Source organism: Mobula birostris, chromosome 3 (assembly GCF_030028105.1).
Source record: "Mobula birostris isolate sMobBir1 chromosome 3, sMobBir1.hap1, whole genome shotgun sequence".
Classification (NCBI taxonomy): Eukaryota; Metazoa; Chordata; class Chondrichthyes; order Myliobatiformes; family Myliobatidae; genus Mobula; species Mobula birostris.
The window spans coordinates 47,258,998-47,465,390 of NC_092372.1; the positions used below are offsets into that span (position 1 = coordinate 47,258,998).

Consider the following 206,393-nt stretch of genomic DNA (forward strand, 5'->3'; position numbering starts at 1 on the left):
TGGTAAGCAGCCTCATGTGTGGCGCCTTGTCAAAGACTTTCTGAAAGTCCAAATATACAACATCCACTGCATCCCCTTTATCTATCCTACTTGTCATCTCCTCAAAGGATTGCAATAGGTTCATCAGGCAGGATTTTCCCTGAAGGAAACCATGCCAACTTTGTACTATCTTGTTCTGTGTCACCAAGTACTCCATCACCTCATCCTTAACAATTGACTCTAACATCTTCCGAACCACTGAAGTCAGGCTAACTGGTCTATAATTTCCTTTCTGCTACCTTCCTCCTTTCTTAAAGAGTGGAGTGAAATTTGCAATTTTCCAGTGCTCTGGCACCATGCCAGAGTCTGGTGATTTTTGAAAGATCATTTCTAATGCCACCACAATCTCAACGCTACCTCTTTCAGAACTCCAGGGGTGCAGTTCCTCTGGTCCGGGTAACTTACGTCTTTCAGCTTTTTGAGCACCTTCTCTCTTGTAATAATAACTGCACCCACTTCTCCTCCTTCATACACTGCAACATCAGGCATTCTGCTAGTGTCTTCCACAGTGAAGACTGTTTCAAAATACTCATTTAGTTCATAAGCCATCTCCATGTCCCCCGTTATTATTTCTCCTGCCTCATTTTCTAATGGTCCTATATCCACTCTCACTTCTCTTTTATTTTTAGCATACTTGAAAAAAACTTTTACTATTCACTTTGATATTGTTTGCTAGCTTGCTTTCATATTTCGTCTTTTCCCTTCTAATGATTCTTTTAGTTGCTCTCTGTAGGTTTTTAAAAACTTCCCAATCCTCTATCTTCCCACTAATTTTTGCTTTATTGTGCAGTATGTCCTTTCTTTAGCTTTTACAATAGCTTTGACTTCCCTTGTCAGCCATGAATGTACTATTTTACTATTTGAGTATTTCTTCATTTTTGGAATACATATGTCTTATATTTTCCTCATTTTTCCGAGAAACACACACCATTGCTGCTCTGCTGACATTTTTGCCAGCAGCTCCCTCCGGCTTACTTTGGCCAACTCCTCTCTCATACCACTGTAATTTCCCTTACTCCATTGAAATGCTGCTACATAAGACTTTACTTCCTCACTATCAAATTTCAAGTTGATCTCAATCATATTGTGATCACTGGTTCCTAAGGGTTCTTTTTTCTTAAGCTCCCTAATCACCTCCAGTTCATTACATAACACCCAATCCAGAATAGCTGATCTCCTATTAGGCTCAATGACAAACTGCTCTAAAAAGCCATCTCATAGGCATTCAATAAACTCACTCTCGAGATCCATTTCCAACCTGATTTTCCCAATTGACCTGCATGTTAAAACCTCCCATGACCACCTTAATATTGTCCTTTTGACAAGCCTTTTCTATTTCCTGTTGTAACCTGTGGTCCTCCTCCCAGCCACCGTTGGGAGGCCTGTATATAACTGCCATCAACGTCCTTTACCCTTGCAGTTTCTTAACTCAACCCACAAAGATTCAACATCTTCCAATCCTATGTCACATCTTTCTACTGATTTGATGCCTTTCTTTACCAGTAGAGCCACACCACCCCCTCTGCCTACCTTCCTATCCCTCCGATACAATGTGTAACCTTGGACATTCAGCTCCCAACTACAACCATCCTTCAGCCACAATTCAGTGATGGCCACAACATCATACCTGGCAATCTGTAATAGTGCAACAAGATTGTCCACCTTATTTCTTATACTACGCACATTTAGATACAACACCTTGAGTACCATATTTGCTATCCTTTCTGATTCTGCATCCCTAATGTTTTGATACCCAGCCTGTTGGCTGCAACTAAGTCCCATCTCCTGTCTGCCCTTCCTGACAGTCTGATTGCATGCTATCCTTACTTTTTTACCATTCATCCTATCCTGATTCCCTTCACTCTGGTTCCCACCCCCCCTGCCAAGTTAGTTTAAACCTTCCCCAACAGCTCTAACAAGCCTGCCCGCAAGAATATTGATCCCCCTCAGGTTCAGGTACAACCCGTCACTTTTGAACAGGTCATACCTTCCCCAGAAGAGATCCCAATGATCCAAGAACCTGAAACCCTGCCCCCTGCACCAGCTTCTCAGCTTCTGACTGACATGCTGAGTTCAATGAGTATTTCTGTGTGTGTTGCTGGGATGCTGAGTTCGATGAGTATTTCTGTGTGTGTTGCTGGGATGCAGATGCAGAATCTTTTGAGTTTACCATTTCAGAGGTTTTGTCTTTGTTGTTTTATTTAATCAATAAATCATCCTGGAAATTTGAGTGTCTTGGCTGTCTTCTCTTGCCTAAAATTTACATCAGGTGAGATTGTAGGGTAAGGTAATTGATGGAAATGTACATAATTCACAGCCACTGATATTGAGTTGGGGTTCACTTTAAGAGGCTTTGTGAGCGCCTTGTGTTCAGTGTTTGGAGTACAATAAATGAGTTGTTACGGTTTTTCTTAAACATAAAATGCCTCTTCCATTTTTATTTGCAAAAACCTTCAGGATTATTGATTAATACTTGAAGGTGAGGACATTTTAACTTAATTGCCAAATAAAAGCAAAGCTTTTGTTTCAAATTATTATCTGTAATTGAATTAATTATTGAAAGGCTTGGAACTTCATCTGTTTTCCATCATTAAGTTGGCACTTGCAACTTGCCTAACTCTACATAAAACAAGAATACAACAGTGATCAGGCCATTCTACCCAAGATGTTGTGCTGACCTTGATGCTAATTTATAGAGAATGCCTTCCTCCTGTGCATCATTCTTATCTTCATTCCCTTTTTATTTATGTGTATATCAGAAAGTCTCTTAAATTCCACTAAATTGTCTGCTTCCACAGCTACTCCTCCCTGATAACCTATTCCAGGCATCTACCATTCTTTGCATTACTTTCCCCTCATGTTGCCCTTAAACTTCTCTAACCTCGATCTGTGGTCTATCATATCTATGCTTCTCATAATTTAAAAAAACCTCTCTCAGATTTCCCCTCAGCCTCCAATGTCGGGAGGAGTACAATCCAAGTTTGTCTGTCCTTATAGTTCATACCCTGTAATCCAGGCACCATCCTGGCAAACCTCTTCTGCACCCGGTCCACTGTTTCCACATCCTTCCTATAATAGGGCAATGAGAACTGTAAACAGTAATTCAACTATTTTGAGAAGTTCTTTGAGAAGGAACCTGTTCCAAAAACAACAAGCAGTCTTCTGGAGAAACTCAACAGGCCGAGCTGCATGTGTGGGAGGAAAGGAATTGTCAACGCTTCAAGTCAAATCTCTGCATCAGTCCTGATGCACATGGATGAGGCTTGCCTGCTGAGTTCCTCCGGCAGATTGTCTGTTGCTCCTTATTCCAGCATCTGCAGTCTTTGTACATCTAATTCTAGTGGGCTCTCCCATGTAAAGCTATTTTGTTTCAGGACAACGGGTTCCAAGTATCAAATTTTCTCTGTTAGAAGCACCTTTCCTCACATTTCTGACTTCAGGCCTGAAAAGTTGACAACACAATCTAAAGATCTAACTGGATACTGTTGGCAAGGAGTTAGTGTGTGCTACATTAAAGCAATGTGTAGATAATAGAATTCTCCCAGGAGGCACAAGAACCTACATAATCTTTAAAAGAAAACTGCATGGAGAAGACATTTCTTTATATAAATAAAACCTACAGTAAGTTACCAGATAGGTTACTGTAAGGGCAGGAGTGCACTCTATGAATTCCTACACTTTTTGGGAGTCCAGCACCGTGACTGTGTTAAAGCAATTTTCATCTCTGTAAAATGTTTTTTGGGTGTAGTTCAAACAAATTTCTAGGCCACTGGAATTTTTTTGCCATTTGTATTGTGGTTATTGCCCTATCAATGACCCAATATCCTCTTTCCATTTCAAAGGAAATCTGATAGATGCATTTAGGGTGAAGAATTTGAGATCAATTTGCAGGGTGATCATCTGTTCCAACCTGACACTCAAGTCAAACAATATATTTAAACTAACAATATTATCCCAACAAAATTCCAAGGACAATGACCAAGTTTCTAGACTCTTGCTGGAAATGTTTTAGTGAAATATAATCTTCCTGATTAATATTAAGCCATCCATCTCTGGGTAAGGGTTTGTATATTTTTCTCTAACATCTGAATAGAATGTAGTTTTCTATTTCCCCTGCACTCAAGGAGCAATTTAGGGCAGCCCAAAGTGCAAACAGGCACTAATTCTCAGCAGTGACAGTTACAAGAAAATTTGTTTTAATAAGCTGGCATAACAAACAAATCAGCTTGTTAAGTAACAGGAAGCTGCTAAAAAAGTTTACTACTCAGAGGAACAGCTGCTTTTCAATTAAGATCCAAACTTTTAAAATCTAACTGGAACTTCTTGGACATTTCAGTTGTTCCTCCATAATCTTGTCTTTCAAATCTGTGCAGAACATAGCAGAAGAATAAACATCCAATAAGGCTGGTCGATTAAGCAGAAGAAGCCTTGTTGGATGTACGGTTCCCATCACATTGTAAAAGTTGCAACTAAAACTTCACAGTTTAGTTTAAAGGGAAGCAGGAGCCGCGAATTCAGTCAGTCTCCTAAACTAAACGAACAACAATTTATACTTATATACCCAGAACTGGTTTAATGTAACCAAGCACCAGAAGGCTCTTCTGAGAAAATCTGCAAAGTTGGTACCACATAACTGAGAAAATGAGTAAAATTTAGTCATTCACTAAATTTTAAGGAATAGCCTTCCTTAAAAAGGAGGGGTGGAGGTGTGTAGAAAGATGGAGAGTTTAGAACGAGATTGATATTGTCACAGGTGTACTTGTAGCTTTGATAATAACTTGAACCAGTAGTAGCGAGTGGGCTTCAGACACACCTCTGTGAAAGATGGGAGTAGTTCTTAGGGCTGCGGATGGAGAGGGTTTGTGAGTGGTCGGGAATGGTCCTTCCATTAATGCTGCCTGACTTACTGGGCTTCCCCAGTATATTGTGTGTGTTGATTGAAGATGCTGTCTCAACCAAGGACTTTATGAAAGTACATGGGATGAACAATGAAGGGATGTTGGGTGAAACTGAATCAAGGGAAAAGATGTGAACCTCTGGAAAAGATGCAATTCAGAGCAATATCTTTAAAAGAAGTATGTATCAGTGACATGCAGGTAAGTACTGTAAAAAATGGCCATGAGCTCCTTTCCAGATCAGCTTTTCAAGAGGTTGTACCTGATCAGATTGTCCTTTCTTGTCCAGGAGACTCAAAATGATAGTGAACTACTTTAGCTTGTGTGTTCTGCATCTGGATGAGTCACAAAACTATTTGCTGCTGGGGTGAAGGTGGAGGAGATGGGGAGAGGAACTTTAGAACACTTTGCTGGAGACAATAGAAACTAGGTTTATCATTGAATTTTGGGGTGATTCTTAAACAATTAAATAAGTGTCTGAAGAAGTGAAGATGAATAAATTAGATTCTTCAGTGTTTTCTGGAGATGGATAAAGTTAACTGGAGCTCCACTTCAGAATTAACATTCAGCCATATTATTAGTTATCACAAACAGGAAATTCATCATCACAAAGCATCAAGAGAGGCTGCAATTTATTACTTACCACCCTTAAAAGTGTGTGTCTGAGAAAAAAAATCAGAAGAAAGGGTTCGTTTATTTTTCCCTTTCCCCATACTCACCAGCGGTTCCAAGCAGAATCACAAAACTTCTTTGACTGTGAAGTGCTTTGGAATATTCTAAGAGCAGTAAATGTGCTGGATATAATTTGTTATAAAAGGTCTAACTTCAGATTGCATTCCCATTTCAAAAATAGCACCATGGGAAGAAAATTGACAGGCAAATTGTGGGGTGAGTGTAAATTTAATTATGTCTAAACTCTGGAGATTCTGTTCGAAGTTGATGAAATTCAGGTAAATGACCAATTGAAAAAGCAGCACCAATCCAAATAATTATGATAATAATTACAATTCCTAAATCAATGATGAGTCATTTTGTTTTGACCTGCAGACTAATGGACAGACAATTGAAACAGTCACGCAGGATAACTGAGATAGGAGAAACTGGTGCAAAGTTTTGATCATGGTGGGAGGAATCTAAAATTGTTCTCAAGGGGGCACTGCTGGGACCACAGCCTTTTTTGATGTCTATTCATGGCCATATCTTGTTGCTTGTGACAAGTAGTTCCCAAGGGGATCCCAAACATTCAACCAAATAACATTTAAGATTTACACAAATTAGAGAAAATCTGCAGATGCTGGAAATCCAGGCAACACACACACAATGCTGGAGGAACTCAGCAGGCCAGGCAGCATCTATGGAAAAAAATACAGTCAATGTTTCAGGCCAAGACCCTTCAGCAGGACTGGAGAAAAAGAGATGAGAAGTACATCTACTTCACATCTTTATTTTTCCTGTCCTGCTGAAGGGTTTGGCCCGAAAAGTCAACTGTACTCTTTCCATCGATGCTGCCTGGCCTTCCAGATAGACACTCCTGGCAATGGATTTAGATGTTGCTGTCAGATTTGTATGTGAGGGACGTGAATCAGAATCACTCAATGAAAATTCCAAGTTTGCATACTGGAATACAAAGTAGATGGTTGGCTATTCTTTTTAAAATTATTGTGCTCTAGTTTAATGTTTTCAACTATTTCTATAATAATTTATTTATATTCTGTAATTTTAATATTTTTTTAAAATTTTAATAGCTTTTAAGCACCACTGAAAGTTGGTGATGTTAAATTCAATGACTGAAGCTTTGAACAAGGGCAAAGTTATTCCCCAGTTTTGACCTTTATCATAGGGATTCAGGGGGTGGAATCTCTGTACTAACCAAGCCTCGGACAATTTGTCACCAAGACCTTTTTGCCCGCCTTGCAGTTGTGGAGGGTCAGCAAGAGAGTGCCATCAACTTAGAAATTGCTACGTCAATTAAATTTGAAAATTGTTGTACAACACAAAACTTAGAGGAATTATAACAGTGAGTGGCATTGTAATGAACTGCAAGCAGAAAGGGCAGACACAGCAATTGAAAAGTAATACAGAAAAGTGTGAAATATGGATCTGGCACAAAGAAAAGAGTCATTGTGAAATAAATGGTAAAATTATTTTTAAAAAGGTGTGGTGAATTGGAGAGATTTGGCTATATATGTACATGACGCTATGAAAGTTTTGGGTGTTCCAGAGTTCAGAGTTCAATTCCGGCATCCTCAATAAGGAGTCTCTGTAAGTCCTTCATGGAATATGTGGGTTTTCACCAGGGGCTCCATTTTCCTCCCACAGTCCAAAGACATAGCAGGTAGGTAATTGGTCATTGTAAACTGTGCCGTGATTAAGTTAGGATTAAATAGGGGTGCGGGGTTGCTAGGACAGCCCAGCTCGAAGTGCCTACTCAGCCCTGTGTCACTAAGCAAAGTGTACATAAGCTTTTGAAAATGGCAAGATATTTTATGAAAATATTTGCTTATGCATAAAGAATTCTGGTTTTCATAAAAAGAGGCACAGAGTGTGAAGGCAGAGATTTTAATATTATTGTTGAACACTTACTGAATAATGCATGAGTTAGCAAGCAACTGCAGAATTATGCTGAGCCCTGATAACCAGATTTTAGGATAAGTATCCTAGAGACGGTGAAGAAAAAATTTTGTGTGATTTCAGGGCTATTTCAAGAGCCAAGCAACAATTCCAGGAGAGGTTGGAGGCGACATCGGATGTATGTCAACTCTGACAGGGTTTGCAGAACATGACTTCTTGCAAAGCAAAACGCAACATCATGAATGGCAGGAATGCTTCAGTTCCAGATGAACTCAATGCCATTTCTGCTCGTTCTGAAAGGGAGAATAAAACCATAGCAATGAGGATCCCTGCAGTATCTGATGTGATCTCTGTCTTGGAGGCCGACAACAGACTGTCTTTCAAGAGGGTGAACCCTCGCAAGGCAGGCGAGAACATAGAACATAGAATAGTTGTGCCGACCCTTAAACCCTGCCTCCCATATAACCCCCCACCTTAAATTCCTCCATTTACTTGTCCAGTAGTCTCTTAAACTTCACTAGTGTATCTGCCTCCACCACTGACTCAGGCAGTGCATTCCACGCACCAACCACTCTCTGAGTAAAAAACCTTTCTCTAATATCCCCTTTGAACTTCTCACCCCTTACCTTAAAGCCATGTCCTCTTGTATTGAGCAGTGATGCCCTGGGGAAGAGACACTGGCTGTCCACTCCATCTATTCCTCTTAATATCTTGTATAAGGTTCTGAAAACCTGTGCCAACCAACTGGCAGGAGTAATCAAAAACATTTACAATCTCTCACTGCTACTGTTGGAAGTTTCCATCTGTTTCAAAAGGGCAACAATTATACCAGTGCCCAAGAAAAGCAACATGAGCTGCCTGAATGACTATCGTCCAGTAGCACTCTGTCAGGATGCTGTTTATTGACTAGAGCTCAGCATTTAACACCATCATTCCTGCAGTCCTGATCAAAAAGCTACAGAACCTAGGCCTCTGTACCTCCCTCTGCAATTGGATCCTTGACTTCCTAACCAGACGACCACAATCTGTGCAGATTAGAAATAACATCTCCACCTCGCTGACAATTAACACCGGCGCCCCACATGGGTGTGTGCTTAGCCCACTACTCTACCCTCTCTAAACACCCATGACTGTGTGACTAGGCATAACTCAAACAGCATCTATAAATTTGCTAATCATACAACCATTGTTGGCAGAATTTCAGATGTTGACGCAAGATATACCAGTTAGTGGAGTGGTGTCGCCGCAACCACCTGCACTCAATGTCAGCAAGACCAAAGAGCTGATTGTGGTCTTCAGGAAGGGTAAGACGAAGGAACACATACCAATCCTCAAAGAGGGATCAGAAGTGGAGAGAGTGAGCAATTTCAAGTTCCTGGGTGTCAAGATCTCTGAGGACCTAACCTGATCCCAACATATTGATGCAGCTATAAAGAAGATTTAGACTGCGGCGAGTTTGAGGAAATTTAGTTTCTCATCAAAAACGCTTGAAAACGTCTACAAATATACTGTCAGAGCATTCTGACTAGTTGCATCACCGCCTGGTATGGGGTGGAGGGTGACTACTGCACAATATCAAAATAAGTTGCAGAGACTTGTAAAATTAGTCTACTCTTTCTTGGGTACCAACCTCTGCAGTATCCAAGACATCTTCAAGGAGTGGTGCCTTAGGAAGCCAGCGTCCATCATTAAGGATCCCCGCCCAGGGCATGCCCTTTTCTCACTGTTACCATCAGGTAGGAGGTACAGAAGCCTGAAGGCACACACTCAGTGACTCAGGAACCGCTTCCTCCCCTCTGCCATCCGATTTCTAATTGGACATTGAACCCATGAACACGACCTCACTACTTTTTTACTTCTGTTATTTTGCACAACTTATTTTATCTTAACAGACATATATATACTCAACGTAAATCAGTTCTTTCTCTATATTTATTTCTCATGTATTTCATTGTACTGCTGCTGTAAAGTTCACAAATTTCATGACATATGCCGGTGATATTAAACCTGATTCTTACTCTGAAGATATTGAGAGAAGATTTGATAGAGCTTTTTAAGATCATGACAGGTTTAGATTAAATACATAGAGAAAAAATTTTCCTGTTACTTGATAATTTAAGGATTGGGGTGTCACAACCACGGATTCGGCAATTGCGCTTGTGAAAATGCACGTGTCAGCTAATTATTATTTCATTGTGATAGTATTTAGCTCCATTCATTACGTCATAGTATTTGCCAAGACTTGAACCCAGGACATAAATACTCTTCGCTGCCTGCATTCCATCTTGCCTGAGAAATTAGACTAACGAGTCAACTGACTCTGAAGACTAGCGGCATTCGTTTTATTCCTAGTGGTTCTTTTCAGCCGCAGTGTAGGCTTCGTTTTCCTTTTGAGTGTTTTAGTTAACAGCCCTGCTTGGCCGAGCATTTATTGTTTTCTTTTCCCTTTAATATTGTTTGCATTAAAGTCTGTGAACTATCGACCTGCTTCAGTGTCTCTCACTCCGCACTTGGGCCATATCCAAACCTGGTGACAGTGGGGGGGTTACAGACATAAAATCTTGGGCAAAAGATACATAGGATTTCAGGAAGAGCATCCTATCACACAGAATGACTATATCCTAAAATTTGTTACTTATAAGATTGGTATTAGCAGAGTCAATCAGGGCTTTCTAAAGAAATTAGATACGCACATGAAAGAAGAAAATAAGTAAGGATTGCTCTTTGAAGAGTTGATGGGCTGAATATCTCCTTACTACGTAACCATGATTCCATGAGGTTGTGATTCCTAGGCTTAAAGATTGCAGAAAAAAGTAAAATATTTAGAAATGTTTCCTGAGAACTAGAGGACCAACCCTGCATATTCCCTCCAATGAGTTCTTTGGGTCATTGAATCAATGACATCTCCCAATAGAGAAATCCCCTCAGTCCCATTCCACTGCTTTTCTCCTTGGCTCTGCAAACCATTTCCCTTCAGGTGTCAAAGCAATGATAATTTGATTGATCCTGTTCCTACCCACTTATTTAAATTTATTTCTCAATGAACAGATTATCTGCTTTGGTCTGAAATCATGGGAGCAGTTATTTGCAGGCAGGAGCACCAGATTTTAAAAGCTTTTAACAGAGGTTGAGATCATTAGGGTTATTAGGCACTTGGCGAGGTCTAATGAAAATAATTCAGGTTTAAGGAGAGTGGCATTTGTTGGAGTGGGGAGCTGAAGTTTTGGCTCAAGAGTCTTCAGTGAGGAGAGGCAGAGGATAGGTTGAGGTTTCTGTCACGTTTCTTTTCCACTATTTATTACTCTTAGCAAGAGTGGTAAGAATGGATTCCAGTGACTGATGTGTTCTTCATGCGAGATTTGGGAGACCTCCGGTCTGCTTGATTGCTGCACCTGCAAGAAGGGCATCTGGGTGCAACACTCACAACACACTGGAGGAACTCAGCAGGTCAGGCAGCATCCATGGAAACGATCAGTCAATGTTTTGGTTAACCCTTCTGGCCCAAAACATTGACTGATCATTTCCACGGATGCTGCCCAACCTGCTGAGTTCCTCCAGCGTGTTGTGAGTGTTGCTTTGACCCCAGCATCTGCAGAGTATTTTGTGTTTGCATCTGGGTGCAGCTTTTTGCCGACCATAAAGGGAACCAGAACTGGATCTGGATGACCTGTGGATTATTTGGAAGAATGAGGAGATGCTATATAGAAGGACAGAGAGACTGTCACACCCAAGTTGTTGACATCCTACATGTACGTAAGGAACAAGAGAATGACTAGAATGAGGGTAGAACAGGTCAGGGATAAAAGAGGAAACATGGTCCTAGATTCAGAGGAAGGGGACCTCCACAATGAAGACTTTGCTTCGGTGTTCACAGTGAGAGAGACAGCATAAAGCAGGCTTGAAATGCCAATGTTAAGGAACAGATTGTTCTGGAATTGTTGGAAACATTAGGATAGATAAGTCCCTGGGGCTGGACAGGATTTACTCAAGGTTATTTTGGGAAGTGAGGGAAGCAATTGCTGTGCCTTTGGTGATAATCTTTGCATTCTCACTGTCAACAGGAGTAGTACCAAAAGATTGAAGGCCAGCAAATGTTATTCCTTTGTTCAGGAAAGGTAATAGGGATAATCCTGGGATTTGTAGACCAGTGAGTCTTATATGAGTGGCGCGCTAACTATTGGAGAGGATTCTTAAAGACAGGATTTTCAAGCATTTGGAGAAACAAAAATAGTCATCAGGGCTTTGTGAGGGGCAGGTCATGCCTCTCGAGCCTGATTGAATTCTCTGAGTAAGTGACAAAACAAATTGATGAACAAAGAGCAGTGGATGTGGTGCATATGGATTTTAGTAAGCCATTTAACAAAGTTGCCCACGGTAGCTCATTCAGAAAGTTAGGGAGCATGGGATTCAGATAAACTTGGATTGAGAACTGGCTTGCCCAGAAAGGTCAGAGACTGGTAGTAGATGGAGTATATTCTACATGGAGATCAGTATCAGTGGTATTCCGCAGGCTTCTGTTCTGGGACCCCTTTTCCTTGTTATTTTTATAAGTAACTTGGATGAGGAAATGGAAGGGTGGGCTATGAAGTTTACAGATGACATGAAGGTTGGTGGTGGTGTGGTTAGTGTAGAAGTTTGTCATAGGTTAAAGGCAACATTGATAGGATGTTGAGCAGGGTTGGAAAGTGGTAGGTGCTGTTCAATCCGGAAAAGTGTGAAGTGGAAAAACTTTGGAAGGTCAAACTTGAGGGAGATTACAGGGTTATTAGCACAATTCTTATGTGTAGATGAAGAGAGGGATCTTGGGGTGCACATCCATAGATCCCTCATAGTTGCCATGGGAGTTGATAGGAGGGTTAAGATGCCATATGTTGGCCTTCATTAGTTGGGAGAATGAGTTCAAGTGAAGTAATACTGCAGATTTATAAAACAATGGTTAGACCACACTTGAATTGTTCAGTTCAGTTCTGGTCACCTCATAATAGGAAATATGTGGAAGCTTTGGAGAGGGTGAAGAGGAGATTTACCAGGATGCTGCCTGGATTAGAGATCATGTCATCTGAGGACAGGTTGAGTGAGCTAGGGCTTTTTTCACTTTGGAGAAAAAGGGGATGAGCGGTGACTAGATTGATGTGTATAAGATGATAAGAGGCATAGATACTGTATACATACATCTATTGATGCTTCTGGACACATCTTCAGTGATATTCCTGGAATCATCGGGTGTTTTGGGTCTTTCAACATCATACAACCTCCTCCAGGTGACCCAGCTGGGGCTGATCAGACCCCAGCTTGTGTCCAGATGGCTAGCTACTCATGACTCCATGGCTCCCCTCTTTTGAGCCATAGCCATCTTGAGGCCCTCTCTGCCGCATCGGTGGTACTGCGGATGGCTCTCCTCTTCCTCTCTCCTTCGATGCCCAAATTGCTGAAGGCTCTAATAAAGAACGGGCTATGAATCCCCTACAACCAACCTCCACTGAGAGACACCTCACTCTCCATCCAGCCTGCTGACAGTTGCTGACCAGTCCTGCTTACTTGGAGAGCTTCCTTTCAAAGGCCTCCTCCAAGCTATCTTCCCATGGGACTGTCAGCTCCAGCAGCACCACTTGCTTAGTAGACTCAGACACTAGGACAATGTCTGGTCGCAGGGTGGTGGCTGCGATATGGTTGGGGAACTTCAGCTGCCCTTCGAGGTCCACCAACAGCTGCCAGTCCTTGCAGAGAATGGACAGCCAGAGACTTTTCCCTGACTGGAAATGGCTGATATAAGGGGACATTATTTTAAGGTGTTGGAGGGAAGTATAAGGAGGATACTTTTACACAGAGGTTGGTAGGTGCGTGGAACGTGCTGCCAGGGGTGGTGGTATAGGCAGATACGTTAGCGCCATTTAAGAGACTCTTAGATTGATCTTAGAGTAGGTTAAATGGTGGACACAGAATTGTGGGCTGAAAGTCCTATACTGTGTCATACTGTTCTCCATTCCATGTTTGTCTCATTACTATTTGTTGGAGCTTTCTGTGCACAATTTGATAGCTATGTTTCCAACCTTACAATAGTGTCTGAAATTCCAAAGGGATTTGTGGAGTGCACTCTGAAACAATAAGAATATTTGCATATTTGAATAGTTCCTTTTTTCCAAATAAATAAATGCACTAATTTTGGAACATTTATAGTATTTTGACACAATTGATGGCTTTGTTGTGAGGCTTGCAGATGATACAAAGATAGGTGGAATGATAGGTAGTTTTGAGAAAGTAAAGAGGCTACAGAAAAACAGACAGATAAGGAGACTGAGCAAAGAAGTGGCAGATGGAATACATTGTCAGGAAGTGTATGGTCATGCACTTTGGGAGAAGAAATAAAAAGGGTGACTATTTTCTAAATGGAGAGGAAGTACAAAAAACAACTGAGGCACAAAGGGACTTGGGAGTCCTTGTGTAGGATTCCCTAAAGGCTAATTTGCAGGTTGAGTCTGAGGTGAGGAAGGCAAGTGTGATGTTAGCATTCATTTCATGAGGCCAAGAATATAAAAGCAACAATGTAATGACTTTACATGGTGAGGCCTCCCTTGGAGTATTGTGAGCAGTTTTGGGCCCCCTGTCGTTGAAAGGATGTGCTGAAACTGGAGAGGGTTCAAAAGAGACTCATGAAAATTATTCCAGGATTAAACAGCTCGTCCTATGAAGAGCATTTGATGGCTATGGGCTTGTATTCACTGGAATTTAGAAGAATCGGGGGGTGGGGGGGGGTGTTTTGGTGGAATCTCATTGATACCTATCAGATATTGAAAAGCCTGGATAGAATGGACGTGGAGAGAATGGTGGGGGAGTCTAGGACCAGAAGGAACAGCCTCAGAATAAAGAGCCATTCATTTAGAACAAATATGAGGAGGAATTTCTTTAGCCAGAAAGTGGTAAATCTGAGGAATGCTTTGCCACAGGCAGCTGTGGAGGTCAAGTCTTTATGTATATTTAAGGCAGGGGTTAATAGATTCTTCATTAGTTGGGACGTAAAGGGATACGGGGAGAAGGTGGAAGATTGGGTCTGAGAGGGAAATGGATCAGCCATGATGAAATGGAGAAGCAGACTCGATGGTCCAAATGACCTAATTCTGCTCCTATGTCTTATGGTCTTATAATACATTTTTAAAAATAATTTTTCTTACAAGAATTTCTTTCTCGGTATGTTGCAGTTTAGCTGTGATCCACCCCTCTGGGTAGGGATAAGGGAAAGAAGAGATTCCAGTCTGCCATCCACCTACCCCTAAAACGCTGCCTGGTTACAGATATGATAAAGGAGCCAAAATTCAAAGTAGAGCCCACATTTATAGGTGTTGTAAGCTCATCAATTTATTTAGCAATTTGCTTTCCAGGAAAAGATGGACAATACTATACAGTAAGCCCATTGCATCACTATAAGTCCTTGAGTTGTTAAAATTCCTGGGTAATCTAAAATTTACATTTCTGGGTTGCATGTCCGTTGACTTTTGTTTGGACTTTTCTTAGGTACTGTTCCAATATTGGGCTCCTCGGGGGCTGGTGTCTCCGTTGTGCCACTATACCTGGCCCAAATATTCAAAAAACTGTAAGTTCCATTTTTACAAGGTTGTCCGTTCCAAATCAATCTGTAAATTATGCAATTTATTCATTAATCTCTTGAAGAACATCGATTTTCATATATCCTGAAAAAAATCACGTTCCTTAACAGATTAAATTAGATCACAATAGGTTTGGAAAACGATCTTTAACTAACTTCTCAGCCCAGATCAGCCCTTTGCCAAATTATTGTGTATGCTTGTTATCTTGCACATATCAACCATGATCTATCAATATCGTGGAAAAACTTGAGGAGAGGACCTGAATGTCTTATACTATATTTCATAGAGTTGTAAACTTGTACAGCATAGAAACAGGCCCTGAAGTCCAACTCAGCCATGCCAATTATTGTGTTTATCTATGCTAACTTCCTTTGCTCAAATTATGCCCATATCCCCACCCCCATCCCTTTCCCATTGAAGTACCTGTCCAAATGTCTTCTAACACGATAACTGCACCTGCAACCTATTCCAATATTCTTGGAGTCTGGTCTCACATCTCTGTTAGCTCAAAGGGATCTCTATTCTACTTTGAGATACCACATATTCTGAAGTTCTTCTCTCTTCCTTTAAATATAATCTTTTATACCCGTCTTTCATATCCAGCCCTTTGATTTCATTGCTTGGTGACACGTTTTGTTTGATGGCCTAACAGTGAAATGCCTTGAGATGATTTAAGCAGCAGGTCAGAATTAGCAATGCTTTTCAGTAAGCCCTATTTAGTTTGAGCCCAAGAAATAAAAGTGGGAGTAGGCCATTCAACTTCTTGCACATGTTCCACTATTCAGTAAGGTTGATCTATTACCTCAGCATCTTGTTTTTCTATACTAATCCTTGATTTATGTAGCATCCAAAAAATCTATCCAACTATTTTGAAAGTTGTCAGTGACAGAGTTCCACGGCATTCATGGGCAGATGATTCAAAATATTCACTACATTTTGGGTGATTTTTTTTCATCTTAGATGTCAGGATTGGGTAAATTATTGAAAGATATTCTAAGGAACTGGATACGCAACTATTTGGTATACAGGGATTGATTGGGAATAATCAACATCGTGCTGTGTGTGATAGGTTGTCTAACCAATCCTATAGAGATTTTCGAAGAGGGCACCGGGAAAGTTGGTGAAGAAAAGGTAGTAAATTATGTACATGGACTTTAGCTAGGCCTTTGACAAAGTCCCGTATGGGTGGTGGGTCCAGACGGTTCAGTCTCTTGGCATTCGGCAGCAAATTGGATTCAACATTGGCTTCAAGGGAGAAGCTGGAGAGTGGTAGTAGATGGTTGCCTCTCTGACTGGCGGCCTGTGACTAGTGATACACCAGAGGCATTGGTGCTAGATCCGTTGTTTGCTAGTCATCTGTATAAATGATCATGCCTCTGGATGTTAATGTGGTTAACCAGATCAGCAAGGTTGTGGATGACACCAAGATCGGGAAATAGTGGACAGCAAAGAAAGCTATCAAAGTTTGCAGCAGGATCTGGACCAGCTGGAAGAATGGGCTGAAAAATGGCAGATGGAATTTAAATCAGACAAGAGTGAGCTGTTGCAGTTTGGAAGGACAAACCAGAGTAGGACATAAACAGTGAAGGGCAGGGCACTGAGGAAAGCATCACAGGTAGATAGGGTTGTAAAAAAAAGCTTTTAAGACCACAAGATATAGGAGCAGAATTAGACCATTTGGCCCATTGAGTCTGCACCACCATTTCATCATGGCTGATCCATTTCCCTGTCAAACCCAATCTCCTGCCATCTCCCCGTACCCCTTCATGCCCCGACTAATCAAAAATCTATCCACCTCTGCCTTAAATATACCCAATGACTTGGTTGCCACAGCCAGCTGTGGCAACGAATTCCACAGATGCACCACTCTCTGGCAAAAGAAATTCCTCATCTCTCTTCTAAATGGACATCCCTCTATTCTGAGGCTGTGTCCTCTGGTCCTGGACTCCCCCACCACAGGAAACATCCTCTCCACGTCCACTCTATCAAGGCCTTTCAAAATTCATTTAAATGACATCCTGCCTCATTCTTCTGCATTCCAGTGAGTACAGGCTCAGAGTCATCAAATGCCCCTCAAAGGATAAGCCTTTTAATCAGAGAAACATTTTTGTGAACCTCCTTTAAACTCTCTCCAATGTCAGCATGTCCTTTCTCAGATAAGGGGCACAAAACTTCTCACAATACTCCAAGTGAGGCCTCACAGTTCCTTATAAAGTGTCAATATTACATCCTTGTCTTTGTATTCTAGCCTGCTTGAAATGAATGCTGTAATCGAATTTGCCTTCCTCACCACGAACTCAACCTGAAAATTAACTTTTAGGGAATCCTGCAAAGAGGACTTCCAAGGTTTTTGAATTTTCTCACCATTTAGAAAATAGTCTGCACTTTTATTTCTTCAACCAAAGTGCATGACCATACACTTCACAAGACTGTATTCCATCTACCATTGCTTTGCCCATTCTCCTAATCTGGCTAAGTCCTCTGCAGCCGCTCTGCTTCCTCAACATTACTTGCCCCTGCACCTATTTTCGTATCATCCGCAAACTTGGTCACAAAGCCATCAATTTCATCATCCCAATCATTGACATACAGTGTAAGAAGAAGCGGTCCCAACACAGACCCCTGTGGAACACCACTAGTCACCAGCAACCAACCAGAAAAGGCTCCCTTTATTCCCACTCCTTGCCTCCTGCTAATCAGCCAATGCTCTGCCCATGCTGGCAACTTTCCTGTAATACCATGGGCTTTTAGCCTGTTAAGCATCCTCATGTGTGGCACCTACTCAGAGGCCTTCTTAAAATCCAAGTACACGACATCCACCAATTCTCCTTTGTCTATCCTGCTCGTTATTTCCTCAAAGAATTCCAACAGATTTGTCAGGTAAGATTTCCCCTTAAGGAAACCATGCTGACCACGGCCTATTTTATCATGTGCCTCCAAATACCTCAAAACCACATCCTTAACAATCAACTCCAACATCTTTCCAGCCACTGTGATCAGATTAACTGGCCTATAATTTCCTTTCTTCTGCCTCTCTCCCTTCTTGAGGAGTGGAGTGACATTTGCAATTTTCTCATCCACCAGAACCATGCCAGAATCCATTGATTCTAAAAAGATCAATACTAATGCCTCTATAATCTCTTCAGCCATCTCTTTCAGAACCTGGGGCGTAGTCCATCTGGATCAGGTGACCTATCTACCTTCAGACCTTTCGGTTTCCCAAGCACTTTCTCCCTAGTAATGGCAAGTTTTCTCGCTTCTGTCCACTGACACTCTCGAATTTCAGGCATACTGCTAGTGTCTTTCACAGTGACAACTAATGCAAAATACTTATTAAGCTCATCCATCATTTCCTTGTCCCCCATTACTAAATCTCCAGCATCATTTTCCAGCAGTCTAATATCTACCCTCACCTCTCTTTTACACTTTATATTTCTGAAGAAACTTTTGGTATCCTCTTTGATATTATTACCTTTCCTTTGTATTCTATCTTTTCCTTCTTTATGACTTTAGTTGCCTTCTGTTGGTTTTTAAAAGCTTCCCAATCCTCTAACTTTTTACAAATTTTTGTTCAATTATATACCCTCTCTTTTGATTTTACTTTGGCTTTGACTTCTCTTGTCAGCCACGGTTGCATCATCCTGCCTTTAGAATACTACTTCTTCCTTGGTATACATCTGTCATGTGCCTTCTGAATGGCTCCCAGAAACACGCATCATTGCTGCTCTGCTGTCATCCCTGATAGTGTTTCCTTCCAATCAATTTTGGCGAGCTCCTCTCTCATGCCTCTGTAATTTTCTTTACTTCTCTGTGATACTGATCCATCTGACTTTAGCTTCTCCTCAAAATTTCAGGATGAATTCTATCATATTACTATTACTGGCTCTTAAGGGTTCCTTTATCTTAAGCTCTCTAACCAATCCTGGTTCATTGCATAACGACCAATCCAGAATGGCTGATCCTCTAGTGGGCTCAAACATGAACTGTTTTAAAATGCCATCTCATAGGATTTTAGAAATTCCCCCTCCTGGGATCCAGCACCAACCTAATTTTCCCAATCTACCTGCATATTGAAATCCCCCATGACTGTTGTAACATTGCCCTTTTGACATGCATGTTCTATCTCCTATTGTAATTTGTAGATCACATCTTTGCTATTGTTCAGAGATCTGCATATAATTCCCATCAGGGTCTTTTTACTCTTGCAGTTTCTTAGCTCTACCCACAACAATACCTACCTTCTGATCCTATGTCGCTTCTTTCTAATAATTTGATTCCATTTTTTTTTACCAACAGAGCCACCCCACCCCCTCTGCCTACTTGCCTGTCCTTTTGATACAATGTGTATCCTTGGATGTTAAGCTCCCAGATATAATCTTCTTGTAGCCACTATTCAGTGATGACCACAACATAATAATGGCAATCTGTAATTGTGCTACAAGTTTATTTACCTTATTCTGTATAGTATGTGCACATGGCCTTCTTAATCACAATACTGAGTATCACATTCTCTCTAGTTCGGAGCTCTTGATATATTAATTAGTTAAGTAAACTTTCCTGAACACACTGGACAAACTACCCTTTTTACAGTATTGGAGACTAAGTCAATATGTGGAAAGTTAGAATCACCTAGTATAACAACCTTACTTCTCTTGCGTCTCTACATCAGAATCAGAATCAGAACAACACACATCAAAGTTGCTGGTGAATGCAGCAGGCCAGGCAACATCTGTAGGAAGAGGTGCAGTCGACGTTTCAAGCTGAGACCCTTCGTCAGATTAATTGCAGAATCAGAATCAGGTTTATTATCACCTGCATGTGACATGAAATTTGTTAACTTAGCAGCAGCAGTTCAATGCAATACATAATCTAGCAGAGAAATAATAATAATAATAAATATTTTTTAAAAAATCAATACATCAATTACGTATATTGAATAGATTTTTTAAAAACGTGCAAAAACAGAAATACTGTATATTTAAAAAAAGGTGAGTTAGATTCAATGTTCATTTAGGAATCGGATGGCAGAGGGGAAGAAGCTGTTCCTGAATCGCTGAGTGTGTGCCTTCAGGCTTCTGTACCTCCTACCTGATGGTAACAATGAGAAAAGGGCATGCCCTGGGTGCTGGACTAGATTTACAACCTTCTGCAGTTTCTTTTGGTCCTGTGCAGTAGCCCCTCCATACCAGACAGTGATGTAGCCTGTCAGAATGCTCTGCATGGCACAATTATAGAAGTTCTTGAATGTATTTGTTGACATGGCGATCTCTTTAAACTCCTAATAAAGTATAGCCACTGTCTTCCCTTCTTTATAACTACATCGATGAGTTGGGACCAAGTTAGATCCTCAGACATCTTGACACGCAGGAACTTGAAGCTGTTCACTCTCTGAGGATTGGTATGTGTTCCTTCGTCTTACCCTTCCTGAAGTCCACAATCAGCTCTTTGGCCTTACTGACGTTGAGTGCCAGGTTGTTGCTGCGGCACCACTCCACTAGTTGGCATATCTCACTCCTGTATGCCCTCTTGTCACCACCTGAGATTCTACCAACAATAGTTGTATCGTCAGCAAATTTATTGATGGTATTTGAGCTATGCCTATCCACACAGTCATGTGTATATAGAGAGTAGAGCAGTGGGCTAAGCACACACCCCTGAGGTGCACCTGTGTTGATCGTCAGCGAGGAGGATATGTTATCACCAATCCACACAGACTGTGGTCTTCCAGTTAGGAAGTTGAGGATCCAATTACAGAGGGAGGTACAGAGGCCCAGGTTCTGCAACTTCTCAATCAGGATTGTGGGAATGATGATATTAAATGCTGAGCTATCGTCGATGAACAGCATCCTGTCGTAGGTGTTTGTATTGTCCAGGTGGTCTAAAGCCATGTGGAGAGCCATTGAGATTGATATTCTGCTACTGGGTGGTCTATGATATAATCCCATTAATGGGGATATCCCTTTCTTATTCCTGTTTCACCCATATAGGCTCAGTAGATGAGTTCTCCAGTCTGTCCTGTCCAATCACTGTCGTGACATTTACTCTGACTAGTAATGTTATCCTGTACCACCCCCCCCTTAATATCTCTCATGTCTTAAACAGTATTGAGCTTCTAATTGCCCCTCTTGCAACCAAGTTCCACTAATGGCTACCATCTCAGAGTTCCACAAGCTGATCAATGCTCTTAAGCCCATCCACTTTACTTACAATGCTCCTTGCATTGAAATTGACACAACTTGGAACATTATTCCCATCATGTTCAACCTTTCCCTTCGTATCTTTCCTGTAAGCTTAACAACATATTTCCCACACCACTCCACGATCTGCTCTGGTTCCCAATCCCCTGCAAATTTTGTCTTTCGGATTTTAGGAAAGGTTACAGGTGGCATACATTTATTGGAGTTTGTTTGAAATGTTGCATTGATATTGTTCATTTTTGTTTTTAATTGCAGAAAAAGAATCTTTATAACAGGAATGCATTAGGGTATGTGATGGCAATGCTGAAATGCCCAGGACTTGGCTACTGGCTCACATGCAGTTTGTTCACCAAGGGAATGCAAGAACTAGTTTTATACTTGGATTTTTTTCTGAGATGTTGCTTGAATATTTGGCAACCGTCCAGAGTTAAATCCAAGGAAGTGGGTCAAAATGATGTTATATCTTCTTCCCACAAGAGGTGGCTTCCACATCCCATTTGGCAGGTGCACAATCAATGTACATTTCACAGACCGTATTTCTGAAGGCTCTGACTACAGTAATAGTTTAAAGCATTTATCCAGCCAAGTCCATCAGTTGGGAGGTTCTAATATTGTCAGACTCCTCCTGTTGGCTCCTTTAGGCATGTAGTCCATATGGATGAATTTCTGGGTCAAACTGGCTGTGGGACTGTTGAGGAAAATATTGAATTGGATCTGCAGCAGTACAGATTCCCATTGTAGGCCATTGTCTAAAGTCTACTAATCTGCCATTTGTGGTTGTCATGGGAAGGGATGGAAAATCGCAGACTTTGCCATCCACACAGTAAGTTTCTGATTTTCTTAAGGAAGGAAATATTCACAGAAAATTAGTTCAGTAGAACATATTGAAAGGTTTTTTTTCCCCAAACAAACTATGTGCCTAGTAAATCATCAAAGCCTACCCAATTTTGCTGTTTTGGCAGGGGAGTCCAAAACCGGAGAGTACAAATTGAACAAGAGGAATTCAAAAGCTGTCTGAGATATCTGATATCTTTTCACACAGAGGGTGGTATCTATGTGGAACCAGCCACCAGACCAGATAGTGGAGGCAGATACAATTACAACGTTTAGAAGGCATCTGGAGAATTACTTGTGTAGTAAAGGCATTGAGAATGGGAATAGTACAGATAAGCAGCACGGTTGACACGGACGAGGAAGGGCACATTGCTGGAGGATTCTATAAACGCAGACAGGCCTGAAACCAGTTCGTTGCTGGGAGTGCCATCTATAGTTAGAGTTATTTTTCTAAGAAGAGTATTGTTATCGATGGATTTGCTGACCATTGATATAAGCAATATTAGGCATAAGTTTGGGGCTTCTTTCGGCACCTCTCTGGATTTTAACACAGCCGACGCGTGCCATCAGGCTTTCAGTGTCCGCGCTCTGGTATGCACAGCTCTACAAGCCATTCATGATTCTGTTCCCTCGGGTTTTTCAGGAATTTAAGACAAATCCTGGCCTGTGTTGCTTTGTGTTTATCGAACTCCACTGAACCAATACGTGTTTTATAACCCAGACCTCTTTCTGACTCGTGGGGAAGCATGCCTTCCGTCTTTCCCTAGAATTCTTCCTGCTCTGTGGAAAAACTGAAAAGCGTCTGTGCAGTCATTACGAATCAACACCTCTCTTCCTTTTTCTGAAATCCTGCTATTGCCATGGTAATTCAGTTCAAACTTCTAGATACTGTGGAAACGCTCTAACTCCAAAGCAAGTGCTGAGAGCTGCCAAGAATTTTTCCCCCCGTTGCTAGGTTTGGAGCAACACTGCAGTTTCAAACTGGGGAAAAGAAAACTTACTGCTTTGGGAAATCTATCCGGGCCCTTGTCAAAGTTGCATTTTTCATAGAAAGGACATTAATTCTGGTCGTGTTTGTACCTCTGAAGGGCTCATGAGTAGGCGATAAAAATATCACCATTGTGAAAGGAAGAATGAAGTTCAGTCATTTTCCCTCTAGTCTGTTCTTATCATAAACTAGGACAAAAGCTGGCAGCGACACTTGGAGATACGGCCCCTTCCATAATAGAACGGAAATTGGATTTGGACAGAAAATAGGGAATTGCCAGCAACGTAGCGTTGATAAGAGACGCTCCAAATTAAACCATGTGAAAGTGTCGCTGGAAGTAAGTGTTTAATTGCAATAAGTAGATGTACGCAGTTAATATGAAAGTTTCAATAAGATTTACAGAGGAAGTCTCTGAGCGCTAAACGGCTCTACATTTATGGGGGAAAAAACTCATCCGATGCAAATAATTCCAAAAATAAAAAAAAGCACCACCGAGGTCCAAGTGAGGAAAAATCCCGACCAGTAGTAAAACCGCCCTCTGCATCCTCTGTTGCTGGTGCGTTATTTTGCAAGACAAATTTCCCTTTAAAGAACCAGACTTCAGTCAAACAGGAAGCGGGGTGCTGCGCTTTGAGCAGACTCGCTCAGCTCCAGCCGTGCGCCCTTTGTTTTTGTGGAGCACTCGCGACGTCAACTCGCGACTCCCTATATGGCAGCACAAAGGCCGGACCGCCGCCGGAGGAACGCCCCGCATTCCATTCCCTTTCATAAAAGGAGCGTGCGCCTTTATATGGCCTCACAAAGGGAACCGGCCGACCTTCGGAGGGAAACACCCCCGCATTCTTTACTCCCAATTAGGTCCGGCCGTCCTTTTAAGGCGTGACAAAGCAGCGGCCGTAGACGCGCGGAGTCCCTCCAGCGATTATTGTCATTGTAGCGGCCGGCCGTCCGTCCCCTCCGTCTGGGAGAGGGGGCGTGCCATGGGAACCGGGCGGCTGACGCTCCGCTCCTTTTACGGGTTGGGCGCCCATTGGCGGACACATCCAGAGGCTGTGGCCGGCTTCCTGGCCCGGCCCCCTGCGCCCGTCTAAGGGCAGGCGCTCCTTTTACGGAGCGTTAGCCGAGGTTCGGGAACAGCCCCTCCGCCGTCCCGGCTTCTCCATATTAGGAGCGTGTGACCTTTTTTGCCGCACCGCGACGCGCCCTCATTGTAAACAGATAAAGGCTTCTCTTATAATGTACATAACTTCCGTTTCAATGTAACAGTAGCGAAGCGAGGCAGTATGGCGGACCGCGGTCAGCCACCCGCAAAACGGCTCTGCTGCAGGCCCGGCTTCAACCCTTCCAAGATGCCACTTAGAGCGGCCCCGGCCGGCAAAACTTACAAGCCGGAGTCGCTGCTGGACATTAGTGCCAGGAAGGTGGCGGAGAAGTGGCCTTTCCAGCAAGTGGAAGAGCGATTCACCCGCATCCCGGAGCCCGTACAGAGGCGTATCGTCTACTGGTCCTTCCCAAGGAATGAACGGGAGATTTGCATGTATTCCTCATTCAATTATTCGGCCGAAGACGGAGGGGACGACGAGAGTAGGCTGCCATTTAAACGGGGCATCGCACTCCTTGAAAGCGGCTGTGTGGACAATGTCCTTCAAGTCGGTAAGTGTTCACTCTCTCTATCTCTCTCTCTCCCTCCCTCCACCCCCCCCCCCGACTCTCTTTAATCAGACCTCAAAGTGAAGAGGAGAATGCATTATGTGCCCACGTCAGGAATTTAAAGAGCAAGCCAGGTGAAGAAGTGTACACAATACACCCTTTATTTGAAAAGGACAGCGTTTGATTTGATGGCTCGGAGCAGCGTTGGATTTTAACCCTGTCATTCAGAGCGTCGCGCCCCTTTAACACCCCGCACGAGTTGGTGGAAGATTGAAATGTTCTGTGCTACAAAGATTTTCCCCCTCCGATTTCTTTCAGAAAAGATGGCGTCCTGTTTTGCAGCACTGTTTTTATATTTGTTAAATATATTGTTTTGAAATGTGCAGTGCATGTGTCATGTTACGTGTGAGGGGTGTTTTACAGGCAAAAGAGAAGGGCTTTGAACTCCAAATTCCTCCCCTCAAAAAACGACGGCCTCGCTAACCTTGCAGATTTTTAGCAAGAACTGGGTTCACTATTTTTAAAAAAATGATTGGTAATAATGTCGACAAAGAAAATAATACTTCATTTTTCCCTGAAAAGCTTGATAAGGGGTGGGCGAGTTGCTTTTGTTGGAAGCGACCCTGGTTATATTTGCCAATTGCGCATATCAAATAGCCGACAGGCATTCCCTTCTCCCCGCCTCGTTACTTTGTTCCCATTTTCATGTTTATTATTTGTTCCCTTCTGTTTCTGTCACCCTCCACCGTCGGACAATAGAGCTTTCTTCAATGCCTGTTAAAGACATTGGAGATAGAAATATGTGGAGAGCATTGACAGACTAGCTGGGGCGATCCTTTCATACCACCAAGAATTGACTGGAGATCTATCCAAGGGAAAAGGAGATCGAGTGACCTAGCGTCTCATCTGATTTGAGTTTCCACCCGAAACATGTCTTCCTTCCTCTACATAAGATCACTTACTTTACTCGGTTTCAATGGCTGATTTTTTTAATCGTTCCACCTAAGTCTGCGGTTAATTTGAATTTTAAAGCAGTCTGCAAACGTGATTTTTCTGCAGGATCATTTATTTTCCATTGGCTCATTGGGTGCAGTGCCCTTACGCCTAAAGGGGTTTTCGTCCAATCTGTGTTTCGCTGTGTTCTTCTCACTGTTTCCCTTCCCTTCCAATATATTTTTAAAATACCAGCTTTCACGTCGACTTTCCTTTGACCTGTCGTGTTTCTTTGTGAAAATTGATCAGTTCTGTTCACGTTCTTTTAACAAATATATATAAAAATGAAGTGATAGCCAGTGCAGTTGGCTTTGAGCTTTTTTTTTGCGCTTGATTCTCCGCATGCAACCGATCAAGAATGACAGGAGTGCGTATAGGGAGGGTTCTTGGCTGATTGCATTTAGGCAGGAATTCACTGTGAAAATAAGCCAAGGGGTGATAAATAAAAGATGCAATCTTCCAGGAGACACAGACAATCTTTAGTAGCTTTCAACAAGAACGTTGTCAGGGGTTTTAAAGAATTTTTTAAGAGGAGAGGAACCCCTGCAGGATATTAGCAGCTTTTGGTTTCAGTGGCTTTGCTATTGAGACTGCTTGGCTCGAGCTGAAGTGTATTTTGAAGGACTTGGTTTTCAGCGAAAGATTGTTAGCGGATATACACGTAGCCTCCTTACTTTAACACTGAATGCCTGCCTTGGAACTGTTGGCATTCTGCTCTCCCCTAACTCATGTCTTTAATGTTGGCATTCTGCTCTCGCCTAACTTATGTCTTGGCCTAATAAACGGATCTCCCATATGACAATGAAGTATTAAGACTGACTTTTTATTTTGGAGTCCCTCATCCAAGTATGCAGTCAAATATGATTGCACTTCAAATGGATCAGTTTATTTTTTGTTGAGTAGGTCATAATTACTGAAAGTCTGAGCTGGCTTTGCTTTCACTTGTGTCCTTGTGCAGGAGGTGTGATGAAAGTGCTCAGATTTAAAGGGAAGCAAGGGAGTGAATTAAAGGAGAGATTTCAAGTTACTTTGGTTGTCAAGAAAAAGTTTGCCATGACGTGCAGGAATGGTAACATTGATCTGTGAAGGAATTATTTTTTAAAAGTCCTCAAATTTACCATGTGAATTAGAAAAGTTTCTGGATTAGGTTTCTTATGTTTAACTGCATAGGAAAGTGGCATTTAACAAGCCATTTAATCAAGCCATTATATCAAGAATATTTGATACAAGTTTTGGGTGTGACTGGTCTCACTGCAGATATGTTGTAAACCTGTTCCAACTTGGTAGTTTATGTCATACTTGTAAAATGCAGAATTGTTGACATGAAAAACCTTTGTCATCATTAGTGATTTGGAAAATGATCAAATTATTACAAATGGGTTTTAAAAAAAAATCCATGTCTTCATTATATAAGCTTTGTGACTATTGAAAGGATACTTGTGAGCACCCATCTCTATTCCCGTCACTTGTGACAATGATATTCTGTATTTATAACTTTGAACAACCTGTTTTCATGCGCCCATCAATCATTGCATTAGGTGCAATTGTGGGTTACTAGAAAAGTGTTTGTGCAGCTTTTGTTTTTTGTTTGTTTTGTCCTTTTTAAATGAATGGCAGTGTATTCAGGGGGATGTTCATTTACTGTGCAACCAGAAGTTCAGAACGAACCTCTTTTATGGCTGTCATACTCTCACAGCAAGCTGGAAACTCAGTTAGCTGCTGGGCAGTTGATGGTTGCCTGTTCTTTTGAGTCATTAATTGTAACAACTCTAGACCTAGCTTGAAGAGTGTGCTATTTCTGATGTGTCAGAAGCAGAGTTCGACAAATTCCACACGTGGGCCTGAAATCTGCTGTTCACCAAAATATTTTTAAAAGATATCTCCTTGTAAGCATGGAAGATCTATTTGTCTCTGCCACAAAATTGTAAATCTTTTTTGAAATGTTTATCCTGTACCTGTTTCAGCTAAATTCTGCTTTTCAAATTTACATCTTTGCTTGGTGGGCATCCCTGGCATGTAAGTTGGTTTTAAATGTTTATTGGTTACCATCAGTCATGCCAATTTTAACTTGCTAAATTATTTGCATCCTTAGTTTAGTACTGTGTATTCCAGAGGGTATTAACATAACTCATGTACCATGTTTCAAGTTTAAAAAAAGTATGTTCAGCCCAAAAAATTCTATTCTTAGAATACATTACTTTTCACTATCCAATTGGTGTATAAATTTTCAATTACATTAATCTTCTTTTGAGGTAAATTAAATACCAGCTTTTTTTACTTGTGTACAAGCTGTAAATTTTAAATACTATTTATGCTGGGAAACATGGAACTAGAATAGACAGAGATTTATTGCACCATTCACATCCTTGATGTCTCACAATTTGTAACCAATAAAGCCTTTATTTTGAAGTATAGCTATTGTTATGGGAAATGCAGTGGCCAGTGTTGCAGGAACACCCACACGTAATCATGAGTCAATGGCAGATAATTTATTTTAGTGCTGATGATTGTGGGATAAATGTTGGCAAGGACACTATGGATTACTCCAGTTCTTCAGTGTAGTTCCATGGGATCTTTTGTGTCTGCTAAGAGAACAGATAGGACCTAGATTTAAAGACCTTTTTGAAATATGACAGCTCTGATAATGCAGCACTGTCTGTATTGGACTGGAATGCCAAATTAGATACTTGGTCTCAAATCACTGGAGTAAGACTTGAAACAATTTGATATCTCTGGTGTTTAAATGCTGTTTATTATTTCATAATAGTTCAAACTTGCCCACATATAAATGGTGTACTACTGTAACACTTTATTCTGCATTCTGTTATTGCTTTTCCCTTGTGCCATCTCAGTACACTGATGTGATGAAATGATCTGTATGGATGGTATGTAAAACAGTTTTTCACTGTACCTTGGTACATGTAATAATAAGGAACCAAACAGTTGTGTAAAACTGGCTCATATTTAATTAGTTTGTAATGTATGTAGGATTTTAAGAGAATAGCATCTTTCAGATGTAGGAAAGATAAGCACATGGTTTATTGTTGTCTCTCTTCAACCTTTATATCAAATTACCTATTTGATCCTTGCACTACCTGATCTAATTTTCTTGTGATTGTCTGACACAGATATTGTGAATGATATTAAAGTGTAATTGAGAAAGTTCTGTTCTTTTGATTAATTCTTGATAGAAATAAAATAAAAGGTATGCATCAAAATTCAATTTGGGTATTTGCTGTTGTCTTTTAATATGGAGCAGTACTTTGTCCGTCTCCCATTTCCTTGGTAATAATCTGTATTTATAAATCTAATGTATTGGAGACTTTGCAATTGCACAGACTTCAATTCTTTCTTAGAAAAATGTCTGACGAAATCAAAATGAGATATTTTATCTAATCTTTGGAAGCCAGAAACGAGCTGTTTGCCATTCTTCTTTCGGAGGAGTGGCAGTTATGTAAATAAAATAATTTGTCTTGAGGTTGAAAAGATATTGGGCCAGGAGCAACCCAAGTAAAATAAAAGTTCTTCAGACAGATAAGCTATTCCAAAATTGTGTAATTGGCAGGGAATAACTGATGAGGATATCAGTGTTACATGAAATGAATGCAAATTGTTTGGAAATTGTTGCATGTTTAGATGAATACAAAGTGAAATGGATTCACTGCAGATTTGCTACCACCTTTTGGGGTTTGTGAACATCTGCTCAGGTTAGAGCAGGCCATTTGAATTGCTTTTTTTTCTCCCCTGAAGTAATTATTGCAGGACCACAAGATATAGTGTGACACAGTCTTGTGTAATTCATTAATCTGTAACGATAATTTGTTATGAGATGTCAAGTTTCAATTTTGTCAGTTCTGTGAACTTGGAAAGAATTGAAGAATGTATTGGAGTTTGTGTAGACCCTCACAGCAGTAGCAGGTTTTGGAATGCATAAATTAAGAAATTTCAGAAACTGGCGAAAAAGCAATTTAGTTTAATAATATGGAGTTTAACTTTAGCAAATGGAGTAAGCAGCCTAAGCTGGGGAAAAAAAAGTAGTTGGGTAGTTTTCTGCAGCAATGTCTTGTCGAACCAATAAAGGAACAATATATATGAAACTTAATATTGAGTGAAATTTAGCAGTCTAATGGTGCATGGACATTTATCGATTAAGTAGTCAATTTGACTTGAGGTTTTTTTTGCAAGGGAGAATGCATAATAATTACTAAGACTTCAAATAGATGTACCGTGGTGAGCATTCTGACAAGCTGTATCACTGTCTAGTATGGAGGGACTACTGCACAGGAACGAAAGAAGCTGCAGAAAGTTGTAAATCTAGTCAGCCAAAGTACCCAGGACATCTTCAAGGAGTGGTGTCTCAGAAAGGCAGCGTCCATTATTAAGGACCTCCAGCACCCAGGGCATGCCCTTTTCTCACTGTTACCATCAGGCAGGAGGTACAGAAGCCTGAAGGCACACACTCAGTGATTCAGGAACAGCTTCTTCCCCTCTGCCATCCAATTCCTAAATAGACATTGAATCTTTGGACACTACTTCACTTTTTTAATATACAGTATTTCTGTTTTTGCATGTTTAAAAAAAATCTAATTAATATACATAATTGATTTATTATTGTTATTTTCAGTGCCAGATTATGCATTGCTTTGAAATGCTGCTGCTAAGTTAACAAATTTCATGCCACATGCTGGTGATAATAAACCTGATTCTGATTCTGAAATGTGCCTAAGATGGGTGCAGTGAGATACTGATCATACTAAATTGGAGTTCACTACAAATGACTAAATGGACGATGATCAGTAAAAAGCATACAAAAAGAAATTTGAAGTTTTTGAAGAACTGGTTTACGTTTAGAGGCAAAAACTTGACTGTTTCCAAAACGTCATGGTTGATTTACATCAGACACGTTATAAACATGGGCGTAGAGGAGGGGATAAACTAGCGTGAATTCTCGTGACCTGTGTGCAAAAGGTGATTAAGACGATATGCACTATGAGTGGAAACTTGCAAGAGATGTGAAAATTAGCATGACTTTCATTCGCAACTGTGTGAATGGAAGCTGCTTGTTAAAGAAAAGCCCGAGCTTTCTTTAAAAGAAATTTTGTATAATCTTTTTAATGGTATATGGATAGATACTTTATTGATCCCAAAGGAAATTACCATATCACAATAGCATTACAACTGCACACGTATACAAATATTAGAAGAGAAGCAAGAAAGAATGAAAATAAGTTGCCTTAAAAATAAGATGTACAAGGGTTGCAAATCAAAAATTACAAGATTACTTCCCTGCCTATAGGTTGACTTGTTACAGAGCCTGATGGCCGAGGGTAAGAATGACCTCGCATAACGCTCTTTGGAGCAATGCTGTTGTCTTGGTCTGTTACTGAAAGTGTTCCTCTGTTCAGTCAAGGTGGCATGCAATGGGTGAGAAACATTGTCCAGAATTGCCAGGATGCTGTGGACTCACCAGTGAACTTACTGTTCAATCAGGGTTGGGGCCTCCAGTATCAACAAAAGCAAAGTAAGGGAAAAGAAGACGATGATTGGTTTGAAGAATGACAGACCCCCAACCCCCAGGTCAAAAGGTGAGGGCAAAAAGCTCTTGCTAAAATGTTCCAAATCTCGCCTTATTCTGGGACTCTTCCTTTTTGATTAAAATCATTCACCGAAAGTAAGAGCAATACCAAAGAAATATCACATTTTTGCCTTAATATGTTGTCAGGCATTTAGTAGGGTTTGTTAAGTACTGACACATTGATTGAATATCTTAAATTTTCATCTGATCAGCAAGAGTCAGCATTCTGATGAACTTCATTGACTAAAGTTATGTATAGGGGAATATATTTGAATATACTTCCCAAGACATTTTAAGATGTTTCATGCTCACATCAGTAGAAGTTTGTTAAAGATTTACATGCCATGCTAAATCTTCACAACCTTCTAAGGAAGTAGAGGTTGTTGGCCGAATCAAAGGCGGCAATGAATCAGCATATAGCAGGGAGATTGGAAATCTGTCTGAGTGGTGCCACAACAACAACCTCTCACTCAATGTCAGCAAGACCAAGGAGCTGATTATTGCGTTCAGGAGAAGGAATCCGTAGGTACATGAGCCAATTGTCACTGGAGGATCAGAGGTGGAGAGGGTCAGCAACTTTAAATCCTCACTGTTATCATTTCAGAGGACCTGCCCTGGGCTCAGCACACAAGTGCAGTTACAAAGAAAGCATGGCAGCAGCTCTATTTCCTCAGGAGTTTGACTGGCTGCATCACAGCATGGTGTGGAAACACCACTGCCTTTGAACAGGAAATCCTACAAAAAGTAGTGGGTACGGCCCCATCCATCACGGGTAAAGCCCTCTCCACTATTGAGCACATCTGCAGAGTGTTGTCACAGGAAAGCAGCATCCATCATCAGGGACCCCCACCACCTGGGTAATCCTCTCTTTTCACTGCTGTCATCAGGAAGAAGATACAGGAATCCCAGGGCATGCACCAGCAGGTTTAGGAACAGTTATTACCCCATAAACATCAGGCCCTTGAACCAGAGGGGATAACTTCACTCGACTTCTCTTGCCCCATAACTGAGGTGTTCAACAGCCTATGATTCACTTTCAAAGACTCTTCATCTTAATGTTCTCAATATTTGTTACTTATTTATTATTATTGCTGCTTTTTTTTTTATTCCTTTTGTATTTTCAAGGTTTATCTTTTGCACACTGGCTGTCTGCCCTGTTGGTGCAGTCTTTCATTGATTCCATTGTGGTTATTGAGATTTTACGTGGTTCTGCAAGAAACTGGATCTGTGTTGTATATGGTGACATATATGTACTTTGATAGTAAATTTACTTCTAACTTTGAGAAACTTCAGCTGAAGATGAAGCTCATGAAATCAAAGGGGAAATTGATGCAATAAGGAAATTTGCTGCTGGGCAGGTTCTCAAGTTGGTGCATTGTTACTAATGGTACCCTGAGACGCTCTGTGATGGATTCTGAAATAGTCAATTTATTTAGAAATGACAGATGATGGAATAGAAAGTCACACATCTTATCACTGATGACATGTTGAGAGATTTATTTAAATCGTGTAAATGGAAGGTTTGATACTTTAGTTTGAGTAAGTAGCCAATACAGTGCTAAATTACAGTTGGTGGAGCCAGATGTGAGATTATCAACCAGCATCCCAGGAAGAATAGCACTGAGTATATTCTGATGTGCCCATGACAAATTAACAATGGTTCTTGAGTGTTTTCTAAAAGATGGAAATACTAGAAAGAGTGGCACTTCAACGAGACTGTATTCATGAACATAATGCTACAGGTGTAGAAATGTTCAAGAAGGCGAAAGAAGTGTATTGTATCTGGCATACAGGCTGACAAATGGGTATATCAGGGAATACTAGCATATAAATAGCTACAAGCTACTCAACAGTCGTACAAAGCCCTAATAAAATCATTAATGATCACTGTGATATTCTGGCCCCTTTTTTTTTAAAATAAAGGATATACAGGAAGGGACTATAAAATAACCTGACACCCAAGGGTTAAAAGGCAGTGAGAGATTACACTAAGTAAGTTTGTTTTCCCTGGAATTGAGAAAATTGTGCGATTTGATTCAAATTTTCAAGTACTGTAATTAAGGGGACCTAAAAGAAATATTTTCTTTCCAATCGGTTCCATTGGTTTGGGGTGGGGGGGGGGCGGGTCTCAGATTTTAAGTGAAGGAAGTCTGATTGTATTACCTGACCTACTTCTGTTCCATTGTAGCATTTCCACACCAACTTCTGTAGTGAAATCATTTGAAATATGAATTAATTGCTGTTGAAATCAATAAGTAGAGGTTGCATTCAGGCACACTTGAAGTTATGTAATTTTTTGTCATTATGTCTAAAAAAACATTAAAAATTTTAGCTCCTTTTTGTCGGGAGCATAGGATTTGTGTGATTTTCTTTTTGAAGATGCATTGATGTTTTTTCTTTTAAATCTTTTTCCACAAGTACAGACTGTAATCACTTCTGGGTGAAAATTGGTCAGTATAGACCAGTACAAGGTGCCAGTATGACAGTGTTTGATGTAAAGAGCATAAATGGTAAAACCAGTACAAAATTTTTATCTCTCCCACCATCCTTTTTAATTGACTTACAACTGGAGGAAGGAGGATTCTGCAATACTTAGGAATATTACGACTTTTTTTTTTATTCATTCCTCAACTGAATGTCCTCATTGTCCACGGGAATGGTACCAGAGGATGGGAGGGAAGTGAATGTTGTCCCCTTGTTCAAAAAAGGTAGTAGGGATAGTCTGGGTAATTATAGACCAATGAGCCTTGCGTCTGTGGTGGGAAAACTGTTGGAAAAGATTCTTAGAGATAGGATCTATGGGCATTTAGAGAATCATGGTCTGATCAGGGACAGTCAGCGTGACTTTGTGAAGGGCAGATCGTGTCTAACAAGCCTGATAGAGTTCTTTGAGGAGGTGACCAGGCATATAGATGAGGGTAGTGTAGTGGATGTGATCTAAATGGATTTTAGTAAGGCATTTGACAAGGTTTCACATGGTAGGCTTATTCAGAAAGTTAGAAGGCATGGGATCCAGGGAAGTTTGGCCAGGTGGATTCAGAATTGGCTTGCCTGCAGAAAGCAGAGGGTGGTGGTGGAGGGAGTACATTCAGATTGGAGGATTGTGACTAGTGGTGTCCCACAAGGATCTGTTCTGGGACCTCTACTTTTCATGATTTTTATTAACGAACTGGATGTAGGGGTAGAAGGGTGGGTTGGCAAGTTTGCAGATAACACAAAGGTTGGTGGTGTTGTAGATAGTGTAGAGGATTGTCGAAGATTGCAGAGAGACATTGATAGGATGCAGAAGTGGGCTGAGAAGTGGCAGATGGAGCTCAACCCAGAGAAGAGTGAGATAGTACACTTTGGAAGGACAAACTCCAAGGCAGAGTACAAAGTAAATGGCAGGATACTTGGTAGTGTGGAGGAGCAGAGGGATCTGGGGGTATATGTCCACAGATCCCTGAAAGTTGCCTCACAGGTAGATAGGGTAGTTAAGAAAGCTTATGGGGTGTTAAGGGATAGAGTTTTAGAGTCGCGGGGTAATGATGCAGCTCTATAAAACTCTGGTTAGGCCACATTTGGAGAACTGTGTCCAGTTCTGGTCACCTTACTATGGGAAGGATGTGGAAGCATTGGAAAGGGTACAGAGGAGATTTACCAGGATGCTGCCTGGTTTAGAGAGTATGCATTATGATCAGAGATTAAGGGAGCTAGGGTTTTACTCTTTGGAGAGGAGGAGGATGAGAGGAGACATGATAGAGGTATACAAGATATTAAGAGGAATAGATAGTGGACAGCCAGCACCTCTTCCCCAGGGCACCGCTGCTCAATACAAGAGGACATGGCTTTAAGGTAAGGGGTGGGAAGTTCAAGGGGCATATTAGAGGAAGGTTTTTTACTCAGTGGTTCGTGCATGGAACCACCAACTCTCTGACGGTGGTGTCTGAAAAGAGGATGCTGTCCAAGTTGCATGCCATCTTGGACAATATCTCTCATCCACCACATAATGTACTGGTTAGGCACAGGAGTACATTCAGCCAGAGACTCATTCCACCGAGATGCAACACAGAACGTCATAGGAGGTCATTCCTGCCTGTGGCCATCAAACTTTACAACTCCTCCCTTGGAGGGTCAGACACCCTGAGCCAATAGGCTGGTCCTGGACTTATTTCCTGGCATAACTTACATACTATTATTTAATTATTTATGGTTTTATATTGCTATATTTATACTCCATTCTTGGTTGGGGCAACTGTAATGAAAATCAATTTCCCTCGGGATCAATAAAGTATGACTATAAATGCACTGCCTGAGTCAGTGGTGGAGGCAGATACACTGGTGAAATTTAAGAGACTGCTATATGGAGGAATTTAAGGTGGGGGGGGTTATATGGGAGGTAGGGTTTAAAGGTCAGCACAACATTGTGGGCCGAAGGGCCTGTACTGTGCTGTACTATTCCATGTTCTATGAATGTTGTGAATGTATTGCGCAATGTACAGAATTAGTGCTACAAATCGGGCTTATCATTTATTAACTAATAACTAACCTTTTTTTCTCTTCCCACTTCTGTTTGTAGTATTTTCTAAACACTAATGATGTGTTATTTTGCATAATTGTCTGCCTTGCTCCTGTTCCCATTGTCTGTTCTGATTGGTGGAGGATTTGGTAACATTGTTGTTGATTCTGATTTTCAAAAAAAGTTGAATTGTATTACAATTCCAGGACATGGTTGATGTAAATACTTGTATAACTCATCACGTATGCTTTATGCTTTTAACTAAATACTTGACATGAATTATGAAATTAACAGTTCCTTTGGCAATAGAATGTGTTCTCCCTTAGCCTCTGCTGTCACAGATCTTTGAAGCAATCTTTTTTTTCCACTTTTAAAATGTTTTTAGTGTAGTGTCCTCAGAAAACAAAAATCAATACCTATCTCTCACTCTTCACCTTCTGCAGTCTGAGGTCAACCAAGATCAGGTTCAGATGGATATGATTGACTTTCAATCACTTGTAATACTGAACCAATCATTTTACAGCAATGAAGGTCATTTGTGAGTATTTCATTTAGATTCAAGGCATAAGAGATCTACCTCCCTGAATTTGCAGTCTCGCCCTTTTCCATGTGCCCCCTGAATACAATAGCAAGCAATGAAATCAATAAAAATGGTCAGTGTCTCTCCAGTGTTATTAGTTAATGAATGCAAAGTAGTAAATGTTACTGACAAAAATCACAATTAATTTCTGGATTAGTTGTCACCTTTGTGTCTCTTGACTCAGAAGTTTGTGGAATTAAGTCCCACTTGAGATGCTTGAGCAAATGATTCAAGCTCTGACTTCAGCGATGGCGCAGGAGGTGAGGTACAGAATCTTGGGTTAAGCAGAGGTCTATTCTGCCCCTCAATGGGTATAAAAGATTTTATGGCACAATTTTTTTTCCCTCTTTTTTCCTGATATCCTGGGTAACTATCCTTCATTCACTAAAACAGATTAACAACATTTCTGTATACAAATGATTAGTGGAATAATGTGGTGAGAATATTGCATGCCTCATTTTATTGTTTCACCAGTTAACTATGGTTAAAATATTTCAGTAACTGGAAAATGCCATGGGATTTCCTAAAGTTGTTGGAGGTAGGGTTTTTCAGTGATTTTTTTTTTTGGCCAGTAATTGTAATTCAACTCTTTTTGATACGTTACTGTAGTGCAGTTGTCATCAAAGTAATTGTTTCTGTTTGTTCATCTGGGATTAAGCCACTTTGCAGTGATTTGTCCTTTTAATATTTGGTGTCAGTTCTAGCATCACTGACAGAATTAGTGTTATGTTAGAATTGCCATATGTACCCTTCAGTTATCCAAAGGGTCCATAAATTTACCATTTTAAACCAGCCATTCTTTTGGACACTCAAAGACTGCTGTTGTAAACTTTACTGAAATTTTGTATTGTCGAGCAGTACATGCTGGAATGTGTAGCAACACTTGTGGGCTGCCCCGCGTATATCATTGGGTGTGACACATTTCACTGTATGTTTCAATGTGCATTTGACAAATCTGAACCTTATGAGATTATGTCAGCCATTATAGAAGTTCAGTTTATTGTCGTCTGAATATACATGTATACAACTAAATGGAACAATGTTCTTCCAGACCATGGTGTACCCACAAAACATACATCACACACAGCACAAAACAAAATATTACTATAAATAAGTTATTAAAAAAATAATTCAAAGTGCATGTAATGTATAGCGCAGGTAAACAAACAGCTTACTGTTCTAGTGACGAGAGCTGGGTGGTAGCAGTGTATTCCCTAATCTCTCAATTTGAGGGAAGAAGCTGTAACCCAGTCTGGTAGTCCTAGTCCTGATGCTCTTGTACCTCCTTCCTGACAATAGTGGGTTAAAGAGATGGTGATCCTCTATAATGCTTTGGACCCTTCACCTCAACGCTGGCAGTAAATGTCACAGATAGTGGGGAGAGAGAGGCTGGTGATCCTCTGTGTCTTTACCATTCTTTTTAGGGTCTTGCAGTCCTGTGCCTTGCAACTTCCATACCCCACAATAATGTGGCCTGACAGCACCATCTTGATGGTTCTCCGGTGGAAAGTTGTTAGAATGGGGCGGGAGTCTTTCTCATCTCAATCTCCTCAGAATGTTTGCCATTTAGAATCTGGTTTCCAGGGGCTCGCTTTCTCCTGTTTTGCGTGCCAAGGGTAATCATTATAATTTCATTGGTTTGTAACTTCCTGTGCTGTGGACATGGTCAAATTTTAAAATTGCTGAATAAATCACACTGTTATTTTAGATTGTGGAACTTTTCACCCTGTATTTCTGGAATCCCTTTGGACTGCTTTTTATTTTTTTTATGAATTGCTTTGACTAAGTTTGTTTGAGCAATAGAGGAGCACTCAGTGATTCGGTGAGAGATTCTGCACATGATCTGTTCTGGGTAGAGTACTTTGAATGGCATTTCATGGAGTGCTAATGGAACAAATATTGGTAGTTGGAGGTCTATGTTTGATTGCAATAATAGTCGAGGCAGTTTGAGGTGAATGATTGAAAGCACCAATTGAATGCCGTGAATAAAAACAAGTGAATAAAAATGAATGATTTTCACGTAACCAAGAACATTCACTTTTTTATTTGTTGTTTTTTCAAATGGTATATTACATGGGAGCAAAGGATAGATGTGAATTTTGCAATCTTAATAATAGCATCACGCTAACCGTGATGCTTCCATGGCAGTAGCACTGAGGGTAGCGCAACGCTATTACTACTTGGGGTGTGGGAGTTCAATCCCAGCATCTTCTGTAAGGGGTTTGTACGTCCTCCCCGTGGAACGTGTGGGTTTTCTCCATGTGTTCCCGTTTCCTCCCACAGTCCAAAGAAGTACCAATTAGTAGGTTCATTGGTCATTGCAAACTGTCCCATGAGTTGGCTACAGAAAAATCAGGGGTTGCTGGGTTGTGCGGCTCAAAGAGATGGAAGGACTGTGTCTCTAAATAAAACAAATTTAAGCATGGCTATATATTTGAATCAGATGTTTCATAATATCATATGAAAGTGTTGGTATTGAAAGTTAGAAAATACTTTAATTACGCTGGGAGGCTTAGAATGATTTTTTAAAATTTGACGTACAGAATAAAATCTATATCTACAGATAATAAAAAGCCTAAGTTAATAACTTGCTTTTGTACAATAAAATTACTTCATTGGGAGCAGAAACAACAAAGTAGCAGCTTAAAGTGGGATTTAATTTAGCGTTTACTTTTTAAACAAATTTTCAACCATCATTCCTGAACAAATGGACTTCTTGACGTAAATGACTATAATAAAATTTCTTTCCATCACTTTTATTTCATCCTTGCTTTTCCCTCCACAGCATACATGACTTAATAGCATGTTGATTTCTCATGGTTGTGACTGTCAAAGCCTGCACAAAGCAGGAGTGGAAGCTGGCCTGTATGAAAACTCTGGCACCTTTCATGACCACAGGACATCCCAAAGCTCTTTAACAAGGTACTTTTGAAGACTTGTTTTCTAAAAAAAAGGGCAGTGGTTTTTACGAACAGATAGATCCCATGTATGAATGTGATGAAGATCAGATCTCCTTTCATTCGTTATTTGGAAGCAGAAGGCTACTCCACTCTTCATTTTATGCATAGTACTTTCTTCAAGACAGTCAAGGTTATGCCAAGGATTCTTGTCTAATATCCTTGTCTGAAAATCCTACTGCTAGTAATGTAGCCTAGGTTTTATGCTTGTGAGTGGACTTGAACCTGGCTGTACCATCACAGATGTAAGTAATGACTCTCAGTTCAGCAGTTCTACCTTGGCCATGGTATGTAACCTGATTTGACTATAAGCTGCCTATCAAACAACTGGATGATGCTGATAAACAAATACTGCTTTTCCATTTACAACATTCAAAGCTGAAGAATATTGTCTACGTCTACATTCAATCCATGGCATTGTGGATGACTCAGCACCATGGCTGTAAGTAGCTGGGACAGCTGAATTACAGTGATATAGAACGGGTAGGTAATATTTATGTGGTTCTTGAGTGATGGTGTGCTGCTGCCCTGTTGCTAGGGTCAAGCATGTGGAATATTTCCGAGATGCAGTAAAGAGCCAGAAGTTGTACTGATACCATTGATGTGGGTGGAAAGAAGTATGGTGTCCATCAGGCAGATTATAGGCAGTTGAGAGTGAAATTTTATAAAGCAGAAACTTAAAGACCTCGCTGCTCTAGATAGAGACCCAAGTTTAAGCCTTGCATCCAGTGCTCTACGTTTAGAGTTTGCACTTCCAGGGCTGCATGCTAGCGTACAGATGGAGCTTCAAACTCCAAAAACTTTTGGTTTGATCCTGCCCTCCAGTGATATCTGTGTGCAGTTTGCATATTCTCCCAGTGTCCAGATATAGACATCTCAGAGATATTGTGGTTGTAAGGTTGATTGACCACCTTAAAATACCTCTCGTGTTCAAAGTAAATTTATTATTGAAGTATGAATATCATCGTATACTATGAGAATGTTCTTGCAGGTATTTACAGTAGAGCAAAGAAATACAATAGAATTGATGAAAAATTACACGAATACTGACAACCAAAATTCCAAAGAAGATAAACTGTGCAAATACAAAAATGGATTAAATAATAATTAAATAAATAAATATGTAAATATTGAGAATGAGTTGTAGGGTCCTTGGGTGTTAGTCCATAGGTTGTGGGATCAGTTCTGTGTTGAGGTACTACCACTACTACGTCAACTCAGGCCTGGGGGCCAGTGTCGGGTAGGATGACAGACTCTCCACTTCTCCCTCTCCCTCATCAGTGTGTTCAGTTCATCTACATTAGCTGTGCTGCTGTCTTCTAGGAGCGTGTTGACCATAGTCTTGGGAAGGCGCCCAGGGTCATCCTCCCATGCTTGGGCTCCCATATGATGACTAGGCTGGCAGGTAGTGTTGAGGTGAGTGAAGTAATCCACAGTGATTCAGGACCCTGTTGGTTGAAGGATAATAACTGTTCCTGAACCTGATATTGTAGGACCTAAAGCTCTTGTACTTCCTTCCCAATGGCAACAGCTAGAATAGAGCATGTCCTATGTTGGTGGGGGTCCGAGATGATGGGTGCTGCTTTCTTGTGGCAGAGCTCCTTTTGCAGAACTGGACTGTACCCACTTTTTGTGAGCTTTTCTGTTCTTGAGCATTGGCCGTAATGCAACCAGTCAGGATAATCTTCACTGTGCATCAAAGTTTTAGATGTCATGCCAAATCTATGCAAACTTCTAAGAAAGTAGATGTGCTGCTGTGCTGCCGTTGTAATGGTAATGCCAAGGAATTTAAATGTACCAACACTCCCCATCTCTGATCTTCTAATGAGGACTGGCTCACAGACTTCCAGTTCCTTCCTTCTGTAGTTGATCAACAACTCTCTGGTTTTGCTGATGTTGAGTGAGAGTTTGTTGTTGTGGCACCATTGAACCAGATTTTAAATCTCCCTCCTATATGTCACCTTTGACTCAGCCAGCTGAAGTGGTGTCAGCAGCAGGCATTAAATATGGCATTGGAGTTGTTCATGGCCTCAATCATAAGTATAAAGAGAAGGTGAGCAGCAGTGAGATGCAGCATAGAATTCATATCAGGAAGAATAGGTTGCAATGAAATAAATTGGGGGGGCGGAATAAGTGTGATTAGATCACTCTGAGAACTGGCGTAATCTTGATGGGCTGAATGGTGTCCTTTGCCATAGAGGTATAAATGTTCAATATAACCTGCTGATTATTGCTGGGAGCAGGTGTATAATGCACCTGACCATGTGGCTGATGGAATGTTGCAGGAGACAAGGATTGAGATTCTTAGGAACTCGGGACAGATTCGGAGCTGCACGAGTTTTATATTTCAAGTTAAGAGTTAGGATCTATATCTTTTTGTAGGGAAGTTGTATGGTGTTTTTGGAAAGAATTTAAATTAGTTTGGTGGTGGATCGGAACTTTACAGCGTTTTTCAAATTGAGACTGGCAATATCATATACAGCAGTGAAGGTTTGATAAATGGGATTGGATGACAGAGGAAATACTTAATTTGAGTGCTGTCTTAGTATTTAATTGTTTATACTTCAATACAAGATGTCTAGACAGTGCACTGAAGGCATGGATAGACATGTTGGGTGTATGATATCATGGCTGAAAGATGGGGAGGAGTAGCCTATCAACTGAGCTAGGTGAGGCTTAGCAAGGAGTTGGAATTGTTTTTTTTCCCCCAAGTGTAACAATCTTGGTTAAAGAAACAGAAACAACAGTTAAGATGATGATGTGCAATAATCTTACTGATAGAGAATCGTGGCTCCTCAATAGTAAGAGGGAATAACAATTGAAGTAGCAATCCGGGTCAACCTGCTACTGCTTGTATGGAGTTTGTACGTTACCCTCACGACTGCATGGATTTCCTCTGGGTTCTCCACATTCCAAAGACCTGTGTGTTAGTAGATTCATTTATCACGCGGGTACAAATTAGGCACAGGCTTGTAGGGATGCAAGTGCCTGTTATGTACTAGATCTGTAAATTTTAAAACCATTTTCAAAGCAGTACAAACACAATAGGAGAGCTCTCAGAATGCATGTCCATGATTCCCTAAGGTAACAAGCAGAAACTTCAATGATCATTTGGGAGGGCTGGAACTTATTCTAATGGCTATTGGCTGAAATATGGGAGCAACCTACAATTTTTTTTAAACTAGGGTTCAAATCTACTCCAAACCACTGGTCTTCAATCAAGTGAATGTGCAACGTTTCAATGAAAATTCAATGAAAATTGACAATATCACATTTATGTTGGAACTAAAGCAATGTTTTTGAGTTAACTTTGCATTTGAATGTTTAGAAATTGGTGGTTGACAATGTGACACTGAGTGTCTGAAATGAGAAGACTTAATATTACAGTATCCCTTGAATGATTCGATTTTTAACATTTATATACAATTAATTAACTTTTCCACTACTCATAAACCAAGTTTATTGAGAATAAATCGCTAACGCGTATTTGCCAAACGTGTACTTTGTTTGGATTTATTTCAGTGAAGCAAATTGCAGTGGCTTTGTAGTGATACATTAGGAATGGTGTGAAAGCCATTCACTGCAAACAGTCTGCCTGCAACAGTCCAAAATGGGACAGCCAGAGTAACAAAATACTGTCATTTTTGATGATGCTTCCAATGAAGAACATAATGTAACTTGTACTGCTAGCATGGCCAGCTTAACCCATTTGTGCAGATAGCACTACTTTTATTTTACCAGGAAGCCACAACTGCCTGTGTCAGCTTATTTACACCCTGTTCCCAATCAAACATTTTTTTTTCCATTGTAGTAGTTTACCAGCATGTTACAGTTCTTGTTTTTGTGGTGGATGGAGTGGGTCTCCCATTACCCACTGCTTCCCCTGTCAGATTCTATTAGCCTCACCTGGGGGACAAGTCTGCAATTGCTACAGTTTTTTTTTGCAGCTGTTGGCTGGCATACACTCAGTAGATCAATGGAGCTGTTTATATCTTGTATCGCTCTGATTCTAAATACCCCACAAACTGGAATGAAAGAAAAAAGTACTCTATTCCAAAGATTGTCTAGGATACCTACAGGAAAAATATTAAGAAGACTGAAAGGGTGCAGAGAAAATTTATATGGAGGCTAAACACGAAATTCTGTAAATGCTGGAAATCCAAAGTAACACACACAAAGCGCTCGGGGAACTCGGGTCAGGCAGCATCTATGGAAATGAACAAACAATCGACATTTTGAGTTGAGACCCCTCTTTAGAACTGGAAAGGGAGGAGGAAGATGCCAGAATAAAAAGGTGGGGTGAAGGGGAGGTCTAGCTAGAAGGTGATAGGTGAAGGTAGGCAGGTGGTAAATATAAAGGGCTGGAGAAGGAGGAATATGATAGGAGAGGAAAATAGACATGGGGGGAATGAAAGGAAGATGAGCACCAGGGGAGGTGATAGGCAGGTGACGAGATGTGATAAGAGGCCAGAGTGCGAAATAGAAGAGGGAAAAAGAACAAAAAGTTATTGGGAGGAGAAATCTATTTTCATGTCATGAGGTTGGAGGCTGTCAAGATGGAAAATGAGGTGTTGCTCCTCCACCCTGAGAGTGGCCTCCTCATGGTGAGAGAGGTGTCCCTGGACTGACATGTTGGAATGGTAATGGGGATGGGAATTAAAATGGTTGGCCACCAGGAAATTCCACGTTTTGCAGATAGAGCAGAGGTGCTAGCCAAAGTGGATGTTGCTGGGAATTGAAGGCCAGAGTAACAAGGGAAGGTTGAATATATTCGCACCTTATTCCCTGGAGTTTTGAAGAATGAGGGGAGATTTGATAGAGGTATACAAAATTGAGGGGGTACAGATAAATGCAAGCAGGCTTTTTCCACTGAGGTTGGGTGAAACTAAAACTACAGCTCAGGTTTAGAGCAAAAGGTGAAATGCTTAGGGGAACATGAAGGGGAACTTCACTCAGAGGATAGTGAGAGTGTGGAACAAGCTGCCAGAGGAAGTGGTAGATGTGTGTTTGATTTCAACATTTGAGTGTTGTAAGTACATAGATGGGAGGTGTGTGGAGGGCTATGGTCCAGATGCAGGTTGATAGGACTGGCTTTGCGTGGACAAGATGGGCCAAAGCTCTCTTTCTGTGCTGTGGTGTTCTGATTCTATGACTTCATAACGTGGCACAGCTTTGACCGATGGGCTCAACCGAAACATGTCCATTTCCGGTGGCGTGTTTTGTCTTCCATCTCGAGAACAGTTTAACATCTGAGTTGTTCCTTGACTTTTTTTAAATCTCCTTGTACATTGCTTTATCAGACCGTGCATCTAATAATATTGTTCCATTTTCTATCGCTGTCCAGGTGAATCTTGTCTGTCTTAGATAATATGGCTCCACTCTTATCTTTTTTAAATTATTAGGTATTTTTAAAATTATGGCAAAGGGTGTATTTGAAACTGAAGCTAGAATTTGAAATACTGTTTACAGCCCATTTGGGAAAGTGATTATCAGTTGAAAGCCGGCACAAAATAGTTGGCTTTCTATTGAGATTTTGATATTATTGATGAATATGTTGGGAAGAGGGTCGAGGAGTGTGTTGCTGATTTGGATCTAAATCTTTAACTGGTGCATGTCAAATTTGATGCTATTTATTGCAGTAGGAATACTTAAAAATGCCTGTGTGGCTGACAGGACTATAGACCCATATACTTGTAATTTTTTTTGTGTGATTACAATCTGAAGCATGTATTTAGGAAGGGTTTAATGTCTACATGAATAAATTGACAATGTCAAAAATACAAAAATAATAATAATGAAATTTGAGTTGCTTTCTACCTGTCTTGGTAGCTCCTTATGACTTCCCTCAGTGTTAATCGCATATTGTTGGTACAACTGTCCCATATGGCATTATTGAAGGCAGATAGCTTGTAGGGATTAGCCTTCACATTTGCCTAGTGGCGTGAGGGCAAATTCCTCAGCTGTAATATGGATAAATAATAAATTTAATTCGTTTTGTTCTGTTTATGAAATCTTTTTGTTCTGCAGAAAGTAGTGTATATATAAAATGCCCAGGAAATTATAGACCAGTGAGTCTTTCTTCAGTGGTTGGTAAGTTGATGGAGAAGATCCTGAGAGGCAGGATTTATGAACATTTGGAGAGGCATAACATGATTAGGAATAGTCAGCATGGCTTTGTCAAAGGCAGGTCATGCTTTACGAGCCTGATTGAATTTTTTTTGAGGATGTGACTAAACACATTGAAGGTTGGAGGCTACCCCGATGGCATGAACATCGACTTCTCTAACTTCCGCTAATGCCCCACCTCCCCCTCGTACCCCATCTGTTACTTATTTTTATACACACATTCTTTCTCTCACTCTCCTTTTTCTCCCTCTGTCCCTCTGAATATACCTCTTGCCCATCCTCTGGGTCCCCCCCCCCTTGTCTTTCTTCCCGGACCTCCTGTCCCATGATCCTCTCGTATCCCTTTTGCCTATCACCTGTCCAGCTCTTGGCTCCATCCCTCCCCCTCCTGTCTTCTCCTATCATTTTGGATCTCCCCCTCCCCCTCCAACTTTCAAATCCCTTACTCACTCTTCCTTCAGTTAGTCCTGACGAAGGGTCTCGGCCTGAAACGTCGACTGCACCTCTTCCTAGAGATGCTGCCTGGCCTACTGCGTTCACCAGCAACTTTTATGTGTGTTGCTTGAATTTCTAGCATCTGCAGAATTCCTGTTGTAAGTGTAAAGTTGTTCATTTTGGTAGGTCAAACATGATGGCAGATTATAGCATTATTGGCAAGACTCTTGGCTGTGTGGAGGATCGGAGGGATCTTGGGGTCCCAGTCCAAAGGGCACTTAAAGCTGTTACGCAGGTTGACTCTGTGGTTAAGAAGACATACGGTGCATTGGCCTTCATCAATCATGGGATTGAGTTTAAGAGCCGAGAGGTAATGTTGCAGCTCTATAGGACCCTGGTCAAACCCCACTTGGAGTGCTGTGCTCAATTCTGGTCACCTCACTACAGGAAGGATGTGGAAACTATAGAAAGGGTGCAGGCAAGATTTACAAGGATGTTGCCTGGATTGGGGAGCATTGTTTATGAGAATAGGTGGAGTGAACTCGGCCTTTTCTCCTTGGAGCGATGGAGGATAAGAGGTGACCTGATAGAGGTGCACAAGATAATGAGAGGCATTGATCGTGTGGATAATCAGAGGCTTTTTCCCAGGGTTGAAATGGCTAACACAAGAGGGCACAGGTTTAAGGTGCTCGGATGGAAGTAGATACGGAGGAGATGTCAAGGGTAAGTTTTTTTGATGCAGAAAATGGTGAGTGCATGGAATGGGCTGCTGGTGGCAGTGGTGGAGGCGGAAGCGATAGAGTCTTTTAGGAGATTCCTGGATGGATACATAGAGCTTAGAAAAATAGAGAGCTACGGGTAACCCTGGGTAAGGTAAGGACATGTTTGGCACAGCTTTGTAGGCCGAATGGCCTGTGTTGTTGTAGGTTTTCTATGTTTCTATAAAAGTTAAATGGTGATAAAGTTCTAAGATTTGTTAAGTTTAATATCATTTAACTATATACATGTATATAACCTTATAATGTATATAGAAGTGAGACGTTTCTCTGAACCAGGGTGCAAAGCACAGTCGTGCCCTCTTGATAAGAAATTACGTTGCACCATACAAAGAATGTGGGAGATGCAGTTGGCTATTTAGCTGCTTCATTTCTCCTTCCCTTTCCCCTTGACCACTTCAGGCACTGAACATGTCAATTTGAAATTGTATTTTGGTCCTTTTACCATGGCTAATTCAAGCAGTTTAAGGCAGTTGTTTGTGAAAAGATTTGGAGATTGTTTTTGTCAGTTTTGTTCTTCATAAAGGAGACCATGGTATGCTCAAACCTTTTAGTTCTGTAGAGTCAATATAAAAATGGTGCTGCATGTGAGGGAAGGGTTAAAATGGAATGAACTTGTTTCAATCTTGGTGTTTGTCCTTTTTCTAGGAATTTATTGGATTTATTCTGGAAGCATTTGACTGCAACTAAATTATAGCTTTTGTAGCCAAAGAAAATCATTTAAGGATAAGCACATGTTTGGGGTTTCTGACATTGAAGAACCAATGACAATTTAGTGTACTCCATTAATAGTAAATTTGCCACAGAAATGGACAACTAGCTTCTGAAATGTTTTTGTCTTTGTCCTTGATGAAAGATTTCAATGTTAGAGGTCCTACTTTTTCCACTAGGAATGTAACCTAATTATTGTGCAGTTGAATCCTTATTTTTGGCGCACTAGTTTTGTATTTATATGTGCTTGGATACATGGTCCTGTGGAAGGTGTGTCTAAGTCAAATATGCTTTTGGCACTGTGCTAATCCCCTTTTTATTTTTACTCCTGGGCTGGAATATAAGCATGTCTCTGCGGAGGCATATGTCAGAGCAGTCTAAAGTCAACCTTGTGTTGATTATTTCCTTGAACAAATTTGAAATATGTTAATTATACTGACCACACACCTTCAGATGCTGTAGTCTGCATTGTGAATAGCTGAGAAAGTATTCCAGAAGCTTCCATGCATCAGAGATCATGGTAGGCAGAGATGACATGTGAATCCTGATTAGATTCCATGCAGCCAGCTGCTGCTTGTATCTTTGCTATTCTGGTAGGTGCAAGGATCGATGCTGAATGTGTGTTGGACATGAAGGTGTGGGAGGTTGTTTTGTTTTCAAGTGCAAGGAAGGTTGTAACTTGTTTTCTGTATGTATAGATTGTTAAATCGAATAAACATTTTTCCGCATTCAGTTTGTTTATGGAATGAGGTTGCTGCAACCAGATTTGGAGTATCAAACAAAGAAAGTCATCATTTTTTTTCCCATCTGCATCCTGTGCAAGGAGTGAACGACTTTGACACGCTTTGAAATGGCTGAAACTTTTTTTTCCACCATTAGAAATGCATGGGGAATGCTTGACTGGTTCTGACATTAATTGGAAGTATGCAGTAGAGCCTGTCACATATTAAACCTCCACATAAACTAGTTGATTAGATAAAGTGAGAGTGAAAGCTTATTTGCCAGAATAAAGTGTTGAAAACTCTGGTAATTTTTCTCTTGTCTCAGTATGTTTGCCTGTCTGCCCATTTTTAAAAAGCCATCTTTAATTGTTTATCCTCACCGGCTTTGGTCTGAGGCCTGTAATTGTGCGATATGCTCCATATTATATAATTGGTATGTATGGCAATGAAAATAGCTACCTGCAGGTTGAGTCTGTGGTAAGGAAGGCACATGCAATGTTGGCATTCATCTCGAGAGGTCTAGAATCTAAAAACAAGCATGTAATACTGAGGCTTTATAAGGTAGTGGCAAGGCCTCGTATGGTGTATTGTGCACAGTGTGGGCCTCTTTAGAAAAGGGTGTGCTGGCATCGGAGAGGGTCCAGAGGAGGTTCACAAGGATGAACCTAGTAATGGAAGGGGTAATGTACGAGGAGTGTTGATTGGCTCTGGGTCTCGGACTGGAGGGAGCAGCCTCAGAATAGAACAATGTCCGTTTAGAATGGAGCTAGGGAGGAACTACTTGAGCCAAAGGGTGGTGAATCTGTAGAATTTAGTGTCACCAATGGCTGTGGAGGCCAGGTCATGGGTATGTTTAAAGCGGGGGTTAATAGGTACTTGATTAGTTTGGATTTCAAAGGTTTTGGGGAAAATGTAGGAGAATGGAGTTGAGAACGGTAATAATCAGGCATGATAGAATGGTGGAGCCAAGTGGCCCAATTCTGCTCCCATGTCCTGTGACCTTGTGGTCGAATGGTATTTGTAACTGTATTCTGTTCAGCACATTAGCTGAATGAATAAACCTACCGAAAGACATTGCTCTTGTATTTACAAAGGAAGATGGAAAATATCTGCAAACTTGGCTATCAGTTTGAGATGCACATCCTTGTTTCGTAAGTGCAGAATGAAACTGAAGTGTTGGTAGATCTTACTTTCAAAACCATTGCTTGGGTTGATGTTGCAAAACTCTTTCACTCTCAACAAGCTTTACTTGTACAGGATATGCTATGTATATAACCGAGGGTGTGCTAGGTTTGAATCAAGGTAATCATTACATAAGCAAACGGTGCTAATTACTGTTCTCTATGAGGCTCAGTCATTTAGTAATCCTGCGTGTTGTTGCAACTACATTTTGCATTGTGACACAAGCAAGCTTTTAGTATTTTAATATGCATGATGTTTAAACCAGGCGTTCACAATAAAAATCAAATCTGCAAAACAGTGACAGTAAGCCGTTCAATTCATTGACTTTATTCAGCTATTTTGTTAGGGTTGTCAGCATTTTTTTTGTATCAGGTATCAAGTATCTACACCTGTCCTTATGACCTCCATTGATTCTGGTTCTACGGCTGCTTAAAACTTGTTTCCATTCCTTGTGTAGTTTTAATTTTAAAAGTAAAGCACTGAGTTTTGGGCTACGTTATTTGTGGGAGGGGCCTTTCCTATTAATACTTTGCCTACTAACTCACCCTCTTCTCAGGTTCAAGCTTTTGAGATTACAGCTGGAGTTTACCCATTTCCTCTGTAGCTTAGTTTCTCCTGGAGGTTATCTTGCTGATTGGTTTTGCAGCTGGTTCCAGGTACGGTAAAGCCTTCACACAGGGAGGAGGTATACCTGAACAATGTGCTCTATTGGGGTCCGATCAGGATCCTGCTCAAAGCTAAGTCAACAAATTCTCTTTTATTTTTAGATTCAAGCTTGGGTTACGATAGCAATTTAAAACAAAAAAAAATGTCAGTTGGTGGTAACCTTGTTGACCGTGAAGACAGGTACGCTTTTCAATACTAAGAATCTGAATATAGGGAGGAGAAATTGCAAGATATGTTCATACACATGTATTGGCTGGATGTACCTCTTTAGCAAGAACACAGATTTGTAACCTCTGTCACAATTGTGCCTCTTTATGTTGAGTTAATTAAGCTGTTCTTACCAGCATCCTGCCCATTTACTTGATTCCTGCATGATCACTGTGGAAAAGGCCTGCTTCGGAAAATGCATGTTAATTTATATAGTGGGAGTAAATATCTTGCTTTACTTTATGCTTCCCACAAAATGTTCAATTGTGAACAGTCCTGATGAAGGGTCTCTGCCTGATACACTAACTGTACTCTTTTCCATAATGCTGCCTGGCCTGCTGAGTTCTTCTGGCATTTTGTGTGTGTTTTTTGGATTTCCAGCATCTGCAGACTTGCTCAATTGTGAATCCAATCCTATTATTTTTGATGCCACATTTACTGCACTAGTTATTTTTCTTCAGTTACTGGCTTCTGCTGTGCAGGAATTCAAAGCAAGTTGCAGATGTATTGCTTTACTGGTCTGTAAATGTGTCTTGACCTGCTACCAAGTGGAGAAGTTTGTTTACTTGCAATTTTGGAGTCTGTAGACATGGCTTACAAGATGCCTGTGTGTGGACTGAATTCATCTTCATTCTTTCCACACAATTTAAAATTTAATGCAAATGCAATGGATTGGAAATATCAATTCTGTACTATGCTACTTTAAAGAGTTGTACTTGTGCTTGCTTTTATTTAATAATAGCTCTTATTTAATAATAATGATGAGTCAGCATACAGAGAGGAGGTGCAGCAGCTAACAGACTGGTGCAGAGCCAACAACCTGTCTCTAAATGTGAACAAAACAAAAGAGATGGTTGTTGATTTCAGGAGGACACGGAGCGACCATTCTGAACATCGACGACGACTCCGTAGAGATCGTTAAGAGCACCAAATTTCTTGGTGTTCACCTGGCGGAGAATCTCACCTGGTCCCTCAACACCAGCTCCATAGCAAAGAAAGCCCAGCAGCATCTCTACTTTCTGCGAAGCCTGAGAAAAGTCCATCTCCCACCCCACTTCCTCACCACATTCTACAGAGGTTGTATTGAGAGCATCCTGAGCAGCTGCATCACTGCCTGGTTCGGAAATTGCACCATCTCGGATCGCAAGACCCTGCAGCGGATAGTGAGGTCAGCTGAGAAGATCATCGGGGTCTCTCTTCCCGCCATCACAGACATTTACACCACACGCTGCATCCGTAAAGCAAACAGCATTATGAAGGACCCCACGCACCCCTCATACAAACTTTTCTCCCTCCTGCCATCTGGCAAAAGGCACCGAAGTATTCGGGCTCTCACGACCAGACTATGTAACAGTTTCTTCCCCCAAGCCATCAGACTCTTCAATACCCAGAGCCTGGACTGATACCAACCTACTGCCCTCTACTGTGCATATTATCTTGTTTATTATTTATTGTAATGCCTGAACTGTTTTGTGCACTTTATGCAGTCCTGGGTACGTCTGTAGTCTAGTGTAATTTTTGTATTGTTTTATGTAGTTCATGTAGCACCATGGTCCTGAAAAAAGTTGTCTTGTTTTTACTCTGTACTGTACCAGCAGTTATGGTCGAAATGACAATAAAAAGTGACTTGACTTGAACTTGGTCACCCCTTGCAGTTTCTTGATGCACCAAAGCACTTCAGAGTTAATGAGTTACCCGTGGAATGTAATCATGTTTGTCACATCAGGCAATAAAATATGGTAAATATGTTGAAAACAGGATATCATGACCATTTAAGTTGAGGAATTGATGTTCAGTTTATGATTTTTTTTGTTGTAATGCCACTGGCTTTTTCAGATACGTCTTCACTTTGTGAAGGTATTTTTATTGTAACACTATGTACATGGGAATATACTGCACCAAAAAGTCCAGCATGCATTCTTAAGTTTTTCAAGAATGAATTCTTCTTGTAAATTGAGAATAGCTCTGAACTGTCAATTAATCCTTTTAGGGGACGTTAGGGGATAAACATTAGTTTGCATTGCTTTTTTAAAAAAAAATCATCAGTATTTCTTTTCCTGTTTGATATTCACCTACATTAGGGGTTCCCAAACTGGAGGCCTTAGAGCCCTTCTTGAATGGTATTCATCCATGGCATAAAAAAAAGGTTGGAAGCCCCTGATCTACATGATATTTCTTTAAATGTCACCAGTATGAGTAACAAACAGAATATTGGCTATTCCAGGTTGCTCTTGAGACCACTGACATTCACGTATTTTGTGTAGCTAGAGCAAGGTACATATCAGTCAGAGAATAAGGATGGCATTGATCGAAGTATTTGGATTTTTACAAAACTTCAACAACTTTCTTGGCTGTAAAGTTAATTTTGCAATTTGGTATTCTAAAATTTGACCTCTCTCAGTTTTTTTGTATTACTGTACATTTGTCTATGGGTTTGACGGAGTAGCCTGAACTCTAAATTTATGTGAAAAGTAATTTGTATGAGGGATGGAGAGCTGGTTATGTTCATATGTTGTCCATATTGTCACAAATAAATTGGTCAGTTGTCATTGTCGTCACACTTTGGTGATAGCATACTAATAGAGAAGACTGTAGCAGTGTTCAGTTAGCGAGAAGGAGTTACATATTTGTTCACTTCCGGAATACAGTCTCTCGCTGTCCTCAGCTTATGCCAGATTTTTACTAAGAAACAGGCAGTGCCTTCAAAAATGGCAGCCAATTCCTTGAACTGGTACAGCACTTTTAATGGTATTGGTAAAAGAGCTTTCAGATTTTGAACAAGTCAGTGTGTGTATATGTTTTTTTTTAAAAAAAAAGCGCAATGTTGTTATGGAATTTTATTTATATTGTTCTTACTCCCGTCTTGCTTGTGAGTCGATGCTTTGGGTTGAAAAGTGACGTGGAAGGCACCTTGCTGAACCACTGTAGAAAATACTCAGAAGTAGAGTGTATTGCTTTGCAGTGTACCACAAGTGAAAGGATGGAAGCCCAGATGTTTGAATAACTATTAAGAAGAGAGTGTTTTTTACTCCAACCTTTGAGTTTTGTGACTGCTGCACCCACTCAGGTAACTGTTTAATTTTTCTTTCTAATCTGAGCCTCATGAATCTCTTCGGGAGGGAATATTTAGCCTCTGCTCTTCCGTGGCTTTGAAGTACTCTGTCTGGTTTGATTCCTGACCTATTCCAAGTATTCCTGATTGAGGAGTCAGCTTGTGATCGTTGCCTGGATCTCTATTCATTGTTAGGTTCCGAGAACCAGGTCCAGCCTGTGCTAGTTTGATCAGCCTTGACTCGTTCATTAGGCAACATTACTTTTACACTTGTTTGTTGTTGGTTTTGAAGCCTTCTGCCCATTTTGGCTTTTGTATTTCAAATATGACAATAACAAGGCATGGACACACTAATCTGATAATTGTGGGCTGGCAACCATAAAAACACAATGAAATTTGGCAGACTATCATTTTAAAATGAGTATTGATAAGGAGGAGAGGCCTGCTGCTCTTGCAGTTCAGAATAAAATGTTTTGTGTTTAGAAGTTCACGTGATTTGACTTCCACACTTCCATTGACTTGGATCCTCTCCTTGGAGTATTAGCAGGCCACCCAGTTATAAAACAATTATGTGCAGTTGAAGTTTTACCCTTTGTCCTTTTCATCTTGCAGCTAATTGACAATGTACTGTATGTATTGTGCAGTTCAACTATGGGTGTGGTTTCTAACTAAACCCCTATTTTTCAAATGCTACCATGTAAGGAGCATTGAGGGAACATTCTAGTCAATTCTCTAAATACACATCTGTAATTCTTTCATTTAAAGCAGATTTTTGTAAACCTTTTTCTTACCATCAGAGAAAAAAACGCATGTCAAGGAAGGCGAATGTTCCCATTATAGTCTTGATGAAGGGTCTCAGCCTGAAACGATGACTGTTAATAGATGCTGCCTGACTGACTTCCTGCAGCATTGTGTCTGTGGCTCTGAATTTCCAGCATTGCGAATTCCTTGTGTTTATAATGTTCCATTTGTATCATGCCGAAGACTACCTCATTTTACTTGATACTGTAAAGCTCCAATGCATTGTTTGAAAAGTAGTAATGTATGCAATTATGCGTCCTATTTGGAAAAGGGCATAAGGATGTGAAACAGAGGATGTGTAGCGTAGTTGTTTTCCTGAATCTCCAATGGGCAACATTTTGAGTCATTGGTTGGTGATGGTATTGAAGTATGTGAAATCCTGCAGTTTGTGTCAATAATATCCACCCTCCTCTTCATCTTAATTCACTTTCCAAAACAGTAATTACTGCTGCCACATGGAATTGTCCTCTGTATGTTTTCACTGGTTTCTGTTAGTTTCTTTTCCCACTATCTCACTTTTTTCTACAATTGGATGCCTTTCCCTTTTTCCCTTTAATTTGGAATGTAAACATTTCTGTTTATTCTGTGCTATGAAAACAAACTTTTTCCTGTGTTGAGCTTAACACCATTGCCTTGTAACTAATCATTTCATATATGATATTTTTTTCTTTTTGAAATATAGATTTCTTTCTCTAAGAAGAATGGAATAGAACATGGAAAACCTACAACACAATACAGGCCCTTTGGCCCACAATGCTGTGCTGAACATGTACTTGCCTTAGAAATTACCTAGGGTTACCCGTAGCCCTCTATTTTTCTAAGTTCTATGTACCTATCCAGGAGTATCTTAAAAGACCGTATCGTATCCACTGTCACCAGCAGTCCATTCCACACACTGACCACTCTTTGCGTGTGTGTGTGTCCTTAAAACTATGTCCTCTTGTGTTAGGCATTTCAGCCCTGGGAAAAAGCCTCTGACTATCCACACAGTCAATGCCTCTCATCATCTTATACACCTCTGTCAGGTCATCTTTCATCCTCCGTAGCTCCAAGGAGAAAAGGCCGAGTTCACTCAACCTGTTTTCATAAGGCATGCTCCCCCAATCCAGGCAACATCCTTGTAAATCTCCCCTGCACCCTTTCTATGGTTTCCATGTCCTTCCTGTGGTGAGGCGACCAGAACTGAGCACAGTACTCCAAGTGGGGTCTGATCAGGGTCTTGTATAACTGCAACTTTACCTCTCAGCTCCTAAATTCAATTCCACGATTAATGAAGGCCAATACACTGTACACCTTCTTAACCACAGAGCCAACCTGCGCAGCAGCTTTGCGTGTCCTATGGACTCGGACCCCAAGATCCCTCTGATCCTCCACATAGCCAAGAGTCTTGACAATAATGCTATATTCTGCCATCGTATTTGACCTACCAAAATGAACCGCTTCATACTTATTTGGGTTGAACTCCATCTGCCACTTCTCAGGCCAGTTTTGCGTCCTATCATTGTCCAGCTGTAACCTCTGACAGCCCTCCACACTATCCACAACACCCCCAATCTTTGTGTCATCAGCAAATTTACTAACCCATCCCTCCACTTCCTCACCCAGGTCATTTATAAAAATCACGAAGAGTAAGGGTTCCAGAACAGATCCCTGAGGCACACCACTGGTCACCAACCTCCATGCAGAATATGACCCTTCTACCACCACTCTTTGCCTTCTGTGAGCAAGCCAGTTCTGGATCCACAAAGCAATGTCCCCTTGGATCCCATGCCTTCTTACTTTCTCAATAAGCTTTGCATGGGGTGCCTTATCAACTGCCTTGCTGAATTCCATATACACTACATCTGTTCTTCCTTCATCGATGTGTTTAGTCACATCCTCAAAAAATTCAATCAGGCTCATAAGGCACGACCTGCCCTTGACAAAGCCATGCTGACTATTCCTAATCATGTTATGCCTCTCCAAATGTTCATAAATCCTGCCTCTCAGGATCTTCTCCATCAACTTACCCAACCACTGGGTAGGACTCACTGGTCTGTAATTTCCTGGGCTATCACTACTCCCTTTCTTGAATAAGAGAACAACATCCGCAACCCTCCAATCCTCCAGAACCTCTCCCGTCCCCATTGAAGATGCAAAGATCATTGCCAGAGGCTCAGCAATCTCCTCCTCGCCTGCCAGAGTAGCCTGGGGTACATCTCATCTAGTCCCGACGACTTATCCCACTTGATGCTTTCCAAAAGCTCCAGCACATCCTCTTTCTTAATATCTACATGCTCAAGCTTTTCAGTCCGCTGCAAGTCATCACTACAATCACCAAGATCCTTTTCCATAGTGAATACTGAAGTAAAGTATTCATTAGAAGTAAAGTACTTCTGCTATTTCCTCTGGTTCCATACACACACTCCCACTGTCACACTTGATAGATTATATACTTTCAGGTCTTATCCTCTTGCTCTTCACATACTTGTAGAATGCCTTGGGGTTTATCTTAATCCTGTCCACCAAGGCCTTCTCATGGCCCCTTCTGGCTCTCCTGATTTCATTTTTAAGCTCTTTCCTGTTAGCCTTATAATCTTCTAGATCACTAACATTACCTAGCTCTCTGAACCTTTCATAAGCTTTTGTTTTCTTCTTGACTAAATTTACTACAGCCTTTGTACACCATGGTTTCTGTACCCTACCATAACTTCCCTGTCGTATTGGAACGTACCTATGCGGAACTCCACACAAATATCCCCCGCACATTTGCCACATTTCTTCCGTACCTTTCCCTGAGAACATCTGTTCCCAATTTAAGCTTCCAAGTTCCTGCCTGATAGCCTCATAATTCCCCCTATTCCAATTAGCAATGCTTTTCTAACTTGTCTGTTCCTATCCCTCTCCAATGCTATTGTAAAGGAGGCAGAATTATGATCACCATCTCCAAAATGCTCTCCCACTGAGAGACCTGACACCTGACCAGGTTCATTTCCCAATACCAGATCAAGGACAGCCTCTCCTCTTGTAGGCTTATCTAAATATTGTGTTAAGAAACCTTCCTGAACACACCTAACAAACTCCACCCCATCTAAACCCCTTGCTGTGGGGAGATGCCAATCAATATTTCGGAAATTAAAATCTCCCACCACGACAACTCTATTATTACACCTTTCCAGGATCTGTTTCCCTATCTGCTCCTTGATATCCCTGTTACTATTTGGCAGCCTATAAAAAAAACACCCAGTAGAGTTATTAACCCCCTTCCTGTTCCTAACCTCCACCCACAGAGACTCCATAGACAACCCCTCCATGAGATAGTCATAGTCATACTTTATTGATCCCAGGGGAAATTGGTTTTCGTTACAGTTGCACCATAAATAATAAATAGTAATAGAACCATAAATAGTTAAATAGTAATACGTAAGTTATGCCAGTAAATTATGAAATAAATCCAGGACCAGCCTATTGGCTCAGGGTGTCTGACCCTCCAAGGGAGGAGTTGTAAAGTTTGATGGCCACAGGCAGGAATGACTTCCTATGACACTCTGTGTTTCATCTCGGTGGAATGAGTCTCTGGCTGAATGTACTCCTGTGCCCACCCAGTACATTATGTAGTGGATGGGAGATATTGACCAAGATGGCATGCAACTTGGACAGCATCCTCTTTTCAGACACCACCATGAGAGAGTCCAGTTCCATCCCCACAACATCACTGGCCTTACGAATGAGTTTGTTGATTCTGTTGGTGTCTGCTACCCTCAGCCTGCTGCCCCAGCACGCAACAGCAAACATGACAGCACTGGCCACCACAGACTCGTAGAACATCCTCAGCATCGTCTGGCAGATGTTAAAGGACCTCAGTCTCCTCAGGAAATAGAGACGGCTCTGACCCTTGTAGACAGCCTCAGTGTTCTTTGACTAGTCCAGTTTATTGTCAATTCGTATCCCCAGGTATTTGTAATCCTCCACCATGTCCACACTGACCCCCTGGATGGAGACAGGGGTCACCGGTACCTTAGCTCTCCTCAGGTCTGCCACCAGCTCCTTAGTCTTTTTCACATTAAGCTGCAGATAATTCTGCTCACACCATGTGACAAAGTTTCCTACTGTAGCCCTGTACTCAGCCTCATCTCCCTTGCTGATGCATCCAACTATGGCAGAGTCATCAGAAAACTTCTGCAGATGACAAGACTCTGTGCAGTAGTTGAAGTCCGAGGTGTAAATGGTGAAGAGAAAGGGAGACAGGACAATCCCCTGTAGAGCCCCAGTGCTGCTGATCACTCTGTCGGACGCACAGTGTTGCAAGCACACATACTGTGGTCTGCTAGTCCACCTTTTCTGCAGCCATGACACTATCTCTGATAAACAGTGCCATGCCCCCACCTCTTTTTCCTCCCTCCCTGTCCTTTCTGAAACATCTAAAACCTGGCACTTGAAGTAACCATTCCTGTCCCTGAGCCATCCAAGTCTCTGTAATGACCACAGCATCATAGCTCCAAGTACTGATCCACACTCTAAGCTCATCTGCTTTGTTCACGATACTCCTTGCATTAAAATAGACTCATCTCAAACCGTCGGTATGAGTGCATCCCTTCTCTATCACCAGCCTATCCTCCCTTACACACTGTCTCCAAGCTTTCTCTATTTGTGAGCCAACCGCCTCTTCCCCAGTCTCTTCAGTTCTGTTCCCACCCCCCAACAATCCTAGTTTAAACTCTCCCCAGTAGCCTTAGCAAACCTCTCCGCCAGGCTATTGGTCCCCCTGGGTTTCAAGTGCAACCCATCCTTTTTGTACAGGTCACTCCTGCCCCGGAAGAGGTCCCAATGATCCAGAGATCTGAATCCCTGCCCCCTGCTCCAATCCCCCAGCCACGCATTGATCCTCTACCTCATTCTATTCCTGTACTCACTGTCGTGTGGCACAGGCAGTAATCCAGTGATTACCTTTGCGGTCCTGCTTCTCAACCTCCTTCCTAACTCCCTGTTCCCTTTTCTTGCCTATGTCATTGGTACCAATATGTCCCACGACCTCTGGCTGTTCTCCCTCCTACTGCAGGATATCGTGGACACAATCTTAAACACCCCAGACCCTGGCACCTGGGAGGCAAGCTACCATCCGAGTTTTTTCCTGCGTCCGCAGAATTGCCTGTCTGACCCCCTAACTATAGAGTCCCCTATCACTACTGCCTTCCTCTTCCTTTCCCTACCCTTCTGAGCCACAGGGCCAGACTCTGTGCTTCCCCCAGGTAGGCTGTCCCCCCAGCGTACTCAAACAGGAGTACTTATTGTTCAGAGGGGGTACTCTCTAGTACCTGACTCTTCCCCTTCCCTCTCCTGACTGTGACCCACTTGTCTGTCTCCCGTGTCCCCAGTGTGACCACCTGCCTATAACTCCTTTCTATCACCTCCTCGCTCTCCCTGACCTGACGAAGGTCGTCGAGCTGCATCTCCAGTTCCCTCACGAGGTCCCTTAGGAGCTGCAGCTTGACACATCAGCTGCAGCTGTGGCCATCAGGGAGGTTGTGTTGCTCCTTTTGTGCTACTCTGCAGGTAGCTTGATGTTCTCCAGGGCAAGGTAGCCTATCTGATTGTATCCTATCCACGACAATAATTCACTCAACGTTCTCTACTGACAAAGTGCATTTTAGCCAGCAACTGGAGCTAATCTGCAGCATGTCCTGAAATCTTGATTTTGAACATTTAAAAAAAATAATAATAACATGGGACACGCAACACCCTGCAAAGGATCCCTCCAAGTCTCACACCATCTTGACTTGGAAATGTGTTACAGCCCCTTCTTGGTCAAATCTAAATCCTGGAACATTGCCAACATCATTGTGGTGTTGCCTTTACTGGACAGGCTGCAACATTTCAAGGAAGTGAATTACCACTGTTTTGTCAGGCAATTGAAAATAGAGAAAATAGATAATTGCTGTCAATATCCAGAATTAACTGTTAAATTGGTTTTCCTCCTCTGATATAGCATTGAAGGTGGTGGCTAGAACAATTTTGGAATTTTTTTTGACAGGTTTGTTTTTGCGTGAATATACCATAATGCTCTGATACGAATATTTTCTTCCTACTGCTTATTAACATATGCAGCTTGCTGGTTCTGTGATTCTTCTCATTAAAAATTTTACAACTTATTCCTGTTTTGGTTGAAGTGTTGAACTCTTGCTATAAATATGATACAAATTACTATCTGCTGAAAATGACTGTTTAACCTTAGCTTAAGTAGGTAAAAAACGGTAGATAAATACATCAGATGTGGTTTGCTATGATTTAGGATTTTCAACCACTTGACATCACTAGTAATGTATCTGCAATTTAGTTAAGTGGTGACTAGGTTGCTAAATATTTCAGCAAGCTGATGGTAGTGCAATGTTTATATTGGGCAGATACTGTGCATATCGCACAATTTTGTATTACATGCCAGTACAGTATTAGTCTTATTTATAAGCTTTTGTCAATCTATGGTAATGTAGCTAATTTTCTTTGCTGCTTGGGTTATCAACTTTCCTCCTTTCACTTTATAAGAGGAAACAGAGGTAGAGTATATTAATGGACTGATTGCTTCCCCATGACTAATTGATTGCAGTAATTTCTCAATGCTGAGGAGATGCAGCTTTCAGTGCACGTAAAAATGCATTTCTAGAAAAGCAGAATGTGGCTTGCTATTAGTGGATGCAAAGTTCCTGTTGCTGTGCTTCTCACTTCGGCAATATGTATTAGTTAGAATTGTGGCGCTTTTCATATGAGGCCAAAGATGTTTTGCAGTTTGTGCTTTCAGACCACTACGGGGCATAGTTTTAGAAACGAGTCAAATTGAGGAATTGAACAGGTGGAAGGCCATGATGAGAGAAGAGATGGAACTTTTTTTACTTGGCCTTTTTGCCAGTGTTGACCTGCTTTGTTTATGGATATTAAATAATTAAAGCATTGTGCATTTTACAAATCGCAATTAAGCTGGGAATTAGTAAGCCCTATTGTGTATTCCAAAGTTCATTCGTATTTTTTTTAAACTGAGATGTGTTAACAGGAACAAAATTGAATAATTTTCCTTGGTCCATCATTGGGTCAAAAATTTATTTAAATATTTTAATGTTTTCAATATATTTCAATAGCTGTAAATTGAGGTCAATAGTTAGATCTGAATTGTGAGAACAAGAATAAAGGGCATTTAATATTCTAAACTGGAAATACACAATGGTGTTAACTTCTGTTGGATTATTGAAAAGGTTAAATATTTCTTAGTAACATTAAGGTAGCACTGTTCAGCACTGTAGGTAATGCTGGACTAATTTAATAATCTTACAGTTTTTCTGTTAATTTGTTGGCAAAATTTTTAATCCTTGTCATGTTTTTACAATGTGTTTTTAAAAATCAGGGAATATACTTTCCTATCTAAAGATACTTGATAAAATGCTGTGTGTATCACACAAAACTCAATGATGAAACAACCTAGAAAACAGAAATTTGCATTAAGTTAGGCTAAGCATAAGGATATTTAGCCACTGCATAGTTTTTCTAACCATCTCTCCTCCTCATTGGAAGCCCTTCAAAGAAGACCTAATTTTAATTTTCCTTATTGAAAATGGATGATTTTTTTCCTCCACATCAAATTTTGAGCCATGAGATATTTGGTTGGACCTGACTTTGGTCTCCATGAATCGCAAAGAGAAAGTGAAATTCAAGTTTCTGCAGGAGACCTTCTGCAAGTTAAACCAATTAAGAGAAAGATATCAGAGAGAGAGAGAGAGAGAGTGCCAAATTTGGTGAATCGCTTTAAAATAAGTGTGTGTGTGTGTGTGTATACACCCCCCCCACACACACACACACACACACACATATATATATATATACACATACATACATATATATATATATATACATACACATACATATATACATATACACACACACACACACACACACACACACACACACACACACACACACACACACACATATATATATACACACACATACACACACACACACACACACCTTGGATGTAATTATAGAGGTAGTTTACAATGACTACCAGCTTGTACTCCTTCCCCTCCCCCTGCCCACTTCATTCAGGTTTTGCCTCCCCTCCTTCCCAGTTCTGTTGAAGGATTCTGAGTTTCCTCCAGCATTTTGTGTGTTCCTCAAGACTTACAGCATCTGCAGAATCTCTTGTGTTTATAACTAATGTTGTGGATGCTTCAGATGGAACATGAAAAGCTTTCCTTATTATTCTGCTTTTAGCTAAACTTCGAAGACCAAACATGATTTCCCTAGCCATGGGATCATCTGACATTGCTTCAGCAGTTTTGACGAACGGTTAGCTGCCCATTCAGCTTTTAACTCCCTTTGAATTTTGGAATGAATGTACCATGGCTCACAAAGCAGCTGCAGAAGTATTAGATCTGGCATCACAGGATTTCGGACAAAATAATAAATTTATGGGAATTACTTTAATGCTAGCTGGAGATTTTCTCACAACTCTGCCAGCAATTCCATGAGGTACTGAATCAGTTGAATTGTAAACCTGTTTAAAGCATTATCATGTATTTAGAACAGTGTTAAACAATTCCACTTGAAAATCATTGCACATGCACATTTGCCAGGTGATTCATCTGTAAGACAGTTTCCTTCAAATTTAATTAATTGAGAAATAGAAAACCGACTTGAGAGGAATGATTTTGTTGAAAAACTTGGTCAAATCATTACAACTGCTTCATGATTTGATGTTGTTGTTTCCCAAATGTCAGTTAATGATATTCGAATTGCCAATGGTTGTGTGAAGGTGAAAGTTTAGAACTGAAAAACAACTGTACAATATAAATTAATTGATGACATAACAGGCATTTGAGGCTGTACATTTTCCTGTTAAATACTTAGGGTCTCTCGCACCACTGGGTGTGTCATCACATAACCTTGAACTAAAGGGAGGCAACCGAATCGCGTAACTCAGGAATCAGATCCATCAATACTATGCAAAGGCATGAAAGTATCAGTTCAGTAATTACTAACTTGTGTAATTGAGGCTACAACAATGACTGGTAATGTTGCTGGAGCAAATGCCTCTATCCATCAGATACCAATTATCTATCTGAACTGCCTTTTCAATTCGGGTGACTTTAGTTCCCTGTTTAACTTTATTTTGCCATGAGTATTAACAGGGCATAAGGACAATCACCAAAAGTTATTGACCTTAGTTGTTAATATCAGTGCTCTTCCCATGGTCAGCTATGTGTTTGCTGCTCTGAAGTTGGAGATGAAAGTTATCTGCATTTTTTTTTACACTGGACATTAAAGATAGAAATATCTAAAGCATTTCAAAAGTGAAATCACGTGAATTTACACATGTATACATGTTTGTTTTTATATGCTTATTGGCAGGTTCTGCTTAAACCACATGATTTTAACCCACTCATCAGATTATTGATGGAATGCTTGTATTTATTTACTTTTATGTGCTTCATGAGCAGTATTATAAAGCCCATGGAGATGAACACAAATATCATGACGCCAGCATCATAATCTGAGCAAATTTCAGTATCACAGCTAACAATGTAATAAATGTGAAGGTACAGGAGGCTGGATGGCTTTTCTTCACTGCCTCTTGTAAGTGTCCTATTACCACATTAATGGAGAAATGTTGACTGGTAATTCTGCACCTTTTGTGTTTTGTGTGGAACTGAACTGCTCCTCGGGGCCGGAGAAAGTTAAAGTTGAATTGTAGTTAGGTAATTGCTTCATTGACATGCTGTTGGTCATAAGACAGTTGTCATGAAGTTGAGAACAGATTATGATCAAGAAAAGCAAATGGAAGATGGTAGGGAAAACAAAAGCTGAGGATTTGCATTTTTATTGCACCTTACATATTCCATTTTGTGATGTTCCAAAATGCTTTGAGTCCAGTGGAAGACTCTTGAAAGCCACTGCTGATGCGTGGAAACACAGCAGCCAATTTAACACCCGAGCTCAAACACAACAGTGGTGGAAAAAAACAACTTGTTCAGTAAAGTTGATTGCAGGATCATTATTTCCCAGAACACCTGGACAAGTCTCCTGCAGAGGGATATTTTGTCTCCACCTGAGAGTACTGTATATGCCAAGCTTTGCTTTAACATAAGTTTCATAGGTAATAGTTATCAGAGTACAGTGCAGTCTTTGTATTTTTTTTAAAAAAGGCCTATCACTGAAAGGTGTGCTGCACATACAATAGGTGAGGAAAAACAAAATAAAAAAAAGAAAAAATGGTAACATTTTGACAATATAGTTATTGTATACCATTTCAGTATTCATGATAAGAGGCTTAATCAGGAGACAGCAAAATATATAGTCACTTTTTAAAAAAACAAAATTGGTTGACTCTTTTTAATTTGACTATCAAATTGCAAACATCATTAAGAAATACTTCTAGGTAATCTTACATTACAGCTGTATGTAAGTTACCTAATATTTCCAATTTCATAATTTTTTTTAGCAAATCCAGTTGAAGACTACTGGAGTTGGGGGGGGGGGGGACATTTTCCTCTACCTTATCCAATAATTTGAAACTTGCCTTGCACACCCACTGCTGAGTTTTCCTTCGGTGATTTGTACCTGTGATAATAATCAATCCGCTCAGCATACCTCTCGCCGCAAACATTTACGTAGCTGCCAGGATCAGAAGTTGGGGTATTCATAGCCAAATCTAAAGTTGGATAAAGACTGTAGCAGATTTCTCCTTTTACCTGCAATCATAATTCTACCTCAAAAGGAATGATGTTTTTGATGAAGTAGGAGATTAGTTTACGGGAATTGTGCATGGACGAAACAAGTTACCTTCTCTTGGAGTGGGGGGTGGTGGTGGGGTGGAGAGAAACGTGGAAGCCAATAGTTATGGCCATGCCGTTGCTCAATACATATGAATGAATTTGGCATATACAAGGTACCTGATTAGCCTGGTCTAGTATCAAATTCATTTACTGTATTCAACCCAAAGCAGAGATAACTATTATCACCTACTAACTACTAACAAATTTCATTTAGTACATTCTGGGCAATGGATTCATTTTTCCTGGAAACTCTTTATCCAACAATAGTGAATGCAATCTTTCTTGTCAGCCTGAACTGGTACACTATTCAAATACTAACCAAACTAATTCAGTGTTTAAAATTTACAAAAGCCATAAGCTTGGTTGCTATTCCCACAGTTATTATAAACATTCAGCCTCTTTGGAAGCAAACGATGTTTTGGAAATTATTTGTTTACTTGTGAAACTGAATTGTTTTGATGGCATCATGGAGTGCATTGGATTTGCTAGCTGATTTTACAATTATCTCATTCTGGTGACAACCGTGTTGCGGCAGTTTGGGTATAAGAAATTTTCCTTATGGAATTCACAGATAACTACCCAATACTTTGCTTTCATAGAATTTGTGTGCCGGGGAGGGGAAGTAAAGTTTTCACCTTTCATCTCCTGACACGTGCAAATGACATGGCTTCATATTATGGAAAATTGTTAAGTTAACTGTTTACTAGGAACACAACCATTACAGGTGTTGGCTGTACACTCATAGGAACATGAGCAGCTTCTAAACCTTTGCCAGTTTAATGATTTGTGCATTCAGTTAGGCTCCAAAGTTGTTGTTTTTTATTTTGTTTGTTTTTTTTTGGGCATCCTGACAGAACCCAAACATTGAACACAACAATGGATGGAAACTTCCACGCCAGTGCCGCCCAATGCATTATGTCTGGCAATGAAATATAGTTGGAAAGTTTACAGTTGTGAAGTCAGTGTTGACCAGGTAGTTTAACAAATGTAAGTGGGTTGAATGGCTTTGATTTTATTTTAAGAGCATGATTGATGTGATTCAAACTATTATCTGAGCTAATATTTTTGTTTGTTCTTTTTGCTCCAATAGTCCATTTGTTAATTTGTATTAAGAATTCATTCTAGTTAAAAACTAATTGAGCAATTACAGTGACATGCAAAAGTTTGGGCACCCCTGGTCAAAATTTCTGTTACTGTGAATAGCTAAGTGAGTAAAAAATGAACTGATTTCCAAAAGGCATAAAATTAAAGATAACACATTTCTTTAATATTTTAAGCAAGAAAACTTTTTTATTTCCATCTTTTACAGTTTCAAGATAACAGAAAAGGAAAAGGGCCCGAAGCAAAAGTTTGGGTACCCTGCATGGCAGTACTTAGTAACACCCACTTTAGCAAGTATCACAGCTTGTAAATGCTTTTTCTAGCCAGCTAAGAGTCTTTCAATTCTTGTTTGGGGATTTTTGCCCATTCTTCCTTGCAAAAGGCTTCTAGTTCTGTGAGGTTCTTGGGCTGTCTTGCATGCACTGCTTTTTTGAGGTCTGTCCACAGATTCTCGATGTTAAGGTCAGAGGTGAGGGCCATGGCAAAACCTTCAGCTGGCGCCTCTTGAGGTAGTCCATTGTGGATTTTGAGGTGTGTTTAGGATCATTATCCTGTTGTAGAAGCCATCCTCTTTTCATCTTCAGCTTTTTTACAGATGGTGTGATACTTGCTTCCAGAATTTGCTGGTATTTAATTGAATTCATTCAGCCCTCTACCAGTGAAATGTTCCCTGTGCCACTGGCTGCAACACAAGCCCAAAGCATGATCAATCCACCCCCAGTGCTTAACAGTTGGAGAGGTGTTCTTCTCGTGAAATTCTGCACCTTTTTTCTCCAAACATACCTTTGCTCATTGTGGCCAAAAAGTTCTGTTTTAACTTTATCAGTCTACAGGACTTATTTCCAAAATGCATCAGGCTTGTTTAGATGTTCCTTTGAACCTTTTGAATAGAACTTTTTGGCCGCAATGAGCATACCACTGGTAGACGGAAAAATGAGTTCAATTAAATACCGGCAAATTCTGGAAGCAAACATCACACCATCTGTAAAAAATCCGAAGATGAAAAGAGGATGGCTTCTACAACAGGATAACGATCCTAAACACATCTCAAAACCCACAATGGACTACCTCAAGAGGTGCAAGCTGAAGGTTTTGCCACGGCCCTCACAGTCTCCTGACCTAAACATCATCGAGAATCTGCGGATAGACCTCAAAAGAGCAGTGCATGCGAGGTGGCCCAAGAATCTCACAGAACTAGAAGCCTTTTGCAAGGAAGAATGGGTGGAAATCCCCTAAATAAGAATTGAAAGACTCTTAGCTAGCTAGAAAAAGCGTTTACAAGCCGTGATACTTGCCAAAGGGGGTGTTCTAAGTACTGACCATGCAGGGTGCCCAAACTTTTGTTTCGGGCCCTTTTCCTTTTCTGTTATTTTGAAACTGTAAAAGATGGAAATAAAGTTTTCTTGCTTAAAATATTAAAGAAATGTCATCTTTAACTTTATACCTTTTGGAAATCAGTTAATCTTTTACTCGCTTAGCTATTCACAGTAACAGAAACTTTGACTAGGGATGCCCAAACCTTTGCATACCACTGTATCTTTTGGTATTTACAAATATGTTTATAAACACTGGGTTTATGTTCAGTCTGTCATTGTATAGAAAATGAGTTCACGATAATTCCCCTGACCTTTGGGAGTTGAGGAGACTTTCTTTCACTCTGGCTCTGAAAGTTGTGTAGTGGTTGATGTTCACAGTAAAGGTCAAAGTAAATTTATTACCAAAGTGCATATATGTCACCAAATACAACCCTGAGATCCATTTTCCTGCAGCCATACTCACAAATCTATAAAATGATAACTGTAATAGGATCAGTGAAAGATCAACTAGAGTGCAGAAGACAACAAACTGTGCAAATGCAAATATAAATAGCAATAAATAACAAGAATGTGTGATAACTGGAAAGAGTCCTTGAAGTGAGGTTAGTGGTTGTGGGAACATCTCAATGGATGGGCAAGTGAGTGTAGTTGTCTCTTTTTGTTTAGGAGTCTGAGGCTTCTGTGCCTTCTACCTGATGGCGGCAGTGAGAAAGAGCATGGCCTGGATGGTGAAGATCTCTGATGATGGATACTGCTTTCCTATGACAGCATTTCATGAAGATGAGCTCAATGGTTGGGATGGTATTGCCTGTGATGTACTGGGCTGAATCCATTACCTTTTGTAAGATTTTCTGTTCAAGGGCATTGGTGTCCATACCAGGGCGCAATGCAGCCAGTCAATACACTCTCCACTACACATCTATAGAAGTTTGTCTAAGTTTTAGATGTCACTCCGAATCTCTGCAGACTCCTTGCGAAGTAGAGGTGTTGCCGTTCTTACTTTGCAATTGCACTTGAGTGCTGGCTCCAGGACAGTAATAGTAACACTGACGTATTTAAAGTTGCTAACCCTCTCCTGTTTTGATCCTCTGAGGACAACTCATGGATCTCTGGTTTCCCTCTCCTGAAGTCTACAATCAGTTCCTTGGTCTTGCTGACATTATTGTTGTGATGCCACTCAGCCAGATTTTCAATCTCCCACCTGTGTGCTGACTCATCACCACCTTTGATACAGATCACAACAATGGTGTCATTAACAAGCTTGTATATGGTATTGGAGCTGTACTGAGCCACACAGTCATAAGTATAAAGCAAGTCGAGCAGGGGTCTAAACACACAGCCTTGTGTGCTGATTGAGATCGTGGAGGAGATGTTGTTACCAATCTGAACTGATTGGTGTCTATATGTGAGAAAATCCATAATCCAATTGCACAAGAAAGTATTGAGGCCGAGGTCTTGAAGGTTATTGATTAGCTTTGAGGGGACGATGGTACTAAATGCTGAACTGTAATCAATAAAGACCATCCTGACACATGCATCTTTGCTGTTCAGACATTCCAGGGTGATGACACCAGTGGTAGGGCATGCAGTTCTGCTGAAGATTGGGATGAGATGGTAGGTGGAGTCGCTTTGGAACTTGTGCACTTTCACTATTTTCATTGGGATTTCACATTTTCCTAAGAGATTCTCCTCAACTTATCATCTGGATACTCCTGGTTTGATTGGTCCTATGCCAGAAATTCACGTGAGTTGGTGAGGATGCTACACTGTTTGAAAGGAATTTTTGAGTAACTACTTGAGATTCTTCTGTCCACCTGCTACTCATTTACTGAGAGAGCTCAGAGTAGCTTCTGTGCGTGATTGGCGTGATCTGGCCACTGGTGCAAGCTGAGTGTTATTTAAGCCACAATACTGTAGATGTTGGATTGGGAGAGGGTGTTTAATGTTGGTTCATTTTACTCCCAGTGGATATACATGGTTTTGCAATGACTATATTGCTTGAGGGTGTTTGCTATAGGTGTCCCATCTTGCAAAATGTACAAGAGGGCCTTGATTACTGCTGCCCAGTGAACTTTGATGTTTGTTCCCCTTTTTGATTGTAAACTGAGAGGGACTGTAGAGGGTTAACAATCTTTCTCAAGTTTGACTGCTGTCAGATATCCATCTCCATATTACATGTGCTTCACAATGGTAAGCAAACTGTTATTCTAACCAGTCAGTTCTCCTTGAGTCCAGTCCATTGTTGATCAGGGCTTGTTCTCCCACAGTTTCTCAGTTTCAGGGTTCCTCAATGTTGCATTGTACCTTCTTTTCCCTCAAGTGCATTTTGGAATGGCATTAATCAACTGTACAAATGGAAACTTTTCAAACCTCTGCCACCTCTGTCATTGAGCAGGAAGAAACAGAATACCTTGAACTTGTGCAAATTCGGAGATCATGAGGTTGTCTTGCATTAAGCATGCACCTGGTATCTGGCTTGCAACACCATTCTGCTTCATGACAAAGTCCACAAAAAAGGCCTTCAATCTTGGATTACTTTCCATTTCTCAAGAATCTTCTCTTAAGAGTTGACCAGTTCACCATTTGCATCTAAATGGCCTCTGATCATCTGGGGAAATGCACGTAGTTGATGCATTACTTTAAGAGAGAAAAGGAAAGTAGTATTTACTATAACAGCAATGTTTCATTCATTTAAAATGATTGCAGATTTTAATGTATTTCTCTTTGCTTTTGCATTGTAGCTTGGGGTGACTGAAAAAAGTTCAGAATAATAAGGGACAGCATTAGTCATTTTTCATTGGGTGTTGACCGTTTCCTGGGCATTAACTTGAAAGATTGGATTTTATTAAGAGGAAAGTTTTTGGACATTGAATCCCATTTTCTGTGGCTGAACAAAAACTAAAGGATTAAAATATAAAGCAACTATAATGGGGAAGTCCTTGAGCCTTTTCCCATTGATGACCATTTTTTCTTGTGTTCTTTGTCCTTAAAACTTCGTGGAAAATTTTTCTGAGCTGTTGGATCTTGAAATATTCCTATTCCTAAGTCTCCACTTAGAGCCGTAGAACAATACAGCATGAATCCTTGCCAACCACATAATGAGACTCCGTCTGTCCAAACATTGGTAGACTTAAAACCTGTTCCACACAAGACTCAAAACAAAAAAACACCTTTAAGTAGTACTAGAGAATCAAGTTTTAGTTTTTGAAATATTGTACTTGAAGTTGGGAGATTGGAAGCCAATGTTCTACTTCTAACAAACAGAATGAGGTAGCTAGAGAATTGAGAGATGTGCTGTTTATGGTTACTAAACATTGCAGAGGTCCTGAGACAATTCCTGCAAATGAGAGGGTGGCAGACATGATGCTGCTCATTAAGAAAGAAAGGATAGAAAACTGGGAATGTCTGACTTGTTTACCAAGCAACAGTAGGAACGGAATGCTGGAATATCATTTATCCAGGAGAGGGCAAAGAATAACCAAAGATACTCTGGCTATTTGAGAGGGAAGTTATGTTTGACTCACTGGTATGGATTGAGAATTAGTTAACGTACCAAAAGCAATGAATAGAAATAAATGGAACTTGGTCACGGTAGTGGGCATTGTTAGGATCTTTATTTTGCAGTGTAGAATTTTAATGCTTGTGCTCAGCCCCTTCACCTTGTCTGTACTGCTCCTACCTCGCCCAGTCTGTCCTGTACCCCTGTTTCGCTTGCTTATATCACACACTATCAATTCAATATCTTTTGATAAATAATATGCCTAATACAGAACAAAATGATTTTGAGCATACCATTTCTAACTATTTGGAAATTCTTTGTTCCATTTTTGTTTATTCTGAACTTCGAGATTTCATATCACAGTGAAGTTGCACTGGGCATCTCCTGTGTTTGTGTTTGAATTTTTTTTTTCCCCCTGGGTGATTTGGACTGCTACCTCAAAGGTAAGAGCTGATAAAACACCAATCCTTTCTGCCAAACATCAAGTCATCTTGTGTGTTGTCTTCCTTCTCCCATAGTAATCAATCTCCTAAATACCAGAATGTCCCTATTTGGAAATGGAAAGCTTTGTCTGATGTACAGTACCTGAAAGTAGACAATAAAAACAGTCTGAGGAAGTGTAATACTTAGATTGTTGTCATCTGTAATTTAATGTTGCTTTTATATTTTACAATGCTGCATAAGTGCTTAAAATCTAGAAAGTCAGAATAGTCTAAAACACTGGCCGTTTCAATGTTCCTTTTCTTTGGAAGGTGGTCTTCAGTGCAAGCGCAATGCTAGACTTGGTGTGTCTGGTAATGGTGTAAGCTGTTCAAAGTAAGTTTTATTATCAGAGTACATATGTCACCATATACAACTCTGCAATTCATTTTCTTGTGGGCATACTCAATTTGAAGAATAATAACCATAATAGAATCAATGAAAAACTGCCCAACTAGGGTGTTCAACCAAAGTACAAAAGACAATAAACTGTGCAAATACAAAAGATGAAATAATAATAAATAAACAATAAATATCAAGAACATGAGATGAAGCGTTTCTGAAAGTGAATCCATCGGTTGTGGGAACATTTCAATGACGGAGCAGATGAAGTTGTGACGTTTGGTTCCAGAGCTTGATGGTTGAGGTTAGTAAGTGTTCCTGAACCTGGTGGCACAATTCCCGAGGCTCTTGTATATTCTTCCAGCTGGCAGCAGTGAAGAGAGAGCACTTCCTTGGGTGGTGGGAGTCCCTGATAATAGGTGGGGGTGGGGGAAATATTTAGAGCTGTTATCTGTAGCCCACAGCACATTGCTGATGATCACCGGCGCCATTTTGTATATTCCTCTTCGCCTTTGGAGAGCCACAATATAGACAATTGTGGCAAAAAGATGGAGTAAAACATCTGTTATTCAGTTTCCTTCTAGATGCCAGTTTTCTCAGGTTATTTTCCTTCAGAGATGTGGCTATGATTGTAAATTTCTGTGGTATTTGGAGCTTGCAACCTCTGCTTTACATTTTGCTTATTTGTATGTTTGTTGCAGCACTTTGTTCCTGGAATTTCAGCATTGTTATTGTGTCACATGAGGCATTCTGAAAACTGCATTCCATATTCGTCCCCACCCCCAGTCTCTGGATGGTTTCATCAATGTGCAACTGCGCAAGTGTGAAATGTTTGGACTTTTGCATGTGGTGTCAGTTTGCTAAATAAGCATAGTAATGACATGGGTTGGCTCTCAGTGGGGTTGGGGAGGGCAGCGTTGGGAATAAAGACTTGGAGGCCGGCTGTGGGAAGTTTTTGGAATCTCTTATCCTACTGTTCTTCATTATTGGAACAGCTGTGAGTTCATTGGATCTTATATTATTTCCACCACTTAAATGAGGTCCAGAAACAAGTCTCAGCAGGTTCTTTACTACCAGTTCCTGTTTTTCATGTCATCTCCAAATGTGATTTGGTTGGCCACCGGTTCCAGCAAGATGCAATGCAAGTGTCTGTTCCATTTGTGATTCCTCCGCACTGCTCTCTTATTCTTCAAAGCCAAGCATTTTAACCTTTTATTATGCTTCCGTTAACTTATGTCAACTTGCTCCACCTACCTCTTGTTTTAACAACCAACTTCCAGGGTCAAATCTGGTCTGCTTGCTTTCGGATCTAAGGGGAGGATTTACTTGTGCGGATTAAAATAACTTGACGTTATTCTCCTGAAGGGAGATGCTATCTCTGTCCTGCACTCTCACTCAGGGAAATCGGATCAAGTGCTGTGGGTGGAGTCACTACTGCAGAAATAAGGTCAAATGTTTGTGGAGTGAACACGCTTGACAGACACCACATCAACCATGTGGATTTTTGTATTCTGCAGGATGTGGGGAGCATATTTCTTTGCTCTTGAATAGTTCAAGCATTGTATGAACCACCTGACTTGTTCTGTAGGTTTTTTTGGGGATAAACAACTGTCCGATGTTTTTCTTCATTTCCATTTCTTGTGGGACTGTGTATCAATTTGTTCCAAATACATGTCATTTCCTTGTTATTTCTCTCTCATTTCTCGATAATAACAACCCTCAGTGATGTTTTCTCCTCTAATTTTCCTTTGGTTTTTTTTTAAGTTGTATGAATCATTTCTGGTGTTGACCCCAAAGGAAACAGCTGCTTTCTACTTGGTCTAGCTAATGTAATGCCCAATCTTTACTAAGTGTTCAGTGGTTATGTGAAGAGATGACTGAACACTGAATTTCAAAGGCTCAACTTGGAACAAAACAATGTAATTCATTGAAAATACAAAGCCACCTGAAGTTGTGACTTATCATTATTTTTTGCTGAAACCGGTCAGTCATGGGGCGGCTCTTCGAGAAGTTGGAAAATTGTGGGCTCAGGCTTCACTCTTGACTCTGGATACACGATTTAATCCTAATGGAATGATGTATTGACCTTTCTGGATACAAAAGATTTCTAGCATTAGAGCTGAGCACATTTCTTCTCCTAAATGGCATTTATCATTTGGCAAAAAAACTGATTGTACTTTACATAGTTTCATATCCTTACAAAAGTGATTGCACTATTTCAGCTTGTGCTTTGGGGCATTTTGAGATACTTTATAATACAAAGCTTCAGTGAGGATGCCTTTAAATAAAATTGACACCAGGCATCAGATTTTGTCTTATCTTCTGTCAAAAAGATTGATAATTTTTGATAACGGAAGGTTCAGGCGAACTTATTCAAATTGGACAGGTGTGTCATATATTGTTACACTGTCTTGTTTCCAGAACTAAATTTCTTAATTGCACTTTTAAACTCAAATCTGTTTGCAATGTGTGTATTTTCATGCTGCAGGCCAGGAGCTGCTGAGTGAGGCGATGTGCTTTCAACATTAAATGTAAGAGCAATGATTGATGTGATGAAATAATATAATTTAACTGCTTTTTAAAAATATAGAACTCTTTACCAAGGTAATTCTGTTCATTTTTGTTTTGTTTTGGCTTGGCTTATTTAACAAATATGGTCATATAACTTAAAAGTATTAATACAGTGCTGTTTAGGTTGTAAGATGTGCATTTATTTAATTTATTTGAATGAAGTTACCCCCTCCTGGTTATAAGTTGATGCAGTATAATTTAATGTGGCACTTGCTATTTCAGTTGCACTCTTTCTGCTGGTGCTCTTGTGTTTTATCGGTTCTGGTAAGGGCCAGAGATGTGCTCTGTATCTGCTGATCTGCCTCAGTTTTGGTCATGTCAACTTTACCTGGGTTCCAGGTTTTCATGATGACATGCTTGCCTTCTCAAAAACTAGAGTAATCATTCAACTTGGTTATAGTATTGCTGACTTCTTTTCACATGTGTTCTAGTCAGTTATTGTATTTTTGTGGAGAATATAATGTTTTAAGAAACTTGTCTCTCTCATTCAGTAGCTGAGGATCTTAAAAGATGTGGCCCAGAGTGACAATAGGATCAGTTTTAAATTTCTTGAACACAAGATTCTGCAGGTGCTGGAAATCCAGAGCAACGTGCATAAAATGCTGGAGGAACTCAGCAGGTCAAGCAGCGTCTATGGAGGGGAATATACAGCTGATATTTCAGGCCAAAACCCTTCATCACAGGCTGTCTGATCTACTGAGGTCCTCCAGGAATGTGTTCGATTTCTTGAGGGCTCTTTTGTTCTGAAGTATGAGGTTGCAGTAGTGATTTCTTACTAGACTGCAAAACTCTAAATTTGTGAATGGTGAATTGGATTCAAAATTGAACATAAGTTTCTCAGTAATCCTTTATTTTGAAAATAGTATTGAGATTGTGTTTCCTGAGGCTTTCGTTGGGCTGATGAATGGGCACTCAGGGTAGTAGTCTGCAGCCGTGTGATGCCATTCTTGGTAAATAAGCAGACCGATTCCCATGGTATGTCAGAGGCCTGGTGATATCTTGTTAGTCATTACCTTTTTGTATATTGCTATACCTCTGGTGTCAACATATTGTGAATGCCATTTTCTCCATGGATTCTCCAAGTAGAAGGCTGATCTGGGCCTCAGCTTGCATTTCCCTATGGTCTTTCTTCCATCATTTTGCATGATTGAGTGTGCTGATTCTGAATACTAGCTAAATACCTTTCCTTTTCTTATATCTAATATGTATCTCATATTTATTTCATCTTTTCAGGCTATTCCTTTAGTACTTGCTGCAAAAACACAAGTTGCCATCTCTGATATTAGTCCTGTCTTGTTTGTGTCTCACTTACTATGTGAAATGTCGTCATGCCTACGCCTCTTGTGGCAACAGATGAGAGAGTATGTACCTGGCATGGTTTCTTCTGTTTTGTCTTTCAGAGTGAAATCATAACAAGTCAAGTCAAGTTTATTGTCATTTAACTATATACATGTACACTGCCAAACAAGATGATGTTTCTTGGGACAGGGTTTTAAGAATAGTAGTACACATAACATGCGTATAACACAAGATAACTGAGAACTAAATCTACAAATAAATTACACTTTGATAAACAAAGTAAAGTGCAATAATTAAATATTGTAGTGTACTGTACAAATTATCCTGTGACACTTCGAATATGATGCAGCAGGGAGCTCAGTAGCTTAATGGCCAGAGAGAAGAAGCTATTTCTCATCCTGACCATGCTTGTTGTACATCAGAGTCTCCTGCCTGGTGGTGGAAAGTCAAAGAGGATGCTGGATGGATGGGTGCAATCTTTGATAATACTAAGAGCCCTGTGTATAAGCATTCCTGGCAAATGTCCCTGAAGATCCTCTTGGCAGTTCTCATAGTCCTTTTGTAGGGGCTTCCAGTCTGATGCACTGCTGCTCCCATACCAGTTTGTCAGGACGCCATCAATGATGATGCTTCTGTAAAATTCAGTTAATATGGCAAGGGGAATTGTTGCTTGCCTCACTCTCCTCAGGAAGTGGAGACACTGTTGTGCCTTTTTATTCAGAGAGGTAATATTGGGGGACCAGGTGACATCATTCATGCTGTGAACTCCCAGGATCTTGGTACACTTATCTCTATTTGAGTGTCAAGTGTCTTGCCAGGAGCCTCTGTGGATGTTTTTTTTTGTAGCTTTGCTCTTGGGGCCAGTGATTGGTGTGAACTACTTGGCATATTTAACTACCCGGGGTTCTCTTTCGTTTCCAGTGTATCTTTTTTTCTCTCTCTACTAGTATGAATGTTTCAGTTGCTAATGCTGGCAACTTGTCATTTTGTAATGGGTCTGTTTCCAGACCGTTTTAATGAGGCTCTCATAAGATGACTTCTGCTTTCCTTCAGGTACAACAGACGTTTGGTGGACATGGCCCCTGATTTGTTAAAACTTGATCTATAGAATTAAGACATTGGCCATTCCCCACTTTTCCTTTATTATTTTTCCCTGGCGTACCATTTGTTCTGACATGAGAAAAGAAGGAACTCGTGTAATAGGTTGGCCCCAGAAAGTTTATCAGTTAATTCTTGTAATTTAATCCTAGCAATTGCTGTGACTTTTTCTGTACTCTGTCAATGTTGGCAGGTGTTATGCTATTCTGAAGAACTGGCAATCCTTTTCCTTTATGATGCAATTAGCGTAACTCCAGCCGTGGCCAAAAGGTAGTTGTTGGAACCTTTTGTCTAAAGAGTGTGTTAAATGCTACTGCTGAAGTGTTCTCAAGTGTCACATTCTGGAACACATTTCTGGCATTTGATTTGCTAAGATAAGCCTCTGTCAATGCTAACATGATTTCTTCTGTATAAGTGCTGGGTAGTTGCAGTTCTTGATCAATGGGTTGATCTTTTAGGTGCAACTGCTGGGTTCTTAACTATCTATTAGACTTTAATACAGTATTATAACTAACATGTTGCTCAGCCGTTAAAAAGATTCATCCAATTTTCTCTCTCTCTCTCCCCCCCCATTGATTAAAGCAGATAAATTGCCTTAGCTTCATTAATTGCACCTCTCAAAAAAAACTATTGAATTCAGTTTATATTTTTGCTTAAGTTTTCAAAATGCTCCCATGAACATTTGGGCCTTCAGTTCATAATAAACTGAAGTTGTGCAATTATTGCCACTCTCATTCAGTGCACATTTGATACAAACCACACATTTAACAGGGTGCTTGTTTTTAAGTTTAAAAAAATCACTTAAATTCCACACTCATATTTTTCAGCTTATGCAGAATTTTACTTGTAAGACCTCTATCAAAGTCAAATGTGTTATATTCTGTTCCCAAGGCTCTGTTTCTTGTAATTTAAAACTCTAATCTGTAGTTTGTGTTTATTTTCTGATTACAGACAAGGTACCACTGTGAGAAGCGATGTATTTTCTAATGAAGGCTACAACTATACAATAAATACAAATAGTATTAATTGCTCCTAGAACAATATGGTTTCCTAATCATTCTTGCAGTAATGCAGGACATGTTCAATATTTCATCTAGCAGTGTGTTGATGAAGCAGATTTGTATTTCAGACATGCCGAGGAGAATACTCATGGTGTGAGGTACATTTTCTGTCATCTTTCCAGTCCTGAAGAAAGGTCTTGGCCTGAAATGTCAACTGTTTATTCATTTCCCTGGATGTTGCCTGTCCTGCTGAATTCCTCCAGCATTTTGTGTGTGCATTGCTTTGGATTTCCAGCACCTGCAGAATTTCCCTTGTTTGTGTCCACCCTGTCTGCTATTTAGTCCAGCAGCAAACTGTGGCAGTTGTGGAAATCTGGAAATATTAAGGAAAAAAGAGTTGGAAATACTGAAAGGTAATGGATCAGAAATATTAGTTCTTTTTCTCCCTCCACAATTGCAGCCTGACTATTGATTATTTAAAGCACTTTCTGGTTATTTAATGCCCATTTTGTTCCTTTTATAGCATTGATGCAGTGTCGGCTAATTTCTGGGTTATTGTTTTCAATCATTTAATTGCAAATTCACTAAAGAATAACGTGAATTAATGCATCCTTTATCTGTTTCATTTAACTATTCCTCTTTCTGCTCCTGTGCCTTATGATCTTATCTAACTTCTTCCCCCCCCCACCCACCCAAACCAAAGTTTATTTTGATAATCAATTCACTACATGCTATCACTGTGGTTGTGATTTTAGAGCTTTAGAGTCAGAGTGACCTTTGACTCAGGTTTCAGAAGAGAGGTTGAAATTAAATGTGGAATCTTTAACGTTGATCACTGGGCATTTACTTTGCAAAAATAAAAAATAAATTGGATAAAGTGGACTTCATATACAGGTGCACATTCCTTTATCCGAAATTCTGAAATCCAAAAAGTTCCGAAAAACGAAGGTTTTTTTTGCCAATAGCTGGCATCACTCAGGTGTGACGTGACAGCACTAGCAGAGGCCGCCAGACATCAGTTGTGGCTCAGCGCTCGTACTGGTTACACACGAATTTGCTGTTCGGTGAAATTTTGTGTTCACTGTTGACTTTGTGTTTAATTTCATTGTGAAAATGTCAAAAAGAGCTGCAGATACCCCTATGAGTAACGATGAGAAAAAGAGAAGGAATCTTTCTATCAATAACGCAGAAAGTGGAGTTATTGCAGAAGTTTGATCGTGGTGTGTCTGTGTGGCGTCTTACTGAAGAAAATAGTGTCGGAACTACCACTGTATATGATTTAAATAAACAGAAAGACAAGTTACTGAAGTTTTATAGTGACAGTGACGTTTTACATTTATGTCAGTAAGTCATTTACCATGTGTTTGATTCAGTTCGTTTGAGGCTATATATTTTTATGTTTTATTGAATGTTTTTGTTGGAAATAAAATTTCTTCTTGTCATTATTCCCTAAACAATAAAGTATAACAATTATTTACATAGCATTTACATTGTATTAGGTATTATAAGTAATTTAGAGATGATTTAAAGTATATGGGAGGATGTGCATAGGTTTGGTGCGCCGCTGGGTCCTAAAGTCCACCGTGCTGAGACAGGTTAAATAAGGGACTTGAGCATATGTGTTTTTTGGTATTGGTGGGAGGGGGTCTGAAATCCAAAAAAATTCTGAATTCAGAAATGCAACTGGTCCCAAGGATTTTGGATAAAGAATTGTGGACCTGTATTAAATGGGATCATTTCTTTGTTTCAATAATCAAATCAATAAGAATAAGTGTATAATTCTTATCCTCTAGGGCTGTAGCGGTGACTCCCAAGAACTATGTGTGATCCTCTTGTTTGAAATGATTTTATTCTTTAAACATTTTTCTTTAGTCGTGAAAGTGATCGTGGAGGAATGGCTGTTTGATAGTTGTACATCATGCAAGGATTGACAAATCCTTTTTACTTTCTCACCTGGCTGGAAATTGCTTCTTCTTGCATTTGATGTGCTGACACACGGAGATGTCCAGGGTGTGCACTGGCAACTAATGGCATGCATTGCATGTTCGGGTGTCATTGCTGGTTTGTGTTCAGCATGCATAGGCTTGCCATGCATTGGTTCTTTAGTACCTCATTTCCTGCACAAAAGACTTTTCAGGCCTCCAGTTGCCTTTGTGGCAGGGATTTTTATTATTTCCAATCCTCCCAGGTTCTGATTATATGCATTTAGTGGATAACTATTTTAATAATATCCATTGATAAAATGGTGATTGTATATTGCAAGTATTTACTGAGAACAAATCACTGTGGCCAATTTCCAGTAAGGAGAGGAGTATTATCACGGCGATACCATAATCTTTCTCTCTGGTATCAGACTGAGAAATATCAACAGTTCTTGAGCCTTTTGTAGCCCTGGTACTATTACCCTGACTGATGTAAAATACCTGAATACAGTGTAGTGATTGAATGCAAGACCATTCAGTATGGCACAGCCAGAAAGTGTAGAGCCAGTTGAATTAAATGTGTTGTGTAGAAACTGGATCATATGACTCAGTATTTGAAAACTGAGTTGGGTTTGGGTTGTAAAACTGTCATTTTTGTTCCATATCTTACAGAAGTTTGAGGTGCAATAAGTGGAAGACACATTTTATGTCCAACAATGGGCAAGATGAGCTTGAATATCAGTTAAATATACCTCAAATGTTTGTATGCATGGCACAAGTTTCTGCGGCTTAAAGGTCTCCCTAAGTATCTGCCTATGGGAGATTTAATTTGTGTAGGTTTTCAGGGCAAAACTGCCAGCCACGCATCCTGCTGAATCTCCTAATCAGCAACCAATCCCATACAACAATTTATTTACAGCTACCCATCTGCCACCGGCCCTATCCCCATTGATTGTTCATCCAATCCCGCTACCCTTTTCTCAGGTACCACTGAGAGTGTCCTGACCAGCTGTATCATCGTCTGCTCCAGGAATTGTAAGGCATCTGATCCTGCAAAGGATTGCCGAGAGCATCTTCGGGGTCTCCCTTCCACCCATTAGATACTTATCAGGGGTGTTGCATATGTAGGGTCCTTAGTATTGTCAGTGATCCCTCGGATCCATCTAACAATCCCTTTAACCCCCCCATCACCAGGCAGGAGGTACAGAAGCATTAGAACAAGAACTGTTAGGATGGGAAACAGCTTCTTCCCCTAGGCCTTGAGACTATTGAACTCCCTGCCACCTCCCAGGTCTCATCACTGAATGAAGCACCAGTAGCATTATACGGTAGTTTTATCTTGTATATGCTCCTTTTTATTTTGTGTTATGTATGTGAGTTATATGTTCTGTTGTGCCACTTGGTTCAGAGGAATGTTGTCTCATTTGGCGGTATACATGTGTATGGTTGAATGTTAATAAACTTGAAATTTCCCCTTCCCAACCACTCCAAGATCTTGGCCTCTGGACCAAAGCCTAGATTTCCTTGATTTACTTTGCGTCCTGTGCATGTAGAGTGAATCGCATGCCTATTGAAAGACTGTTCACTCTGGACTTAAGTACTAGATTTAAAAAAATCCTGACAAACGAAGTTATTCCTGTTAATATCCTGACACATTTTTAATTTTTTAAAAAAAAGATGTTACATATATTGCATCATATTTCCCACGAGTCCAGTAAGTTTAATGGGAGAATGGAAACCTGCATTCTGCTCAGGTTAAAGGGAGCACAAGAACAGGGTCTCATTGGGTGAGAAGGGTTCAAGGTACTGGTCCCTCCTGCACGAGAGAAGGGAATGCAGTAAACACTACCTGGTGAGCCAAAAGTTGAACCATTTGGAAATCTGAATAGTCAGATAACAGATTTATTGGACTTGTATTATCCAAGGTTGGTTTAGTAGTGGGTGCACCTTTTGGGCTTTGTGTGCTCCTGAAACTTCCAAATTGAACCAGTTAGTTGGCCTGCCAAGAGGCAATTGTTTGATATCCGTTTATGACTCCAAACCAACTTTTTAACAAATTGTAACGTAAAAGCTTGGGACATTTTTCCCCGTGTTAAAGCACTGTAAGATACCATTGTTCCATTTGAGTGGTATGCATAGCTTGTCAAGCTGCCCACTATCCTAGACATCAGGCAATTATTTTGCATTTTAGCGGAAAGGAACAGGAATCCAGGACAGTTAATTTGTTTTCGATATTATGAGTGAAAATGCAAAACAAAACAAGAGCTGAACTTTTGGAAGGTGTGCTTGATTGTATTGTTCTCTCTACTTGAAAACCTAAACAGTACTGGCAAAACTAGTTCCCCTGAGGAAATACAAGTCTGAACAACAGCCTCTGTGACTCCTAACCAGGAAACTAAGTACTCCACTAGAGTAACTACTGGGATGCAAGGACATCAGTGATTGATATGTGAATTGTTTTAGATTTATGTAGCACCATATTATAATAGCTTCGCTTTACTAACAAAGCATTTGATTCTATTAACTATTGAGAGTAGAAGATAGAAAACGGACTGGAGCAATCTATGCTAGCTAAAGTCTATTAGAGCTAACTGTATTTTGAAAGTGACTATAATGACCAACCAAAAAGTGGAGAGAGGATTTTGGAAACACAATTAATCCTTTATGCAACAGTACAGCTTTAAAATACCTTCCCACATGTTCACCTATTTTTGGCTCCCTAATCCATTGTTGCATTTAGTGCCATCAACCTTCAGATCCCCTGTAAACACTGCAAAACAAAAATGTGTTTTTGGCCAGGAAGGCATCCAAAACCATGTTTGGGTGGTGTGCATCCAGAAATATGCACTGAGGCAGGACTGCAAGCTCATTTGAACACAGACCACATTCAGAGAAGGGTGCCTGCCTGTCGAGACACACTCACCTCATCATGCGTTGGATGCCATGACAGAGTCAAGGGCTGCAGGGACTTGGAGTGAGTATCTAAATTTGGCAAGAAACCGACAATTTCAATGAGATAAATGCTAGGACGCCTAGGAATCTCACTTTGGCCATTATTTGTCTCCTCCAGACACAAGAATCCCTATTCTTACAAACCATGTTGTACACGAGACTGCATCCTTCCTTCCAAGGCAATGGAAGGTCTGAGCTGAATGGCACATGGAAATATCCAGCTAGTGGCCCCTTTAGAAGTCAGTTCAAATACTACCAAGGTTATGTAAAAGACAACACAAGGCGGCAGTATGTTTGCTAAACAACAAAACCACCATACAATAGAGCGAAGCTAGTACAATTGATCCTTGACTTCCTAACCGGAAGACCACAGTCTGTGCAGATTGGTGATAACGTATCCTCCTCACTGACAATAGACAATAGGTGCAGGAGTAGGCCATTCGGCCCTTCGAGCCAGCACCGCCATTCACTGTGATCATGGCTGATCATCCACTATCAGTATCCAGTTCCTGCCTTGTCCACATAACCTTTGATTCCGCTATCTTTAAGAGCTCTATCCATCTCTTTCTTGAAAGCATCCAGAGACTTGGCCTCCACAGCCTTCTGGGGCAGAGCATTCCATATATCCACCACTCTCTGGGTGAAAAAGTTTTTCCTCAACTCCGTTCTAAGTGGCCTACCCCTAATTCTTAAACTGTGGCCTCTCGTTCTGGACTCACCCATCAGCGGGAACATGCCTCCTGCCTGCAGCGTGTCCAATCCCCCCTTAATAATCTTATATGTTTCAATAAGATCCCCTCTCAGTCTTCTAAATTCCAGAGTATACAAGCCCAGTCACTCCAATCTTTCGACATATGACAGTCCCGCCACCCCGGGAATTAACCTTGTGAACCTATGCTGCACTCCCTCAATGGCAAGAATGTCCTTCCTCAAATTTGGAGACCAAAACTGCACACAGTACTCCAGGTGTGGTCTCACCAGGGCCCTGTACAGCTGCAGAAGGACCTTTTTGCTCTTATACTCAATTCCCCTTGTTATGAAGGCCAACATGACATTAGCTTTCTTTACTGCCTGCTGTACTTGCATGCTTGCTTTCAGTGACTGATGTACAAGAACACCTAGATCTCGTGCTTCCCCTTTTCCTAACTTGACTCCATTTAGATAATAATCTGCCTTCCTGTTCTTACCACCAAAGTAGATAACGTCACATTTATCCACATTAAACTGCATCTGCCCACTCACCCAGTCTGTCCAAGTCACCCTGCATTCCCATAACATCCTCCTCACATTTCACACTGCCTCCCAGCTTTGTGTCATCGGCATATTTGCTAATGTTACTTTTAATTTCCTCATCTAAATCATTAATATATATTGTAAACAGCTGCAGTCCCAGCACTGAGCCCTGCGGTACCCCATTGGTCACCGCCTGCCATTCCGAAAGGGACCCGTTAATTGCAACTCTTTGTTTCCTGTCAGCCAGCCAATTTTCAATCCATGTCAGTACTCTGCCCCCAATACCATGTGCCCTAATTTTGCCCACTAATCTCCTACATGGGACTTTATCAAAGGCTTTCTGAAAGTCCAGGTACACTACATCCACTGGCTATCCCTTGTCCATTTTCATAGTTACATCCTCAAAAAATTCCAGAAGATTAGTCAAGCACGATTTCCCCTTTGTAAATCCATGCTGACTCGGACCAATCCTGTTATTACTATCCAGATGTGTCGTAATTTCATCTTTTATAATTGACTCCAGCATCTTTCCCACCACCGACATCAGGCTAACCGGTCTATAATTCCCTGTTTTCTCTCTTCCTCCCTTCTTGAAGAGAGGGACAACATTAGCCACCCTCCAATCCACAGGAACTGATCCTGAATCTATAGAACATTGGAAAATGATTACCAATGCGTCCACGATTTCTAAAGCCACCTCCTTAAGTACCCTGGGATGCAGACCATCAGGTCCCGGGGACTTATCAGCCTTCAGACCCAACAGCCTATCCAACACCAATTCCTGCCTAATATAAATTTCCTTCAATTCATCCATTACCCTAGGTCTTTTGGCCACTATTACATCTGGGAGATTGTGTCTTCCCTAGTGAAGACAGATCCAAAGTACCTGTTCAACTCGTCTGCCATTTCCTTGTTCCCCATAATACTTTCACCGGCTTCTGTCTTCAAGGGCCCAGTTTTGGTCTTAACTATTTTTTTCCTTTTCACATACCTAAAGAAGCTTTTACTATCCTCCTTTATATTCTTGGCTAGTTTACCTTCGTACCTCATTTTTTCTCCGCGTATTGCCTTTTTAGTTACCTTCTGTTGCTCTTTAAACGTTTCCCAATCCTCCGGCTTCCCACTCACCTTTGCTATGTTATACTTCTCTTTTATTTTTATGCTGTCCATTACTTGCCTTGTCAGCCATGGCCTCCCCTTACTCCCCTTAGGATCTTTCTTCCTCTTTGGAACGAACTGATCCTGCACTTTCCGCATTATTCCCAGAAACACTTGCCATTGCTGTTCCACTGTCATCCCTGCTAGGGTATTGTTCCATTGAACTTTGGCCAGCTCCTCCCTCATAGCACCATAGTTCCCTTTGTTCAACTGTAATACTGACACTTCCGAGTTTCCCTTCTCCCTCTCAAATTGTAGATTAAAACTTATCATATTATGGTCACTACCTCCTAACGGCTCCTTTACCTCGAGGCCCCTGGTCAAATCCAGTTCATTGCACAACACTAAATCTAGAATTGCGTTCTTTCTGGTAGGCTCTAGTACAAGCTGTTCTAAGAATCCATCTCGGAGGGACTCCACAAACTCCCTTTCTTGGGGTCCAGTACCAACCTGATTCCTTCAGTCTACCTGCATGTTGAAGTCCCCCCATAACAACTGTAGCATTACCTTTGCGACATGCCAATTTTAACTCTTGATTCAACTTACACCCTACATCCAGACTACTGTTTGGGGGCCTGTAGATAACTCCCATTAGGGTCTTTCTACCCTTAGAATTTCTTGGTTCTATCCATACTGACTCTATGTCTCCTGATCCTATGTTCCCCCTCGCAGGGGACTGAATATCATCCCTCACCAACAGAGCCACCTGTTTGCCAGAATGCTGGTGCCCCACTTATTAAGGTGCAACCCGTCCCTTTTGTACAATTCATCCTTACCCTGAAACATACCTCAGTGGTCCAAGAATGTAAGTCCTTGATTCCTGCACCAGTTCCTCAGCCACACATTCAGATCCATTATCTCCCTGTTCCTTACCACTCCAGCACGGAGAACTGGAAGCAAACTGGAGATAAATACCGTGGAAGTCCTGCTTTTCAGCCTTCTTCCGAGTTCTCTGAAGTCGCGCTGTAAAATGTCTTTCCTCTTCTTCCCCACGTCATTTGTGCCGACATGCACCACCACTTCCAGATGTTCTCCTTCACCCTTGAGGATTCCTTGTAATCGGTCCGTGATGTCCTGGATCCTGGCACCAGGGAGGCAACGCACCATCCTTAAATCCCGCCTGTTGCCACAGAAACCCCTTTCTGTACCTCTCACTATGGAATCCCCTACTACCACGGCTCTGCCTGACGTCTGTCTCCTCGGATCTCAGCGTTAATTGTTGACTCGCAGACCCGTCCGCCCCTCCGACTGGCACTGTCTTCTGTCCCAACAGCTTCCAAGAGGGAGAACCTGTTTATGAGAGGCACATCTCCCGGGGTCTCCTGTACTTCAAGCATCCTTTCCTTACTCATTGTCGTCCTCTTTCTCTCTTCCTGTATCCTGGGTGTAACGATCTTACTGTAGGTCCTGTCCCGAAAACTCTTGTTCTCCTGGATTAACCTACCGTCATCCAGTTGCCTCTCCAGTGCTGCAACACGGTCCTTCAAGAGCTGAATCTGGACACATTTTCCGCAAGTGTGGAACCAGAGGCACCATCAGTGTCCCTGACCTCCCACATCATGCACGCAGCACACTGAATCAGCCTAGCGGTCATCTCTTCACTTCTCACCCTCTCCGACTGTGGTGTAGTCTCTTCCCTCAGCGTCCTCGCCAAAGACTCGCACTTATCTCACAAGGCACTTCCCTCGACAAGGCCGCTCCCCTAGAGCGAGCCTTGCTGATATTAGCTGATAATTTCAGTAATTAGCTTCACCTGCCTCACCTCCGACCTCGAAGGTCTGGTTAGCTCGCTGCTCACAACCGGCTTTTTAAATCAGCCGCTCCTTCTCAGCCAATCCCCGCACTCGCTCCTTCACCTGCCTCGCCACCTCCGACCTCGAAGGTCTGGTACGATCAACACTGGCACACCTCAGGGGTGTGTGTTTAGCCCACTGCTTTACTCATGACTGTGTGGCTAGGCATAGCTCAAATACCAACTATAAATTTGCTGATGATATGACCATTGCTGGTAGAATCTCAGATGGTGACGAGAGGGCGTACAGGAGTGAGATATGCCAACTAGTGGAATGGTGCTGCAGCAACAACCTGGTACTCAACGTCAGTAAGGCAAAAGAGCTGATTGTGGACTACAGGAAGGGTAAGACGAAGGAACACATACCAATCCTCAAATAGGGATCAGAAGTGGAGAGCGTGAGCAGCTTCAAGTTCCTGTGTGTCAAGATCTCTGAGGATCTAACCTGGTCCCAACATATCGATGTAGTTATAAAGAAGGCAAGACAGTGGCTATACTTTATTAGGAGTTTGAAGAGATTTGGCATGTCAACAAATACACTCAAAAACTTCTGTAGATGTACTGTGGAGAGTATTCTGACAGGCTGCATCACTGTCTGGTTTTGGAGGGGCTACTGCACAGGACTGAAAGAAGCTGCAGAGGGTTGTAAATCTAGTCAGCCCCATCTTGGGTGCTAGCCTACAAAGTTCCCAGGAGATCTTTAGGGAGTTGTGTCTCAGAAAGGCAGCGTCCATTATTAAGGACCTCCAGCACCCAGGGCATGCCCTTTTCTCACTGTTACCATCAGGTAGGAGGTACAAAAGTCTGAAGGCACACACTCAGCGATTCAGGGACAACTTCTTCCTCTCTGCCATCCGATTCCTAAATGGACGTTGAAGCTTTGGACACTACCTCACTTTTTTTAATATACAGTATTTCTGTTTTTGCACTCTTCAAAAATCTATTCAATATATGTAATTGATTTACTTGTTTTATTATGTTTTTTTTCTCTGCTAGATTATGTATTGCATTGAACTGCTGCTGCTAAGTTAACAACTTTCACGTCACATGCTGGTGATAATAAACCTGATTCTGATCAGAGCTCTGACCCTGTCACATCTGGTTGTGAATTGTATCACACAAATAAAGGAAGATGACACCCCCATCCTCTATGTCAAAGCCTGGCTTGAAAGCAAAAGATGAAGATGAAGCATTTGCAGCCTTGTTCAGCTTGATATGCCAAGTGAATAATCTTGACTTCATCCTGAGATCTCGCCATCACAAAAGGTAGTCATAGTTAAGATGTCCAATCATGGCCTTGGATTTAATATGGGCCAAACAATGAATTTTAGATGTAAGGAGAGACAACATGTCCTTGACATCATGGTGCTATTTGATCACGTGTGACTTTAGTTTTACCACTGATCCTTCATGCCAATGAATAACTAAGAAATACTCTGATCCAGTGGCTGGTTTGCACAAATAGCGTTGTTGGAGGTGATTCATACCAACCTTGAGACTTCCTTGAGAAATGGCCAGTGTTCTAAGCCCAGCCACTTTTTTTTTAAAGTTCAAAGTAAATTTATTATCAAAGTATACATGTCACCATATACAGCCCTGAAATTCATTTTCTTGTGGGCATACTCAGTAAATCCATAATAGAATAATAACCATTACAGAATCAATGAAAGACTGCACCAAATTGGGCATTCAACAGGCTGCAAAAAAAAAGCAAATTATGCAAATACAAAAAGAAAGAAAGTAATAATAAATATGCAATGAATATCAAGAGCATGAGGTTAAGAGTCCTAGGTTACGGGAACATTTCAATGATGAAGTGAAGCTGCATGAAATTATTCCCTTTGATTCAAGAGCCTGATGATTGAGGTGTAATGACTGTGTTCTGAACCTGTTGTGCGAGTCCTGAGGCTCCTGTACTACCTTCCTGATGACAGCTGCGAGAAGAGAACATGCCCTGAGTAATGGGGGTAGCTGATGGATGCTCCTTTCCTGTGACATTTCATATAGATGTGCTCAATGGGAGGGTGGGCCATATCCACTTCTTTTTGTAGGATTTGCAGTTGAAGGGCATTGGTGTTTCCATACCAGGCCGTGATGCAGCCGGCCAATATACTCTCCACCGCACATCTAGAGAAGGTTGTCAATGTTTTGTCGTGCAGAACCTCTGCAAACTCCTAAGGAAGTATGGTGCTGCTGTGCTTTCTTCACACTTGTGTGCTGGGCCCAGGACAAGTCCTGTGAGATAATGACACTGAGGAATTTAAAGCTGCCGACCCTCTCCATATCTGATCCTCCATTGAGGACTGGGTCAAGGACCTGTGATTTCCATCTCCTGATGTCAACAATCAGCTCCTTGGTCTTGCGGACATTGAGTAAGAGGTGGTTTTTATGGCACCATTGAGCCAGATTTTCAGTCTGCCTCCTATACGCTGATACATCACCTTTGATTTGGCTTACAACAGTAGTGTTGTCAACAAACTTGGTAATGTGGTGTTGGAGCTGTGCTTAGCCACAGTCATGTGAGTAAGGCGAGTAGGGGGCAGGGACTAAGCACACATGCTTGTGGTGTACCTGTGCTGATGGAGACATGGAGGAGATGTTGCCACTCTGAACAGACTGGGGTCCACCAGTGAGGAAATAAAGGATCCAGTTGCACAAGGAGGGATTGAGGCCAAGGTCTTGAAGCTTATTGCTTAGCTTTGAGGGGATGATGTGGAATGCCAACCTGTAGTTGATAAAGAACATCCTGATGTATGCATCATCGGTGCCCAGATGCTTCAGGGTTGAATGAAGGTCAATGAGATGTCATCTGCTGTGGACCTGTTGTTCCAGTAGGTAAATTGGAGTAGATCCAAGTTGCTTCTCAGACAGGAGCTGATATATTTCATCACCAACGTCACAGAACACTTCATCACCATGGATGTAATTGCTGCTGGATGATGGCCATTGAGGCAGGTTACCACGTTTTCCTTGGGCACTGATATAGTTGAAGTCTGCTCAAAGCGGTCCTCAGACTGCCAAAGCGAGAGGTTAGTGATCTCAGTGAACACTCCAGCCAGTTGATCAGCACAGGTACTTGGCCAGGTACCTCGTCTGGGTTTTTCATGACTTCACTCTCTTGAAGGTTGCTTGCTTGTTGGCCTCAGACTGAAATCACAGGATTATCGGGGACTGTGGGAGTTTGTAATGTTTCCTCCTTGTTTTGACAGTCAGTCACCATAGAAGGCATGGATCTCATCTGACAGGAAAGCCCTGTTGTTTATGTCACTTGCTTTTCTTTTATAAGAGGTGATAGCATTCAAGGCTAGCCACAACTGTCAAGCATCCTTTGTTGATTCATACTTAGTCTGGAATTCCCATTTTGCCTGTGAGGTGGCTTTCCAGAGATTGTTTGGTCACTAGACTTGAAGGCTTCTGATCTGGCCCTTAGCAGATTGCAGATCCCAGAGTTCATCCAGGACTTCTGGTTAGGTAATGATTTTGTGTGGACACACTGGTTTACAATGGTTTTAATGAAGTCCATGACAACCCTGGTGTATTCATTCAGATCCACAAATGTGTCCTTGAGCATGGCCCAGTTCACTGACTCGAAGCAATTCCATAGCTGCTCCTTTGCCTCCTGCGTCGGCCTCCTTTGTTGTCCTAATCTCTGGAGATTTGCTCTTTAGCCTCTGCCTGTATGCAGATAGGAGGAGGACAACCAAGTGATCCGATTTACCAAAATGCCAACTGAGTATGGAATGGTAGGCATCCTTTGTCTTGGTATGACAGTAATTAATGATAGACCTTGAATGCTGAAGTGGCAATACTTGCTGATGATTTAACAATGTGAACTATTGTAAATTTGTCAACTCTCTGTAAATGCAGCAAGATCTGGACAACATTTAGGTATAGAGCATGAAACAGTACAGCCCAGGAACAGGCTCCTTATCCCACAGTCGCTGTGCCAACCCAAACTAATCTCATTTGCCTGTTCTGTCTCCCTCCATTTCCTTCCTGTTCATGTACGTATCAAAGCATTTTGTGCTATTTCCCCAAGTAGTAGTTTTTATTTATTTTATAGGGAGGTTTACAAGGCAAGTTGAATTTTTTTTTTAACTATATACTGTAGTTTAAAAAAAGAATGATGACTGCATTGGTGCTGCTTTTTGCACCCATGTCGAGCTCATCAATTTCAACAACTTTGTCTCCAACTTCCACCATGCCCTTAATTTCATTTTGTCCATTTCTGACACCATCCTCCCCTTTCTCGATCCATCTCCATCTCCATCTCTGGAGACAAACTGCCGACTGATATCTTTTATAAACCTACCGATTCCCATGGCTATCTTGATTGTACCTTTTCCCACCCTGTCTTCTGTAAAAATGCTATTTTTTTTCTCTGTTTCTTTGTCTCGACCGCATTTGTTTCAAGGATGAGGCTTTCCTTATTCAAGACATCAGAATATCCTCCAAAGAATAGTGTTTCCTATCCTTCACCATTGATGCTACCCTCGCCTGTATCTCCATTTCCTGGACATCAGACTCATCCCATACTTCCGCTGCCTTAACAGGAATGGAGTCCTCTTGTCCTTACCGACCACCCCATGAGCCTCTGCATTCAACATATTCTCCACAGCTTCTGCTATCCCCAAAGGGATCCTACCACCAAATATACCTTTAGCCCTCCCCCATCTGCTTTCTATCAGTATTGCTCCCTCCACGATTCCCTTGTCCATTTGTCCCTCTGGACTTGTCTCCCTTCCAGCACTTATCCCTGCAAGCAGCCAAAGTGCTACACCTGCCCAGTAACCTCCTCCCTCACCTCCATTCAAGGCCCCAAACAGTCTGACTGTGCATCCAGATGAGGCATTGCTTAAGTTGCGAATCTGCTGGGGTCCTGTATCGTGTCCAGTACTCTCCACAAGGCCTCCTTTACTTTGGTGTGACCCATCATAAAAGTGGGGGACTGCTTCATCTAGCACCTCTGCTCCATCCAACAAAAGTGGAACTTCCTGGTGGGTAAACAATTTTATTCTGAATCCCATTCCAGTTCCAACAAGTCGGTTTATGGCCTCCTCTTGTGCCACGATGAGTTTCCCCTCGGAGTAGAGGAGCAACACCTTGTATTCCAACTGGGTAGCCTCCAACCTGATGGCATGAATATTAGTTTCTCCTTCTCTATATATGCAGAAGTGTCTTGGCTCAAAATGTCAACTGTTTGTTTATTTCCGTGAATGCTGCCTGACCTTCTGTATTCCTCCAGCATTTTGTATATTTTGCTTCGGATTTCCAGATTTCCCGCATCTACAGAATAGCTTGTTATTATATTTTAAAAAGAATTGTCTCGTAACTCTCCCTTTTAAATTTTCTCCCTCTCACCTTAAGGTTTTGCCATCGATGATTTTTCACCCTGGAAAAAGACTATTGACGTTATCTATGTCTCACATAATTTAATATATTGTACCACTATGAGCAGCATCCTTTGCATTATTATTGACCCAAAACTTAACTCTATTTATACTATTTTTATCAATGCAAGTCAGAGACCTAATATATTCTGGCAAGTGCCTTGCCTCCTGACAGCCCAATTCCTTTCCCCACTCCTTTGTGGCACAAGTCAGGCTGCTTGCCTGAGTGAGTGCAACTCCATAATGCTTGAGCTGCTTGAAATCTATCAGGACGCAGACACCTTGATTTAGCACCCACTGCAGTCACTATGTGCTGGTGATTGATTTATGTACCACCTTCTCGATGCACTGCTGTTACTCACTAAAGCTCCTCCAGCAAAACAACTTCCACAATCTAGAAAAGCAAGGCAGTGGGTGAAGTGGTGATCCAACAAGCGGCATGCCGCCCAGACCTGGAGATGTGTATTGCTAGTCTTATTCTTGCTGTCTGTAACTTCTGTAATTCCCCGCTCAGTGGTGTTGTGAGGATACCTCGTATAGATGGATTTCTGTGATTTTAAGAAAATGAATCATTATCACCGCCATTTTTATAGGCAATTAGTTCTGGTAATAACAAATGCCATCAACAGCAGCCCTCACACTAGATGAATGAATAAGTGAACTCTTGATGTTTAATTTTTAAAGTTTTCTTTCAGCCAATGTCATCTGTCCAGTGTATTTCATCGTATTAATGTTCTTTAATGGCTATAAGTGCTAAATATGATTTAAGAGGTCTTCAGAATTTTCAGTCTCATTGTCGCAAGCTATTTCCCTTGCCACATAGACTGCCTGATAGGCATATGGGTAAAAGTAAGTATACTGGGTTTCAAGTGGACATCATAAAACCAGGATCTATTTAGCATTTGCAGTGGCTGGGGAAAAAAGTCGAGGATGGCCTAAAATATCAGACAGTAAATGGGATTTTATAATATATATTTATATTCTGTAAAGCACAGAACTTTGAATTATATGTGATGCATTTATCATCAATGAATACTTTAATAATAGAAACGAAGTCTTTCTAGGATCACAGTGTGTTATTTGTTCAGTTGTTTAGTCAAGTCAGACTCTTTGTGACCTCATGGACCATAGGGTTTTCATGGCAAGATATGGAAATAGATTGCCAGGCCTTTCTTTCGCACAGATACTGCTGCTGGTCAGGTTGGGACCCGGCTGGGTTTGAACTCAGGACCATCTGCCTTGAAGTCCAGTGCTGCTGCCACTGCAGCACCAGCTGGCCCCAAGTGGTTCCAAAATGTTTTTGATCAGTACATTTGCAGATTAGCAGTCAGCGTGGTCTGAGTTTTGGCCAGGACTATAATAGAAAAATTTGGTTTGATGCAGCCTGTATGCTAATTTCAGAGTGTAATCTCCCATCTCTAGTTCTCACCTAAAAGCAGTACAGTCTTCAGTCTAGCTAATGAAACCATGAGTTGGTCCAATTAAACATTTTGGTGGCTCAAGTTAGCTGAGTGAAAATGATTGAAATACTATCAAGGATTTAAAGGATGTCAAGAGTTCATACTATCTGTTCTGATGAAATTTAATCCTGGTTTATATCAAAAATGCCAGATGTAGGGGACAATAATTTGAATTTATAGCTCTTAAAACAAACAAGAAGTCCCAAAATACTTCAGTAATCAGCAATTATCCATTCACAAACCATTTTTAACACCAATGGAATACAGCAAATAAGCTTCAGTTAATTTGTTTCTTGATTATATGTAGGTGGATGAATGTTACCTGGGTCACTGAGTGAACTTCCCTGCCCTTGGGTCTTTAGCATCTCATCTGAAAACAATCCTCCTACACTCAATCAAGGTGGTCTTTTGTGTATCTAAAATGGAACTTGAAGGCATAACTTTCAGATAGAAAGGTGCAGCTAGTAGAATGGCTCCAGTAACCCGGACAGCACCAGAGATGAGGATGGTGCACATTTTTCCTGGGACCATGTAGATTTCCCTCAGATGTTCTGGTTTCCTCTTGCACCCCGATTTGCATGAAGGTTGGTAGGCTAAGTGCCCACTGTAAGTTATCCCTGGTGTTGTAGGTGAGCGCTAGGAAAATGGGTTAAAAAATGGGTTAGTGCAAAATTTGTGTAAATGAGAACTATGGGTCATTCTAAACTCGGTGGGGCTGAAAGGCCTCTTTATTTTGTATGGAGCTGTTGAAATGCTTTTAGTCATTCACAAATCTGTCTGGTGCGTAGCCTGTAGTATGAAGTTCAATGTTTTTACCATAATCTAATCTTAAATAAATAGTAAAATGATATTTTGATCTTTTGTGTATGACAAGTTAACTGCCTCGTTCACTCGATTGCCTTTATTTTCTCCCAAGTGCATCCAATCCAAAAAGTGATCTATTTCTAGAGGTGGATCGTTGTACTTTGATTGCCATAACTGCATGGCCTTTGAGAAGGAAGGGAGTAATCTTGGGCAAAGGCGGCAGTGTAAGGGGTTAAATTTAAAATTGGCAGAAGTATTATGCAAGCTGTTAAAGTAAAAGGGAAGTGCGTTACAAACTGCTTAGCTCAGTAGTCTGGCTCTTGGCCAAGGATTTGCTTACTTCAGTACAGCTGAGGGCTTTCTAAGCTACCCACTAGTGGATTTGTCTGAAATGTTTAGGAATGCTGGTTGAGTTGTCAACTGACGTCAGCATATGCAGTTCAGCTGAGGGGCAGGCCAGATCAGCAATGCAGCTGTGTGTGCGTATGTGTGTCCTCTTGTATGAGTGTGTCCCCGCGTGCAAGTAAAAGTTCGAGTGACACATCACGCAGAGGGAAAAAAAAACATTAAGCACTCCCTTATGGTATCAGATTCATAGTTCCAGCACAAATGAAAGGAAATAATATTGCCTGTCAATAAGTTGTTCATTTGAAACAGCACTATCAAGTATATTGATGCTATATTTTCTTCTGTTTGTTTGTGCCACAGAGAGCATTTTCACTATTGCTGGCAGTTCACATGAGGATTTCTTTATGAAAATGCAGTTCATATGTCTCAAGTTTGGACAGGCCTGAAAAGGATTACTGTTAACTGCAAGTGATTTAATGTTTTATGCATTTAGAGTTTGGCTGTTTAAGATGGATAAATTGCATTAGAAAGTAAGTTGGAGGAGAATCATTCTGAGACCTTCAGCCTGTAAGTGTATGCATGTTTTTGGCAGCGTTTTGTAACTCCAAAACATAAAACTAATTGAAAGAGGGAAAAAAAAACATGGATTGTGAGATGCGTGTCTTAGCTTTGTTTTCTTAACTTAAGGGAGATGCTGACATAGGACGTGGTGGTGTAATGACGTACGCCATTTGTGTACTTTTACATACAGGCCATAATGAACTATATAAACAATACTTAATCAAACAATGTTTACAATATTACTCAAATATTACTGAAATGTTAAATACACAACAGTATTCACAGCTGCCTCTTCAAAATTCTATCTGAAACATCAGTTCATGCTGTGCTACCATTAGCTTTTGAACCTTGTAAACAAATTTTGTGTGAAATGGCTATTTTTCCAAAGTGTATTGTGGATGAAAATGATTTTCAGGTTTTTGGGTCATCATTTTGTGTGGGTACTGTATTCCCTGTGTATTTGAGAGCTGCATCATGTGAGTTGAAAAGTTAAAATGTATTCCCTGCCACTGTCTGCTCAAGAATGACTCCCTTCCAAATATTAGTTATGCCTGCAGTGTGTGTGTGTGTGTGTGTGTGTGTGTGTGTGTGTTGCCTTTTGTTACAGTCTCTATCTTTAAGTTTAATGCCATAAGTGAAAACTGAATGAATCATGTCTCAATGAGTCAGGAAATGATGCTTCATAAATTTCCTCAGTTTGGTTTACTGGTTTTGCTCTGATCTGATCAATAGGTTCAATCGGATTTATGTTATTTTGTGCTTGCCCCTGATTAAAACTGACTAATGTACAAGTGGCACAAGGAGCAGGCAGTTGTTTTTCAGCATTGTATAGGTTCTAATTGTCAACCATGTGATGATCTGGCAACTTGTATGCTCCACGCTAATAAATGTAATAAGTGTAATGAAGATAATTAGTGGGACAATTTTTAAGGATGATTCTCAACTTGTTTGTACTCAATAAACTATTATTTGATTGTAATTTCTAAATATTGATCGCAAATTCCAAAAGTTGAAATTCTTGACTCACTTTTTAAATAAAGCAGGTCCAAGAAGTTGTGTCAAGTATAATTTTGGTAATACAAAGCAGAAGGTTTTGACGCAGCGTATCACTTTTTAAAATTTTTATCTTATCGTTTACCTCCTTCAATTTGCAGATGTTTCACTATTTGGATGTGAAAAGGTAGAAGGCTTATTCAAAGCTGAAAATAGTATTGATTGCTTTCCCTTTTTAGGAATCTATATTATGCTAGTTTGGCTGGTAAAGTAAAGCAGTTGCAGAGTAATTTTCTGATTGCTCAGAATGGAAATCTTTCGAAGGGCAGAATAGTTTTAATGTCATACATTTGGCAAAACATAAAAGTGCATGTGTTTTGAATGTTACTACTTATTATTGTTTAAAATGTATTTGAAAAATAGCATTAAATATTGATTTGGACAAACATGCAATTGTGGAGATCAGGGATATATTCTCTTCGGTTTCCATGAAAACCACAGTTGTTAGCTGGTCAGATGATATGTTTGTTTTGTACAATACTAAACATTCATCATACGAACAGGCGTAAAATGCAATCTCTTCCAATTTGCTCAATGAGACAGGTGTGTGGCTGTCCAGGTAGAGTCTGAATAATGGTACAACAGTTGAGGACAAACAAATAACAGAGATAAATGAAGCTTGCCAGCTGGTGTGTATCCTCATTCCTCGTTTATTAATGAACAGTGTTATTATAGCGACATGAAAAAAGTCAGTTGTTTCAGTGTCTTAATGGATAGCTGAAATTGTTCTGACAATTGGTTAAGCCTTTATGACTGAGTTCTATTTCAGTCATTATTTTAATTGAATGCTGAGGGGAGAAAATTGTTTCCTCAGGTACCAGTTTGTAATTCAGTGCTGCCATATTTTAAACCTGTAATATTTCCAAAAACTGTAAATAGTTTTTCTTCCCTTTAGGTTCATGAAAATTGTATAAATTTTCACATGAATGCCATTTTTATATTAAATGTTTTTTTAATGTGATAACTGAGTACTGATGTATTAATAAGTGAAAACTCATGTTGCCACAAAAGCATTCCAATTCTCTTAAAGCACTGAATAATTTGCATTTATTTGGCTTTTGATTTTCAGATTTAACCAGGGATCTGGGGTCTTCCAGTGTGTTTATCAGGTCAAGATAAAATGTTTATTTGATCATCTTATTCATTCCCAGATTTTTTGTTGCTTAACTTGCAGTGTTTAATCAACATGAATAGTCATTGGCCTTTCAGTGTGTCTTGTCTAACATCTTGAGAATGATAAATAATTGGCGAACTTCAAAGACAGAGCAGGCTGTTTCTCAACTCTTATAATGCTGTGTGTCTGCTAACTTTCTACCAATGCTTCTCACTCAGTTCTTTCAGCAGTTTACTTCTCCAGTTTCCAGCATTTCTTGCCTCTTGGGTCAGTATATTGCACTCTGATCTTCAGGAAATGATGCTGATCATTTTTCCTATACCCAAATTTGGGTGGACATTTTTTACCTTGGTATTTTAATTCTATTTGCAAGTTCTATTTTAAAAAATGGAATCAGAAAATATGAACTTTCAGGTATGCATCATCCTTCATAAACTCAGTGTTCCAAACTTTTTTACCGCAGATTTTTTAGTCACCTGTGTTTATGTGGAGAAAGACCCGAAGTTTTCAAATCAGCAATTAGATGATGACCAGGTGATCTACTTGTGGGATTAGTTTGAGGGGCAGTTACAGGCAGTCCTGTTGATTGTGTAAGGAAGGAATTGTTGCCACATCCAAGTATCAGTTTAAATTTTGTCTGAGTCTATAGATTGAAACGACTATTGCCTGATTTGGTGGCAAGGGTACTACCATTGAACAAGTGTTGGCCATGGAAACTTGACCAATAGTTCCCCCAAATAATGCCCCCTGTGTCACTCCATGCTGCTGGTGCTTATCTGCTGACTGGGTGTTGATGCAAGCAATATTTTTTGACTAATTTAAAGGAAGGTTCTAAGAACAGCCAATTCATTAATATTGAGGGGATGCAGGGCTGTTAACAGGCAGTAATGCTGGGTGATCATCCCTCAGCCTCCCCCTTGGTCTCATTGCAGGCAAGAATGATCAGGCAGGATGATTGCAAGCTTCTTGCTGATTGAGTTTTCATTGGTTTGTGTTTCATTGGGCTGGAGGTTGACTGACCTTGCAAACTTCTTCTTTGACAGTGTTGTTGATGAAGCAGTGCTCAATGCTATCCTGTTCTTCATTTACCCCTGACCTTTTGTACATCATTTGTACCAGCCTGATTGATGATATAGTTGTATTTGAAGTCTGATACCTGGAGCCTTGGTTTTCCTCTGTAGAGACATTAATGGCTCTGCTCTTGTTAACACTTCGAATTGATAATCATTGATCTTTTAGTCCAGTTGTGGAAATGCTGGCAAGCCCATCACAACAGTGTGATTCACTAATATATCAGTTTGCATCAGATACTTTTATTTTGATGTTTGCTGTTTGTGAGATGGTGCTTAGATTTTTTTTTAACCTTCTATCTCTTCTTCAGAGAAGCCTCCCTTTAATGGTGTAAGCCATTCGCGTACGGGTTTCCCCCGCTATCCAAAGGGAGAGCGTTCCTGTGAAACGGTTTGTAAGCTGGAATGTCGTAAAGTGAATAAGCAATTACCATTTATTAATATGGGAAATAATTTTGAGCGTTCCCAGACCCAAAAAATAACCAACAAAATCATGCCAAATAACACAAAACCTAAAATAAGAGTAACATATAGTAAAAGCAGGAATGATATGATAAATACACAGCCTATATAAAGTAGAAATACTTTTCTGCAGCACTGTCTAACGCAGCGAAAATCTCGTGGAAGCGCTGTCGGCAGAAACACGGCACAAGCGCTCTCGGCAGAAGCACTCTCTCCAGTAACCTTTAAACTTTGAAGCTGCCAAATCATACCAAATATCACATACAAATACGCAGCCTATATGAAGTAGAAATAATGTATGTACAGTGTAGTTTCACTTACCTGAATTGGGAGGACTCCAATAAATTGCAGTTTTGTCACAGTTAAACACTTGCTTATACAAATAACCACCTGACGCAATGGACAATCGCCTCTGATCTGGGCCGACATTTACATGCCGGGCGGCACCTAATTAATTAGCTTGTTTATTTCAGCTTTTTTCTTAAAGATGATGTGCTGCGTGCGTTCTGACTACCGCTGCATCGCTGCATTCTTCGCAGCAATGTATCGGTCTGCGGCCCGGAGGTTGGAGACCACCACTGCTTAAACTATGAAGCTGCCCTTGCCTCAGAAACCGATCAAACCACCCATAACTACCTTTAAATTCCACTTTCGCAACACTTTCATCACCATCGTCCAGTGCTTTCTGTTTCAGCTTATTAAAAAGACTGACTGATTTTTTCCTTAAGTATAAGAAAACTTAACGGAACACCACGCTTTGTACACCCATCAATCCACTCAAGCAAAAGACTTTCCATTTTATCAATTATTGGATGCCGATTAAAGGAGACCACTTTGCTACGAGCAGAACCAACAGTAACATCAGCAGCTTTCAAGATTCTTTCTCTCTGCGTATAAATAGTGCAAATGGTAGATGCAGGTAAGTTCAACGCGCGGGCAATGTCCTTACTTCATTCACCACGATTGAAACGCTTAATTATGTCTGGTTTTACGCTAAGTGTAACACCCTTACGAACTCTTTTAGGCTTTTCCGATACTTTAGAACTCATCTTGCTAACGGATGCAGAAAATAAATCGAGATAAGCACGTGTTTAAACAATGGCGGCTAGAATGCAGTTCCGGGGGAGGAGCTTGGCTGTTCGGGCGCACGCTGCCTTTTTACGCGTGCTGCCTTTTTCGTGCGCTGCCTTTTTTTCGTAACAGTGAAAACACCTGTTAGCGAAAACAGGTATCTAATGTAGGTCTTTCGTAACAGTGTGTCGTAAAGCGAACGTTCGGAAAATGGGGGCTACCTGTATCTGTAAGACAGTGGAGCAAAATAACGTGCGAAAGAGAGAGAATTTTAACCATAGATAGATTTAATAGAAAAAAATAAAAATACAGCCGATGATAGAAATCTGAAATTCAAATAGAGCTCTGGAAGTATCCTGGAAGCAGGTCAGGCTATGTTTATTCAGAGGGAAGCAATTAACTGAGCTTTAATGGTTTCTTTTGAAGAAAGAAGAGGTAGAGAAGCAGAGAGAGTTAGGGAAGGATATCCAACCACTAAGTTACATTGGCAATGAATGTGATAGGAGCACTGCCAGATGATCTGCATAAACATGGTAGGGACTTGGCAAATGTGAGCGCCCTTTACAAAGAGTGCCATGGGGCAAAGCCTAGTAATTATAGGCCTGTAAGAATGATATCGGAAATAGGGAAGTTATTAGTTATTTGTGGGGGGGGGGGAATCTGAGACAGGATTAATCATCTCTTGGAAAGGCAGGGACAGATCAGAGTTGGACAGAATTGGCATTGTCTGGCCAACCTGAATGATCCTTTTAAACTAGTAACAAAAAAGATTAAGGGCTGTGCAGTGGATGTGGTTAACATGGACTTCAGTGAGGCCTTTGACACAGTCCTGTATGAGCCTGGTCAAAAACGTTATGTAGGTTCTATTGAATCTAGGGCAAATTAGTAAATTGAGTCCAAGATTGCGTTGGACAGAGGGTGTAGCCAAGGGCTGCCTTTGTGATTTGGTGGATGCCATGAATAATGTTCCACAGGGATTGGTACCAGGAACTTTGTTGTTCATAATACCTATGAATGCTTTTTTTTATGGATTTAGTTGGTGACATCAGATTTGCAGGTGACGTAAAACGATAAAGTTGATGGTGTGGTGGGTGGCCTTGGACTACAGGGTGATATTGATGTGTTGGTGAAACGTGCTGAGAAATGGCAGATGTAAGTTAATCCAGATAAATAGGACAAAATGCATCTTTATTGTGTTTGTCTGTTGAGTTTTATTCTTATAACCTCAATTACCCCCTGACTTTGAGCTCCTCATTTTGTGATCATGATCTAAAATTTCTGGCAAGCACAGGAGCCTTCTGATGACCGACCTTGCAGTCTCCACCCATGACAGCTCGCCCAGAGCTGATACCATCTGCATGTCATCCTTCAATCCTCCTTGCCCCACCAATCACATAGAACATAGAAACCTACAGCACATTACAGGCCCTTTGGCTACAATGTTGTGCCAACCATGTACCCTACTCTAGAAACTGCTTAGAATTTCCCTACTGCATTGCCCTCTGTTTTCCTAAGCTCCATGTACCTAAGAGTCTCTTAAAAGACCCTATTGTAGCTGCCTCCACCACCGTTGCTGGCAGTGCATTTCACGTACTCAGTGTGGAAAAACTTACCCCAGATATCTCCTCTGTACTTACTTCAAAGCACCTTAAAACTATGCCCCCTCGTGTTAGCCATTTCAGCCCTGGGAAAATACCTCTAGCTATTCACATTATCATTGCCTCTCATCTTATACACCTCTTTACTTTATACTTTATTGTCACCAAACAATTGATACTAGAACGTACAATCATCACAGCGATATTTGATTCTGCACTTCACACTCCCTGGAGTACAAATCAATAGTAAATATTAAAAAATTTAAATTATAAATCATAAATAGAAAAGGGAAAGTAAGGTAGTGCAAAAAAACCGAGAGACGGGTCCGGATATTTGGTGGGTACGGCCCAGATCCAGGTCAGGATCCGTTCAGCAGTCTTATCACAGTTGGAAAGAAGCTGTTCCTAAATCTGGCCGTATGAGTCTTCAAGCTCCTGAGCCTTCTCCCGGAGGGGAGAGGGATGAAAAGTGTGTTGGCTGGGTGGGTCGTGTCCTTGATTATCCTGGCAGCACTGCTCCGACAGCATGCGGTGTAAAGTGAGTCCAAGGACGGAAGATTGGTTTGTATGATGTGCTGGGCTGTGTTCACGATCTTCTGCGGCTTCTTCCGGTCTTGGACAGGACAACTTCCATACTAGGTTGTGATGCACTCTAGAAGAATGCTTTCTACGGTGCATCTATAAAAATTAGTGAGGATTTTAGGGGACAGGCCAAATTTCTTTAGTTTTGTCAGGAAGTAAAGGCACTGGTGGGCCGCCTTGGCAGTGGACTGTGCTTGGTTGGATCAAGTCAGGTCATCTGTGATATTGACCCTGAGGAACTTAAAGCTTTTGATCTGTTCCACACGCGCACCACCGATGTAAATGGGGTTGTGCGGTCCGCTACTCCTTCTGAAGTCAACAACCAATTCCTTCGTCTTGCTGATGTTGAGGGATAGGTTATTGTCTTCGCACCATGCCACCAGGTTCTTAATTTCCTCTCTGTACTCAAACTCATCATTACCCGGGGGGATACCTCTATCATGTCACCTCTCATCCTTTGTTGCTCCAAGAAGAAAAAGCCAAGTTCACTCAACCTATCTTAATAAGGCACGCTCTCCAATCCAGGCAACGGCCTTGTAAATCTCCTACTGGCCCCTGTCCCACCCATCCCCCTTCCCTCATTGTACTGTCGATACTCCTCTCCACTGTCAGCACTAAAGCAACATCACCAGTTGATTTCCCTCTTTAGATGCTGCTCGACTAGGCAAGTTCCTCCAGCAGATTGTTTGTTTTTTTTTGTTTTGTTTTTGGAGATTTCTGAAGAGTAATGCTTTGCTAAAAGAGATTTGTGTAATGCTTGGATCCTGTGATACTGAGGAAGAGGTCTGAATGTTTCTTTAGCATTGCTTTCGATGAGATCTGAGACCACCCATTAATGGCAAACATGCCAAGACTCTATTTAGATTTACCATTTTCTGTTTAAGAAATATTTGCGGCTTTAACTCTTTTTGGTTAAGACAAATAAAACTTTTACAAAAGTTTCTTTGAAGCTAGTTTTATGTCTTTTTGGGACCCAATTGGAAGAAGCACCTGTGTTTCAAGCGCTCTTGTAGTACAGCCTTGTTTGAGTTTTTTTTTTTTTGCAGATAGTGCTCTGCACACAGCATGATTAATAAAGAACCAAGCTCTAAACTTTCTAGTCTATCCATTAAATATGATGTTACATTTGTTTTGATGAAAAATTATTATACTAAAATTTTAACTTTTTCTGCACAAGTACTTCCGAACTCTTTGAATATTTCTGAATTCTTTTTGTTTTTCAGATAGCTAATATTCAAAGTATTTTGTTTCTGCTACTATTGGTATGTATGTCTAACAGATTTCTTGGATGTTGTAAACGCTATGATGTCAGCCATTATCAATATCACTTTGTGGATGGCTACTGATAAGACATTCAATTGCTCCTATGTGTCTAGTTACTTGGTTTGGTGATCTAGGAAACTGGTACATTTCAGCCGTTCTCCTGTGACTTCTGCGATAGTAATAAAAGACCCAATTAATTTTATCTGCAAAATTTTATTGCAGCTCTCGAAATTATTCACAGCTAAAATGGTGCAAAGGTACCAACTGGGAAAAGAACTAAAATTTAGTCGTGCTACACAGTAGAAGTTATTTTGCTTCAGAATTTTGAGTCATAAATGTCTTTGTTTCAGCATTTAAAAGACTCTTAACTTGAAGTATTAAGAAAAAATACTATTATAATGATCTCATAAGTACCATCAGCAAGATGAGGAATAAACCCAAGGTTCAATTTCTCGTTCTGTGGTGGAAGAATACTATCCCAATGGTGATTAATCTCACTTTCCTTCTGTGAGTCAGTCTGTACATGATATGAAAAGTTATTTCAGTACTTTACCTTAAAATTAGAAACCAACTCCATCATCAAGGACATCTTCAAAAGGCAGTGGGTGGCATCCATCACTGAGGACTTCATCTGGGACGGTGCCCTCTTCTCGTTACTACCATCAGAGAGATGGTACAGGAGCGTGAAGACCCACACTCGACGATGTACAGTGCCTTGAAAATGTATTCAGCCCCTACAACATTTTCTAAATTTGGAACATATTGAAGTAGAATTTTTGAACCAATATAGAAGACATTGTGCATCATGTCAAATCAACAAAAAAAATCCAAAACCTGTCAATAATTTACTAAAAGTTAAAAACCAAAATATTAATTCCCTTTGTGATTACTACATTAACATTCCTCAGGTGCAATACTGTGTATTACCTTACCAACTCACTCAATTTGATGTAGAAAATTGGTGGATCACTTGTTTTCAATAAATTCATAAGAATAAATACCCCCTCTTTCTGTAAGGTCTAGTAGCACGGTAGATTTTCAACAGACCAAACCAAAATGAGGTTGAAAGAACATTCAAGACAAGTCAGGGAAATGATAAAAGAAAAGCACAAATCTGGGGAAGGAAACAAGACAATCTCAAAGACGCTGAACAGAGCTCTGAGTTCAGTACAGTCCGTCATTAAGAAGTGGAAAAAATATGAGACCACAGCCACACTGCCCAGGTCAGGCTGTCCTTCTAGACATAGTCGCTGGAGAAGAATGGCATTTGTAAGAGAGTCTATGATGCTTTGAGTGAGCTGCAGAAGTCAATGGTAGCAACTGGAGATGAAGTTCACTGGAAATCTGGTCTAGATTGATGGAAAGATGAATGCTACTAAATACAGAGATCCTGGATAAAAACCTGCTTGCCTCTGCCAGAAGCTTAAACTGGGGAGGAAGCTTGTCTTTCAGCAGGACAACAACCCAAAGCACACTGCCAGAGCAACTATGGAGTGACTTCAAATAAAGAAAATCATGCCCTTGATTGGCCCACTCAGAGTCCTAACCACCCAATCGAACCCCTCTGGCAAGACCTCAAGATTGCTGTCCACTGCTGCTCCCCAACTAACTTGGCACAGCTTGAGCAATGGGCAAATCTTGCTGCATCACGTTGTGCAAAGATAAGAGACTTATCCAAAAAGATTATTGATTGTAATAGCTGCAAGAGGTGGTTCAACTAAATTCTGAGCAAAGGGGGATAAATACTTTTGAAATGCTGACATTACAGTTTTGAATTTTTTGTTTTTCATGCTTTACAATTTCGGGCTCTGCTGTGAAAACGGAGCATGTGATTCACAAATAAAAATTCTCTGTTAAACTGATCAAACTCGCTGGTTGCAGTACTCATTTATGTGAACAAAGGTTTGGGGCTGAATACTTTTACAAAGCACTGTAGGGATAGCTTCTTGCCCTTTGCCATCAGATTTCTAAACAGTCCATGAACCCATGATCGCTCTCCCTTATTTTTTAGAACTGATTATTTATTTTGTAATTTATTGCAATTTTATATCTTGTGCTGCATTGTTGCTACAGAACAACAAATTTCACATGCAAGATAGTGATAATAAAACTGATTATGATTCTCAAGCAAAAGAAAATCTGCAGATGCTGGAAATCCAAGCAACACACACAAAATGCTGGAAGAACTCAGCAGGCCAGGCAGCATTGATGGAAAAGAGTAAACCGTTTCGGGCTGAAACCCTTCATCAGGACTGATTATGATTCTGTTCACGTTATAGCATTAGATGTTTAGTTCATTTTAAATGTGCTCCTTGTGTATACAAGATCTAAAAATGAGAGGTACTAAATTTCAATCAGCTGTTAGTGAAGTCTGCATCGCTACTCAAAAGGTGGAATATGAATTTCTGGGTGTGTAATGCAAGCATACGCATAATATCAACCTTTGGCTAGCTTAAGTCTTTTTTTTACCTCAAAGGCTGTTAGGAAGCAGGTGTCAACAAAAAAAAGCCAAAAAAAAACACTACATTTGCAACAAGACTTGTAATGGTATCTCCATCTGACTTCAACCTCTGGCTCATTCCTTAACCAGGTGCCTTGTGGAATTGGAGAGATCTGAACTGAAGCTGTACAAACACGACTTGGGAACAGCTGTGCTTTACAGACATGTGGTCGGTTACAGCAGGCCAACTGCTATAATAAATACTAGTAGGTTTCAAGGGTTTTGGGAGCCTTAGAAGACGACCACACACATGCAGCATTCTTCATAAAATCTTTTATTTGTGGGGTGTGGTCGAGTAGCAAGGTGACTCTTATTCAATTATTTATTCAAAACATACAGTTTGAGGGAAAACTGGATTTGTGGTAAGTTCTTTTAATACAACTTCAGGTTTCTGATTCTAGTATCTTAAAAACTTAGTTGCTGAACTGTGAAATATATATTTTGGCATTGGATCTTTTTATACTGCCATTTCTAACCTATTCATACCCCCCCCCCGCCCCAAAGTAATGTTGCTGAGATGTTTCTGGCCAGATTGTTTGGACTTGATTTGTGTATTCAGTTCTATATTTACATGAAGTTTATGTTTCACTGAAAAAATGTTTGGTCATTACACTCAGTTCAATTTCTATTTCTACTCAGTGCCTTCTGTAGAAACACTTCTGTACTCAGCCTTTGAACTGTATCTGTGGTAAGCATGAGACAATGGTCTGTACTTCTGACTAGACAGCATGCCTGCATAAATCAAAAAGGCAGTGCAAGATATAAATTTGAGGTTAAATTAGAACAGTGTTATGTGTTCATACTGTGCACAGTACAGTATTTAATATTGTGTAATATTGCGTACAGTTTCCAATTTTCACTGGATTGTCATGTAAGGTTACTTTTTAGAAGAAACTTGATTGTGAGCCTGCCAAATGGACATAGTTCTGTGGATTACTCTGTGCGAAGCCCTTGTCATCTCTGAAGGACATAGAAATTGAGCCACTGGTGAGACACAAAGTTGTTTAGCTGAAGTAGTTCATGTAAGCTCTATATGCAGTTCTCTGCAATGGATAAAATGTGGACGCTTAACTGTATCATTGTAGAACTGATTTGAGTCCAAATAGTTACCATTTTATTTCAATTTGTCTACAAAGACTGAGAACTTGGCTTGAGTTTAAAAATAAAATTGTTGATCTGACATTAAACTAATTTCCACTAATTAGTAAGAATAGCATTTTTAATTACAGTATAATTACATGATGAATGCTGTATCTAGCATAAAATTAAGGCACTTTCAAAACGTCTGTGCAAAATGCAGTGAGTGAGCAATTAGTAATTAGGATTAGCAAATGCAGGTGCAGCTGCTGAGGGCCTAGTGTGACTTTCTTTAAATCAAGCATTTCTATGTCAGTATGTTACAAATCAACTGAGACCAAAGGAAACAAATGGTTTTGAATTGGAATGGGAGTTTGATATGAGAAGTATATGCAATGCACTTGTGAGCCTGTGGGATAGAATTTGCTGTAGATGGTGAACTAATGGCACCTGCTGTTTGGCCTTGCTTATTTAACTTCCAAAAGCTTTTGCATAGCAAGCTGTTGTAACTTGGGGAATCAAAGCTGCATGATTTCCTCTCAATGGCATCTGGGATCCAAATGAGCAGGCCAAACATTTACAGTTCTCCTTAACCAACCAGATATAAAGGGTTGTGAAATGAATTGCAAAGTGCCAGGTAGAAAATGGAAATTGAGGTGATCAATGTTAAATATGACATAGAAAGTGAAATAGGAAAAAAATAAATTGTATGAAGTAAGAAGGAAAGAAAATACACTTTATTTTTGTTAGAGAATTTTAAACAATCAAAAGTAGAAGGACTGGGACCACATTTTCAAAAGTTATTTCTCTGCATCAGATAGATTGTTTGGCAGTACTTACAACTGATCATCCCAATTAATAATCATAGTTGGACTGAATAGACAAATCCTAACTATTTGTTAATTTGTTTCATATCTATCTACTGTGCATTTACAAGAACCACATGCAGTACATTGCATTTTGATAGTGGATGTCAGCCAGTGAGATCCCACTTTCTAGAAGCAATTGGCAGCAGTGTTCAGATTTTTGTGTTTAGCTATGTGTCTTGCTTAAAGTACCATGTGATTTTGCACAGAACTAGCATTGAGCATTATTGGCCTTACTGTTATTTTGACAGTAAATTCTAACCAAATGTGAGTGTAGTTTCCATCTCTTCAAAAATGGAAAATCTTACCCTTTTAAATGAGTTCAACTTTAACCACATGACTAATTGAAGCCTTAACCGCATCTCTTGCAGAAATATTTTTGCGTCACTGCTATTTGTCAAAATCCAATACAATAACATGATAAGTTGTAATATTAGAAGTATTGTGTGAGGTTGGTTGATAGCATTGACTGTTGGTATCCTGTGTACTGCAGAACTGAAAAGCCTCCATTTCAGCACAAACTGTATGTAAGATTACCAGGGCATAATCAGTTCAGTGTATTTTAGTTGAATAACCAGATGGCATTTATGCACTTTAGAACCCTGATTCACCAGATGAATAATACATTTAGTTTGAGCATTTTGGGCATCTCAGCATTCTCTATCAATATTTTGTTACTCATAAGATTGTGATTTGTTCTGTGCTGTAATATAGAAACCATATGCATAGTTCCACATTCTAGGTCACTGGAGGCCCACAAAGTTGCATAAAAATGTTCATGCCATGTAAATCTGCTGCCCTTCCTAATAACTTGCTCTATTTTTAGCTTTTTGTTGTTTCATTTTCTAGGATCTTCAAGATCTCTGCCACCATATGTTCACTTTTTTAAATTTGCCTTTTCATTCTTCCCTACAAACACCTCACATTTCCCATGTTGTAATTGGTTAGCCAAATTCTCAGCTGCTTGTTTAACCTTGGTATATTCCTTACAGGGTGCTTGCACCTCTTCATGCAGGTCTACCTGACAACAAACTACTTTTTTAATTGATTCACTACTACAGCCAATCGATATAAATGGAAACCTCAGTTTTTAACAGATTTTTTTCCTGATTTTGGAAAAATATTTTTTAAAGCATACGTGACATGATAGGATTTTATGAGAAATCAGATGTTTGTTTAGGGTGTAAACAGGGCTGCAGGAGGTTGGCTGCGATGGAATGCAAGCCAGAGGAGCAGGGTCAGATAGGCAGGGTTGGACAAATAAAAACTGAACAAGGGGACTGGTGCACAAAATCGTGCCTCCTGGAGTAAAAAAAATGAGCTGCTGGAAGAGCTCAGCGGGTCAGGCAGCATCTGTGAAGAGAAACAGATAGTCGATGTTTTGGATCGAGACTTCGTAGACTGATGAAGCGTCTCGACCTGAAATATTGTCTTTGTTTCCCTCTGTAGATATTATCTGGCCCATTGAGTTCCTCTACCTGTTTGTATTTTGCTGCAGGTTTCAGCAATAAACAGCCTCTTGCATCTCCAGTTACTCCTGATCCACAAGGTTTGTTACAATCAGTCACTTAGGAATCCCTTTTCCATCTGCCTGATACAGCTCTGGGCAGTATTAAGTTTAAAGGGCTTTGAAACTTCGACCAGCAGTCGCTTATTTGCACTGCTCAGGACACCACAGTGGTTCCTTCTAGTCATCCAGAGCTACACGATTGATTCTGAACTACACCAGTTGTCTTGAGCACACCAGTGACCTGTCATCCAAGTATGGATTGTGTTCCAAGTCCCTCAAAGTATTCTTAGAATCAAAGTGGGAGGTTTGGTTAATTTTATATTGATCCGTGCCCCTAATAGTAATTGAGAATATCTGATCTTGAGGTAATTCCACCTGTACAATCAGGATGGTTGATTGCTCTAAAAAAGGAAAAATTGGAATTGGTTTATTATTGTTGTATGTACCGAGATACTGAGGAAAGCTTGTTTTGGATGCAATCCATCAAATCATGTCAGATCATTACACAGTGCATTGAGATAGTATAATGGAAAACAATAGAATGCAGAATACGATGTAACCACTGAAGAGAAGGTGCAGTACAGGTAGACAATGAAATGCAAAGTAATAACAAGATAGATTGAGAGTCCATTTAATCTTACTAGGCAACAGTTCAACAGTATTATAGCAGTGAGATGGAAACAGCATTCCTTGAAATTCCTGGGAATACTGACTAATAATTCCTTGAAAGTGGTGTCACAGAGGTAGGTTGGGTTATAAAGAGAGCTTTTGGCACATTGGCCTTCATAAATCACTGAGTATAGGAGCTGGGATGTTATGAAGTTGTGTAGTATGTTGATGAGGGTATATTTGGAGTACTCTGTGCAGCTCTGGTTACCTGCCTGCAGAGTAGGTATCAGTAAGATTTATTGGATGCAAGCAGGGGTGGATGGAGGGGGCAGAGTCCTCAGTCATAGTGAAGATTAGGTCTGAAGCCACGGTGGTACCTGTTTGCAGCCACTCGGAGTGAGGGGGTGAAGCCATTTTACTTCACCAGGGGCAATGTGGTGTGGTGTCCAGAACTGAGTTGTAGCTGCCTTCCCAGGGTTTCATTTGGAAGAAGGCAAGCTCTGGTTGTAGCCTCAACCTGCAGGGTCACTTGCTTCCCAGCCGCCGGAGGGCAGATCTCCGAGCCATCGCACTCTACTGGTGTATTGTCGTCGTGGCAACTGGAGATTTAAAGTGGAGTGAGGGGTCTGGACTATATACATATTTGTCTGGTTGTGTGTCTACTAATATTCTATATGCGATGATTGGGCCTTAAAGCCATGGATTCACCTAGCGGGTGTCAGAGGCCAGTTGATAGATGATATCAGTGGGCTGGCGGGCTGGAATGTATATACATGCATATTCTGTGTTGTCGTATTTCTATTGATTTCTATATGGGTTTGTTGATGTGTACGTGCACCGACTGAGCATCGTGCCACAGTGGTGAGGGGGAGATCGGCGTCAGTACACTTATTACGTGATTGTGATCTTGTGTGTGCTTACTCTGACTATTGGTAATGTGTCTTTGCACCCTGAACCTGTAGTCACACTGCCCATTTTGGCTGTATTCGTGTATGGTGACGTGACAATTAAACTTGAATTAAATTGCAGAGGACAGAAGGAAATTTACAAAGGATGTTACCAGGATGAGAGGACCTGAGTGATTAGAAAAGGTTGAATATGTTAGGAACCCCCCCCCCACCCCCGACCGTAAAGAGAGTGAGGGGAGATTTGATAGAGGTATGCAAAATTATGAGCGGGATAGACAGGGTAAAGGCAAGCAGGTTTTCCCACTGAGCTTGGATGAGACTAGAATTAGAGGTCACAGGTTAAGGGTGAAAAGTAAAATATTTAAGGAGGACCTGAAGGGAACCTCTTCACTCAAGAAACAGTGCACCCTAACGCCTTGACCATAGTTTTGAGGGATCTAAATCAGGCCAGTCTGAAAAAAAAAATCACTAAGCAATTACCATCAACAGGTCACTTGCAATACCAGAGGAAACAACACACCTAGACCACTGTTACACCGCCATCAAGAATGCCTACCGTGCTGTTCCCCAACCTCACTTCGGGAAGTCTGATCACCTGGCTGTACTTCTACTCCCTGAGTATAGGCAGAGACTGAAGACTGCAGCACCAGCTGTGAGGACCAAGATGGTATGGACAAGGGAAGCACAGGAGCACCTACTGGACTGCTTTGAATCGATGGACTGGACTGTATTCAGGGATTCATCTTTGAATCTGGATGTGTATGCTGCAGTTGTTACCGACTTCATTAAAACCTGTGTGGATGAGTGTGTGCCTACAAAGACTTACTGTACATTCCCAAACCAAAAGCCATGGGTGAACCAGGAGGTACGTCGTCTGCTGAAGGCTAGATCTGTGGCATTCAAGCCTGGCGATCCAGGTGTGTTCAGAAAACCAGGTATGATTTGCAGTGGGCTATTTCAAGGGCGAAGGGACAATTTCCAACGACGTTGGAGACAACATCGGATGTAGGGCAACTCTGGCAGGGTTTGCAAGACATTGCTTCCTAGAAAGCAAAACCCAGTAGTATGAATGGCAGCGATGCTTCACTACCAGATGAACTCAATGCCTTCTATGCCATTTTGAAAGGGAGAACACAACTACAGCTGTGAAGATCTCTGCTGCACCTGATGACCCCGTGATCTCTGTCTCAGAGGCCCAAGTTAGCCTGTCTTTAAGGAGGGTGAACCCTGGCAAGGCGGAAGGTCCCGATGGAGTACCTGGTAAGGCTCTGAAAACCTGTGCCAACCAACTAGCGAGAGTATTCAGGGACATTTTCAACTTCTCACTGCTATGGGCGAAAGTTCCCACTTGCTTCAAAACGACAACAATTATACCAGTGCCTAACAAGCAGCCTTAATGACTATTGCCCAGTCGTATTCACATCTACAGTAATGAAATGCTTTGAGAGATTGGTCATGACCAGGCTGAACTCCTGCCTCAGCAAGGACCTGGATCCATTGTAATTTGCCTATCGTCCAAGAGGTCAACGGCAAACGCAATCTCAATGGCTCTTCACATGGCGTTAGACCACCTGGACAACACAATCACCTATGTCAGGATGCTGTTCATCAACTATAGCTCAGCATTTAATACCATCATTCCCACAATCCTGATTGAGACGTTACAGAACCTGGGCCTCTGTACCTCCCTCTGCAATTGGATCCTCGATTTCCTAACCAGAAGACCACAGTCTGTGTGGATTAGTGATAACATCCCCTCCTCGCTGACGATCAACACTGGTGCACCTCAGGGGTGTGTGCTTAGCCCACTGCTCTACTCTATCTATACCCATGACTGTGTGGCTAGGCCTAGCTCAAGTACCATCGATAAACTTGCTGACGATACAACCATTATTGGTAAAATCTCAGGTGGTGACGAGAGGGTGTACCGGAGTGAGATACTCCAACTAGTGGAGTGGTGTCGCAGCAACAACCTGACACTCAATGTCAGTAAGACAAAAGGACTGATTGTGGACTTCAGGAAGGGTAAGACGAAGGAACACATACCAATCCTCAAAGAGGGATCAGAAGTGGAGAGAGTGAGCAGCTTCAAGTTCCTGGGTGTCAAGATCTCTGAGGATCTAACTTGGTCCCAACATATCAATACAATTATAAAGAAGGCAAGATAGCGACTATACTTCATTAGTAGTTTGAAGAGATTTGGTATGTCAACAAAAATGCTCAGAAACTTTTATAGATGTACCTTGGAAAACATTCTGACAGGCTGCATCACTGTCTGGTATGAGAGGGGGAGAGGGGTGGCACTACTGCACAGGACCGAAAGAAGCTGCAGAGGGTTGTAAATCTAGTCAGCTCCATCTTGGCTACTAGCCTACAAAGTACCCAGGACATCTTCAGGGTGGGTGTCTCAGAAAGGTAGCGTCCATTACTAAGGACCTCTAGCAGCCAGGGCATGCTCTTTTCTCGCTGTTACCATCAGGTAGGAGATACAGAAGCCTGAAGGCACACACTCAGTGATTCAGAAACAGCTTCTTCCCCTCTGCCATCTGATTCCTAAATGGACATTGAACCTGTGAACACAACCTCACTTTTTTTAATACATACAGTGCGAGAGGCACGATAGGCAGGTGATAGAGAAGGGATACGCTCAGACTGATGGTTTGAGATGTGTCTGTTTTATCATGAACAAAGCAGATGTACAGGAATAGAATGAGGTGGCGGATAAATGCGTGGCGGAGGGATTAGAGCATGGGGCAGGGATTCAGATTTCTGGATCATTGGGACCTCTTCTGGGGCAGGTGTGACCTGTGCAAAAAGGACAGGTTGCACTTGAATCTGAGAGGGACCAATATCCTGGCAGGCAGGTTTGCAAAATCTATTGGAGAGAGTTTAAACTACGATTGCTGTGGGGTGGGAACCGAACTGAAGTGACGGAGGAAAGGGAGGTTGACTCACAAATAGAGAAAGCTTGGAGACAGTACAAAAGGGAGGATAGGCAGGTGATAGAAAAGGGACGCACTCAGACCGATGGTTTGAGATGTATCTGTTTTAATGCGAGGAGTATTATGAATAAAGCGGATGAGCTTAGAGCTTGGATCAGTACTTGGAGCTATGATGTTGTGCCCATTAGAGACTTGGAATGTGCAGGGACAGGAATGGCTACTTCAAGTGCTGGGCTTTAGATGTTTTAGAAAGGACAGGGAGAGAAGCAAAAGAGGTGGGGGCGCAACACTGTTGATCAGTGTTACAGCTGCAGAAAAAGAGGAAGTCATGGAGGGGTTGTCTACAGAGTCTCTGTGGGTGGAAGTTAGGAATAGGAAGGGGTGAATAACTCTACTGGGTGTTTTTTATAGACCACCCAATAGTAACAGGGACATCGAGGAGCAGATAGGGAGAAAAATTCTGGAAAGGAGTATAGGTTTCCCCCGTCATCCGAAGGTAGAGCGTTCCTATGAAATGGTTTGTAAGCCGAAATGTTGTAAAGCAAAGAACCAATTACCATTTATTTATATGGGAAAATTTTGTGAGCGTGCGCAGACCCAAAAATAACCTACCAAATCATGCCAAGTAACACATAAAACCTAAAATAACAGTAACATATAGTAAAAGCAGGAATGATATGATAAATACACAGCCTATATAAAGTAGAAATACTTTTCCACAATCATTACTGAACTGTTCTCCGTAGTGAAAATCTCACGCAAGCGCCGTTGGCAGAAAATCTCACGCAAGCGCTGTTGGCAAAAACATGGCCAGTAATCTTTAAACTATGAAGCTGCCAAATCATACCAAATAACACGTAAAAATACACAGCCTATATAACATAGAAATAATGTATGTACAGTGTAGTGTCACTTACGGGAATCGGGAAGACAGTGCAGAGCATACTGTTGATGGTGTGTTAGGCTGAGTCGTTGCAGGCTGGGGTGGTGCAGTGGCCCCCACCCTCCAGGCCGCCGAGCAATACATTGCCACGAAGCATGCAGGAATGCAGCGGTAGCCAGGAGGCACACAGCACATCTTTAAGAAAAAAGCTGAAACAAACAGGTGCTGCCCGACACGTAATTGTCGCCCAGATCAGTGCCGATTTCCGATTGTGTCGCCTCTGATCTGGGCCGACAATTACGTGTTGGCGGCACCTAATTAATTAGCATGTTTATTTCGGCTTTTTCTTAAAGATGTGCTGTGTGCCTCCCGGCTACTGCTGCATTCTCCGGGAATCGGTACAGTATCTGTCCGCGGCCTTGGTGTTAGAGTGGTGGGATACTGGGGTGTCATCTTGTCTATTTCCATTAGAACAGGCAGCTCATCTTTTATGACTGCCCGCCTCGATGTCGAAGGTCGAGGTTCATCGTCTGCTGTGGCTGATGTGGAAGGCTTGCTTGACTGCTGAGCCTTGCGCATTTTTCTATCACACAGTTCTTTGTAAGGACTCAACCCATCCTGCAAATATCCCCTAGACCAACGTACCATTTCAAAATTAAAGTCATACTTTATCATTACTCATTCAGTTTCGATTGTTATCCTTTTTTCTTCCAATTGCATCAGCTCTTCATCTGTCAGTTCTTGGTCATGGGATGCCAAAACCCCTTCAACATCATGTTCATCAGCTTCCACAAGCCAAACTCACGTTGTCCTTACTTCGTTCACCACGATCGAAATGCTTAATTATGTCTAGTTTTACACTAAGTGTAACACCCTTACGAGCTGTTTCAGGCTTTTCCGATACCTTAGAACTCATCTTGCATACGGCTGCTCACAGGCACGTGTTAAAGCAATGCCGGCGAGAATCAGGGGGAGAGCTGCTGCTCGGGGCGCGCGCTGATTTTTTTTTCGTAACAGTGAAAACACCTTCTGAAAGCGAAAACCGGGTACTAATGTAGATCTTTCCTAACAGTGAGGTTTCGTAAAGTGAATGTTCGAAAAGCGGGAGACACCTGTAATAATAACAGGGTTGTTGTGGTGGGAGATTTTAATTTCCCAAATATTGATTGGCATCTCCCTAGAGTGAGGGGTTTAGATGGGGTGGAGTTTGTTAGGTGTGTTCAGGAAGATTTCTTGACACAATATGTAGATAAGTCGACAAGAGGAGAGGCTGTCCTTGATCTGGTATTGGGAAATTCACCTGGTCAGGTATCAGGTCTCTCAGGGTGACCATTTTGGAGAAAGTGATCACAATTCTATCTCCTTTACCATAGCATTGGAAAGGGATAGGAACAAACAAGTTAGGGAAATGTTTAATTGGAGTAAGGGGAAATATGAGGCTGTCAGGCAGAAACTTGTAAGCATAAATTGGAAACAGGTGTTCTCAGGAAAAAGTACGGAAGAAATGTGGCCAATGTTCAGGGGATATTTGTATGGAGTTCTGCGTAGGTACGTTCCAATGAGACAGGGAAAGGATGATAGGGTTCAAGATCCGTGGTGTACAAAGGCTGTTGTAAATCAAGTTAAGAAGAGCTTATGAAAGGTTCAAAAAACTAAGTAATGATAGAAGTCGATAAGATTGCAAGGTTAGCAGGAAGGAGCTTAAGAGTGAAATTAGGAGAGCCAGAAGGGGCCATGAGAAGGCCTTGGTGGGTAGGATTAAGGAAAACCCCAAGGCATTCTACAAGCATGTGAAGAGCAAGAGGAGAAGACGTGAGCGAATAGGACCAATCAAGTGTGACAGTGGAAAACTGTATGGAACAGGAGGAGATGGCAGAGGTACTTAATGAATACTTTGCGTCACTACGAGAAAGGATCTTGGCGATTGTAAGGATGACTTGCAGCGGAAAGGCATAATATGATTAGGAATAGTCAGCATGGCTTTGTCAAGGCAGGTCGTGCCTTACGAGCCTGATTGAATTTTTTGAGGATGTGACTAAACACGTTGATGAAGATAGGGCAGTACATGTGGTGTATATGGATTTTAGCAAGGCATTTGATAAGGTACCCCATGCCAGGCTTATTGAATCCAAGGGGACAGTGCTTTGTGCATCCAGAACTGGCTTGCCCACAGAAGGCAAAGAGTGGTTGTAGACGGGTCATATTCTGCACGGAGGTCAGTGACCAGTGATGTTCCTCAGGGATTTGTTTTGGGACCCCTACTCTTCGTGATTTTTATAAATGACCTGGATGAGGAAGTGGAGGGATGGTTAGTAAATTTGCTGATGACACAAAGGTTGGAGGTGTTGTGGATAGAGTGGAGGCTGTCAAAGGTTACTGCGGGAGATTGATAGAATGCAAAACTGGGCTGAGAAGTGGCAGATGGAATTCAACGCAGATAAGTGTGAGGTGGTTCATTTTTGTAGGTCAAATATGATAGGAGAAGATAGCATTAATGGCGAGACTCTTGACAGTGTGGAGGATCAGAGGGATCCATCCCTCCACTTCCTCATCCAGGTTATTTATAAAAATCAGAGTGGGGGTCCCAGAACAGATCCCTGAGGCACACCAGTGGTCACCGATCTCCATGCAGAATAGGAGGTGAAGAAGAAAACAGGGATATTAGCAAAAGACCTGCAGAAATCTCTAGAACCTGCTAAAGTCCCTGTTCATTTGTCCACTGTAAGAAAAACTTCTAAACAAGAATGATATTCGTGAAAGGGCATCACGGAGGAAACCACTGCTCTCCAAAAAAAAAAACATTGCTACTTGTCTCAAGTTTGTTTAAAGTCTATCTGCATGTTCCACCACGTTTCTGGCGCAATGTTCCGTGGACAGATGAGACAAAAGTTGAACTTTTTGGCAGGAGTGTGCACCACTTTGTTTGGAGGAAAAAGGGCACTGCACACCAACATGAAAACCTCATCCGAGCTATGATGCATGGTGGAAGGAGCATCAGGGTTTGGGGCTGCTTTGCTGCCCCAGGTCCTGGACAGCTTGTAATCGTTGAGGGAACAATGAATTGAAAATTGTATCAAGACATTTTGCAGGAAAATATCAGGGTAGTGGTCCGTCACCTGAAACTAAATAGGTGTTGGACTATGTAACAAGACAGTATTCCAAAACACAAGAATAAATTAACAACAGAATGGTTTATAAAGTAGAAAATTTGTGTTTTGGAATGGCCAAGTCAGGGTCCAGATATTAACTCAACTGAGGTGCTATGGCATGATGAAGAGGGCTGTTCATACAAGGTATCCCAGAAATATTGATGAACTGAACCAGTTTTGTATGGAGGAATGGTCTAAAATTCCTCCTCGATGTTGTATGAATCTGATCAGCAGCTGCAGGAAATGTCTGGTGGGGGTTATTACTGCTAAAGAAGGTTTTAGCTGTTATTAAATACATTTTTTTCCAGCCTGCACTGTGAATGTTTAAATGATGTGATCAATAAAGACATGTAAAGTACAATTGTGTGTTATTAGATTCGGCAGGTTGTGTTTGTCTATCATTGTGACTTAAGATGAAGATCAGCTCACATTTTGAGTAATTAATGCAGAAAACCAGGTAATTGCAAAGGGTTCACAAACTTTTTCTTACAACTGTACGTGGATGAGAGTTGATGAGTCTAGGCAGAATGAAAGTTAGCTCATCTAAATCTGTGCTAAAAGAGTCTGTTTCTGTGTTGTAGTGCTCTAGAACAATCAGTGTTCATGAACCTGGTGGTATGTGCTGTCATGCTTTTTTATCTTCTGCTCAACAGGAAAGGGACTTCATTATTACATGATTTAAACATTTGAATTTGGCAATGTGATCTAATTTCAGTAGTTGTGCAAAGGTCTAAAATCCCGGTATTAACTTTCTGCCCTTGTGCTTTAGCCAGTCAAATCATAAGCTGTTTTCAGGAAACATTTTCAGAACTACCTTGCTCACTTGAGTGAAATTGGGACGCACTTGTTTCAAGTTAGCTCTCCCTAACCCAGCAGCTTGGCTCAGGGGCGAGGCGTAACTCCGAAACCAGATTATCATGGTCACTCATTGGTATCCAAGCAGAATATTGCAGAGTTTGAGTGTATGGGGTACACTGATACATTTCTCCTGGGGGTCTGTTGCCATGGGATCCAGTAGTGGAACCTGGTTGTTCTGTGATATTCCTAGGAATTCGTTGGTGAATCCATTACTTTCAGTGTGACTCAAGATCTGGCGTAGAATCAGTGTTGCCACGCATTTTGAACGTGGATTCCCAACCTGGAGATGTAGAGAAAACAAGTACACTTCATATCTATGTTTAAGTGTTGTTAATAAGAGCCGGCAAGTGCTGCAGTGCCATCAGCACTGGGCTTTGAGGCAGATGGTCCTGAGTTTGAATCTGGCCAGGTCCTAATCTGGGCCACGCAGTATCAGCATGGAAGAAAGGCCCAGCAATCTACTTGCATACCTTGCCAGCAAAAACCCTATGGACAACTACGCTATTCACAGGGTCACCATGAGTCGACAACGACTTGACAGCACTCAACAACAACATTGTTAATAAATGCTTAACGTGTTTCTAATTTTTTACATCTTACTATTTGCTGTAATTTTATTCTTTGAACATGAGGCAGCTGAGGAGGTACGGTAAAACGTACGCTTTGGCACAAAGCAAAGCCAAGTCCCAGCCTTGCCTCATTTCAAAGAGGGAGAGTCCCAGCAGTACCGAGGCATCCATCACTCGCTGGAGACTTTCAAAGCAGGGCAGCCTTTTGCTTCTGGATCTGGAGCCTGACAGAAGCAAGCTGATAACAGCAGCTGTATCTTGCTGGGTTCAACCCAGTATTTGTCATTGATGATCTTTGATCAGAACATTACTGTGGAGGTGTATTGAGGCTGCTCAGTTCTTCCTCTCTTTTGATTAAGAGCAAGGAAGGTGGGAGGGAGCATCTCCTTTGAAAATGGATGCATAAGCAAACCTGCCATTGTGTTTAATGTCTGTGTAAATAGTACCAATAATATTGTGAGTGGGTTCACAGAATCTAAATAGGCCTGCCTTCATACTCAAAGCAATGAAGTGTATTTTTGTGCTTGTTTTATAGCAGTTCCACTTCTCAGAAATTGTAAATCTCTCATTTTTAATATCTGATCCTTCCTCTGGCAATGGCTGATTTTCTAAATGGAGAGCAAGACAAAAAGACCGAAATTCTTCTTGCCTGTAGTTGTGTGGACTGTGAAGCATTTCAGGAGCTGTATTACAGTAGTTTTTTAAAACCAATTCTTGCCTCTTTGCCCAATTGTACCAGTAGGATGAATACTTGGGAAATGAAGAACAGCGTATAAATTACATCTGTTGGTAAATGGACTTTGAGGTTTCAAGCAACAAATCCTTACATATTTGAGAGTTCCTGTAATAGATGGCTTCTTGCAGTATGTTCATGAAAAACATATTCTTGACCATCCATCACATGTTGTCAGGCTTGTGATTTAATTGTAAGGTAGCTGTATGTCCAGTGCAATTAATGTACAAATTTTGTTTCAGATCCAATCACTTACTCAAGGAATTCAAAATGAATGCCACTAGTCTCTTGCCTTCAGAACTATTACTCTGTGGGGGGGAGGGGGGGTGTATTGTTTTAAATTAATTCTGGCTCCCCCATCTGTTGAATTGCTCGTTTTATTTGCAGTAAGCAGCTAGATCGGATATGAGAAAATGACGGTGCTACATATGACAACATTATTTTTTGCTTTATTTTGCGATTGTTCTGATAACACTTTTAGCTTGCATCTGAAAATGACCTGTTCTAACTTGTTTCCCTGTTGAGTGCATTTGCAGAATTTAAGGATGACGTTGGAAAAGAAAACTAATGGAAAATAAATCAGCTTAATGGAAGGAAATGCTGGTGAAGGATGTTATCAATCCTTCCTTCAAAGTTACAAGGGGCTGAATCGTGCACTGTATCAGGAATACTGACGTGTCTTTCTGATGAAAGATTTGTGCATGTAATTACAATCTTGCATCACCAATTTTTCATTATTCAAAAGAAATGCAAGCTTTGTTCAAATCAAGCAAGCAACTTTCTTCTGGATATGTTTGTGCTACATGTGTTGTTGGGACTGCAGTCATTTAGGCAGGTGGAGAAAATTCCATCACACAGGGCTTTGGACTTTTTGATGGAAGGAAAGGCCAGGGAGTCAACCGGTGAGTGTTACTCATTGCAGAAAACCCAATCTTTGAGCAGCTGCAGTATGTGGCTGGTTAGTTTCTGGTTAATGGTGACCCTCAAGATGTCATTGGGGGGTGGCTGTGTTGTTGATTTTCATTGGAAAATGGTTGGATACTTCTAATAGAATCATGATGTTGTACAGCATAGAAATGGGTCCAGTAGGTCTAATAGCTCACCAGGTCTGGGCTAGCCATCAAGCACCCACTTACACTCATCGTAAGTGCATCCCATTTGTTCTCCTCACATTCCCATCAACTAATCACATAATTTACCACACACATCGGGCAGCTTGCAATGGCCAATTAACACAACAACCTTTGCGTCAATTTGTATGTCCACTGAAGTGTGCAGACACAACACAGGCAGTAACAGATATTACAATTGAACATTGGGTCACTGCAACTGTGAAACAGCAAAACTACGAACTGTGCAATCATGCTACCTGTACTGTGGCATTAATGTTACTTGCCATATATCAGCCAAAGCATGAATGTTTTTGGCCTTGTTTCACACAGACATGGATTGTTTCGTAGTCTGAGGATTTGCACTGTCGTGACTCAGAGTCCCCAGAGAGGAAGATCATTGAAGAAGCAGCTGAAGATAATTGGCCTCAGACTGTGCTGCCGTACTCTCACATCAGTGCCCATAAGTTAAGAAAGTTTCCTGTAGCCATGGAGAATCATCATCTTGATTCCCATTGACTTTGGCTCCTTCAGACCTGCTTGATATCATAGTTGGTTTAATTCTGGTTTTGGGGCATCAGGTAGTGTGAACAACAGTTCGGAATCTTGGAATAATTATCTTTGGAAGACCTTCAGTGTTCTCCCCTTGACCAGTACTCCCAACTTTGATGCCTTAATTACTTGTTTGGCTCTGCTGAGAGGCTACATCCTTCACAGACCATGATTAGAACTTATCAGATGAAGAAAGGAGGTGATTCAAGTTGCGTTGTACATCCACATCAAGACCACAATTAGCCTGATACCTAAGAAAATCAAAATAACATGCCTTATTGACTATTGTTCAGTGGCTCTGACATCCACAGTCATGAAGTGTTTTGAGAGGCCAGTAATGGCACACATTAATCCCAGCCTTCTAGACAACACATGATCACTTCAAATGCCCCATGACCATTCAAAGTGGAGATGGAGTACTTGGAATTACCTCTAGATTCTTCAGGAGCATGCAAAAGTCCTGTGGGACCTCACTATCTACATGTCCGCCCTACCAAGCATTTCTTCCCATTTTCAACAGAGTCTACAAAATGTTGGCTGCTTCCACTACTTCCCAAGTATCACAGAACTCGAGATTTTGAAAACAGGTTATCTGTGATGTTGAGGTACTGTACACCAAAGAAGGCCTCCAGTTTTCCAATTACAGTTGTGACAGCATAATATTCTGCCCCATTCATTGTGGCCATCATTCTGTAGCTTATTAATCTACACATTTATACTTTGTCATAAATATCAGATTCTGCAGATGCTGAAAATCCAGAGTAGCATGCACAAAATGTTGGAGGATCTCATCAGGCAACTATGGAGGGGAATAAATAGTTGATGTTTTGGGCCAAGACCTTTCACCAGGAGTCTCAGCCTGAAATGTTGACTGTTTATTCCTTTCCATGGATGCTGTCTGACCAGAATTCATCCAGCATTTTGTGTGTGTTACTCTGTATCCTGTTTATATGTCTGTTTGATCCTTTTCATTCTTTTCCAACTTGTAAACTACTCATTCTGTGTGAGACAAATTAGCATTATACAACTCGGGCTTCATGCAGAAACTACTTCCAAAGTTGTAAGTTGAAGTTCTGTTTCAGAGATCAATGCAATTTATTCCAACACTTCAATGAGGTGTTGAGGGAATGTAATGTAATGTTGGGAACTGCTCTTTATCTTTTACATGAGGCATAAAACTGATGGGTTTTCTGACTGTAAACCAATCAGTCTGACATTAGTACGAACAGAGCGTCTGCAAATGTAGGAATGGAAAGAGCCAACATAACTTTATGAAAGGGGAATCGTATTTAATAGTGTTTCTTTGTCATTAGGTATATTTGTATATTGAATCATAAGAGAGCAACATTCATTACCTCCACAACGGTTTGAATCATCTGAAAGAATGGTTCCAAAAAAAGTGGATATGTTCAGCATGATGATATGAAGAGGTTTTTTTTTTGGATTACATTTGAGTCTCACAAGTACAGATGACAATGTTGTGTTTGACAAATGTTTGCACTATTTAAATAGGAATTGGTGTGATCAAAAAATTAAATACAGGAACATTACAGTAAATTATTGATACAGGAATATTACTCTAAGAGGCTGGAATGTTTGACAGGAGTGGCTTAGTTCTTCAAATGTGGCTAGTTAGTTTCAGCAATTATGTTTTTTTTAAATGATGCAAGAGTGTCTAAAGTTACATTGTTGGTAAGAGGCGTGAGAATTTTTAAAAGATTTAAAAAAAACTATAATGGTAGCTGCCCCCCAGGTGTTAGGAACAGCTTTCCCTTTGAGGAAGTTTTTCTTTATAACATACGAGGTGGGCAGGCTCCGTGGATTTTTTTCCTCTCTGCTTCTGCCAGTAAAGGGAATGTTAACAGAGATTGTATTACTGTACTCGGTAGTTCAGAGCCCTAGTCTAATCTGTAGCCAAATCCCATTTTGGAAGCTAGGGAGTTTCAATTCAATTAGTTATACAACCTGGAATTAAACAGCTGGAATTGTTGCCGCTAACCGTGAAATTACTGGATAGTTGTTTAAAACACTATAGGATTTGCTGGTGCTTTTCAACCTAAGAGGAAAGCAACCTGCTGCCTTACCCGGTCTGCCCAGGTCCACAGCGACATGGTTGGATCTTCAACTGCCCTCTCAAAATGCTCTTCCAATTTGGAACTACAATAAACAAATGTCTGTCCAGTGGTGCTCACTTCCCACAAATGGAAAATTGGAAACAAATCCAGTGACGTGTCCTTGAGACCGCAGGGACTCTGTGGATGAATTCTGCTTTCATAATCTATGCTTTTGCCTGGCGTGTTTTTTTTTGGTCTGGCTTCTTCACTGGGGTACTGCATGTTTAGACTGAAGATCTACTCAACAAAGTACTGTCATGAGACCTGAGGCAAGAAAGAACTCGCCTTGCGCATTCAACACAGAAACACAGATGTGTGATGTGTCCAAAAGCCTTTTATTCTTGTTTCACAGGGTTTAGGTTGGGTGCAGCAGAGAGAGCCCCAGGGTTGGAAAGAGTTGGACCCCAGTCAGAGGAATAGAATCTCCGCCTGAAGTATTGGGAGTGTTGGGGTGGTGGGGAGGGGGTCTCATGTTACTGTACAATATCCAGAGGGAGCCACCACAGCTAGTAAGTATTGGTCTTGAAAAATCTGTGAATTTCTTTCAAAGGGAATTGTCAACTGACGATTGCCAACTGTAAGGCTCTAAGCAAAATGTTTCCTGGTGTCCTCTCTGAACTGTGTGTTCTCAGTGTGAAGAATGGACCTGCTTCTGTGATCTGCTGGACATTTGGCTGGGCAATGGAAGCCAGTATAGTATCAATGAGTTAGTAGATGCAATCTTCCTTTTCTTCTTTTCAGCCTTGGCCTGTGTGCTTTGCTATTCAGTGCATACATCCAGTTGGAGAATACATGCCTGATATCACTGAGGATGATTATTGTCATCTTAATCCTGTGAATATTTTTTCTGTTTTGTTATTCTGTTGCAGTTAAAAATATGCCAGTTCGAGATCCCTGCTGTTACTTGCAATGTATTCTGTGGGTAGTGGTAGGCTGACATTTGTAACTGGAGGAAAGAAGTAGGCATGTCCTTTGAATAAAGCACAAAGATAACTGGTTTTGACCAACACTTGCACACCTTCCTGTGTCTAGTTTGAGTACATTTATTCATTCAAGGGGTTTGGACTTCACAAGCTGAGCCAGCATTTTATTACCCATTCCTGATTGCACTTGTGAAGGTAACGATGAACTTCAAATTTTTTGATGTTATCATATCAGAGGATCTGTCCTGGGACCAACACATGTGTCATCACATAGAGGTCAGAACAATACCTCTACCATTTTAGAAGATTGTACAGATTTGGCATGTCATCTAAAACTTTAACAAACTTTTGTAGATGCACAGTAGAGTGTAAGCCTTGCTGAGTTAACTGTAGTGCATTTTGTAGATGGTACACTGTAGCTAGACTACACTAACATGGAGAGCATGAATATTTGGGCTGATGGATAGGATGCCTTGCAGGGCAACTTGACCTGCATGGTGTTGGGCTGTTCAAGTGTTGATGGACAGGATGAGTAGAAAGTATTCTCTCACATTCCTGACGATCTGTTTTTACAGCTGCAGTATTTTATTAAATGGTCCTACTGAGTTTATCACTGTTGACTTCTGGGTTGTTGATGCTGGGGATCTCAAGATGACAATGCTATTGAATGTTTGAGGTAGGTGTTAGCATCTTGCCCTTCTGGAGTAGATCATTACACTTTACAGTTTACAAATGGCAGGCAACGTGGCATTTCAGGAGTTTGGCCAGGATGGATCAACCACTGGGCAGTTCCGGCTGACGATGGATGCAAACACTTCAGCCTTGTCATTTGTTGGGCTCCAGCAGCATTTAGGATGGGGATACTCATGGCATGTCCTCCTCCTAGCAATTGTCCAAATCTGTCCTTAACTGCACGTGGCAGGAATACAGAGCTTTTATCAGATGCATTACTGAACCCTGTCTGTCAAATTGTATTTGGTGTTCAGTATGCTTGCGGTCCTGGGTCTATTATTATTCTCAGATATGTCTAAAATATAGGAGAGTTGGAGGAGGAGGCGGCCAGTTCACTTCTCAAGCCAGTCTAGCTCCTAACCCATTCAATGTGATCAGCCCAGGCCTCAACTCCCCTTTGTTGCTAGTGACCTGCAACCCTAATTCCCTGATTTTACATTTTAAAAAAAAAAGTTTACTTTGTCTTCAACTGCCCTCTATGATCTAGCCTGAAAAACCTTGTAGAGCAAAGAATTGAAAAGGTTCTTCTCTGCTGCTGGTAGGCTTTCCTGCACTCATTGAACTAGTTTTGGTCCCCTAGTGAGATGGTAACAGTGAAGAATGTGCTAGGTCACAGTCTTAAGATTATGGTGAAGTAAAACTCTATTAATAATTATGGGCCACGATACCACATGAGTGTTAGTTCTGAATTGCTAGGTTAGTTTTAAATCTACTCTGTATTTAACAGTGATACTGCCACCAAACAAAGTGGAAGATGTCCTTGATTTGAAGTTTCGATCTTCTTACCAGCTGTGCTGTATGATTGATAATCTACTGGTAATGTCACATACAGATAGGGCCGAAGAAGGTTGATCCCCTTCCCCACCCCTTCCCCGGCCGGCTGAGTATTTTTCTTCATATTTTAATAATTTTTATACCAATTTTATTTTTGGGATTCTGGTATTCTTCTAACAGATGTATAAAATATTCCAATGCATTGTATGTCCTCTTTCAATTCCAAGCTGCGGTGTCATATTTGTCTCTACACCATCTCCCTCACTACTATTAGGGCCCCAAATAGTCATTCCAGGTGAAGTATCACTCCACTCGTGGGTCTTTTGGAGTTATTTACTCTACCTAGTGCTCCCAGTGTGGCCCCCTGTAGATTGGGAGACACTGTGCCGAGCACCTATGCTCCAACCGCCAGAGAAATTGGGATCTCCCAGTGGCCACCCATTTTAATTCCACTTCACATTCCCATTCTGACATGTCAGTCCATGGTTGCCTCTACTGCCATAAAGAGGTGACACTCAAGTTGGAGGAGCAACACTTTTATTCCATCCAGATAGCTTCCAACCTGACTGCATGAGCATCAATTTCTCAAACTTCCAATAACTGCCCCACCCCCTTTTCCTTTCCCCCATTTGTTTCCTTCTCTCACCTCATCTCCTTACCTGCCCATCAGTTCCCTCGTTGCTCCTTCCCTTTCCTTTCTTTCGTGGTCTTCTACCCTCTCCTGTCAGATTCCTCCTTCTCCAGCCCTTTTATCTCCTTCACCAATCAACTTCCCAGCTCTTTACTTCACCCTGACCATCTCTCCTGGTTTCACCTGCCACCTTGAACTACTTTCTCCCCTACCCCCACCTTCATACACTTGACTTCTCATCTTTTCCAGTCCTGATCAAGTGTCTGGTCTTGAAACATCGACTGTTTACTCTTTTCCGTAGATGCTGCCTGGCCTGCTGAGTTCCTCTAGCTCTGTGTGTGTGTGTGTGTGTGTGTGTGTGTGTGAGAGAGAGAGAGAGAAACTTGGATTTTCAGCATCTGCAGATTTTCTTGTCTTTGTGCAGTATACATAACTATTTTTTTTCTCTATGAATTCAAAAGGTAATACTGAAAAGATTTAAATTAATTATGGTAATAAATGATCTCCATGTGTCCTTTCATTTAGATAAATTAATTTTAATTGGTCCCATTGAAATGGCTGTAGGTGGAAAACTCCTCAGGATTACATTTCTTGAGAGTTCCTGTATTAATCTCTCTAATTATGGATTTAAACTTTATGGCAATATTTTTTCTATTAATATTAGACAATGAATCAGTAATTCCTAGTTATTTTGTGGAGTTAATATTAATTACAAAATGTACTGCTTGGAGAATGTTTGAGCAAAGCAAGCTAAAATAATGTTCAATACTTAAATCATAATAAAAGGAGTAAATAAATCAATGTGTGATTTTTAAAAAATTATTATTGATCTCACCAGTGACCATCTCCACCAAATGAATTTGTCAGTGTGTGACATGTGCACTTTTTCTCTAACTGATGAGTCGACATCTTCCTGCTGCATCTGCAAGGTTTAATATCCAGTACATGCTGTAATAGATGGAAGAGTGTTATTAATCTGTACCCAGCTGTGAATATAACTATGGTTTGTTGAACAATCCATTAAGTTCAGTTCCTGTTAGTAATAATGACTTGAATATTGTATTTGTCATCACAATCATAATTTGCTTTACAGAGTGAGTATTGCATCACACCAAAAGTTTGATTAAGGGCACATCAACGGTAGTAGATGTTTTTTTCTCTCTAATTCCCATTCTGTTGTTCCTCACATATTTTGTGGTCGTTCTTGAGACAATTAAGGGATGCTACTGAGGCATGCACAAATTGTACTGATGACAAAGGCTCTACCTTCGCTTCTGTTCCCTCTTCTGGGGAAGAAAATCCAATCATTGATGTCTTGTCAAAGCACATATGCATGTAAACCATGATTCACAACTGCATAGCCTGTTTTATTTCAAAATGGAAGAGTCTATCAATGTTCTGTTTTATCTTTAGATTTAGACTGGTGACCTTGAACATGTCTAGAATATTCACCTCTGAAGCCTAGGCCTGATTTTTTTTATATATATATAAGCACCCAACAAGAACACATTAAAACAGGTTTTCTGGACCTAGTGCAGTGCCACATTCCAATTTAGAATCATTTTACTAAATGAGAAAATAATTCTCATTCCTGAAATAAGTTTGGTAAAGATCATACATTTGTGACCTTCAGTTGTTTTTTTTTAAACATAGAAAACCTACAGCACAATACAGGCCCTTCAGCCCACAAAGTTGTGTCGACCATGTCCCTACCTTAGAAATTACTAGGGTTACCCATAGCCCTCCATTTTTCTAAGCTCTATGGACTTATCCAAAAATCTCTTAAAGACCCTATCGTATCTGCCTCCACCACCGTTGCTGGTAGCCCATTCCACGCACTCGCCACTCTCTGAGTAAAAAAACTTACCCCTGACATCTCCTCTGTACCTACTCCCCAGCACTGTAAACCTGTGTCCTCTTGTGGCCACCATTTCAGCCCTGGGAAAAAGCCTCTGACTATCCACAAGATCAATGCCTCAAATTTTGCTGTAATTTGCGGTCATCTTTGACCTAAGATTGGCTTTACTTCATATCTCTTCCATCACTGTAGTTTCTCTAACTTTGATGTACTCTACAGCCCTTTAGGTCCAAAACTGTTTCTCTTTCTTAATTCTTAAAAAGTCCCATTGTGCTTGCTGATTTGTTATTGGCCACACTTACAGTAAGTAACGCTTCAATTTTAAATACTGTTTATAATTCCTCTAGGCATTGCTATAGCCTTCCCTGCTTCATAACTTTCCCCATGATATCTACACCACTCCATTTCTGACCCCTCAATCACCCCTGTATTTAATCACTATGAATGGACACTTGTGCCTTTAGCTGATAGTGCTGAAAAGCATATTGCCCCAAATATAATTTTTAAAAAGCTTCCTTAAAAACAAAACAAAAACTGCTGGAAATTGGTATGAAATGCCCTCTTTCCATTTCTCCCTTTGAGGAGAAAATTCAGTAACCTGAAGACCTATTCTCAACATTTTAAGAACTGCTTCTTCCCCTCTGCCATCAGAAATATGAATGGTCCGTGAATACAACCTCCTTATTCATCTTTTGCACAACGTATTTACTTTTGAACTTGTAATTTTGTCTTGTACTGTATTGCTGCCACAAAACAACAAACTTCCATAAATTTCAGTGATAATAAACCTGATTCTGGTTCTGAAATGCTGCCCAGCCTGATTATCTCTGGAGAGAGGACTAGATTTCCATGTCACGTGTCACTGACTTGAAAGCTGCTTTAGCCTATTTTATCTAGCTTTTTGGTCATCTGTTTCAATATTTCATTTCCTTTTTTGTGACTCATTTTTTTTGCTCTGTTTAAGCTGTAACATACTCTGGTGGTGGTAGCTGCACCATGAAAGCTGAGGCCAACAGAAAGTGTATTACCTTGGTTGGTTACTCAAAACAGAAGTTGAAAGTTAACAGACATCCATTAGCTTTCAAGGTTCATTAGCCAACTGAAGTAGCAAGTCTGAATCAGAATACTGTCTGTCTTAATTATTGATTTTTGTTCAGAGTTTGATTAACATGATTTCAATTATTTTATCGTTAAACAATTGGATAAATTGCGGGATTGGAATGCTCATTGTAGGGTTGCTTTTCATGAGGATACCAGTTTCATCACTGATCTTGATTCAAATAATTGTTTTAAATTATTTTGAAAGGTTCATTTACTGGTTATAGATTGTTGATCTGGTTGTAATTCCTCAGAGGGGAAAAAATGATGCTAAGGAAGAAGGGAGTTATTTATCAATAAATGAACTAAATGATTGGGCATAGACTGCCATTCCTCTCTTTCACATGGATTTGTTCTGAATGGGATAAAACCTGATATCTTCTGCAAATTGCTCTTTTGTGAAGAAAACAATCACAAGCGATTTTGTATCACCTGAGCTTAAAATTGTATTATTTTAGGAAAAACTTTTTAAGAACTCATCTTTTAGATTTAACATGAGTGCATTTTCATTGTCAAAAGGCAACCTGTTGTAAATTATGGAAGATATAATAAGATGTTAAAATGGTTGTGATTTTAAACAAAATAGCTAGATTAACCTCTGGGTGCTAGTATATACAGTACTGATGATTGCAAACCAGTTCAGCCTTGGATGTTATCCTTATATTGAGGTGCTATACCTGTGATCTGTTCATGGCATCTCTCAGCCTATTAGTTATAAAGCAGGCAATTTGAGTGAAATTACGATCAGGTTTATGCTTTAATTGCAGTTGAATAGTTCTTTGGATTTTCACTTCAGAACTACACTGGATACTAGAGGCCTGGTTTTACTTATAATATTCTAAACTGGACTGCTCCTTAAAGAATTGAAATAAAACTTGGTGGGGGGGGTGGAATCTTTAAGTCCAATCTTTAATGTAATTGTGGTTTTGTGAACATTTCTGGGTGATTTTGGTTTCGTCGTCTGTAGTAACATTTGGGTATAAATCTGATGCTGTAAAATCTATGTTGTAATAAAATTAGATCTAGTGTTTTATAATTTAACTTCATTATTTGATGTCTTAATGCCACATAACCTGAACACAAGATTCTGCGACGCTGGAAATTTTGAGCAATACACACAAAATGCTGGAGGAACTCAGCAAATTGGGCAGCATTCATAGAGGGAAATAAACAGTTGATGTTTTGGGCTGAGACCCTTCAGGACTGGAGAGGAAGGGGGCAGCAGGCAAACTACGAAGCTAAGAGAGAGAAAGGAATTGGTGGATTTCAACCCCAGCATCTTGAGTGCATTGGTTTTTCACTACCTATGGCTGCAAGGTTTTAACTGTATAAAAGGATATAAAAAGCAGATATATATTATATCATTTGGTAACCTCTTCCTGATTTGGTTTTTATTACTTAATCTAAAGATTTGTGTTAACTTCAAATGATTATTGACTTTAGAGCAGCTATCACATATGGTCTTGCCTGTCCACCGTAGAATGATTGCACATCTAATGTTCCTGATTTTATTTCTGTCATCGGGTAGTTATCAAGCACAGGTAAAGATCTTAGAAATTAAAACTGTAGAGATCTTTACCACTGATAATTTAAAAAAAAATAAATACATATAATATCAAAAAATCAAATGCTTTGTTTTTTCAGTCGTGTGCTAGTATTGTTGTGTTTTCCACCACTGGACAGATAGCGACTGCAACAACTTTTCACCCAAGTTGAGATGCAGAGGAAGTACTAAGGGGAGAAACAAAACTTGCAGTTGGCTCTTGGTCACCTTTGTACACGTCCTGTTCAGTTATCTGAGAAGTGATCTGAGTGCAGGCATCCAGCAGGATATTGCCCTGTCCTTGTCCGTCCCTGACAGGAAACTTCGTCAATAGAATTGAGATTACAGAAAAAAAGATAAGCTTAGAATATATGTCTCTTGGGTTGTCTTTGCATTTCTTTGACAATTATTTATAAGCTGTATCACAAGTGGAGTAAAATGCACAACAAACATTTAAAATTCTCTATTGCATTGAGCATTAATTAAGATATTTGTGTTCAATGTATTATCTGGCTTCTGGAAGGTCAGATACTCCATTTCCTGCCCTCCCACCAAGAACTCCCTGTTGTCACCCCTATTTCTGTTTGAGTGTATATTGGAGATCATAGATATTAGCAATGAATTTTGTGGTATCATACAAAAGCAATGGGAAAAAATAATCTCTGCATATGTAGGAGTATAAGCTTAGATTGTTTACTTTTATAAGCAAAACATACAGGAAGAGAGCATTGAATTTTGCACCCTCTTGTCTAACCCCTGATTTTTTTTTTCTAGTCCACTTATGTTTTACTTTGCATTTTCACTAATGAAGAGGTGAAAAATGAACGATTGCCTTCACCTGCGATATACGCAAGTTATAACTGCAGCAAGGAACACAGAGGGCAGCCAATAGTGCATTTAATACCAAAACAGTATGAACATCCTTAAACCTGATTGAAGATCACCATTCGCCAGAATGTGAGGCTCCAATCAGTTTTGTAAAATTACAAGCTAACAAACAAATTGTTTTCCATTGTTCAGTAAGTATTGCTTCTTCTACAGAATTGTAACTTTGAAAGCAAGCTATTATTTGAGAGTGAGCTACCTTCTCCGAGAAAACTTTTTGAGTCACGCAGCTAATAGAATATTGCTGTGCAGTGTGCATGAAGTGTAAATATAACATGGAAAACCAACAGAAGAGGGCATGCAAAAAGCTGGTATAAGAAAAGGTGCTTATTTCATCAGTTTTAAAGCTCACTTTTGCATTGTCTAGACTCAGAAGTGTTCGTCTAAGTAAAATGACGGTATTTGATTTCAAGTTGGATTAATTTAGGTTATCAAGGTAGGGAAGAAATGCCCAGCAGAGAACCCACCTTCTTGGCTGAATTAACCCCAGACTGAAAGGGTCAGAAAATAGCTTTGTTGATGACTTGGGAGCCATTTCAATTTTTATCAGGACTCTTGTAGATTGTCAGACGCAATCAGTTTGAGAAGGTATTTTCTGGATCCAGACAGTGATATGCATTCAACAGTGCATCTTGAAAGTGATTGTTTATGAGTTTTCTCTAAAATGCTGGGGTGCTGGTCAAAGACTTTTCTGAACATCATTTCAAAATGAACACCATATACTTTAGTAAGGATGTTAATACAAAAGCTCAACAAAGGTCCACTGAACTGATAACTGGAATAGGGAGGTTGTCTTATGAGGAAGGTTGGACAGGGTAGGCTTGCATCTGGTGAGTTTGAAAGTGGGCTTGATTTAAACACCCTTGAAAGGGTGGGTGTGGATCAATGTTCCCTCTAATTTTTTCCACAGCTGTGCAGTCCAACCAGTGCTCTGGCAGCACATTTTTACACGGAATTTTAATTACTACGCAGCCGCGCACCCACCAACTTAAAGGGAATAGTGGTGTGGATAGGATGTTTCCTCTTGAAATAAAGGATTGTCTACTTAATGCAGAAGAGGCAATTTTCTTTTCTGGGGATCTAGTCTTTTCTTTCCTTGTCCTTTGAGGAAGAGAAAGCTAGAGACTTCAAATTTGTTTAAGATGGATTGATCAATTCTTGATAAGAGAGAGAATGGTTATCACTGGTATAGTGGAGTTGAGATTACTGATCAGCTGTGATCTTATTAACTGGCAAAGTAGACTGGAGGTGCCAAGTGCTAAGTCTTCCTCAATTTGTAGTTTCATTATCTGTAACTGAAACTGATTAAGTTGTTTTGTTATGTGTACAGTTTCTTTTACTGTATATACCACAGATAGAAAATGGAACTGAATATTATTTGAATAACTTTCAGTTGTTAAAGAGCTGGATTTATTAAATATATTTTGTGGTCGGTGGCTTAGTGCACGGGCTCAAGAAAACTTTTGTTTCTAATTTGAGATGGACTGCCAAATGTTGCCTTTTTTACCATCTATATTTTTCTCTCTGTATCCTGTTGTAGTGGAAAAGTATCAAACACTTCTTTTGTGTGCTGGTTTATTAAAATTCTACCAATGGCTTGAAAAATTGGAGTTCTCATTGTTTGTCTTTGAAAATAAATTCTGTATGGTAGGTGAATATCAAAACAAAATCTATAGATACTGGAAATCTAAAATAATGGAAAATGCTGATATGAAAGTTGGACAGCCTGATCTGAGTATTTCAAGCATTTCCCACTTTAGTTTTATGAGAGAGGTCTCGAAGTTATTCCACAAATTAGGTTTATTTAACTGTTTATATTGATATGAAACTTGCTGTGTAAATGGAGCAGGAGTCAGCCATCTTGCCCATCGAGTGTGAGAGAGTCTCTGAGTGTATGAAAGTGTGACAGAGAGTCTGTTAATGTGAGAGATTCTGTGTGAGAGTGCCTGAGTGTGTCAGTGAGACTGTTCAATAAGATCATGGCTGATCGGTTGTGGATTCATCACCACCTTTTCCCCATAACCCTTAATTCCCCTACTAAGCAAATACTTATCTAGCTATGTCTTAAATATATTTAGTAAGGTAGTCACTGCTACTTCCCTGGGGAGAGAATTCCACAGTCCACGAGCTCCACATTAGTAAGACAAGGGAGGTGGTGATGAACTTTAGGAAGACTAAGCCTGCATTGCTCCCTTTTGCTATTGATGATGAGGAGCTATAAGTACCTGGGGGTGCACCTGGATGACAGACTTGAGTGAAGCACCAACACACAGGCTGTGTACAAGAAAGGTCAGAGTCACCTCTACTTCCTGAGAAGACTGAGGTCCTTTGGAGTATGGAGGCCTCTCCTTCACATGTTCTACCAGTCTGTTGTTGCCAGTATCGTCTTCTATGCGGTGTTGTGCTGGGGCAATGGCATCACACGGGTGATGACAACAGGCTCAATAGACTGATTAGAAAGGCTGGCTCTATTTTAGGAGTCAAACTGGACACTGGATGCTCTGGTAGAACAAAGTACCATATGGAAAATCCTGGCAGTTCTGGACAATATTTCTCACTTTATATATGCCACCATGACTGAACAGAGGAGCACTTTTAATAATAAACTAAGCCAACTGCCTTGCTCCGAAGAGCGCTATATGAGGTCATTCTTACTCTTGGCCATTAGGCTCTATAATAAGTCGACGCATTGCTGGGGAAGTGATAACTCCCTCCTGTTAAACTGCTTGTGGAAACTTACTTTTTATTCTTTCTACTTCTCTTCTAATATTTATATTTGTGCACTTGAAATGCAACTGTGACTCAGTAATTTTCTTTGGGATCAATAAAGTATCTATCTAGTCTTGGGGGGGGGGTGGAAGCGGTTTCTCCTCATCTGTCCTAAATCTATTCCCCCAAATCTTGAGGCTTTGTCCCCTAGTTCTAGTCTCCCTTGCTCTCTCTCGTTACTCCCTACTGTATCTCGCCTGATGGTAGCAGCAAGAGGGCGTGGTGTAGATTGTGGAGTTCTTTGGGGGATGCTGCTTTCTGATGGCAATGCTCCATGTAATTGTATTCAGTAGTGGGGAGTCCTTCACCGGTGAAGGTCTTAAGAGGAATGTGGGGGAAGAAACTGGATGAAATCGAGGAAAGGTGACGCGCAAGAACTAGAAAACCATCTGAGGGAGTTGCAGTAAGTTTGAGGGAAGTGAACAGAGATGAGCTTCCCCAAACACAAACAAAATAATAAGTGATGCCTCGAACTGTCTAAGTTGCAAAGCATTGATTTTGTAAATGCTTGGTCTGTGCAGCTCAGTTTTACAGTGGTGCACTTGATCAATTCCAATGCAGTGCCCCTTAATACCAAGTCGGCCATTATCGCAGCAGGCTGAACATATCATTTTAGTTCATAAAAACCCTCAATAGTGCCAATACTATCAAACATCTGTTGCTCACGTTATACCTTTGAGTCATTGTTAATGTTTGTTCTGGGGGGACTGCAATAAGAGTAGTAGTAAAGGGCAGGAATTGTTCCATTTACAATGCCTTGTTTACTAATTTACTCAGGAGATTTGGAAGGGCAACTTGGTATAGATTTGTTTTAGATATGGTTTGAATCAAGGTAGGAATAATGAGAAAAATAAATTATAAAGTCTCATCAGATTAAGCAGCATCGGTGGAATCTGAGGATCCATGGAGAGCAGTGTCTCTCTCTTTCCATGATGTTGGAAGATGTTACCAAGGTTCTGTTTTTATGGATTTGGACTAGGAACTTTGGAGTTTTGCAGTCTAGTGGCTTTTATATTCTGTGTTGCTTGTTCTTTCTCTTTTTTCGCTCAAGGGAGAGGCGATTTGGGGGCCGAGGTTCCTTTTGTGTTTTGTGTGGGGAGGGGGGATTTTGGGGTGGGGTTGATGGTCGTGTTGCTGTTTTGTTGTGCAGGAGAGGGGGTTTGGTTTGCTGTTTCTCTTTGAACTTAATTCCATGTTCTTTGTTTTGTGGCTATCTGGAGAAGAAGAATCTCAGTTGTATATCGCATATGTATTTTGATCATACATTAACCTTTGAACCTTTTGAAAGAGGAAAAAGTAGCATTTCAGGCCTTAAACCCTTTGTTAAACGTGAGGGTAGAAAGGAGTTAAACAAGTGATATGTAATTTTACTTCATCTTTGTCTATCCATTGCATTTTCATAGGGCATGGGAAACAGGAATCTTGACTTTTCTCCAGACTTTTCAAATAAAAATACTGTTCTGCAATCACTGCCATATGTGTTAAGTGTTGCTGAGTCCCTTTGTACCATTTAAAATGGCTATTAGAATCTTCAAAGAAAATAGCAATTGGAACAGGAACCTATATGATTTTTTTGAGTTAAGAATATCATATGGTGACTTAAACTAATGGTTAGTCTTATTTCAGAGTTGGGCTATGAAGCTGCATTTCATGGAATGTGAACAGAAGTGGTAAATTTGTGCTTTGGCAGATTGGCCCTGCTAGTTAGAACTACTACTTCACAGCTGGATTCAGTCCCAACCCAGTGCTACCTGTGTAGGCTTTGCATCTTCTCCCAGTTTCTGCATGAGTTTCATCCGGGTGTTGTAGTTTCTTCCAAAAATCTGAAAGATATGCCGGATCATGCCTTGACTACTGCTGGAAATTTTCCCTATGTAAGTAGGTAGTGCAGTTGTTGAGAATATGATGGGAATAAATTCCAGGGAAAATTAGTTTGTGGGACAGCGGGGGTGTTCTGTCTGATAGAATAGACTAGACTAGATGACAATTTCTCATGTCATGAGGAAGTATAAAACTAATGAAAATAAAACATGCCATAGATTAAGAAAACATCCACTGCCTTTAAGTATAGATCTCTTCTCCAGTTTTTGATACTTTTCTGGATATTCAACAGTGTGATTGATTTGGGAAGTACTTGAGACCTTGCTAGTCATTGGCATTGACGGCCCCTTGTTACTTGGCTCTCAGAAACTACCAATGTGCATCGTTGGCTTGGTGGAGATACCCAATCATTGTCTTGTTACAGTTTTTTTTGAATCAGCTGTGATTTTACTGGATGAGAGAACAAGCTGCCAATTCTTAAACTTATCATTATGTCAAAATTGGAAAATTCTTTGACTAATGAAATTATAATGACTCAGTTTCTAATGGTATGCTTTGAATTTTGTCCTTGTTTTTGCCATTTATTTATGATGATTCACTATAATGTGCAGCTCCAGCAGTTGAATTTGTTAAACCTCAGCAGCTGTTTGCTGCAGAGCTCTGTGGTTCAGATCTGCTATAATTGTCCCTATTGTATTGCAGAATTGCCAAGAAGATTAATATGTCAGAACAGATTACAGCTATTTCAAGTAGATGCTGGTTTAATCCTTTTAAAAAGTTGGTGTTATGCAGTTTACAGTTTACCTTTTATTTTTGCTAGCGTAACTTTGGCTTTTTCACTGATGGAAAACTGCTCCATAAATTTTGGTTGTGTTTGCTTGAATTGTTTTGGGTTTTTTTTTGCCTTAGGTTTTCCAGTTACTGTGCCAAGTAATCTAAAATGCTGAAAGGTTAGTTATCTCATAATGCAGCAGTTTTTTAATTTTATGTTTAAAAATTTCTTTCCTCAAGTATTATCCTATTTCTCCTCTTCTCTCTTTTTGTTTTAGTAAAAGAAAAGAACTAAATTCTGGTGCTAAACCTTGAATAAGGTTCTTTCCTGCACAGAATCTTTTATAATTAGCTGGTGTTTTTGGCTCCTTGTCCTAGTTACTTTTTAACAAATCCTATTTGCTTCCAAACCACGTAGCGCAACATTGTGCTCCAAGAAATCTGCTTTGTAAAAATAAATGAAACTTTGCTTCACATTGGAGGAAGGCAATATAAATGCGAGCAAGAGAATTTTCATATCCTAGCCAAGGACAGGAGGAAAGATATCGCCCCTGCAACGTCCATACTCCTGTTGAGTTTTCTCTACCCTGGGTGGAAGTGAGTGACATGCAGCCATGACTTTGGGCTTGACTAATTTGGTTACTTGAAACAACTGCAGAGAAGGACACAATTTTAAAACTATTGAGTGTTGCAGCAATGTGGAGGGTTTGGATGAACTGTTGTTAAAAGTTATTGGCTCCCTTTGCATCTCTTGCACAAAGCAGTACTTATTAATTCACTTTCATGTTGTACTTGTTGAGTCTTTTGTAATATAAAAGGAAAATGTGGTTTTGTAATTGTACTATCTGGCATGCAGATGAGATGCTTGGCAAGATGACAGGTTTGTTTATTTCTTTGCTGATAAAGGTTTTCCTCTTTCTTTCGTAGGTTTCCACCTAAGTGGTACAGTAACGGAACCTGCCACGCAATCAGAACCAGAAACTGTTTGCAATGTTGCTATCAGCTTTGATCGTTGCAAAATTACCTCAGTGACCTGTGGCTGCGGAAACAAGGACATCTTTTACTGTGCGCATGTTGTGGCACTCTCGCTGTACCGGATTCGCAAGCCAGATAAGGTCAAGTTGCATCTTCCCATTTCAGAGACACTTTTTCAGATGAACAGAGACCAATTGCAGAAATTTGTTCAGTATTTGATCACCGTACATCATACAGAAGTTCTGCCTACTGCACAGAAACTAGCAGATGAAATACTTTCTTTGAACTCTGAGATCAATCAAGTACATGGTAAGTGCTGCTTGTTGATCAATATTAAATTTGTATTGTGTAGAACTTTGCTATTTTATACAATTAAAGCTTTTTTATGTACATAAGTATGGATTGTCTCACCATCTATTTAAGGTTTTAAATTGGATAAAATAATTAAGACCCTTGAATTGGTAAATAAAAATCAGCAGATACGCTGTGGTTTGAAGTAGTTGATGATTCTGAAAGAAATGTGAAGGTTTCCTGAAAACTCTCTAAAATCCACTGTAGTTTGTATTAAAGCACTGATTCCCCTTGCTCCACTCCCCTTAAAGGATAAACCAAAGGATGAAGATTTGAATGTTGTTGAAAATTGTCTGAATAATCCATTTCTAAATTTGGCTAGATTAAATGTAAGCATTCCTGTTCATTGGTAGAATTGATAACTATTCAAGGGTTACCAGGTATGTAGAAATACTCACTGCTCTTCTTTGTCAAGGACTTGCCTCTTAAAACTCCTCACTCCTTGTCAGCATCCTAGTTAGTGGACTGTATTTTAGCCATCATCTTAGTTGACTCTTCTGCTTCCTTTTTTATTCCTCGTTCTGCTGTGCTTCTAGTGCTTTGATCTTTCCTCTTTTGTCCTCTTCTCATCCTGCCGTTTTCTTCCCAAACTTTTGCAGAAGGGAATTACAGGAACTGTATTTTTTGATCCTCTACTAAAGGAAGGTAAACTACCCACCATCCCTTTCCAGGTCTAATGGACTAGAGAAAGTTTACGGTACAGAAGAGGCCATCCATTGATGCGAGTTGATCACTGATCTAGGCTGATCCTATGTTCCAGCATTATGTTGATAGCCCTACAGATCACAACTCTACAAGTAGACATATCAATGCTATTAGATAGGATGCCTCCCCACCAACCTTGTGTGCTCTAAGTACGCCATCAACCCTCAATTTCCATGCCTTGCACACCCTTACCATATGTCTTTCCTTTCTCATCCTCTAGTTTTTTCTACATATTACATTAAATATATGCCCCCTTTTACTTTAAAGCAGAGCACATTACTGGCTCTTCAACCCACAATGTTGTCTAACCTTTTAACCTACTCCACAATCAACCTAACCCTTCCCTCCAGGTTTCTTTCCTTCAGTTGCCCATGTAAGAGTCTCTGAAATGACCTTAATGTATCAGCTTCTGCCACCACCTTCAGCAGTGCATTCCAGGCACCTGCCACTCTTTTTTTAAAAAAAAAACAACCTAGCTCTGACATCTTTCCTAAACTTTCCTCTGCTCATCTTAAAAATATGTCCTCTGGTGTTACCTATTGCTGTCCGGGGAAAAAGGTCATGGCTGTTCACTCTTATTTATGCCTCATAATCGAAAACGACTTTATCAAGTCACCTCTAATCCTCCTTCACTGCTAAGGGAAAGGCCCTGCCCTGGTCAACCTTTTCTTATAAGACACGTTCTGTAATCCAGGCAACGTCCTGGTAAAACTCTTATGTACTCTCTCTAAAGCTTCCATATCCTTCCTATAATGAGGCAATCAGAACTGAACACAATATTCAAACAACAGGAATTCTGCAGATGCTGGAAATTCAAGCAACACACATAAAAGTTGCTGGTGAACGCAGCAGGCCAGGCAGCACCTCTTCCTAGAGATGCTGCCTGGCCTGCTGCGTTCACCAGCAACTTTGATGCGTGTTGCTTGAACACAATATTCCATGTGTGGTCTAAATAGAGTTTTATAGAGCTGCAACATAAACTCATGGCTCTTGAACTCAGTCCCTTAACTAATGAAGGCCAGCACACTGTACGTCGCTTAATCATGCTATCACCTTGTGTGGCATCTTTGAGGATCAATGGACTTGCACTCCAAGATCCATCTGCTGTTCCACACTGCAAAGAGTCCTGCTATTAACTTTGTCCTTTAGCTTGAAGAGAAAGTTCTTTTCCTATTTGGAATCTTTTAAATTTTTTTGGGGGACCTTAGTCAATTCTCTCCTCCTGCCTTCTCTGTTCAGCATCAGCTAATCAAATATTTCCCTAAAGCTACAATGTTTTTGGTCCCAGCAACCTCTGATAAATCACTTCTCTTTGTACAACAGCTGCTTTCCTTTACTGTGATGATCAGACCTCAAGCATTAGTGACAGTGCTATAGTCTAACTGTGTTGTGTACACTATCTGCACACTGTCCTTGCCCCAGCTAGTACAGGATGCACGCCTTCTGGCTTTTTAATCACCTTTATTGTCCAGCTACTTCTAAGATAACAATGTTAGCTGATTTGTTAACACCTCAAATTATTTTCTCCACCACCTCACTTCCAGATCTGCTTTCAGAAAACTCACCCTTCCCTCTGTCCTAGCAAGCTACTGTCCAATTTCCAATTGCCCTCCTCTCAAGTCCCCTTTCCTGAGAGTGAAATTGGTTAAAAAAAAATAATAATTTCTAGGGTAGCTTTAGCACACTTCAGTCTCTGTGCAAATGAAGGTTTTTTGTTGCTGAATTTACTGAACACTTTGCCTAATATTTTCTTGATTTGATGTGCATTTTGTAAGCCTTTAGTTAAATGATGTGATAAATGGCTTATACAGCTAAATAGGGTCAAGTGGCTACTGTAAATTGTCCCCAGCATGAAGGTAACTGATAGAATCTAGGGGGAGTTGAAGAGTGTGTGAGGAGAAACAAAAAAAGATGCATGATTAGAATAAACAGGGTCATTGATGGTTGGGACAGTCTTGATGAGCTGAAGGGACTGTTTTGATGCTGTATCTTTCTGATTCTGTAATGAGGGCCGCTAAATTAATGGATCTATAGACATTGTCTATACTATATATATCATTTCTAATTGCATCTTAGACCAGAGGACAGGAGCAGAATTAGGCCAGTCAGTCCATTGAGTCTGCTCTGCCATTCCATCATGGTTGATCCCAGATCCCACTCAACCCCATACACCTGCCTTCTCGCTATATCCTTTGGTGCCCTGACCGATCAGGAAACTACCAACTTCCGCCTTAAATATACCCACGGACTTGGCCACCACTGCAGTCCAAGGCAGAGCATTCCACAGATTCACTCCTCGCTGGCTTAAAAAAAAAAGTCCTCCTTATGTCCATTCTAAAAGGTCAGCCCCTCACATTTGAGACTGTGCCCTCTAGTTCTGGATGCCCCCACCATAGGAAGCATCCTCTCCATATCCACCCTGTCTAGTCCTTTCGATGTTCGGCAGGTTTCAGTGAGATTCTCCACCCTCCCACCCCCACCCCCACCTTCTAAATTCCCGTGTGTACAGGCTCAAAGCCACCAAATGCTCCTCATGTGTTAATCCCCTTCATTCCCAGAATCATCCTTGTGAACCTCCTCTGGACTCTTTCCAATGACAGCAAATCCTTTGAGATATGGAGCCCAAACAATCTTCCTTTTTGTTTTTTTTTTGGACTTTTCAGCTTTTGTTTTATGGCAAGTTGTACTTAAACAGTAGTTATATTCTTTTTAGTTAACTTTCCTGTTTTTATTGATTCTGTAGTTAGTTTCTTTGCCTACTTCTGTGTTCTCTCTTGCATTTCCTCTGCTTGTCTCTAATTGTACTCATAATTAGCCTGTCAGAAACATGCTAAGGCAAATTGCCGCAAGATTCTGTTTTAAGAATTTTTTTTCACGGTGAACTATTGTTCAGCAGTAAAGACCTATACTAGAAGTGAGATTTATAACTTTGTAGGTGATTATGTGACAACTTCAGAATGTCTTAGTTCTGGTTTTTTTTTTGCGTCAAGAATGTGGATTTTTTAGAGGGAAGAATTTTTTTTATGATATTGCATTTTACTTTCCAGCTAGATAGCTGAGAATATATAGGCTCTGTTTTTCAATGTGAAATTGTGGTTTAAGAAAAAACAACATGTTTTACCAATAGAATTAGCACCGCTTGCGCATGGGAGGGGTTCTAATGTTTAACTGTCATTCATTCTTTGGAGCACTCTGCTTTTCATGGCTGTTGTGAAGAAGCAGCATTCCAGGTTATGTATTGTATACACTCCTCTAACATTAAATGTACCTTTGAAACCTTCGAATTAAAATAGTTATTTCTGCCTTTGATTGTTAATTTTTAAACAAAAGTAATGAAAGAGCTGAACTTGATTTGAAATGACAATAAAAATTATTCATTTTTCAATTGATGAAGGTGCCCCTGACCCAACAGCAGGAGCGAGCATAGATGATGAAAACTGTTGGCACCTGGATGAGGAGCAGGTCCAGGAACAGGTTAAACTATTTCTCTCCCAGGGTGGTTACCATGGATCTGGAAAGCAGCTGAACTTGTTGTTTGCAAAGGTATGGATTTTTACACATCTCTCTTTTGGCTGTTGTGCAAGTATGAGCTGCTAGTCTCAAATCAATACAATAATTGATAATTTACAGAAAGTAAATCAAGCGACAGAAATGGCCAAGTGAAGAACTTGAGCAGACATATTATCATCTCATCTATTGTACCCACAATCATAGTTTTAATTATAAATTTGCATGTTTAAAGCTATTTATTAGTTTTAATATCTAGTTGCCTGTGTGGGTACAAAATCATTAAATTTCAAAATGCATCTCAAGTTATCTAACATTGGAAATATAGAATATTAATAACAAATTTTGGTTTCATGTATACTTGTAAACACATCTTTGAGTTAGGGTTTCATTTAAAATACTGCAGTTTAATTAAGGATAAACCAATGAAAGAATTCAATTGAAGATTTTCAAAAAATAATTCCTGGTTAATGTTTTCATGGAAAATATCTGTGAATAAAACCTTTTTGCTGAAGATTCCTGGCCCTCAATCTCTATGCTTGTATAATGGATGTTCCTTTTAATGTTTTCATAAAACTAAGGGAGTGTTAATTATTATTGTGGAAAAACCAGAAGGTGTAATTTAAAAAGAGCTATTGTCATTTGTTGTCATAAGTTCAATAATGCAAGAATGCACACTTTACACAATTTTTGACTGTAATAATACGACACTTCCTTTCTTGTTTTCAACATGACTGCAGAGTAACATGGCTATTCTGGAGTACCCTCAAACTGGACAGAATTGCACTGTTTCACTTTTTAAAAAAAATATGCCTCATGTTTTCCTGTCTTGATTGCCCACCAACATTGCAGGTATTTGTGTTGTCCGTTGCATATTAATCTGTGTTTCTTTGAAAATAGACTCCCTTTCAGGAAAAGAATCTGAAACAAAACCCAAGCTGCACCTTTAGAAATTGGGAAAAATAAGAATTTCAGGTCTTTATTCTTTTTCTCTGTTTGTGTAATGTGAAATTAAGTATGCAGCAAAAGGGCTCAAATTAAAGCACTGGAAAGTACTTGGCTAGTGTGGTAATAGGATTATGAAATGGTAACATTTGGATTAACAATGCAATTGTCCCTAGGCATGGTCATGGTGTACAAAGTAGGACGTCAGTGAAGGAATAGCTTTTTCTATTTTTCCCTTCTGTTGAAAAGAGATGTGGGTTCGCATTTGTCATTGGACCACCTTAAGAGGATGTAATTCAAGCCTGGAAAGATGCAGAAAAATTATTTATTAAGTTTTTATGGTAATAATGCTCCCAACTAATTTACAGTCACACACTGCACTAACTTTATCCTTTTTCCTGAAGCGTCACCTTGTGCTTTGAAGCAATTCTAACAATCAAGGCAGACAACCAGTGCTCAAAAGATGACAATGCAAATACAAAAGAAGAATAATAATAAGTAATAAATATCAAGAACATGAGATGAGGAGTCCTTGAGAGTGAGCCCATTAGGCTGTGGGAACAGTTCAGTGATGGGGCAAGTGAAGTTGAGGGAAGCTATCCCCTCTGGTTCAAGAGCCTGATGGTTGAGGGGTAATAACTGTTCCTGAACTTTGTAGTGTGAGTGCTGATGCTCCTGTACCACCTTCCTGGTGGCAGCAGGAAGAAATGAGCATGACCTGGCTGGTGAAGGTCCCTGATGGTGGATGCTGCTTTCCTTTGACACTCTCCATGCAGATGTGCTCAGTGGTGGGGATGGCTTTACCCGCAATGGGCTGGACTGTATTCATTACTTTTTGCAAGACTTTCTGTTCAAGGCCATTGGTGTTTCCATACCAGGCTGTGATGCAGCCAGTCAATATACTCTCCACCACACATCTGTGGAAGTTTGTGGATGTTTTAGAGGTCATGCTGAATCTTTTGAAAACTCTTGAGGAAGTAGTGGCACTGCAGTGCTTTCTTCGTAATTGTACTCGTGTACTGGGCCCAGGGCAAGTCCTCTGAAATGATAACATTGAGGAATTCAAAGTTGCTGACCCTCTCCACCTCTGAACCCTTGATGAGGATTGGCTCATAGACCTCCAGATTCCTCCTCTTGGTGAATAATCAGCTCCTTGGACTTGTTGACATTGTGTAAGACATTGTTGTGACACCATGCAGGCAGATTCTCAGTCTTCTTCCTACATGCTGATTCTTCACCACCTTTGATTCAGCCGACAACAGTGGTGTTGTCAGCAAACTTCAATACGGCATTGGAGCTGTGCTTCGCCATGCAGTCATAAGTGTAAAGCAAGTACAGTAGAACAGGGGGCCTAAGCACACAGCCTTGTGGTGCGCTTGTGCTGATGGAGATGTTGCCAAACCGAACTGACTGAGGTCTGCAAGTGAGGAAATCGAGGATCCAATTGCACAAGGATGTATTGAGGTCAAGGTCTTGAAGCTTATTGGTTTGTTTGGAGGCGGGTGATAGTACTGAATGCTGAATTGTGGTCGATAAAGAGCATCCTGATGTATGCATCTTTGCTGTCTTAACTTGGTGGTAACTTAATTTTGTTCCATCCAATTATTGAACATAATCTTAAAGTCTTGCATGGTGTTTGCTTTAACAATTATCCTGGTACTAAACTCAATTTTTAAAATATTTCTTCATAATTATACCTCAGTTCAGGTATCTAAGTGAATTTGAGCTGCTCCAGTATTACGTAGCTTGACGCAGAGTGCTACAGCCATAAATGCATGGACTGATAAGAGCTTATCAGTACATTTTTCTTAACATCTTGTAACTTGCGATAAAGCTGATAATTCTATTGATTTCTTCATGATCTTATCTTCCTAGCTTTAAAATTCCATTTCAACCCCAGAGTCCTCTGTTTTCTGATATTCAGCATACCTTCACTTTTTCAAACTTTTTATTTAAAGTGCAATTAAATTCCACAGTGTTTTAGTTTATTTTCCTACTTCAGATTAATATATCGTCACTATTTCCTGTGCTCTTCTTGGTTCACTTGCTAGTAACAGCACATTTGACACCATTCCATCTAGATCTGTTTCATAATTCTCAGTTATATCAGAGTTGACTCCAGAACAGTTTTCTATTCTTGTCCCTCATCCAATACAGCTAATTTTCTGTAGTATTCTCATGTCTGGTACCATGACAAGTCCATGCATGCTGCATTTTCTCCATTTTCAGTACATTTTCAAAGATGCCTTAGATTTCAGAAACACGGGCATCCTTTTTCCAGCATTTTCATACTTTATTTAATTTATGTGTTTAATTTCATCCTAAATCAATAAATTCTAAATTCCTCATTATCACCAAGTTAACTGGCATGCATATACCCGGGTTAGTTGATTCTCTTTTTTTTAAACAAAACATTATTATTGAAGATATCTACTATCAGTAGGACACAATTTTATCCCTCAACTCAACTGTATTATCATCATAGGTCTTCCATACAACCTTGCCCAGGCCTGCACCCTGGAAACCTTCCAAGGCTCAAATCCATGGTCTCATGAGACGAACGGATGCCTATATAATGGGTTACTGAGAGGAAGAGGACTCAAATGTATACTCTTTACATGTGTTTGCTAAATGGTCTTTTGAGCTGTACTATTAAAAAAAACAATACTTATCTCCACATTTTAGTATGAGATTGGTGAATATTTATATTGTTTCTTATTATTGTTATTGTTTTCTTTATCTTACTGTGGTTTTTTGTGCTGCGTCAGAGCTGGAATAACAACTGTTTCATTCTCCTTTACACTTGTATACTGAAAATAACATTAAACAGTCTTTATTCTTAAAGACATATTTTAAAAGAAAATAGCAATTCAGTGCATCTCTGACTCATTTAACTGCAGTTCTTTGAAAATGCAACAATGCCATGTTACTCCTCAGTCTTAGAATCACCATCTTCAACCTTTTAGCAAAACCAAACTGCAATTATGGCGGTTTAAGTGTGGTTGTAAATTGTCATTGATTCTCCCGATCAATTAGAGGCATCCATTGTGAATCTAACACTTTTTTTTGTCTCTTAACTGCATTTGTGTTGGGCTATCATTGAGATATTTTACCATAGTAATCAATAACACCAACGAGCAAAAATAATGTAGGAGGATTTGTATCCTTGGCCAGAGAATCATTCTGTCAATCATGGCAATGCCTGGGTGAAACCAATAGAGAAGCCATTCCTTTATGGTTGACTGGTTTAACTGAGAACTTTCCAAGTCAGAGATCACTATTTGATATGGTATGTTTTTTAAAAAAATCATTTAACTGATTTGTATTTGGCAAAGAAAGAGTTGAAGGATATCTGCAACTTGTTCTAAAAAAAATTGTCTACTTGACAGGTGCGGGAAATGTTGAAGATGAGGGATTTAAATGGTGCTCGAATGTTGACGTTAATCACAGAGCAATTTATGGCTGACCCCCGTCTTTCTCTATGGCGGCAACAAGGAACGGCAATGACTGACAAATATAGGCAGCTCTGGGATGAATTGGGTAAATAAGAGTTCTGTGGAATGAAAGTTGTTGTTTAAATTGGAAAACCGGTTGAACTAGGGCGGAATTATTTTTGATCATTGTGTTTGCAAGAAAATGTTACTTTTCTAATCATATTTTGGCTTGTTGGAGACCAAAGTGAAAATCTTTTTCCTGTCCCAAAAATCAAAGCCAGCTTCAAGCTTTATATTAAGCCTCTGATCATCCTGGATTTGCTTCTAGTCTTTGCACAACTTTTATTGTCTGTTGTCTTCAATGTGAGCTATGAATTTGAAATATTGATATTAAAGAAAGTGGTGATGCTACTCAATTGTTTTCTTTTCTCCACTTGTGCATTTCTTTGAATGTTAGAACCTTGATGTTATTCAAATGCTTATAAGGGAATATTATTGTGATCCTCCATGCTGAGTTTTGTTTGACTATTATTAATTTCAAAACTTTTCCTGACCTTTAACAAATCAGTTTGTTGGATAGCACTGCACAGAGTTTGTCATCGATATTGTTAAAAATAAGCCCTGCGAATAAAGAGTAAATTTATTCATGATAAATGATAATTGTTTGTTGTGTTGCTGTGTGGAAAAATCACAGCTCGGATCGTGTTACAGTGCAGAATAAATAGAATCATTTGAGGGTTTAAATTGAGGGTGTGTTGCATACGTTTCCTTGAATTTGTAAAGTTGAAAGAAGCCATTTAGTTATTAAATAATAAGAGAATAATATTGGATACACATGAATGTAATGAAAATTTGGAATAGCTTCCCTGAAATGATATGGATACTAGGTTTAAGAAAAATGTGCAAGATTGCATCTGAGATTTTTGGCGTACAAGGGTGTCAAGTGAAGGTGGGGAAAATGGTTGGATAAATAGTATTGGTGTGTAGATCAGCCATGAACTAGTAAAGAGTTTCAGGTGTTAAATGGCATTTTCTTATTAATTATAAAGTGGAAAAGAATGTTTTTCAATGTTACCCCTCCTTTTTACTTTATCCGTTGCTATCAGATTACTAAATGACATGTGACTGATTAAATAGTTAGTCTCCAGTGAAGTTTATTGTTATTAACATGTTTTACCCCAAAGGGTACTATGGCATAATTCACTGATCAGTCACAAATTTATCTTGAAGTCAAATATGATCATGACCAGTTAGAAATTTCATGCGTCCTCTAATTCTGAAAATTAAGTATTTTTGCATTGTTTGATACCACCTTGTCCACTTTGAGGATTTGAAAATTTTGTTTTCAAACAGTATTCACATATTTGAAGAAAAGATTTTGCAAAATCATCTGGCCTATGAATAATTGAACAGCAATGGAATTTTCCAATTGATCTTAACTAATCAATTTATTAGTGTATCTCAAAATCCATGGAAATCTTGAGCCTTGTATGGGGGAATCGTTTCTTATTGTGAGAGAAAAAGAAACTTGTTTTAATGTGCAGAAAAGTTGTAGAAAATTAACTCTACAAGCTGAGTGGCCGGGACAGACATTGGTCATGTTCAGGGAGTGCAAGATTAGTTAGAAATTGTTATGTTTATCAAATAATACCTCTATTTATGCAGGAATTTAATCTCATGTTAGTTTGTGTTATGACACCAAGATAGACTTCTGCTGAAATTGGGAGTAAGAGTGATCATAATATTCATTAAAATAAAGTAATTTAAGATTAATCTTTAACATAGAGGAATTAAAGAGCAGGGAAGATGATGTACAGAATTTTTACATTTATATATTGACACTTTCTTCAATCTTAACTCAATTACTTGTAGTGTTATGATTTTCTAACTTCAGGTTTCCGTACAAATGGCAATATTTTAGAAGTTTTTGATTTTAAAAGTGGAATTTTAACTAGATCATCAAAGGAGTTTCCTGCTTTTTGTTGTTAGAGATTTAGTATGATTTTGAGCAGGCAGATTGGGCCTCAGCTATGCTTCACTTGAAAGGCATCATGAACTTAAAGAAAAACAGTTGAAGAAACAACAGACGAGAAAACAGAGAAAGAAGATTAGTGTATTGTAAACATTAAAGACATTTGAAAAACATCAAATACTCATTGGCTTTTCAGATTTGAAAGATTGAAATTCCTTTGCCACCAATTTGGGGGAAAAGATGATGTTTGTGATATGCAACACTGCTTCTGGTGCCATTGCCTAATCAATTCATGATAGTAGACATGTCTTTATTTAAAGTGAGCCTCTCCTTATCAGCTTGTTACTTTTTCACATTTCCGATGGTTCTTGATATTCCCATGCTTTGCAACATACAGTGGGTTGGTGCAGGCTGCTAATCTGCTCCCAGACATTTACTTATTGCCCGTTCATTAGTTGCTAGGTCAAATGCAACAATGAGTCTAGAGCATTTTCACTTCTGTTCCTCACAATATTGGATGGATGTTTGCTGGTGTGATATTCTTGCTCCATTGGGTAGAACATCGCATTAGAGCTGCAAAGGGCAATGCTCATACAAGAAATGCTGTTATTACACCTTTCTGAAATCCTAACTGTAGTAGTAAATTGCAGAATTCAGTTGCTACAAATGCTTTATAAAGTGTTGTGCTTCATAAACCATTAAACCCTTGAGTTCCTGTCTTGAGAGCCAAGGTATAGATTGTGTAACGCTTCATAAAGGATTTTTAGTGACTGAATTCTGCTGAAACTTGACAAAAATGTCAATATTTTAGTGACATTTATGGGAATGAATTTGGATGGGAATGTGAAAACTGTTACATAATGAACTGATGACTAAAAAGGATGCAAAGTAAGCCTATGCATATGTATTACACACATGGGTTCAAGCCAAGTTTGTTTTAGTGGATGCTGAGTTGTCAGTCCACTGTTTCCCAATATATCAAAGTATCCATATCAAATTCTGTTTGGTGTGAATATTCACAGTCCTGCAAGGAAATTGGTAGTTAACAGCTTAAGGTTTTAATACCTCACATTGGCAAAAATTGCGCATTGACTGGTTCTAGAACACTGGGAGGATTCTCTGCTCTTCCTTAAATAGTGTAATGAGTCCATTTATTTTGAGATAAAAGCCTTTTGGTGTTTTAACTCCGGGTGACTTGAGGTACCTGACCACTTGAGGTAGTTAAATATTGATACAATGTTAAGTTTGGGCCTTGCTCGCTTAGCACAATGATTTTGCTGTCTGTTTTTACCACATACTCATTTAAAGATTTCACAAGTGGAAATTTCATTTAAACTAAAATCCTGCTTTGTTTAACACTTGGCTTAATAACCAATGTATTTATCAGATCTTTTAAGGCTTTGCAACCTTGCGGATGATGCAAGACGTTTTTAAGGTTGCAAAGTAGATTTGTTTATACAGTTAATATATCTTTGAAGATTGTTGGGTATTGATTGGGGAAGTTGAGAATTTAAATGCTCTGTGGAATGTTTGACCTCTGCAAAATTCTCAACCTAATGAGTTTTTGATCTTGTTTTTCTTCCCTGTGGAATATGGATATCACAGGTGAGGCCAGCATTTTATTTTTGCCTCGTCCCCATTTTCACTTAAAGGGAATAGGCTGAGAAGTGGTACTTGCTGCAGGAGGAAACTTCAATAGGGATAAAGAAGAGCATATATTACTGCAGCTGGCTCATGGAGAGAGCCTAGCCTTTGTGTACAGGAGCATTACTTTTCAACAAGCAGAATGCTACAAGACTGATTTAATGTTTTCCCCTCTATAATTGTTCTGAGGTCAATTGGGCAAATCCTTGAAAGGATAAAGTGGCTATCTACTCTAATCATGGTGCGAAAGGTAGTGAAATCTAGTCAGAATTGAATAGGTTCCTGCATGGGGTAGCTTTATCTGTTGATTTCTTAAAGCTCAGTGCATTCTGATCTACGTGTATGGGGTTCATAGCAAGGAAATCATATCTATTTTCAGTGCCAGCTCAATGACTTGAGGGTAGATAAGGTTCAAGCTCCTTGACTGCTATTATTATTCTGTGCAATAACAGAAGGTGACATGCAGTCTGCCGAAGTGAAGAGGCTTTTCATATGAGCAGAATGGCTAGCTTAACTCCTGTGCACTGGTGACAGGATCACATTGCTTCAAGGCTGTGCTTTGGAATTAAATGCTGAGCACTGCTAGATACCAGGCATTGCAGTGAAGCTGATTTTTTTTTTGTCAGCAAATGGGATCTGCAAGTTAATTTGTGTTTCTGCAGGCTTCTGGCTGTGAAATGAAATTGGAAGCCCTTTAGCCTAATGGAAAAGCAAGACCTGAATACAAATGTCACGAGTCGCTGTCAGAAGCCAACTGTGAGATGATCGCATTCCCACTCTGTTGCTAGACTATTGTAGATGATTTGAATATGAGGATTACATTTGAGTTATAAAGTCCTGTTTGGCACTCCTCGGAGTGTATTGCAGTTCTGATATCTTTGTGATGAGATAACCAAGGCAATTATTAAGCCTTTCTGCCACGGACGCAAGCTTCCCATTTTGTGGCAAAATTTAAACCTCCCCTGAAAGAACTGAAAGAGTTAAAAGAAGAATGTATTCAAAATGGAACTGCAAAACAAGCATTTATTGCTTTAGTGACCCAGGAATGAAACATTATGCTTGTCATTCCTAAAGCCAGCTATAATTGGAGCTGCTACTGTTATCAAAGCTGGGCCATTCTCATGACAGCCTAATAAAGCTGAAACTGTTAAATTAAATCCCTGATGCTTAATCTGATGAAACCACTGAGCTAGAAGAATATTAGATGAGTGTCTGGTATTCTTCAGAGTGATGGACCCCCAAACAGCTTGTCAACACACTAAGATTGCAATAACAGATTTAACGGCAGACTAACTCTGTCCGAACAAATATTGGAAACTCCAGCCAAGATTGCCAAGATAACCCACTACTTGTATTAACTGTAAACCATCTTTGTTTTGTGTCAAGTCTTCAAATCTATTTTGTAAAATGAATTGAAAAACAATTTGCAAAAAAATAACAAACTGCAGTTTGTCTCTATAGATAATTTTTATCAAATTTGAATTGTCAATTTATATCTGTCAACTTTTATGGTAATTAAAAAAATTATCATGTTTTTTTATATTTGATTGACTGAAGGCTCTTCCTTCACATCACCCAACTCACTGGCTTTCCATGGATAAAGCACAAGTTTGGCAGAAATTATCTTAATGTGCACATCTGCAGGGACAAAACCAAGTGGTGGACTGATAATTTACTTCAACCTTAGTAGCTTTTAATAATGCGTGTAGTCTGTTTCTAGCAAATGAAAGGAGTGTAGTTTGGAAAAGGGTAGTGATTCCCACTTGCCATAGCTAGCACAGGTAATCTATTGCATTAATCAGGTGCCCACTGAAAAATGCATGGGGAGTGATTAAACTATCATACACAATACAATCAGCTTGAAGCAGATGTCAAGACCAATGCATCAAGGTTTAATTTAATAATGGAGTGAATTAGGACCCAAAAAAAATACTGTTGTGTAAGTATCTGGCGTCCATGGCAGCTTGCTTCATGACTGGTTCCTCATAAAAGAGGCTGCAGGCTCTTCTGTTTCTTATTGTATATTATCAAGATTTGTCTTTAAGGGAAAATGTGAATGTATCGTTGACCAGAGTATCCAATTAATATCACTGTGCTTGCAGTATTTCGAAGGTATCTGTCGTGGTTTTGTGAACTGGGTTATGCCGCATTGAAAACCTTGTTGTTATCAAAAGATGAGCTAAAATGTACAGGTGAAAATTCACATCTCAGATAGAACAAATATTCAGATCTAAACTTTGCAGTAAACTTTGGGGAATAGTACTGATTCTTTGCCTTTCATTAAAATATACATTATATGGATATGGTAAAGCTCACATTGAATACTAGACATGAGAAAGTTTGACATCAAGCTGAACTTCTCCCAGATCCTCTACATTTTGACTGCCTGTTATGTTGCCTGCTACTACCCAACACAATTGATCTGTCAGATAAGCTTTCGTGCTTGTCCTCACTGTAGTTCTCTCCTGCCTACCTTTTTGATTTTTAACCTCCATAAATTTCAGACCATCTGAATCTGTTGCCTGTTTCTTGTCCTCCATCTAGGTTCATTACATGCCTGTCCTTGCTGAACCTCATTTTCTCCCTGCTCTCCAGCAACTCAATTAAAAACAATTTAATCATGTATTTAAATCCCTTCAAGTCTCTGCTATTAAATGCAGCGGAAGAATGGTTTTTTCTAATGATCCAGATATTGTCTGATCAGATTCTTATGCCTGTGTCCTTGCCCCCACACCACCCAACTACCAGGAGCACTGCATGAGTTGTAGTTTTCTAGTCAACCTAACCTCTGAAATTCCCTATCAGTCTTCCTAACCTTGATGGATTTCCTTAAGAGCCATCTTTCTTTGTATGGCTGCACTTATTTCACCATGGCTCTATTTGTATGTCAGTAATATTCAAGTTAGGACTATTTCAACTCCAATTAGGACTTGAAAATTCAATGTACCACCAGTGAATAACAGCAGCAGATAAGAAAAATCATGAAATAGTCTGAAAAGTGTAAGTAGTTTTAAGGAGCAAATAAATTGCACCTTGTATGGTTACTACCCAAATGTTTTTGGCAGTTACTTGTTTCATCACAATCAGAAAAGAAAGTGCAGATACTCAAAATCTGAACCAAAAACAGGAAATTGCTGCAAATTCTTCAAAGATTGGGCCTAATCTGTGGAAAGGGAAATAATGTTAACACATTAAGTGTGAGACCCCTTGCCGATATTGGGAAAACCCAGTTTTGACAGAGGGGCTTGGACCTGGAGCGTTAACTCTTTCCCTATTCATGGATGCTGCTTGACCTACAGAGTATTTCTAGCCACTTTTGTTTTTTTTTTGTTTTTTGGTGTGTAACAAAAACTAAATGACATTTCTTCAGAATTATATATCACTTGCAATTTATTCCTGTTGTTTCCCCAGTGGTACTAATATACAGTTGCATAACACCATGCAAGCCTGCATGGGAATGGTAATATGTCCTGCTGTGCCAAGAGAGCTTTCAGTCATATAGAAGTTAAAATTACTTTAAAATGAATGTGCTTGTGAAGGTGAACAATATGAGTATATTTTGGGCTACCCAGGACGGTGTAATTGGATCCTGCAACATTATAACTAAGGTAAAAGGGAAATGAATGTTTTCTCCACATCCGGACTTGGTATGAAATGATGAAAATATATTGCCCTTATTACCCTGGAGATATTACGAGGAAGTTGTTTATTGTGTTCAAGTAATTTAAGTACATTTTAGTGACATGCAAGCTCCATTGGTAATTGGCTACATGAGTACCCCTCTGAATTAGTGGCAGTTGTAACTTTAAATTGATACCCATCAGCAGTATGTGACTTGCACTTTCTCGGTTATCAATTAATTATTTAGCCACGTGTATTTTGTGGTGCAGATGTGTGCGTGGAGTGGAGGTGAGCTTCTATCACAGTCTCTCTCCATCTCTCAGAATTGAAACTGGAAGCCACAGACTCCCAAAGCTACCCACAGTAGATGGCTGCACAGTTTTCATTAATAAAAACTGGCTTGCTAATGCATGTATGTTTTCACACTCTTGTCAAGTCACTCATTTGTAACCAAGCAAAAAGCTATTGAAAATTGTGAAAATAATGTGGCTTAGATGCTGTGATCGTATGAGGTAGGAACATCACTCAAAGATCTTTACAGACGTACTAAAAGTCAAGACAGGATAATAAGCTATTTTAGAAAAATATAACTCTGTCCACAAAGCTACAGAAAAACAAAGCATCTAATTATATTAGAAGTTCATTAACTTTTTCATTATGAACAGGCAGTTTATTAAAATTAACCACATCCCTAAGCAAATGCCCAAAAATCTGATGAGTTTTTTTCAATCTTGATTTTTTTTTTATTATTTCTAGCCTTTCATCTTAAATTGATATCACCACTGAGAACCAGCAGCTTGTAGATTGCTAGTTCCTTCCAATACCTGACAGGAAGTTTTAGTTGATCAGTCAGGCTTAACTCCATTCTCTGGTACTCTTTCCATCTGACTTTCAAATCCTAATTCTGTTGGCTCGGAACTGAATTGAGTGAATATCAGATCTACAGTGATCCATCAATCATGCTGTTTTAATTAAGTTTTCCTTTTCCTTGTTATATAGCTGTGACTGCTATTATGATAAATATGTAAATTATTTTTCTGCTGTCTTTGGTCTATATTTTGTTAATTCTGTATGCAATCATTATTTGAATTGCTGGTTTCAAAGCAGTGCAAATTTTTAAAAACTGAAACCCCACTTAGTTCTGAAACTCCATCTTGGACTTGTTTCAATAAGAAATTGAGAAATAGTATTAACCTAGAATATAGACCTGTTTGTTTTTGTGGCAACTTGACAATGTGACTGAAGTCTTTCTTTTCTTTTAAAGGATGTTTATTTCATTAATGCCGTTGAATGTACAATTTGTAATTTGATTTTTTTGAGAATATTCTGAGGCTATATTTAAAGACTATATAGCGATTTTGCTCCCATTAGTTTAATTTGCTTGTCTACTTTTGGATCCCTAGGTGCTCTGTGGATGTGTATAGTCTTAAATCCCCATTGCAAGCCTGAACAGAAAGCAGGCTGGCTGAAACAACTCAAGAAATGGAACTGTGTTGATGTTTGTCCCTGGGAGGATGGAAATCATGGAAATGAGTTGCCCAATTTAACCAACGCTTTGCCTCAGGGTGCAAATGCTAACCAAGGTGAGGATAAAATTAAGGTTTTTTTTTCTACATGAAGGAGGCGAAATGTGGCCCACCTTTTCTTGGGATACAGATTATGTGTTGATCAGACAGAAGTAAACAAAATTCATGAAAGACTGATAAAGTGCGGTTTCGCTGGTCAGTGTAGCAGTTTGCTTCATTCCATGGACTTCTGTTAGATTCCCCCTTCTCCAGCCCTGTATCTCTTTCACTAATCAACTTCCCAGCTCTTTACTTCCTTTACTTTACCCCCCCCACCCTAGTTTCACCTTGTTTTTCCCTCCCTCCCCCTACCTTCTAACTCTTTATTCCTCCTTTTTTTTCCTCCAGTGCTGATGAAGGGTCTCTGCCTGAAATGTTGACTGTACTTTTCCATGGATACTGCCTGGCCTGCTGAGTTCTTCCAGCATCTTGTGTGTGTTGCTCTGATTTCTAGCATCTGCAGATTTTCTCTTGTTTGTGTTTGCAGCAGTGATTAGTGCAAACTTTACAAACCTTGGGCCATTTATTCTCACAGTAGATATTTCAGTCAGGCATGCGCTCTTAGTAATGGGTGGAAGCCAAACCCTATAAATAAATTCTAAGCGAATATGTATTCAGGGAGGGGGGTGGGTTATGAAATACAAAAAAAGATGACGGACAAACTCTGAGCAATGGGATGGAACTATAAGAGCAAAAAAAAAAGGTCTATGCCCATTTATCTCAATGCCATGATCCTGCATAAAACCCAAATCCCTTCATTCCGTTAGAGATGTAAACTCTATTGTTTTGACTTGAATATGCTCAGTGATCGACCACCTCAGCTCTATTGGGTAAAAAATTTGGTATACCATATTTTTGACCAGTTTTTTAAAATGATGAAGAACATGGATGTTGTACTTGTGATAGGAGGGTCTAAAACTAGTGGGCATAAGTTAAGGGGAAATTGTGCTCTTTAAATATTGGTTACATGGAACAAGCTGAAAAGTGGTAGAAGGTAGTTACAAACACAGCATTTAAGATCTTGTATGAAAAAATGCTTGGTGGGAAAGAAGGGGTTAGACAAATGGGGTTAGTATAGATAAGCATGACAGTCAGTATGTTTCAATAAGATTGCATCTTATTTTTCTAAACTGCAGGTTATAAAGCAAACTCACCAATGAACTTTCTCTGTATTCCCTTTTGTCTCCATTCGCCCTTGGTTTGGATAAATGGACTTGTCCACAATATAGTAGATGTGGTCTCGCCAAGGTCTTACTAGAACAAGGTGGCTCTACTCTTTTATTCCAAAGCGCTTGGCTTTTTATCTTCCTAATGGTTTGATATACCTGCATGCTATCTTCAACAGTTAGTAGACAAGGGCACCCTACTCTCTCCGAACACAACACTGTTCAATCTCTCCATTTTTTAAAAAAAAAACAAGCCTTTCCATTATTTCTGCTATATTGGATGACCTCACATTTTCAACATTTTGTTCCATCTGTTACGTTCATTTACTAAACCTCTCCACATTCCTCTGGAGTTTCCCAGCAGCCCATAACGCCAGCGGTCCCCAACCACCGGGCCGCAAAGCATGTGCTACTGGGCCGCGAGGAAACGATATGATTTGGCGATAGGAGTCGGCTGCACCTTTCCTCATTCCCTGTCACGCACTGTTGAGCCATTACGCACGCGAGGTCATTACCTGCGCGTCATCCATGTCAGCGCAGGAAGAAGATCAACTCCTCGAACTTGCAAGTGACGGCGGGATGAAAAGTATATGTTTGACATAACATCTCTGCTGGTATTCTGGATCAAAGTCAAGGTGAAATATCCTGAGATAGCCAGAAAAGCAGTGGAAACGTTGCTTCCATTTCCAACATATCTCCGCAATGAATGCAACGAAAACCAAATTGCGGAATAGACTGGACATAAGGAACCCCCTTTGAGTATCGTTGTCTCACTTCACCCCTCGATAGGACTGTCTTGTTGCAGGGAAACAAGCCCAGGGCTCTCACTGATTCAGTGATATTGGTGCGTTGCAATGATTTTGTGTTCAAACGGGGAAAATATGTGCAGTGTGTTTAACATCCAAACGTTACTTAAAATGTTATGATACTATTGACTTATATAACCATATAACAATGACAGCACGGAAGCAGGCCATATCGGCCCTTCTAGTCTGTGCCGAACGCTACTCTCACCTAGTCCCGCCGACCTGCACTCAGCCCATAACCCTCCGTTCTTTTCCTGTCCATATAGCTATTCAATTTTTCTTTAAATGATAATATCGAACCTGCCTCTACCACTTCTACTGGAAGTTCGTTCAACACTTACTTCAAGCTCCTCTGATAATTGACTTATCACTATACTCATGCGAGGAAAATATGCGCTGTGTGTTTAATATTAAATTCGTTAGATAAACCCTTTTAGAAACGAAATTGAGTGTATTAGCCACTTATCACTGACATTCCGGTCGTGATTCACCGCCTTCCCCCCCCCCCCCCACTCCCCGAATAGAATTGCCAAAAAGGATTTGCAGAGAAAAAAAATTGGCATGTCACGACGCGCATGTGCACTGGTGCCCGTGCAAGGCTTCATGGTCATTGTAGTCTTTGTCTGGGTAAACACAACGTATTTGACTGCTACTCTTGTCTGTTGGCAACCCTACCCTCCTCCTCCTCCTCCTTCCCCCCCCCCCCCAGGGTTGGCCGGTCCGCAGTGCAGAAAAGGTTGGGGACCCCTGCATAACGCCACCTGGATTTTATCATCAGCTAACTTAGATATATGATACTTGATCATGTCAAATAAAGTAGATAGTAAAGCCAGTCTCCAATGCTGATCACTACAACGTCTCACTTGTCCCAACCTCCCAACTCAAGTGACCCATTTATCCCCATTGTCTTTTGTCCATTAACTGATCCTCAGCCTATGCCAGTGTTAGTCTAATGCCATGCACACTTGTTTAATGATCTCTGTGGAATCTTATTGGAAACTTTTTGAAAGTCCAAACACAACACATCGGCTGTTTTTTTTTTCACTTTCTGAATGTTAGCACCTTTTTTAAAAAAAAAGTAAAATATAATTTCTCTTTATGAAATCTGTGTTGCCTCTTTGCAATAGCACTACTATTGTTAACATTACCTTAATAACTTGTAGCACTTTCTTGACCTACTGTTGTAGCAAGGAGCAGGAAGAAGGAAAACACTTCCTGCCTTCTCGCTTCCTTGTTTTAAATTTAAAATTTGGGACCTAAACTTGCTACCTTCCATTTAGTAATGCTGAATTAATTCTTATTGTAGTACTCCCTCAAGCTGGAGAATGTAACAAGGCTACCATGAAAATAATGACTCCTTAGATAAGCTTTGGAGGTTGAGGGATTCTGCAGTACACCTACTCTAACATGATTTGACATCTTTGGAACAATATTGATGAAAATATTTTAATTGTTCTGCAAAACAAGGAGGAACTTGGCATGTCAGGCAGTAACTGGGAATGAAGTGTGGGAGGTGGTGAGGAGAGGAGTGAGGTTGTTAACATTCTGGTAGAGACCCTGCATTAGGCTTGGGAGTGGAGCGGGTAGATGAGTGGTATGAAAGTGATAGGTGGGTCTCTGGGCAGGAGGAGGGTTGGAGTTAAAGGCAGGTGGGTGACAGGTGGAAGAAAACAAGGGAAGATAAGTGGCTGATGGAGCCGGGTGGGTGGGAGTGGAGATGGATTTTGGAGACTGAGGCAGGAGGATGATGAGCATGAACAGAAAAGCTGCAACTTCTGGAATTTGACAAGTGAGGAAGGCAATAAGGTTTAATTTTAGTGGTTTGATTTACGTTTCTAAGAGTAATTTAAAATTCAGCTACAAATGAAAATAGCGATTTAGTTACTGAAGACCTTTTTGATTTTGTAGTTTTAAAATCTGAAGTTAAAATGAATCTTGAATTTGATTATTTTTATATAATTCTGATTTGAATTTGTGGATAGACCTACACTTGGTTAACTTTCTGATTTTATGGTAACGTGAGACTGCAAATGCTGGAATCTGGAGCAAAATTCAGATGGAAGGTCTCATCCTGAAACATGGACTGTAACTTTCCTTCTCACAGATGCTGCCTGACTCACTGAGCTACCCCGGCATTTTGTTTTTGGTATTTATCAAGTCATGCAAGATGGTCTTCATGCCATTATCCTTCACAAGCCAATGTAGAGAACTTTACATCTAATAGAGACTGTTATGTGTTGGACCTTCTGATACTGTGTGATTATGGTAAATGTGAAATGCAGGCTTTTTAAAAAAAAATATTAGTGATGGAAAAATGAATGCAGTTTGAAAGTCAACATTTCCAGCTTTTGGTTTGTAATATCCAACGTTCTTAATTGAATGAGATGCAGAAGGTAGGAGTGGCAAGGCTGTTCAGCCCAGAGCCTATTCAATCCAGCTTCTGCAGGATCAGAATTATTATCTCAATCTGCATGGTTTTATTTGATCTTCCTTAATACTAGCATTTAATAAACAAAAGTCTGCATTAGTATTAAATCCATTCTGATGTTACATGCAGAGTTTTTAATTTAGAAACCATGATCCTTTCTGATAATAATACCACCCCTAATTCCCAGCCTCTGTTTATGATTCCAGCATCAAAGGAATTGGTTTATTGAATTCCTGACAGTTTAAGGACGTAGAACGGTTGAACTCTGTACAACTGAAAATTCCGGCTATAACAATTACACTTTGTATCTCAACACCGAATTTTACTGACATTTACCTGAATCTCCAATTTATTGTTCTTTTGCAGCTTATAATCTCCCTGCTTTATGAACATCATTTAATTTGACTTTTTCTAGTTGAAAGTGGATGACTTCACATTTCCTTCCATAAAAATTCATTTGATGTATTTCACCCCATTTTCTTAGCCTTTTGAACTAACGGCTCCCATCTGTGCAGCCTCATCTTCTTTAGAACCATCTCTAATCTGCCTCTCAACATTTCATGTCAGTAACATTTATATACCTGAGTATGTTGTAAGAATTGCCTTGCCTTTATGCAGTCTCAATATTAACAGCTTTAAGTTGCTTTAATACAGTGGATTCTGGTAATTGGGCCATTGGTTAATTGAGCAGCCGCTTATTTGGGGCAACTCTTAAAGAAATCAAAAGTAATTAAGAAAATAGCTGTGATTCTCTCCCTTTATTTGGGACACTATGCCACTTAACTGGGACAGACTGTTGCTGAACAGTTACTAACATCAGTTGCATGCGCTTGTGTGGCTGTTAGACACTACATTGTGCTTGGAGCACCAGTTATGTGTTTGTGTTCAATAAGCAGTGATCTTTTTTTTTAATCACTGTTAGTTGGCAAGAAATAAGCTGTAGGACAACTCAGAACTGTTTTGCTCAGACTTGACAATGCGAGAAATGGCAGGGAGCGAAAATAAAACTATTTCAGTACTTCAAGTTAGGAACTAAGAAGATTTGATGGTATTGATCATCATCTTGAATGTTACGATGAAAATGAAGATTTGGAGGATGCAATTGTCAAAAGCATTGTATGAAGACAGTCAATTATTAGTACGCGGAGTCTATGCTGAATCTGTTCATTTACAGTCAGTCAAAAGAACTTGAGGGTCAACAGAGGGAGGTGATGGGCGGGAGAGGAGAAGAGGTAACAGGCCAGAGTGGTTGAGGAAGAAAAGGTGGGAGGGGAGGCAACACTTCATCTGTGAATCTTTGGGTTGTCTATTGTATCCAGTGCTCCTGATGTGGCCTCCTCTATGTTGGTGAGACCCGAAGTAAATTGGGGGACTGCTTTGCCAAGCACCTCCCCTCCATCTCCCAAAAGCAAATTTTCCCAGTGGCCAACCGCTTTAATTCCTATCCCCATCCCCATTCCCATTCCCATTCCGACATGTTGGACCATGGCTGCCTTTCCAGCCATTATGGGGCCAATCTCAAGGTTGCCCTCCCCCCCCCCCCCCCCCCCCCCCCGAATGTTCATGCCTCCAAGTCGATGGTGTTAACAGTGATTTCTCCTTCTGGTAACTTTTTTTTTTCCTCTTTCCCCTATTCCTCACTCTGGCCTCTTACCATTTCTCCTCTCCTGCCTGTCACCTCCCCGTGATGACCTTCATTCTTCACTTTCTCCTGTAGTCCACTCTCCACTCCTATCAGATCCCTTCATCTCCAGCTCTTTACCTTTCCCATCTACCTGGCTTCACCTCTTACATTGTAGCTTGTCCTCCTTCCCTGAACCCCAGTATTTTATCCTAGCATCTTCCCCTTTCCTTTCCAGTCCAGTTGAAGGGTCTTGGCCCAAAATGTCAACAGTTTATTCAATTTCATTGATGCTCCCTGACCTGTTGAGTTCCTCCAGTGTGTTAAACAGTAATTTTTCTTCTTTTTTTAATATACCTTTTTAACTGTTTCTGTTAAAGTTTGGCTAATTGGGGCAGGCACTTATTTGGGCCAAAATGTATAGGTCCTGATGTGTCCCAATTAATTAGAATCCACAGTATATGACAAGTTGGTGAAATTGCCTGGCATCCAATTCTTACTGGGTGTCCTTTACACACTTTGTATTGAAGAGCGCTGAATATTCTACCAGGGTTTGGTAGACATTGCGTTGGCTTTGATGCAGTTTGCTTTTTATCAAAAGTGTAAACAGTTAGACAATTTTGTTTTTATTAAAAGTGCAAACAATTATATCTTTTTTAAAAATTCACCAGCAGATACTGCAAACAGACCTCATCGGACTGTGTTCACACGAGCCATTGAGGCATGTGATCTCCACTGGCAGGACAACCATTTACAGCACATTATTAGCAGTGACCTCTACACAAACTACTGTTACCACGGCGACAGTGAAAATTCACTGTTTGACTCTCATGGGTGGCCGTTATGGCACGGTAAGTGGCTAAACCGGAAAGATCTTTGCATGACTTGTCCCTTTGTCCAGTTTCTATGGCATTGCCGGAGAAATCAGAGGCCTGTCCTTGAATACGGTGTCTGTTTGAAACTGCTGGTTTATAAATGTGCAGTTTCTAATTCCTATCACAAATATTTCTTTGAATCTTTGTCGCACAAATTAGTACTTTTTCTCTTGTCAAGATTCCTTTTCTCTATATTTCTTTGGGACTTTAGAGCATGTCCCGACAGCCTGTGCCCGGGTGGATGCCCTGCGATCTCATGGATACCCTAGAGAAGCTTTGAGACTAGCAATAGCGATTGTCAATACACTGAGGCGACAGCAACAGAAACAGCTTGAAATGTTCCAGGCACAGAGAAAAGGTAAGCTGCCAAATGCTGAAAATGGTGCATTGTAGTTCATTTCATGAGTTTTATGAGTCACAGATGATCTCTTGTGCAACTGGCAAAGCTGTACTGTTGTCTATCGAGTCCTCTCAGGAGCCTTTGTGGTTGACCACTCTGCTGTCATCTTACTCCAGTCAAGAACACGAGGGTCAACAGAGGGAGGTGATGGGCAGGAGAGGAGAAGAGGTAACAGGCCAGAGTGGTTGAAAAGGAAAAAATGGGAGGGGAGATGAAGGCCTCTTCATACAGGCCTTTCTCTCCTCTTCATTCTCTGTCCTCATGCGTGGTCTCAATCTGAAATGTGAACCATCCATTTGCATCCGGAAATACTGCCTGGCCCACTGAGTTCTTCCAGCAGCTTTTTTTTCATTCTTTCAGCTGGTTCCATTTTCATATACAGTGGATTGGGGCACATTGGAACCAGTACAATTTGGCCCAAATAGCCAAAGTTTCATGAAATTGTTAAAAGGGTATATATAAAAAAAGATAAACTACCATTTAACTGAATAACAAATTATATATTTAAATGAAATACAGAACAAATTAGAACACTCTCACTATTACTACAGTACTATAAAACTGTGTATTTGTTCTGAATAGTTTATCGACAGAGATATTCTTCCAGTGTTGTCCTTCGCATAATGCCTATTCTTCTCTGTCTATTTTAAAATCAAAATTAAAAATAAACATTTTTGAAAATTTTTGAATCTGCATCTGTAGGGCCAAGCACACACAATTGAAGCTACTTAAAACCACACATACACAAAGCTGGAGGAATTCAGCCGGTCAGGCAGCCTCTATGGAAATGAACAAACAGTCAACGTTTCGGGCCGAGTGTTGCTTTGGATTTCCAGCATCTGCAGGGTTTCTTGTGTTTATGATTTGCTATTTAACAACGGATCATTCTAAGCATGGCATTGTGTCTTAACAGCCACACAAGTGTACGCAACTGATTGTACTTGGAAGCTGTTTGGCAACAATCTCCTGTCTAATTAAGCGGCATAGTATCCCAAATAAACAAAGGGAATCATGGCTGTTTTCTTGATTTAGTTTTTGTTCTTTGTCAGTTGTCCCAAATAAGCGGCTGCCTCAATTAACCAATGGCCTAATGAACCAGGATCCACTGACACCCTGTAACCTCTGATTCAATGCAGTGGCTTCTCCTCATCCTCTTTTTTAAAAATCCCCCCCCCCACCCACTCCTCCCCTTGGCATTATTGCTGAGGATACTTGGGGTTGTGAAAATTTGTGTTCCATTCCCATGTCATGCTGTGCTCACCAGCAACTTCAAGATGCACATTTAGGATGAAAATATCCAACTTAACCTTGTTACCTCGTTTCAGAATCTTTTCCCCCACCTCTGGTGTGGTACACTGCATTTCTCTTATCAGATATTTGGTGGGCAGAAGTTCCTTGCAGTTTGCTTTGGGAAGGCCATGGGCACCATCTTTAGACTACACCACAGACGTGATACCTTAGCCGCAAGTTCATCTTTTTTTCTGTCAACAGTCTAAGGTTGAACCAATCTGTTGGTTGAACGAATTCATTCACAGTCTTGCTGTCCCATCTGTTACTAAATGGAGCTCTATCACAAAGAATTTTTACTTTGTCGTTTGATTCTACTTTCCATCTTCTATCCGATGAAAATTGAAGTTAATCGAGCGCATTAGCCAGGTTTGAACTAATAGTTCACCATCAATCTTGTGCCTTTGTTAGTTCTTTCCAGTGGGTTCTACGTTTTCCTACTTGATTTTGAAGGCCCTCGCTGCTGATTTCCATTGGTTTTGCCAGCACCACAGAACTCGGAAATCAGTCTGTTCTACCATTTCTGGCCTTTTGCTCATTTTCTCTGCTATAATTGCTCCACTTTGCTACCCTTCTCTAGTTGAGGCCACTAGGGGATATTTCATCTTTTCACACCCCAGCTCCTGCACCCTCCTCTGCTCTGTCATCATCAAGGGACCCCTTGAAATCTGATTTTTGCCCGAGCATTTCGTCATCTGTCTTAATATTCTCTAATAATGCTCACAGTCAATTTTGTTCTTTGTAATGCTCAGTGATAAGATTGAATGCTTTAATATATTAAGAGCACTTTGTAAATACTGGCAATTATTTGGGAAAATTTATTGAAGCTGTCTCCAAAACCCTAGAGTTAAGTAAACATGTGATCGTTTACACCAGTCTCATTTAAATATTAATAAAATCCAATTGCATCCTTTTAGTGTATCATGTATTTTGGTGACTGTACTAGTTTAGGTCTTAACTTCATGTTTGGGTAAATAAAAATAAATTTGCATTGACAGTCTCGTAATCTTTAATTGCTAGTTGTATTGATTAAGTTTATTGACCGATTATTTCCTAATAAACACTGTTTCTTCACAAAGGTATTACAACAATAACCAATCTGGAAGGATGGGTAGGTCACCCATTGGACCCTATTGGTTGCCTGTTCAGCACACTAATGGATACCTGCAGAGTGGATGATGAAAATTCTGGGTATTCGGAATTCACAGGTATTTGGAATTGCCATCTGATGGCCTCTTCCCAGGCACAATTCAAATTTTGGTTTGAGTCGCAGTGTTGTCTGCAATATTAAGGATGTGAAGTACAAGTAGTTTACCTGAAAAAGAAATTGTACATTAGCTGATCTAATAAGATTCAGTTAGATGTTAGTTTCATTTGCTTTGATATTCAGGTTTCAGCAGGGTGAAAATAGATGCCTAAATTAAATTTTAGTTAACCATCGCAAGGAGAGTCTTATTCCTCAAGGGAATTATTAATTATTTCTTCAAATAATTTCTCTTAATAGAGAGGAAATTAGATAATTTAATCAGCCTTATTTACACTTGAGAGCCCTTTTTTGGGTTTAACCAGTTCGCAATAAAACTTATGAGAATCTTCCATTCAGTTTTCCACAGAGGCTTCATTTACTCTCATATTACTTGTTAGCCCTGTCTCATTGCACAATGCTGTGTCTAAAATAGTTTTGTAACACTTATTTGCCTGCAAAAGGATCTTAACTGCAGGCCATGTACACATTTTGCTAATTTAGTTTGCCCTTTCTACATGAGACTGAAGTGCAGGGTGATTAATGTATACTCCTCCTTTCATCGTCTTCTAATCATAGCATCAAACACAGAATAAAACAAATTACTGCCCGGGGGCTGAGAAAACTAGTCTCTCTCATACTGGCTCTACATAACTAATTTTCTATACCAAGATCTTTTCGGGTGTTATTATCAGGGCTACTGCTGGTGCTTGATATATTGGCTATTTTATTAAAACCATGTTCTCTGGAATGTTTAGTTTCTTATCTTGGCCACAATGCCTCAGTAAGGATGACTCTTTTTATGACATCTAATTTGTTATGAGTGCATTGTGCATGTGGATAGAATGATTTGAATGTTTTCCTCTTATTTGACTCTAATCCCAATACAATATTAAGTGCTTTGATCCTGTTACACAGTTCTATATCCAAATTACTACCGGACATTACTGTATTGACTTTAACTTCTCTTTATGTGTACGTCTCTATTTACCTTGCCTAAACCTGCCAGTTCTTAATACTTTAAAACCCTAGTTACTATACCAACTATTGGATTCACCAATCTGCATATGGGTGGAGTGATGGACTGGGGCTGGCTTGTTTCCTAAGAATTTAATTTAAGGCTGTCAATTAGTTTCAGTTAACACATTTGATTAATGCAAAAGTAGAGTAATAATAAACATGTTTTTATTTTGGTGCAATACTCATATTTAACAAAATCCAAACCTTCGTCTGGATTTACAAAGAAATGAGTTTACATATGTTCTACCGACTTACATTTTCTCCACGTTTGGGAAGATCCTGAAAGCCCACCTGTTGCAAGCCATTTAAGTGGGCTGGGGATTGCTACACAACGAGCCTTACCTAGAGAACAGCTGGAAAACAGCTTTGACAGGTGGTTAAGCCATGCTTACTGGCTTTCCCAGTGGCTTGGCTACCTGTCAAACTTGTTCCTTTTATGTAAGAAAGCAGCCCTTTTTTTAAAAAAAAAAGATACTTAAAAATGAATGAAACTGTAAAATGTATAACAATATATAAAGACATTAAAGATGCATACTCCAGTAAAACATTTAAATACAATTGATTTAAAACATTACTACCTTGTAGTTCTGTTTTTAATTGCTCAGGTGATCAGACTTCCAGCAAACTGTCATTGCTAGTTTGAGAATTAAGTGTTTTTTTTTAATGTGGATCACCAACTGGATTCTTCCCTACCACTTTCAAGATCTACTTCAGTTAAAAGTAGATGTTATTAACTCCGGTACAGGGCAGGGAGCAGTCGGACCTTATTCTCAAGACTTAGGAGAACTAGAAATGGACATGAAAAGGACATAGTGAGTAGAATTAAGGAAAGTCCCCAAGGCATTCTACATGTCCTTGAAGAACAGTCGCGAGGGTAGGAGTGATCATGGATAAAAGAGGAAGCGTGCCTGGAGTTGGAGGAGGTAGGGAAGGTCTTCAATGAATACTTTATTCACCAGTGAAAGGAATGTTGACAAATCTAAGGACAGCATAGAACAGGCTAATATGCTGAAGCAAATTGAGGTTAAGAAAGAGGATGTGCTGGAAATCTTGAAAAACTTTTGTATAGAATTCCTTGGAGGTGGACAGGATATACCCCAAGTAACTACAGGAAGCGAGGGAAGAGATTTCTGAGCCTTTGGTGATGATCTTTGTGCTCACTGGCCACAAGAGTAGAACCAGAAGATTGGAGGATGGCAGGCATAGTTTGATTGTTCAAGAAGGCAATAAAAATAGCCCTGGGAATTATAGATCAGTGGTGGACGAACTACTGGAGAGGATTCTTAGAGAAAAGATTTACGAGCATTTGGGGAAGCATTGTCTGATTAGGGATGGTCAGTGTGGCTTTATAAGGGCCAGGTCATGCCTCATGAGCCTGATTGACTTATTTGAGGAATTTACAAAACAATTTGAAGTTCGAGCAATGAATGTGTTGTATATGGATTTTACTAAGGCATTCAGAAAGGTTCCCCGTGGTAAGCTCATTCAGAAAATCAGGAGGTATGGGATCCTGGGAAACTTGGCTGCATGGATTCAGAACTGGCTTGCCCAAAAAAGTCAGACGGTAGTAGTAGCTGGAAAATATTCTGCCAGGAGTTTGGTGACTAGTGGTGTTCTGCTGGGATCTGTTCCTGGATCCCTGCTCTTTATGATTTTTGTAAGTTACTTTGAGAAAGTGGAAGGGTGGATTAGTAAGTTTGCAAATATCAAAGTTTGGTAGTGTGGATAGTTTAGAAGGTTGTCTGTTGCAATGGGACATTGGTAGGATGCAGAGTTAGGCTGAGAAGTGGAGATTCAACTTGGAGAAGTTTGCATTGGTACTTTGGATGGTTGAATTTGTAGCAGAGTACAAGGTTAGTGGCAGTATTCTTAGCAGTGTAGAGGAACAGAAGGATCTTGGTGTCCAAGTTCATATTTTTCGCAAAATTGCTGTGCAAATCGTTAAGGTAGTTACAAAGGCGTGTGCCATGTTGGCCTCCATTTCTTGGGGGATTGAGTTCGAGCTGTGAGGTAATGTTGCAGCTCTATAAAACTCTGCTTGGGCTACATTTAGAATATTGTTCTCGTCCCCTCATTTTAGGAAGGATGTAGATGTTTGGAGAGGGTGCAGAGGGAGTTTACTAGGATGCTGACTCGATTAGAGAGTGTATCTTGATGGTTGAGTGAGCTAAGGCTTTTTGGAGTGAAGGAGGATGAAAGGTAACTTGAAAGAGGTGTACAAGATGAGAGGCATTGTTAGAGCGGACAAGTGGACAGCCACTGCTGCCCCCCCTGTAGTGGTCATGGTTAATGTGAAAGGATATAAGGTGATTAGAGGGAAGTGTGGGGGGTTGTCAGAGATGGGAATTTTTTTTTACAGTGGTGAGTGCATAGAATGCACTGATGCATATTATGGTTGAGGCAGATACATTAGAGACATTTTAAGAGACTCTTAGATAAGCACGTGGATGAAAGAAAACTGGAGGGCTATTGGGAACGTTAGGTTGATTTTGGAGTAGGTTTAAAAAGTCAACGCAATATTGTAGTTTAGACGGCAGAATTAGGCCACTTAGCCCATCGAGTCAAGTTATGGCTGATTTATTTTCCCTCTCAACCCCATTCTCCTGCCTTTTTCCTGTAACATTTGACACTCCTAATAATCATGTACAAAGAACAGGTTATGCTCATTTGACAATAGATCCACAACAATGAGCATATGGCATTGTACAGAACATCCCAGCCCCAGGGCCAAATGCCTGTTTTTCCAGCCATTTTTGTTTTCATCCTTTTCTGCCTCAAGCAGGAGGCAGGATTGGCCTCCCCAGTACATATCTAGACCCTGGAACTGACTGGGTTGCAGTCATGTCTTCCTGTCCCAGCCATTAACTAAATCTAAAACACTAACTAAGCCAGGCCTTTTCCTCCAGTTATAATACCCAAGTACCGAAGTATCTTTGGAAGCAATTGCATCTCCTTCCCTGCACTGTCCCTCTGATTCTGGCTCAGTAACAATGAGCTGAAGTTATTACAAAACCCAGCAGATGTTGTGAGGGGTGACGGTGCTTGTCTTTTCTACTGTCAACTGACTCCTGGCAATTTGAGTTAATTATTTTAAAAATTAATTGGTTAGATTAGTTGATTTACCCGGTTCAAATTGGTAAATAAAATGAGGGTTTCTGATTTAAAATTCTCAGGCCGTGTAAATGGTTCAGAGGGATACTTTCTCGCTTTGCTGTTTTGAATTCTCATTCTTGTTGGATTTCCAGTTTCATACTGTTGATTACAATCACGTTGTCCACAGTGCGGTCTGTGCTTTTGGTCCTCAGAGTTTCTAACCTGCAAAATTAACAGAGAAGGGCTTGTGTTTATACAGCAGCTTGCATTGGCTCAGAATGCCCCAAAGTGCTTTACAACTAACAAAGTACTTTTGAAATGTAGTCACTGTTGTGTGAAAGGGCTGCTGTTAATGAAAAGACTCGGCCGGAGCTATTTTTAACCAGGCCTTCTGGGGGTCAGATGGGCGGGGGTTGGGGATTGGTGATGGGAGAAGCAGTAATGAATGTGGTTCAGTGGGGAGAATTAATCTCGTCCGTAGGTTGATCTTTAAACCAATTTTTTTTTCCCTGATTACTATCATATTGCACTGTTGCTGGGAAAAGGACTGAGTGCAGAGGTTGTTTTTACCCTTTGGGATCCCTCTAGTGGTCTGATCGAGGAATGACTAACCAGTGGCTCTGATCCAAGCAACACACATCAAAGTTGCTGGTGAACGCAGCAGGCCAGGCAGCATCTCTAGGAAGCGGTACTGTACCTCTTCCTAGAGATACTGCCTGGCCTGCTGCGTGCCTGAAACATCGACTGTACCTTAGGTGGTTTTCATTTTTTCCTGGTTTCAAGCAGTCTGCTTGAAGGCTTCTGAGAGTTTAACTTGCAGTACACAAGTTTATTTGGATGAATGGAAGTTGGACCATCATACAGTAAAGAAACGGGCTATTTGGCCCACCATGTTCATGTCACCATCGAGTACGTACCTATACCTCATCCCATTCACCAGCACTTGCTCTGTAGCCAGTTCGCCTCAGCTCGTCAAGTGCATTTCCAGATGCTGCTTAAATCCTCTGTCTCTCTGTCTCTCTGTCTCTCTGTCTCTCTGTCTCTCTGTCTCACCTAAAGGCAGTGTGTTTTTAAACTTCTGCCACCCTTTGAGTGAAAAGATTCGTCCTCTGATCCCATCTAAGCCACTTCCTCTTCATATGCCAGGGGAAAAGCTTCTTCCTGTCTATCCTCGATGCCTCTCATCATTTTTTTTTATACCTCTGTCAGTTCCACTGCACCAGTCCCTTGTCACCCACCCAATCACCTCCTCTTCAAGGAAGACAAACCAGCCTGCTTGCTCTCTGCCCATAGTTGAAGCGTTCCCGAGGAATCCCAGGGCGAAAATGGCGAATAGGGTAACCATAATTTTAAGGTGATTGGAGGGAAGTATAGGCGGATATCAGTGGTAGGTTTTTACACATAGTGGTAGGTGCGTGAAATGCTCTGCCGGGGATGGTGGTGGAAGCAAATACATTGGAACATTTGATACGCTCTTAGATAGGCACATGGTTGAAGGAAAAATGGATGGCTGTGCAGGAGGGAATAGGAGGTGACAGGGTGGGTGACAAGGGGTGTAAGCTTGATGATGGGGTTCCTTGCTGTTGATGGGGATGGTTTGTGTCCTTGGACTGGGCTGTGTGCACGTCTCTGTGCAGCTTGTGTTTCTGTGCATTCCTCTGCACCTCCAGTACAACCACGTCCTTCCTAAAATGTGGTTCTCAAATTGCCCTCTACATTTCTTTTTAAACTGCACGTCACAAATATGCATGCAGGCTAGAGCTTTCAAAATTGAACATACAGTGGCTGCATTTACTTCCTTGACTGCTGGAGGTGCTTAATAATGTAGGGTTATGATCCCAGGGACAGCAAGTATGCTGAAATGAGTTTCCTCATTACAACTATAGTTTGGTTCCATATTTCAAAAATTTGTTATGGCTGTATTTTAAATGAATATTGTTTCACATACAAAAAACGTAATGCATTTATGTATGCCTCTGGTTTTATTTTCACAGAAACAATGGGGCAGCTGAAGTTGCTTGAGTATCAACATCTACCAGCGCACAAGTTCCTGGAAGATGGGGAATCTTATTTAACATTAGCTGTTGAAATAGCCCTGATTGGATTAGGCCAGCAGCGAATAATGCCTGATGGTTTGTATGCACAGGAGAAAGTGTGTCGCAATGAGGAACAACTGATTGCAAAGCTTCAGGAGATAGAATTAGATGACATGTTGGTGAAAATTTTTCGAAAACAAGCTGTCTTCCTACTAGAAGGTAAGTTTAACTAGGCTAAAATTGCCTTTATGGATTACTACTTTGCTTTCTGTGTACTTAATGTTGTACTTTAATCTACCTGCCAGTCTACCTTTGTACTGGAGCTTGCTGCCAATGCAAAGACTGAGAATGTTGCTGGGCAAATTGTAGAAACAAACACACCTTTCCTTTCTAATGTGTTAGCATATCCTGATTATTATAACCTTAAATGTGAACAAGTGATATCCTTCAAATAATCTAAAAACATGATTTTCTCTAACCCACAAGAAAAGGAGTGTGCAGTTTTAGCTTTTAACATAGAACATAGAACAGTACAGCACAGTACAGGCCGTTCAGCCCACAATGTTGTGCCGACCCTCAAACCCTGCCTCCCATATAACCCCCCCACCTTAAATTCCTCCATATACCTGTCTAGTAGTCTCTTAAATTTCATTAGTGTTTCTGCCTCCACCACTGACTCAGGCAGTGCATTCCACGCACCAACCACTCTCTGAGTAAAAAACCTTCCTCTAATATCCCCCTTGAACTTCCCACCCCTTACCTTAAAGCCATGTCCTCTTGTATTGAGCAGTGGTGCTCTGGGGAAGAGACACTGGCTATTCACTCTATCTATTCCTCTTATTATCTTGTACACCTCTATCATGTCTCCTCTCATCCTCCTTCTCTCCAAAGAGTAAAGCCCTAGCTCCCTTAATCTCTGATCATAATGCATACTTTCTAAACCAGGCAGCATCCTGGTAAATCTCCTCTACCCGTTCCAATGCTTCCACATCCTTCCTATAGTGAGGCAACCAGAACTGGACACAGTACTCCAAGTGTGGCCTAACCAGAGTTTTATAGAGCTGCATCATTACATCGCGACTCTTAAACTCTATCCGTCGACTCATGAAAGCTAACACCCCATAAGCTTTCTTAACTACCCTATCCACCTGTGAGGCAACTTTCAGGGATCTGTGGACATGTACCCCCAGATCCCTCTGCTCCTCCACACTACCAAGTATCCTGCCATTTACTTTGTACTCTGCCTTGGAGTTTGTCTTTCCAAAGTGTACCACCTCACACTTCTCCGGGTTGAACTCCATCTGCCACTTCTCAGCCCACTTCTGCATCCTATCAATGTCTCTCTGCAATCTTTGACAATCCCCTACACTATCTACAACACCACCAACCTTTGTGTCGTCTGCAAACTTGCCAACCCACCCTTCTACCCCCACATCCATGTTGTTAATAAAAATCACGAAAAGTAGAGGTCCCAGAACAGATCCTTGTGGGACACCACTAGTCACAATCCTCCAATCTGAATGTAGTCCCTCCACCACGACCATCTGCCTTCTGAAGCAAGCCAATTCTGAATCCACCTGGCCAAACTTCCCTGGATCCCATGCCTTCTGACTTTCTGAATAAGCCTACTGTGTGGAACCTTGTCAAATGCCTTACTAAACTCCATGTAGATCACATCCACTGCACCACCTTCATCTATATGCTTGGTCACCTCCTCAAAGAACTCTATCAAGTTTGTTAGACACGATCTGCCTTTCACAAAGCCATGCTGACTGTCCCTGATCAGACCATGATTCTCTAAGAATCTTTTCCTACAGCATTGCCACCACAGACATAAGGCTCACTGGTCTATAATTACCCAGACTATCCCTACTGCCTTTTTTGAACAAGGGGATAACATTCGCCTCCTCCAATCCTCCGGTACCATTCCCATGGACAACAAGGACATAAAGATCCTAACCAGAGGCTCAGCAATCTCTTCCCTCGCCTTGTAGAGCAGCCTGGGGAATATTCTGTCAGGCTCTGGGGACTTAAACGTCCTAATGTATTTTAACAACTCCAACACCTCCTCTCCCTTAATATCAACGTGCTCCAGAGCATCAACCTCACTCATATTGTCCTCACCATCATCAAATTCCCTCTCATTGGTGAAAACCGAAGAGAAGTATTCATTGAGGACCTCGCTCACTTCCGCAGCCTCCAGGCACATCTTCCCACCTTTACCTCTAATCGCTCCTACCTTCACTCCTGTCATCCTTTTGTTCTTCACATAACTGAAGAATGCCTTGGGGTTTTCCTTTACCCTACTCGCCAAAGCCTTCTCATGCCTCCTTCTTGCTCTTCTCGGCCCCTTCTTAAGCTCCTTTCTTGCTTCCCTATATTCCTCAATAGGCCCATCTGATCCTTGCTTCCTAAACCTCGTGCATGCTGCGTTCTTCCACCTGACTAGATTTTCCACCTCACTTGTCACCCATGGTTCCTTCACCCTACCATTCTTTATCTTCCTCACTGGGACAAATTTATCCCTAACATCCTGCAAGAGATCCCTAAACATCGACCACATGTCCATAGTACATTTCCCTGCAAAAACATCATCCCAGTTCACACCCGCAAGTTCTAGCCTTATAGCCACATAATTTGCCCTTCCCCAATTAAAAATTTTCCTGTCCTCTCCTGATTCTATCCTTTTCCACGATAATGCTAAAGGCCAGGGAGCGGTGGTCACTCTCCCCCAGATCCTCACCCACTGAGAGATCTGTGACCTAACATACATTCCTTTTTGGAAAGGAATTAATTTATAAACAGTTTTTCAGAACTGGAGAAATGAGCTGGTACTTGGTTATTAACTAGTAGAAGTGTCAATATCCTCATGTATAGTCCAAACTTTATCTAAAACTTTTCCTGTTTCTATTTTCCAGAAATAAATAGATTTGACATAGTGATATTAGATGCATGCATGTGATCTAGCAAATACTGTTGGCAAAGTAAGACAGGACTTTAACCTGCTGTGTCTCAGTCAATAAAATCATGGAGAATGGTAATGAAGAGCAACACCTCCACCAACCCCCAGACTACCTACCAGCAACAATCATTCTCCCATATACCTGGTAGATGTTATGAAGAAGCCCCCATGCATCCCTGGGCAATGGTGGTGGGAGAATGGAATGTTCAATAGTACAGCATTTTGGAAACTGTACGTGAATACCAATAACAAAACAACTTACTTCATACAACCTGATGAATTCTTAAGACTTCCCATTTAAGTGCGTTCAATTTGTTCACTGAGTTCTACCATCTATGTAGAGATGATGACCAGTTAATTTTTATTTAATAATTTTAGATGAAGAATAAACATTGGCTAAGGAGGCAGGGAAAAATATTCTTTAATGCTTTTGGATACGTTTGTGAATATATAAAGTATTAAAACTCACAGGTTACATCTTGCCTGAAAGATGCATCTTTATCAGTCCTGCCCTTTCTCAGTACAGCATTTAACTGTCAGTCTTTCTGGTCTCTAAAGTAAATTTTTAGACGTAATATACTCTTGATGGCTGCTTGGTGTTCAATATAGGCAATGATATTGGGGGCAGAAATGTAATAGTATATTCCCTGTTTGGAAAATATTTGTTGAACTAGAGATCTGGTTGATTTAGCAGAGTACAAAATCTCGTCTCTCCCTCTGAACCTGCTCAATTACTGACCAACTCTGTTTTCAAGTCATAACCTTAGGTGCATTGGCTATAGCCTCATTAACCTTCACTCAATTCCCAAATGTTTCAAAATACCCTCCCAATGATGATCTGACACTTTAATTGTGTACAGCTATAGAAATGGTTGGATTAGTGTACAGAGATTGCATTTTATTTTTAGGCTATATCTATTAGGCTAATTAATGAGGCTAATATTTGCCTTTTTCCTTAGGTGGGCCTTACAGTGGTCTGGGTGAAATAATCTACCGAGAGAGTGTTCCAATGCACACCTTTGCTAAGTATCTCTTTACGTCTCTCCTACCTCATGATGCTGAGTTGGCATACAAAATTGCACTGAGAGCGATGCGGTGAGTATTGGTCATTGCTGCAGACCATTTTTTTTTGCATTGCTAGCATATTTGCTTAATTAGTAATCTTAAAGAACAGCCTGTGCATCCACATCTCAGTCCAATGAATGGCTGCGTAAAGAGAATGCTGTTCTTGCATCTCAGACATCCAATCTATCTGTCGGTGTTGCAGTGCTACAGAATCTGGTTGTGTTGGAGTTAGATTGTCGACAGTTTTAGAGTATTTAATGACAAACTGACGTTAACTGAAATCTTATTAAATTATTCATGATGTCTGAAAATGAGATTTTAGTGAATGTGTGAATAATAAATATGTTGTAATAGATTTGAACTAAACCTCAGGATGGCCGTGGTTATAATTGCCTTCATTTCCACCCCTACCCCTCCTCTTGACTAACCATCATTTGGACATAGGTTATTTAATGGCATTGACAAACTGTCATTTATGGTCAACCTGGTGAAATGATTGTTTTATTTGTACAGTGATTATGCAGCAGAAAAGAGTTAAAATGCAGATAACTGAAATCTTCACCTGCTGCATTGGAGCAGGTAAATGAGAAGTTTTTGAGTCCCAGGACAACAAGAACTCACCAGCTAAGGAGACTAATGTACCTTTGGAATTATACACTGAGTAATATAATTTCAGTGTGTGGAAATGTTTTAATTTCTGACATTACTTGTGGATAAATGTGAGGTTATCCACTTTGGTGGCAAAACAGGAAAGCAGATTATTCTCTGAATGGTGGCCGATTAGGAAAAGGGGAGGTGCAACGAGACCTGAGTGTCATTATATACCAGTCATTGAAAGTGGGCATGCAGGTACAGCAGGTGGTGAAAAAGGCAAATGGTATGCTAGCATTTATAGCAAGAGGATTAGAGTACAGGAGCAGGGAGGTACTACTGCAGTTGTACAAGGCCTTGGTGAGACCACACCTGGAGTATTGTGTGCAGTTTTGGTCCCCTAATCTGAGGAAAGACATCCTTGCCATAGAGGGAGTACAAAGGAGGTTCACCAGATTGATTCCTGGGATGGCAGGACTTTCATATGAAGAAAGACTGGATGAACTGGGCTTGTACTCATTGGAATTTAGAAGATTGAGGGGGGATCTTATTGAAATGTATAAAATCCTAAAGGGATTGGACAGGCTAGATGCAGGAAGATTGTTCCCAATGTTGAGGAAATCCAGAACGAGGGGTCACAGTTTGAGGATAAAGGGGAAGTCTTTTAGGACCGAGATTAGGGAAAACTTCTTCACACAGAGAGTGGTGAATCTGTGGAATTCTCTGCCACAGGAAACAGTTGAGGCCAGTTCATTGGCTATATTTAAGAGGGAGTTAGATATGGCCCTTGTGGCTAAAGGGATCAGGGGGTATGGAGGGAAGGCTGGTACAGGGTTCTGAGTTGGATGATCAGCCATGATCATACTGAATGGCGCTGCAGGCTCGAAGGGCCGAATGGCCTACTCCTGCCCCTATTTTCTATGTTTCTATGTTACTTCATTGAATCATTTGTTTAGGAAATGGATGTTCTTGAACACATCTTTTACAGGCAACTTATCGAGAAAAGCTTTATTATGCATATTCGATTATTGCTAGCGATCATTAGTGGCCACAGTAAAGTTGTTTTGATACTTCCAGGTGCAAAACCCTTCAGCATATTGGATGTTTCTGTCAGGTCAGATGGGCATCCAGCAATGTCATTCAGTGTGCATCAGCCATTTTCACACGTACCGTTAGAAACTGTTAAAGATGTGACCTATTACCAGCATTTTGTACACATGGTAAAATGAGATAAGCCACAGAAAGACAGTAAGATAACATAAATTATCAGGTCTCCAGTTGGACATTGAAGTGTTACTTCCTTTTTCAATGCTCCAGATTTTCTCTTGACTATCTTTGTATCTAATGAGATCTATGGAACACAGGACCAAACTATCCATCTGCTTTTGATAGGAGAATCTTCTCGTCTCCAGGAATTGGCTCTGTGAATCTTGGGACTTGAGAAAGCCTCTTTCTTTATTTTTTCTTCCTCGTTCTTTTTTATAGATAACAAAACCAAAACTGTGCAGTATTCCAGATGTGGCCTTACCTTGTTCTTAAAATCCAATTCTTTCTCAACAAAAGCCGAAGTGTTCTTAGCCTTAACTACTTTTTTTTGAACCTGCTTACTAACATTTCATGATTCCTGCTCTAGAACATCTTGATCCCTTTGTACTTCACTCATTTTCAGACTTTTGATTCCTTTTCCAGAAACGTGTGAACTCGCGCTCCCTCCCATTAAACTGTGTTTACCACGTTTTTGTCCAGTCACTCAATCTGTTTATGCCCTGTTGCAGAATCTCAGCTTCCTCATTACATGCCCTTCACCTAATTTTATACCGTTGGCAAACTTAAACCTTCCTCCGGGTCATTAATGCAAATAGTGAACAATTGTGGGCCAAGAACGAATTCCTGGAGAACTCCACTAGTTGCATCCATCCAGCTTAAAAATGGCCCATTTATTCCGACTCTGTTTTCTGTCTAACTGCTGGATTTCAATCCATGCTAAAACACTTTCTTCAAAGCCTTGGGCTCTTAATTTACATTTATGCCTCTTGTATGGCACCTTGTCAAATGGTCTCTTTACATGTCCCCCAACTCCTTTTGTAGGTCAAATGCCTCTGCACTGAAGATTTTGACTGTGGCTCTGCAGCTGTCTGGGGTAGACAATTTAAATGGCTCCTGACCCGTAAAGGGAAATCTTGCTCCTCATCTCTGAATATGGGGCAGCCCTTTATTCTAGAGCTTAGCTTCCAGATTTAATACTTCACCCTTTCAAACCGCCCTCAGAATCTTGGGACTTAATCTTGTGATTAAGACTCCAAGATTCAGGGTCTTGGACCTTAGGATTTTAAATGTTTCTTTAAGATCACTTTTCATTCTTCTAAGTTCAAATGGGTATTGGTACCACTACAGAGTAAGTGCAGTGCAGGGAAACATAGTGCAAAATCATTACAAGCCCAGCCTGCTTAATCTTTCAACATGTGCCAACCCTTTCATCCCAGGGATCAATGTAGTGAATTTCTCTGCCTCCAATGCAAATATATTATTCCATAAATACGGAAACTGTGCATGGAATTTCAGATGTCGTTTCACCCTGTAAAGTCGCACTAAAACTTCCTGGTTCATTCCTCCTGCAATCAAAGCCAGGATTCTATTGGCCTTCCAAATATTCGCTACGCAGACATGCTAATTTCTTGTTACACGTTGTAGAATCGCAGCTGCTTTTGTTCTACAACTTTTAGTATTTGTAATCTTCATCAACTTCCAGTAAGATGTTGGCACGTTTGGATGCAGCGACCCCTGCAGGGCTAACCAAAGGTGATATTGTCTTCTTTTTTAAGTGTCTTTGTTACGATTGCAAGACCCTGCTGGACATTAAGGTCTACCCCAACAGCGAGGGGGTAGAGAAACTGAGGGAGCTGGACTTGTTGTGTACCCATTCTGCTGCCTGCAACAGAGAGGAGTCGATGCCTGAAAGGGGTGTGCAGTCTAACAGCGAGTGATCATCTTAGTCCTTTTTCTTGCGATTGCAAGTCCCGGCTGGACATTGGTAATGTGGAACACTGCAAGCACAGTTCACTGTTTTATTGGTGAATGGCAGTGTGGAGGCAAGGGATCTGCGTGGCCTTGGTCGTGGCAAGGACTAGACCTCTAACAAGGTGTTGCCTAGTTGCAGCTGCCCAAGAGAGAAGTGTCTGAGTTGGTGGCTCACCCGGAGTGTTGGAGGCGGTGTAACATGTTGTCCATACTGGAGTCGGCACTGCCCTCCAGTGTTTGCTCAGGAGAAGACGATATATTATGTTCAACCGCATTCATGGGCTGGGGGATTCGGACTTTTTTTTTGTGTGACTGTATTTTACTGCATTTTCATATGTACTAGTGTGCCTTGTTCTGTGTATGACTGTTGGGGTACTGTATTTTGCACCTTGGCCTGGAGCAATGCTGTTTCATTTGGCTGTATTCATGGGTATTCATGTATTGCTGAATGGCAATTAATCTTGAACTTGATTTGAATGATGTTCACTTTCAGGTTTCTTCTGAAGTGGGTAACATCACATTTTCCCAACTTGTACTTCAACATTTACCCTTTCAGTATCCCTTTGCAGGTAAATTGATGGATTAATAAATTGTAAAGGAAGGTGCCCCAATTTTTGTGTTAGCAGTAGGTTTGGCCATGTTACTCAGGAGTATTTCATTCAAGTCATCATTATAAGTTGCAAGCAGCTGAGGCCATGGCGCAAATCCGTCTGCATTTCTGTTATTATTTGCCAGTCAAGAAAATGACCATGGGCACGTGATTGGACCAGTTCAGGAATGAGTTGAGATATTGAGGTGTTGACAGAGGACTGATCCCATTAGTAGCTCTATTGTGGATGGAAGACATACAAAACGTCTGAAGGCATGCTGGACTCGTCGTGAACAGTGCAGAGTGTAATTGGAGGAAGATGGCTACAGTAAATTCGTCTAACATCACCTGTATTTAGTTCAGCTTCTGACCTTTCACCTGTACAGGTGATACTTGGGTTAAGTGGTTGGACGTTTGTGGAGGGGATCTGAAAAAAGCTTCAAGTTTAATTGTCATTCAACTTTACATGAATACCCATGAATATAGCCAAATGAAACAGTGTTACTCCAGAGCCGGGGTGCAAAACGCGGTACCAACAGTCCAACACAGCATGAGACACATATAGCAATTATAAGATAGCAGCAAAATACAGTCACACAAAAAGAAGTCCAAGAATGTTGTAGCGGTCTGCAGTTGAGCACAATACAGCTTGTATTCTGAGTGAACACTGGGGGGCAGCACTGACTCCAGCATGAATGCCGCGCCACACTGCCTCTGACACTCTGTTGGAGTACTCGACTCAAACGCCACCTGGTGGCTGCAAATAGGTGACACTGCGGCTTGAGACCTGGACCTCACTATGACCACGGACGTGCAGCTCCTCCGCCATTCACCAGTAAACCAATGAATCGGACTTGCAGCATTCCACGCCACCAGTATCTAACGGGATCTTGTGATCACCAGAGAAGCTGTAAAGACGATCACTCGTGGTTAGGCTGCACACCACCTTCGTGCACTGACGCCTCTCTGTACCAGGTCCGGTTCCTTCAGTCTCTCTGCTAGCACGCAACTGGCTGACGGGGTAGGCCTACTGTACTTAATGCCCCGCAAGGTATTGCGATCATTAAAAAAAATGTTTAAAAGACAATAACACCTTTGGTTAACACTATAGAAGTCACCGCACCTGACCGTGCCACCATCTTATCAATGGTAAGGTCTATTCTGACTATGGGGCACCTGCCTACGTCGCAGTGTTGTAGACTAATACAATTGCTGCAGCACAGGTGGCGGCTGTTTGGCCTGTCTTGGCAATTCATTTGCACAGAATTTCTTTCCTTCCCCCTACTTGTTGACAGTTTCCATTGTGGTAGAAACCACCCCCCCCCCTTTCCCATTCAACAAATATTTTTAACAGAATTTCCCCATATTGTCAACTTGTATGTTATTTGTAATCATGTTGTCTTTGTCACTCATGATCCCTATAAGGGGTCATTTTAATTGAATACTTTTTGCTTCACATTGAATACTAGGTTCCATTATTGTTATAATAAAATCTTGCATCAGTGATTTTAATTTCTATCAACAGTCCTTATCCAATGCATTAGGGTTGTAAAGAAAGGACAAATGTTTAAATATTTACCAATAAAGCCTGTGTCTAAGTAATTTAAAACAAAGCCACTCCTGGATCTGTATTGATGGTGTTCTTGCAACATCTGGTTGGATTTAAGCTAGAAATACATTGTATTTTATTTAAATCAGAAGCCAAGATGTTGTTGGACTGTACTGATGGAAATAGCTGCTTTTACTGTTTTTTAAAAATGTCCTTTATTTGAAAGGATCCAGATGTGCATTTTAAAGTTCAGAGCATTTTTCTGCTGAATGTCACTTGTGAAAATAGCTTAATTGCAAATTAAACGGTGGTGGTCTTTGAGAGGACTTGAATGGCAATAAATCAGAATTTTCACATTGTACAATTGTACATTTTTTAATTTTAGTCAAACTAAATTTATTAATATTGACTCATTTGCATATTCTAGAAAGAAATTTAAAAAGAAAACTTAAATGTGTTTAGTATGGATAGTGGAAGCAATCCATCAAAGATAGATGAATCGTAGAATTTCTTACTACTGTATTGTCAAGCTGTCTTGTGTAAAAATGAAATGATTGGAAACTGTTGACACACTTTCTGGAGCTTTTTTTAAAATTGCAATTGTGCCATATCCTGACCTTGATATCAATTAACTTTCATACCAGTGAAAGTTAAGAGAAAATTTTGAACAATAATTGGTCTCAAGTATATTAAGTGGAGGGCTTCAGATTGCTATACTGCAATTTTTTTGAAAATATCATCAGGAATTTTTATTCATTCAGTAGTATATTATAGGTTTTTTTACTTAATTATATTTTTGTCTAGTGTTTCTATATTTTGTTTCCTCCCAAGTTTTCTGAAATCGACAAATAGCTAAAAAGAAATTAGCACCATTGCTTAACCCTGCAGTTTTGCCTACAGTCAAAAAGATAAAGTTTCTAGAAAATAGTTTCAAAGGGTCTAAGCACCACATTATCCTTTATAAGCATGGTGAAATTAATTTGACACAATAACTTCACCTTGTGTATAAAAAGGACAAAACAACATTCAACTGTTTGTGTGCAGATGAAAAATCCTCAGCAGGTCAAAGGAGGGAGTTCTGCATCTAAACTCCAATAACAAGGAAGAAAATTTGCATTGTGCATTTGTTTAGGAAAAGAATTGTTTGGATCTTAAAAAGTAGTGGTGGTTGACGAAAGTATGCTGCGAACCAGAATTAAAACTGAGTTGCTGCATTTTTGTCCTGTTTGTGAGTGATGGTACCTTCCCACCTTCCCACCCTTCTGACAACGGTCATTGAAGGTTATACTTCGAGGTTACAGGTAGCAGCTTAACCACGTGGGTGGAATTAAACAAATTTTAGGCCTTGTGGTCTCAAATGTTTGACCATTCTGTTGGGAATTTTTTCCAGACCCCACAATGCTGGCCAGGCCTGGGATATGATGATCAATAAGCAGTTCATTAGGGACAAACCCAGAGTTCAAATCTGATTGTGATGTTTTATATTTATTTTTGTAAAGGCTGCTGAGGCAGATTCTTGGATCAATACACCCCTGCAATGGGGACCTGATGCTGGGAATCTCTGACCAGCTCTCTCTGCATATACTTACACTTTTTTTTGGCTAGATCAACTAATCCTGAGATTACTTTCTCTACCTTTCTAAATGTGTGTCTGAAATGCACAGAATTGTGTAGAAGGTATTTAAGTTTAAATCTACTAATTGAAGGAAAAGAAATTTTAAAAAATTTCCTCAAACAAGAGCAACATTTTCTAATTGCGGCAGAAAACCTCTAACGAACAGCATTTAGACTTTTGTAACAAATAGATGGGACAGTTTTGCTTTTAATTTGATGAAGAGGAGTTAAGGTTACATTGAACAGTAATCCTTAATGGTTCACATTAGTAGGTGAGTTAGAAAATCAGCACAAAAATTGTGAGAGACGGGACAGAGGGAAGTCACTTGAGTAAGTGCCTTTCAAAAATACAACTATTTAGGTTTTAAGTACTTCCCATCTTTCAATCCATGCTTGTACATTATGGTTCTTCATCCAAGTATCATTAAATGTAATAAAGATATCTGCATCGACCATTCTTTAGGAATTGTGTTCCAGTGCCTTTTGGTGTAAAATGATTTCCTCCTTTCCCTTCTAATACTTTTACCAATTAAAATCCCTTGGTGATCTGTCTGCTGAGAGAATTAAATCCTTTCTGTTCACCTTGTAGGCCTTCCAGAATTTAATATACTTAAATTACATCCCTACTCAGTTCAAATAACTGCAGCCTGGTTGGTCTCAAGCACAGCAATAAATCTCCAGCCCTGGCATTGGCATTGTGAATCTCCTCCACACACCCTAGCCAGTGTGGTGACCTGAATTGTTGTATACATCACTCGAGGCTTGACCAGTCTGGTGATGTATGCAGTTCTAGCATGGCTTCCCTGCTCTTCTATTGTAGATCTTAGCTGGAAGAACAGATCCTGCATGCTTCCATAACCACTTTGTTTAACTCAGAGAAGCACTCCAAGATCCATGCTATCCTTTAAATACTTTGTTATCTTACCATTTACCTTGTCCATTTTCCCCTAAACACATTATATCAAACTTCTCCGGATTAATCCCATTTGATCATATGCCTGGAATTTTCTTACTATCAGCTACTCAGTATCATGAGCCCATTTATTCATTCATGCCTGAATTATCTGTGTACATCTTGTAACCAAGGAACCTTGTACAGAGCTTTGTGGATTTGCACCACACAGCTCCATAGTCACTGAAGCCAATCTGTTGAGCCAGTTTATCTAACTTGCCACTTCCTCTTGGCTTTTATAGGCTTTTGTTTTCTTGATTGATCCATCATTTGGAGCTTCATCAGGTAGCTTACTAACATCCAGATGTGTTGCTCTCAAAAACTTATCTATTGTTATTCTTTAACAAATCTATGCTAATTGTCCTTGATTTTGCCTAACGCTGGCCCCCTAGGCCTGAGTCGACATAGTAGTAGTAGTCGTCGTCCTTGATTAAGTGTTTGCTTTAACTTTAGGCTTATGTTGATCCTCTGTGTTTTTCTATTACTTTGCCCACACTATAGGTATTCATGGTCATCCTTTATCATTTTTGAAGGCAAGTACCGTATAAATACTCTTCCAGCCTTCCAATAGTCTCTGTATTAGCAAAAGGCTTTGGAAAATATGAGACCTGCAGTAGTTCCTCCATTCCTTCTAGAGCCTAGAATCTTGTATTTTGAGACCTGGTGACTTATCCACTTTGAAAGGTGCTGGATCCACTTAACACAATGGCTCTCTCTCTCTCTCTCTCTCTCTTGCTGTCACACTATCTCACGTTGGATATTTTGTGTTCTTCCTTAATGACAATATCCATGGCATCATACTACTGCTTGGAAACCAGACCAGAGCTATTTGTATAAACACCTGGGGTTTCCACACACACTCCTTTGTTGTCGGATCTCCTCATTCTTTTTATAGTTTTTGAAATTGGTTTTTCCTTGTTTCTTCTTCATGTATTCTCTGCCTGCCTTTTGTTTTAAATTTCAGCAGGCTATCATTGTTTATTCTCCTAGGTTTGCGCAATTGTAGACTTGAGATTTTTTTGTCATAAGCTTCCCTTTCTGCCTTGTATCCAATCTATCCCATATGTACCTTGAAATCCATGAAGGTACAGATTTGAGTTTCGTCTTGCCTCACAACCTCCTGTTTCCTTGAATGTGTCAACTAGTATTGACACTAATTAATCTTCAAGTAGTTGTTTTCAATCCCATTTTACAAAATACTAAATTACCAGGCTGAATTATTATGTCATGTTTTAAAACTTTGTTGCATTATGTATCTTTGTCCTTTCTGTTAACTGTACTAAATTCTACTGAGTTATGATCACTGCCTTCAAAATATCTCTAATTTCTATTCTGTTCACTTGCCTATTCTGTAAATCTGAAGAGTACTCTTCTCTTTTTTTGGACTTGCTAAGTATTGATAATTTTTAAAATTTCCTTTGGGAGTATTATAAGAATTCTGCATTTTCTATACATTTTACTCCTTGTCTGCCCCTGTTATGAGGATAATTAACAATCACAACCTTATGCTGAGTTCTTACACTTCTCAAATTTGTCCAGGTAATTATTTTTTTTACCTCCTGGTATCCATTTGCAATTCTGTTATACAACAATGTAATTGTCCCTTTTTTTTTGTACTTTATTTCAACCAATTTGGCTTTTTTTAAGTCTTTCTAGCATATCATTTCTCCTCTCTGCTGTAATTGCTTCCTTAACCATTATTGCTAAATGTCCTTTTTTTTTGTTAAATTCCTGGTATTTCATCTAAGACCCCTCAATAATAATATTGAGCTGTGCTGCCTGAATAAAAGCCAGGTTTCATTAATGACCACAATATCATACTCCTTAACCCTAAGGACAAGTCACTTTGTGGAAAATGTTGACCCTGCAATGTGATTTGCAGCTTGAGCTAATTATTAGGTTTAATGGTTGCCTGAAGATCCATCAACCCCAGAGGAATTGACTATTAATTTTATTCTACACCATGCAAGACTGACTCTGGAATGGAATACATTTTCTGACCTCTAACTCTTGCAAGATCAGTGCTCTAGTGATTTTAAAGGCGTCTTTGACTGTATCATTTTATGCTATCTTGCATGTTAATTCATTTCCCCTGAGATCTTGAGATGAGACTTTGAGGGTCAGTCACATGGGTGTTGTTAATGGCAGGAACAGTTGAGCTGCAAGTTCTGTTTTCATTGAAAGTGAAGCATGAGTGCCCTACTTTATGGAGGTCAGTTCCACAAACAAGCAGGAACTCCGTTATACCAAAGGACATTATCATTTCAGAGCAGCAGCTTTAAAGTTGCTGTCAGTAATTTTACTGCAAAGTCTGTAAACTGCAGAACTGATACAACCACAGTGGATGAGGTGAAAAAAGCAACCTTGAAGCAAATTATTCAGATGAGGTGAGGATGGCACTGGGTGAAACCAGACTTGAGCCATCACTCAGAGTTTGAGTTGGTTCCCATCACTGACTCACGCTTTTCTGCAATAAATTTGTTTCTCAGATTAGTAGCAAGGGCAAAGGTGTGTGTGCATCTGTGGTCCAGTATCCTGAATGTATGAAAATACAATCAAAATCAAAAAATGGTGTTCTGTAAGAGTATATGCTTCTAAAAATTCAAATTTGTAATATTTCTAGTTTTCAACTAAAAATGTTTGTGTTGTGGCATATTCACATTTTAGGACTAAGTTTTGACAATTTAGGGAATACAAGAAATATCAACTAAGGTGCAGAGAAATCTAGTTCTTTCTGCTAAGTATGTGAGCATTGCTATTCATGAGAACTTCCAGGGTCCTCTATATCACAGAGTATTCTGCAGCCCAGTATCTTCCAAAATTATTCATGAGGGTTTTGTGGAAACAGCTGAAAATCTATACTGATTTCATCTCCTTTTCCTTCCATTTGTTTCCACAGCCTTTGCTGCCTGGCTGCATACATACCACACCCAGGCAGCAGGTTAACAGTCACAGTGCATGGAAATGGGTAATTTCAACCTACCATGTCCACATGTAGCAGTGGGGTGACACATCAAAATTAATCCCATCTCCTATCACTTGGCCCATGGCCTTCTATCCTAAGAGATTTACGTGCTTGTCTAGACAAATTGTAAATGTCAGTGACTCTTGCTTCCTAGGTTAGGGAAATCTAAAACTAGAGAGTGCAGGTTTGAATTGAGAGGAGAATGATGCACTGTGTAATGATCTGACCTATATGAACAGTACACAAGACTAGTTCTTCACTGTACCTCAGAACATATCACAATAATATTCCAATTTAAAGATGATCTGAAAGAGAGGCAAGTTTTTCACACAAAGGGTGGTGAGTGTCTAGATTGACATGCCAGAGCAAGTGGTAGAATTACAATGTTTTTTAAAAAAAAAACGCATTTGGATAGGTGCATGAATAGGAAATGTTCAGAAGAATACGGGACTAATTTGGGGAGGCATCTCGGTCAACATAAACGAATCGGGCCAAAGGACCTGTTTTGGAGCTGTATAACTCTGACTCCACACTCCAAAAATGAATCACTTCACATTTATCTGGCTAAAGCTCCATCTGCCATTTCTCAGTCCATTTCAACACATATCAATATTATCGAATAGCCCAAGGCTTTTCTCCACAATGTCAACAACTCCAATCTACATGTCATCTGTAAATGTACAGATCATGTCTCCTACCTCCACATCAAAATTATTCACATATATTACCAACAGCAAGGGTTGTAGCACAGATTGCTGTGATACAGCACTAGTCACCAGCATTCAAATTACAATACAAAGACAATCATTAACTATCACACTCTCTCTCCTGTTACTAAACCAATTTTGGATTTTTAATTAATTGACTCAAATTAATTTATTCATCATGTTTTTATTATCAATAATTTTAAGTGCTTAAAACTATTTTAAGCATTTATCCATAGTAAATCGATTTAGAGAATTAGTGGTTTTTATATATGTAGACTATGGAAATTACGCTACATTATCAGAATTGTTTGAAGGTAAGTAACAATAGTCTATTTGGGATCAGCTTAGTGACAACTTGTATTTGTGTAGTGCCTTTCATATTGTAATGTGGCTTAAAAAGAAAATCAAAAGGCAAAACTGGACACAAGATATAAACTCCCATAGCCTGATCAGAGGTAAGTATTAAAGGAATATTTTTAACAGAAAAGAATGTCAGTAAAGGTTTATGGAGGAGATTCTGAAGTTAATTATTTCTTAGTTTAATATATGTTCCATTTGAGTCTCATATCTCGTCTTTGGAGCAAAGGAAGTTTCAATTTTCAGTTGTTAATTATGGATTAAGTTACGCCTAAAAGTAAGTACAGTTGGAAGATTCTCTTATTGACACTTTACAGGCTGCCTGTACTGGAATCGACAGCACCAACAGGAGATGTATCTCGTCCACACCACATAGCGTCTGTGGTTCCCAACCGCTACCCACGTTGGTTCACCCTAAGTCACATCGAGTCTCAGCAGTGTGAGCTAGCTTCCACGATGTTAACAGCTGCTAAAGGTAAGAGAGATTGATTTTAAATTACTGCTGAAGTCAAATAAGAACAATGTGCTGCTTGCAAATGTAATAGGAAATGCTTTTTCATTTGCAGTTTTAACTACTTAATTAATGTTTCCCTTAAGTTGATTTGGTTCCTTTCCCTGATTAATGTATCTTGCGACATGGCATAATTCTGAAATTTTTCAGGTGTTTATTTAATCCATTGGAGGTCCTTGCATCAATTGGTGAGACAGGGATCTATTTTTTTTTATTTCTAATTTTTTCACACGTAAGGTTTTCATTTATGAGTTGCTGTATGTTGTCAGTCATTTGGCTCATTTTAAAAAAACGTTAGGCACTGAAGTACTCTCAAATTATGTACCAGTTTGTGCTAAACTCAGAATATATTTTCCTTAGTTCTACCAAATAAGAACGGGAATTTATTGTAGCTGAGACAATATATTGAATGTTTAATGATTTTTATATATTTTTGGTCCCTAGAAAGATTTAAAACAATTAACTGGATTTGTTTTCAGGATTCATGAAACCGATCTATTTTAATCAAAATTAGGATACCAATTGAAATTTGACTTGCTTTTGAATGATAATTAAATATTTTCATTGGGCCTGTCGTTGTCTCACAAACTGCCCTCAGATCACTATCTCCTCCAATTCTGATTTCCTTCATTTCCACCACTGGTCACTGGGGTTTGTTATCAAACAGCTTAGTTATCATTGCTCTTATACTTAGTACAAAATCCAGAAAAATATTCTGTGTGAAAGGAGGAGTCATTAGTCCAGGAACTAGTGGGAGAAAGCTGATAGGTTTGGTCTGGGTTTGATTGCCCCTCACTCTTCTAGTTTGAGTGTTGGAGATTGTAACCAGTAATTCCCACTTCCCTGAAAATGGCTCTGCATCAGAATAGGCAATGAATCAAACTGTCATAGCTTTCAATCAAAGGATCAAAAGTTTGGGTGTGAAAACGTTTTTTAAAATGGTAAGTAAATATCCATGTAACACTGGTTTCTGCAAAAAAAAATTAAATGAAAATGGTATGTATTATTGTTGTTTTGAACACCACTGTCACACAAAACTGCATTTTTTTCATGTAATTACAGGGGATGTTATGAGGCTAGAAACAGTGTTAGAATCTATTCAGAAGAACATTCACTCCTCATCACATATCTTCAAGCTTGCCCAGGATGCATTTAAAATAGCAACTCCTATGGATAGTTTGCCTGATATTACTCTTCTCAAAGTATCTCTGGAACTGGGTCTTCAGGTAAGTACCGTGGAGTAAAATTGGCCATCATGCAAAAATCTCTCCTCATATTTCCAACACAAAAAATGACATATTTTGTCCTTTCCCTGAGATGCTTCATATTATGGCAATCATTAATTATCCAGGTTACATCAATATGTCACATCTTTTGAAAAAATGTCAATTCTGACTTATTAAATCAGTTTGTAGCAAGGAGGGTTGTGCAGGTGCCATATTTTGTTTATCTGTCCGCCAGTAGCAATAATCTGCCGCTACTGTTGACAACTCAGTTGTCACTGTACTCAGTTCTGAATTTGGAGAACTGACTGAGGACTCTCTCATATTTCTGAGACAAAGGGCTTAATCACTCCAGTTTACTGCAGTTCTGCTGCCTCTGTTGTTTCTACTTTGTTGCCCTTGCTCAGTTGTCTTCACAGTAACTTGATTTATCTGCATAGCCATTTTCCAAATAGTTAGTTTTAGCAATGAAGATTTTTCCTGCTCTGGAATCTTCTCCCATGTTAGTTTTTTTTTAAAATCTAAAAACCTGAGGGACTCCTGGTAGTTGAACAAGCATAAAATCCAACGAATTATGACTTCGTGAAACTTGTTTACTTCCTCGTCTGATAATTTAGTTATACCCTCTCCCAGAAAATAACTTTGAATGCTTTAGGAACAGTTTGTCCAGAAGTGCTGTAGTAGAGGAAGTTGGTTAGAAACTATTGCTTCTTGCTATTCTCTACTGCCCACTTGCTATCCTCTTGTTTTCCGTTCCGGATAAAAGCCCTTCAGCCCAATTAGTTTATGCCGGCCATGGTCCCCACCCAGCTAGCCCTAATTTCCCACATCCAGACTGTATCTCTCTAAGTCTCGTTCCTTTATATACCTATCCAAGTGCTTCTTAAATGATATCATTGTACCTGCCTCATCCACTTCCAGCATGTTCCATATATTTACCACTCTGTGAAAGCTGTCATTAAGTCCTTTTGAAATCTATTCCTCTTACCCTAAAACTATGCCCTTTAGTTTTGGAGTCCCCTACCCTGGGGAAAAGACTATTATCATCCACCTTATCTATGCTTCTCATAATTGCTGTAAGGTCACCCCTCTTTCTCTTATGTTCCAAAGAGCATTTGATGGCTTTGGGCCTGTATTTGTTGGAATTCAGAAGAATGAGGGGTGACCTCATTGAAACCTGTTGCATGGTGAAAGGCCTTGACAGAATGGATGTGGAGAGGATGTTTCCTATGGTGAGAGAGTCTAAGGCCAGAGGGTGCAGCCTCAGAATAGAGAGGTGTCCTTTTAAAACAGAGATGAGGAGGAATTTCTTTAGCCAGAGAGTGGTGAATTTGTGGAGTTCTTTGCCACAGGCTGCAAGACTTCATGTATTTTTAAGGCAGAGGCTGATAGATTCTTGATTGGTCAGGGCATGAAGGGATATGCGGAGAAGGCAGGAGATTGGGGCTGAGAGGGAAATGGATCGGCCATGATGAAATGGCAGAGCAGACCCGATGGGCCAAATGGCCTAATTCTGCTCCTATATCTTATGATGTAATAAGAAGCTAGCATGGCCAATCCCCCTCTGTAGCTCAAGTCCTTTATTGAGGGTGACATCTTCAAATCTTTTATTTTAACACTCTTTCCAGTTTTACCATTACTTTCGTATAACAGGGTGACCAGAACTATACAGTGTTCCAAGTGTGGTTCCACTGCAACATAATGTTCCAACTTCTATACTCAGTGCACTGAAGGACAATGTGCTCAACCCCTTCTTCACCACCATCTACCTGTGATGCTGCTTTCAGTAAGCTATGCACTTGTGCTCACAGCCCCTCTGTTCCATTACATTCGTGCCCTACCAGTCACAGTACAAGTCCGACACTGGTTTGACTTTTCACAATCATTCATCTCACACGAAACTATTGAAATCCATTTCTCACTCCTCAATCCACTTCCCTAACTGATTAAGATACCCCTTTAATCTCCAGTTACATCCTTCATAATCAACACTACCTAATTTTGTGTCATCTATATACTTAGTGATCAAACCACAGAAGTTTCTGCAGATGCTGAAAATCCAGGGCAAAATGCTGGAGGGACTCAGCAAGACGGGCAGCATCTGTGGAGCTGATGTGGGCCAAAGAGTCTGATCATGTGCTGCACAGTTCTATGTTCTTGCCCAACTAGCTCCTCTTGGATTCCATGGGGCCTAGTCTTCCAGATCAGCCTAGGGTGCAGAACGTTGTTGTTGGCCTTGCTGAAGTCCATAAAGACAACATCCACTGCCCTGCCCTCATCTTCCTTTTTGGTTACTACTTCAGCAGCTCTTTTTTAAAAAGTTTGCCAAGTATGACTTCCCACATACGAAGCTACGCTGATTTAATCTGACACAGTCTATCCAAGTCTTGCCCTTCAAAATTCTCTCCAGTAATTTCCCTTCTACTGATGTCAGCCTCGTTCCCTGGCTTGTCCTTGCCCTTTAAACAGACAAATAAAGTTAACCACTTTCCAGCTGTCTGGAATTTCACTAGTGGCAAATATCTTCACAAGTGCTTCCATAATTTCCTCTTGGACTTGGTCAGGCCCTGGGGATTTTTCCACCTTAATGTGCCATAAGGCCTTTCACCAGTAATAGGAATGCTCTTCAAAACATCTCCACTTGTTTCCCTTCTCTCTTGATCAACCATGAGTTTATCCTGAGCAAACACTAAGGAGAAATATTTACTTAAATATTTCACCCATCTGTTAATCCGAACCACCCTCTTAATATTGCTATAGAATCCCTTGCGATTTTTCTTTCCTTAACCTTACCCGCCTGATCCTTTGCATACCTGTCTTTGCTTTCTAGATTCCCCTCTTAAGGATATTACTCTTTTTGTAATCAATGGATTTCTACGATACGACAACCTAAACAAAATATATGCTTCCTTCTTTCCCTTGACCAGAATCTCAATGTCTCTTATCAGCCAAGGTTCCCTGAACTAGCCAGGTTTACTTTTTACCCTGACAGGAACATGCTGCTCCGGGACACTTGTTAATGCACTCCTATAGCCCCCAGTTGCTATTTATTCCTTTTAAACAGGCTCACCCAATTAACCTCTGCTGGATCATTTCTAATTCCTCCAGAATTATCCCTGTTCTATTTGCGGAACCTAACTGATGGATCTGTCCTGTTCTTTTCTGTCACTGTCTTAAAGCTGATGGAATTACAGTCATGAGAGCCGAAGTGCTCCCTGATAGCCACTTCAGTTACTTGCCCTGCCTTGTTCCCTACGAGAAGGTCTACTATTGCACCCTCCTGTGTTGGGGCCCATTATACTTGACTTGAGAAACTTTCCTGGCTATATTTCACAAATTACACCCCATCCAATCCCTTAACACCCTAGCAGCCCAGTCAATATTGGGAAAATTAAAATATTCCATTAATGCAAACCTGTTATTCTTACAATTATGAACAATTGTGCTGCACGTATGCTCAAATTCCCACTGATGGTGGTGGGGAGCAGGAGGAAGGGTTCTATAAATCAGCCCCAGTGGAGCAGCTCTCCCCTAGTTTCTATATTCCACCCATATAGGCTCACTGGACAATCCTCCAGAAATGTCATCTCCAAGTACTGCTGTTATGTCCTCCTTTATCAAAAAAAAAGCCAACCCCTCTGCTTGTTTATCTTTACCTCTGTCACCACCCGTGGCATTTGTAACCTACTTACAGTTTCAAATTCTTTGTGGATTTTTTTTATCCCATTTCCATTCTCTTTGGTTTTTCATGCATCTTTTCAGAACCATGCAAAGCACAAAAAAAGCATTCTTTATTGCCAGACACCCCTGTCCTCTAGAATTTCAGCCCAAAATTTTAACCTCCTCTCAATCTGTTTTTAGAAGAATACTATTCGATACAACCTGCTCTACCTTTTAAATCCATCGCTATTCCCCTTTGTAAACAGGGACTGTTCATTCAGAAAAGGGCTGCGGTACATCTTATGAACAGAGTAGTGTTCCAAAGACTTGCGGGATGCTGTGTTAGTGCAGGAAGCATGACGGTAGCTGAGGGCTGTTCCCAACATATTCTCGGACTATGCTATCATTGACACAAGCAACATGCGTTTAAATGCACGTGTGACAAGTAAAGCTAAATTTTTATCTTTATTCCTCATTACGATTGTGCCAAAATGAACTGGAAGCACTTGGTCTGTATGTTAACCAGCTCTGCTTGTTGATGAGCACAATATCCATAGGGATTTTTGTTTTAAGACCATAAGATGTAGGAACAGAATTAGCCCATTTGGCCCATCGAGTCTGCTCCGCCATTTCATCATGCCTGGTCCACTTTTCCTCTCAGCCCCAATCTCCTTCCGTGACCAATCTATCAACCTCTGCCTTAAATATACATAAAGACTTGGCCTCCACAGCTGCCTGTGGCAAAGAATTCCACAGGTACACCACTTCCTGGCTAAAGAAATTCCTTCCCATCAAGCAGCTCATCCTTATGCCCTTCAATGAACTGCAGAATTTTTGAGGTTCTGAAGGAAATGCTCAACATCTTTTTCTTTCTTGTTACTTTTCTTTTTTTTAATTATATTTTCTAGATTAGCAATATTTGGGGAGGACAATGTCTGAACTTTCTTTCTTTTGCAGGTTATGCGAATGACATTATCAACATTAAACTGGCGCCGTCGTGAGATGGTGCGATGGTTGGTAACGTGCGCTACAGAAGTAGGTGAGTTGAATGTTAGAATTCACTTTGGGAGCATCTATGGTCAAAGATGATATCTACACAATAGGAATCTTCAATTCAGCTCGTGTGAAGGATGAGGCCAAAACTTAAGCAAGAAGTGCTGAAAATATGAAATTAACGGACAGAAAATGCTACTAAGTTCTGTCAACATCTGAGGGGAGAAAAGGGTGCAGTCTTAAGTATTTAATAAATCCTCTTGTTTGCTGTTTCTAATGGATATGAAAGCCATTAATTTCCCTTGGGATTATCCCAATCAAGCACTGTAATTTCAATAGATCTATCAAAACCCGAGAGAAAGGGATGGGAATTGTTCAGCTCCTTATTACCAACATTCTGAGTATATATAAAATTATAGTTTTGAAATTGGTTACTTACATTCTCCAAGTCCCTTCCAGCTAAATAGTACTATGTTAATAGGACTGTAAAAGCTTTTATAGATATGTAAAAAGGAAAACACTGGTAAAGACAAATGTAGGTCCCCTGCAGACAGAAACAGGTGAATTGATTATGGGGAGCAAGGACATGGCAGACCAATTGAATAATTACATTGGTTCTGTCTTTACTAAGGAGGACATAAATAATCTTCCAGAAATAGTAGGGGACAGAGGGTCCAGTGAGATGGAGGAACTGAGCGAAATACATGTTAGTAGGGAAGTGGTGTTAGGTAAATTGAAGGGATTGAAGGCAGATAAATCCCCAGGGCCAGATGGTCTGCATCTCAGGGTGCTTAAGGAAGTAGCCCAAGAAATAGTGGATGCATTAGTGATAATTTTTCAAAACTCGTTAGATTCTGGACTAGTTCCTGAGGATTGGAGGGTGGCTAATGTAACTCCACTTTTTAAAAAAGGAGGGAGAGAGAAACCGGGGAATTATAGACCGGTTAGCCTAACGTCGGTGGTGGGGAAACTGCTGGAGTCAGTTATCAAGGATGTGATAACAGCACATTTGGAAAGCGGTGAAATGATCGGACAAAGTCAGCATGGATTTGTGAAAGGAAAATCATGTCTGACGGATCTCATAGAATTTTTTGAGGATGTAACTAGTAGAGTGGATAGGGGAGAACCAGTGGATGTGGTATATTTGGATTTTCAGAAGGCTTTTGACAAGGTCCCACACAGGAGATTAGTGTGCAAACTTAAAGCACACGGTATTGGGGGTAAGGTATTGGTGTGGGTGGAGAGTTGGTTAGCAGACAGGAAGCAAAGAGTGGGAATAAACGGGACCTTTTCAGAATGGCAGGCGGTGACCAGTGGGGTACTGCAAGGCTCAGTGCTGGGACCCCAGTTGTTTACAATATATATTAATGACTTGGATGAGGGAATTAAATGCAGCATCTCCAAGTTTGTGGATGACACGAAGCTGGGTGGCAGTGTTAGCTGTGAGGAGGATGCTAAGAGGATGCAGGGTGACTTGGATAGGTTGGGTGAGTGGGCAAATTCATGGCAGATGCAATTTAATGTGGATAAATGTGAAGTTATCCACTTTGGTGGCAAAAATAGGAAAACAGATTATTATCTGAATGGGGGCCGATTAGGAAAAGGGGAGGTGCAACGAGACCTGGGTGTCATTATACACCAGTCATTGAAAGTGGGCATGCAGGTACAGCAGGCGGTGAAAAAGGCGAATGGTATGCTGGCATTTATAGCGAGAGGATTTGAGTACAGGAGCAGGGAGGTACTACTGCAGTTGTACAAGGCCTTGGTGAGACCACACCTGGAGTATTGTGTGCAGTTTTGGTCCCCTAATCTGAGGAAAGACATCCTTGCCATAGAGGGAGTACAGAGAAGGTTCACCAGATTGATTCTTGGGATGGCAGGACTTTCATATGAAGAAAGACTGGATGAACTGGGCTTGTACTCATTGGAATTTAGAAGATTGAGGGGGGATCTGATTGAAACGTATAAGATCCTAAAGGGATTGGACAGGCTAGATGCAGAATGATTGTTCCCGATGTTGGGGAAGTCCAGAACAAGGGGTCACAGTTTGAGGATAGAGGGGAAGCCTTTTAGGACCGAGATTAGGAAAAACTTCTTCACGCAGAGGGTGGTGAATCTGTGGAATTCTCTGCCACAGGAAACAGTTGAGGCCAGTTCATTGGCTATATTTAAGAGGGAGTTAGATATGGCCCTTGTGGCTACAGGGATCAGGGGGTATGGAGAGAAGGCTGGGGCGGTGTTCTGAGTTGGATGATCAGCCATGATCATAATAAATGGTGGTGCAGGCTCGAAGGGCTGAATGGCCTACTCCTGCACCTATTTTCTATGTTTCTATGTTTCTTAATGAAGAAACTTGTGAAGAAAAAGAATTTCAGGATGTATATTGTATACATTTCTCTGACATTAAATGTACCTATTGAAACCTATTGCTTTTAAAACTATTTGAACTGTCCTTGTTTGGAATTGTACTCTTAATAATTGAAGGTTAGATCCATTTTAATTGTCCAAAATACATTGTTGTCTTTGACACTTGGCAGGGTCTTAGAAAGGGTGCCTAGTTGCATATTTCTAATTTTATGTAAAGAGCAGTATTGTCTGCTTAATAAAATATAAGATCCTAGCTAAGTGTAAAGTGCTAACTTGAGAGCTTGTGTACATTTCTGTTCTGTTGAGTGAACTGGCCTATGAACCTGTGAAATGCCGTTGGTGGGAGAGAGTGGTGGAAAAGCTCTTCTGTTCAATCAGTGGGTGCAATGTTAAATAACTGGATAGTTTCAATCCATTTCCAAGTGCTGAAATAAGCACATTTATGCTGCTTGGGATGGCAACTTCCTTGTATGAAGCCTTAGATCAAGTTCATTGTACACGCTTCTGCACTGAGTAACTGGATTTGAGTATAGTCTTTACCTGACTAACCTCTTCACTTGTAACCTGCATATCTTCCTGTTTTAATTTTCATTCAAAGTTGAAAGTAAATTTATTGTCGAAGTACATATGTCACATATACAATCCTGAAATTCATTTTCCTGCAGTCATACACAATAAATCCAATAACCACAGACTGAAGCAAGACTTTCCAGGCGCAGATCCATGGTCTTGCAAGACTAACGGATGCCACCACTAATAGAATCAATGAAAGCCTGCACGACCTGGGTGTTCAACCAGTGTGCAAAAGATGACAACTGTAAATACAAAAAGAAAGAAATCATAATAGTCAATAAGTAAGCAGTAAACATAAAGAAGAGTCCCTGAAAGTGAGTCCGTAGGCAGTAGGAACAGTTCAGTGATGGGGCAAGTGAAGCCAAGTGAAGTTATCCCCTGTGGTCCAGGAGCCTGATGGTTGAGGGGCAATAATTACCTGGTGGTGTGAGTCCTGAGGCTCCAGCACCCTCCTCCTGATGCCAGCAGTGAGAAGAGAGTGGTGGGGCCCCTGATGATGGATGCTGCATTCCTACAACAACACCCTGTGTAGATGTGCTCAATGGTGGTGAGAGTTTTACTCATGATGGACTGGGCCATATCCACTACTTTTCGTAGGATTTTCTGTTCCATACCAGGACGTGAGGTAGCCAGTCAATATACTCTCCACTACACATCTACAGAAGTTTATCAAAGTTTTAGATGTCATGCTGAATGTTTGCAATCTCCTAAGGAAGTCGAGGCACTGCTGTGCTTTCTTTGTAATAGCACTTGCGTGCTGGGCCCAGGACAGGTCCTTGAAAATAATAACACCAAAGAATTTAAAGTTGCTGACCCTTTCTACCTCTGCTGAGGACTGGGTGAAGGACCTCTGGTTTCCTACTCCTGAAGCCTGTAATCAGCTGCTTGATCTTGCTGCTGTTGAGTGAGAGATTGTTGTTGAGGTCCCACTCATCCTGCAGCATCCCTATTCATCAAATCTAATACCTTATTTGTCATCCTGTATTCACTTCCACCAGCAGACGTCTTTCTGCACTCTGCAGAACTTTCCTTTTTAAAACCGCTGTTTAGCTTTCCTCTCAAAAAATGCTGGTAACGCAGCAGGCCAGGCAGCATCTATAGGAAGAGGTACAGTCGACGTTTCGGGCCGGGACCCTTCGTCAGGACTTACTGAAAGAAAAGATAGTAAGAGATTTGAAAGTGGGGGGGGGAGATCTGAAATGATGGGGGGGTGGTGGATCTAAGCTGGAGAAGGGAGAGGATCATGGGATGGGAAGCCTTGGGAGAAAGAGAAGGGGGCAGGGGAGAGGGGAGAGTGGAGAGCAGGCAAGGAGTTATAGTGAGAGGGACAGAGGGAGAAAAAAGAGAGAGGAAAAAAGGGGGGGAATAAAAAAATATATGAAATAAATAAATAGGGGATGCGGTGTGAAGGGGAGGAGGGGCATTAACGGAAGTTAGAGAAGTCAATATTCATGAATTTCCAGCATCTGCAGATTTCCTCGTGTTTTGCTTTTCTCTTCCTGCTTCAGACGCCTTCCCAGAGTCCATCTCTTTGTAGCTTTGTGTATAACACCTACACAGAATCTCTATGTTCTTGATAAAGTACCTCCAACAATTTACTGTGTTAAATATGCTTTGTAGCAACACACATCAAAGTTGCTGGTGAACTCAGCAGGCCAGGCAGCATCTCTAGGAAGAGGTACGGTCAACGTTTCGGGCCGAGACGTCAACTGTACCTCTTCCTACAGATGCTGCCTGGCCGGCTGCGTTCACCAGCAACTTTGATGTGTGTTGCTTGAATTTCCAGCATCTGCAGATTTCCTCGTGTTTGCGTTTTTAAATATGCTTTGTGACTGTTTTGGTGCTGTGTATTAGGTGCCTAGTGTCACCTTAACTTTTGAACTTTCAACCATTTCATGGGATATCTTTTGCTGAACTGACCCCAATTCTGTTCCTTATTAGTTGTATTGCACGGATGAATCGGGGTAATTTTTAAATTCAGCCACTGTACACGTCCCACCTCTTCTCTAACCCCTCCACCCCATGCCACCTTGATAGTTTTAAGTGAGGTCAGTACTTCACATTAAAGCCAACTCCTGCTCATTTATTACATTTTCTAGAATAAGACTTTGTAATATATTATTACTGTCCATCTAATTTAATTTGATAGTGACTCTGAAGATTGATTGTATGCTCTTATTTATCTTGCTTACAAGTGATATTGAAACTAAGCATAACATCAGAGCAGAATTGGGCAATATGGCCCATTGAGTCTGCCTTGCCGTTCAATTGTAGCTGATTTATTATCCCCCTCAACACCATTTTCCTGCTTTCTTCCCGTAACTTTTGACTTTTTAAGACCCTATTAGCCTTTGCTTTAAATATACCCAAGACTGGCCTCCACAGCTATCTGTGGCAATGAATTCCACAAATTCACGACCTGCCTAAAGAAATTCCTCCTCATCTCTGTTCTAAAGAGACATCCTTCTAATCTGAAGCTGTTCGCTCTGGTCCTAGATTGTCCCACAGTAGGAAACATCCTCTCCACATCCACAAACAAGAGAAAATCTGCAGATGCTGGACATCCAAGCAACACGCACAATATGCTGGAAGAGCCTGGCCTGCTATGGAAAAGAGTACGGTCAACATCTTGGCCTGAAACATCAACTGTACTCTTTTCCATAGATGCTGCCTGGCCTGCTGAGTTCCTCCAGCATTGTGTGCGTGATGCCCTCCATATCCACTCCACTCCACTATTTAGGCCTTTCGATATTCGATAGTTTTCAGTATGATCCTACACACCCCCCTCCCCTTTTTCTAAACTCGAGTAAGTACAGGCCCAGACCCATTAGATGCTCCTCATATGCTAACCCTTTCACTTCTGGGATCATTCTCTGGACCCTCTCCAGTGCCAACACATCCTTCGAGAAGGGGCCCAAAATGTCACTAATGACCCCATGTTGTTAAACATTATAAATGAAACATTATAAATCTGGAGAATGGGATAGGAGTGGTGAATGGACTTTAAAATGGAACATGCAAAATAGTCTGTATTGGCACGTAGAATATGAATGATGTATGAATGAGTTCATACAGCAGATCTTGTATTAATGTCAAATTTCTGTTAGTTTTCATTGTGCTGAAATGTAACTTGAGGATATTTGATTACAAATCAAGGAGCTTAATAAAATGAGCAAGGTTGGCAATTGAAAAGTTACAAGCCTACTTCAAGCACTGGCTCTGATTTGAACTCCTCTTGGGTTTTGGATGGTGAGTGGCAAATAAAATTTGGAAATCAATTACAGCTGCAGAAAACAGCTCGCCAGAGTTTCCTTGTCTTACGACAGAGAGAAATACGCTTCTCCTTTTCGGCCTCCTTTTGATCCCTTTCCCATTTTGGCTGAACCAGAAGACTATGTGCACTGCCTATCCCTCTGAAGTCTGAGCTGTAATTGCAATTGGCTGTAGTGATCTGATTCAAAGAACAATCTCACTGGTGTAACACTCTAATCATCTGCGACAAATTAATCAACATTGTCCAAAAGAAAATGTCTCCCTGTTAGGAAAAGATTGCATTAACAAATGAAGTTCCATGAGCAGAGAAGTTAAATTGTGTTGAAATTTATTATAAATGGTAGGAAAAAAATAGAAAAGGTAAGATAAGAGTGCAAACCAGAGTACTTGATAGAAGCACATAGAGGTTATAAACCAGAAAATAGCAAGGCATTGCTTTGTAGGATATTAAAATCAAATGGGGTTATATGAAAAACAGGTGGAGAAGACAATGCCACCCAGGAATAAAAGAGTAACTTTAATTGGAGGGTAATTGTGTGGCAGAAGTAATATACATTTTGATTTATCTTTTTTATAAATCAAGTGTTGAGAATGTAGATTGGGATTTAGAGGAGCTGATAGTGCATCAAAAAGTGGTTCTCTTTTTTTTAAAAAAAAAGACCCAAGTAAGTCAAGAAATTCTTGACTGCAGTGAAGAGTAATTTTCCTTAAATGTTCAGATTGTCCACTTTCTGATTCAACTATACAATGTAACAATTAAATGGAAAGCATACAAAGTTTTAAAACGCCATCATCCTGTTCCTGACATGATGGTCCTTGGCAAATGGCCAGAATCTATGAAATGAACTAACATTAGTAAATATTTAAAAATTCAGGAATTAAACACAGATTAGCAAAGAATATTTACAAGCCAACCCTTGTTTGGGGGGTGGGGAAGGTTGTTTCTCTTGTGCTTAATTACTGATAATGACTTTAATGGTCCTTGGATATAGTGATTTTCAGAAACTACATGATGGCACTTTAGAGTTTTGATCAGAAATATGGAATTAATGGTAAAGAATAATGAGCACTATCTTGGCTAGAAATTTTTATTGTGGATAGGAGCCAGGATAAAGGTGAGTCTGTGGGGGGGGAGGGGCAATCTCAGTAGAAAAGGGATAAAAGTCATTTGTCTATAGAGATCAGTTCTGGATTTGCTTTTCCTGAATTTAGCAGTCCTTAAAATTTGCATGGTATATTTGAATAAGAGTGGGGCTTCATTTTAGATTCTTGTATCTGATCCTCTAAGTTACTCTGTTCCTTTGGCCACACCTGACAGAAATCGCAACCATTTGAAGTATGCAGAATATCTTGCAGACTTTAGTGTAATTGTGTACTTTGAAAATTACTCTGTATTTTGTAGGTAAATACCAGGATCTTTTTCTACAGCTTTAATTGCATATAACTAAAACTACTTTTCCTTGCTTTTTTAGGAGTTTATGCGTTGGATAGCATTATGCAGAGTTGGTTTACACTATTTACCCCAACTGAAGCCACCAGTATTGTTGCCACTACAGTAATGTCCCACAGCACAGTTGTAAGATTGAACCTGGACTACAACCAACGGGAGAAACTAGCTAGTAGTGCAAGGACACTTGCACTGCAATGTGCTATGAAGGATCCTCAAAACTGTGCACTCTCAGCACTAACCCTCTGTGAAAAGGACCATATAGCTTTTGAGACTGCTTACCAAATAGTTCTAGATGCTGCCACGACTGGTATGAGTTATACACAACTCTTCACAATTGCTCGATATATGGAGCACCGTGGTTATCCGATGCGGGCCTATAAGCTAGCCACTCTAGCAATGACACATCTCAACTTGGGTTACAATCAGGATACACACCCTGCCATTAATGACGTTCTATGGGCATGTGCACTTAGCCACTCCCTTGGGAAGAATGAACTTGCAGCTATTATACCTCTTGTGGTTAAAAGTGTTCAGTGTGCTACAGTACTTTCAGACATTCTACGCCGGTGCACTTTGACCACACCAGGAATGGTGGGACTCCATGGACGAAGGAACTCTGGGAAATTAATGTCACTGGACAAAGCACCACTCAGACAACTCCTGGATGCCACTATTGGGGCCTATATAAATACAACCCATTCACGGCTTACGCACATTAGTCCGCGGCACTATAGTGAGTTTATAGAGTTTCTAAGCAAAGCCCGAGAGACCTTCCTGATGGCTCATGATGGACACATTCAGTTTACACAGTTTATCGACAACCTGAAGCAAATTTACAAAGGCAAAAAGAAACTCATGATGTTGGTGCGTGAGCGATTTGGTTGATCAGCACGCTGTGGTATCTTTTTATTGAGCCTGCCTTTGTATCCTTTTTAACTTAAAAACCAGAGCCACACCGGTATTATATGTGTATAGTAACAAACAGTCCACAAACTTTAACCCTGTTGATTGTGAGATTTGTGTGTGTCTTTTGTATGAGAGAAAAGAGGAAAAAAAGAATCAGTTTACACTGAGTACATGTTGTCAAGTGGCAATAGCCCACGTCGCTCCTGTCCTTCATGTGTACATTCACAGCCTAAGAGTATGGCTTTAAACCAAACAGACACCTCCATCCTAAGTGATAAGTACCTCGTATGGATTCAGCTTTACTCCTTCATCACTCATCCCTACATATCAGTGTATTAAAAATACAAGGCTGAATACGTGGCTTTGCAGTGCTGTTCATCCAGAAGCATGGCACACATTGCTCGTGCATGTGTAATTAGCGACTGTCAACATACATTCTCAGGGATTTATCAAAGAAAGAATGAAAGCATTTATTGTACTGTATATATTATAGTATATGTCTGAATATTGAAAAAAATATACGTAACATTTTAATTTATAAAATATTCTATGTAATGCAAAATACTTGAAGCTGCAGTAGCTTGGTATAAAAACATATCAGAAGGACTAAAGTGCGCCTTGCTTCAGGTTGGCTCAGGTGGAGAATTATGTGCTGGGCATCTATGCAGAGCCACCACCTCTGTTGCATGATTGGACTTGATATCTAGTCTGAGAAAATAAAATTAAATAGAGAGAAGAAATCTGTTTGTGACGGACACCACAATAAAGAGGGACGAGAGAGAGAGAGAGAAAAAAACACATTACAGCCAGAGCAGTAAGCCTTAGCATTAAAAGTATTTGCCAGAATTGGGCTTTGTGCCTCCTAGTCTAGAAATGAATTAAACAATTTAAGATATCCTTGAAAAGGTTGAATTGCGTGTTTTACAAAACAGAAAAGATGTTACAGTAGGCCTTTGCAGTGGTTATAGTGAAATGCTACTTATGTGCTCAATAACATATATTAATCTGCATTGGGAACTGACTTTGTGCAGGACAGGAAGTTGCTGTGTAGTAAGACTGTTCTACTTTTTTTTTCCCTCCTATAGAATTCCTCAAGAGAGAACAGCCTTCTATCTTGCCTTGTCTTAACGCTTTAAAAAAAAATAACCAAACTGGACATCTAACTACCAAACTGTTCATTAAAAATGACTTTGGTTTCTATTTTGAGTCTTTAATTTAGCAGAACTGTTCTGTATCTTGTGCTTTATGAAAGAGTTTTTATGTTGGGTGCAAAATGTTACTATTGTCACTTGTTCCTTCCACTAGGGAAAATGCTAGAGGTATGTTCTGTAGCCTTTTTTGCTGTTTAGGAAAAGAAAATTATAATTTCTTGCTCACCATTTTATTTATTATATTAGGTAAAAGATTGTACTTCATTGCCCGTGTAAACATGCTCTTGAAGTTTAAAAGTAATTAAGATTTGATACACTGATATCAATTTATTTATGTAACTAAATCACTGTTTTATAAACTTGTTAATGATTCAACAATTTTTTTGTTTTGATTAAAATTAGTTTTTTGAAAGTTAAATGTCTCTGTGTACAATATATATAAATTTACCTGTGAGCTTTAATCTCTACCAAATAATTTGTGATCAATTATGTGAAAATGTTTTTGTTTCAACTTGTGTACATCCTTTTCTAGTCTCACTTCTGGAATTGAAAGGGTTTTACTTGAACTTGTGCTGATTGGTCTTGCAGAATGTTGCTAATTAGGCTTGTAAATGCAAACTACAAGGAAATGTCATAGGGTTATGTCAAAATTAAGGTATAATTTACCTAATTGATTTTTACCTCATCATTATAATAGCTGTTTCTAAATGTTACTTTTTATTTGAAAACTGAAGACAAAGTGATCAATGAATTGCAAAGTGGCCAACAGTTTAGCACTAATGACCTTTTTCATCTATAATTCTGATTTTTTTTTCTCCCTAAAAGCTGCAAAGGTTTCAAGAGCTATCACCACTGGACCTTCTGATGAACTGCAACCTCTTCAGCTTAATCTGGAATACAAGGAATTGATTGTGTGGAGATCAGCAAATCTACGGGCATTCCTGCTGTGCCATTATTCAAGAGGATCTCTATCGTTTTGTGAACTATAACCCAGCCTTGTTATCTGCATTTGAGCTGTTTAATGCTCTGGAACAATGGTGATGTTGTGACCTACAATTTGTTTTTGTCATAAACAAAATTATCATTGGTAATAAAATAAGAACTCAAGTCTGTTATATATTTACAGATATGCTATGACTCCTGTAGGTTGTAGCCAGTTTCATCTAATGTCTTTATTATAAATAATGTTGAAGTAAATGGCTTCACTTAGAATATGTCACTAGTGGGTTCAAATTCCTAATTAATTATTCAGCACCCATATCTCTTGCCTTAATTAGTATAAAAACAATGAGTATCCAGTAGCTTAAACAGAACTCAAGTGCTGCCTTTAAAGCTTTTAGTTTGTAACCTCACTCTCCCTGACCTCCACTTCTTTCCCTGCCCAATCAGCAGGTTGAGTAATAACCACTGCTATTTCAATTGTCCTGTCTTAATGTACTGACATGCTGAATATGGTGCTCTTCGTTGGTATAGTTTAAATGTTTCAGAACACAAGCTCTGGAGAGATGGACAGATTGTTCACTTCATTGATTACGGGAAACAATCAGTGAGTGTTTCCAGTTAAGAGTTGTCTCAGAAAATTTCCATCTAGTTATGTATATTTGTTGTGGGAGGGGAGCAGGAAGCTGGGATGTTGCTACTAGGCAG

At 40.3% G+C, this 206,393-nt stretch overlaps 1 protein-coding gene across 2 annotated transcripts; it reads left to right on the forward strand.

The window, feature by feature from the left end:
- The first annotated feature begins 24,380 nt into the window (after positions 1 to 24,380).
- Positions 24,381 to 205,112, forward strand: LOC140195018 (zinc finger SWIM domain-containing protein 6). 2 transcript variants are annotated; one of them, XM_072252579.1, is made up of 14 exons: positions 24,381 to 24,778; positions 138,504 to 138,860; positions 143,002 to 143,150; positions 147,449 to 147,599; positions 156,134 to 156,313; positions 162,988 to 163,167; positions 163,403 to 163,549; positions 165,958 to 166,086; positions 172,229 to 172,489; positions 176,192 to 176,327; positions 188,957 to 189,114; positions 190,213 to 190,376; positions 194,991 to 195,072; positions 202,712 to 205,112. In XM_072252579.1, the coding sequence occupies exons 1-14, from the start codon at positions 24,409 to 24,411 to the stop codon at positions 203,572 to 203,574; spliced, it is 3,327 nt and encodes a 1,108-aa protein (XP_072108680.1). In that variant the 5' UTR covers positions 24,381 to 24,408; the 3' UTR covers positions 203,575 to 205,112. The 2 variants fall into 2 exon arrangements, with proteins under 2 accessions (XP_072108680.1, XP_072108683.1); XM_072252582.1 differs by having other exon boundaries at positions 162,991 to 163,167.
- The last annotated feature ends 1,281 nt before the right edge of the window (positions 205,113 to 206,393 follow it).

What these genes read in the sequence shown, in the direction of transcription:
- LOC140195018 (XM_072252579.1), top strand. Translation starts at nt 24,409, where the DNA reads ATGGCGGACCGCGGTCAGCCACCCGCAAAACGGCTCTGCTGCAGGCCC. An exon ending in GGACAATGTCCTTCAAGTCG is followed by an intron (nt 24,779 to 138,503) that starts GTAAGTGTTCAC and finishes TTTCTTTCGTAG; the next exon opens with GTTTCCACCTAAGTGGTACA. An exon ending in GTTCCAGGCACAGAGAAAAG is followed by an intron (nt 163,550 to 165,957) that starts GTAAGCTGCCAA and finishes TTCTTCACAAAG; the next exon opens with GTATTACAACAATAACCAAT.